At 37.4% G+C, this 287,467-nt stretch overlaps 8 protein-coding genes across 9 annotated transcripts in view; 4 read left to right on the top strand and 4 right to left on the bottom strand.

The window, feature by feature from the left end:
- LOC139690442 (protein timeless homolog) overlaps nt 1–85,655 on the top strand; it is a 453,641-nt gene extending 367,986 nt beyond the window's left edge. The window contains exons 2-4 of the mRNA XM_071587894.1: nt 83,128–83,199; nt 84,365–84,443; nt 85,400–85,655. Of these exons, the coding sequence (XP_071443995.1) occupies nt 83,128–83,199; nt 84,365–84,443; nt 85,400–85,655 (407 nt within the window). The remainder of the gene's footprint in view (nt 1–83,127; nt 83,200–84,364; nt 84,444–85,399) is intronic.
- An 8,231-nt stretch (nt 85,656–93,886) lies between these two features.
- LOC139690443 (uncharacterized G-patch domain protein DDB_G0278987-like) lies at nt 93,887–102,577 on the top strand. The gene is made up of 6 exons (XM_071587896.1): nt 93,887–93,968; nt 94,404–94,579; nt 96,304–96,487; nt 99,358–99,475; nt 99,592–100,229; nt 102,492–102,577. The coding sequence occupies exons 1-6, from the start codon at nt 93,887–93,889 to the stop codon at nt 102,575–102,577; spliced, it is 1,284 nt and encodes a 427-aa protein (XP_071443997.1).
- Nucleotides 102,578–115,066: 12,489 nt separating this feature from the next.
- Nucleotides 115,067–127,763, bottom strand: LOC139690780 (guanine nucleotide-binding protein G(o) subunit alpha-like). The gene is made up of 8 exons (XM_071588338.1): nt 127,726–127,763; nt 127,452–127,607; nt 122,973–123,157; nt 122,705–122,865; nt 122,452–122,580; nt 121,372–121,486; nt 118,988–119,162; nt 115,067–115,777 (listed from the first exon to the last, which is right to left on the bottom strand). The coding sequence occupies exons 2-8, from the start codon at nt 127,573–127,575 to the stop codon at nt 115,587–115,589; spliced, it is 1,080 nt and encodes a 359-aa protein (XP_071444439.1). The 5' UTR covers nt 127,576–127,607; nt 127,726–127,763; the 3' UTR covers nt 115,067–115,586.
- Nucleotides 127,764–135,087: 7,324 nt separating this feature from the next.
- Nucleotides 135,088–140,875, top strand: LOC139690444 (putative uncharacterized protein DDB_G0291812). The gene is made up of 5 exons (XM_071587897.1): nt 135,088–136,821; nt 137,659–137,764; nt 137,858–138,286; nt 138,401–139,564; nt 140,853–140,875. The coding sequence occupies exons 1-5, from the start codon at nt 135,088–135,090 to the stop codon at nt 140,873–140,875; spliced, it is 3,456 nt and encodes a 1,151-aa protein (XP_071443998.1).
- A 2,197-nt stretch (nt 140,876–143,072) lies between these two features.
- On the bottom strand, nt 143,073–165,064 carry PGS1 (Phosphatidylglycerophosphate synthase 1). Its single transcript, XM_071587998.1, has 9 exons — nt 164,903–165,064; nt 164,611–164,800; nt 164,397–164,519; nt 162,904–163,059; nt 161,261–161,388; nt 160,829–161,024; nt 152,318–152,596; nt 148,449–148,680; nt 143,073–145,492 (listed from the first exon to the last, which is right to left on the bottom strand). The coding sequence occupies exons 1-9, from the start codon at nt 164,911–164,913 to the stop codon at nt 145,287–145,289; spliced, it is 1,521 nt and encodes a 506-aa protein (XP_071444099.1). The 5' UTR covers nt 164,914–165,064; the 3' UTR covers nt 143,073–145,286.
- Nucleotides 165,065–173,939: 8,875 nt separating this feature from the next.
- FoxK (forkhead box K) lies at nt 173,940–197,867 on the bottom strand. The gene is made up of 10 exons (XM_071587662.1): nt 197,484–197,867; nt 195,954–196,208; nt 193,660–193,990; nt 188,685–188,831; nt 188,402–188,592; nt 186,530–186,783; nt 183,511–183,630; nt 179,770–179,887; nt 177,428–177,618; nt 173,940–174,802 (listed from the first exon to the last, which is right to left on the bottom strand). Exons 1-9 carry the CDS (start codon nt 197,840–197,842, stop codon nt 177,429–177,431), a joined length of 1,965 nt encoding a protein of 654 aa, XP_071443763.1. The 5' UTR covers nt 197,843–197,867; the 3' UTR covers nt 173,940–174,802; nt 177,428.
- Nucleotides 197,868–198,235: 368 nt separating this feature from the next.
- On the bottom strand, nt 198,236–217,848 carry LOC139690313 (carboxy-terminal domain RNA polymerase II polypeptide A small phosphatase 1-like). 2 transcript variants are annotated; one of them, XM_071587695.1, is made up of 6 exons: nt 217,522–217,846; nt 216,932–216,970; nt 216,340–216,695; nt 215,037–215,186; nt 206,395–206,580; nt 198,236–201,748 (listed from the first exon to the last, which is right to left on the bottom strand). In XM_071587695.1, exons 1-6 carry the CDS (start codon nt 217,580–217,582, stop codon nt 201,410–201,412), a joined length of 1,131 nt encoding a protein of 376 aa, XP_071443796.1. In that variant the 5' UTR covers nt 217,583–217,846; the 3' UTR covers nt 198,236–201,409. The 2 variants fall into 2 exon arrangements, with proteins under 2 accessions (XP_071443796.1, XP_071443797.1); XM_071587696.1 differs by lacking the exon at nt 216,932–216,970 and having other exon boundaries at nt 217,522–217,848.
- A 633-nt stretch (nt 217,849–218,481) lies between these two features.
- Sirt7 (sirtuin 7) lies at nt 218,482–242,682 on the top strand. The gene is made up of 7 exons (XM_071588408.1): nt 218,482–218,672; nt 218,816–218,913; nt 219,560–219,775; nt 224,672–224,843; nt 227,361–227,597; nt 233,809–233,929; nt 238,836–242,682. Exons 1-7 carry the CDS (start codon nt 218,571–218,573, stop codon nt 240,116–240,118), a joined length of 2,229 nt encoding a protein of 742 aa, XP_071444509.1. The 5' UTR covers nt 218,482–218,570; the 3' UTR covers nt 240,119–242,682.
- The last annotated feature ends 44,785 nt before the right edge of the window (nt 242,683–287,467 follow it).

The raw sequence follows: 287,467 nt of genomic DNA on the forward strand, positions 1-287,467 counted from the left end.
TAAATATTGGGCAAATTACAAGTATGGATACCACGTAGATCGTAATTACATCAAGTAGCCAGTAATCATCTCAAATATTCGTCTTACTTGAGGTAACTTCCTTGTTGAGTGAGCAAAATATGGTTTATGTGATTTTTTCAATTAGGGCCATTTTAATGGCTATGGAAAGTTTTAAAATCCTGTCTCTTAGCGAGTTTTGGCTTCACGAAAATGCCATTGAGAAGATTCCAGTGATGAATCGTATACTCATGGAATTAATCTTCAATTTTTCATCATTTTAAACTTCGTGAAGCTCTTGAGCATGTATCAAGAGCATTATTCAAGATAAATGTGATTTTCCTATTCCGGCAGAAGATTCCAGTGATGAATCGTATACTCAAGGAATTAATCTTCAATTTTTCATCATTTTAAACTTCGTGAAGCTCTTGAGCATGTATCAAGAGCATTTTATTCAAGAGAAATGTGATTTTCCTATTCCGGCAGATCACATTCTCTCTCTTCGTCTTCCCTCGAGCGAGTGAGCGAGCATCTTTGCTGTGGCGGCTGAAGTTTCGTCCTTGCTCTCCCACGGTTCGCTTTCCATTCACGCAGTCTTGGATTATACCTGAGGCTGCTACTGCTTGCGATTAGGGATACGAAAACATCTTGATGTTCCTAAGTGTTCATGACTAAGTTTAATGCACGATGTGAACCGAATGATGGCTTGAGTTTCAGGCTGTCACAGGCGAGCCCCTCACAAAATTGGTTGGCGGGACCACAAGGCGGAGTTTATGGGAAACTGACTGCCAAACAGACCGATGTATGATATCTCTTTCCTCTTGCATTATTCCTGACCACAACATTAGTTAAACAACTTGCACTGCGAACTAAACTGTGCAAAAATAAAATGATACTAAATGCTGATAATCGCTAATTAGCCTAATAGCTGGTGACCTAACACCCTTGTGGTGGTTTGCAGTATAACATATAGATGATGCAGATTTTAACATACTTTATGGTACATTTAATAGTTTTCCCTCCGAGCCCCTTTGCATTGAGTGTGCACCTACGACAATCGTAGTTTTTATACATCTTTATTTGTTCTATCATCTGTGTTTATAGTTCTATTGTGAGATTCTTCCGGATATAACACATTTCCAACTAGCTTAGAAAACTTGGAATTTAGTTTTTGTATGTATATACTTAGTTATTTTCACTCTCCGCAAAATAACTTACCCTCTGGTTTTCAGCTCTATGATAAGTTCATTGTATCTTCTATAACTTTTAAGTTCCCTTATCGTACTTGAGTGGCTCCGATTTTTGTTGTTTATGGAATGTTGATCATTTTCTTGCAACTGTTTTGCAGGTAATGGTGTCCTAGCCCTAGCGAGTGATTTGCAATCATTTAACATGTATTTAACGATTCTGCAGTTCTTATCGTGACTGTAATGGCACGCCATTGTAGTGGTCATGGTTTTTCAGGAGCATTATTGTTGTGAAACTTTAAAACTCCCTAAAATGCATTGTAAACTCTGGTATTTTTTTTGTGGATACCAAGGGGACACATTGAGCGAGGTACTTTTAATCCATTGTATTTCCACAAACCAGTGTTTCTCTTTTTTCTTCCCTCTTCATTCCCTCTCCTCATCCTATGCGCTGCTTTTAACTCCCATCCCCCGATCATTTGTTTCACGTGCTTCCTTCGTTTTCTTTTATTCGTTTTTCCAGGCACTCTCTCTGTCTACCTTTCGTAATTGGCCTCCTGTAATCTGTATAAGGGTACGTTTACAGCCTCCACCATCCCATCCTGGTTGTTCTCGGCGCGTAGGCTTTTACCTGGTTGACCGCACTCGGGATCTTCCTCCGGCCCCCTATCAACTCTCTTCCATTATCTTTGGTTTCTCTTCTGATTCAGAGAGTTTTTATGTTATTTTTACGACCTTTTTTCCTTCATGGCGTGTGGCTTGGTTTACATGTAAGATGAGACTCGGATAACTTAATGTCGCCATTTAATAGGCCATTATTTCGTCGCTACAGTCGTCCCTTGTGTTATTCCTTAATTTGTTTAGGGGCTACGCTGAAGTCTTTGCAGCCATGATGTCGACGACCTGAAGGTTAATGCTTTGATGTTGACTTTCATTGCTCACATTTTCAGTTCAACTTTACTGCAGTGCACTTTTTAGCACTCCTCTTCTTCTTCTCGTCGCTATTCAAAAATTGCAAATATCTGAGACAAATCATTTTCACGGCGGTTCCTAGTGAATCTAAGGAACTGAAATTATGCTAGGCTTTTTGAGGTTTTTTTTACTGAGGGAAGGCTAAGTGAAACTCGTGGGGGTATTATAAATGACGCTCATGTAAGACATCCATTAACAGTCCCCTTACGAAAGCATGCTCCCTTCAGCGGGGTACCCATGGTTTTTACTATCCTCCAAGAGTGCGCAACATTACATCACTAGCAACCATACGATTCAAATTTTAATCGCATCAAGGGGGCATCTCTATATCTCTATTTAATTGCATAGTTTAAGATTCCTAGCATTATGATTAGAAAGCAGACGTATACTATTATAGAAGATATAATTCTATGTGATCAAATTTGAGCTAAAATGTATCATTTGGTACAATAGGTACTTATTTTTTAATAGTTCCTCGATCGATAACCCCGCTAAATTTCCTCCATTGGAGTCTCGATCCCCTAGTTTCGCAATGCTGGATGTCCATGTCACGTGAATTGGAAGTGAGAGCATAGGGTAACTTATGAATGAGAATTCATGAAAAACATAAGAAGAGCACGTCAGGAATATTCAAAATCTTTCGCTTCACGAGTCTTTAAGAATTGGGTTCAATTTCAAACCCAACAAAAAAAACAAATAAAAATGGTGTAGCTAAAATAAGAGCTAGTGTATAACGTTTTGCGCCAGTTCTAGTTCTACTTGGGTGGAAAGGATCTTCTCTTTTTAAATTCTGAAAATGCCTGAGTGAAGCTGCGGATGATACCAATCAACCTTCTCTGCGCGTGAATTTTTAAATGGCGTATTGTTAATTGGGTCTAATTTAGACCAACGCCCGAGGTTTTCGAGGTGCATTCCAAAAAAATAAATGAATAAATTTCCCAAAGATAAATATACCGAAAAGCGAATCCATTGGCTGGCCCTGGTAAAAGTGCTGATGCAAGCTGTGCCGTGCGCGATTTAAATTGAATGCTGTTAAATATTCTGCGTGACCCTTTTAAAGAGAGCCTGTGTGTTCGGGCCATGAGGGTGCAAAAAAAGTTTTGGCTAATGTCCCCTAATGCTGTATGAGAGAATGGCGGCGTAAATTTGGGAGTCGGTCAAATGTGCAGGAGAGGCAAAAGCGTGAATTTACCGCTGCTGTGGATGAGGGCACCGTGTGCAGTGCTCCGCGCATGCATGCCTGAGCTAAAAGTTTTTCCTAACCCCGCTCCATCGTCCTCGTTGATAATGACTCGCCCCATCTGCTGACTCACACAATACGAAGGCAGTGCACTTCCCGTCACCCGTCTGCCCTGCCTCCACCTCTCATCGTGATTTAGATTTTTTCCCTTAGCTGTCATATGCCTTTTCACAATTATTCTCGGTTGTATTTCTTGTAAACTTCCCAGATTATCTATAATTATTTTTCTTTCTGTCTTCATAAGTATTTCTTATCTTTTTCGTCCGCATTTTAATACATATACTCATATATATAATTCTAAATGTTCTCTTTATTGAACTCAGAATTACTGAACGTCATTGGTTTTTTTTCTCACCCTACCTTTTTCCTGTGCGTTTTTTTTCTTTAGCTCAAGACAGTCTTCAGGCCTTTATTTCTTGGATTTTGCCGTAATCCTTAAATATATTAACACTTCTCTTTTATAATGTATTTTTTTTGGTATTCCATCTTGTGTGTTCTATTTTCTTACCGTATGGTGGCCTTTAACTTCACGGTATATCGTGCTAAATGTATGTTTTTCGGAGAATGGGTCTTTGTGGTCCCAATTTCGTCCTCGAGTATGAGATCTTTAATCTACCCAAGAGCAAATTCAGCTGGAGCACTATTGCTTCAGGTCGCAATGGAGGGTGTCGGTGGTGTTTCCGGAGGGTGACGTGAAGGTGAATGTTTTTTAGATGAATTTTAGTGGCTGTTTCTTCCCTTTTCCTAACCATTTAAACACCCTTCCTCTCTCCTGTCCCTTACCCATCTCACCTAGGGTGGAATAAAATTCATTCTAACTCTACTCCTATCCTCGCCTTCGTAATTGGCCCTCCTGTGCCTATTTTCGTTCCTTCATCCCGTAAACATTTGCAACGCAAGTGCATCGTAGCGCCAATTTTCGAAAGCCCGGTCGTATCGATGATAAGTCACTGGAGACCCCTCTTATCTCTCCCCACCCTACATTCCCCTCCTTCCGTCCTATCCCTCTCCTTCAAAACCTGCGCCTGAATATTTGATCCCCATAAATTAAATCTTTCCGCCCTCTCTGAACCCCGCCAACCTGTCCATCGAGTGTAGTGACGTGGTGGGTGAATCCATGGCGGTGGGGACGGGGAAGGAGTGGGGATTGCAGCCGTGTTTAGCGATTCAATCGGGTGTTTGGCTCGCGTCCGGCTGAGGATTATGGATTTAATTGGTGAAATCGTCTCTCGTTTTTTTTCGTTTTTCTTTTTTGCCGTGCAATGGAGACAGTTTCCCTCCCCAACGTCAGTGTTGTCTGAACTTCGTTATTGTTTCGGTTGGTGGGATTAGCCCTCGGAGTGTTCTCATTCCCGCAATGAGTCCGAATTGAACGGAAATATTTGATTTACGGTTTGGTTTTCCGATTCTCGCGCGCTTAACGTTATTCCGGTAAATATATTCATTGCGCAAGTCGCCTATGATGGCAGCCATACGACTATTATCTATCTAATCTGTTAATGCCCATTCGTCCCAGCCTGAGATTCCGATATGGTAAATCATGACTAATCCATTATGCGCCATTTATGTCAAATATTTAAATAGAGAGATCATTATCAAAATAATACATTGAATGGCAAGCGTACTATTGATAATGTGCAGGGATGGTTATAATGCAATAATAATGTGGCGATGAATGTAATGGCATGTATCCTTTTGAATGAGAAATTATTCATTTTGTTTTAGCAGTTACCGGTTTCTGATATTTATCCTAATATTGATGTCTTATATATAATTAACTACGACATGCATTTAATTTCAGAACATTCAATAATGATTTTAAAATATTTTTCTACTGTATGTTGCGATGTGTATGTGTCTAATAATGCGGCGATGACTGTAATGAAATGGAGCTTTTTGAATGAGAAATTAATCACTTTGTCTTAGCAGTTACCGGTTTATGATATCTTTCCTTAATTTTGATGTCTTATATATAATTAACTATGACTAGCATTTAATTTCAGAACATTCAATAATGATTTTAAAATAGCTTTCTACTGTATGTCCTTTACGTACTTGTTATAACTGATAGTGCATGTATTCACTGACTCAGTAGTATAATTAGTTATTCGAGGGAAAATTCAAAATGAGATACAGGCCGTGACTGCTGTTACTAGCAATAAATGTAAAATTTATTTTATATGCACAGAGCTTTTTAATAAATTCAAATAAGTTTAAGTGTACCCCAGTAGTTCCTAGAATCTACTCATCCTGCCACATGGTCTTGTTTTACTTCTTGCTTAATTACTCTTGCTCTCAATTATATGCATGTGTCATTAGCCATATAGCTTATTACACGATAAGGTGTCTCAGCTTTAGCTTTGGACACAGGCGTAAGGTGTTTCTTAATAAAAGTGTACGAGTATAAATCTTAATAAAAGTCGTATCTGTCCATAACAATGTAAGCAACTAAAAACAAGGTTAACAGTGATTAGAGTGGAAAAAGATTTTGAGATGTTGAATAATATCTGGTACCCATTAGCGGCATACGTATGCTGACAGAAATAATTAAAGGAGTCTTCTAATCGTACTTATAATTTTTGTCATTGTAATTGTAGTCATTAGCCATACTAACTACTGTGTTTCTAACTCAGCAGGAAGTAATTATTATTACCATAAGTATTTCGGCTTATGTTGCTTTTTGGTGGATCCTGGCAATGCACATCTCTGTAATTTGAAGTCCTAATTTACAAATAGCCCAGTTTCAGGCGTAACATGGTGGAAATCCTTCATGATGAAGGAAGACTAATGAAATAAAGAAGGGTGATAAAAATACTGTATGTGGGAAAGCAAAGTGTCTTCTTTCATACTAACTTACATTCTTTCTCTCATGTCTGTTTGCGGCCGAAAGTAAAATGCTGCTTAAAAAGCGAATTTTCTTCCACTAATCATGGTACTATTTGATTTATGTTACACATTTCACAGTAAAATTTCTGACTAAGGAAAAATGTTCATTCGAGATTATGATATTGCATTTCATCATCTTATTTAGTCTCATGCCAACACTGTGTGTAGGTGTTTTTTCTGTACGTACGTGCGTCGCTCATGAAGTCCTTAGGAAAAAATAGAAACACACATTATTTTAGGCACAAGTGTTTTCGAGAAAACATCGGGAAGAAAGTTCATTCATATTATGATCGCTAGTTAGAAAAACAAATAGATGGAATGCTGATGACGTTCGCATAGCATGAAACATGTTTTGTGCTGGTAAACTTGGCCGGTTCCGCAATACTCCATTTTGTGTAACGAAATATTCGGATTAAAACACTTTCCGCCACAAAGCAATGGAAATTAAAACTTCCATTGCTGGCCCTCATTTCAAATGAAGTATCAACTTCAATATGACAGTAGTTATAAATTATCTGGGGAAAGTTTGAGCCTGTATTGTTTTCCTGAAAAATTATAAGTACGACTAGAAGACTCTTTAATTATTTCTGTCAGCATACGTATGCCGCTAGTGGGTATCAGATATTTTTCAGCATCTCAAAATATTTTCCACTCTAATCACTGTTAACCTTGTTTTTAGTTGCTTACATTGTTATGGCCAGATACACTTTTATTAACAAACACCTTCTTATGCCTGTGTTCAAAGCTAAAGCTGAGACACCTTACCGTGTAATTAAAATGAACGCTATGTGCTCATCGGCAGTAAGGCACATGGCAAATATATTTTAGGTCAATAGAGGAATTTGGAAGTTCATTAATTGAAATATTTGTAATAACTAAATTTGGCTGAAATGATAACTCAAGCAAAAATATTTTTCTTTGTCATATATTTTCTCCTAATTATCTTCATGATAGAGATTTCTTTAAGGTAAAAATATACCAAATGAACATTTCTAGTCGTAAGAGGTACGCTTGCGACGTACAGTTGCTTCCGAAAAAATTTGGTTGAACGCGATGACTTCCTCCAAAGGGGTGGATCCCTTTTGTTCGCCGATGTACCGCGTCCGATCACCTATAATTAATTATGTTCCTCACGACAGAGCGACCCCGTAGACCACCGTAACGAAGGCCTCTCTGCCGGACGGCGGAGTCGGATGCCTAAGCTAGCCTGGCGACCTAGTTTTTACTCCGCTAGGGAAGTGGTGATGGCAGTGATACTCTGGGATGGCGCTTCGTTTGCTGTGAAATACGTTCTGCCCATTTGTTCTCTTGTGTCAGCTCCGACAAAAAAGATCTCAACACCGTGAACGGAGAATCATCTTCCGGCGAAGAACGGGCGGGCGAAAATTATCGGATCCGCATGAAAATGACGGAAGCATTCCCTCCCTTCGCATCCGCGTCTCTCTAGCTCTCCCTCAGAGCCTTTCAGCTCCGAAGCGGCGAGTGATACGCGTCCGCAACACCCCAATAAACCCCGAGGCGGACCTGCGCGGAAAAATGACCGTGGAAGGGTGTAAGAATTATTGTGGCCGACCACCATCGAAACTGAAATAATTTGGAGCACTGCAATTTCCTCCACAGGGATGTGGAAGTGAGAAATTCTAGGCTGCGACGATGCCTCATTTAATGGGAGAGTTGAGCTCGGGGATATGTGATTATTCATACCCTGTGGGTGTTATTATTTCGGGATAATACAAATATGTTTTCATCTTATCTTAGATAAATTTAGGGTGAACAAAATCAACTCATTGGAAAATAGAGAAAGCATCTGGTATGGGAAAGGGCGCAGAAAGTTTAAAAAATTTGTGTACGAATTATTTTGATTTACATATTTATCGTTGTAACCGATTAGTGTATTTATTTAATATATTTTTATAAATATCGCCTTTTTCGGAGCTGCTCGCCTCGGACCATTTATCAACTTCATTTATACGTTTGTGTACTTATTATTCATTCGTAGAGTCACATGGCCTCAATTCCACCACTTCTAAGCTGATCAGTTTAGCAGCAATATTTCTTAAAATGAATTTTTGTTTTTACTTACATAGAGGGAGAATCAGAACAAACGCCATTTCAGTTGCCCGTTTCATTTTTCCATAATTAATATGTATCTTTTTCTTAAAAGTTATCATTAATATTCAACTTTGTATACAAATATACATATATATAATATATATATATATTATATTCATATGTATATATACATATGAATATATGTATAAATATATATATATATATATATATATATATATATATATATATATATATATATATATATATGAATGGGAGTTCTGTCCCTCTCTTCCTTGATAAAGGTGGCCACGACCACCGAAAATTCGAAAAATAGTGGGTCTCTTTTTTGTGTATATATTCATATGTATATAGTATATAAATACTACATACATATGCATGTGTATGTAATTGAGAAAATTACCCCCTAGTCCGCATTCTTCTTCAGGCTAACATCTGTGATTTTTTATATTACGTAGTTTACAGGAATATGTTATTCATGTTTCGAAATTTCTATTGACGTTAAAGTAACTGAAAACGGTTGCTGCTTCTGCGGATTGACGGAACGGCTACTTTGAAGATTGCATGTGATTCAGTTCTAAGCATTATCTGAATAGGAAAATATTTGCGACTTAGCCAGCACAAATTGTAGAACTATCAAGTAGTGGTGATGGCCATTGTGTTCTTAATTGAGTTTGAAAGATATGACGTCGTCCATTTTTCCTAGGTGGCATAGTTATGTAATACCGTGGAGTTGTCTCGAGAATTCCACGACCCAAAGCTCTCCGACTGTTGTGAAAATACCGTAACTACTTTCAGGCTATTCTTCGGCGATAATTTCGGCTATCGAGGACTCCACGGTTCAGCAATGGTCTCCGAATTCAGCTTGGGGGGTTGAGCTTGAAATTCTCCCTCGCCTCGGGTGGCCCATTCGAAATTCCGGCCCCGATTCTATTCCACCTCCGGCTCACTTGACCAACTCGGCCCCCCTTCAACCCTTCCCCGTCACCTGGCAATCAACGCCCTCGACTTCGTACCGTACCCACTCCCCTCCTCTCCCTCCTCCCCGGCCCCTCTCCTCTCCCCATCAGCGAGCCGGACCGAACAAACTCCTGGGGCATTCCCTCGCTCATCCCCATCCCGCTCCACTGCCATTCTCCCCCACCCAGCCCCCGTATCCCATTCCCAAACAAGGGTTTCACCGTCGGGTGGGGGAGGGTTGACCGGGAGAGGGTGAGAAGTGAGCCCCGTTCGCCCTCGCTGCCTCATTCTCTCCACCCCAGTCAACCCATTCCTCCCCCCCTTTCGTCTCCCCCTCCCTCACATCCGCTCCTTTCTCAAAACCCATTCTCTCTCCTCCCACTACCACGACACCCCTCTCTTTCTCGAAACTCACCCAAATGACCATCCCAAATGGTCAATTTCAGTCTCGCTCTCCAACCCTTCCATCTCCCCCCCCCACCCGTCTCGCTCCCTGTTCTCCCTCTCACCCCTCCCCCCAGCCTTCCCCGAGAGCGTGACATTATCGTATGCACACACGAATGCCCCATCTACCTGCTCCCCGCCGCCTCCAACCCTTCCATCTCCACTCTCTCTAGGAGGGGCCCCGGCGGCGGCGCTCGCTCAGCCTGAGAAGGGAGAAGCCCTTGCCCTCGCACCATTCCCCCAACTCCCCATTCACGCCCTAATGTATTCCGCCCCCGGTCGCCAATGCGCTCACCCTCGGCCACCCTACCTCTGCCCCGGCGCTCATCTCTACCTCCCGGCCCAAGCTGCCGCTCAAATCCCTCATTTCCAAACCGATACAAAAGGCTTCCTCTACGATGCTAATCATAGAGCCTTAGGTTTCCATTCGCGCCTGGAAACCGGTGCTCACTCTCACACATAACCCCCATCCACCGCTCGCCGCCCACCTTCTAGGCTCACTACCCTCCCTCGCATCTCTCTCCTTCTTCGTGTCTCCTCTCCCTCCCTTCCCTTTTTCCTCGTATTCCCACCATCCAAGATTCTCAGCTAAGCCCCTCACCCTCGCTCATTCCCTCCCCCGTGTCTTCTTTCGTTCCCGCGCCCTTCTACCCTATCCCGTGGCTTCGCAATCTTTTCAACCCCCTCAAGTTACCCTCCCTAAAGGTGTAACGATATCCTTCGCATCCTTTTCGCCATTTCCCCATGTATTTTTTTTTAAAGTTTCCACCCTTCTTGTTCCACCTACTTCTCCACCTTCCTCTCCATGTCTCCGTGCTGCTCCTCTAATGAGCGTTTCCTCTTGGCGCCTTATGCTCTAATGTCTCCGTCGCTCTGACTTTCCTTCCCTCATTTTCCTTCAAACTTCCCGCCTACCTCGCTCTCTCGGTTTCGCGGGCTGTTTCTTTTATTCCATATAGGACATTTCCTTCACCCGAGGGGTGAAGGTTGGGAGTGATTGAGGGTTTCTATTCGTTTTGTTTTATCTTCTTCTCCTCCATCACCTCACCTTGGTTTATTTCCCGAGGTTTCTCTCCCCCGTCGTCTCTCATTCCTCTCGTCCACTGCAATCTTCTTTCTTTCATCACCGCGGTTTTTTCTTGCAATTTCCGTTTCTGTTGCCTAAAAGCCGCCCCCTTTGATCTTTTCCTGAGCGGAGGCGCGCCGCTCTTCCTCACTTGTCTCTTCCCCCCCACTCTCTTACACACTCATCCTCCTTTCTCCCTCTCTCTTTATGCGTCTTCCTTACAGAGTCTTGCCACGTCTTTTCCTTGGTCCCGGGAATCATTTGAAGAGGTCGTCGACAAATGTTGTTCAATGAATGGCATATGGGTTCAAAAGCTCTGTGCCTCGTTTTGAAAGCCCTGTCAAGTCGCTAAGTCGGTGGTTCTCGACGACGATTCCGTAACACAGGACCTTGTTTTCACTACCAAGATGTCGTTTCCAATTTTAATTGCTATAAATTCAGCTTCAAAGTTTGCGGTCTCGAACTTCTGCGACTCATTTAAGACGAATAGAGCAAAGTCACAAAAATAGCAGGCCTTCTACAATTATATATGTGCGCATATATTTATGTACATGCTTATGTAAAATTTCATGTATGCATGTATATATATATATATATATATATATATTTATGTATACATACACACACAAATATAATATTTTTCTTAAGCCAGGTAACATGGATCTCTTGCGTTGTAGTGCATTTTTATAATAAAAAATAAGTCATCTTACTTCCACATAATCCAGGAAAACCGTCGTATGATTACCTATATCATCTGAAGTAGCCAGTCAGTTTGTCTCTGTAATAGGATATAGTTATTCATCCTTCTCATCTCTTCGCATTGAATGTAGACCTACATCAACTTCGGCTCCTGTATTATCTATCTCTCTGACTGCAAATGTTAAGCGACAAAATATATCTCCCTTTTGATGAATCACGACTTCCCGTATATCCTGCCTCTCGTGCATTGTGTTGCATCGTTTACAGCCATTATCTCCACAAATAAAATATAAGAAGTTTGCTTTTTGGCTCATTTCATTAATTTCAGGCGGGATCGATGCTCTTCACATGTTCATTTGAACTATTTCAAGCTTATATCTGCTAAGTGCCATGCATAGGAATCGACAAATAGGTTTTCTGAGAGCTATTAAATATTGCGAGCCGGAAATTAAGTATAAATTCAATACAGCAAACCGTAGTATAAAAAATGGCTGTTAATAATATTAATTTTCTTGTAAAAAGAGACGTTTTAGGTGTGATATGGTGGAATATCACAATTAATTAAAAATTGGCTTTTTGCCACAAAATAACATTATTTTGTGGAAAATTGCCAATTTTTAATTAATTAATTTTCTTGTTCTCTTTTAAGTCGTGTTTCCGTATGATAACAAAATGAGGGGAAATTGCATGCTTTTTTACGCAGAATAACGAGCCATACTCATTAACCATTATTAAGGTGCTCGTTCGTTCGTTGGTTTTTACTTCTCATGTATGTTTTTTCTCGCCAAGAACGCGGAACCAACAAACTTAAGGTTACAAATTGATATGATCTTTTACAAAAATGATTTTTTTATTGTGCTAACGAAATCGTTTGCTTATGTTAGCCACTTAGTCAGAGTTTGAATTGTAGATTTTATCTTGAGTATCATGAAAGCTGAGTTCGTGTGTCCCCTTATCTTTTCTCGCTTTAAAAAACGTCAAATTTCAAAGTAATATGCGGGCCAGAGACGTTATACTATCACAATGATCTCAGGACCATCCTGTGATTGCACTGTTCACCAGGTCAACGTGGTCCGGCCAAAAGCTCGAGAACTTTTTTTTCGGTTTCGTTTTTTCATCGCGGCGTACGTAGCCTCGTCGCCGCGACGTTCACGGTTGAACGGCCCCAAGAAGTCACAGGAACGTCTTTCCCCTGATCGACGGAGTTATCGCGCGATCCGTCCTCCCCCCCATGTAGCCAGTCTCTGCCCCTCACACACCCACTCACTCCACTCTACTCTCACGAAATGAAGTTTGAAAAAAAATCCTCTCCTCCCCTTGGAGCACCACCCGACAATGCTCTGTCGGGATTCCCGGGCCTCCTCCTCTCGGAATTGCGAATGCCGACACACTGTACACACGCAGGAACGTCGTCGTATCGCCTCCCCCAGCCCGTGGATACGTACGTCTCATTCCGCCCTCCGATCCCCTCTTCCTTTTTTTTACTTCCTCGCTTTCATTTTTTTTTCTTTAATCTTCGCCTTCCTCTTCCTTCATTTCCCCCCTCCCTATTCCTTCCCGCACGCGATAAGCTCTCTCTCCTCCATTCACGCATTTCCCATGTGCCCCCCGTGCGCGTCATCCAATTGGTGTCTTCCGACTCCGCCAGCCACTACCGCATCCTACCTCCTCCTCCACCCAGCTCTACTCCTCACACACCAATTCCCGCTCCCACCTCTCTCTCCGCACGGCATCTCATTTGCATCCCTATGATACTCACCCTTCCTCCCACCTCCCCATTCCGCTTTGCTCCCGGCATCCTGGAAGCACATCTCGGCCTCTCTCGTTCCGCCCCCACCCCTGCATCTCCCATTTCTACTCCCCTACCTCGCCCTCGCCCCCCCTCCCCCGTCTTCCACACGTCTTCGCGCATCCCTCGCCTCAACCATCTCTCGCTCAACCACCGAACCCAACCCAGGCCACCCACACCCTCCAACCTCACTGCCACGTATGTCGTGCTAAGGGGCGCATCCCTCCCCTGTTAATTCCCGCACCCATCTCTCCTCCCCTGTAAAACCACCCCCACCCCGCAGCTTCTGCAGCGATGCCATGGCAACTACTGCTCTCCCTCCAGCCTCCGTAGCCTTCCCTCCTCTCTCTCTCTCTCTCTCTCTATCCCGGATCGTCGTTTTTACCCCACTCATTGATGGTGCTAGAGCCCTCTGTATTTTCCTCCTTCTCCCTCCCTCCAATGCCCCTTTCCGTTTTTCTCTCCTCTGCCTCACCGCTCTCATTTCTCTTCTTTCTCCTCCCCCGCAGGCTATCCCCCCGTCTTCATTCTGGGATTACGCTGGAATTTTTATTCCGGCTGCGACGACACCGTCCCCATCCACCCCCGCACTTCGCGCTCATATTCACGCACGCACCGCCGCACCAATACTCATTCACACACACACGGAGACGCACTCCCATCTCCCCATTGGCCCGTGACATTTCAACCCCAGAAATTCATCCGCTGGCTCCCTCCATCTCTCCTTTTCGCCCTCCCTCGTCGAACCGAGATCATTCTTTCCCTCGCGTCTCCTTTCCTTTTTCCCCCTTTCTCTCATTCTCTCCTCCCTTTCCCCTCCCCCTGGCCGTCTCCATTCCCATTTTGCGCATTCTCGGCCCCCTTTAACCTCTCCCCCCTCGCCTCATTTGATTCGACCTCTCTCTCGGTCGCCCCTACCCCCTGCCAATCCCTTTCAACCCCGTCGTTTCCTCTTCTTCATCTGCCCTCTTACACCCTCCGACCACCTCGTCTGTTCCAGTGCGTGGAATCACCGCTAAATCACGCCCCTTGTGGCCCTCAGTTACCTCGATCTAGCAATATTTATTGTGTACTCTCTATTTCTCCTGCTCCTTCTAGCGTCTTTGTTTCCTATGCACAATCGTGTCGTTTCCAACGAGCTTGCCTCGAGGCGGCCGGATTGTTGCGGTGCTCTGGTATAATGGCTGTCCACGGCGGATTAAATTCCGTTCCAGGGAATTACAGCTGTGTTTTTTTACATTTATTGATCTTTGGGGTTAGCCTATGGCGTGTGTTCATTCCCACAATTAGTGCGCATTGAATGATAATACTTGCTTCACTATTTGGTTTCCAGATTCCCGCACGCTAAATATATTCATAGCGTAAGTTTCCCATGAGGGCGACCGTTGGACTATCGTGTTTTCAATATGTTATAATTCCTTCGCTCCTGCTTGAGTATTCGATATTCTATATATATGTTCAATGTAAAAAATCAGTTTCACAATGTTTGCCTTCGGATAGGACCTTGACCTCGGACCTAATGGAGCGTTGTCTTAAGTAAAAGTTGACTCAGGAGTTTTTGTACTCTTCCTCCTCTCCACAACTTGAATGTTCACCCTATCATTCCATTTGTTTCACCTACCACTAAAACTACCTGCTGCGCACATGGATTTATAATAACGCAGCTGTCTACGTGTGTGCATGACACTACAATGCGTGTATTCAATTAATTAAAAAAATTAGTACCATTTTCCAAAAAGGTTATAATTGGAATATTATTACAACACCGTCTCCTTACACTGATTATTCTATCCGTTTGGCGTAAAGCAGAAAAGTGTTTATTTGCGCGATATTCATTACCTTAAATGGCAAGGTAATGCTGGGCTCTCAGTTCTTTTCCTGGCTAATTCCGTTCGATTTTATTCAGTCAGGTGCTACGCATTGGCAAATGGAATGGAATGGAAAAAAGTACTTCACCACGGCAGGCAGTTGAGCATCGGCGGAATGAATCATAAACGGCAAATGAGTGCGCATAGATAGAGTTCAAATGGGCGACGCCGTCGACGCAACTCGAAAACAAGAGTAAAACCACTCACCTTTCCCAAAGCTCCCCAACGTAGAAATTCCCATCAGCTCCCCCCGCCACTCTGCCCGCCCCGTTTCATTTCCGCTGCCCCCGCACTCCGAATTTTTTTCCTCTTACGCACCCCCGACCATCCCTCCTCTCTCTTCCTCCGGCCAACATCCCTCCCCCCCTCGCCCTTCGCCCCCACTGCCTCCGTTGAGAATGCCTAAAGAATAAGAGGCCGTCCCCTACCCACAGCCTCCATCTCCGAAGTGTTTCCTTCGTCCCACTCCCAATCTCTCCCTCTCTCCTCCCCGGGCGGAAGGCTCCCTACTGCCCCTTTCCTGCCGTCTCTCTCTCTCTCTCTCTCCACGTGTGCAGGGGGGTTGGGATGGCACAGGGGTGGCAAATTGTGTACCGGTGTGTGGCGATCCTGCGACCTCTTCATCCCGCTACATCCTGCCCCGGTTGAGCGTACTATTTCCGCCTTCTCGCCCAACTCTCCTTCGTTTTACTTATTCCCCTGTCACCCTCGCCCGACCGGAAACGTTTGCTTTCGTCTGTACCCTCCCCCTTCTTTGAAATGGCGGCGGGACTTTGTGTTTCAGGAAGCAAAAAAAAAATTGTCTCGTGTACGCTCATAGACTGTTTCCGAAATATGTTCCACGGCGTAACTAACTGCCCGTTTATGGATCCGAACGGCCCTTCGGATGTTTCCGGGATTTTTTATAACCCTATTTATCGTCATTATTATCATTTCTATTAGTTTGCGAGTTTCCCTTTTCGGAATGTACCACCTCGGGTTTTTTTTCGCCGGCGTAAGCGTCCGTGGCAAAGTTCCCGATCGTTTGGTTTTTCCGTATTTTTTCCCCCTTCTCAGACATTTCGCTGTGACGTTATCTCGTCCCCATTACTTTTCATACCCCATTCCGGATGTGTTGTCTTAAGGGCCAATCTCGGAGCGTTACCGACGTTAATGATTACCTACGATATTTAGAGCCTCTTGTCGCTACAGAATGGTCCGATGGTTGCATTTTGAGAGAATGGGGTAAATGTATTGGATGAAGTCCGCTAAGTTATCGCTCTTATTGAAATTGTTGATTTTAATGCTTGCCGATTATCTCGGGGTTTTTGTGAGTCAAAACTAATATGCATTAGGCAGATTAATTTCAGGGCCCTTGAATAGCTCGGTACGAAGTGAAGCATCGTGGTGTTCCTTCCTTTTTCAATAATCTGCGACGTCACAATCAATAAGATCGCAACGCTCTTTTTTTCTCAAACTACTCACATTTCTGACGGATCGCGACTCTTTTTTTTATCCGTGATGGGTTATTCCTTTAGATTCCGACGCGATTGCGCCTGCGTCTAATGGTTATATCCTGGAAATATTTTCCACGATGTCGAAATTATTTCCCATCTTCTCCCGCTCAACATTTGGAAGCCAAACGCCGTTGTTGAGCTTGGGTGCCTCATGCACGGCGGGTGCCACCCGCACGCGATCGGCTATTTAGCGCCCGCGGGGACATCTCCCGGGCCTCCCCCCGTTCGATGTTTCTGAACCGCGCTCCGCACAAGGAAGCGGCCGAACAGGAAGACGGAACTCCCCCCCCCCCCCACCTCCACCTTCCTGACGATTGAATATTTACGGCCAGCCAAAGGAGACGTGCCCCACGTCATACCACCGCTAGTCATTTTTTTCCCTCCGCGCGTGGCCCCCCTTTTCAAAAGTCGCAATATATAACGCTTTAAGCGGTCATTTCTTTTTTCTTCTCAATATTCTAATTCAAAAAACATCCATTGTCGATTATGTTTTTTTCGTATCGTACTTGAGTATGGAAATTCATTCGTATAACCAGAAACAAAATGGCCGGAGCAGTTCCATTGCTCGGGCCATGGCTTTCTGGGGCCTATATTGCCTCTTACGTAATAGTCAGGACCATAAAATGAGATTTTCCTCATAGGTTCCCCTCTTCATTTCTAAAGAATTACCGTACGTGCGGCGATAGTGGCAATGACATTGTACACGTGAGTCTCTTTTATGGTGGAAATACTTTTCAGATGGCATGAAACCCAAGTACCTGCAAATAAGGAGAAGAAGGAGTCAGTAAAGAACACATATGTTTCAATGTGCTTGCTTTTTTCAAATTATGATTGCCAGTTCGAAGAGGATAAATTGATCTTTGAATCTATTTTCTTGGCAGTCTACCTCTTTTATTTTGTCGTTATTTCCCGGGCATGTTGCCCGGGGCTATGATTATTTCCTCGATGTTTTTCGCAACCTCGCATTATTGTTAACTTCGCTCTAGTGTTCATTGTTTCTGTTTATATGTTCAAAATAATTCGTCCCTGTTTTTTTAATATTATTTAAATCGTTTTTTTTCATGTCAGTTTCTGAAGAACCGGCGGCTTGTTTCTCTAATTAGTGGATTTCTTCTGAAATGAGAATCCCAAGTTGTCGCGTATGTTCAGTTGAAAACTAGAAACAAAACAAACTCACAATACACCTCATCAATCGTGTGCCACATTCCCTATTTTTGTCTTAGTGGTTTTATTCTGTCGAACAATCCACTGGCTTGAATATGTATTCAGCTGGAATGCAATCATTTTCAGACTGTGTTATTCATCTTTCTGGTTTGTCTAGTTTAGATGTGACTTTTTCATTTTTGGTGTTCAATTATTCCATAGTTTAAAAATACCATGCATACAACGTCATGTGTATCTCGTTCTTGAAAATGAACTGCAAAATGTTCACGTGTTTGTCTGATATGACATGTCATTCTGTGGCATTACTCAAACCCAGAGATTTCACCGATTTTTCAAACTATCTATGGCAGTGAGGAAGTATATTTCTTGAGCTATCCGGTTAACATTTGGAGTTGTAACCCAAAAGTCATATGCACCAATCGCAGGAAGGAGGTTTTGCCGCTATTTGATGGATTTTCTTGTATCTACTCTGCGGCCCGACATAGGTCTAAATGTCGTAGTCCTAAATGAGCATTGTTTCGTTTTTTTTGCTGACCGTATGCAGAGTTTCTAAATAATTGACCTATGAACTTGAAAATACTATATAGCGTCGGTTTTTATTGACTTTGTATCAGAGTTGCTTATTTTATTGGTGTTACTGTCAAACTGTTAGCAAGGCTTTTAGCAAGTAGTGTCTACATCTAAAATACACTCAGCGGAATGAAAAGTAATTTGAAAATCAAGTTTTAGAAAATTTTCTCATTATATCCCTCGGAGTTTATTATATGAATAATTTTACCGAGTTCCCCGGCTCCTTTTATCATTCCTTGCCTCATCGCTTAGTTTTGCACGCCGTCGAAGAGATATTTTGTTTGCTATGCATGAAAATACAGAAAACGAAGCATTGTGTTTGTATGAAACCGATGCGGAATGCCAATATGTTATTTTCATGAAGGCGCTGAATAAAGAAGACATGCAGAACAGGTTTATAATCCAAATACCGCGGTCGCGTCGCCGTCTTTAAGTTGGTCCGAGTAAACCATGAAAAATCTCTTAAAACCCTTCCTATCGAGGGTTCCCCGCAAAACTAATGAACGGTTTTACTTACCCGTTGAAAGTTCTTATCAGATTATTGGATTCCAGCCCTTCATGAGGTGGCTCACTATCTTACAGAAGCCTTCTTTTCTTCCATCGTCTCCTCTCCCGCATTCCTCTGTAAGTTTTTACTCACCATCAGCCTACTGTTCCCGTTCCCCGCAACCATCAGCCTCCCCATCTGCCTCCTTTTCCTCCTCCCCCTTCCCTTGAGTAAACTCTTCACCCCGCTTTCAGCTCCCCTTCCTCGACACCATTCCCCCCCTCCAGCTTTCCCGTAATCCCGCCTCTGTTTACTTGCCAAATATGCCATCCTCTCCTTTTTCATTCCGTCCTCATTACCATATGTTCTCCAATTTTCCTCCGATGCCCGTCCCTCGCGGCACCACACTGTTGGGAGATCTGGCGCGGTGGTGAGAGGGGAGGGGGTGTGGGAGTGGGTGGACCTTTTGGGTTGGAGGTGGAAGCGGGTAGTTATGGTGGCCGGAGGGGTAGGGGCTCCCGAGTGAGGTGGTGGCGGGTTAGGAAGAAATAAGGCCACGCAGGCGCGTCCAAAGCGCATCCGACTCTCCTCATCTTTAAGTCCGCGCACGCGACATCCCTGGCGTCTCTACTTTAAAAACCTCCTCCTTACCTCCGATTCATACTCTCTCTCCTCTCTTCCTCGTTCTCTCTCTCTCTTTATCTCTTGAGTCAGCCAAAGTTTTCGTCGAGTTAGTTTGTAAACCTCTCGGCAGAGGCCAGGACAGCCTTCTCGCTCCCCCACTTAACCCTTTCATCCTCTCTCTCCGTCTTCGTTTCCCTCTCATCCTCGGAAACTTCCGCGATCTTGGCTCTCCACCTTTTAGCCTCCTCGCGTTAAAAATATTATGTAATTATGATGACAGAGATAGTTATAACCCCCCCTCACTCTTTCTCTTTCACCAGTGACGTTGACCCCCTCCTCGAGCGCAGGCGCGAGTATGCATGATCCCAACCTACTACTGCTCATTAGGAACGAGGATCTCGCCGCTCTTTTGTATCCTCCCTAATTTTTGCGCTTGCACCGGAGAGAATTTCGACAATAATCGGCAATAGGCACGTGAATTGCACCTGCGCGTGTACTTTATTCGTTGACTTTCAACTGAAAAAGATCGGCATGCAAGTGCATTGCACGCTCTGCATGTGCTGTCGACCTCGTAACGAGCGAGTGTTTACGACTGGAAGGTGGTGCTTACGGAATAGGAATAAACGCATGTCTAAGGTGGCGAGGAAATCGGATGGAATGCACCAAAGGGTTCTTGCATGGGAAATTGTTTTTTTTACAACTGGAGCAGTTTGAAGGTAGAACTTCAAAAGGTAATAAAAACTCTCCCGTTGAAGGTCATTCAGTTGACACTGAGGTCATTCCCTTCTAATCGAGCTAATCCCTTTTGCTTCCGATTTAAGTCTCCCAAAGTATTATAAAATGGTTTTAAATAAAATTATGTGGAAGTTGAAAAGTTTTTGTTCCTCACAATTCACCATATATTTCCATAAGTTGACCCGAGAACCCCCAAATTATGTTGTATAACAATTTTCTCACAAGACTGCGCCAATCCGTGATTTTCTGCTTTTGTCCTGAATATTATTTTTTTAAATTTGCTCAACTGAACGTACAGTTTTTTTAAACATAATGTAGGGAGTTTCAAACTTAATCAATGCCAACAGATGCTTTAGGCCCTATATTTTCTAATCGTGCACATTGTTTTAAAATAAAATTCAGCTAATTTCAAGATAAATGTGAATAAATTGACTAAATTATATAAGCGTCATATTAAAATCGGTAATTATCTGAAAGCAATTAAAGTTAGTTATGTATATAAACGTTCTAGAATGTATTATAACTTTTTCAAAATGAAAATCCGTGCTTCTATTTCAAAAAAAGCCACCTTATAATGTATGAAAGTAATTAGCCTATTGTATTTTCTCAAACTACTAATTCATAAGTAGATGCTATGAATATTTTTACATCTATATCTGTGTTTGGGTAAGCTACGTAGGTATTCCACTCGATTGACGTGTTGAAAAATTATTTAAGAAGCTCAAATTTCCTCTTTTGTACAATTTATGTCTTTTGTGATTAATAATAGTGGAAAGTAATTTTTTTGTGCGCACGAAAGCAGGGTAGTAGTTGGGTACCACTTGAATTGCATCAATAGGCGTATCTTAAACATGGAGTGTGTATTCATATATTACAGTGGTGGGTGTGAAGACGGAGAGAAATAAAAGTCACTTGGATGTTTTTTTTTACAAAGGCGGGGGACTCTTCCAAAATCGTTTTCGCAACCCTGAGGCGGTTGGAAACATCGGCGAGGTGAGAGCGTCGTTATTTGGAGTCGGAGGAACCGGCCAGCCGTCGTTCTCGCTACTCCTCCCTCCCGCACGGCCCTCTCCCACGCCATAGCTCGCCCTCCGTAGACGACGATGTAAGGAAGGTGGTATTATGCGCCCGTGGATGGGGGTCGTGATGAGGAGGCGGGCAGGAATTGGGTCGGACGTGACGGGCAAGTCGGGGTATATCGCCTTATTCCCCCCCCTCTTTCAACCCGCTAAGCCTTTTTCTCCGCCCCCTCACCACTCCGCACCCTACGCCGCCGTCGCGGAAGCTCTGTGAGTTTTTAAGGAGCGATCGAAATTTGCGTCATTTGCACTTATCTCTTAGCCATTCCTGTGCCACCTCCCTCGCAGACCCAAACCCTCCCCACGTTCGTGTAACTCCCAATCGTCTCCCCCTACGCCATCGCCTTGCTTTAATGTCCTCTAAGGAAGAGATAACCCCCCATTTTAATGCGCATTTCGGAGTGAATGGGTCCTTAAAATAAAAATGGTTCCGACTCACTGCATCCAGAATGCGAGCGTGCATTACTTGCGGAGTGTATGTGAGTGAGAGAGTTCGCGGGTAGGTACGCGAACTGGCCTATTTGTTTCTTTTCGTGGAGGGTTTGAGAGGGAGGGGAGAAGAAAGTAAATTAAAAGAAAAACATCGGTTCTATCCGGTGGCAGTCCTCCTGCCTGCCGAGGAGAAGGGAATTGAATGAGTTTCTTTTTAATCTCTCTCGTAGGCGGGCGAGGGTGACATTTATTTACCGTCTCCGTTCGCTTTCGGACGTGTTTGGAGGTTTCGATCTTGTTTTATCCAAGGACTCGTATAACGCTCGCTCGGAATGACGTTTTCCGTTTGTTTGTTTTTTATGCTCGCGGGTAAAACTCGACCTTGTAGCGAGTGTAATTATCGTTTGTTCGAAGTGCCTCATGTAGCCTTTTGTAAATGAAATGAATCGTGAGCATCAAGGTCATAGCCATCAAGTAAGTGCATTTGAAAGCATGATCCTGCAGTGATATATTTTGGTAGATGTGCGTGGAGGATTGATCAATGGGTGATCGTATTACCCTATGGAGTGTATACAGGTACTTCTATTCATGTGTTCAATTATGCACATAGTGTTGTATAAATGGAAAATCCTTGTACAAGCTTCTTTTTCGAATACAGATGTTTTTACCAAATAAACTATATAAATCTAATTAGAATTTCTTAATGTCAAAAGGTAACAGATGTTTTGTGCATTATCATTTTGTGCATGTCTCTTTAAATCGTTTTCATCGACTTTGATGAAAATTAAATAATAATTGGGCCGCGATTGTTGCCCTGACTTGGGTTTCAAGTTGCTGAAAACTAAGGTTAATTGTGACATCCTTCCTTCACATTCCATTATTTTCTATTTGGGATAATGAGTAACACGTTTCAAATGACGGCATGAACCGTATATGTGTATGTTATTTGATATCAGAGCTATCAAAATCACCACAGCGGTAATTATCGATCATTAACGTGCCCAGGAGTTCAAATTTCACCTTGCATGGGTACAAGTGTAGTAGTTAATCATGGTCTAATTATTCCCAACGCTATTGTTTTACTCTGCCACCAATCGGAATTTTAATTTTGTAAGCTATTTCCCATGTTTTTCACCATGCCTTACCTTGGCTTGCCTTTACCGTGACAATTATCATTCAGTTATTTATGCTTGTTTTACTTGATACGCGACGACGTTGATTTATCTTTCTAATTTTTTTCCATAAATTCTAGTTTTATAAATTCTTCTTTTGATGAAATGATTTTCGGTCCATTCGGAAGCTTTAAATCGGATTAAATATATGCATCTAAATAACAGCCGACACTTGAAGTCACTGAAAGAGAAATTAGTGGTCGAATCTTTTGGGCTGTCAGATGTTTATTATTTTTTCATCCACGACCGGATGGCGATCCCATTGAGTGCTGTTTCGAAGCTCCCGCGACCCCCCCCCCCCCCGCCCCTTAAAAAAAACTTCCGCGGTGGTTCAAAACAGGCGAAAGAAATCTTTTATAAGCTCAAAAGCGTTCCGCGCGACTCCTCCCACCCCCGGATTTGCTCGAGGGATGGTCGTCGCATGGCTAACATCTTCTTCACTCCTGTGTCCCCTCGTGCTGAGTGACCCACTCTCCCCTCTCCCGTCGGAAACGAGTTTAAACTTCACGCAAGAGTATTGGAGAGGGGGAGATATGGGAAAGAGAGGGTGTCGAGAAGAGAGGAGATTTGGGGGAGGAAGGAACAGGAGAGGGGGGTGAGAGAGAAAGATGTGACCGCAATGCGTACAGAGTCGCTATCTGCATGCGAGTAGTCGCTTCTCGCTTCCACTCAGAGGGAGAGACCAGAAGGGGGCACTCGCGGGTTGGGTTTGGATGACACGAAAAAAAAAAACAGGGAGGAAAACGAGGGGAGAGTACAAGTGTCGAGGAACGGGTAGGTTGGAAAAGAAAAGATTAGGGAGTTGGTAGGGAACTCATTACTTTTTTCCTAAGCTCGACTCTCCTTCCATCAGCCAGCGAACTTCTTCGTCTCCGCTCGCCCACTTCCGGCTTCCGCCTTCGTCGCCCGGCCCGACGTCGCTCATTTCATTTCACCTGATGCAACCTCTTTAACACACACACACACTCTCTCTCTCTGAGACTTTTCCTTCCACGTCGGCTCTCGTTCCCCCTTCATGCCCCCTTGACCTTTATCCCCCTTTGCGATAAGACCCAACCTTCCCTCATGCATCCGAGTCCGTAATTGCAGCTCAAGTAAATATGTCCGCGACTCCCTTTTATGCTTCATCCCACGCCCCCACCGCCAACTCTATCACTCAACAGAAGTTGTTTTTCTCCTCATTACAAACTAATTGTGTACGTACACGTATTTCTCCAAAGGGCTGTAGAGATTTCTGAAATATTTATATATATTAGGCCATAGCTACGGATGTTAGTTGCTAGTTCATTTCAATTTGTTTAAAGACTTATTTATTAAAGCTTGACTTTCGATTTTCTTTTCTTTTTGGTGCTCATGTAATTAACCGCTTTAAAGTTAGATTATTACTTCTTTTGTAGTTTATCAATGACTTATTCTGTCTCTGTCATATCCATGTATCCATGTATCCATGTATTAGATGTTTTATATTAGGGGAGTGAATTATTTTCTCATTTTTTTGGTGATAATTTCATTTCTGTTTCTCTCTCTTTCCCTCGCTCTTAGGTCCCCCTTTCACCGTTGTCCCTTCGTCATAAGTTCTCATTTATTTCCCATTCTCTCCATCTCTTCTCATAATTTTACCCTCTCCCCCGGCTGTCTCTCTTCCTCTTTGTCTCTCGTCTCAGTTCCCCTTCTTCGCTCTCATGCACAAGTCCCTCCCTCGTAAACTTCACTCCCTCTCCATCCTCCTTAAACTCCGATCTACCATTTCGTTGCACCTTCTTTTAATTTCTATCTTCTTTCTTAGTTTTACTGCTTTTAGATTATTTTTTAATTTACATGATATACTACCGTCTTAGTAGTGCAAAAAATCTGATTTAATTTCAAAGATTCACTCATTCTTAAGGCTTGCCTCGAAGAATTATAAATTATCCGCTTGCTCTTCTGCAATTTTCTTTTTTTTCATTCATAAGAGGATTGTTTGATAAGAACGGTTGCTCGGTTTATGAGTTTCAATTCATGTCGCGGATCTCAAAGAGAATTACGACAGCCAAGTAGGTCGTGATGGGGCGTTCGTGAGCGAGTCGGTCGCGGAGAGCGAGCGCCTTTACTGTAGCGAATGGCGAGTGACGATCATTCCTAAATCTAATGGCGTGATTCGTTCCCTCTGAATGAATCAAAATGTTCACCTCTCCTATGCTAAGGGTCCCCCTATATTCTTTCTCCGTCTTCCTCAGTTTCCCCTGCGTCGCTTCCCGCTTCACTCACCACCCCTCTCTCTCTGTCTCTCTCCCTTCTTCCTTACCGTCCATCCTCCTCCGCCCCCCTCCTCTCCTTCTTTTGCGGAGAAACTATCGATCTGCCAAGAGCTGCCACCATCCCCTCTTCCTCCTCCTTTCCGCTCCTCACTATTCCCGCCACTCTTCCGCTGGAATCCATCCTCAAGGAGCCAACCAACCCCTTCCCAAATTTCATCCCCCCATCAGTCTCCGTCGCGCGAAACCGCGACACTTGCAGCGACAGAGACGGCGACCTCTTCGCCGCCTTAGACCCCATTCTCCTTCCCGACACACCTCTACCCTTTCACCCGCTGACCCATCGAGTGACCTTTCTCTCTCCCAACATCCCTCCAACCCCACCCCCCGCCTTCCCCTGTCCCCGCGCACATCCACCTGGGCCCAAGTGCCCACCTCTTCCTCATGCCGTGTGCCGCCAGATTTGGAAGTGGTTGCGTCTGGATTAATCCCCATTTCCAAGAGCTTTGGTCTTTCTCCACCGCCAGTCTAGCCGGCAGCATTGTTCAATCTTGGTTCAATTCATATGAATACGCCATTAAAGTAGGGATCGGAACTGTAAAAATAAAGTTTCTGATATTGTAGTTGTGAGGGTTTTAAATCGCTTGCCGATAATCTAACTCTTCATCTCACTATTCATCCTCTTTTTAATTATTGTAATCATTAGGCAATTTTTAAAAGCCTTAAAATTTGAGCTTTAGGACAGAATTAAGACTCGAGCTAGGGAAGGTTATTCTTTTAGTTTATTAACACCTCAAAAGTGGAGCATATTCCCAGCGGAATTCTCAGTCCTTATTTTGTGTGTGCCACTGTTTTTCCAGCGGCAAGTAATTATGCAATCCAAATGAAAAGTAATGAGCTTAGACATTTAGGTACCAGTTGGTATTTCTTTAGACGTACACATATGGATCAGTTGGGATTAATGTAATCATTAATTTTAATTGTGATTTTAGACCCGGGAGGCTAGCGTCAATCCGCAAATGGTCGTCAAAGGAAGAATCATTATAAATTAACCTCACGTTCGTCCCTAGAGAATAAGTGGAACCCGTGAGCTACGGGTTAGAGGCTAGCGTGTTGCCCATCGGATTAAATGCGTCTCTCGTCTGATAGTAATCCATGCATGTTTCGTCGGGTTTCAGATGATAAGGGCTAAAGTAAATTTTGTGAAGTAAAATTTGTAATCTCGACTGGCATTTAAACGTACCACTAATGCTTTTTACGGACAATTTTCATGCTTCTCTCTGCGTATGTTTTTTGACAGTTTTTGATATACTTAAAAGAGTTAGCTTTTTATTATCGCGTAATGGAAGCCTTGCCGTCTTCATTTTTTGTTGCGTGAGTGTATTCGTTGAAGGTTAACTGTAGATAACATAAACATGACGTGTAGTGCCTTTCAAGTCGTTGGTTGTGAAAAAAAGGGGGCGACTGTTAATGATAATTTCGATAATAGGGTACCAAATATCGTTGATATTCAGTCATACCGTACGTGTGTGCATTGAAGTTTTTAAATTATTTTCTTTGAACTCGAATGTATCATAATCGTGGTGTATGTATCTTAATTTTTTCCAAATGGCGAAGTTTAAGTAACAGTCCTATACATATTTCTGAAAATGTCAAAACATGCTACCGACGTGGTCGAAAGTTAAATCCTATTAATGATTGTATACCTAGTTACAATTGTATCTCGTTGAAATCGTTGTTTTATTTGAATTCAATATAAAGTGTATATTTACTGTAGAATGTTATTGCCAGCCTTTAGAGATTCTGTTAGTAGTTAGCTTGTTGTGTTTATTGTGGTAGGAAATTAAATTTTTATACATTAGCACTGAGAATAATCATTACTGGTGACATTGGTGGTGCTTGAAGGTAATTACTTGCATGAAATACGAGCGTGTTCACGCGGAATCTTTTGTATGAATAACGTTGGCATATTTCCTGTGATAGTCCACGGTGATTGACCTGGAATGATTAACTCATATGTGAGCATGTCGTATGGACGGCACACTTGTCATCAACAATGTAGGTGAGTCTACCTGGAAGTGTATCCATATCTGACTTGACACGTAGGTATCTAAGTTATGGCTGGATTATGTACACACGGGGCAAGGTGACAAATCAGTTCTTGATTCGGGTGGTCATATGTTTTGTGCAGAGTGTGTATCGTGTGCGTGGCTTTATTTTTTTTATTTTAATGCCCCGCAGAAATTACCAGAAGGCTGGTCTTCAAGTCCCTCTCCCGCTTCCCCTCCATTCATTTTCATTTCCCCGACCCCATTTTTTCTCTTTCGCGCCCCGCATTCTTCCGCATCTCGTCCTCCGGCGTCCCTCCCTCGGGAAATAAACAATCTCCGTCTGTCACCCGTTATTTTCGCGAGACGGCGGTCACATCCACAGCCATGATGCCCATTACTGCTCGGCTGCATAAATTCTTTCCACCAAGCGCGTGGAGAAGACCAGACCAATAGAAAAAAAAGATACGTCTGTGGCTTTCCTTTCCATCTCTCCTTCATTCCCATCCTCTCCTCCGGTTTTTTTTCGCACACGTATATGTATAAATGCTCCCCTCTTCCTCCCTCGACTTTTTTTTCTGGCTGGAGAAATTCCCTCCTCCGGAGAGATATGGATCGCGAGGTCGAGTGGCAGGTCGTAAATCATGCTTAACTAGAGTCGCGGCCGTATCCGAGGGCCGTGGAGCAGGGTGGGAGATGGCGTCAATTTTAAAGGGATATTTCCTTCCAACTTCCGCGTCCCGCCTACTACGCTTCTTTCCTTCCCGAGCTCGTCCGATATACACCACACACACAAACATATATATATATACACACACACACACACACACACACAGTTCCTCTGAACGGACGGATTCAGACACAAGCGTACACGCACGGTGTCGTCCCCTTAGTCTCGCCTGTCCACCCCCGCCCTCCCATTTCAGTCCCTCCACCGCCTCCCACCCACTGTGCGCCGGAGGTGTCCCCTCTGGGCTCAAACAAGGGCGGTAATGACGCGATGATGGTCCTGTCCCCCTCCCCGCTCGCCCCTCTCCGCGCTCAGACCTCACGTATACGGCGTTCGTTAAGCTCCTGCCCCCTTCCCCGGCCTTCCGAGTTACCACAGCCGTTCGCTTTCGGACCTCCTCCCTCTCGACCGGCGTCTCGGACCTCTCGAACGTCAGAGGAATGATGTTTCTTTCATGGCTGTCGTCAGCGATCGACAGGTTTGTTTTTTTTTGTGTACCCGTTGTGCGCAAACAAGGCGGGTGAACTCTTGGAAACGACCGCAGGCGATAGCTTCCGCTCGTCCCTTGATTTATTCAGTTCACGTCTCTTCCACCGAAAAAAAATATCGGCACGGTTGATCTTTTCGACTCTTTTATGTTCGACGGAAATTGGAGTGATTCGTTTCTTTTAGGCGATCGCGGTCCAGCTCGTTCTGCTGTTTTGGTCCAGTTCGGCTAAAATGTTATGAATCAGCGTGTAATTATGAATGTACAGGGTGCTTCCATTTTCGTTTCTGAATTTAACATCTTCGTTAATCTATGAACTAATGCTACGAATTTGCTTTGAAAAAAGATATATAGTATCTGAACCCGGGATAGCCAAATGTGAGCCGTCACACCTCTGTGGGCCAATCCGATCCCCACCAAGAACTGTTGCAAACATGTGGTTGCTTTCTGGTAATGATGAATGTGGTATTTATCAGATTTTAGGATTTTTTATATGCCGTGCAACGTGTTTACTATTTTAATTCATTAAATTAATAATTTGTAGCTGCTATTCTGGAACAAATTTCCCTGCCTCGGACGCGCCGGGTAAATTGTTCCCTTTAAGAGCATTGAAACTCTAAAGCGACTACTGTGGAGCACATGAAATAATTATCAGGTCAATTTTGCCCAAACTGAAAAACTAAATCTTGAATTTTGTGCGAACTAACATAATAAAATAAAGAAGTACCCCAGCAGATGGTATATATTTTTGTATATGTTCAGCTAAGAAATCGATCACGCGTAGTAACTCATTGTTGCGATGAACGTAGAGCCATTGATAATTCATTCCTAATGGTTTTTAATATATTTCATTGATTTATTATTAATGTGTTACGATAAATTGAGCTAATCTCGCGGAAAATCACTTCGAAACACTCCCGTGCCCTGTGTTAATTCCTTCCTTCATGAGTGCCCATCTACCAAATATGTGAATGCGGATCGGAAATAATTGACATATTTGTACCCTTCACCAACTCTTATTCAAGATTGGGATTCCTCGTAACGAAATCCATCTATGAAGCTATCATGCATTGATTTTCCGCGTTGAAACAGCTTGACTACGCATTTGTTAAACCCAGAATTTAAATCAGGAGAATTCTATGGATACAATTATAAAGGCCGAAAGAAGCTGTTCTTTTGTTGGTTTCATTCGTCATTCGTCGTTTCCTGTGGACATTTAAGGTCCGCAGTTTAACAATATAAAAGAAAAAGTCTCTGCCCCATCCTTACTCCACCGTTATTCCTACCAAAGTCAAAACTACTGACGTTGATCGTCCATAGTTTAACCAGTGTGGACCAAGTAACTAAAAAATCACGATTGGTAGTTGTAAGGATTTGATTCTTGATTTCTCGTAGGGGTACAGCAATTCATGGTATTTTAATTTAAGCTGGGAATAATGTGAGACCACGGCGCAGGCCCTATGTCCCGACAAAATTATGTCAATCGTAGCAAAACATTTGTCACCGTGAATTTCATCACACATTTGGAAAATTCCTTTCATACTCGCCCTCCTTCTCCCCCATGCACGGTTTTGCTCTAACCGTGGGCTTATGAATTTCATTTATTCTCCGAAAGTCCATATTTTCGAGAAACGAGAGATAAGTATAAATATAATACGCCAAGTGAGTGAAGTAGGTGATAGGAACTCTAATAAAATTTGCGCCGTTCCACGGGCATGGAGTGTGCTTGAGCTGGCAAATATTTTATGAATGTGCCGGCTGGTGGAAGAGATGTGGATATGTGTGTCGAGGGGAATATTCGCAAAGGCATGCCTCCTCACTTCGCCGGGCCGAGACTTATGTGCAGATATTTTTTTTTCGCCGCGGACTACTTTCTCGAAGGACATGTCCCGTCCGTCTCAGTTATTTATTTTTCCATGCCATCTCAGATTAAAACATGAGGTTTTCCGCATCTAGGGCTGCAAAACTGAGGATTTGGTCGATGGCTCTCAGCAGGTGAGCTTCGAGAAGAATTCCCACCTTTCCTTCGCTTCCGGAACAAAATGTTGTAGAAATTTTAACCTTCCAATCGTGGAATAGTTTCCTCTCCCCCTTCCTCCCTGAGCACGTTGTAATGATAATGCAGCGGCACGCGCGCGCATGAATTACATCTGTAGTGTGCCTGTTCGGTCTTTCTAGTTACATGTTTCAAGGAGCCACTGTCAACCGCTTTGATGTTAAATTTCCCTCGACGTTATCCACATATACCGTGATCTTGCATAGTTACGCATGGCTGACGTCGAAAATAGCGATACCCCGAAAGGGATGCCGCGTTTAAAAACTCGGTCACTTGAAAGAAAAGTTGCTCAGGCTATCCGCTCCACTTACCGATATGTCGACTGAAATACAATAATTCCCGATTCTCATTACACGCTGGACAAAATTTAATATCCTGCTTTTGCGTTTTTTTCTTCACTTGAGTATTCCTCCCGTGCAGCGTCTTCTGAAATTGAATCGCCATCCTATAAGGACAAAAGGCTTTCCACGGCGTTATTTTTCCCGGGAAAATTCCTTTCGTTACCCCCATTCCGCTTGGAAAATTTCCCCTTGGGTAAGATGGGATATTTCCTGAAGGAAATGGCTCCATTTGCTTCTCCTCCGCCCCCTCCTAGGCTCTCCTCTCGTGCCCCCCTTTCCCCACCATCCCTCCCATCACTCCTCTACTCTCTCCCGAAAGTCCTTCCGTCTACCAACTTCCGGTCCCATGAGTAGATTCGATTTGGTCGAGTCGATACACGGAAACCGAATTTTAATAAAAATATAAACGTTTTCCTAGGAGCCTTTCATACCATGTCCGTGGTCAATAATATGCTTGAAAACGGATGAAAAACGCCATGCCTTTTTTTTCGCCCGAAGCAGAAACGGGTATCTTTTGTGAAAAAAATTATTTTGATCGTCTTCTTTGGCTGCCGTGGAAGCCTCTTTCATCGCCGCCGTTCGCAGTAAAATATTTGAGTCAGTTGGGTAGATTAAAAATAAATTGTTCTCTCGAAATGAAAATTGGAAATCCTCATCCTCCCATTTCTAGACCTGTAGAAAAATCTGGGGTCATACATGTAAGAGTTACGGTGCGGAAATGAACCGCGATTCTGCTTCGAATTCACCAATTCATTGAGCATCATTTAATTTTTTCCTTTCAATCTAAACAAAGCAGGGCATACCCTTTCAATCCACCCATGCTCCAGCCCTCAACTAAAATGGAGATGAATGAAAATATTCGAGAATAATTTTCACGCCGATTGAGTTTCAAATATGCTTCGAGTCAAATACCTGGGTGGTGGGTTGATTTTGATTAATGATGATATTCATAATGGGGTTATTGCTCCTATAACTGTGCCCATTGCTTACGTAATTCTTACTCTCTGTAGTTTAATCCCGTGTACATATACCTGCCTTTCTCACCTTCAAAGCGTATTAATTTTAAAGTCAGCGTATAAAAATATTAATGCCCGGAGGCGCACTTGATTGGTTGGGATAGAGCTACGGCCTACACATGCGTGGAATTCACACATCAGGGGAAGCAGTTCCTTTTCCTGTGCCACCTGTGGTTTCCCAAGATGGGAAAATCAAGCACCCTACGTGAACAGAGGAGTCACTCGGAATCGAACCCGGGCAATCGGGTCAGCTGTCCAGCGCTCTACTCACTGGTCTACCACGTCTCCATCCTAACAAAAATGAAGGTTGAAATAATTTAAATCTACAAAAATGATATACCAGGTTGAATGAGGAACAACCCATTAATTAGAGCTACAGAAATTTATTGATAAGCATGAAGTAACTCTAAAAATGAACTCCTAGGATCGCAAGTTGGTAATTAGAAATATTATCAATAATTCAAGTCTTAAAAATGCCATTCCAGAATTGTGCGACCGTAAACTAATTTTCAATTTTACCTGAACGTTTTTCAGTACAAACGATGAATAGAGTAAAACGAATTAAAATGGTATTCGGTTTCCTTTTGAAAATTTTGAATGAAAATTGTAAGAGAGAAAATTCCTTCCCCCATATTTTTAAGATCGCTTGAATCGGATTTCTCATACGAATTACAGTATGTTTAATTTAATTCTAAGTGCTACTTTTTTGCCCAAAGAAGGCAATTACTTGTTCCATGATCAATTCGACTGACAATATGCGGAACTTGGTGCTTTGAGTGTCTTCTACTGACTCACTAATCATGTTAGTAGTGCCAATGAAACTCTCAGATGAGATGATTATCCTCCCAAGATACGGACACGCGCCAATATCAAAGTTATATTTGCGACGCTCGTTGCTCTTTGGCGTAGCACTTCTGAAGAGCATAACTTGTGACTATCTGAAATCAACGAGGAACAAGTTCGAACTTTACTCTGCGTACCAAAGTAATGAATGGAGTCTCAAGACTTCTAATGGGCACTTGAAAGTAATACTATATAATACCATCATTCATTATAATCATTGTACTTGTATATTACCATAATTTCACACTTTTAGGAGACTTTAAATTGTCCTGGCATGGGATTTTCCGGGGTATTTAACACTGCAGTATTCATTGCCTAACGTGTCCAATAGTAGTATCCGTCTCTTGTCGCAGTCGCCTACAGATCGTTCAGGGTGCTTACCCCTAAACAAGCTAAAAGTTTTCGCCGAAATTTTTGCCATCAGCCATTCATACTATTAGCACATCATATTTACCCACAATTACATAGTTACAGGCTGGTGTACTAACACCTTCTACCTTACGCCTTAGTGTCAGACTGTAGAATGATGTGGAAGTATATTCCAATGACTTCATCTCTGGCGGGTATTTACTGCAGACCAGACAGGAAACAGCGGAGTTAGCCCATATATGATTAAGGCCATCGAGTTCGAGATGGGTGGCCTCTTCGAACGATATTGCTGTCTGGACTGGTAGTAGTAAAGATCCTCTTCTGTGGGAGTATTTCGATAATTTATCCTACATCTCTTCAAAGTCAGTTTATATTAAAGGCAGCACGTTTAAAGTCTTTCAGTTCAAATAAAATTATTTAAAAGGTGATACATTAGAATATCTTACTCGTTATTACTCAGATCCAACAATCATATGCTTGAAAATTCATATGTTATACAGATTATATAAATCTTTAAGCAAGCTTTATTTTTTCATTAACTATTCGCAAAATATTTGGCATGTTTTTTTTATTATTCCGTTTAATAATTTCCATAGAGTTTGAACCTCAATTGACGCGTGCTACTGTACATGTATATCCAGTGGCATCATAATTGGCATCCTCGACCGAATATTTTCTATCAATAATTGGTCAGTATTTTTCGCCCACATGCTGAGACCGATTTATTGCGATAACTAGTGCTTTCGTGAGGGGCAGATTGCCAAGTTCCTGTAAGGGAAAACAGACGATTTCGTCGTATTTATTTGTGCAGGTATTAAAAATTCTCTTCCTCGTGCCTCTCTGTGGGCTTTGATTAAGCAAAGGCGCCTGAGCGCAATGCTTTACTCCTCTATCCCGTAATGGTCGAAGTGTGTAACACTTAATCCCGAGCCCACAAAGTTCCCCGGATTCAGCTCTGCCATCGAAGTCGTAAGTTTACAGTGCGAGCCGAGGCAAACGTTGGCGTTCGTGTGAAGCCTCCCGGGGGGCTGGAAGAGGAATGGGGGTCGGGGAGGGCACATCTGCATCATGCTCTGTGTGTTACGTCGGGGGAGTTAGAACGCCAGCCTTTAGCTGTGCGATTGCAAGCGATTATAAATTTATTGTACGAAGTGTTTGCCAAAGGGAGAGGTAGATTACAAAAAGGTATCCCGTCGATCACAAATGTGAACGTTGGCCTTGATTTTGTCTCGAGTGGAAAGTGTGCAATAGGAAAACGGTCATTTAAATAATCACGCCGTTGGATCTATCCCTAAGGTTGTACCCAAATGTTCTAACCTGCCGATTTGTTGTCTCCTGAATAATTCTTTGCGCTATGAGCTAGCATTAATGCATATTGAGTTTCCATAAATTTATTCATGTTCCCTCTCTTCTTGGCTGGAAACTATCCCAGCTTTTTTTATAACCTTATACTCTTGTCACAACAACCGATGACCCAAAAATCGAGTCTTCTTTAAATTCCACGTTCTCAACATTTGTTATCAATGAATCACAGATACTCGAAACACATTCCGCCGTGTCTCTCAGCGGCTACCAACATAAACAGACGCATGCCCTCTTGCCTTCCACGTCGGTCAAATTCTTGCCCACAGACTCTAGAGTCTGTGGATGTTATTTTATTTCCTTTGCCCTCCACTCTTCCTTGACCACCACACTCCTGAATTGGCAATCCCGAAAACATCGTGATACGTCTATTCTGCCCATTTTCTCGTGCTCGCAGTTAAATTCACTACTAAAATGACCATTGAATGATTTGCTTTCATAATTGGAAGCAAAACTTGCCCACCTAAGTGGGCGCTCTTGTCGGAAGTGGAAGCCTCTCTCTCCTCTCCTCTGTCCCAAAGTTAAAGTCCGAAATCCTTCGGCCCGCGGAACGGAAGAGGGGTCAAATTGCGGGAGACGTTGGGTCTGGCGGTGCGAGGGGGAAGGGGAGGGCTGATGGGGCTCGGTTCATGTTCACCGAGGGGTAGGTGAGGCGTTTGTTGGACGGAAGAGGTTGGGGGAGGTTTGGAGGAAGCAGGGGGCAGCAGCGGGGAGGAATCTTCTTCTTTCACCCCTCCCTCCCACGAAATCTTCTCCTTTCTGGCCGAAAACTTGTTCGAGTTTCATCGCTATAAATCTCCGTCGTGATAATTTTGAAATCCCGTATTTCCTGCGCTCACCGTCATCTGCTCCCGTTATACGGCCTTTAATTTCCATGATGTTCAAAATTTTACGGCCAGATTTTATACTTTGGACGCCAAATGAGGCCTGATTTACAGCTTCGTAGTCGTACCTTAATGCATGTTTTCCAGCTATATTAAACGGCACTAAACAGATTAAGGGATGGTGATTTTTTTTATTAGCCCTTCCAACAAACTGTCGAGACTCGCTGACAGAAATATTGCCCGAGTTTGTCATCGAAAGCAATTATCAAAACGAAAAGTTTGGAAGAAGATATATGTACAACCTCGTGAGGCACTGGATCTTCTTAGAAAGTTTTGGATTAACTTTTGGATGGTGAATAAACTAATTCTTAAGAGCTGGAAGTGTAATATCGAAACTGCTGGTGGAATTTAAAGCATTTATGGACTTGGCGATGTTATTTTAATATTTTTTTCGTGCCTATGGTTGCACAGTCAAGCCTGCATGTAACTTGTGTAAAATGAAAAATCTTACCCCTGGGAGAAATATTTGGTTCCTTCAGAAAAATCTGTGTATATCTGTGGTTAATGCGGAAACTAATTCCAAAATAGAGAAACCTAATATTTCCGTACGACCTATTAGCTGAAGTCGTGTCCGAATCGCCAAGCGTAGTTAGCGATAGAAGTTGTGACATTTCCAAAAGTTTTTCTACAAAATATGTAACAAAAGGGACATAATGAAGGGTTCATTGGGTATAATACCTGTATGGTAGTGCAGTGTCTATTAATCGCTATCTTTGGGATCCGTACGAAGCAAGGGCCCATTTTTGTGAGGATACAATGACCATTATTATTCCATTTTTAAGTACTTCGGATGAGCAAATGAGGATTTTTCAATTTCTGGAGGCTAAATCGCTGGTGTCCTCATTAACGAATGCAATGATTTCTGAGCCGATGGTCTCGTTTTTAGCATCGCCATTTGAATGTTCATCCATCCGGGTTAGTTTTTGGGTATTTTTTCCCGCTTCGGGAATAATCTTTGCAAATTCTGTGGTTTTCCCTCTCACCCAACCCAGTCACAAACGAAGGCTTATTCTTAAACCTCTGGCATGTGGACTACCAGCAGTCTCATCAAATTTAAATACGATGTTCAAATGGATGTCCATCGTCTGGATGCTCGTATCTTGCTTGCAATTTTATTCAGGTACCTTTCAAGTGCCGTCTGAGTCTCTCGCTTCCGAATGTGTTCGGTATCCTTCCGGAAATGTCGGAAAATATATGTATGTATATATATATATATATATATATATATATATATATATATATATATATATATATATAACGATTGTCCGGAAAAACTCATACGAGCGGCACAATAATGGGCTGACACAACATAACACAAATAGAAAAGAATAGACACATATAAAAGAACACTTACACGGTAAATTGTTCGAGCTTTCGGCCCTCTCAGGGGCCTTCTTCAAGAGAGACTGAAAATATGCTATGGATCAGGAGAGGGGAAAGAGTTATGGGCGTGGAGGGGAGGTGTGGAGGGGAGGTGTGGAGGGAATGCTGGGAGGGAAATTAAATATGGCGGTTAAGGGTGGGAATTTTGAAGGAACGGAAGGATAGTATGTAGGCGGATTCACGAGTTCTCACCTCTATGTTGGTAGCTGAATCAGGTAGGGATTCTAGGATGCTGAGGGAAAAACACTGGTCGAATGAAAGGCTGTGGGAATTAGCGTGTGAAGGGATAGGAAGAGAAGAGAGTGAGGCAGAATTACAGGAGTACCGGTGATTATTCATTCGGATGGATAAGGGGGTAATGCATTCACCTATGTAGAAGGAAGTGCAATGTTTGCATGATAAAAGATAAATAATATTTTTTGAGAGGCAATTAGCGTGGGAATGAGGTGGGGGGGCTATGAGGGGATGTAGGGAGAGGGGAGTAGGCATAATAAGAAGACAGGTTTTACATCGGGGGCGGTTGCAAGTTGGGGAAATATTGGGAAATTTGTCACGGGGGGGCGCCAAAGGGTTGGTGGATCTCAGAAGGTTTTTGAGATTGGCGGGTCGTCTGTATGCGATAGATGGGCATTGGGGTAGTAAGGATGAGGTCGCGTCATTGTCATGTAAAATTGGAAACAGTTCTTTAAGGAGGGTTTTCAGTCTGTGTGATCCGGGGTAATAGGTGGTGGTGGTCCCCTGTCGTCCTATAGTTTCCAGTTACAATTCTCCCACCGAAAGAATCTCCGCATTCCTTGACCACCACCTACAACCACTTGTACTCTCCTTGCCCTCCTTCACGAAAGACACGTACCACTTCCTCGACCGTCTAAATTCCGTCTCTATTCCCTCCACACCCAACCTACTTATGGCCACCATCGACGTTACCTCACTTTACACTTCTATTCCCCATGCAGAAGGTTTATCCTCCCTCCGACATTATCTTTCTCTGCGCCCCCTACCCCAGCGCCCCTCAACGGAATTTCTCCTCAATCTTGCCACTTTCGTCCTAACAAAAAATGCATTCACTTTCCAAAATTGTTTTTACCTACAGACAAAAGGCACAGCGATGGGAACGAGGATGGCACCATCATACGCCAATCTCTTCATGGGCCATCTCGAAGAGACCTTCCTGTCACAGCAACCCCTTCAACCTCTTTTCTGGGTCCGCTACATAGACGATATTTTTATTCTCTGGACACATGGCTCTGACTCTCTCAACAACTTCTTATCCGCCTTAAATTCATCTTTCACGGTTAAATTCACCTATTCCATTTCAGACTCCACCATCACCTTTCTTGACACAGACATCTCACTTCAAAACAACAAATTCACTACTTCAGTACACATCAAAGCCACTAACCATCAGCAATACCTACACCACACAAGCTGTCATCCTCAACACACGAAACGCTCGATTCCTAACTCTCTCTCTATCCGCGGACACCGAATTTGCAACACCACAGCCACTCTCAACAAATAAATACCTTGCCAATCTACACCTTGCACTCCTCAAACGCGGTTACCCAGAAAAGTTGCTACGAAATAAAATCCACCGTTCCACCCGACCACACAATAACAAGCCCACATCTGACGCAGGACTCAACCTTTGCACCACCTATTACCCCGGATCACACAGACTGAAAACCCTCCTTAAAGAACTGTTTCCAATTTTACATGACAATGACGCGACCTCATCCTTACTACCCCAATGCCCATCTATCGCATACAGACGACCCGCCAATCTCAAAAACCTTCTGAGATCCACCAACCCTTTGGCGCCCCCCCGTGACAAATTTCCCAATATTTCCCCAACTTGCAACCGCCCCCGATGTAAAACCTGTCTTCTTATTATGCCTACTCCCCTCTCCCTACATCCCCTCATAGCCCCCCCACCTCATTCCCACGCTAATTGCCTCTCAAAAAATATTATTTATCTTTTATCATGCAAACATTGCACTTCCTTCTACATAGGTGAATGCATTACCCCCTTATCCATCCGAATGAATAATCACCGGTACTCCTGTAATTCTGCCTCACTCTCTTCTCTTCCTATCCCTTCACACGCTAATTCCCACAGCCTTTCATTCGACCAGTGTTTTTCCCTCAGCATCCTAGAATCCCTACCTGATTCAGCTACCAACATAGAGGTGAGAACTCGTGAATCCGCCTACATACTATCCTTCCGTTCCTTCAAAATTCCCACCCTTAACCGCCATATTTAATTTCCCTCCCAGCATTCCCTCCACACCTCCCCTCCACACCTCCCCTCCACGCCCATAACTCTTTCCCCTCTCCTGATCCATAGCATATTTTCAGTCTCTCTTGAAGAAGGCCCCTGAGAGGGCCGAAAGCTCGAACAATTTACCGTGTAAGTGTTCTTTTATATGTGTCTATTCTTTTCTATTTGTGTTATGTTGTGTCAGCCCATTATTATATATATATATATATTCCATGCAAAATAAAATATATGTGTGTGTATGAAAATAATTTAACTCGTTATTTCAAAATAACCAAATTTTGGAAGTGACCATTAATTGAAACCGATTGTTGCCGGTCTTCTCTTTCATTATGCGGGTTAGTTCTTCCTTTTGCTTATCCAAGGTACAACTGGAATAATTCAGAGGATACCCACCAAGGAAGTAGAACTTCTTTTCCCCGTCCTCTCTCCCGGCCTTATCGCACTTATATCATTGCCTATCGAAACCCAAACCAATGAATGCTGTACGAGAGGAGTTAATATTTAAACACAATCGTCCCGCCATTTTTTTTTGTTTTGTCTGCCTGAAACTCTTTTGTTTTCGAGAGCCTTCGGTATCAGTCCTCACTCGCTACTGGAAGTAATATGATTTTTCCGATTGCCTGCAATTCTGTTCGATTACATTTCAGTCCTCGGTCTCTCTTTCTCCTTTCGCGAGGTAAGCCGTTTGAAATATCGGACATGACCTTAGTGAAATGGAGTGAACCGCATGAGTTCGTTAATCGTCCATGCCAATTGAATGTAAATTATTTTATTTATCTCTTAATGTTATATTTGGAAGTGGTTAGTGATTCAAAATATTTGTAATTCCATTAGCAAATGGGTAGTTAGTATCTCAATGGGGATCATGGAGAAATTTCATGTCTCGTACATACATTGTGATCCACACACTGCTCCTGCCATGCACTTCGTTCTTATTTGGAGGACAAATGGAATGTTTCAAATGTCTCTCCTTTACCATTTTGTGCACCGCCATTCTTTCTTCGTCCTATGGAAGCCGTCTTCCCATAGCCTCAAAACGTGCATAGTGCCCAAGAAAGATTTTTCTAGTGTTTCTCACTTTCGTTTTTTCCATCATTTTGTACGTTTTTATTTCGCTTCTGTCCCTCCGAAAAGTTTCCACTATTTGAATCATGTTTCGTAGTACAGGAAATATTTTTTTAGCTGCATGAACTATTTGTGTCGATGGCCGCGCCGAAGTTAGAAATCTTTGAGAAATGTTGTTCAAAGGCTGGGGGTGAGGCAACATAATTTCCCCCTGGCATGCCGTTTGATTTGATTGATTTGTCACTTCCGCGTTCATTACGGTATTTGCCGTTAAAAGAGAAAAGGAAACACTTAGGCTTACTCTAAATATGGTTATAACTTCCCCTCATGTTCCGATGTTACAGACATTTCTTCTTTAAAAATCAATCGAAGTGATACACGACAGAGGTCGCTTGTGTTTTAATATGGGGCTTTCGTCACTGGTGTTCGTTCGTTCGTGAGCTATTTGAATAAACTGAATGTATTTTTGCCGTGCCCAGTAAGGAGCATTTTTATGAAGCAAATAGAGTTTTTCGTGCGTTTGTTTTAATGTTGAAGTTTTGGAGTTTAATCACCTGTAACCAGAAATTGCGAAGGCGTGATTTGTTTATCTATGATAAGATCAGAGAGCAGAGTCGAAAATTGACAGCCATCAATGAAGGATTTGATGTCAGTTTCGTCCTCATCTGTGTATAAATAAATAGCTTTGATTGTGAACAAGAATAGTTAAGGTTACAAAGGAGGATATTTAATTATTTCTTAATTCTTAACGTTGTCTCTTAAGGAATATATTTTCTTAATGCCTTTGATTTACTCACATGGGTGCGATAATTCTGGTCTATGTTTCCATTAGGATATGTTTTATATGAAACCTTTTATTCTTGCAAGTTCAATCATACAAAAACCTTATAAAAACTTTTCTTTCTGCAATGTGTATGTATATATATATATATATATATATATATATATATATATATATATATATATATATATACACGCACATACATACATACGTATAAGTGTGTGTGTGCGTTTGTGAGTCGCGGTAGTCCAGGGGTAGAGCTTTGGCTGCTGACCGGAGGGACTGAAATGAATTGCATAGGAGATCCTTCGGCCATTGTAGCACCTTAAGTTCTCGAAGGGGCGTAATTTCCGCGTAGAATGTCCATGCTCCTGCTTAAAACATACACTTTATGGGGTTTCCCAAGCCAAAAGCTGCTCCCTCGCCTTTTGAAAGTCTGCAACCGAAATGGCGCTGTTCCGTGTGGCCAACACGCTAGAATAATGATAAAATTAAAATTAAATAACCGCTTTATCCAGCTAATGTGTTCAATTTCTTTGTGGGAAATTGTGGAAATAGCTTTGAAGTTTCATTTGGAAAATACAGCGTGTGTTCCGACCTGGTTTCCTCGCATATATATGTAGTTACGTTAGTAGAAAGGTAGTACACGGTTTCAGCGATCTTGAGTTCCCTGAAAGTCCATTTGCTACTACTAAAACTCGTATAGGGGTGAAATTATGACTACTGTATGCAGTTTTAAAGGAATGAATGTATATAAATCAATGTCTTAAAATGATGAAAGGATTTTGCATTCACTTGTTAGCTGATTGGCTTCCTACACTAGTGATTTATTCATGGAGGAGATTGATTGAACTGTACTTGATACATTCATGTGTCATAAACGGAATAAAAGTAAGCCATTATTCAGTTTAATCATTATTTTCTGGGCCCTTTGGAGCTTTCTTAATGTACGTATAAGCTAACGCCAAAAATGTGTGTTTTCGCTTTTCTCTATCTCTTTTATTTCTGCTGTGTCCCAATTTTTAAGCTTTTACGGGTCTGTGATCTTAGTAAAAGACCACGAAACAGTTTGTTAGACAAGAAATGTGTTGACAAAATTACATTTTACTGGTATCCACCGGTGTTAAGACCGGGGAACAAAATTGCGGCTGACAGTGGAATTGATCAAAATAAGTTTTTTGTTTTAAAATATCTTTAGGAAATTAATCGGAGGAGTATAGTGTTTACATTCATAGTAAGGTTCGCCTACTAAGGAACAGTACTGGGAATTTTCTAAAAATCATCATGAAGGACGAGAGAGGCTATTCACTAGGACATTTCTGAATCTGAAAAATCTTCAGCACTGTACTTAATTTTGTGCATACAGATGGTTAATAATGAATTAAAATGAATAAGCAGTTTTTTCAGAGAAACTGCGGAAGATGCCGCAACAGTAAGTTTCAACAGAGTCATCTGCTAATGTGCATTTCAATGCAACAATTTCAGTGTGTAAAAATCATTCGCCTTGAAGGCGAATGATTTTTACACTCTGAAATGGTTGCATTGAACAAGCAGTGTTAATTATCTTCCATTTGAAACTTAAGATCAAATTTACGAGTGATTTTGTCAAATATAGCGCAATTATTGTTGAAAATTGTATTTGTTCTATGTTTTATTATGTTTAAAGTTGACTTGGGAAAAAGTGATGGATTGGAATATTTCCAGCGTATCTGTCTAATTCCATTGGCGGCCACTTCCGGGAAACTCCTAGAAATTTCAACGTGCTAAAGATATTCGATTTTGCTGTTCCGGCTTCTTGACTAAGGTCTCATTAGCTCTGGAGAAGTCCGTTTATCATTTCAGCTGTTAGCCGACGTTACAAATGGCGTGAAAGGAGAAGAGGAAAGCAAAATAGATTTAATAGTTAATGACATTCCCCCGGAGCAAAATTGCAGAAGGTAGCATAAGTTGAGAAGGAAAAACCTTCCCCTTTCCTTTTCCTGCTCTTCTTGAGCTAGAGGTCACGTTTCAAAAGGTGTCATCATCGATTCCGCTCAGAACTGCACTACAAAAGGAAAATCCGAAAGTACATATCAGGTTATGTCCATATTTTCTCTCGCAGTTATTTTAAACGGAGCAAATTAGCTCATCTGTTATGCGCGACGAAGTAATGAAAACCATCATTTTTATACGCAGCCATCACTTTCATTGTGCTGTGAAACCCTTTTCCTTTTAGGGATTCAAGGAATTCTAAATAATTTCTTATGCTCGGAAGTCCTGCGATTTGAATCAAGTTTCCTTATTGTAATTTAATTTTTTTGGTCAGCAATAATGAATTTCGAAGTGTCACCATTGGTTCATGAAGATCCCTGGAGGCTGGGGCGAGGAACTCCAAATCCTGCCTCGGCTCCATTAATTTTTTCCTCGACTCCACCCCCCTCCCACACACACCGTCCGTGATCTTTCGGATTGTCATCCCCCTCGAGAATCGTAATTAAAAGAGGATTTAAACGATATTTGGTACGTTGACAGTTGTAGGTAAGTGTAGATACAGAATTCTTAAAGAAAGTTATGCCACATATTAAAGGGAAGGGAACAGAAGGACGCTGCGTTTTATTTCCCCCGCTTAAGGGTAGTTGAAAATCGATCCCGGCCCGGTTATTTTAATTATGGACCCCTGCGTCCTCTCCTGCCTTCGTACTTAGGTTTCCTCGTGTAGAATCCATGGGTTTAAGAACGATAGTAATAATAATAATTAGGGTGATGTATGAAGGAACGTTTTTGCGGAGTTTCGTCGGGGGCAGTTTGGAACTCGCTCGCCGTCGTCGAGAAGTTAGTAAGGGTGGAAATGTTTCTTCCAACCGCCCGGCCATTTTTCCTTCTGCCCGTCTTTTTTCTTTGCCCTCTAACCCCTCTCTCCGTCCGAACGAAACCCAGCCCCTTTCTCTCCACCCTCCCCAACCCTCCCTCCCTTTTAATTACCGGTTCTCTAAATATTTCATCGCTTTCCGGGGTTTGGCGCCTTGCACGCGCTCGGGTCGGTGCGCGGCGGTAAAGTAGGGGTTGAAAATTTTTAACAGCTGCCTTTTTTTTCATTCTCGTTTTTCACCTCATCTCCCCCCTCCCGCTCCCGTTCACGGCTGCAAGAGGAAAAGCAGAACGAGCAATTTTGTATGTGCTTTCTGTCGTTTCTGTTCTATATCTTTTCACCTCCCGGCCCGTTTTTCGAAGTCCGTGGCGTTTAACCTATTTCGAATGAATTCGTGTAGCAGATACGTTTCCCCTGACTTTTTTCGAGTTTATTTGTAATGATAAATATATCATCCCATTGGCAAATACACATATACGAAGCAATTCGTTCATTCAATCCAGCAGAGGAATTTAATGTTGGGTGTGCGGGTTGCCCGTCAAAAGGTTTCGTACACTAATCTAGGAATATCCATCCAACTTTCAAACGGTAAGCCCATTGAGGCATATGGCAAATGCGGTCGTATTAAGCCCGTGAGGTTTATCAATCCCTTCTGTGCTTATCAATTGGTATGCTGCGCATTCGCCATCAGCACTAAACTCCCCCATGTTCACGTTAATATCACTTCATACTCTTCCATTCATAAGTTCAAGCCAATCATCCTCAAAATGTTAATTGAATAATTTGCTTTAAATCTTGCTTATATTCCATAATTTATTTTTCTGTAGTCTCTCTTGAGAGCTCTTATGCCTTACAAACAGCTAAGCAATATCTAATGAGGAACTGTATTCTCATTTCTTCTTTGTAATTTTCATAATTTTTACGAGTTTTTATGTTTTTCTCCTTCCACTTAGTTTCGAGTATCCTTTTATCAACTTATTTCTGGGACTACAAATATTCCGGGAGATATTTCTCATACAAATCTTGCCTTGATAATTATCGATCAAATCGAATTCTCAGCTGGAATCCATCTCATGTGTTTTATTGATAATCAACTAAATTTCAACGCAAGTTTATATTTTGTCAAATGATTCCCGTACCTGAACGTATACTCCCGTTGGTTCTTGTTCATGAATTAGCTGCGGAAAAATTTGGAACAATTCCGGAAGGATTCCAATTTTTTGCTGGTAACAAAGAAGGGGCAAAAGGAGTAATTATCTCCCCTTAGAATTTCTGAGTTCTCAAACATATTACCTTAAAAATCTCGTAAATCGTGTGCTTATAATTTTTTAATTAAGACAGATGAGGCGCGTATTATATTAATCGCATACGTTTCCCTGTGGAATCGTCGCGCTAATTGTGTACGCTGATGGGAGTGGAAAGCTCCAAGGGGATACAGCAGGAACACTAGGATATTAGGTCGCTTTTCTAGACTGCAAAATATCCCTTAGTGCACTCGCATTCTTTTTTTATCAACTGGCTGCACCCCGTACTCTATACAAACCCTTCATTTTCTTAATTTTTACGTTCCCTTTTTCTGATAAAAGCATGAGTTAAAACAAGATAGTAATTTATAACTTTAATATCATTTTAATTATAATGATTTAATTATTATTAATTAATTATCACTTTAATAATAACTTTATATATCATAACTTTTATTATCATAACACCATGTGCCAAGGACAAGTTCCCGAGACGAGGGAAAGTTCTCTCAATGGGTCCGTGCAATCGTTAGATAAGAAGCAAGCTGGCCTTTTTCAGTTGGTATTCTAGGGATGTATCTGTTTACTGAGGTATTTAGTAGTAAATCAGCCCTTTAAAATCTCTTTTAAGGCCTAATAAATCAGTTGGCCATCACAAAATGCTTTAAAATCCGATGTTCTTGTCATATATTGAGCTATTTCAAGAAGTACCTTGTAAAGTGATTGTCATTGTTGTATAGATTTCTTAATCAAAACTTGATGCCCGAAGTATTTTTCTACGATGATTTAATTGTAACAATGAAATGCAATATATATATACACATATAAGTGTGTGTGTGTGTTTATATATATATATATATGTGTGTGTATATATATATATATATATATATATATAGAGAGAGAGAGAGAGAGAGAGAGAGAGAGAGAGAGAGGGGTGGGGGATTGAATTACTCATCATTGTTTCCGACAGAGATCAGTGAAGTATTCCGCGATCTACCAATTATTGCTCAAACTCACCTTTTCTCCTTGATATATTAAGTTGGTGTCACTTATCTGTCTATAATTATTCACGTGAACGTCATCAATGCCTTGGGTGGTCATAATATGCATTATCATTCCGAGTATGCATTAAAATTCAGAATAGGAGAACGGTTGCGTAAATTCTTACTTTAATGGACTCTGGCAAAAATCTTCTTCGTTTTTTTTTCCGTCTCGTTTCCTCAATTGACTACAAAAATCATATACTACTGAAGAAACTCACTTTTATGGATGTCCCGTTTGCAAAATCGTTCCCCCGTCCCCTCAGCAATAAAATATAAATAATGGCCATTTGGGTGACATCGATCGCATTCGTCGTGAGACGCGGCGTTATATCGAGCTCACCCTCTCCCCTTCCTACCCTCCTCCCCTCAGAGATCGTACACACCCACGCACGAGTGAATTAAACTTATCCGACAATCGCCGGAGTTTCTCGTCGTCTTCCACTTATTTTTCTCCCTCGCCCCCACCCCCTCCCCCCCCCCGGTGCTTCCCGAGAACGCACGACTCCAAACATAGCGGGAGAGGAAGAGGAGACACGTGAGGGGAGAAATGGGAGAGAGAGAGAAGGGGAGAAACGTGTTTTCGTGTGTGCGAGCGAGATAGAGGTGGGGAAGTCGTCATCTCGGTCGGCCGCTCCCACTCCCCCGCCCCTGCCACCTGGAATCATATATACCCACCCCGAGCCGCCTGTCTCTCCCTCCGTACCTCACTCCACGCAGGTTGCGCCGAGGAGCCGGGGGATGTGGGCGTACAGGCACGGAGACGGGGGCTCCTTCGCCGGCGAGGAGGATGGAAGGGTAGCAGTTATAGACGAGAGGGAGGGAGAGGAAGTTGATGAAAACTTTTAATGGAAGCGGATGGGAGATTGGCATTTTGAGGGGCAAGGGCCCCGGGAGTTTACCCATTGGGGGTCGTGATGTGGGCGTGAGGAGTCAGGATGAGGAGGAGGAAGGTGGGAAGGAAAAGGAAAGGAAAATGGTGGTGGCTGGGCGGAGGGAGGGTATGGGATGGTTTGATAGATATGAGGACAGCCGAGGGGTTCCCTACCTCTCTTCTCCCGCACCTCCCTCCGATTGAGGCGGAGAGATGGATGGAGGGAGAGGGCCCGGTTGGGAAGGGTCCGGATCGGGTGTGTCTGTGCGGGAGAGGAGGTGAGGGAAGGTTTTGGAGGTGAGAAGGAGTTCTCTTCCGCATGCGAATCGATTGACTTATAAATTGATGGAGTTGCGAAGGCCTCATTTCCTGGAGGCGCCTCCAGAATCCCTCTCTTCCTCCTAACCGGTCCGTCGCTCCCCGAATACCCTTGCGACCTTCCCTCACATCCTACCGCGTGCCGATGGATGTGCTCTTTTTTCGTGGGTGAGGAGGATAAGGGAGACCGGTGAGTAGGGTGGGAGGAGAGGTTAAAAAAAGGGAACCCGGGAGAGAGTGAGTGGGTGGGGCTTAAATCTTGAAGGAGTGCGTCGAGGGAAGTGGAAGGGTCGGAAGTCGGTTCGATGCGACGGGAGAGAGGCGGGGAAGGAGAATATCAATCCTTCTCATACGGAGCTCCGCGACATACTATTGATATCCGTCGCCTGACGATCCTTTACATATCGGCGTTTTCGAGCGTCGGTGTTCTCGTGTCGCGGGTACTCCAAGTCGGCGGAGCGCGTCTCGTGGGCCTACTTCTGGTTGCCCATTCAGAATCCGGCCTTGTCACCTCTCCTGTTTGTAACGTTAGCCGAACCTGCCGGGAAAAAATATAACGGCAGTCCCGCGTCTCATTTTGGAAAATTCTCGTAGAGCAACTGGAATCGGCGTAATAATCGGCAGCGTCCGTTCAAAGGGAATCTGTCCCTTCCGGCTCAAAGTATTTTCATGTGACGTGGACGATGGTCGTCATTCTGATGAATATTTATTTTGCCTAATGTACGTACATATTATTAAAAAAATGTCTATATGCATATTGCAAAATAACATGAACTGTAACAGAATTTAAAATTTGATTGATGTGGCAGAGTATTTGTTTTATTTTATGGATAAAATGATATCATCATATTCTTCACGCATTGTTATGTTTTTGACTCATTATTTAGCTGTGGCGGGAAGGCAAAACTGTTTAGTTTTGAGAAATTCAATCGAATTAAGGGGAAAAAGCTTGCCTGCTGATGAACTCTTTATATGGAAAACCAATGGAGCACAAGACTTCTAAATTCTCAGTACGATCCGATGATAACGCCAATTGCCACTGTTGAAAAACTAGTTCTGTAAATTATTTTTGAGAAACGATTAATCAGTTTCGATCATGTTTATGTTTTCCTATACTTTTCTGGAAATTCTTACTCTTATAATGGAAGATACATTCAATTATTTGGGTTAACATGTAAATTTCTAATCACGATGTTGTCATTATTCAATGATTTTTACTTTGTGGTCAATATTTTACGCTTATTTTCGGCTGCAAAATGCTCTGAGAAAACGGAAGAACTACTCCGTAATGCGCAAGGATTTTCTAAACGGGTTGAAAGCGTACATGTATACACCGGTTCGCTCATTTGTCTGTCTTTCGGATCTCTGAAAAATTATTCCAACAACTTTATTCAACAATTAGGAAAACGCTAGTTTCAGGTAAGTAAAAGCAATCATGACGACACTAAACCAATTTATCATTAGTTGACGTACAATGGCATAACATCGGAGGCTGCCCTTAAAATGGGGGATCCCTGGCTGTGACCAGTTTCTCAAACGGCTGCGTGCGTAGTGGCCATGGAGGTTCGTTTCCTCTGAAGTTGTTTTACTCTGAAGTTGTTTTTCTCTGAAGTTGTTTCACTCTGCAGGGAAATCGTTTTATAATTTAGTCTCCCATTTAGCGTTTGTGTGACACGCCCATTTGCATCAAATAGTGTATTAATCAAACCGAATGTTGTTTTGATGGGCGAGGGTGGACCTCACCTCGTACCAACCCTGAACAGCGTGTACAAATCGCACGTATGGGTAGGGACGCGCCAGTTCCTTTCCCTGGATCAGCTGTGCATATATATGAGTATATATTCAAAAATGCCTGGTATCCAAACACACCCTTGCGGGATAGATTTAGATGAGTCACTAAAAGGCATTCTGAATCACAGTGAAAAAGTGAGTGTAGTAGGTTTCTCGTCTGAGGTACCAAATCACGAGCAAGGAAACACCTTGCACGTATTTCATCAAATTCTGATATTTACCGGAGCGTGTTCAACAAACGGCAAAGAAGTATTCACGCGCAGTTACCACAAGCATTCCAGCCAATTATACTTAAAAATAGAAATATCGACAAATAACGATATTCAATCACGTAACGCAGACCCCTTCAGAGCATTGAGGGAAAGGTTTATAACTAATCAGGGATCAGGGTTATTATGCTGAATGATTTTCTATCATAATAATTATCTATCACAGTAGTTATTCCCGCTAGCCGTATCCCTGAGATACATGTATTTTAGCAATTAGAATAATGTTGCAAAAAAGGCGGAATAATAAATCTTGGGAGAATCTCCAGTGGAGCGAAGGAATGGACAGAGATTGAGGTACTATAAAACAAAGGTTATGGTGGGGATGGGTTGGTTGGTAATTACCTCATTGCTAAAATATCTCGGGGTACGGCTTGTGGGAATAAATACGGCGATACATAATTATGCCTCTTCTTGTAGGGCCAATGATTAATGAACATAAATCTTTATAATAACCTCCTTGATTATTTATAAACCTTTCCTGCAGTAGGGTACGTTAAATGTTCAAGGGAAATTCGTAGGACTTATTGAGTGGGAATAATCGGATCAAAGTGGCGGGTCAGAGTGGTTTCCTGCTGCCACATTGCCGGCCCAGAAAATCTTTAAAATCGGTACGGAACATTCGATGAAGCTGGGAAGTTGCCCACCGTGGAAAACAAGGTTACTGACGAAGTCGTCGAGCAAATTTTTCTATGTTCATTGATAAGGTATTAGCCACTAGATGATATTCCAGGCTTATTAGATACGAATGTATTTTTTATTGGTGGCGCATTTTAATGGCTACCCCATTAATGACAGAGGGAAAAATCTGCAACTGCATTGAGTTTGATGCAAATTAGTTCTTTAAAAGCCAGTTTCCATCAACTCGAACTTGGTGGTTCGTTCGTCATATACGAGGGTCATCCGGAAAGTAGTACCCGTTCGTGCCGCATGAAGTGCTGACGACGCGAGTAGCCGCTGGACGAGGTCAGATAGCTTCAGTGGCTTGTCTGCCTTCTCTGAGCCAAGTTGCGTGGCGCTAGCATTGCCTGTGTTGTTTCTGTGATTGTTTACAATGTTTAAAAAAATTGAGAACGCCGCCAGTTGTGAAGTGAGGGCAGTGATTAAATTCCTCAATGCAAGAAACGTTCGCCCATGTGATATTCATCGCCAATTAAAGGAGGTGTATGGAGACAATGTAATGGACGAGTCGTCTGTTCGGCGGTGGTGTCGCAACTTCAACATGGGGAGGGGGAACACACACGACGATGAGCGTTCGGGGAGACCGTCTGTCATTACAGACCAACTGGTGAGCTCAGTTGACGAATTCGTGAGGAACGATCGGCGCGTCACAATTGATGACATCTGTGAGCATTTTCCCAATGTTTCTCGAACAATTGTTCATGAAATTGTTAAACACCATCTGCATTATGCAAAAATTTGTGCAAGATGGGTCCCTCGCGTATCTCAATGAGCTGGCGGCGAAGGACTATGCAGCAGGAATACAGAAACTTGTCACACGTTATGACAAATGCCTTAATTTGTTTGGAGATTATGTTGAGAAGTAGTTTAAAGTATCCTCTTTCAAATAAAATTTTTTATGTTTGTTAATATTTACTTTTGTGTCTTTATTTCACGAACGGGTACTACTTTCCGGATGACCCTCGTAGTATGTGTCGCGAAAGGGACTGGTGTGGGGAACTCACGCTGCTCGTGTTCGGTAAGCTTCGGATGAGAAACGTTCTCCCGCGATCTGGACTCCATCTATGATTTAACGCATGCACTATACGGACTCATTTCCCCAATTTCCTTTCCAGCAGTTTCATGTTCTCAAAGGAGATTGATTAGGAGGTTGCTACTTGGCTCTACGGTATAAATTCTCCCAACCTAGTCTTTCGTTGGTTTTAGATAATATAATTTAGCGATCCAAGTTTCTTTTGTAAAAAATTCATAAATATCTGATATTGAGAGAAAGTTCATTCAAATTTATGAAAAGCTCTCTGCTTTATTGTTTAGATTTTTTCTATTATTCATTTTTTGTGTACTTTTTTTATTGTTATTTGATTATGATGGTGATGAGAATTTCCAAATTCGAACTACGAGGTGTGTCCGAAAAGTATCCGACCTGCGTTTATTTTTAAGTATTTTGTTCGTTTGTTTTGTGAGAGTGCTGTGCACTACAAGTTCTGAAAAGATTGCGTGATGCCGTGAGAAGAAAACGACTGCGTCTTTGGTCAAGCAGTGACTGGCTTCTTCACCATGATAATGCGCCAGCGCATTCATCGAACCTTTTGCATGGATTTTTGGCGAAAAACAAGATTGTACAGCTTCGCCAGCCTCCGTACAGTCCCGGCATAGCTTCCTGCGACTTTTGGAGGTTCCCAGAATTGAAAATGGCGCCCAAAGGAAAGCGGTTCGACGACATAGAGTAATGGGACATGCGAGCTGAAGGCCGTTCTAAAATCTGCGTTCGAGGACTGCTTTAAGATGTGGAATCACCGCTGGGAGCGTGTGGTTCAATCAAATGGGGACTACTTCGAAGGATGCCACGGCCCGGATGACGAAGATAATCACCAAAGCGGAGATATGAACGCAGGTCGGATAGTTGTAGGACACACCTCGTATCGTATTGTCACCCAGCCTCCTTTTTTCTTCATTAGATCCAATTATTAGCATCTCTCATTGTTTCTTCCACAGATTATAATTGTAAAATTGAACATTTTTAATCTTAATCTGCGTATGAAGGATATCTGTGAAAGTAAATTATCTCAAAAATATTTTTTCTGTAATTTCCGTTCAATTATATAATATTCATTAACAGCATATTTATTAATTCGTGGATCATAATATGAATAATTAATTGAGAGACGATTAAATGCTTTCCGTTACTTGTAATCGTCTCATACCATATTTATGCGTCATAATCATCCATATCGTTTTTTGTGTGTTCAAAAAATGAAAGAAAGTTTTGTGCAGGCAGGGACATAAGTATGACATACGCCAAAATATTATTCGCTTTCTCGAAATGGGTCGCAAATAAAGTGCACTTTTTAGAACTGCAACGTTTTCTTTGTTTCCGCGTCATGGAGTTCCACCTAGTGACATCATGTACTGCTGTGTAATCTGAGAGTGTTTGTTTTCTCTAAAATTTTCCGTATCGTTATATACTAGTGTTCCCGTTATTGCCTTATCATTTCTCTCCACTCAATTTTGAAGGTGTCTATAGTTCGAGAAAGGGAAAGATCGACTTTAAACGTACTGACATTTTAGTTTCTTCGTTCGTTATTTACGACTTGAAGATTTTTATGAGTTCCTTACTAATCGCAATGAGAGCTAGGAAGATTTAAACTTTAAGTTCATCCTCTCCCAACTTGAAGTTTGACCTCTTACGCCTGTTTGATGTCTGCGCAAGCTCTGTTTTTTTTATTGAAATATTTTCCCAGTATTTGAATTCTGCATTATTTTGTTTGTCAGCTGCTGCATCTAGTTAATTCCCATCGGATTACGCGCCCCTTTTTCCACACATTAACAATTTAAATGACCTTTATGTGTCATTTGCTCTAAAATGAAATAAATTCATTTTGAATCAACGTGGTCACTCTGCAAAGCCACCCCAGCTAATAATTAATGTAAAAATAATTTTTATCTTTTAATTTTTTTAAAGAATAAATAAGCATTTTTAAAAATATTTTGAAGCGGTATCAGTAGCAGCATATTTCTTTAGGTCGCAGAATAATTTCAAGGGCTGATTCTTCCGATTAATTCCACTATATATTGGCAATAAATTGATCACAGTTTTAAATATAAATGAATTTTCTCCAATGTGATTTCAAATTTTTATTGAAAGGTCTTGTGAATTGTTTTAATTCTCCGAACTAACAATTAGTTTTGCATTTAATCAATTATTAATTCTAGGCCATATTACGTATCAATGTGTTAACGGAAAATATTTTATATTGTGAGTTTGGTCCATAGATCAATTTTATGTATCACCTCTTCCTCCCTTCCTTCTTTCACGTGCAGTGAAGCTTTTTTTCCGCTGCAGACGGAGCTTAGATTTGTGTAGATGTGTGTTTAGGTTTCGGATTTCTTTCGTAACTTTCTATAATATTTTTTTAATTGCGATATGCCGACTGTAGTAAAAGTGCAATCTGTAGGGTAATCACTGGTAGTTTTTCAGCATTCGGAGTCAATGGAACGAAGTAATCCACACCAATGTGAAGGTTCTAGGCCAATCAAATACTAGAGATCAGTGTCAGATTACACTTAGAATTAAACATTTTCTATAGTATCATTATTGATTTGTCCAAGTAAGTAATTGCAGGGTGAAGATGTATGGTCCCTTTATTGGCAGCCTTAGATTTGCAGTCTATTTATTAATTTTTAGTGTAAATTATTTCATTTTCGTCCTCAGTTATTAAGTGTTGATGAAGGCCAAGTACAAATATCTCTGGAAGTATGATACTAGACTGTGGTTATTTTACGTGACTGTGAGGAAAAAAAACCTCAAAGAAATTTGTAGTCATTACACTGCTTTGTCGCCAAAAGGTTACTTATTGTAGTAATTCAACCAACTGGGTGATATCGGTGAATCGAACCGTGGTGCATCTGAAACTCTTTCAATGGAAAATGGTCGTAGATTAATGAACCACGAACTGAACAATGGCGCCTCTCGATGAATGTTGACTTTTCCTTGCAGTGCGCCGGAAATCAGCTTTGGATATCAAGCAGTGTCCCTTTAGCGTTTTTACACTCTTCCCTTCCCTCACCCAGCCACCATCTGTTGGGCGTCGGACGTGTGTATTTTTCCGAGCTCTTTGAATGGAAGGACGCACCCAAAGTCCTCCTCCCCCACTCTCTCCTCCTCCCGACCCCCTCCAACCGCATGATTAGTCCTCGGCCCCTAATTGGATAGAATCTCATCCCCCACACGCACCGTCACAAACCCTTTCAAACAACCCTCGCCCTCCCTTCCCGGTAAAACCTGGCCGTTTCGTTTTATCCGTTCACTTACTCGTGCAACCCGGGCGAAAAGTTGATTTCGGGAGATTCCGCTTTTTCGGGTTGGACGGTCGGTTGGGGGAGGCGCCACCGTAACAGCGGGGAACACCTGCGACCCCCTCGTCGTCGGCGGCGTGTTTTTCACTCCTCCGACGACCATCCTGCCCAGCGCACTTTTGATCCCTCGACACATATGTATATATATACATACACGAACTCGCACAGGCGCGCGGGAGTGGCCTCGCCACACCTCCACCCACTCACCCAAAACCGAACCCTCCCTCCCCCCTTGCGTCGTCGGATGACGATAATGCGACGGTTGCGCGTCCGTCTCCCCTTTATATCCGTGCCCGCTCCCCTCCTCTCGGCCTCGTCCCACTCTCTTCACCTCTGCCACCGTCTCCCCCTGCCATTTGCCGCAGCCTCATCAATGCGAGTCAAAACAGATGTAAATAAGCCGGGCGTTCCTGAGGACGACGGACAGGTCGGAATTACGCCGTGGTTTTAGCGTCCACAGCTGACAGCGGCGGAGGGGGTGAGGGGGGGGGGGGAAGTTTAGGTAGGACGGAGATTTTTCGGGGGGAAAGGGGAAGGCACGGGGGAGAAAACAGTGGGTAGGGTGGATTGGCGGGGAGGCGTCGGTTAGGGGGTGCCGAGGGGGGACCAAAGGGTTTTGTTATTCCTTCTCACGTCGGCGGGATCAGGGGGGGCGCGCTGCTGCCGAGACCGTGGTCTGTGCAGGGAGGGGGTGTGAAGGGGAGCGTCGAAAGCTCCAGTTCGTTGTGGGAATAACGGTGGCTTTTGTTCGCCTCTCCATGGTACCCCTCCCCGGTTCCCCTGCCGCACCATTCACCTCCCTCCGTCGTCCGTTGGCTGCGTTCGCCACCGTTTTGTGTTCCGGGGGAGGCATCCCGACGCCTGATTGGGCTCCGATTAGAGGAGCCTCTTACTGCGGCGAGGGGACCGGGATGCTGTTGGCGGTGGTGACGGTGTTGTTGGGGGGGTTCGGTCACGTTATCGCCGTGCACCGGCCGGTCCCGCTTAATCCATGCGACAAATGCAGTCAGTGAGCGGGTCGGTTGTAGTTTATTGTTCATTGTCTTAGTGGCAGTTCATTGTCTTTTTCGTTGCTCTCTCTGAGACTAAATGGCCCTTATTTTTCGATCGTAGGTCATCGGCGTGAAAACGGTCTCGGATTTCTTCATCAGCCGCGTACTTACACGAGGGCCCTTCAATGCCTGCGTGTCAATCTATAACTCGCCCAATTGTTATTTCCAGTTTTATAATGAATCACTTTTAAGTCGATAATTGTAAGAAACACTCCTCGTACCGACAGTTATCACACCCCATTGACTGAGTGACTCAGTCAATGGGGTGTGATCTCCAATCGACTTTTTCTTTATAATAGATTAAATTTCCCTTTTTTGTAGAATTCGCAAAGTGAAATTTCTTCCATAGAGTTGTTCATACACTTCATGATCATTAGATAAATTCGCAGGAAAATTAACCATTGCCCCTGGGATAACGTCTAATTATATTGCGAGTCTAAGGTTATTGTTAAGATAGGTAGATCAAATGTTACATAGCCATGTAGTTTTAGGCTTAATTTTGCAGAAACTTTCCATTTTGGAGAGAAATGATAAATAACAATTGTGATCTCCACTAGAGTATTTATATTTCCACGACCCGGGTTCGTGTCATCTTCAAGTGATGATAATTCACTGAAGATGACATCAAGTGTTGAAAGCCAGATCGTGAGAATAAAAATAGTTCAGTGGAAGTCACAATTGTTATTTATCATTTCTCTCCAAATGTTACATGTTGTGATATAAAACCAATGTTATTTTCTTGTGGAATTTTACATGTGGTAATTATCAACGGGGTAACTCAGTCATTAGGTAATTTAAAAATAAATAATATCCTATATTTAATGCATATGTTCATAGAAAAAATGCTGTATGCTCAGACTTATATCCCATCATTTTACGCCGTCCTTTGAGGCTCTCAAGGGAAAATAAATGCCGTGAAAACATTCGGACGCAGTGTAATGAAAATGCTTGAAAAGATGAGAACTTTCAGCGTTGAACTTTTCGGAGGTGATTTGGGAATAATCCCCGATTTGGGGACAGATCTCGCGAAAAACGTCGTCGCTCAACGCGGTACAAATTTTACTTGGCCAGAGAACTTTAAAGCCGTGTCACTTGCCATCACGCGACTTCGTTGAGTGAGCTAACTTGTACATCGGTCCAACGTCCTCCAACTCCTTCCACGTATACATTATAGGCGTTTGGGATGTGCATTCCCGTGAATTCGTTTGAGTTTCGAGGATTCCACCAGATTTGGTTGATCAAATGTCAAAGTCCCCGCTTTGGAAAGCCCAATTCTGGGGATGAAAGTTATCCCCAGTGTTTTATGCTATATTATGTACGTATATGAGTCTGCAATTACACTGGGAGAATGAAAATAACCCATTCTGTCATTGTCATTTTATCCAATGCCTAAAATCTCGTCAGAATTTCCGGCGGTGCTTACTTCTCAGGAGCATTTCTCCCTTGCACTTAAAGTTCTAACCTTGGAAACTGTCAGAAAGTCTGATCGAAGATACGATAGCCTGTAAATACGTCTGCATATATTTATTGGAATTACATAAATTAGTTTAACATAGGTAATGGAATCGTACTTAGAGTAATAACGATTTGCGTGACTTGAAATATATTTTTTTGCTACGATGGATTTGCTGTCCGCTCAACATCAAATCTTTCATAGTTTCCATTTGCTGTAATTCTGTCTTTTGTTCTTCCTTAAATTAATGTGTTCTTTGGTAAACTTTGTGTTTCGGTTGATTACCGATTAGCTTTCATTGTAGTAAGTGTCTACCTAAAATCCATAGTCAGAGAAGTAAATTTTATCCGTTGTTTCTTATGAACTATTGCCATGCCGATGCTTTCTGTCCTATTTCGTATTTTCCAATAGACAAACTTAGTTATTCTGCTAATTCTCTCGTACGTCTTCCGTTATTTTCCTGTCACCTAAATAGCAAAATTCTCTACTCTTCTAATATATCCTTGTCTTATTTTTGTAAAGTAAAAGAGATTTTTTGTTTTACATTTTTTCATATTATGGTTTTACTCTTTCACCCGCTTCCACATGCATCTTGTTACTTCGCCAGATCTTCTTTCCAATCTACCATTATGGCAATTTAGTTCGCAGCATGCATCTTTTCTCCAGTCTTTATTTTTCTTTTAATCTCGTCCATTGCCTTCTCATACATATAATGATGACGGGTGATCATGAGCATACTGCTACTAAAATTGTCCTGAGTTTAGTTTTTTCTCCACTTTCAAAGCATATGATCACTACGTTTGTCATATGTGTCGAGAACTCGAGTCCTCTATCCTTGTAGTTAATTTAATTTTCTTCTATAAAACATGCAAAACAATCTTAAGACTGATTTTCTTCTATACCCCGGCATGTTTTGGCATGCCTCAGAAAGGTCATCAGGATTTTGAGTTCTTATTTTCATTTTTACTTTGAAAAATCTTGTTGAGCATAGTATTTATTTTGTTAGAAGAGTCCGATATAGGGCCCTCTCATGTTCTAGACTTCAAGAGATTCGCATCATAAACGAAGTAAAAGCAATGCTTACTTAGTACCATTCATCGTCTTAAAAAAATTGACTTTATTTTCCTAAGTTTGCTTTTAACTATTATTTTTTTCAGTATAAACACCTAGTAAATGATCTTTCAAATCGGCTTCAATGTTCAGAAATATTCTTGTTCTAGGTTAGTTTATTTTTAATTTAAACTGTTAATTGATCTTAGAATGAGGTATGCTAATGTCTTGGTATACTTCAAACTGATATCTTAAAAGCTCTCTAACTTTTGAGATATTGGATGTATTTAGTCCTAAGATACTCCTAGTTCAATGCTAAATAGGGCTTAGTAACATTTGTTTCGAACATCTCGCTTTCTTTGGTCTTTCTCGAACACAACTTCCCATCTGTTACTCTTTCTGATACGTTTCCAACTAACCCATTGCGTATCAAGATGTGATGGTCCAATCCATCTGGTTCTTCCTCTCACAATTGGTGTGTGTATGACGCTGCATACCTCCATACTACCTCTTTTCCTTTACTCTTACGAATACATTCTCTTTCCACTCTTTATAAATCCATTTAATCTTCAGCATCATGTTTCGGAGGCTAATATTCTAGCCTCATATGTTTTCTTTCTCTGTCTTCTCTACATGTTTCTGTTTGTTTGTTCATAGATTTCCACTCCCATGTAGACTGTTTCACGGTCTGCATTCAGACTGTCAAATGAATTGCTTGAAGCCCAGAAGTTAACAACAATACATTGGCTTAAATGCCACTGCTAACCTGGCTGGATGTGTAGCGAATAACTTCAAAATATGTCTTTTCAGTAATATTAGGTAGAAGAGAATTAAAAAGCTCGGCAAGCTTAAAGTCCTGGTAACAAACCGCATCAGCCAAGAATATTCCTCATCAAAGAGGAAGGCGTTTTTTAAGTTTTAGTTGTTTCCTGTTATTGATCTGGGAGCAGAAGCTTTTCTGGTATATGTCGATTGCACCTTCAGGATTACTTTTCACCTGAGTAATTTTCTCTTTAACGATCAAAATTTATTTGTTTGAACAATAAGGCACTATCTCAATTAAGGTTTTTAAGTGAACCAAAAACTTATGATAAATTATATTATATTCCCCATATTTCCTTTCCTATGCCTCAATTTTTCTTTTGACAACCTACTATGACAGTTTGACTTTTGGACTGGGTTACACACATAGCAGGCACCGTAGTGTGTGTGACCAATCTATATCTCATTAAGTCTGGGAATTTTTAAAAAGTTTTTGATTGGATTTCTCTGATTTCTCTTTAGAAGACCTTTATATTTCGCGAAATTTTTACTCTCCATCACCACCACAGCAGGAGACTTATTTACTCACATGTTTGTTCTGCTGTCCGTTGTAATTTTCTCAAGCCATCCATTCAAGCTCGTGTTTATAACATTGCTCGAAAGACCCGAAAACAACTCAGAGATCGTCTTTTGTTTTCACTATAGAGGCACGTCTAGAGAAAAATGAACTTTGAAGACATTAATGGGACGCCCTTTTCCAATGCATATGGCCGGAACGAAGAGCTTTGTGATAGTTGATGGCCGAGCCTTGAATTTAAACGATAAATGGATGGAGCTGGGACTACGAAATAAAAAATACGTGTTGTCGTTATTGCTAGAAAATTAATGGATCTCGGGGTACATTATGGAGACGTCTGTCTCTTCTTGGTATTCCTCAAATTTCTTTTTCCTCACACGGAGGACGAAGATAAATGCGGAGTTTTATGCATTTTGTCTTCAATGCCAGTTTTCAATGCATTCCTTTAATAGAACAGAATTTCTGAACATATTAATAATTCTCTTAATTCCTAATAATTCAGGAGCACGTGTATGTTAACAGTGAATTCATATCACTTAGGATTTTCAAAGACATATCTTGCTCATAAGGGAATTATCCATTCCAATCCCTGAAAGTTATGTAGTCGATCCTCTTCACTCTTGTTCTCGCTTGTCACGCGTTGGATTCCGCCATGGCCAAAGTGCTTTCTAACAATCTTCGGTTGGAAACCGAAATCGAAGGCTCGTTAGTATGAAAATTCGCTCCGCCTCTCGTTTACCTTTCTTTCCTTCTCCAGCTCACGTTTGTAGTGCGAAAGCATGTCTACATACAAAGAAAACATGTCACCTGTATTTGCGCAATTTATTCACCGCTGCCGTTCTCATTTCGAAAGCAATACTTACCCGTTTCCCAGACCCATGATGTACGAATGCCCATGCTGCGTTTGTAATAATTGGCCCGTAAAATGCTATCGTCTTGTGTATTTTTCTATTATTTCAGGTAGGGATGGAAACAGGATGGGCATGTTGGATGGAAAGGAGGGAAGTATGCTGAAATTGAATTGAAGAAGGGCTTATTTTCTGGTGTTTCGTGTCAGGTTTTGTTTCGTGGAAGAGGCAAGGGAAATACCGTTGTGCAGCCTGTGTCCACCCAAAGAACTAATAAGAATGACGAAGTTTACACATTCACCCATGTCCATATTTCATTAAATCTGTTCTTAACTTCGACGAGCATTTACATTATATTACACACGTATAACCTAGTCATTATATTACTCATATGCGGACCTAAGCTTCATCCTAATGGAAGAAAATGTATGAATAAAAAGCGAAGTGTTTGATTCTTTCTTGACAGTCATGTTTTCATCAGAGGAAATAAAATATCAAAATAATAATAATAGGTGCAGTATTGGTGGCTATAGAAAGAGCATGAATAAATAGTGAGAAGGGAAGAATTCATTGGCGGAAACGGGCATGGTCTCAGCAATAAGTATTGTAGTCATTTTGCCATATTTAATTGCAGGACCCCATTTTTTACTCTCATGCATAATTTACGTAATTTAGAATAAATGAAATCAATACATAATCCATTTATTGGTAACTGCCTATCATTATTAGTACAGTACCTTCGAGAAGAGTTGGACTGAAAGGATTTTTGAGCTAAATAAGTCTTAAGGGTCAATTTTCTCAAATTAATACTTTTTATTTAGGCCTCAGGTACTTCACTATGTCAGAAATATTCTACCGTTGAATCGACATTTCTGATTAGCTCTGCCTAGTTTTTAATTGTGCAAATTCGTAAATGTTGGAAAAGGTCCACGCCGGTGATGCAAACTTCCTTTTTTAAGCTAAAGGGAACGTGAAGGAACGGTGTCATCGAAAATCGAATCGGTTGAGGCATAGCAACATGTTTTTGCTTCGTAATGCAAAATTGGCTATAAAGCCGTGGATATGAAATTGGACCGAAAATAAAATTGCCATATGGTCTAGGAGCCGCTCTCGCGCTTCATTGCTACCTTAGTTATTAAAATGTCAACCAGAGGAGCAGGATAGCCGGGCGTATTCGACCTCCATTCGACGTCGCGGTGTCAGTATCCGATGGAATATCCCCTCATGGGGTCCGTTGGACGAAATTATCACAATAATGACGATAACCGCTGTTTGCGGAACCATTCACGTGAAGAACGCGCCCAAATAATAATACCCACACAAACCGGCACACTCATAACACACCCACACGCAGGCGCACAAAGCACATCCGCGGGGAGGGGAAGGGTGGTGAATGGCGTCGTAAATGTTTGCTCTGGCGAGATGAGAGGGGGTAGGGAGATTGGGGGTTGCTGTGTGGCGTGAGGGATCAAGGGGGAGGGGAGAGAAATGAGAAGAGCAAGTTGTACTTGTGTGTGTGTGAGCATGTGGGGCTCATTGTCTCTCCGTTCCCACTCCCGCGGCAGAGCGGGTGGGCAAAAGCGGGCGTTTGTGCTGAAAACCCAAACACGGACAGCGCGGACTCATCGGGAGCGCGCGGTTTCAATTTCCCTCCGCGGCGCGCGGACGCAAAAGCCCTTTCGATAACAAACCGATTCAATTATGATTTCATCTCTCTCTTAGCGGGCGGGAGGGATTCCGAGGGATAGGGGGTGCGGGCCGGTGAGTACGCGATGGCGGCCACATTGTGAACCGGAACAAAGGGGTTTGCTGGGGAGGGGGTGAAGGGATTGGGGAAGGGGAGTGTTGGTGAATGGGGAGGGGGGAAGTTTGCGCGTCGTCGCGAGACGCAGCGGGGAGAGGATGGCGGAAGCTAGAGGAAAAAATCGACCGCGCAGAAAGAAACAACATCTCTCGTCCCAACCACCACCACACACACCCCCCCCTAGCGGATTTCGGGACCCAGAGCCCTCTCGTATCGGATGATGCGGAGGGGTAGGGAATGGATTTGAGGTACGAAATCGCGCGCGGCTTGGGAAGGGAAATTAGCGGGAGTTAGGTGGGAGGAATGAGATTTGAGCGTCGGACGGGGGGTTTCCCGGGATGGGAGTGGGATGTGCGCGGGAGTTTGGGGGTGCTTGGTGCGGACCTCGAGGTGCGGACGCGGAGTTCGAGGAGGCAAAACTGGTGGAGCGGCACTTCGCCGGGGTCGGCGACATTACGGTGGCGCAGCCTCGGAGATGGGATCTCTAGTGCTTTCCCCCCTGCGAAAAGTGATCGTTAGATCCCCGACCCCTCCGGGAGCTGAGATGTAATATTTTTGATGACCGTTGAGGGTGTTTACGGTGTAGTCAAATCGTGAGGACGTGTGTAGTAATTTTGTGTCGCCGTCATCATCTGCTCTGTGGTCCGGGAGTAGTATACATTTATAACAGAATTGGTATTTTTGGTGTCCCCGGAGAGAAGAGAGAAATATATTACGTGGGTATAAACCCGGCGTTCCCGTTAGCCTCCACATCGTGCAAGATGCGTATAGGTCCAATGTTCACTTTCGGTGCGGAAGATGGCATGCTGCGCTTTAAATTTCTCCGCGTCGTGTCCGAGAAGTGACGGGAATCCCGGTGAGCATTCCTACTGTTTCTGGAATCAAGAGTTGTCAACCATTTGTCCATTGATCACTCGGGGCAAGTCTTGGTATCCCTGGGGTCAAATCTAAGGTGTACTTTTAGAACGTACACTAACCCCTGAATTATTGGGAGTAATGTGGTTTTAGGCTACCTCGAAAAAATGAAAACTGCAAGAATGCGTAAGTTGTATGCACGTAAATAAATTATGACTTCAAAGCATAGTTATTGTACAATGTACACCTATATCCAAATGAACATAATCCATATGGACAAATAACTTCAGAATTAAATGGTTTCGAAATAAAATACGAATTTCTCTAGGGCATCTCTCAAGTACTTGCCTTTCGTCTAGCTGCAGTTAACACATCCGACGTTCGCTCGTGCCGTGAGTTGTAATGGCTTGGTGCAGCCAAAGCGGAAGTAGCTTATTAGCTATGTGTGTACCTACGTGATGAGTTAAATCTCTACCTCGAGTAATAGTTACGGAACTTTGGTAAATAGGGACACGAATAAAATTCCTGTATTTCGAATATCCTTCCCCTAGGGTACTTCCGCGTATTTCGTCGTTGTTTTATGTAGTCATTTTTCGGAGAGGAAACAAAACAAAATTACTACCTCAGTTTATCTTGCTAATGCACTTTTTAAGCTCCCTCATCATTTATATTACCCACAATTCCCGTCCCTTTTCCCTCCCCACTCCACCAACCGACGAAGAAATGTAGGATTAAGCGACTCCGCCCGGGTGTCAAAAATCGTAGGCAATTAATGCGAGGAGCGGAGCGGCGATGGGGGACGGAGGGTACTCGCAGATGTGGGTCGTTGGAGGGAACGATACATTCGAGGCGCATAGGAGGGGTGCGAGTGGGAGGGATCGGGGTAAGATTTTAAGTGCGCGCCAGGAACTCGGGAGAAGGGGTGAGGATGACTAGAGCGTTTCCCGTGCGGAGGGAGGGAGGTACGGAGAGGGGTAGACGTATTTGGACGGAGGATGGAGGGGGGGGGCATAGTTTACAGAGGCGATGGGGGAGAAAGAGATTCGATTGCTGTGGCGGGAGGGAGGCTGAAGGAGAAGGGTTAGTTTTTACGACATGGGTTGCGCCTCGTGCTTTCGATGGCTTGTTATGCGTTTCTCCCGGCGGGCGGAAGCTGTGGCTGGCGATATATCCGTCGAATTGGGTTTAAGGATACGATGCCATGTGGCGGAGGGATTGGGGGAGGGAGGAAATGGGGGGACTCGCCGAGGGGGGAAACAAGGGACTGCGCGAGAGTCGGCAGCAGTGAGGGGCGTTAAACTGGACTCGTGGGAGAGACCCTTGTCTCTTATCATCGGCTGCTCCCCTCCTGCCCGCCGCCCCATCATGGACATGTGCCGTTGTCGTTGGGCGTTGGTTCGTGTTAATTCGCCTTGAATTTCAGAGGTGACGGCAGGACTACTTTTAATCATCGCTGTTGATGTGGCGGTCATTCATTATTAACAATATTTGTGGTGTGTCCCCACGAAATGTGACGTGTTAAATAAACCTTGCGTGTCCTGGTCGATTTTTTTTATTTAAACTATCCAATTTTACTTGAATTAAATATTTTTTCGTAAATTTTACAAAAACGGCGAGACATCGTGAGGCGTCTTCGTTTAAGCACAGGCTGTAGTTTTTCGCGATCGCGGTGAAATGACGGCAAGTCGTGGATTTCATGTCACAAGTGCGAATGGCTGTTTTCTCATGTCTTAGCGGCCGGTCATCACTATCACAATTGCCATTACACTTCATTCTCGAGTGGGTCAGATGTTATTCGTAGTAGTTTTTATGTGAGGCGACCGACAGCTAAGGTCATTTGCGCCATTAGGGATGGATGGGAAGGGAATGGTGGAGAGAAACCCAGCGTCGGCATTTGTCGAAAGACGCCAAGGGGTCTGCAGTTAAACATCCCATCCGACGGACGTTTTACTCACTCAAAGTGCTCTCCAAAAAGCACCTTAAGTAGGGATCGGGATACCGCTGAAAAATATTTGTTGTCTCCAGGATTTGAACCTGGACCCTCATGGTGGGAAGCCTGTACGTCAGCTACCGCACCATCCCGATCCCCCGGGTCATATGTGTCGACGATTTTCGGAGGGATTTGGTACGACGGGATTATGCCATACGTTTTTTGCCCCATCTTTCTTCCTTTTGTAGTTCTAAGCGTAGTAGTATTTCGGTCATGCCTTATCTATTGTACAGTTAAAAACGGAATAAAACTTATACATTTAAAAAACGACGTCTTCCACTGTACTTCGACTGGTTTCGGCATGGCTGCAATGACAAATTCCAAAGAAACTGCGGGAGATGCCGCAACAGTAACTTTTAACGGAGTCATCCGCTAATGTGCATTTTAATGCAACAATTTCAGAGCGTAAAAATCATTCGCCTTGACTGGGACTCGAACCCAGATCCCTCAATATCCGGTCGAGTGCTTTAGCCACTTAAGCTACCGAGGCGTCCTCTTAAACTCTGAAATTTTGGGGCTTTTAAAGGAACTAGATGTTATGACGAAATACCGTACATACAATGTCACATGCATTCGTAGTCGTGCGCGAGGCGCCACTGTCCACGAGGTTAAAAGCCAACTTTAAACACGTATGGTGTTTTCCCTTTGACAAATTCCAAAGAAACTGCGGGAGATGCCGCAACAGTAACTTTTAACGGAGTCATCCGCTAATGTGCATTTTAATGCAACAATTTCAGAGCGTAAAAATCATTCGCCTTGACTGGGACTCGAACCCAGATCCCTCAATATCCGGTCGAGTGCTTTAGCCACTTAAGCTACCGAGGCGTCCTCTTAAACTCTGAAATTTTGGGGCTTTTAAAGGAACTAGATGTTATGACGAAATACCGTACATACAATGTCACATGCATTCGTAGTCGTGCGCGAGGCGCCACTGTCCACGAGGTTAAAAGCCAACTTTAAACACGTATGGTGTTTTCCCTTTGACAAATTCCAAAGAAACTGCGGGAGATGCCGCAACAGTAACTTTTAACGGAGTCATCCGCTAATGTGCATTTTAATGCAACAATTTCAGAGCGTAAAAATCATTCGCCTTGACTGGGACTCGAACCCAGATCCTAAGTTAGTAGAACCCAGAGAAGTTACTGTTGCGGCATCTCCCGCAGTTTCTTTTGAATTTGTCAAAGGGAAAACACCATACGTGTTTAAAGTTGGCTTTTAACCTCGTGGACAGTGGCGCCTCGCGCACGACTACGAATGCATGTGACATTGTATGTACGGTATTTCGTCATAACATCTAGTTCCTTTAAAAGCCCCAAAATTTCAGAGTTTAAGAGGACGCCTCGGTAGCTTAAGTGGCTAAAGCACTCGACCGGATATTGAGGGATCTGGGTTCGAGTCCCAGTCAAGGCGAATGATTTTTACGCTCTGAAATTGTTGCATTAAAATGGCTGCAATGGCTTCTCGAAGTGTTGAACTTATTTCCCTAATTAGTGGTAGCATTGAAAGTCAAATAAATGTCATAATAAAATACACACCTTTGTGGAAAATAAATACTGTAGCTATTTAGTCGTCGGTCAGTTGCATTGAATAACATTAGCGTCCGAAATGTTTGGGCTACGGCAAAACAAATGCCTAAAAGCACCAACGAAATATATTAATTATTTATTTTCCACGACCCTGGCAGCTTATTAAAGAAACGGCATAGAAATTACGCAAAAGAAATTTTAAAAACCCTTTATGTTTTGACGATTTTCGTCAAGGCGTATGCGATACTGTAGCGTAATATCTTTCACGGGAAAGTTTTCTCCGGAAGTAGAACTTACATCCTTGTAGAAAGTTTCCCAAAAAGCTTCTTGGTTCTACTGGTTCTTAGTCTCTTTTAATAGCCCTGCAGCAAAGTTGAATGCGAAGGCTAGATGGGTTGGTTCCTGACGAGGGTTCCTTTATGGTACCGTCCCAGGTACCGAAATATACCTGTGATTATTACCCTAGGTACTGGTGAGAAGGATTTTTTCATTCGACACTAGTAAATAAGTATAGGAGTTTAGTTTTATTACCTTAAGGACCAGTTATCGATCTAATGTATCAAATATTTCGTGCCATTGGCGCAAAAATAGTGCTAATATTTCGTCCATAGATGTTGCTTTCAATGATTTACATTGCGCCGCCAAATTATGAAGTGTCATTAACAAATTTGAAAGTGGTTAAATTAGCCCTTGCGTTATAATTATCGCTATTATTACGCATTATTTCTGTTGCTTTAAATTTCACATTGGTGTTTCGTAACACTAGAACTCAGATGCTTTTTGAAAATATGGCATTGGAGAATCGATTGCAAGGAACCGTATTGGTTCTGTCCTTTCCGTGTCGTGATGTACTTCAACTGTACGTGAAGTACCAACTTCGTCACAAACCACAGACCACAAACAGCGTATCATCCGCTCTCCATGTGGGACTCAAAGTAAGGACCTTTACATTGGCAAACGAGTGCAAAAATCACCATTGTATCCTGGTTGACTATGTATTTTTTCTATGGTATAAAAATTGATTTGCTAAGAGTGTTACTGTGGTAATTGGATGAGATATTCCACCGCTCAACTTATACCTTGGCCGTAAACTAACAATTTAAAATGCATTATATTGAATGAAAAACACTGGGTTAATTTTCATATTTAGTGTAGTTATTTACCCGTTTCGACATTTCCTCGTCATTATCAATAGTATAAGATTGTATTTTTTTATAATGAATGCTTTTGTGAAAGCGTCGAAACCGCTCAAGTATTGAAATGAATGAGGACGATTAGCAAGTGTTTTTCGGTCAACATACCTTGTCACGTTGTCTTCAGCTGATGCTTTAAATACGTCACGTAAAAACTCATGCCCTTTAGAGGATACCAATCACCACCAATCCAGACGAACCTTTTATTGACTTGACTTACCGATTGGAAGCCATTTTGACTCCGTGGTTTCACCATACTTATGAGTTTTTCTGCGAAAGTTTGAAATATTTTGGCTACAACGTGGAATTTCAATTCAACGTGGGAGTCATCATCATGTCTGCATGTGTCTATATCCCTATAGATGGTTAGATAGCCCGAGGGATGGTTAAAACACGATCACGATCCTTCCAGTATTAGTTTTTTAGTACCCTGCAAGCCACCGCTAGGTTGTGTGGTAGGGGGTGAATACACACCAGAATAATGTCTACCCGAAATACTTTTCCCCCCTAGAACGATCAGACAACGTTATCCTGATCCCTTATCGTTCCCGGGAAAAATGGCATCTTAAATCTATCCGTTCTGCACTTAATCTCTCTAATGTTATTCCATAATATTTTCTGCCGTGGAACGATGGGGCTAATAACACATATTCAATGTCATTGCTGGACATCCTTTCAATTTATGCAAGAGGTGTATTGTGTAATTTAACCTTCGCTCCGTGAGTGATTCCCAGCCTAGTTTCTCTAATATTTTTGATACGCTACTAAGTTTTTCTTAACAACGTTTTAGAAATCTAGCTCCTCTACGCTGCTTGCAATCAAATTTGACAATCATTCCAACTTCATGAGGATCCCATATAGCAGCATATTCTAAATGTGGCCTAACAAGCGAAAGATGACGTTTCTCTCTGACCTTTTCATCACATTTAAGCCGTTGAGTTATGAAATAACATGGCTAGTCTTACTATTAAGAAGAGTCCTTGGCATGCAGAATTGCATTTCGTTCCTGTTAAAATTCTAATGATGTGGAAATTCTTGTATCTTTGTATTTCTGTCTTTAGGAGAACAGAAATTGACTGACGATGAGTAGAGAGCGTAGATAACGGTTTGCAACAGTTGTTAAGAGGTTTAATTCATAGGGCTAAAAGTGTAACAATCTCTTTTCCAAAAATATGTAGGATATTTTGTTAGGTTTTGCGTGTTTCTAAAATCCTAATCCCAATCATTACATTTACTATTCTTCAAACAGTATTTTCTAGCCATTTCAATCGCGATAGTCTTTTACGTACATATTTATCGGGATTTGTGATAAAAGACGCAAACAATGTTGTAAATTTCAATGAATATAATTCTCTCGGAGCGAATACGTAGTGGCGTTTAGCTTTTGCTAGATACGGCCGTTTCATTTTATAATTAATCAAGGCTGTGGCACATAACCATTAATCGAGTGATGCAAATCCATCATCCTGTTTTTCCATTTTCGCTTCGCTGAAATTCAAAAATTCTTCAACCCCATCGAATAAATCCTATATTGTATCGTAAACCGTTTCCGTCGAACGTTTTTGGAGTTAAACCGCTACTAAAAAAAAACTCACGGTTAATCCTTGTTCTGGATGTATTACTTCCAACGGTGTGATCACAGCTGGGGATAATAAAGAAGCAAAATTCTAGTCTCGAATTCGTCAGCCACATAAGGTTTGTAGTCATGGAAACGGGGATGTTTCCCTAGCCACCACTCAACGAAGTGCAGCGCCTGTAATCTCGTCTTAGAGGCCCCAAATGGCGGGGTAATTCTTTGAAATTTTCCGCTGCATCCGAAGCGCGTAAAGAAAAGCTGGATGGTTTCACAAATGCTCATCTCGCTCCCCGATCCCCACCCTGGCGGAGACCCTAATTCCTTCGTCTTTAATTACAGCCGTGTGGATTTACACAACTTCTAGCAATTTCGCCAATCAGAAGCGGCTAATGTTTATGTGGGCGGCGCGCGCGCGCTTTCTTTTTCCCGAGTTTACCGAGTGTAAAGTTGTTTGGCAGAGTTTCGCGGAGAAAAAACATTTCCTCCCCCCGCAAGAGTTTAAGCGATAACTACACTCTCGCCATAATTCTGCCTTTGAGCCCGGCCCCGGCGAAGGGAGTGAGGGAGGAAAAAAAAGCAGGGAGATGCGGCTCACGGTTTTGAGATTTTCGCTCGGGAGAGCACTCCCCTGCTACTTACAAACAACCCCTCTTTCCTCACATCATCCGTCCCCCTCCACCATCTCCCTGCCCCCAACACCAACCAGCCAACCTCCCTCCCCCCCTTCACGGTGAATTATTTTTTCTTCCCCCTCGTGGCTCTGAAAGCATTTGACGGGGGAGAAAATTCGGATGAAGATAAGAGCGAGGATGGGCTCTCTTTTTTTTTTGAGAGGGGCGGTGGGATAAAGGGCCTCTTCTCCTTCCTGTTTGTATTCCGAGGGAGAATGTCTGTGTATGCGTGTGTTTACGTCGTTGTCTGGGCTCTTAATAGTGCTCTCGCGTAGAGGCGCACAGTTGACGTCGGGAGAGATGCAAGGTTTAGAAGTGGATAAGGAGAGGGAGGACGCGAGAGTGTGTGGGTGTGTGTGTGTGTGAGCGGCGTTTAAAAAGAAGAGGGGTTTGTGGGTGAGGGGACTCCCGCAAAGGCGCAGGATTTGCGGGGGGCGGTAGGGTTGTGAGGAGTGCTGGAAGGTGCAACGTGGACGGGGAGGGGGTTGGAAGTGAGAATGTAATTGCAGACTGGGAAGGATTTTTGTCGAGGGAAGGGATTTAAGCTCCTCTTCGGTGCCAGTGTTGGTGTTCCACGCCTCCATCTGCCTTCCCGCGTCCCTTCCCCGCTCTCCCTCTCTCCTCCTCTTGCCTCAGCCGCCGCGATGGCTTCGCATCCGACAAGGGGGCGTCCACGTCTGTCCCGACACGATGGCGAAGATAACCCGCAAATTGCGCGTCTCTTCTCACGCGTGCCCCGACGGAAGGTGGGGTTGCGGAGGAGAGAGGGGAGTGTTAGAGAAGCGTTGCCAACCGCTGACAATCGAATTACGCAGGGGGCAGGCATATTAATTACGTGAGGCGGTGATTTCAGGCAGGCGCATAGTTAAGCACCGCCGTTTGGAAACAGTATGGCGGGAGAGCGTGGCCGCTTTCGTCGGCTTTGGTGCTTTGATTGTGCCGTGATAGAAAATTGTAATATCGTCGGGAAACTTAGAAGATTATTTTGAACCTTGTGGTCATAGACCGGGTAGCCCATTACTGGCTTGGATTCTACCCCCTTAATTGATCTTTCGGTGGGCTGTGATGTTTCCTACGCGTGGATGGCAATGATTTGAATTGATCTGGTAGCAACAAAAACGCTATGCTAACATTCTTGTGTGTGTATTGCATCTAAAAACACCGTTATCGACATGTTGCAGCTATATCATACACTTATAGTTGCACCAAAAGAGTTTTCCCTGATTGTCGCTAAGGATCATAAGCCATTATATTATTTTTTTTAAGCTAAGTTGTTTGTTTACATATTCTGCCCTTCAGGCATAAAAATAATCGGCTCATTCGATTTTTAAAAGTTAAAGTGTGAGTTATCGGTTTTAAAATGGCAGTTTTCAGAAACGACTCTCCTGGAAAATAAAATAGCCGAGACCGTTAACTTGATTGGCACTAGGTTTGTTGAAGGAGGGAGGTAAAAACAAAGTTATAAGTAAGGGGAAAGATAGGGAGCACACACTAGCTCACACTAGGTGTGTTTTGGAAAGAGTGACCCCCGTGTACCTCAATCGTACACAATGTAAAGATAATAAATATGAAAACAAACTTATAGCCACTCGATCACCAGGGTGTGTTAAGGAATAACAGTCTGTCTCATGAATCGTATTTACACGTACACTCTGGGTTTGCAAGGATATATCCTTTGCCAGGGACCCGCTTTACTCCTACAGGAATGAAAACTAAATTGAAAGAAAAAATCAGAAAAGAAAAAAAGGCCAAGTTCACGTTCGTAGTCACTCAATCACTCGGGTTTGTTAGACCTTTTTGAATCGCACCTACTCATTCGTTTAGGGTTTACAAGAATACCCCTATGCCAGTGACCCGTCAATCATACAGATAAATACATAATATTTATGAGGAATGTTCGCAAGTTTTCGGTCATTCACTTAATCACTCGGTTGTACTCGGAAACAGGGACTTTTGCCAATCAAACATCCTGACACTGACGTGATTGAGGTGCACGTGAGTTACTGTTTCCCAAACACATCCAAGCGACCTAGTGTGTCCATCTTCCCCTTAGTTGTCACTTTATTCTTGGTGCCAATTAAGTTTACGATCTCGGCTATTCCGTTTTACATTGCTTCACGACCGTAGGTACATTCATTTTAAATTTACATGATTCTACTACTTACTTATTCATTATCAGTTTTCAAAGACGTTTAATTCCCGTTGTCAATTTTCGAAATGGTAGTTGTGGTTGTTGAAACATATTTTAAATATCTCCTGACGTGACCTTAAGTTTACATGGTCAGGCTAAAAAAATGTAAATTCGGGCGGGAAGCGTACGACTCTACCAACATTTTAACACGATTTAAGGGTGCTAGTGCAAATGGCACTTCCTTGAAATTCTAAAACATATTAAGCACTGAAACGATCAATCGTCGTTTTCACGTCGATTTGTAAACTTGAATGAGTTTTGTTGGTGGGAGGTTAGGGTTGAGGACGGGAGGTAGAAAGGCGTGGCTAACAGTAAACGATAGGGACAAATGGCTTTATTGGGGCCGAATCGGAAGGGTCAGAAGAAGCCCCAGCCGGCGGGACGAAAAAAACAGTTCGCCGAATCAGCGACGACATGAAGGAAGGCGAGTTTGTTAACGCATGCATTTAAATGGGGCGATAACGAAGCCAGGCAATTAGAAAATGGTAATGCGGCAACCGCTCACGTTCACCCTGGGGGGACCCCAAATTTAGTGAGGAGAGTTTAACTGGTAGAAATCCCTGTTGGAGATAAACACTTAAACAGGAAGAAAAGAGGTTGTCTTATGCGAGGCTGAAGGTTGAAAAATGTTAAGCTTTTTTGTGAAACTTCATGGCTCCATGCAAAGGGGCTATTTTGCATGGAAGGACGGTAGCCAAGTCTCACCGGGAGATCTCCTATGGCTAATTTTTTAACCCTGCCTTCATAGCATGAGTAATCGCAGCCTAAATTCTGGACTGGTGCTGTCAAGTTTCTTGGACACCTATCTTATGTTCTGTCTCCCAAAAACGCTGGCATTCCAAAAGCTATTGAATCGTGCGGGGAAATATTTGACGAGTACTCCTATTAAGCTCTCATTCTCCGTAATCGGAAGAAATCCATGATTATCAAAGCATTGCATTATGAACATCAAATCCTTTACTACCATTCAAGTCTTGTTCTATAATTTCAATGATTTTTTATACTTGTAAAGCAGTCTCTCATGTGTGATTTATCTGCTTTCCATCTGGCATTGAGTATATTACATATTTTAATCAATTGCTGTAATTAGAGTAAAGTTCGCGTTAACAATTGCGTGACGGAGTTGCCCAGAATGTACTCCTGAATGTTGAAATAGGAATCAACTGAGCACGTCTTTTAACCGCGCATCTTTTAAGACAATGTTACCGCGTTTGAAGTCCCGTTATATGGATAAAAAGTAGAATGCCCGCATAACCATTAGGAATTGGTGAATCTTTGATATTTTCAAATGACATTACAGTGAAAAATTAGGCAAAGATAGGGTGAAAATGGCTTCATACAGTGGTCATATTTCAGTTATTTTATTTGAAAAGTAATAAACAAAATAAAAGAAAAAAGGAAATTAATAAAATATTACCATTGAAGAGAATCGAACTGGGGACCTTTTGTACCTCTCCTTCCTATCTTATTCTATTGATACATTCTTCGATGGTACATTACAAATTTCAATACTAAAGTTTAATTTCGTTAGGTTACGTTTTTTTTAAATTTTCGTAGTACCTACATTCTACTCTTTTTCACGCTTTAAATATTTACTCCGTTCTCTTTCTTTTTGAATGTTAATATAAGTTCATGCGATTAATAAAAGATTCATTACATGATTGCATGTAAAATTTTACTTATAATATTGTATTCAATTAGATCTTATCATTTTCATGAACTATTGGCTAATTATGATTCTTTTGAACGAAAAAACTTTGAATTGGAGCCGCTCATTTTATATGAACAAAGATTGAATTCATTAGTTTATCACCTAAACATTTTGGTTAACTATTGAGTAATCGTTTTAAGGTTTGGAAGACTTTCAGATTTCCCTTAGATTATTCCCCTTTCAATCTCCCTGCATTTCTTCTGCCCACCAGGGGATTTAAAATGTTCATTGTCTTTCATAATCGCGTTCATACATACCCTCCATTTCCACTTGTGTGAATCTGTGATTATTCTCTCTCTCAATCTTATCTAAGAGCAATGCCATAAACCTATTAACTTTATTCTATATAATATATTCTTCACGTACTCCAAGCGATTTGTAGCCAAAACTTTAAGACATACGTTGCCAAGATTACGGATTCGTCCTAATCCTTCTCCATCGGAGTGAAACCGCCTTCTGTGTCATCCGTCTTTTTTTGAGTGGTCCCTTCAGTCGAAATCTACCGTTAAAATTTTCGACAGATTTAACAGTAAATGCAATAATTTTCTGTTTTTCTTCCCCCGACTCGTCACTTCTCTCATTCTTTTTCTCTTATATTTCCTCTTATTATTATTACTTTTATGTATGCATGTACTTGACGAAGAGTTAAATGTAACAAGGGACCATATGGTCTCAATTTCGCCCGAATAAAGACGTTTATTCATATATTTTTTCCTAACGCCGGAGCAAAAACAGGTGGAGGTGGACGAAATCAACTGTCGACTTTTGCGTACAACAACGCATTGATTTTGATTTTAAATGATTTCTCCTGCGTGCATGAAGGAAGGAGTTAAAGGCGTGTGTATGTGTTGGAGGGGGGTTTAAGAGATGGGGGGGAAAGGCTCACGAGAGTTAGCGGCTGTGGGAAACGCAAGCATCCCTGTTTGTGGAAGGGGTTGTCGACGCCACTTAACGGCTGGGTGAGGGGTGTAAGGGGGGCGGAAGGGCGGTAACGGCCCGGCGTGGGAGATGGGTAGGCGTCTGTGGCTTTGGAACGCGGAGCATCAAGCGCGTAATGCATTGCAGTGGTTCCGAGGATGGGGTAGGGGTCGGGCGAGGGCTGGGTGGAGTGGTAGGAGTGGGAGGGGGGAGTTGTGTGTTTGGGGTGAGAGGGATAGGGAGCCAGAATCCGCGGTCGGAGCATCCCCAGCCCCTCTCGCTCCTTCTCTTCCACTTAACCCAACCTGCTCGTAGCCTCACACTTCCCTCTCCCTCTTACTCCCGGGATCAGTAATCCCAGAAACCTGGAGACATAGTTTTCATTGCTTCCGGAGAAAAGTTTAGATATGTCGAGAAATATTAACGAATTTCACGTGACTCCTGCACGCAGAAAGTCGCTTCGTTTCTTTGAAGGAAATATATGTTTTCTACCTGTCCCATTAATCACTCAATACGTTAAAACTCCTCAGTATAAACACAAGGTCGCTGAAGATAAGTCGCTATGTCTATGAGATTGTCCATTGTCGTCTCCTAATTTTATTTTTTATAGTGGATCATACAGTAAAGAGTATAGGCATTAGTAAACATGCAAGAGGTATTTTGGGAGTTCGCTGGGCCGATAAAACCGGTAGAACGCAAAGAGAAAATGCAAATTTAAAAGTGAAATAATCCTCTTCCTTTTTCGCCTCACCAACGTTCCTCATGCTCGTATTATCCGCATATGATCTCATGTCTGTATTTGAAGATTATATTTTCGTATTTGATCATATTCTTTTCATCTTCTCTCCCCTCAAAGAGTTACTGCTGCTTTCATTGTTTCTCTGCCGTCTACAAATTATTCCTAGTCATAATTTTCCCACTAATTGAATCCCATTTTTTTATTGACATGCATGGACCAAATAAATTCTTTTCCTAATTCTTGGCAAACGTAGTTGCGGCACTATACAAGAACATATAGGTGTTCCAAGCCTATGTTGTCTGTATAATCCATGCCAACAATAGCATAATCGAATCATTTCAGCGATCTCAAACCTTTTTAAACGCCGTTCAAGTGATCGTTCTTCTACAGAGCATTTTCACTGCCAAATTTTGTATTTCTTTAATTTGAATTATTCATTTATATTTCCGATTTCTAATATTTTTGCAACATATTCATTCAATTTAATTCAAGCTGACGGATCCCGTTAAGATCGTATAATTTTCGCTTAATATTCTGAGTATTGCGATACAAATTGCACCTCGGTAGCACTACCTTTATGAAGGTATAATTGTTATGAAGGTAACTGTGCATTGCTTTAAGTTTTTTAATATAATATATGCATTTAATATTAATATGTTTACTTTTACTTGTCTTTTAGTTGTGGTATTATCCCATACCATGAATGAGTTATATCATCATCGCCAGTTATTATATCCCAGAGGATTTTTCTCTTTGATTTTCATTTTGTACGTGGATTAAAATATTGAATTTCCCGCTACCGTTTGACGGAAAAATTGAAAAAGGACTATTCCATTGTTACAATATTCTCCATGGCTTCGAAGTCGAAATTTTATTTTGCTTATTTGCCTCCTGTATTTCGTACAGGCATACTCGTATATAATGAGGTATTACACCGTCAGGTAAAAACTTTCTTTCGCAAAAAAACGGCTTACTGCTGTGTACAAAAATACAACTATTGACGAAGCGGTTCTGTATGCGTGTATGAGAGGCATTGAGAGTATTAGCGTTTTAACGATTGCATAATGTAGCCACATACATAGAATATCCCCACTTAGCTTGCGTTTTTTAAATATATTGTGTAGTTGAAACATATTAGAAAATCCCACCGTTATCAGTTGTCTCTTTGATTGGGTAACCTACAGAGGTCGTAATATTAATGTGAACTTCTAGATGGCTGTTAGATTGAGACATAGGCTTTACTTATAAGTGTAGTTTAGTTTTTTGTAACCAAGTGAAGCGTTTAACCGGTGCTTTGGAACAGATATTATTATGAATTTTCATTTCTCAAAATGTGCACCTACTTTTTTAATATTCACAAGTTCTCTTTTGTATATGAAAGCATAGTTATTTTCATTAACCTGAACGTTTGCTAATTACGGCAGTGAACTTAATTGTTGAATCTAGAGTTTTAATGAATGAAAAGAATTTTGAGATTTTAAGTATCAATATATCTGAAAAATAGTATGAATAAAGCTGTTCTTTCTGAAGTGTGGAAGTGTCACGTTCGGTCTATGGTACAAATATTCTTTATAAGGAAAGGCATTGAAAATATTTAGGACTCAATGCCACCGGTTTGACTTTAATAAGACATGGTATGGCTAAAAAAGAAATTGCAAGAAAATATTTGTTGCGATTAAGAAGTGAATGCAGAACATACCTTCTGATACAATTAATTCAGCTGCTAATACGTATTTCTGCAGTCCGTTCCCACATTTAAGTTAAACTTTTCGCTGCGTTTCTCATACATCTCCTTGATTACGAATTTTTGGAATGTTACGATGATTCTGTAATTTAATATTGAAATGTCTCCATGAAGTGAAATTTCTCCTTAAAAATTCGTCCTAATTTCATGTCAATCGCGAATAATCTTCGGGGCCTTAATCTTAATAACTCCACTGGTGTAGAGTCGGCACGGGTGTCCTAAAGCCCGCCTTAGTTCCGCGTGAATTTTCGCTTAATTTTTATGAGGAAACGAATGTTTATTTGGGATTAAAAATCCACACTTTTTGCTACTATCCGCCAAAGATTTTTTTGTAATTTTTTTTCTGCGATTCGAAACACGGCAAACAGCTCGGTATGATCGTCAGGCTCAAGTTACTCAAGATTGCTTTGTTCCCGACTTATGTAACAGTGGTTTCCCCTTTCAATCGCCTCTTTCTTCACCCCCTTTTACCCGACCAGCCCCATCCCGCCCCACCTCCCCTATTTCTCGAGAACCTCTCGCCCGCCTCCTATTCCTCCCCCTCCTGCTCCCCTGTTGGTACTACCAGTTCCCGCGTCCCCCCGTAGCCAACCCCGAACTTCTCCCACCCCTCCCGCCATGCTGTCTGCCGTCGCTTGACTCCAACCCCCTCTCCCCTTTTACTTCGATTCACTCTTTGGACCCGTCCTCCAACGCTTAAGGCTTTCCCAAGCCTCTCCGTCGATTTCCCACGTGGAAAATTTTAGATTGTGACTTTTGGCTAGGGGAAAGAGTGATGTAGATGGGGAGAGAGGGGTAGGTGAAAGTTATCCGCCCCCAACCCCGTTCTTCGCCCCATCTCCACCTCCCTTCCTCCCCCAAGCAAGTGTGCTCGCGTGCGAGATAGAATTTTTCTGTCGAGAGGCGAAAAGGGAAAGGAAGGAGCTTCGTCGCCCCTTCCTGCCCATACCTTTGCGAAGGTAAACGGCAATAGCCTTTCGGGAGCTGGAGGCGTTAGCGTTCGTGGTGGTTGCGGGTTAGATCATAAGTAAAGAGAGACGCCGTTACTTGCGCCATAAAATCATGGACTGTGGAGGGTTTTGTTTTACCTCCGTTGGATTCTATTCGCGGTCGCGGGATTTGCAGAATTTGGATACGGGAATAGTCGTGATTCGATCCTTTTTCCGGGATCCGATTATTTATAATGAGAGGATTACAACGCCGATCTGAGGTACTTTTCACTCTTCCGGGCAAGGAATTATTTCGCGTGATGAGCTCTCTCGTTCTTTTGATTACCTTTCGTTTGATGATGGCAAGGGTTTCTCCTCGGCAGTCAAAAAAATAGAAATTTATGCGACGTGTGTGCGACTAATTGCTCAGCCAATTGATTTCTAGATTCTCCAGTATTAATGCTTTCATAAATACAGTAAAGAGAAAGTATATACTGAATGTATATACATTCAAACACGAAAAAAAGTCGTCCCGGCAAAGAAAATATTTTTGCACTTGTGATCTACTAAATCCCGCCTTTCTCACCTCTCCCGTGTTTGTTCTTTCTTTGTGTTCCTATCCCTTTTCCTTATATCTATATCCATCTGTATGAATATCCGTTCGACAAATGAGTTTTTCGTGTTTGAATATAAAGAAATGAATTTATATATATAGTACAATACACGGTAACACACAATATGGAAACACAAAAAAAGAACACTCACACGTTGTGTCTTGATATTTCGACGGAAATAATCCGTCTTCATCTGAAGATATAGAAGTAATGGGTAGAAGTAAATATATATATATATATATATATATATATATATATATATATATATATATATATATATATATATATACACACACAGATATATATGTATGTATGTATGACTGCATATATGAGGGTCCTTTCTTTGTGTTTCTGTGTTCAAATGTCTTAATCAATGTTTTTTATATATTTGTGTGTGTGTTTGTAAGTAATTAGGTAATCTACCGGTTAAGGTAGGTTTTGGATGGACCCAGCTACCGAATAAATATTTTGTGACTCCTAGCAAAATACAACCCAACATCTTCTTCATCCCTATGTACTTCCTTCCTCCCTTCATACCATCCAGCATCCCCATCACATTCCCGCCCTTTCCTCGCTTGCCTAACATTCTTTCTCCCAACTATTCTCCTTTTCTCCCCTATTTCTCCTTACATTCTTTCTCCCAACTATTACAGTCTTCAACATCCCACTGCCGATCAATAAGCCCTTCATTCATTTTTCCTGCCTCCTGAGGATTTCTCCCAACAATTTCCTCGCCTCGCCCACCACACTTCCTCATTTTTTTTCCTTTCGGTCCATTTCACCTCCTCCATTCCACATTTCAAAAGCCTCCAATCTACTTTTAGCATCCTGCTTCAGTGACCATGTTTCCATGCCGTACCTAACTACGCTCCATATCAAAGTTTTATCGAGTGTTTTCTTAACATCCTCACTCAACGTCCTACTACTTTGACCATGAACAAACACTTCCGAGATACTTAAACTGTTTGCGTGCTCTATTTTTGCTCTTCTATTCTAATGTTTAGCTTAGCCCATGTCTTTCACGAAAATCGCATAACCTTTGTTGTATATACATTGATTCTCATCCCATATATATCGCACTAAATTTCCAATTCACTCAGCAATGCTTGCAACCACTTGGCTGACTGACTACCTAGAGCTTTGATATTAGGAAACCTAACTGATTTCTTGTACTTCTCTGAGGCCTTCGGGTCAGACTGGAAGTTCTCGGACGGAAACTATTGAGGCTAGGGGGGCGAGGTGCAGGGCATGCTGGTAAGGGAATCAAAGATGGCGGTTAAGGGTGGGAATGTTAAATGATCGGGAGTTAGTATATATGCGGATTCGCGAATTTCACCTCTATATTAGTGGCTTAATCGGTTAGGGATTCTAGGATTGCTAGGGAGAAACACTGGTCGAAGGAAAGGTGGGAATCTGCGTGTAAAGGGATTGGAAGAGAAGAGAGTGAGGCAGAATTACAGGAGTAGCGGTGATAGTTCATTCAAATGGATGAGGAGGTATTCTGCATGCATACTAGCTGTCTGATCTTTTGAAATTCCCACCCTGAACAGCCATCTTTAATTCCCTTCCGAGCATGCCCCTCACTTCCCCCCCAGACTCCATAGTTTCCGTCCGAGAACTTCCAATCTGACCTGAAGAAGGCCAAAAGTTTAAACAATCTACAATGCGAGTGTTCTTTTACGTGTTACCTAATCAATTTTGTGTTTGTGTGTTATATATATATATATATATATATATATATATATATATATATACATATAATCATACACATATACTAGTAGTCTCGTCTTTAATTTTACCTGACGCTTTTTAATATTACATTTTATTGGTTATAGATCTTATTGGATATCCTATTTAAACTCAGCATTTCTTTTTTAATACATGCCTAAAGGGGACATGGTATTCTAGTGAGTGGAGTGCTGGGCTACTTACCGGAGATGCCTCTGAACACTCATAGCTTCACATTGTGATTTTTTTGTGTCCAAGATGTTCTTTTGAAACCATACACAGCACAAGGAAATGAACTGGTTCCCTTACTCTGATATGTGAATTTTACAGGCCGTTGGGCCTTGTATTTGTTGGGATTTATCCTCACCTATCGAACCAACCTTCGGTTTGATAACTGTGGTAACGGGCTAAATTCATGATTATTATAAATTAGTGGCTACATCGACCAGGTAGTATGATGGAGGTATTTATTTGGGCGAAATTGAGACCAAATGGTCCCTTCTTCCATTTTACCCATTCCAGGAGATCAAACAAAATGGTGATTGATGCGGGATTTTGCTCTTTCAATGTTATATAACGAACTGGTCTCCTTTCTTGTAAGCTAATAGGCTCACCGTTAAGGCAAATATTCTCAATTTGTGTACCCACTTTTTATGCAGCAGCTTTTAAGAAATGGTCTTCATCCTGCAATGTATGCAATACACCGTACATTCTAGGTTTGAAATGTGCCTATATTCTAGGATACCTGTTTAAGTTGTGTGAAGGGCAACATCTCATTTCTATTCTTACTGAAAAATACGTATGCGCTGATGCTTAACGAGTTAAATTCAGTAACTACTAGAGAGACCAATTTAAAGCATAATATCATAATTGTGTCGGCTTTAGAGAACTGGATGGAACTATTCCTAATGACCACAACGTCGGCTTAGCATAAGAGGATATTTTTAAAATCCAGAGATTAGTTTGGGAGGAAGATGATAAGTTGAGAGACCTGTTGCTGTATGTAATTTCAATGTATTTTTGTCTGCTCCTCCTGTAATAGTTCTAATAAAGTATATTCTGTGATAACGTAATTTTTGACATGCCATTTCCTCGCATACTGCTCACCTTAATTTTAATATAGTGATTCTCTCCTAAGCTATGATGACTCAAAATAGATGCATCATTTAACTAATTAATACTACTATTCTATCACTCAAGAAGATCGTTAATATCGAACTGAAATAAATCTATGATACAATTTATTTTTTTAAGTAATTCACATCCCGTAGCTGAAAAATTATGTAACGGTTGGACCAGAACTTTCTTCATTCCCTCCAAAAAGAAATATGTTATAATTGCGCCGAGATATCCCCCCCCCCCCCGAAAGTTTCGGGACTCAATGGATATCTTTCATGACACACCCCTCCGGTAATGAGCAGGGAAGTGAGATTCCCAAGGAATAAAAGTACTTCTTTTCCTTTTCCTCCCCCTTTGGAACTTCTTGTTACGGTTTCTTCTCCGGGGTCCCTTTTTATATTTTTCCAGTGATTTTTTCCTCAGACTCCGCGCCCATCCAAGTTTCCCTCATATCTGAGACCGTAATTTGTGCCGGACCTAACCCTTCCGCCTCTCCCCTTTTTATATTTGTTTCTTTTTGTTCCGTCGTATTTGCCTTCGGGCTTGGCCTGGGTTGCAAAACTACAACGCCCTTAGCTTGCTCTCATTCGCCCCTGTGGAATTTTCTTTTGATTAGAATCCAAGACTTCCTTCCCTGCCCATCCCCACTTGGATCTGGGCGGGCCTGAGAAACGCGAATTTTTTACCCAGGCCCCTATCATTTTTTTTCATCAAAGGAGCCCAGTGCTAGGTACTACATCCGAGAGCGATTGTCGGGAGTTACTCTACCTCTTTTTCATTCATTTGCCGTGGGCATCGAGGACAATTACACTTCCATCTCTTACTAAGCTCCTATTTTCGGTGTCCAAACTCACAATAATGTCTGTCATAAATAAGTAAAACCAGGATAGACATTTAATGCACTCCTTTATAAGAATTGAAAGCAGAATTTGTGGAATTTATATGGTCATGAATTATGTTTTGGCACATTGGTAAAAAAATATCCCTTGAGCTCATAGTGGCTATTGTGATATAAAACACATAGCATTCTAAATCTTAACTTAACAATGTTACCACAGTTATCAACCCGAAGGTAGGATGGATAGGTCTAGGTAGAGCTCGTTTAATACTAAGCCCAAAGGCGGATGAAGTTTGCACATTAGGGTAAAGCGACCTGTTCCATTCCCTATGCCAGAAATATCTGGTACTTGAAAAATCATACAGCTTGTGTGTAGTTGGTGCCCAGAGGCGTCACTGGGAATCGAACTCCGTACTCCAGTTCTGAACACACTAGGCGATCATGTGAATATGCCAAATAGTAGAATTGGATTTTTAATTATACGATCCGTTTCAAGCAATTTCATGCTAAATTAAGAACCCAAAACTTACGTAAGGGTATACGGACAATTTAAGGCGACAGTAAGCTGTGTTTTCTTTTAATGAAATTGATACATTTTATAAAGCACATCAGGATATTTTAAATGTGTCATTGGGTGGTATTGGATTGTTTATTGCCTTACAAAGCATCCTTGCAAGATGAAAAAGGGTTCATTTTCGACTCGATTTCACAGAAACCAAAGTAAGAGACACCTAAGCTTATTTTACTGTGGTCTCATTAAATATCTAATTTAAATGCCTTTATTTCCGAATATATTTCCTTTCTTCGAATTTTTTGTTGCATTTTATCGATTTTATCACTATTGATGAAATCAGAAATGCATTTTCAGCACAAAATGTTGAAATTATGTACATATTTTGAAACCTAATTGATGTTTCATGTCTACGTTTTGACTTAGTCGTGTAATTTAAAAGTGCCTGTCGCCACTTATTGCAAATTTTAGCATGATTTCTTTTCCGTTTCAGAATCTGAAGCCAACAACGCCGATGCGCCAAATGCTGAGGAGCCTCATCCACCCAACGAAAATCTTAGTGAAGGTAAACCAACACTATTTTTTCATTTTTCCCTGGCGTATAGTATCGTATATTTTCCAAAATCCAGAAGTGTTCCGTTAATTATGATAACCCTATAATTAACTACTGCATTAGATTTATGTTTTAAGTACTCCAATCTAAGCACTATTAAGAGTTTGGGCCAAAGAAGGGCATAAACGCAACACAATATGACATGTAGTCTGCTACTGTATTGACCCAAAAGGTTTTTATAAATTGAGGTTAGCGATCAATCTGGTAATATCTTCCCTAAACCTGAATTAAACTTCACTCATAGTGATTGAATATGAGTTGTTCCATTTGTACTATAAAAATCCTCGAAGTTCAAAACACCCGGTAGTGATTTTTACGCATAATATCAAGGGTTTCATTTTTGCGAGAATCAGTTGTGTTCTTCACCGACTCTAATAAAATTGTAAAGTAGGTATGTAAGAGCTGTCTTAACTTCCGCGACTAGATATATTACAAAAAAGGATGTTGAAGCCGGTGTAAGACCAGTCGATGGATGTCTAGCATATGGGCAAAGAGAAACTCGGTGGCTTCACCCATTTGCCTATTTATTTAGTAAGTACAGAGTTAAAGAGCCATTTTTGAGGCATGTCAGTTGCATATGATAAAAATTTAGCCAAACGATGCACGATTCCTTCGTATTATATGGAGGAAAAAACCGTATGAAAGGTTTATCATTAAATTTAATAATCTTAATTTAATAGTAAAATAGTAAATATCAGTTCTATTTTTAACTATGAAATACCTGGTAAGCATTAGTTTGAACCTGAAACAAATTTAGCACTCTACCTACCCTAGAATTGATATTGATTATCGATCTGAAAATACTTCTCGAAGTGACTGGTACAATATGTCCTGTATGCCATATCATTTCTTCGTATAATGATTTATATGAGTCGTTTATAGAAACCTCATCATGTCTTAGTAAATTTGTTAACTACAAGTTGACGAGAGTTAATTTCTTATCTCATGTGTTGAATGTATACGCGTATGTTGTTCATTGCTTTCTCATTTCACAATAAACATTCGGCATAGAAATTAAAAAGGAATAAGATGTAGCATCAAATCATTTACAGAATGTCACTTAATCCATCTCACATTTTACTCCTGTGATTTTCCCTTTATCCTTAACCCTTTTTAGACGAGGAAGAGGAGGAAGGAGAACACTATAATGCATCAGTGGCTGAGCAAAGTTTTCAGTTCAAGGATTTCTTAAATAGGTGAGTATATCTTTCTGAATGTTTTAAATTTCCACATCCAATTTTCTAATTGCCTTGGATAATTTTAATGTGATAGATGATAAATGATCGCATCACCGTAAAATATAATACAGAGTGTTCATCAGCAATGTAAAAAGTTAATTTTATATCCCTAGATAATAGAATATTTCTGCGATCTTAAACAGCCAGTTTCATCAATTAATTCTTAGGCTTCCGCGACGTCTATCTGATGAAGGGTTCATGCTGATTCAGGGAATTACCGCCGCGTAGGTGTGTTGATGGACAACTGTTTCGCCTCCAGGACTGGGGGTGAAACAGTTGTCCATCAACACACCTACCCGACGGTAATTCCCAGAAGTAGCATGGGTCCTTCAGCCAGTTTCATTGTTTACTATAGCAGGGTTTATTTAGGTAAATATGACATTGAATACTCATTTATTATGAATTTATTCCATTGGATTAGTGATATGGGAGACTTTTGAATGCTCCATGCTTAAATTATCATCCAACTAAACCCATTCCTCCTACTTTTGCCTTTGGTTCCGAATGGTGGATAGTTATTAACCACTTCAACAGCACCATTACATCAAGCTAATTTATTCAGCTGAGAGTGATTTATTTAGCCAGTGGTGTCAATTATAAATTATTATAACCTAACTTGTCTCTGCAGATATATTTAATTTATGGTTTGTCTCATGAATGAATGAGTTTTGCAACCACGCTGCGGATTTATATCAGGTTGGTTGTGGTTTTATTATAATTTGACCTAGTAGTTATGAATTGAAATGTCATCGCAGTAATCAAGTAAAAATTGTTTATGAAAATTTTTGAGTATTATTTGAAATAGTAGTTGAAATATTTCTTGTAACGAGCGGAGTTTTATTCTATTACATTAATGGAAATGTTTCCTTGCCCATAATCTGGTGTTATAAAATATGCGTTTTTTCAATCCGCAGGTTTGCCAAAACTCGAGTGATACAACCTTGTGCTTTTATCTTGCGCGACTTCAAAACAAACTCTCCCAGGGTCAACCGTTGTGCCCTTCGTCTCATGCATCGGATCGCAGTGGAATGTCACCTCCCAGCATTATTTTTCCAGGCTTCATTATTTCGCACATTTCAAAAAATTTTGGAAGAATACAGATATGCTGCTTCCAGGCGATCACGTTCTACTTCAAGTGTTGGAGAAAAAGAAAAGACTATTAAGGTATAAAAAATTAGATATTTTTATAAGTATTTAATAAATTGTAATCCGTTATTTGGTAATATTTTTATCATTGTCGTACAAGTATTTCGCTGAAGGTTAATAAAAAATTACTGGTTTACCAGCCAGCTGTTACGTATTAAACACCTGAAAAAGGTCAAGAGGAGGCCGTGGGCTAGAATATGGAATAGCTCCTCTAAAGGCACTATTATTCTTGTTAAGTACGCAAAAACTAAAAATTAACAGCCAGAGTTCACCGTGGATAGATCCTTTGCACTTACGGCCACAAAAATCGCAAGCAGCTGTTTAAGAATCGTGAATTTTAAAAATGGTAGGATTTTATTTCCATGTAGGTAGGCGAGAGAAGTTCGATTTCTTTCGAATCATGACTAAGTTGAACCAAGTTTTACAAAACATCAGGCACTACATTACTTTTCAGTGAATCTCAGGTATCATACGAAGGTCAATCTTTTGAATAGCATGTTGACAGCTTGTATTTCATGTTCTGCGGCATGGCGACTAAACAATATGGAGAGGTAAATAATTATATGTGATTTAAGTACTAAAAATCTGACTTCACCCTACAATCATTCAAAACAGTGATCTTATTAATATCTAACATTTCAAGAGGATGATTCCAGGCCCTTCCCTTTACATACGATGGTTCTTCAATGGAGAGTGACTATAAACTTTTTATTCGCATAAATCATTGATCAAACATTAAATATGTTGTTATATTTTTAGCTTAATTTGTAAAATGTATGACGCAGATGATCCGTATCCCTACTGTTGATTCTTAACCCCCCATATTGTGTCAATGGCAGCCGTTGGCAGTTAAAACATGTTCAGTTTGTGTACGGCAAAGATGGAAGTGACATGGGCGCTGTATTAAAAGTTGGCTTTCAACAAAACAAATTGTCTGCCGAGTCCTACAGAAGGTTTCTTGAGAGTCTCTTCTCCCCTGTAGTACAGCTAGAAGATGGTTTTAAACGTTTAGAGGGGAGACAATTTCAAAGAAAGGTATTGGACATTAATACCGCTGCTGTCAGTGTGGTAGAAGATCGTAGAATAGCTTTAGCAGTACTTTTATAAGTATTTAAAATTTCTTTCGGTACCACGCACACGTTTGTAACATAAATATTACAAATGATAATTACCGTGTTTGTGCTCGATGGGTTCAGCGGAACCCACTGTGAAATCAGGGTTATCTTACGAAAATGAATGTAAAGAATGCTTCTTATCCTCCCTATAATCTAAACCTAGATCGTTATGTGCCTTTTTACTCTTCCCCCAATTTTATGAAACATCTTCATCGATGGCGTGTTTCATAATTAGCAGGAGTATACGAACTGAACATGTTCCTACTTGCAACGGCTGCCGCTGACTCAATACTGAATTCAAATTAATGACACCTACATAACATATACATTACAACTTAAGCCAACAGAATAACATACAGTAAAATCAACTGTCTTCACAATAAATTATGCGAATAAAACTTAACCATCACTCTTTATTGAACCGCCCTCGTAAATATGTGTTATAGACCCGGGATCCAATTACATCTCAATATCCCTTTCTCATTTCTTTTAAATTATTAAATACTGACTATGCTGTAATGGCCTGAACATGGTGCCCCTTTAATTCGATCCCTAAGAAAAACTAATCCCTGAACGCAACCCGCATAATACCATTAGCATATTTAATAGCATTAGAATATTTATTCCGCGTATTCAAACGTAATCACACTGTAATAATCACCGAAAGCATGGATTTATATACGCCAGGTGTACGATGCCTGGATTCTATAACTCTCATCAACTGCCGTCGATTTCACTTCACCCATCACCTTCCTACCGATTATATAACCTTGAAAACTAATATTCTTTAGTGGCGCGATATGGAATCACCGTATCGGGATCCTGTTCATTACAGCAACGGCTTCATAGTTTCTCGGTCGACATAACGTTAGGGCAAGCGCCATCCTCACTTCTGTGGTATTTATAATAATTTATGTTACTGTGTCATTATAATATCTTTATTGCCGTTCTTTAATTCAAATTCGTTCCGTCCCCACGGAGAATGGCATAATTAAAATAATACCTTTGTAGAATTTTGAAAAATAAAATAACTCTTGTTAATAAATCCTAAAATAATCATAGGTTAGCATTTTCAGTTTACTTTCTGACCTAAATTACAATCAATGCAAATCTTGAAATGTAGATTTGCTAAATTCCAAAAATATTGCAAATATGATGAGAGCAGTTCTACTCACACAACCTTTAATGTAATTGAAGGTTGATTGGAAATTATTGCACAGATTAGGCTTCTTTTTTTCTTCTAATTTTTCTGAACAAATTACAAAATATTTAAAAGACATTTTCCATGGATATATAACTATTATATATCATATTAAGGATATGTTCTTCAACAGTTACTTTTGACTAGTCAAGTTTAAACAACAATTGTAATTGAACCACTTCATTAAATAAAGAGATAGGCACTTGTTCCGTGCTCTAATAGTAGTAATGGGACTAAATCAAATGAAGATTTTCAGCATATACCATCAAGTATTCTGATAACCTACATCTAAAGTGTTATATCAAGTACAGAGAAAAAGCATTAACCCTTCACTAGATTTAATCTAAACATTTGAAATTACTAATTGTGTATTTTTTGTTTTTTAACAGGAATTGGCAAAGTTTGCTGTTTTTATTATAAGAAAATTTACTGAGGTGGCAAATAACAACCGAAAAGCATTTATGGAGCTTCTTTTCTGGAAATCTTCCCGAGATGCATATGATGTGGAATTTGGATATGGTTCCTACCAAGACAAGTATGATCCTGCCATTAATAACAATCTTATTTGGACTGCCTTTGTCTTTATTTTAAATAATATTAACTTTAAGTGTAATTAAACGCAATTTTCCCTCATAAAACTAATATTTTTTTAGAACTGCATCTGCCAAAGCTGTTTGGAGTGAAGAACAGGAAGATGAAATTCGCAGACTTTATGAAGAATTCTCTGCACGTGGAGATCAAGGAAAAAGTTAGCTATCATGACTATTATTAATCTTAATTTATAATTTTTATTGTTTTTCCTAATGTTTAATTCTACTCCTTTCTCCTTCCTTTCAGAATTGGTGGAGGAAGTGTATAGTAACATAATTGATAAAGAAAGATCTAAAAGGGCAGTGTCAAAGAAAATGAAGGAGCTAGGTTTGATAACTGCTGCAGTAAGTATAAAAAATAAGTATTTTTGTGAATATTTTTCTTATTTATTAAATGCTAATTAACGATACATGAGAGTTCAATTTCTATATCTCTTGTGTGAATTTACTCTCAATATGGTATTGCTCAAAGCCTCTGATATCCCCAAAGCCCCAAAAATCGGGATGCAAAATATAATTCAAAGATTAAGTTTGTTGGGGGTTTGTTTAAGGTGCTGAAGCATGAAGATAACATATTCAATTTCATCAATTGTGTCATTCTCCAATTAGGATGGTGGAGTAATCAATTATATGGCATTCTATACTAATTCAATCCTTTATGTTCCCCAAAACTGTGCCTTCAACAAATGAATTTTATGGCATTATTTTCATCATTAAGAAATGCTAATTAATTGTTCACTGAATAATGATCTTGATTATATTGCACATTAAAGAAGCACATTACTGGCAGATTCTAGTTCTTACAGATTATAGTTCTTTTTCAAAAGTTAAGCCCAATGTCCTTATTGACTGTTATTTACAAGTCTCTATTCTGATCATGAATAATGAAACAAAATTATATGCCTAATTTTGATGTTGCATATTTTGTCATATCTAATTTCGGAGTCAAAGTTTGTCATTCATTCATAGTTTTCATGACAGTAAGAAAAGGTACATAAATAATTTACCAATCAGCGCATAGCATTATAGTTCTATTTTTCTCTGATTGCAAAACTTAAATTTGAAAATAAATTCAAAATACATTTATTTAAAGAAGTGTGTCCATTACTGTTGACGATATATTCCATATGAGATAGTCTCACTTATGTGCTAGGGGAGTAAAACTGTTAGATTTTATATCAAAATGATTGAGCATGTTTCAGGTAAGTTTGAGTTTAGAATGAAATGGGGAATATATCATCAAAGTGAATCAAGGCCTTATTGAAATTAAAACTTTTACCCTATTCCTGAGAAATTTCAGATTAAATTATTGTTTTCTTCCATGTCTTTGGCTCTTAGTAAAATCAGAGATTGGTATATTTTAATGAACTTATGTAGTTATTATTCATATTGTTAAACCTGTTAAAATATTAAAATTATGATCTCTTCTAGGATCTCAAAAAGCTATCAAGGCCTGGTAAAGTTTGGGCTGAAGAAGAAACTGCTCAGTTGGCATCCCTGTATGAAGAGTTCAAAGTTGCCTGCGGTAAAATTTCAACCTTTTTTCATAAGCTGTCAGTTAGTTTGATAATTGGCTTTTGATTCCTCCTAAACACCATAATAGCTACCAAAATTTTTGTAGAACATTTTTATTGCTGAAAAGAACCAAATTAGCTCTTCGCAGATGCCTCCCTCATTGCCTGTGTTCGCTCTTATTACTGCTTTCTCGGCATCTTTATTTAACCTGTTTCAAAAGAAATGTGTCGATTTCTGCATCCAAACTCTCCTTTTTAATATTTACCGCTTCTTGAGCCTTATTATTCTACTGCAGTCTTAAAGATATTGGCAGCATATTCCCTGAAAACATTCCCAATGTGACTACCTTCCATGACAGGATCTCACTGTTTTCACCCTACCAATCCTCCATCTCTCTCAACCAAATCTCCATTTCCCAATTCTCTTTACTTCAGCCCTATCTACCTTAGCCTCTCTCAACAGATTCTTTAATGAGCCCTCTCGAAGCTGCACCATAAAATCTTAAGTGTTACTTGGGCTGATCATCCTCTCCTACCTTTCTTTGTTTCACAGTCTATCACTACTAATTTGTTTTGGATTGTAACAGCTTCTCACTTGATCACCTTAATATACGAGGGTCATCCGGAAAGTAGTACCCGTTCGTGCCGCATGAAGGGCTGACGACGCGAGTAGCCGCTGGACGAGGTCAGATAGCTTCAGTGGCTTGTCTGCCTTCTCTGAGCCAAGTTGCGTGACGCTAGCATTGCCTGTGTTGTTTCTGTGATTGTTTACAATGTTTAAAAAAATTGAGAACGCCGCCAGTTGTGAAGTGAGGGCAGTGATTAAATTCCTCAATGCAAGAAACGTTCGCCCATGTGATATTCATCGCCAATTAAAGGAGGTGTATGGAGACAATGTAATGGACGAGTCGTCTGTTCGGCGGTGGTGTCGCAACTTCAACATGGGGAGGGGGAACACACACGACGATGAGCGTTCGGGGAGACCGTCTGTCATTACAGACCAACTGGTGAGCTCAGTTGACGAATTCGTGAGGAACGATCGGCGCGTCACAATTGATGACATCTGTGAGCATTTTCCCAATGTTTCTCGAACAATTGTTCATGAAATTGTTAAACACCATCTGCATTATGCAAAAATTTGTGCAAGATGGGTCCCTCGCGTATCTCAATGAGCTGGCGGCGAAGGACTATGCAGCAGGAATACAGAAACTTGTCACACGTTATGACAAATGCCTTAATTTGCTTGGAGATTATGTTGAGAAGTAGTTTAAAGTATCCTCTTTCAAATAAAATTTTTTATGTTTGTTAATATTTACTTTTGTGTCTTTATTTCACGAACGGGTACTACTTTCCGGATGACCCTCGTACTAGCTCCCTTCAGCATTTCCCTGTGTGCAATTGTCAATCTACTGAGGCCAATGTCATTCCCGTCTCCAGTCCTTTTCTATTTAAATCCCCTCTTTGTTCATTCTCTCACAATCATACATTGTACTTATTTCCTGGTCATCTCATCTCAGAATCTCTTCTTTTACTCATTTTCACATCCACTTGGGAGAACATAAACTTCAAGATGTTGACTACATTTTACCTTCTCCAAATTCAGAACTTGTGATTCTTACACTTTTTGTTTCTGCTCACCCTCAAGACCTATCTATCTATAGGTACTTCTGTAATTTCTTTTTTTTTCCTGTTACAGTATTTTTCCTCTTTACAATTTCCTTTGTTTTGTTCCCTGTTCATCTTGTCTCTTAACACCTCAAGCCGGTATAGGTATTTCAATGCTTGGGCCCCACTCACAGTATTTAATTTTTCTTAAATCTTTTCTCTTGCAGCATCATGTTAAATTGCTTATATTTTTTATTGAAAATTTTACTTGAGTTTTATTTTATGTTTTCACTTCTTTATTCGCCTTTAAGTTTTGAACCTCCATTCTAAAAGTTCAGTTTTGTGTGATTTAATTTGAAACAATTTTCTAAAAATAGGCCTGCAATGCAGTCCGGGCACCAGTACACTGTATCCCTCCTTTTACCTCATGTGGAGCACACTGACATCTTCTTTGAGGCCTGGACTTCTTCCCAGTTGGGCTCATATTTTCAAAGAGTTGCCTCTCGACCAAGCATCCTCACTTGAACTAGCATTATCACATCCAATACTCACTTCTCTCTCTCTGTCCAGGTGTTCAATGAATTTCTCTATATTCTCTTTACTCAGAAAAAGCTTATCCCTCTTGGAATCCATTACGGGAGTTATATACAAGGCTTTTTACTTCTCTTTCTCAAAAAAAAAATCTAACAAATGAGACTGTAGATGGTGGTGAGGTAAAATAGATATTAAATAAATTCGATGGTGCCGCTGAAAAAAATTCAAAATGGAGGAAGCGGAGCCACATATACGGCCTACATTGATCTGCGGATAAGGCCTGCCGATTCCACCGTATCACGTACTGAGAAACATGCTGAGGGGTTAAGCAATGGAACTCTGTCTTTCCCACCCTGAAGCTGTAATTTATAGTTAACCAATGATATGGTTATTGTCTCCCAAAATAATTTGCAGTCAATAAGGGATATGATATATTACAAATTTTAATTTTGATTGTTTGTTCTTTCCGTTATAAAAGGATATATCTATTGCCAATCAATAGAATAGAGTTTTTAGATTACCTTATTTGCTTATTTGGCTAGGGATGTGGTCTCTGAATAGCCAAACAACAAGGAGTCTGCTTTGTCATTTGATCCGATAAGTTGGAATTTTTTCTTTTGAATATTTGATCTAAGAAAGTTAAGGGGTGCATCAATCTCCTAGATACCTTCTCCTTAAAACTAACCTGCTGCAAATTATTAAATCCATTCAACTCTATAAGTGCGATATAGTTACTCAAAATACCTTTGTCAGTAGGGTGATGTGTGAGTCATTTTAATTGAATAATTAGTGTTTATAGCATCTATAAATCAGTAGTGATATGCAAATGCGTAGCATTTATATATAACTGATATATTTATGCATATAATACTTGTTTAAATGTATGTAGTTCACTTTTTCTAACAATTCATGTTAATATTGAAAAAGTAATTAAGTTAAAAAGCAATGTTTTGCCCATAAAATCTTTTCAATGGTTTTGCATGCTCCGATAAATTCAGCTGGCCTTCTTTAGATGTACCTTGTTATTTAGGCTAGCACTAAACCAGCCTTTTAGCAGCTACCATGGATTCAATACTTGCTCTTACAATTGCTACAGATCCTGTGGGAATGATTTCTGTGAGGCTAAATGTTAAACGCTCAAAGAGGCAAATTACTGATAAGCTACTTGAGCTTGGTCTGGCTAAAGATCGTTCTGAACTGTACAAGAAGCGGACAGGCAAAGGAAATAAAAGCCATAGTAAGAGCCATCCACATGAACGTAGTGATGGGCACTCTGATACTGGTGAGTACTATTTCATTTGTCAAGGTCAATACAAAGTTGCCATACATGAAAATATTGCTTTTTAGAATTTATTGTTGAATAAATTCATAATATGTATGTTTCATGATTTGCACATCCTTGTAGTTGGATGTTGAGACTGAAAAATTGATAAATTTAAGGAACCAATTTTTCCAAAGAGAATCTAAAACACAGTTATCAACAGTTAAGAATTAAACACAGATAAATTCCACGTACACACAGAGATTCCTTGAATAATATTATCAATAATGTTGCATAGAAAGTGAAATAACTATATAAGCTGTTGTATTTACAGATGGAGAGCAAGATGCCATTTCTTCAGATGAATCCTCATCATCTGAAGAAGATGAGATTCACGAGAGACCGAATGAAAATAAATCCACAGGCAGGAACAAGATGCCTAGAAAAATGAAATCTTTGAAGACAAATTTCTCATCGACAGAGGTGGTTGATGTGGTTAAAAAAGCCATTAGTTCAGGTTGGTTAAAAATGTTGGCCCACTTCCTTCTCTTTCTTATTTTCTTCTTATTATTAAAATATATGAATGTTAATGCTTGAGGTAGATTTGGGAAATATTTTCAGGGGCATACTGCTGATTGCCAATAATGTAATTTTAATAATCTGTATGATAAAACATGCAAAAGCATGGGTAGTATTTATTAATTAGTGGTGCAATTAAGGGTAGTGTTGGGTATATGTCCCCATGAATTATTTGCAATGAGGTAACCGGTCTAGAGAGGTTTCTCAGAAATTGATATTTACCCATATCTATCAGGATTTAGGACATGTTAGTCCAGTTGGTAGAGTACTGGGCCACTAACTAAAGTGGCCAGGTTCAATTCCAGTTGTTGCAAACCAACCATTGGGTTGTTGGCTGCGGTTGTTTAATTGGAACTTGTTTCATATTGAGCAGGATTTTCTAATGCTTTGGAATGGCTTGTGGAATGCCTGGAGGAAGCAGCCGAGGATGAAGAAGAGGAAGCTGTACCGCTTTTGCCCATTTCAGAAGATGCTATTGTGGCAATGGAGGATGCCAACTTCTTAAAAGTGCTCAAAATATTGGGAATAGTTGAGCCAAATGAAGAGCAGGTAATACATATCGTTCATTTTTTCAAGATTTGAAATATCAATTCTTGTGCAAACCTGTCCTCTGGCAGATATTAACAGGTCACCTTCTGTTACTCCCTCTGTCTTAAATTTTTCAATTTTCTTTCAGCCATTTATTGGTTCCTCCTTTTATTGACTCCTGTAAACATTTTCTGAATGTTGACTTTCACAACCAAGTTGTGTTTCTCTTCATTATTGTCTTTATCAGGCACCTCTCCCCTCCGAACCTCCCCAGAAACCATTTCAAAGCCATCCAAAATCTCTGTACTTTCTTTCCAATTGACCTCAAACAAACCTCTTTCTTAGCCCGATTGGCATTCTTCCAAAAACCTTAGCAACCCTTTCACCCTTCCTAAAACTTCCTTTCCAATTGATATCCTAAATTTTTCCTCCACACAGTTTCATTTCCAGAATTAAATATTACCGGTCACAGCGCATTAGAAATCCTTCTTTCAATAATACTTTAAATACAAAAAGGGCATTTAGAATATTTTCTGTCAAGGATGTTGCCATTATTATGGATCCTGACTGTTGACTTCATGAAAAATAAGAAAAACTGCAACAAACTTGCCCCTGAGATGAGGTACTTCCACCAGAAAAGCTGTTTAATTTTGTTGAAAAGAAATGTCTGAGGATATGGGTGCATCATTTTCAGTCTGCATTTTATGGAAAAGGCACTAGTGTCCCAGAGGTTGGCCGGTTTATTACTATGTTTTCTATGGGGAGATATTGTTAACGAGTGTCACACATATCTATACAAAAATGAATATAGAGACTATATTTATTTTTAAAAAGTATTACCATGTAAATATGCATCACTTGCAGAGTGTAGAAATGAAGCTGGCAAAAAGTCGGATAAAAAGCTCATTTTGTATGAGGAAGTAGGTATACTTGAAGTTAACTAGACTATTCCCCTTCTTAAAGTGTAAGAATGTTTAAAATTTAATACTGTCATTATAGCTATTGAATGTCTTATGATTATTCCATTTACGAATCTTATTCAGCTGTTATTGAAAATAAATTATATTTTTATTTCAACTTATCTTAATATTAATGAGGATTAAAAGTGTCCCATAATAATCCTACTTTTCTTTTCAAAACTTAACCCATTTGAATGGGAGAAAATCCTGGATATGTAAGAGTTTTGTATGGAGCTTGTATTGAAGAAGTCAAATCAACACCTTGAAGATAAATATTTGAATTCATTTAGTTCATTTGATACAGCTTTTTAGTTATTATTATACTCAGTTATTCACTTTATTTTAATAATAGGTGAGATGTCCTCATGAAAATAATGATGTTCAAACTTTTCCTCATGTTTCAATTATGTCCCAATTTTGCAGTCTTCAACATTACAATTATTTTTTTAATTCATAATATTCAATCAATATTCCTGCACATTTGAATTTTTCCTTTAGTTATATATTTGTATAACTCCCAATTTATGGCTCATCTAGAAGAGCATTTAAGTCTTCTATTATTGAGTGAGTGCATGACTATTTGATCTTAGGTGGCATGCACAAGCTGTTGATTTTATTATGAAAAATAAATGCATGGATTCTGTAATGTGGATATTTTAATGATTTTCTGAATGACATTCAAATTACATGAAGTTTAATTATCATGTGATTATGAAATATCATATTTCATATAATAACAGTTGTAGCACATATGCCCTTCTCCATGTTCTTATTTACATTTCATAGGAGGTATATTGGCGCATTCCTTCAAGTTACAAACCAGGTGATCTTAGGTCACGTGCACAAGCTATTGATCTTATTCTGAAAAACAAGGAGATTTATGTTCCTGAACCTGAGTCTTCTACAGTGAATGACATGGATATAGCATTTTCTTCCTTGCTGGCAGAATCTAGAAATGTGGAATCTAATGGTATGTAACAATTGTGTATACATAGACTTCAAGTCACTTCCATATTTTCGTAAGTCATAACTGCATTTTATTGAAAATTTGTGTCCATGGAGAAATTTTTTTGATTGTGATTACTTTGTGGGTGTCCCTGGGAGGAAACATTTAATATTTACGGGGGATTAAGATATGGTGATGGGTGAAGGGAGAGATGGCCATGAGGTAGGCCTTTACAGTTTAGGATCAAGAGATGACTATTGTGCGAAATAATAGCTCTACAAGAAATGTGGTTTATTCATAATGAACAGTTGGTGATAAAAATTACAGAAGATGTAGATACATATGGGAAATGCCCAGAGATTCATAGAGATATCAGGGATGAATATTCAGATCATAATGTAGTGCTCATGAACTGTAATATCAGATTCTTTTTTCATCAGAGTTTTCAAGTCCATTATTATATTCAAGAGGATAAAACAGAAAAGATGGGTGAGGCAATGGGAAAAGTTATGAGTGAGGGCAAGGATATGGCTTACGTAGAAAAAAATGGGAACATATGAAGAAAGTAATATCAAAACCCAGAAACAAATATTATAGGAAAAGGGCAAGGAAACAATGGTACACTGATGAGTTGGATATAAAAATGAAAGTGAAGAAGGTAAACTCAGAATTAAGTAGGAAGTACAAGGAGGTAAGTAATAAATTGAAGGGGAAACTAACAGGGTGAGAAAAGGGTCGAGGAGGATGCATGCAGTGTGAGGGCTCGGAGAGTTTACAAAAGAAGTGTGAAATGGGTGCTTTATGCAGAAAGATAAAATATACATCAAGAAGGTAGAAGAGAAAATCCAGGCGCGCTATTAATGATACATCAGGACAATTATTAATCGGACCAGTAAATATTCAAGAGGGATGGAAAGAATACATAGAGAATTTATGCCAAAGATAATTGGCCAACTAGGTTAGACATGGTATAGATGGGGATAGCTTTGAACCAGGAATACTTCATTTCAAGATGGAAAGAGCATTAAGGGAATTGAAAACAAATAAGACCATTGAGATAGGTAGCATTCCTATGGAACTACTTCAAGAAAACATGGAAGGAAGAGATTTTATTCATAGCAATTATGAGGGAGTTACTTGATCTGAAGATTTTTTTAGATCAGTATTAGCTCCTTTCCCAAAAAAGGGAAAAGCAGATGTGTGAGGAATACAGAACAATAGGTGTAAACTCCATTTTGCAAGCAGATAAAGTGGTTCTCAAGATCATCAATTAGAAGATGAAGAGAAAGGCTTTTGATTACTTGGAGGATGAGCGGTTTGGGTTCAGAAAGGAGAGAGGCATGAGTGATGCAATAGTAGTCATGAGATCATTAATAGAAGAGAGCGTAGAGTGCAATCAGAAAGTATTTGTTTGTCATATGAATTTCAAGAAGACATTTCGTAGAATAACAATAGTATTACAGAAGATAGATTAGATTGGAGGGATAGGCAACTTATATGCAACCTGTATAAGGTTCAACCAGCTAAGCTGCATGTGGCAGATGGAGAGTTGGGATGGACATTTAGTAGTTAGACAAAGATGTCCATATCACCCATTCTTTTCACTTTATATGTTGAGGATATTATAAAAATGGAATGGGAGGAACTGGAGATAGGAATTAAAGTTGGTGAGGAATTCATTTAATCAGTTGGTTTTGCATATGTTTATCTTTAGTTAGCCTGCCAGCCTAGGGATTACAGTCATTGTTGAGGGCATTAGAAAACCATTGTGATAGGTTTGGAATGAGAATCAATGTTAGCAAGACAAAGGTGATGAGGTTTGTGGAAAAGAGGAAAGTTAAGTCAAACATTTGAAGAGGGATATAAGTATTGCATTGGGAAAAGAAATTTTGACAAGGAGGGAATTGATGTTAAATGAGGACATTAAGAAAAGAGTAGTGAAAACTCTGGTACATAGCATGATTTTTAATGGATTGGTAACTTAAGCATTAAAATAAGATGATAGATTGAAGACATTTAAAATGTGGGCATGAAGAAAGATGGAAAAGGTAAAATGGACATACTATATGGAATTAGAGAAGTACTAGATGTGATGAGGAGAGAGCATTGTTTGGAGAAATCGAAAGAGGACTGAAAAGATAAATGTGGTAAATTCCAATTGTCAATGGAATGCTGAAGACTGTGATGAAGGGGAAGATATTAGGCAAGTGAAATAGGAGTAGAAAAGGATATACATGCTTAATGGAGTGAAGAGAGATAGAATGTATGCAGAATTGAAGAACTGTTAATTGTAGCTTGGAATTTCAGGTTTTGTCTTGTTTGATGAGGCTAAGAAATGTGGAGTGCACAGTCGGCATTTTCCCTCCTCCACAAATAGCCGTAAGCAAAACACCCTTGTCCCTTTCATTTTTTCATCATGAACTCCTAACATTTAGAAAAACCTTCTCTCACTCACAAATGAACTCAATGAACAATTCGCTCACACATTCAAACACACTCTCGTCCAAAACCCAGTCTTACACATGCAAACCCTCATTCATACATGCATGTAGACAAAATCATATTCAATCATGCACATTCATAGATTTTAACTCTCAGAATCACACCCATGTATCCATACAGATGCATGCAAACACCTGTGCACACACACACACACTCGCAGACACTCCCATCTACACATGGACTCACTCACTCATTCACACGCACAGTCACTCGATAACACTTGAAAACACACGTTTGTGCTCACACGCATGCTTGCTCCCACACACAATATGTTGGAAAGGATGTGATTCTCTTGATTGTATCTCAAACTCTATATTTCAATACTTTTTAAAACTATCTCTGAATTCAATAAAGATAATGGTCGAAGGTTTGACGAGCTTGATGTTTTTCAGGAACAAAAAGTAAAGGCCAGAAAAGGAAGGACAGAAAATATTCTTCCTCTAGCAGTGGGGAAGATGATTTGGAAAATTTCTTAAAAGCTGTGAGAAAAGAAAATGAAACTTCATTGGCGTAAGTAGTAAAGTTTATCATGAATTTTTGCTGTGAGAGTATAATGCTTGACATTTGTTCTTAATCTTTGGTTGGTTTGATGGCAATTAATGTTGAATATTAAATCTTTACTTCAGGTTGGATGAAAATGTGTATTTGCCAAGCACCAGCACATCTTTGTTGGAAAATAAATTAACAGAATCATCAAAAACTCCAAGGCAAAAGAAGAAAAAACGGCTAATTGTTAATAATGAATCCTCCAGTGATGATGAAGTCCTGATGAGGTCACAGGAAGAGACAGAAAGTTTTGTTGAGAGTATTAACCCTTCATCAATAACAAATGATGGCAATGATCAAATCTCATCATTAGCGGTAGGCAGTAATTTAAATAAGAAAAAGAAAAAAATTATAGTTCTTAAAGATGACTCTTCAAGTGATAATGAAGACCATGTTAAGAAGACACTCAACCAAAATACTAAGAATGACAAGGATATACCTCCTTCAAATTATCAAAGTACAGGAATTAATTCTTCTGATAAAATGATTAAGAAGAAACTACTAATTACTGATAACTCCTCAAGTGATGATGAAATACTCAGACCAAAAACTCTAGGCAGTAATTCAAAAGCACCATTTGCGTTCAAACCGACTGAAGAGGACTTACCTAAGAGCCAAGCAAGAAAGAAAAAGAAAAATTTTCTTGAAGATAGTTCCTCCAGTGATGAAGAAAACTCTATGACAAAGGAAAACAGTCAAAAAACCCCTTTGGAAAAAGGTATGTACATGACTTTGGTGTGAATTCCTGAATGATGTTCAAGTACCCAAATCATAATTTTAACTTTCTTAAGATAGATTTTAATAAAAATATATTTCCATTATCTCTATTCTAGATGATTTTTCTGGGCTCTTGTGGCTTAAGGCCTTTCAGATCATTTAAAAGTTTAATCGTTTACCTTCCTTTATTCTTCCAAAAGTTCCCATTATCTCTAGAATAGTTCTCCCATCTATATTGACCTTTTCATCACTCATTTTATTTGTGCATATAAGTTTCATACTTCTTCTCTGTAATCACATGTTAACATTTCCAAACACTGAAATATTATTTCTTCCCTGAATTGTATTCTCATTCTTGGATTTCAGAAATTTTTTTCCATCGGCTAATCTTGCAAAACCTATACACGACACTAGCTATCTATTCAATTCAATTTCCATCCTCAGGTATAACATTTCCCGGGTACAGTTGTACCTCAAAACACAAATTTCATCTTTTCCAGGCTGCCTAATTATTATTTACTTATACCTATATCTATACATAAATAATTATGTAAAGAATTAATAAATCATAAAGCAATACAAACATGAAATTTGCATTAAAACTGATTAGGGCATGAAATGAATGATTATGTAACTACACCATCTGTATTGAGACCAGTTGATAGCATGCTGAAAGTGGTGGGAGATAAGGAGAAAGATTACTGTTTTGAATAAGGGTGCAACTTCAATGACCTAATTTGGTAACATCCCTTCTAGGGTTGATACTCCATTAGTTTTTGTCTCTTTAGGCCAATTGCACTGGTTGTAGTCTCCTGGCACAAGAAAGGAGCTGATAGGTATCTATTTGTGCCTACTCTTCATAGCTTGCCTGAATGGGCCATTACATGATTGAATATATTTATCACTTTATTGCTAATTTCTTTAGCTGGGGCACCGTTCCCCAAAATGCAGCAAATTTCCCCAGTGTGTCAGAATTTCCTTAATCTCCTTGGTGGATATGGTATCCCTTCCCTCCTCATCCAGCAATTCAGCCTCCATCTCCCACTCTTCCCATTGAATTTTTTGCAGTACTACTGCAATAAAGTCCTTATCAAATTCAGCTGTCTAGTCATTATCCTCAGCATTGATCTCCAAACTCCTTGATTTGCCCAGGGAGACTATCCTCCAATGCAGGCCCATCTTCAACCTCAGCGTTTCCACGTTCCACTTTGCAATGCTGTTCAGTCATAATTTCCTCCAAGTCGGTTGTATGGTTCTTTTAAAAACTTCATACCACACTTGTTCAATGAGCCTTAAGCAAAGTTGGTTGTTGAAGTGGTCTCACTAAAATTTCCTTAGCATCAGTGATGAATCAATCATCCAATTAAGCGATAACAGAGTGCCTTACATACAATTACTTAAAATTTGATATCACCTGCTATTCCATGGTTGAATGAGAGACCTACCACTCAGAGGAAATTATTTCACACAAGTGAAACAATTTTTCCTCCAACTCAGCCTCAAGGTATATAGGATTGGAGCATTGCGCATTGCAAGCAGGGCCCTGATTGGCAGCTTCATATTCAGAAGATATTTTTTCACCAAGGGAAAATACATGTTGTGGATCCACTCCATGAACATTGTCTGGAAAACCAAGCTTTGCCATTAGCCATTCTCATTACTTTTAACTTTCTCTCCATGATTTTTTCCTGAAGATCAATGGATATTCTGTATTAGAGACTAATAGACTTCATTTTATGACTCCCAGTAGCATTCAATGCAATAAGAGAGGCGGTTTGTCTTTCATGAGCTAGTGTCCTGATATTATCATGTCCTCCTCTTTATGTATGTATTTCCTCTTTGGCATATTTTGCCAGAAATCAACCTTTTCACACAATTAAACACTTAATGGGGAGCAAACTTTGGGCCTCTAAAAACCTCTTCAATTATCCCTTCTCTTCTTTTCCTTATTATTTCACCTAAGCATCTCTTGCAATAAGTTCTATTTTAATGTAATATTTACATCAATGTGTCATGGTCTTTTTTTACTTGGGGTAAGATAAAAATTGTTTTTCATTTTGACAGATTATCCTTATGCTGTATCTTGAAATCTCTATTACTTCAGTGGCTATGCAATCATACCATATCATCTTCCCACTTTCCTATACTTAAATTAATAATACACCAAAAAATTTCATATAAATGTGATTATAATATGTTTTGCTATTTAATGTTTCATAATGATAAGAACATTTTTGAAAAATATTATTCATATCTTTTTCAGGGAATCATGAGTCAGTAAATAAGTCATCCAGCCATCATGGTCACCAAAGAGTCAAAGCATTAATTAGTGATGATGAATATGATTAAGGTCATCATATTGATGGTTCCTAATTGAAAAAGTGTGGTGAGATGGTACAAGGAGTAACATGTGTTCAATGGATTCCTATTCATTACTTGAAAAACTTTTTTAAGATTGTTTTTAAAATTTGACATTTTCCTAGTACTGTGATGTTCATGTATTTATTTGTGTATCCAGTTGTCTTTAATCATAATTAAAAATGTTCATGAACAAGTAAGACTTTCTTTGGTGAATTTTTTGATTAACAAAGCGTGTTCTATGTAATGCTTCAATTTCATTTTATTCCATGTCAAACATCTTCTTTAATCATTTACTTAAATAAATACATTGGGAATAACCTGATAAGTCAAAATGATTGCCCAGACAGCACATTGCCTATCATGCGCTCAATGGCAATGTTTCCACATCATACTAAACCACGCTCCATATCAAAGTTTTAATGAGCCATTTCTTAACGTCCTCACTCAACATCTGTGTCATCATTGCCCTCCTTGGGAAAGCTTGTTCTTCATGAAATTCTTCTTCCTATGCCTTTACCACTTTGACCATTTTGATCTAAAACACTTCTGAATAACACCAACTATTCTGCCAACTTATTGCTATGTGCAAGTTTTAATATTTAACTTAGCTTTTCTCTCTCTCAGAAACCACACAACCTTGGTTTCATTTGCATTTAGTCTCGTCCCATTCCTATCCCACTGACTTTCCAATGTGTCCTGCAATCTTTGGCTGATGGACAAAATAAAGCTCTAACATCCAAAAACATACCTGATTTTATGAATTCACCATCTACTTTCAGTCCTATCTCCAGTTCTTCCCATTCCTCTTCTACCATTTTCTCCACACTCACATTGAATTGGATGGGTGTAAATGGACAACCCTATCTTCCTAACTCTACCCATATGGACTCCATCAGCCAGTGAGCAGTATGAGACATGTACAGTTAGTGGTTAAGTCTCTTATCCCTCCAATCTACTCCTATTTTCTGCATTACATTAATTAATTATACCCAATTTACTCCATTGAGTGCCTTTTCAAAATGTATGAAACAGGAAAATTCATCCTGTTTGCATCCTAAGTTCCTCTTTATTAGATACCTCATTACTGCAATGGCATCCCACATGCCTCTCCTCTTCCTCAACCCAAATTGATCTTTCTCCTGTGCACTCATTTGCCCTGTTCTCCATCATCTTATGATTCTTCATGATCCTTAGAACAACTTTACCTGCATGTGAAATCAAACTTATTTTTCTAGACTAAGACTTTCAGCTAAGTCTGTGGAAAATTGCTGCTCTATACAGCTCTTCTAAATATTCCTTCCATCCATCTCTCTTGGGTATTTTCTGGTTCAACTAGTGTTTTTCCTGACTTTTCTCTAATTGTTAATGCAAATTTTACCTTCTTACTTCCCAACAGGGTTTTAACCTTACTTTATAGCATACCAATGTCACCCTTCCTCAGTGAATTTTCCATGTCCTTGTGCGGCACACTTCTTTCGCTCTATTTATTACCAGACTGAGTTAATTCTTTAACACTTCATATTTCCTTCTAATTCACCCCATATTTACATACTTCCATTGTTTCCTTGCGCTTTTCCTGTTTACCAATCCTATCTCATCCAGCCTATCATTTACTCATCTAGTCTATCATTATAACTGTAGTCATTCATGGTCATTAATATCATCAGTAGTTTCCAAATGTCACAATCTCTCTCTAATAAAATATGATTTTTCATTCCTTGAATTCAATCACCACATGATGCACACCCTAGTGGTGGCTTGCAGGGTAACATGGAGATGTAGAGTGCCACTGAAATCTCTCAATCAATATGATCCTATATCATCACACTTGAGTTTGTATGGGTTTGACTTCCCTATCCAGACATAATATGAATAATTTTCAAGCTTATTCTGTATCATTCTAGTTAGTTTTCAATGCAAATGAATGCATGTTTTAATTAATCCAAACTTTGAAAAAAAATTCCCTTTAATAAATATATATATTTAAATTCCAAAGAAACTGCGGGAGATACCGCAACAGTAACTTTTAACGGAGTCATCCGCTAATGTGCATTTCAATGCAACAATTTCAGTGTAAAAATCATTCGCCTTGACTGGGATTCGAACCCAGATCCCTCAATATCAGGTCGAGTGCTTTAGCCACTTAAGCTACCGAGGCGTCCTCTTAAACTCTGAAATTTGGGGGTTTTTAAAGGAACAAGATGTGACGAAATACCGTACATACAATGTCACAGGCATTCGTAGTCGTGCGCGAGGCGCCACAGTCCACGAGGTTAAAGCCAACTTTAAACACTTATGGTGTTTTCCCTTTGACAAATTCCAAAGAAACTGCGGGAGATACTGCAACAGTAACTTTTAACGGAGTCATCCGCTAATGTGCATTTCAATGCAACAATTTCAGAGTGTAAAAATCATTCGCCTTGACTGGGATTCAAACCCAGATCCCTCAATATCCGGTCGAGTGCTTTAGCCACTTAAGGTGAATGAATGATTCAAGGCGAATGATTTTTACACTCTGAAATTGTTGCATTGAAATGCACATTAGCGGATGACTCCGTTAAAAGTTACTGTTGCGGTATCTCCCGCAGTTTCTTTGGAATTTGTCAAAGTATAAACACCATAAGTGTTTAAAGTTGGCTTTAACCTCGTGGACTGTGGCGCGTCACGCACGACTACGAATGCCTGTGACATTGTATGTCCGGTATTTCGTCACAACATCTTGTTCCTTTAAAAGCCCCAGAATTTCAGAGTTTAAGAGGACGCCTCGGTAGCTTAACCGACTAAAGCACTCGACCGGATATTGAGGGATCTGGGTTCGAATCCCAGTCAAGGCGAATGATTTTTACACTCTGAAATTGTTGCATTGATATATATTTAATGCTTTTCCTTGGTCACTTTCATGAACTTAGCCTACTTCTTCGTCTTTAAAATACCCTTTTTTCACTAGACAATACAGGAGTAGACAAAAATCCAGAATACTCGGCAGCATAATTTAATGAAGTGTGATTCTGGGTTATAATATTAAAATAAGCAAAAAAAAAACTAACACTATAAAATTCAGAAAAAAATGTAGTCCAGATAATCTATTGAGAGAAAAGCAATTAGAACTATTGGAATTTTTCTTTCATCTCAAAAACAGGGCAACAAGTGATGGAAAATGCTCTATGGGCACTCAGCACAGAAAAGTTCAAGCTATGGTGAAATTTACTATGAATAGGCAAATATCATGTCCAAAGAATACAAAATTATAACCAAGAAAAATTTTGAGAGATAGTTGAGGCCGATACTTTGTAGAAATCCACTTGTAAAGCATGAAGAAAGAATCAAAGACAGCATTTTCACAAGAAAGAATTTATTACTGTCAACTAGTTTTGCCACACTGTAGCATCATCTAGACTTCCAGGAGTTAGTCCCATTAGAGAGTCCAGAGGATGCTACAGTGTAGCAAAACTAGTCTGCAGAAATAATTTCTTTCCTGTGGAAATGAAAGTCTTTGATTCTTTCTTCATGCTTCACCAATGAAAGTATTGGAAACATTTCTTAGGTCTGTAGACAATTGTGGGGCCTCTAGACAATTGGAGCAGCTGACAAGATAAGTCAAAACTTGGGTGTTGGATGAAATAGGTAGTTCAAGTAAAACAATGAGGATGTATACAGAGGGCTAGAGGAACCAAAGGCAACATGAGCATGCTATGGAAAAGATAGGCCAGATGAAAGGGTGCATATTTAGACAATGAATTTGACAAGAACATAACAGAGAAGAAGATCCTGAAAGAGGAATACCAAGGGATAAATGCATATTACTCTAGGTCATGTGAAGAATCACATAAGGTTTTAGAGCTATGCATACCAGATGGAGTCAGCATTACGACTGGAATAATGGCAGTCTACTTTAACCAATTTTCAGATTAAGGTGTTTCTTTCTCATTGAAAAGATTTTTTATTGAAATAAAATTTATTTTTAACTTTTTTAATATCATAAAGTCTTGGCTTCAATCATCCCTTAGATCAATGCAAATTTTGTTCATTCACATTGGCTATTTCATTTTCTATACACAAACAATAAGTTTAACTGCCATTTCTGATGTGAGAGCAATATAAAAGTTATTAACATGCAATTTTTTGTTAACAGCAAGTAAGCAGTGTATTTGAAATGCATTAGCTTTGCTATACAACATTTTGAGTTCCACATGAATAGCTGCAGCAATAATTCTAAAAATAGTCAATTTCCCATCACTGGATGATTCCCTATTTAGCAGGTAAGATAGCTAGCAATAAACCCAAAACAAACATTCGGTAAGTAGATAAGTGAAGCCAGTTCCAAATGGGAAGTTTGATCGGGATTGGAACAATGGTTTGTCCAATTCCCCACCAGATGCCTGAACCATAGAGAAAATATTTAACTTTAGAGACCAGATCAAATAAAAACACATGAAAAGTTTCACCCAAAGGGTAAATTTAATTGAATCAATTTAAATGCAACTATTAAGTACAAACAAATGACTTATCATTACAATTCATCCATTAAAGCAATAAAAATCACATGGATACTACAAAATGAAAAACAAAACATTGCAGAATAAAACATCAAGTAACATAAAATGTAACAATTTTGTATTTTCCTTAAATTTTAATTTAAATAAACTCATCAAATCACTGTAATTGTTTCACAAAATACCCACATAAAAAGAGGGAAATATTTTGAATACAAAATTTATAAGCAAGCTGTCATCAATATCATTACATCAAAAGCATTTGTTGCAGTTTCTGACTACACGCCTATCATCTTGTGTTACACACAGTTACCTCATTCCATTGTCACCTCAGATCACTTCCCTTTATTCCCATGTAGCTTCCCAAGATGTCAGAGGATCAATAATCTACTATAAAATTCATTATTTGAATTCCATATGCTTAAGTATGAAGTACCAAAATTTTTCTTGCTGTGTGATGATGTCTTATGCAAAATTACCATCCGATTTCAATGAGTTTCTACGGCTTTCTCCCTCCTTTCACCTATTCTCCACTCACTGTATGACGGAATATAGATAGATGCTAGTAATATAGATTATGTATTTTCAAGCCTAAATAGAGGAAATGTGTATGTTGCAATTCCCATTATAATAAAGTTACTTCAAAAAACTAATGGTAATATAACATTACACATTGCTTAGAAATGTGTGCTTCAAGACAAAATGAGTCAGAAAACATCAGGAAAATTAAGATATAAAAATGAAGTGATGAATGTCATAGCCTCACCATAGTAACTCTTATGGAAGGGGGATCGAGATGGTGTGGTGGCTAACATACTGTCCCACCCAGAGGGCCAGGGTTCAAAACCCAGAGGTGGCAGATATTTTTCGGGGGTATCCCAATCCCTACTTGAGGTGCTTTGTGAAAGGCACTTTGAGTGAGTGTGAGTAATTATGTAAGGCACTTTTTTTTACGGCACAATTATTAATTACTTATGTAAGGTCATGTACTAAATTTAATATAATAATAAATATTTTGTAAGGCCATGTGTTTCAAACCTAAGTATTGCACCATCAATTCAGCAGAAGGAAAGATAAGAATGCCACATCCTGAATTCATTTGTACTCAAAATAAATGGCACACTGCCAATTTTAGATGGTCAACTCTGAATGTTTCACCGATGAGGGAATGCATGCCCTACTACTCCTCTCTAGGATCAACCCAATTTGTGCAAGTTATGACAAATTGTCAATTTACAAAATAATATTCTATTTGGATATATACAACTAGATGTAAATTCAGTTAAGGAAGTAGGTCTCTGGGTGCTATTTCCATATTGATGATAGCAAAGATACATGAATTTCTACAAACAAAACTCTTAAGGCACATTTTACTTTAATTAGAAGAAAAACATTACTTTATGTGCAACTATCTCATTAGAAAATTAGTAATGTACAAAAGGAAAAAGTATCACATTCTCATGTGTTCTTTTTCTTACACAAAAACTGATATTGATGTGTACTTACTTGGCTGGTGTAGTGAGGTACAAACAATGTTAAAAATAAATAATTTCAAATGCATTATGCAGTCTTGTTCATTTAAACCTTGTGCAACTACAATCTAAGATACATTTAAAAGCAATTTTTCAATGAAAATTTACATGGCATATGCCTAAAAATGTCAAATTACATGAATAACAAAATCATAATTTAGAGGGCAGATCAGGTATGCAAAAGGCCACAAAGAGCATCAGATAGAAGAATTAGATAATTTCTAAATGCAATAATATAATGCAATTGTACACATCTAATCTTCATCGCACCCAACATGCATTATCATAAATATGAGGCTTAGTTTGAACAGGCACAATCCTCTTTGAAGCCATTTTGAGAAACAACTACACACTCTTTTTTTATCTTCTCTATTATTTTCCCCTGCTTTGTCTATTGCATTGTAATGAGATATAAAACATATTGTAGAGAAAGAAACTGATCCCTTGACCACTGCAATAATTTCAAGGAATGCCTGCCATAGACTGGAAATTAGCAAGTTTCAACAAATCCATTACGAAAATTAGGCAGACAGGGCCTCTTGATTTGATGTTGATGTATTGGGGATGCTGGCATATACTGCACAGCGTGCTTCTTCATTAATAAGGAGAGATTGCTTGTTGACAAGCCTGCATTAGCCTTTATGCATGGAGGCGAATTTACGATTTCAAAATTATTCAAAAACAAGTTGCATATCCAAAACTCTCAGCACATTTTATTTAAGATAACACGGGGTTCAATGCATTACAATTAGATGATAGGGAGGAACCATGCTCTTCTCATTAATATTTAGTAATTCAACACCTTTTTTCAAGCACTGATATAAATATTTTATTTTCACGAATATAGGAGGGTACCCTGGTGATGGTTAGTGAATGTATGCTTAATAAGAACAGTATTTATTTGAATATTTATTGATTTGTGCGAGAAAATCAGCAATTGCAAGAGCATTAATGTAATCCTAATTACCATTCAAGAAGTTTTATGTTCTGATACTCACAAAATTTCCTGGTGTAATGTTGGCTGTATAAAGCAAATTGAAAGGCTAAATAAGTAACAACTGGGGCCTCAAAAAATCAAAGGATAAATTTGAATAAATTCTTATAATAAGTCATGAATTTACATTTTTCACAATGACAATATCAGTATTTTCCATACAGTTTTTCATTGTGCATATAATTTGCAGATCTGTCTCTTTCCTGAAGTATAAATCATCAGATCAATTTTTCTCACAATGTAAAAAAATGACCCCTTGTCTTTTGAAACTTCATTTACTCCTAAAGCTTAGCCTTCACTTCTTAAGTAGCACAAGTGCATAAAAAATGCAAGCGCTAGTTTAAAGTGAGTATGACAAACATGAAACGGGTACACTGACTGAATATCTAAAATGGCACCTTTTTCATTAAAAAACATCACAATTGAAAACTCTTGCACATAGTCTTAAAACCAGTTATACTTTTACTTAAAACTATTTGGAAAATTTGCATAGAGAGTTGACTGGGGTGTGCCAAAAGAACACTAAAATTTAGTAAATAAATGAGTTAGAAAACATAGAAGTGAAAGATTAAAAGATATTATTTTTTAACTTCATTGCATCATAAACAAAATACCTTTTCGTAACACAACATCAAATCCCACAAAATACAATAATGTTGGCAAAAAAAGCTTGATAGCATATATGTATTTTCTAACAAATATTAACTCTTACAAACAACAAACTTCAATTTGACTACAAAAATTGTATGGCTTTTAAAAAATCTCCTCTACAAATATGGCCACAAAATTAATCCTGCCACCTCATTGTCTTCCTAAATGCTATTAAGCAAAATAAAAAAAATAGCCTCATCTATTTTGGTTCATCACAAAAATTATTAAAGCTAAAGGCAGCGGTTGTTCTGAACCAATATGCACATTCAAGTAATTTTAAAAAATCCAAGAAAACCTTAATTAAAAGCATTCCTTTTTATGCCACTTCTATACATGAATGTTGCTGAATTTTACCTAATCACCCTTATAACCTCATCGTATTGTATGACCCCTATCAGTAATGGAAATCCTTTTTATGTATTCATAGTAACTGGTATTATTTATACCATTTTGTAATAATAATAATTACATGAATTACAATTTAAAAACAAATTAGGATGCATGTTAATCTCATGAGTAGATCACTACAAAAATTCCGCAAATTAAGATTTAGTAATGTGATAAGCACAGCATGAATTTTTACAAGATATTAGCTTTTAAAGAGTACATTTATTACTCATTTCTTCCGTAAAGAGGAAACATCACAATATGCCTTTTTGTTAACAATTATTTGTGTTTTGGTAAGCTCATAAGTTACCTTTCAGGATGTACAAAACAGTAATTTAGTGAAGTGCTTTCCTAATCTGAATTCCCATAGTTAATTCAAAATCAGGAAAATTCACCTTGTGCATCAAAGGCAAATATGGACTAAAAGAATATGGATAAATTTAGAAGAAAATCATTTGTATTATCTCAGATTATTGATTTGTTTTGAAAACTCAAGATAATAATTAAAATCATGGCATATTGTGAGCCAATTAGACATTATGGGACAGCAAATTTTAATCCTGATCCTTAAAAAAGAAAATGTGTCTTATCTCATTAATACCAACAAACCAAAAGTCCAAGAATAGGGACTGATAACTTTTTTTTAAATTTACTTGCAAAGTACAATTAAATCAATTTAAATCGTGACACACTACCATTTGCTACACATATTATCAGGATAGCACAATTTCAAGATTTGTATTCCAATGCCAAGATAAATTCTGGATACTTCAAGTAATTATCTCAAGTCATACTACTATTTCTTTTATTATCTCACCATTGAAATTTCAGCAAAACAGTAGAACCTCTGATTCACAACATTTTAAAATTTCTCAGCATGTAACCATGAATAATATTCACAATATTTATCGTTCATAAAAAACCCTTCATTGCATTCATTTGGGTGTTTTAAATGTTTCAATAGAAATGGCTGCTTTTTTTGAGAATTCATCTTTCAAGGTTTTCATGTTCATGTAGAAATAAAAAGTCAATTGAAACAATATTGAGCACAACTGTTCTGACTGAACTTTTTAGATTTTGGCACTTGTAAAAATACATTTTGCATTGTTAACTATTACAGCAATGTCAAAAAAATATTAATTTAATCATGAATAGTCAGTTATTTAGAAAATAATCTCATTTCCAGAAATTATGGCAACACGTTATGAAAGTTAAATTAAACTTCAAGATAAAATTCCAATACATTTAAAATCAATCAAAACAAGAGCCCTGGCACTGATATCTAATTACTATCCCTTCAGATACCTATTCACACACTAAATATACAAGCCTTCCTATCCTGTAGCTTAGGAATACTTCTATACAAAGATTTTCAATAGATGCCATGACCACCAAAATCTATAAAACCAATGAGTTTTAAAAATTGATGTCATCTGCCAGAGATCATTGTGCATAATACTAACTATGGGCTAACTATTCTGGTGGGATACATAAGAACTGTGACAGTGCTGCTAAATTAAGAAACAATATTATAAAATATTCATACAAAAAGCTATTGTTAACTCTTAATTTGAGTTCATAACTCAATATTGTCGACCTTTAAATTCTGTAGCACCCTGGCAACAGAAACATTTATCAGCTAAACAGTGTGGTTTATATTTCTTTGATCAACTCACCCAATCCTCCATAGAGGAAGTATATGTTGAGGAGAAAACAAACAAGATTGTTTATGTAAATCTGGGCCCAGAGAGATACTTCAGCATGAAGTAATTGTGAGGTGCAGTGTGGTAAAATTATTTCATCAGTGTAGGTGATAGAATGCAAGGTATGAACACAATAGTCAAAATGGCAGTCATGTTTAGACAACTTGAGAAGAAAATTTCCACCACCCCAAATCTCATATGCAAGAATTATAGCAAGTGGAAGGTGAGAGCGACTTCTGAAATATTATTGATGGACTGCAGGGTGGTGACCATTAAATATAAAGATTCTGGTCTCATATAATTGCAGGCAGTGCTTAGAAAATTAGCTGAGTATAGCCTCGTGGCTTTGACCTTTACCATGAGAAGTGTCAATGAAGAAGTAATTAATGATGTTATCAGCTATGAAAAGGCAAAGAAGGCATGGGAAATTTTACATACCTTGTGTAATGATACACAACACCACCACACCATACGTGGCACCACATTGAAATTGTGGGAACTGGTGAGTTTGGTTAAAATGGAGGACATGAGTGTGAGGTGGACATATTTCACATACACTACTGACCTTCGAGACAATATAATGCACGTCTTGTTTTTAAGAGGGTGAATTAAAGGTCATATACTTTCCTATTAATCACTATTCAGTGTCAATATTATTTTATTCTAAATTACTGTCATGATAATTGAAAAGCTGCAGCTACCCACTGAAACACAGTTCTTTAATTTAGCTGGATATTTTGATTCTATTTCTGGACCGTGTCTGTTAGACTGTATCGCCTATTCAATCAACTTTACACACCACCAAAGACATTCAATACACATACGAGTATGATGGTTATCTTCTCTGGCTCTTTATCTTTCTGGCTAAAAATATATTTAATCTAAAACTCTTAGTAATTTAAATAAAAACATTTGTATAATCTCAAAGAAAATAAATCGCTAATTAAAACAATTAAACAATTCTATCAGATCACCAATGGGTTCGCTAGTCTTTAATTTTTTTCAAGAATGAAAATAAAGTGTTTCAGGCTCATACTTGATAACGTTCTATTTTAATACATTTGAAATCACAACCACTAAAAACTCTAGTCCTTAAAAATTCATAAAACAGAGGTTCTACTGTTGAAGATCCAAAGCATTACAGTCTCACAGAAAGAAAATGAGCTAACACTCTCCTAACTCCTACTCCCAGGTTAAATGCCATTAGCTGCAAAACAATGTCATTTACCGCACAAACAATATAAAAACTATACCAAGACTATTTTAATCTGTTAACAAAATAAATCTATATTCCAACAAACTGGTAAAATTCAATGCATCTGCTAATTGCAAATGCCTTCACCAATATTATTGCAACATTCATCCAAAAGTCTAATTGCAGTTTTGTTTCAAATAAAAAAAATACAAAACCCTATCACATTATTTTAACAGTCTTAAAATGAATCTATACTTAGTTACAAAAATAGTATTTATATTCATTCAAATCAATTCCACAGCTATCACAGACTTAATTTAAATAATTACTACAAATTACAAATCCAGGACAAAATTGGACATATATTAACAACACTTTTGCATTTTATGCAAATGAGATCTAACAATTGCAACCACTACAAACAGTAGCACAAATCAACAGATACTTTAGGAAGCATTTATATTCATATATAAAGGTGGATAAGCAGCCTGCAAGCGCCTTCAGCCCATTCTAGTTCTCAAGAGACCTTGGAGTTCATGCCAGCATGGATCTGACAGCTTTTTCTGGTTAGGCCCTATAACCCTCCCCTAGGGTCCACCCATATGTGACATAATAGAATGGGACACCCTATATTTATATGGGGAATTAAACATTAGTCCCACGAAAATTCAAGAGTGTATAAGAGGCAATTATGTGGAACAAGAAGCCCATATTGACAATTAAACATACTGAAAACAGCTGAGTAAGTTTTCTGCTAAATAGCTTTCAATGAGTATTAAATTATTCTAATAGAATTCATGAATTTTTACCACTGAAATTAAAAAATGAAATATGAAGCATCTATGCATGATCATAGTACATTAGTGTTTGAGGTGCTAACAAAACTCGGCAGATAGAAATGAAACATTGAAAATGCCTCATTACTACATCAATGTTCCAGAGAGAGTCTTAAGCTACAAACATTTATTTGGTAAATACTTAAATGCCATTTATATGAGCCACGCTAAAATTATTAATTATATTTGGAAAATATGAATACTAACTCTTAGGTGCAGCCATTATGGGTACTGGAAGAAACCTATCAGCAAGTAAATTATTAATTATATCATTGTGTAATTTTACATTCCAAATTTATCTAATTCAGAAAGTCAATAATAAAATTGAATTCCTTCTCCAGAGAAATAATTCCAAGCAAAAATATAAGAGGGATTACATGCTGAGATTTATACGGTATCTTAAGCACGGGTAAGTATCTTAACATTTTCTCTTTCCTTTCACTGATTCCTCCCATTGCTCCATGCTGCCATCAATCCTGTGCCTTAAGAACATGAGCCATTCCTTGCAGGATTTTTTGTCATTGCATGGCAATAGAGTCATCATCATAAAAGTGACCATAGACAAAAAATTTGAAATATGGCAAATCTCATTTAACTTCAGCAAATAAAATGATTTCCTACAGTGAATAGTCACATTTTATATCACAATCAAAATCACAAGGCACAAATTGCTGCTTGCAAGGCAAACTGTCATGGTTGCATGCCCAAAAATTAACAATAACAGCTTGGTAAAACCACCACAATAGACATACCATAATGACAATCCAAGCAGGAGTATTATGCAAATGGAGAATTCCCTAGTATAATTCAAAATGATTAGCCAATTTTAAGCCCAAAAATTAGTAGCATGGGACCAGACTGTTCAAATGAATCAACTTGTAAGTAGGGAGCCACAGGGGATTCCATATAGCACATGGTATAAAATATGTCAAGAAGCCTCTTTAAACTTAAGTTATTATTATGGTAACTATTTCAGATTTTAAGATGGTATGCTGACACTCCACACAATGAATACCAACTCAAACAGGGAGTAGGTATGCAATTGCCACTGATAAATATAGTAAGTCATTCTTTCATGAAATGAATCTGGTGATAGCTTGAAATCCAATTAAATGGCTGATGTGAAGCATATGAAATTACATTTCAGAGAAATCAATCTCCAAAAGTAACAAAATATTTGATGGACTGAACACATAAACAATGAGATCAAATCAGAGTGACTTGACGCAAGTTTTCTCTGATAACCATATCAACTACAACTTGAAATACAACCTGCACGTTGGAAGTATCAGTAGCAGTGGTGAAATGTGGGTAAAGTACTTTACAACTTGTGCGATTGCGGACAGCAAACTTGTGTTGAATAAATAGTGCTCCTCTGTCAACATCATAATCAGGACCTAGAAATGAATAAAATTTGTACAATAATACCAATGTTACTGTAAGTTATTGCTTATAAAGTACGTAAACCTTCTCTATGTTCTAAGTTCTAGTGTCAAGTTCTAAATCACAAAAAAACCAAAAGGATTTAATTTTTTTTATCTAAATATCCCATAAAAATATTATTCAATGATTGAGTTATTTTGTAAACAATCAAAGTTATGAAGAGATAACATTGTTATAATAGTACTTAACAGAATGAACCTTTTACTTTTATTTTGCATAGTCACAGACTTTTATTTCTGAATAAATTAAATTAACATGGCAAAGAATGACAAGAGCAAACCCTTACATATACATGCATATATAATTATTACAGAGTTTGTGTAGAGTAAAAATGTTAAATATTCTGGTGCATGTGGTTACAACTTCAATTGTTCAATGTCTCTGTTTTTACTTCCATTTCCACTTCACAAATAAATGCTATCAATAACAAGAGAAAAATAACAAAAGGGGTATGCAGATTATAATCACACCATATTAAACCCTTGCTAATCTAGAATATATGAAACTGGGGTTTGCCCAGATAAAAAAATCCAGATCAGCTCAGGTTTTAACACATATAACCCCATGGAACATTTTCTGCATCTAATCTTGGGCACCATTGACCGCCAATGGCATATTAGGCATAAGAGTAACAAAGAGTCACAAGATCCCATTTAAATATGAAATGTACTAATTTAAATAAAATATATCGCAAATTTTCACCAAAAATTAGGTACAGCAAACTCTCAACTATGAGTGGATTATCAATTTTGAGGATTATCTGTTATTCTCTTCCTGATAGCTCAAAATTTGAATAGAGATAATCATAGAGAGAATTGAATGCTGCATTATTTTCATTGACATAATATAACGGATAAGAATCCATATTAGTGATCCTTTGTCAATACTTGTCTTTCACAAGTAATTTGTTGTTTTTCTGAATATGGTTTTTGAGGCAAATATGTTCTCCTCTTCATAATGAAAGGAGAAACTTTGTAATTCCACATAGATTTATTCGACGGACGACCTAGGTTTCGACGTGGCACGTCATCATCAGGTACATTTTGTAAAGAAGACAGAGAATATATAGTCACACAAATTGGGGGGGGTGGGTTGGGGGGGGGGGGGAAGGCGAGAAGAGAGACAACTCCCCGGTCTGAGGTGAGGGTTAGGGGGTGGAAGAGGGGAAAAAACCCCAGGGGGGGGGGGGTTGGCCCGGGCGGGTTTTTTCCCCTCTTCCACCCCCTAACCCTCACCTCAGACCGGGGAGTTGTCTCTCTTCTCGCCTTCCCCCCCCCCCAACCCACCCCCCCCAATTTGTGTGACTATATATTCTCTGTCTTCTTTACAAAATGTACCTGATGATGACGTGCCACGTCGAAACCTAGGTCGTCCGTCGAATAAATCTATGTGGAATTACAAAGTTTCTCCTTTCATTATGTTAAGTCGATTCCATGAAGTCACGCCTGAGACAACGAATTCTCCTCTTCATCTGATGATACTTCTTTATTATTGTAACACTATAATTTTACCCTTATAAAAATGGCTGAATGGAGAAAAAATGTTGTTTCTATTGTTAAACAACATAAATTAATTAAAAACAAAAAAGGAGTCTCCGTTTATATAACAACCCTATCAGCTTATTTTAGTTATGCATTTTTTTGGGATCGAGATGGTGTGGTGGCTATCGTACTGGCTTCTCACCAAGAGGGCCCAGTGCAACAATTTCAGAGTGTAAAAATCATTCGCCTTGACTGGGATACGAACCCAGATCCCTCAATATCCGGTTGAGTGCTTTAGTCACTTAAGCTACCGAGGCGTCCTCTTAAACTCTGAAATTCTGGGGCTTTTAAAGGAACAAGATGTTGTGAGGAAATACCGTACATACAATGTCACAGGCATTCGTAGTCGTGCGCGACGCGCCACAGTCCACGAGGTTAAAGCCAACTTTAAACACTTATGGTGTTTATACTTTGACAAATTGCAAAGAAGCTGCGGGACTCCGTTAAAAGTTACTGTTGCGGCATCTCCTGCAGTTTCTTTGGAAAGAGGGCCCACGTTCAAATCCCGGAGGTATCGAATATTTTTCAGTGATATCTTGAGCTTAAGGTGCTTTGTGGGGAGGGCACTTTGAGTGAGTCCACCATCCATCGGATGAAACGTTTAGCTGCGGACCCCTTGGTGCCTTTCATTAAGAGTAGGCTTATGCCGACACCAGGTTTCTATCCAACCTTCATCCTTTCCTGCCCATTCGTAAGTAAAAATGACCTTAGTTGTCAGTCACCTCCCCTAAATACTACTACCACTACCTTTTTTTTATTATTCATGCATCATCATACACCCATTAGCACGGATATCTAAGAGTTTACTGAACAACGTAATTCTTCTTCTCACTGTATATTTCTCATTAACATCTCGAATCATACATGGCTCCCTCAAATACTTGTTCACTCGTTGATAATCCTGAGATCTTATTTATAAAGTTGAAGTAAATCACTTTCCCCTCCTTAAAAATTATATTCTCGTTAATGCTGTCACCTTGAAATAGCTTTTTGTTTAAGCATATGAGAAGCAACCTTTCAACATCAGTGAGAATAGGTAACTTTTATGTAGATACTCTTGTCACTCTCTTTGAAGCATCTATCTCCTAAGTCTTGTCTGTGTTCTTGAAGAAAAGGCCAATTGTTGATGCCAACTGATTGTTGATGTGCATACTGGATCAGCCATGCTCACACCTTGTTCCTGTTTTTCAATTATTTTACTTTCCATTTCTCTTATTTCTTATTTTTATTCTCTTATGGCTTTCTTCTTATGGATTTTTCTCTGTGGTAAATTTTAAACCTATGCACAAAATATTATTTAACTTTTCACAAAAAGATCACTAAAAATATGTTTTAACACCATTTTTAAAAAATGTGTGATCCCTAGCAATGCTAAGATGCTAGTAGAACAAGTGCTAGAAACAAACTGCAGGAGCAGGCAGGGAATATATATGGGAATTCCCCTCTCCTCGTCATTCATTATACGAAAAAACTCTCGCTAAACGAGTTGTTTTCGGGACCAATATTTTTGATCATCATGCAAATTACTTGCGTTGCGAGGTGCCCATTCAGAGAGGTTCCACTGAAGTACATTATTCGTCTACCCATGCATAAATGCTTTTATCACGCATACAAGTGGTTTACCTTTGTAATCAGGGAAGTAGAGTCGCAAATGCCTTCCAGAATACAGAATTTTTTCCCTGAATAAATCGAATTTATTTAGAAATAGGACAAAGGAGGCTTCACGGAAGAAACGATTGTTGATTATCTGAGAGAACAAAGTCAGACTTTCTTCCAAGCGGTTAACAGAAGGATCTTCCTATGGAAAAAAAAGAAAATTCACGATAAGTTCAACCTACATTCTATGAAGTATTAAACTACTCATGAAATGAAATATACAAATACCAATGATTACAATGTCCTTAATGTTTCCAAATTATCAAACACAATATAAAAATAAAAATGGGCTTCAGCCTTATGGTCCAATAACACGAAAAAACTTAAAAAGTAAGATTAATATGTAGATCATGGAGAAAGCTGGAATATATTTTAATATGTCTTAACCAGCTAATATTAAAAATTCATTGAAATCAGCTATACTGCTATTAGCTATAGAAAACGATATCAAGGATATCTACACACTACTTACACTAAGTAGGAATAAGAAGATTTACTCTCACTTTATCTCTCCTATTGAATCCAATCAGGATGAGAGAATCCATAATCAGCTAATATCTAGAGCATCAAGTTAGGCTATATTCTGTCCTTTGCTAAAAATTCTTAATGAGCGCATTATAATTAATGCTATTGAACATTCAACAAAATTGTTAACGAATCATCCATCAGTGGTTGCATAAACATTTTAGAAAACAATTATTTACTGTATAAGTCTACCTGCATGGTTTAGTATTTAGAACCAATTGTTAAAAGAGTATCCATGCTTAGTTCTCCAAGTGTAGTTATAGCAAACAACATTTTATACTCATCCAGCAGTTAGTTTATTTTTAATTTTTCATGATGATAAGGCACAATGGATTAATTAGAAACACAACAGGGAGAATTAATGGGTTTCCAGCAAGGAATATCAAGATTTAACTACATAGAACAAATTAAGGACTTTAACAGATAAGTTATTTGGGGGTGAGGGAATTAACACTGAATAGAGAAAAATGGAGGGCTGCAATAAACCAATCTTAGGATTGATATACTGATGAGGATGAAAACTTAAGGACATGGCATGCTCACCCAGCAGTTTTCTAGATTAGCTTTTGTCTTTGAAACAAAATGAAGATATCACTTTCCACTTAGAATATACCTTGATTCTTGGAATTCGTATTAACCTGAAGAGAAAAAGGCGGGACAAGTCCAAGCTCGTCATATCACTATACCACGAAAACAATCCCGAGCTCTTTGAATAATAAGGTCAGCAATCCTGACTATTCACTTTATAATGATGGAGTTGGATTACACATGACTGAGTTCATGCACTGCACTGAAAATGTTCACAGAGCTTAATGGAATATACATAAGATCACACAGAAATGTACTAAAAGAAGTGAAATGGAAATGAAACCTGAACTATTATATCACTCCAGTGTTTACCTATTCCTACCATTTCAACTACCTTGTGATATAATTTGAACAATTAGGAGATTAGGTGAGAAAGAAATCATTAACAATTTATTCATCACACCTCTGGCATCTCTATAAGACTAAGAGATGTGCTTAATGATTGGATTAAGTGTAAAGGCAGAACTTTTTGAAATTGTACTCATACATAGAATTTTTATTCCCACAGAACCTAAATCTTATGTGCATAATATCAATGAATTATTAAATTCAGAGCATTTATGGTACACGTACATATTTCACCTGAGGGAATGATTTCATTTTACAGCTATTTACTTCTGCATACTTTGAAAACATTATCCAGTCTTTTTCCTGTCCAATACAAATACTTGCCAGTACAAAGTTTGAATAAAGCTGGTTCAACTATCATAACTTTCCATGCATAACATTTACAAAGTAAAGACACAGAAATCCCACAGTTGAATTCTATTTTTGAGCTTAAAATATCATCTGTATAAAACTGTGAAAAACTATGGACTTGTAGGAAAAATTGTTAAAATTGAGGATTTTTGAAAACAAGCACATAAATGAATCATGGCCAACATGCCATTACATAACAGTGTCCTATATAATGAGTTCAAAATTTTCAAATATTTTTAACGAAACTTATGCTTTCTTTACTCAATGAAACAAAAGCACCTGAAACTGGTTCATTCAAGATTACTTCTGCAATAATATTAACAAATTTCTTCAAGAAATTCCCATCATGATAGTTAAATTTTTTAAAGTGCATTCATGTAAAAAAGTAATTAGTAATAACTAAGAATAAGACAGCAAACAATAATCTAGACAAGAGCATCTCTTATTTCTACTGAAATTAATTGCTTCTTTGTATTTCTAATAAAACTTTACACTTCACTCGACTACACTTTCATATGAAATAATAATTAATAACTTACCACAAGAGTCATGTCATATCCACTTAGAGAGACAACAAATAAGACAGCTCGAACATCATCAAAACAATAGATCCACTTTCTCCTTTGAGACCGCTGACCACCAACATCAAACATACTGGAAATAAATAGAAATGTTGCCCAATAAAAGCTTAGAACAGTTTTGAAAACAATATTCAATAAATATGAGCTCCTTGATATGGTACAAGTAAAAGCATGCTGTTTTGACCAAAACATGCAGATTATGGATGCTAAATCTGGATTTTAGCAATACATCGAAAGTCCTCAACTTTCACATGGCAAAATCCCTTTCTTCTAAAAAATCGTGTGAATTTTTATGGATTTACATGGTTTTCATTCTATAATTGTAATCCAGAATCTCAAGGCCTCAAAATGAAAAAGATGATTTATGTAGATGAAAACAAACATATATCCATGCATACATTACATCTGTACCTAAAAGAACCAAATGGTAAGGATGTAAGGCCAGTCAGATTGGAGATGGAAAGGGAATATTATGTCAACGAAGATAGCTCAGGTTCAGACATACTATATAATGATTTAGTAAAGAAAATCGACGACACAGTGGTGAACCTTACATCTTGGAAGAACTAATGAAAGTCTGGGAAGATGACGAAAGAATATGTTTATGGGCTAAGCTCTAGCATTTATGAAGGAGGAATATAAGAAATTTTAAAAATAGTAACTTTGTGATTCGACAGAAAATGTATTACAATATGACCCAGGTTTTGACATTCAATGTCATGTTCACATTGAACGTCGTATCCCAGGTGGTATCGTAATAAATTTTCTGTGGAATCACAAAGTTAATATGTTTCCATTTCCAATATGAATCGATTCCATTAAGTTAAGCTAGAAACAATTAAGGAGGAATATGGCCAGAACACTCCATTAGATCGCAATAAATTCCAATCCCAAAAAAGGGAAAGGCAACAGTATGCATGAACTATGCCATCACTGACTTGATTTTACATGTAGCTTCAGTTAATAGTCTCCAATAAACATGCATTGAATCAAATATTGATTAACAGACTACAAAATATTTCAAAAAGATCAGCATACCTTATAATTACATCATTAATTTTGAAGTGGGTTTCAATAATACCATTTGTTCTCACTCTAGCACGAAGAACATCAGTTGGAGTTGGTGTATACTTGTCATCACAGATACGCTCCATGTTTTCAAATAAACTAATAATAAAGACAGAACATCAAATCAATTCAAGAAAACGTCAAGCTTATGAAAAATTTCACAGAAAAACATTTCCATGAGACAATTTACCAATATGAAAGGCTGTTGGCATAAAAGACTTACTAAATGGCAGAATCATTCAGTTCATACTCATAACCACGTGCAACAGCAAGCCTAACACCACGATCTTGCCAAAGAGCTTGCAGTGCAGCAGAAACTTCAGTGATCATAAAAAATTCCTTGTCAAAACAACTTGTACTGGATAAAATAGTCAGTGCATGGGCCTAGAATTACCATAGGGTTTATTAAAAATAAAGCAACAGTAATCCTTGATATAATAGGAGATCTAACAGGTACTACGACAAAGCAAGAACCCATTTCTAAATTTCACCTTGTTTTTTGCTGATTGCAGATTGATACGTAGTAATCCCATTCCATTTAGAACATACTTCATGGATGACAGGAGATTATCCAAAACTGTAGGCCGAAAACTCCGTAGTTCTTCTTTAGTGAATCCATCACTATGAATTATTTTCATCTGCTTGACCAAAGTGCTTTTACCACTTTCTCCAGCTCCTGAAGTTTAAGAATAACATTAGGTATCTGGTAATTCAAAACATTTTCTACAATGCAAATTTCAAAACATGAAAATTATTCATATGAATCATAATTTAATATTTATGACCAAAAGTGATTAATGGGCTGCCAAATGAACAGAATTAATTTCGTAGGTAGAGCTTTAGGAATTGAGTTAAGGACTGCCTATATGGGAACAGACATCGACAGAAACCATAATTTAGCACTAATAAAAGGCCATCTGAAATCCATGAGGCTACAGAAAAAAAATAAAAACTCCCAGGCAGTATGAGAAATAAAAGAAAACTGAGCATGGTTGGGATTCCAACATAAAATGGAAAAATGCAATAACACAGGATGAATTGAAGAAAGATGATAAGAAATGAAGAATGGTTTCATAGAATATGCTAAAACTATAGGCCACCAAAAGCCTGTCACAAGGAAGCCATGAATCACAGCTCTAACTAATCCAATGACTGACTGTGATAATAAGAGTAGCATATTCGGGGAATGTTTCTCAGCAACTGGAATATATATAACCTTAGTACCATTGTAATTATGACATAAAAGGTGACCAATGTATAATATTTACTTAATATATAAGAATATAAGCGACATAAATTACGGAGTTCAACCCTTAACCAAGAAACCAATTCTTGAAATAGAAAATGATAAATGGCTCCGCTCACCACAACAACTTAATTGAAATTAGTGTACCTGTGAAAGAACAAACTGGGTAATAGACAAACAGAAAATTGTGAAGAATTGTATTGAAAGTTGGAGTGGTGACAACAAAGAAGAGTAATTGCTATGAAAAATTGAGAGAAGGAAAGAAATCTTGAGTGGCAGGTTGATTTTGAATAATGTGTTGTGTTGAGTAAATTCCATTCCTGAAACAAGAGATGCCATCAACTTCTTAGCTCCAAGCTTCAGATCTATGTAACAAGACAAAACAGATCACCAAGCAAACATTTAAGGAAGCCTACCAAGTCACACGATTGCCAGCTAACTGGAATATGCTTTACCAAGGAGAAAACTGCATCCATAAACTGCAGTTGATCCCTAAAATTATCAAAAGTGGCAGATTGTGACTCGTCATTCTTTTCCTTTCCTATCATCCTTTTTTCTTTTCCTCTCTATCTTATTACCCCAATTTTTATTTCCTTTACAATAAAAATTATTTTAATTACTGATAAACTATCACACTACTATCCTAATAAAAATTGAGATTCACTAATGCATCTTATCAAAGACAGGGTTACAAAATATGCAAGCCAGATGTGGAGTTTAAAAATAGAGCAATCACACATGGAAAGTTACAAACATTCAGCGAGCCATTTTAACTGAATAACACACTTTTTAAATACTCCAAGGTGCAATACTCTTCAATCACCCACTTAAGACCATTAATTAATGCACTCAAAAATGAGTTGACCAAAGGACAATTTTGGTATTCACTTCTAAAACAGGTATATATATTTCACAAAAATTTCAGCCACATTAGACTGTGTATTTCCATGTATCATAATACAATATTGCTTTCTGGGACCATTTGACATTACATTCTTGGGTATCACGTTCATCTCAACCAAAAAGACCCCACAAATGCATATGGTGAGGAGTTACCTCACCAGCCATTAAGCGTAAGAAATTTCATAGAATTCAGGAAGTATATTTTGTTAATTGCTACCTACCGTTTTCATCGTAATTGTCCAAGAGAAAATTGAATCCTTGCATCAATTGATTCTTAAGTCCATTACCCAAATTTTCATTTTGGCCTAACCTACCTAAGTAATTTGGTGCTACAATTCTTGTGCCAGTTCTAAACTGAAATGATTTTTACTTTTCCAAAAGTTTAATTAATGTACGTAATATTCATGAATCCCATGTCTCTCAACCTAGACCTTAGAATAATGTGGCACTTACTGTTCATTCATGACAATTATTCACGAAATGGGCAGCTTTCCTTTGTATCCTGATTCCATAATTAATTCATATTATGAAAGATCAACTAGAATATTCTCGATAAATATTCAAAATGAAGTCAAGCCAATACCAAATATGTCCGCTTAACTTTTTCATTTGAATGTTCCACTGCAATTCATTTAATGAACTCCTATAGTTTCCTAAATATTACTCCACTAATGTTCCTAACATACTTTCTTCACGTTGGATCTGATGACAGTGTGGTTGATACTCTCGGATGCTTCTTCCTATTGGTCTCCTGTGACGTCTAAGGTTCCCTATGGCAGTGTCCTTGGGTCATATCTTTTCAATTTATTCGTTAATGATCTTCCTTCCCGACTCCTTTCCTAACAGGTCCATACCCTTCTCTAAACTGATGATTGCAAGATTTACAAGCAAATTAATAACACTTCTGAATATGTTCACCTTCAACTTGCCTTACATCAAATTTCCCTTCGGTGTGATACCTGGAAGCTTAACTTAAACCCTGGAAAATGCAACATCATGACTCTTGCTCTGAAAAAAAACCCCTGATGTTCAACTACTCAATTAACTCAACTCCCAGAAGTAACAACCATGAAAGACCTTAGCGTTTTAACTGACCATAAACTAAATTACTCCAACCACACACAGAATGTAAAAAAAAGCAATGCCCCTATTAGGCCTTCTTTACCGCTTCACAGAAATTAGAGATCCATTAGCACTCCATTCATACTTCTCAACAATTGCCCTCCCCATAGTATCATATTGCTCCCCAATTTGGTCCACCTCATCCCCAACTAATCTAAAATCCCTCGATTGCATCTCTCACTTCTTTGCCAAAATAGTCAAACACCGAGTCCCACATTTCCACAATATGAACTCAAACGCTGTTGTCTTCTTTATCCATTTCTAACGACGACATGCCTTGCCGTTTTTTAAGCGGCTTTATTTTTCAGAGGTCGCCCAGTTGGGCTTATGCTCTGTGTCACAGAGCATAAGCCCCAAGTCTATTATCCATTTCTAGTCCCCCAAAACCACAGACTTAAAGATAATTTAAAACTGCTCCACAACATCCTAAACTTGACTATTGATTGCCCTGAAATGCTGTCTCTCTTCAACTTCAGGATACCAACTCTTTCCACCGGCACCCACTCCCTACTCCATCTGCCTATTCCTAGAATGTCTATCACCAAGTGCTCACCTTAATTTCGTCTCTCCTCCCTTCTAAATTCACTCCCTCACACTGTCGATCCTTTCAATTGATCAAGCAAAAATTTCACCACCCAAGCTTTTTCCCACCTTTCAATAAATGAAATTTTTCCCCCGTCCATGTTCGGTTCTCGTTGTTTATGCTGTTATTGTCTTTTGTCCTCTTTCATGTTTGTTATATTTTTCAGTGTAAATTGGCGCTACTGCTGTATGTGAATAATGTTTTAAAATAAGTAAATAAAATAAATAAATTCGTCGGTTTCATTTCTACCCCTAGTCTTATCTGCTAACAAGTTGTTCAGGTGTCGTTTCCCAGAATTTCAGTCGCAACTCTTTTCAGATTTAAACGAGGGCCTATTTCCTGATACTAAGAACTAATATTGTTGAGATATAAGTTAATTTAAAGGCGAAGATAAAAACGCTACAATTGTTCCCCGACCCAGTTTTTGACCCTTAATTACGTTAAGTAGATACTTTCAAATTTCTTCATTGAAAATGCCATACTTTCTCATCATAAAATGGTGCAGACGATTATTTCTAACAATAAAGGGCCGAATTCAGAGCGACCTAGGATATTCCGGCGATATGAATTTAGCTTCTTCATTTCCATTTGACATGATAAGTCGCTTAAAAATTATATTAGCATAAAAGTCCTCTATTGGAAAACGAGAAATTACTACTTAGATACTTTCCGAGGAATAGACTCGATATGTAAAACATCACCGGGCAAATATTAATCAAGGAGTAGCAAAATAAGCATTTTTTATGGCCATTTCTACCACTGTATCCACATAAATGACCTTCAGTAAAAAAATTGTTTGTGATTATGGTAGAATTATGACAACCAGTTTATACAAACATAAATATATCTGATTGTGTGCTATGGTTTTCTGGGAAAGTAACACGAAATGAATTCTGAGGAACGACCATGAATTAACTAAAAGATCATTGCAATTTACTTTATCTTGATCTCCTTCATCGAAACATTAATAAGTGTTTAAAAGATTTAAAGTCTCATATCTCACAGAGTGCGATACCCGTACTTCGTAACTATTGAGTCACTACGGGGAGAATTAAAAACGTAAACAGACGAAAATTTGCGTCTTACGAGATCTTAAAATTGCTTCAAGCAGCTTACCTAATAAGAGAATTTTGATCACATTGCTCTCCTGTTTCGCTAGCTCTCCCAGCTGCCTGTCTATCTCTTCACTTCTCCTCCTGGCTTTGGCCTCTTCGCTGTCTAAACTCAGACATCCACCCATCCCATTTTGTATACACACACCTTCTGCAAAGACTAATTAAGGACAAACGACTTTAGTGCTAAAGCAAATAGAAACTTTGTTTGAATTATTATAATTCTTAATTTAAGCTTTTCCAAACATATTTTGAAATAGAAAGTGTACTACACCCACCTGTTGAATCTTTCGCACATGTGAAAATAATTACCCAGCTTCACTGGTACAGAAGACCAAAGATGACGCTCACAGGTTTCTCTACCTGGCGGAGATTACCGGAACTTCATTGTGAACGCGTGACGCAATGAGAAAGTGATGGTGGAAAGGGCAAGAAAAGATATCAAAGCCGTGAAAGTAACGCAGCCAGGTTTGGTCATGAGTTAAGAGCGTCAGTTGAGGCTATTGTAAGTTACTGCGTATAGTCCGTCATCCAATTCACTGTAGCAATATACCTTAGGTTTTGTTTGTGAAAATTTGACTGCGTAGGTTGATGCCGATGAATACGCCATTAAATCAAGATGAAAGGAGTTATAGGTTGACATGAATGTTCTAGCTCTTTCAGCTGTACTGTCATAACCCAGCAGAGGACCCTTTTCTCGACTGGCTAAATGGTATTTTCCCTTTACAATATCGGCCTACGCTTACCCCACTGCTGCTATTTCTTTATGCTGTGTGTCGTAATACGCACTCATTAAACTCATACCTTCGGTACAACTTTATTGAAGTCCTTTAAATGTGATTATCGTTCTCATCAATGGCTTTATTGAACTCACTTTAATTACTTGCTTTGTCCTTGATCGACTGGCATAGCGTTTGATTATTTTCCATGTTTTTGGGTTAACAATGACCTGTTATTAGTAAACAACATTAAAATTGTTACTCTAAATTCTCGTAGATTAAGGCTTGGTTTCAATGGACCAACTATTAAGATGATTATCATGGATTTTCGAGGCCCTCTGGTTGAATTGAACCAAATCAGAAATTCTACTTGTGATATTTTATGACAGCAGGTAAGTTGTGCGCGGTACGACGATGATGATGTTTCAAATTTGCATTGAATTTCCATGAAATGGAAATTGAAATATATCTGCGAAACAATTGTGTCAGCCAAAGAATAATTTGAAATTGAGAAATAATAATGATGACAGTGTAACACAGCAATTATTCGACGGGCATATAGACTAAGAGTGATAGTAGTGGAAGTTATTAGTGGAGCCGACCTATTTCACATTTTTGACAGAATTCTACTCCTCAAATTTATAAAATACCCTAGCCGTCTGCCTAAGGTGGCAAATGCAGTTGAGGGTTTTCAAAGAAGAAAAGTTCAAGGCTGTATTAGGAGATGGAGGCAATCACAGGAGGAGGAAAAGATGAACTGTAGGGATGTTGTGAGGGAGGCTAGAAAGAATGAGCTGATGAAAGCTGACAGGCTCAATGTCTTAATAGTATTACATGCCTGGTGTATTGTCGTCTAAAATAATTTTTGGACCATAGAGAATAGGGATATGGTGGCAACAGTGCTCAGCCTGGTCATCTTATAGAAATGGAAGATGGTCATTTCGTCAAACTGTGCGGTAGCACAATCGATTTCAGTGAAGCCTTCAAAGTTTTTCTAATTCCCCTGAATTTATATTCGCAAGCTACCGATGACATTATAATTGAACGGTTGCCATTCATTTACACTTGATAACTGATAAATTTACCCTACCATTAATGTGTTAAGGGTGCAGTGGCTTGTGTCCTGGCTTCCTAACCCGAGGGACCAGGGTAGAGTTCTTTCGAAGGGAACCAAATCGCAATTAGAGTACTATGTGGAGGGCACTTCACGTAGTGAGTCATCTGTTGTGTAGAATCCTTGTTTCTTATATTATTGGCAGGCTAAACCCAGGGCCAGGTTTCTCTCCACCCTTACCCTGAAATTCTTGCATATCTGTAATTACCCACCTGTTCCGTATGAACTCTAGCTGATACACCAAAAGAATAAATGGACATTCCTTACCTTTCCTCCCCTGATATGTAAATTCAATACATGAACATGAGCCACCTAGTCATATTAGTTTTTAATATTTCTAATGATTGAAAGGTATGAAATCTTAAAGTTGTACTGATTCATTAATATCTACAATATATAACCTTCAATAAAATATGTAATGATCATTCGTAAATAAATCAAGGGTAATTCTTGAAAATTTTGTTATTGACCTTAAATGTTCTATAAAGTCATGTAATGAGTACGAAAATATTTCATATGACAAACAGGAAATCCAGTGATAAACATAGCTCTTCTGACCTACCTCTGACTGCTGGCCATGGGCTCCCAAATGAATGAAGGTCATTTTAATGGTTTTTTGATGAACTGCAGTGATGCTATATCATAAAAGGCAAGAACAACCTTCCAGTCAAGTAGAAATCAAGGAAGTATGGCAGTGTTAACATAAAGAGGATCACTTCGAGAATAATTACTCCTAAAAGTCTTTCGGTCCTCAGTGTTTCTATGAGAAATATTACCTACCTAGGATTACCTCACTAGTATCTCATTATCCATGTCATGGAGAAAAGTTTACCATTTGCATTTATATCAAGGTATTTCATCCTTAACAAATATCTCTAAGCTAAAATCTGTAGTGAAATTTCATGGGTAAACTTAATGTCAATTAAGGCGACATTTTTAACATGCATTGGCACAAAAGCAATATTGGTATTATGATTCATTTATCTCAATTAAGAGATAGTTTGACTCTTTGGATATGTGATGTACCCATGTCAGATGCCATCCCAATAACAAAGAGCCATTTAAAAGTTAAACTGGACCAAGATAAAAAACTGTGGCTTCAAATATTTCTAAAGAAGGAAAGTGAAAGTTGAAAATTAGGGCATTAGGACATCTCAGTAGCTTAAATAGCAACAGCACTTTGCCAGTAATTGAGGAATCCAGGTTCAAATCTCAGTCAAGGAGAATGACTTTAAAACAGAATTTTTTGCATTTTGGAGCACATTAGTGGATGATGTCATTCCAGTAACTGTCACTAAATTTCTCACCATTCTTAAAATGTACATAAAACAGCGTTTATAATGACTACCAACTTCATTTGAATCACTGAAATATGTAATTAAATGGGCATTTACATTCACTGAGCCTTGGCTCAGTGATGCAAATTTGGTGACCTTGCACAACTTCAATGGAAAGGAAGTTTCTCTGCATTCAGCTGGCAAATATGCTGGAACACAAAGATTTTGATTTTGGCGGGACAGCTCTAATTCACCTTCCAAGTGTTCTCTATTTCACCTAGCTTCATATTCCTGTCAATCTTTCTTATTTTTTTTTAATCTGTTGATAATATTTAGACCTCCCATAGAACTAGAACCTTGATACGTCAGAAGGGCTTCCATGTTCGGATGAACCCTAGAGCTATACAATACTGTATATTGGCAAGAACAATGTTAATTGCTCCTGCCACAGAGCTCAAAGGGTAAATTATGACCACATTAAGCTTTGGTGCTACTTTAAAAGTGCTATTGAGGAAGCCACTCATTCCTTAGCAATTATGATGGACACTAACATGAAGTCCTGGCCAACAGAGGACTTGGACAATTGGCGAAAGTTTTGTGCCCAGCAGTAGGAGAGGCAAGGGATTTATGGTCATCATCACATGGAATATTTGTACCATAATATTGACAGCAACAGAAAGGAAGGCAGAAGAGAAGCCTGATTGAATGGACTTAAATGTTATTATCAAATAAAAGTAATAATAATCAAAAGAAATATTCGTATAAAGAATATATATGGTCGATCCCATGAAAAAATGTTAACATACCTGAAAATAGCAAAAAATCCTCTCTACATATTTTTCCAAAAGACATGTTTACAACATGCTATTTACAAAAAACTTTAAATTATTCAAAAGGCAAAATATAAACTTAAAAATGAGAACATACCTTAATTGTAGGATCATCAACAGAAGGATAGAGAGTAAGGCAATTGATTACTTAGGGGATGATGAGTTGGGTTAAGGAAGGGGAGAGGCATGCATGACGCCATTGCAGTAGTGAGATCACTAATCAAGAGGAATATAGAATACAATCAGGACATATTTGCCTGTTTCATAGATTTTGATAAGGCGTTTGATAGAGTGAATTGGGAAAAACTAATGAGTATATTACAGAAAATAGGGATAGATTGGAGGGAGAAGACATTGAAGGTGAATTTTAATTTCATCTGTCATTCCAAAAGCCATGCCATGTAGGTTCTGACACCTATGTAAGCTGATGCAGAGAAGAAATTAAAGGATACAAACTTTTATAAAAACAAAATTTCATCTTCCACTAACATGAAGCCTCCAATTAGACTTGATAGCTTTTGAGATGTGGGATTGGACAAGAATGGACAGAATAAAATTGACAGAAAGGAAAGTAAACATAATTCTAGGCATGGTATTAGTGGGGATGTTTGCTGGAAGAAATTTAAAAAATGCAGGGAAAATGGATGCAGGTCATTTTAATAGGCAATGGAATGCTAAAGAATGTTATTAAGGGAAGAATGATTGGCAAGCAAGATAGAGGGAGGAAAAGATTTGTTGGGTGAAATGAAAGGGGTTAGAAAGTATAAGTAGCTGTAGAATGATTTTTTTAAGTTTTCAGTGTCTTGTTGGAACAGGCTTTGAAGTGCAGCTATTCTTAGTGCTTTGTTCCTTTGAAGACCTAAATTGGCTAATAGACAACTATTATAAGGACCCACTGATATCATGATATTAGCATGTCTTTTGCCACCTACTTTTTTAGATTGTATTATAGTTACTCCAGAAAAATATTAGCTGAATTTCAAAGACAAAGACAGTTTTCACAAATCCAAATAATATAATATTATTAAAAGTTTAACACTGATTAAGAGAAGTAGCCACAAGTTAAATATTACTGAGCAATCAAATTTTATGCTCCCTAGTGGGTCAAATTACACTGATAGTTTGTAATGCATAGGTCACTGTAGATCATTGTCAATAAAAAATTGTCATTGATCTTCTTTTCACCCTATGCCACATTAGCTTAGCTGCCACTGGTGAAGGAGTTGACCAAACATAAATGACTATTTCTCAACACCATCCTTCAATGTACATTTCATTAATGCTCTTTGACTCACTTGTATTCTCTCCTGTTCATGAATGAGGTGGGTTGATGGGTACGATTAGACTCTCAAAAGGCTATCACCTCCTTTCACTAATAACTCCATCATATGTTTATTACTTTTTTGAACCCTTTTCATTTCTCACCTGATTAATTGCACCAGAGTTTCACTCCGATGTGTTATCTTTCATTCAAGTTAAGTATTGAGGGAGATCCAAGATCATCTAGGTCCATTCACTATGCCAAGAAGGGGCCAATGATCTTCTAATCCTGGATTTGCTCAACATTTTTCTCTCATCTCAAGTCAGACAAACTTTTATTTTAATTGTAACATTTTTTTTTCTTTTCCTATTTCATATTACCCTGGGATTTATAGATCCTAATTTGTCTTTCATTCACCCTCTAAGGAAAAGAGAAAAAACAATTGTATCTTATTCAAATTGACATGTCGCTGAAAAAAAAGCTGTTATCAGGGATTTTTGTCCTACTCCCTCCTCACTCACATCTGTCTTCCCTGTTGATGGAGCTGCTTATAATAAAGACCAACAATGATGTATACACAAAAGTAGTTGATCCTTGCCATGGGGAGGATAGGAGAGGGATAAGTAGAGATGAAGTGAGCGGAGGGTAAAGAAGATGTGGAAGCCAGAAATGGAGGAGGATAAAGACAATGGAAGGGGAGGTAAGCTGAAGTATGAAAGAGTCAGGTAGGTATTAGCAGCATTACCTTCCAAAAATGACCATAATTTGGGCACCTGAAGTGACTGCTGGGGATGACAGTTTTGCTTCACATACTAGGCTACTGCAGTAAATGTCTTTACCCAGTCAAAGTGTACAGGATGACTACAATGAATAGAGAATGGCACTCAATGTCTACCATTTGTTCATTTCCCATCAAAACACAGCACAAGGGTCATGATCAATTTCTGTTTCCATCTAATACTGCCTTGGGCACAAAAACAAGGTATGATGGTGATGCAAAAATGGATGCATGAAAACCTAGCTTAAGGTGAGATAATTTAGGAACTGGAAATCACCACAAGGAAATATTCTTCACAATCCACCGTCTAACATCTTCATCTCCATATTACTCTCTTTCAACCTCTGCTATATACCTTTCAACAAATACCATAGATCCTGCTCTCCTCTCACATGTCATTCTCTTCCCTTCCAACATGACCTTTATACATGTCTGCCATGAGCTCCCTACCTCTCTCCAAAATGTAAACAGAAGTATGATTTCATATTTTGTTAAATGATAATTTAACTCTTATACCAATATTGCACCTTCACCAAAGGGTTTGCCATGAAACTCACATTGACAGCAAAAAACTATGCCTAATAATCTCTTAATTACTGTGGAATTATATTATGATAAAATTGACATTTTAGCAAACTTAACCCAAACCAAAGCTATCAACCCAAAGGTTGATTTGATAGGAATGGGTAGAACTACCTAGTACTAGGGCCAATAGCATGTAAAATTTGCACATCAAGGTAAGGAGTTCCTTTCCCTGTGCCACCTATGGTTTCCAAGCAAGATCTTGTACCTGAGAAGTCACACAGCTGGGAAAAAGGTGAGGATCCCCAGAGGCATGCCCAGGAATCAATACAGGTCCTCCAGGCAGAAGCCCATTGCTTTACCCCCTGAACTAACACATCCCTCAATCTTAAACATAGTCTAATAATTTATGTATTTCTAAACATGTTTTTCATATTCATAAATTGGTTATCATAAATATTTATGATTATAAAACTGAAACTATGGACCTAGAAGTTTTAGGAAATGCAGGTGCATTAATTAGTACATGAATTAAAAAACCAATTTTACTCTCTGATTGATTATCCAAATTATTTGATTTCAGGTAAATCAAATGCATATGAAGATGACAAACAGAATGTGATGACCAACAATATCAATTAACAGTAAACAATTGTTGCTATTAAAGGTTACAATGAAAAAACTCTCCGCTAAAGGAAAAGTACACTGAAATACAGAATCCATCCGATATTCATCAGCTTAAACCACTACTGACAAAAGTGAAAGAAGAAAAGGAATACCTAAAACCAGTACTAAATATGGATTTACACTGTCACCTCAAGATGTAACCCACCAATAATTAACCAAGTGGGTATCAACTCGATAAATCTTGATTGATGAAATATATTACCAACTATTCAGGGAAAATGAAAACAACATGCAAACAAAAAAATTATTCTTCACACAGCCTTCCAAAGCCTCAATGCATAACAGCATAGAATAGAATGGTAAATGAGTCAGAGAGAACCGCAAATTGCAATTTAAATGGAATAATTTCAAATTTTGACAATGAACCAAATGAACATGGTGCAGCATCCACAAAAGAGCTAGGTGTATTCTTTGGAGGAGAAGAAAATCACGAGCCAATAAAAATGCTAAACATGAAAGGGCAAGATTCTATTCTTAGAAAGAAAAACATTAATTCTCCACAAAATCCTGTAGTTCAAAGTACAAGCACCATTCCATCAACATACAGCATAAGTTCAAATCCATCACAAAAGGATGTTAAAAATAGAGCTTTTAGGATTCTTGACAGACAAAAGCCCTACTATAAGCGAACCAATTCTGTTGTGGGAGCAGAGAGCAAGCCCCATAAGAGGCAAAACCAAGAAATTATATCTGATAGGAGAAATGACTTTCCATTTGTACCAAGTCTGGCTTCAATACCATCAGAAAAGGACATGATTTTTCATAATCTTTACAAGGCCATACAAAAAATGATGGTGCCTATAAGGGGAGATGTTAATACTTTACCAAATAAGGAAATAAAGCCATCATCCAAGGAAAAGAAAATCCCATTCAGCCCAAGTTCAGACTCATTATCTGAGAATGAAGAGAGCATTGTCAACATCTGCAACAGAACTTCATTTGACCATAAAATTACTTGTGAATATGAAAACACAGGTCCTGGACTTTCTGAATGGGCAACAAGCAAACCAGAAAGTTGTAACGCTTCAAGTGATGATGAATCATGTGAAGAACTGGAAAGAAAAATAAAGGCACTTTTGACCTCCACTAGCTCATCATCACTGGTAGATGAGGACTCTTTACAGGGTGGCAGTGAAATGATTAACGACAAGCAAAATAATGATTCTTTGAAGAAATGTGCATTTTATTGGAAGCATAGCAGAAATAAAATTCCACCTATGAAACCACTTATAAATTTGGCACCTGATTCTTATGAGGAAAACACCAAAAATGAGGTGGATCACAAAAGCAGTCCCAAAAATAACCATATGAGAGGCAAAATATGCCATTCAAGGTCATCTATTACTTCTGGATTCACACTTAAGAGCATGGATAAAAGTGAAAATGGCCAATTCCTGACATTGTCATCCAAAAGAGCAAAGAATAAACATCAAGGCAAAATAAAAAGTGAGAGTAGTCATCAAGTGAGGCCATTAGTAAAAGATGATAGTGAACTGACAAGGAGCAAGATTTTTAGGCAAGTAGGAAAAAATAATCCGGGTGACACTAAAAGTAATAATGATATTGTGGAATCCCAGCCTAATTTGGAAAAAATTAAAAATTCTGCACTCATATATATACCTCCACACATTGAACATTACATTAGAACATACATAAACAATGATGCACAGGATGAAAAAAGAATGTACCTCAAAGAAGTCATAGCTGAACTAGCTTGTACTTTCCACTGGCCAAAGAGAAGCATACACCCAGAAAATAAGCACCAACATCTTCCAACTGTGAATGAGAACTACTCTAATGGGCCTCAAATGAAATCAACTGAAATCCATGGTTCAGATGAGAATAACCGAGGCATGCTTTCACACAGACTTCTGAGAAGACAAACAAAATTTGATAATGACAATAACAATTATGATAACAAAATATCATTGCCCAAGGTACCATTTAAATTTGCTTTTGAACCAAAGCCTGCAGATTCCTTTCAGAAAGCTAAAGAAACAAAACAAGAACACTCTAAAGTTGACATTAAAATACATGACTCGGAGTCACAAACTGATCCTAACACACCCTCATCCCCACCTTACACAGGAAATGGCATTAATGAGAACAGATATCAGTTCAGGTTGCCAAGGATGACGGATGGTGTACCCATAACCTATAGTAAACCATGGAAAAATAAGGATTTGGTAAGTTAACAAGTACAATTATTTTCCCAATGATACTTTTCATTCAGTGAAACCCACAAATTGAAAACACTCTCGGATGCATAAAAATTGTGCAAATCATACAGTGGGCTGATTGTAATTTTTCTGATAAGGGGAACAAAGTAAGGAAAATTAGTAACCTTATATTTTAAGAATATTTTATTTGGTTTTTCAAACCATCACTATTATAACAGAACAATTGAGTACTAAGGCTGTCATGGATGGCTCTAAGTAGTTATAAATGGCAAATGAACAAGATATTGTTAAAAATATGCATGGAGAGTAGGTATTCACAAAATATGTGAATACTAAAAACTTACTTTTGTTGAAAAACAGCAAAAAAGTGATCACCAATATGGAGAAACAAGGAGAAACTACCTACCATTATATACCACCTAGGAGAAACTACCATTTTATACCAGTTCACTACATCTCAACTTACTTATAATCTGATACCCTTCACTATAATCAAATGTTTTCCGAAATTACATAGGACATTAAGCCAAGAAATATTTACCTATTAGAATGAAACACTAACAAGTGCACTTAATTGAAATCAGGCCAAAGAGACACAGTAAATAAATAGAGATGCTTTCTGGCATCACACATGTGCATGGATAAGTGCAACAGTTTTTAGGTACGATTGTATGTAATGGAACCTATTTAAGTGAGTAAAATGTTGAATTAAAACAAAATTAATTTCAGCATTCTGGAGTCTGAACTCAATACATATGTCTTTAACTTTAAGAAACGTCAACTTGACTATTAAAGTTAGATGAAAAATGAATGTAATAGAAAAAAATTCCTCTCTTTGTTTAGGCCAAGGTTTTAAACCAAGAGATGGATGATGTAGATATCAGCTCAGTTAATCCAAGGAAGAAAAATTCTTTGGAGCAGAGGAATCTTGTTCTACACTCCCACTCAGGTTTGCTACTTATTAAAGAACCTCTTTTAGAGTATTAATGTGATACTTTCTAACAAGGAATAGCCTTCATTGTTCACATTTTTACAATTTCAGGGGAAAATATGGCATTGCAAGAGAATAGCAAAATACAAATTAATACATTTGAACCACAAGTAAAAAAAGATATGAAACAGAAAAAGAAATCACAAAACAATTCAGATTCACATGGTTTAACAAGTAAAAATGATCAGTATTATTTCAAAATAGAAGACATAATAATCAAGCAAGTTATGTCCCCAATGGGCTACTATGAGGATCACGACAATTTACCAGCAAATGGCAGGGAAGATCCAGTAGATGAAAATGAAGATATTCTCTCCCAAAATGATACAAATCGAGTTGAAAGGCAATTGGACTCATTGGATACTTCTGAAATGGAAAATGATGCAAAAAAAACAAATGATAATTTAGAAAACAATATGGCCCCTGACACTCTTGGATCAGAGGATGATTTCTTGAAATCTGAGGGAAATAATGAAAAAAGCATGCCCACAGAAAATAATATAAAATCAGACTCTGAAAATAAAGAAAATGGCACTTTAATGACAATGTCAGTGAACCAGAATAAATCTTCTGATGAAATTAATGAAAAAATAGAAATGAATGATGCTCACTTAGACACAAGGGAATATGAACCATTGACTAATCAGTTAACTACAGAATACTCTTTAGTTGAAGAGAATGAAAGGAAAAACAAAGCAGCACCAATTGAGGGTGACACCAATGACCAGAGTCTTAGTAAATCTCTTGAGGAAGGACCCTACCCTGAGGCACTAATGGAGCAAAGTAATTCAATCACAAAAATGATCACTGAGAGTTTAGAGAGAACGAGAGAATTTCAAGAGAATCAACAGCATGCGCTTTCAACAGATAATAATAAGTCAGAGTCAGTAATAAAAAACAATGACTCCCATCAGGATGGTGTGGAATACAATGAAAAGTGCCATACTGATGAAATCAATGAACAGGAAGACTCACTTAAATTCACAGCTAATAACAATACTGACATTGCTGTCAGAGAAATAGTCACAGGAGAGCCATCAGCACAAAAATCAAGTGATACATTGACAGAATCTTCTATGCTGCCCAAACTTTTACAACATAGTCAATCAATTGTTAAAAGAAATTCTTACACAGGAACTACTCAATCAATATTTCCTTCAGAAATAAAGAACAGACAAAGGATGTCAGCTGAAGCTGGAATGGATATATATAACAAAAATAAGAATAATCGAAAAAGTGACACCTCTGAAGTATTAAAGTCAATTCTTCCAACACAGCCTCTGACTTCTTCAATTAGAGTAAATGGCATAACCAATGATGCACTCAATGAGGGCCTTTTTGAAGAAGCACCACAATCAGTATCTGTCATAAGAGGGAATGGTAATTCTGAAACTAATGGAAAATCAATGCAGGCTTCCACCACCATCAAGTTCGAGAATAACAGAAGTCTAGAACCCATTGAAGAGGAAAAGACTTTGGGTTCTGAGGAATCAATGCATCATATTCAACCTTCAGATGAAAAAGAGACAGATGTGGAAGATATGTATTGTGTGGAGGCAGTAAAATCCCAGGAGCATGAGCAACGACGAAGTTCATATACTAAAAAGCCAAAAAAATCCTTAAATGGACATTTCTTGAGGTCTAAAAATTTACAGGATGGATCACAGAAAATATCTGACACCTCCAGTAAAGATACAATAGCCAACATTCCACAAGATTTACAATCACGTGCATGTACAAAAGAAAGCAATATAAAGGGTAAAAATAATACCTTGTTTAGGATTGAAGGGTCAATGTATAAAAATAAATTTCAACACTTTTTTGAGAATACTAGGGCATTTAAAAGTTAACCTATACAAGAATGAAGAGTGCAGAAAGAGAAAGGAGTCACAAAAATGACAAAGGTGCAAGATAGAAAAAGACAAGAAGATAACAAAAGTGATATGCTAAGCAGCATAGATAAGTTTACAAGTTTTATTGGGCCCTCACGGGGAAAAATTATAAATAATGACCATAGGGGAGCAATATGGCCTGGAACATTTAGAGCAGAAGACAGGTGCAATAAAAAAGGACTATCAAGATGAAGATTGGGTAGTTATAATCTTTTAAGTTAAGAAAATTTTGTAAACATCTCATCCCTTTTAAGTTACTCAGAATGTAAAATAGAAAACAACAATTAGGAAGAATCTCTTTTTATGTATTAATTTGAAATGATATAATCATTGTAAATGTATTTTAATCAAAAACATAATTTATCAAAAGTAAGACAAAGTATTTACAAACCAGCTATATTTATATAGTATACATTTATTTGCACTCAAATATAATATTTGAGAAACCGCTTCATATTATTTTATGGCTGTATAAATCGATGATCTCCAAATATTAGTCATTAAACTCAGATGAGGAGAGGTAAAATAATCCGTTGGCTGCACATTAGCTAAAATTTTCTTTATTTGTGATAACTTTGTATTTCTTTTTTAAAGTCTGTCGCAGAATACAACTTGAACCCTATTTTTCACCCCATTATTTTAATTTTCCCATCTCTATCTGTGTGTTTCTCAGAATATTTTGCACTGACTTTTTATTAGTAGTAGTAGTAGTTTTTAGGGGAGGCGACCGACAGCTGAGGTCATTTGCGCCATAGGAGAGGAAAGGTTGAAGGGTGGAGAGAAACCCGGCGTCGGCATTAGCCTACTCTTTACGAAAGGCGCCAAGGGGTCTGCAGTTTAACGTCCCATCCGACGGACGGCGTACTCACTCAAAGTGCCCTCCACAAAGCACCTCAAGTAGGGAACGAGATACCTCTGAAAAATATTCAACACCGCCGGGATGTGAACCCGGGCCTTCTGGGTGGGAAGCCAGTACGTTAGACCCCGCACCATCTCGATCCCCGACTTTTTATTAGTTCCTAATATATGTCACTAAGTAATAGTCAATAGAAAAGGGTGCATGGTAGTCCAGCGGGTGGATCACTGGGCCTGGGTTTGATATTGGGTGATGCCTCTGGCCATTTGCTGATTCATGCAAGTTGTGTGATTTTTAGTGTTGATTGGTGCTTTCATGTGATTCTTCCCGGGAAACCACAGGCAGTACAGAGAAAGGAACCATCCTCCCTACCCTGATGTGTGAATTTCACATTCCCATTGGGCTTAGTACAAGGTGAGCTTCACCATCACCTGTTGAATCAACCTTCGGGTTGACTACTCTGGTTGGTAACAGTGTTTTAGTCATAATTGACAGTAACGTAGTGATTATTAAGTCATATTATTTCATTTAAGAATTACTTTCTCCAATGGTTAACCTATAGCAAAAATGTTCCATTGGATTTATCAAAAAAATGGTATTCAATTAGGTAAATTGGGATTAAAAAAGCATCAATCACAATTCGACATGCAGTGTTAAGAAATTTGCAAATGGTTACTAAAAAAATATCAGCCAGTGAAGGACGAGATAAAAAGTTGCAATTTAAACGTTGGTATAATTAATGTCATGACATAAATCAATGAAAAAGGACAATATTCTCAAAAAATAAGGAGAGGTAACATTTGGACATGTGGAGGAATTTTATAGGGACATCGCTGGAGAAGAGTATATCAAAAGTAGAACCAAGCAAGGTTTTTCATAGGAAGAAACAAGTGCAAATTAATGGAAACTATCTCTAGCTAGTATGAAACTCCCTTAAAACTTAAATAGTCTATAATATTACATTTCCTGTTACTGTGAGATTTTGACAGAAACAAAAGGTTAGAAGCAATGTAAAAGTAGTGCTGTAGAAAATAAATTGGATAAACTAAGTAACTAAAGAAGTCCTTCAAAGAGTAAATAAAGAAAAAAACATATGTATGAAAGGCGATGATAATAAGAAGGTGAAAATTGATTAGTTACGGCACAAACATTTAAGGACAATTAAAGGTATAATTTAGTAACATTGAAACCTGAAGTTTTTAAAAATATGTGAATTGATTTAAAAATATCAGATATCTGGGTTCATCAGAATTTAGAAGCCTGGGTTCTCTATCTCTCCACCAAGCTCAGATCCTCCACCCAGGTATTACATCTATCTCTCCTTCTAAATACCTGAAAGCAAATGCCTTGTGAAAGTCCTTATACCCAGGTCATCTTAAAGTGAAATTCAAAGACTTCAGGACACTTTGTTTTAACCCTGGTGTTTTCAACAGCACTATAGGGGAATACTTTGGGCAAACAAATAAAGAAAGGAAAAAAGAAATTATGGAAAGTGATTAAAGACATTGGTACATAGATCAACACTCAAAGGGATGCTGAGATGATAGGTAGCTTTCAGTCCAGCTGCAAAGCAATCATTAGATGGAAAACCTGTACCGATAATGATATATAGGAATAAATTTAATGAAATAAAATGTGAGAATGCCAAAGAAAATCATGGGGTGTACCAAAAAGATGCTCATTAATGCTGTTAAAAAACCCCAGGTAAACTGCATGTTTCACACATCTAGCATTTAAATCCGTTGAGCGGAGGGGATCTGCATTCCTACTGCTGAGTGGGTTTAAGTATGCATCCATGTTGACAGATGGGCAGGAGAACCTGAATACCTGAGCAATGGTAATAGTATAGATGTGTAGTACACCCAGGTTTCTTAATACACATACTCATGAACCAAGGTGCATAGTACATTCCTATATATTTCAAACTTGTTCCCCAGAATTTCAACAGCATTAATATATACACAATGTCACATATAAAAGCTGCTAATTGGGTTGCTATCTAACTTCAAAAATGAAATGAGTATCATGGCGGTCCTTTTTATAACCAGTCAAAATTCTCATAACAATGCCAATCTATTGTATTGTAAATATCTAATATTATGATTTCCTTAATTCCAAAACTTTTTTTGCACCTTGAAATTAGTGCATTTAGATGCCCCGTACTAAACATGTAATAATACAAACATATTTATACTTAGATGATAATTCACTCTCACTGCAAACAAATCTAATGTAATTTGTCACATGCGTAAATCCACAAGTGTGAGAATCCGACCATTCCATACAAATTCAATGGATTTTACAAATGAATTAGTATTTGGCTTTACTTACATCAGTGGAGAATCTATATTTTGGAATCGGGGCTGGTACTGTTACTGAGTGGAAATCACTGTCACAAATTAAAATTAATTTAATTGAATTGCCAAAGTTTTCCGATGATTTGGCAATTAATATTTGAACTGGCTTTTACTGAAAGGTTGCACTAAAATTAACTATGAAATAACAAAAAATATTCAACTCTGTACGCATCTATATATTCACTGTCCATCCATTACATTTTAAACCAAATAAGTACATTTCATGTTTCATACAAACTAAAGAATCATCAAAACCATCATAAGTACTTATAACTGCCTACCTTATTACTGTTCCTCAGCCATTTTTAACGACTCCAACATGAGCTAGAAATTCAAAATGTGGCCTGTCACTAAGTCACTTTGGTCATTGGTCAAAATCAGCTGAAAATCACTGAAATTCTGTTTTCAGTTTAAAGGATTATTTTTCTCCAATTGTAGTACCATAAAAAAGCAATGAATGCATTGTAGAGGTTTAATTCTTTAAGATGAATGATAAAACTAGATTTGTTATCGATGGAGGTTTAAGGTCTTAAACAACATAATAATTTTAAGAAGTTGTTCCATGCAAAACTTACTGCCATGGAAATGATTTTTTTAAATATTGGATTTTTAAGTTTTTGCCCACAGAAACTCTGAGTACCTCCTCAATAAAAGTGCTAATAATTATATCTTTAGATGGGCTAGCAAAAATATATCAACATTCACATAGGTCCTCTTTAACTGCTCCTCATAAAAGAATCCATTCTATTGCTCAGCAAAATATGCTGGTCAACAATACAAAACTGTAGTAGCACAGTATTATTTCATCTTTAGTGTACAATGTACAATTTAAGCCAGTAAAAAACTTTTCTCTCAAAATGAGTAATTAATTAAGGAATCAGAAAAATATTTAATTGCATAAAAAAGCATGTGTTGAAAAATTCATACTATATGCTTCACTACGCTTATGCAGAGGTTTCTGAGCAGCTGCACAAATTAACATCTCATAATTAAGTCATTCATTTTGAATTTAGCGCTGAATATTAAGGTCACTGCTAGAAGAAAATATGCACAGCATTCACAGCATCACTCGGAAATGTGAAGTCTAATTGTAGCTCTATGAGTCATTATTATTCAATAAAATACAGTTTTCAGGACGTTTTCACAACGTTTGCAGCAAAAAAGTGGAAAAAATATTGAATTCATAATTTTTAAATTTTTACTGAAAAAGTTGATGAAATGAAGTGCCATGCCAGGATGGCTGCTTTTGATTTAAATGTTCTCCAATATATTATAAGTCACATGTCAAAGTTCATGCAGCTCAAATTATCAGCTGTTCAGCCATCATACTCTAACATCCCAAACTACACACACATGTGCACACACATTAGCACACATCATACTGGGAATTGTCATTGGGATAGTAATAAAAACAAGTGCTGGACACCTCAAAATGCACATCTCTGATGAAATCCCAATCTCTTTCTCTTTTTAACTGAAAATTTTTCTCCTTAAACTACATAAAAAAGAGAAAATACAATGATTGATATATACAAAGACATTTTGAATAATTTCTTCTATTTATAAAATTGATACAGCAGGAATAACTTCATACAGGAGTCAATATTTCTTTGTCAGCCTTTCATATAGTAATTTTACCAATTAACTTGTTTCACTACAGAAGATGATTAACTTTGAAAGGTAAACTTTTAGGTGAGATTGAAATAGCACCAGACTGAAGTTTAATGATCATGCATTGGGAATATCTAGTCTAGTAATGAAAGAAAAATTGCTACTCCACTTTGTACCATTAATTAAAATGTGCTAAGTCACCCCTTTAAAGTGGACTAGATATTCACACCAGATGAATAATTCTTAAATCATTATAATACTGATATATTGTGAACTTTGATCAATTTTAGTCAGAACAAAAATTGAAAGCGGTGAAATTAGTAAAGAGAGTTATGTACCTTTCAAAATTATAAATAAATAACATGCAATTCAATAAAACTCACTAAAATTTATATCCCATTACCATAAAGAAAAAGTGTGCACTTTTCCAATTCAGGGATAATTTTGATATCCAAAGATTGATACCATATTAAATTTGAACAGACAAAATATGTACACATTTCTAAAACTCAATTGCTTAATTGACTCACAACAGCAAACAACTCAATAGACTAGGAAAAACCACTGAAATCAAACTTAAATATGCATAATTATCTTTGCTGATAAAAGTTAAGCCACCACCCAGAAAATTTCACACTCTCACAGAAAGCAAGTGGTAACTTAAGAACTATGAAATTCAATGTAGGCCCACTGAAGAGCTTAAACAACATAAATATCATTTTAAGTTTACATAAATACTTGTGGACAAATCATTTAAAACCTGGTCAAAAGTAAGAACGAAAAAGCCAAACAAAGCAGCGAACCCAAAATGGCACATGACGTCCAGGGAGAGAAAATGTTGCTTCTGTTACTTTTTCAGGAGCTCTAGCATAAAGTCTATCTCTTTCTTCAGCCAGTCTTTTTTGAAGTCCACTGTTGTGAGTGATCACTGCAATCTGGGTCTCTAGATCCCTCTCAACAGATCTATAGCCTATATAAAGAAATTATTCACAAAAATGAAACCACTCTCAAGAAATCAAACTCATGAAATACATAGTAGATTATGGATAGATTTCAATTAAATACATACAAATACAGTGAAATGCAAGTCAATTTTATAGGCCAACTAATATAGATATGTCTAGGCAAAAATTAAACCCTGAAATCCTTGTTCTGAGACTTTTTCTACAGTATACTTATTCCCTCGGATTAAGCTGATTTCTATTACAGCTATGCATATAATAAAAAGTTCATCTCAAACAATTAACATTAATAATTGCACTCTTTGTTGCATGAAAGGTGATGTGTTAGCCTAGTGAATAAACAATTACTGACTAGAGGCTCTCATCTAAATCAAAAAAGACAAAATGTTTTAGCTAGTAAATTTTCACAAAAATCTCGAAATTCTGTCGGCCAAAAATAGTATGGAATAAAGTAAACAATTAAATACTTAATCTTACGACCAACAAAATACAGTTGCACCTCAGTTACATTATCCCCAAATTTGCATGGTATTTTATGGGCACTGGTCTCATTTGAATTAACCCATTGCAAGCCTCAAATAAATGTAAAATCTCACCACCCCTAAAAGTTAAAATTCTGATTATTTATTGCAATTTTTCTTTGAAGTTGTCATATTTTTATGCATACATCTGATTATCCATCTATCTCATTACTGATCCTACATTAAAATAAATCATGATTAATAAATTGGTTATAAAACCATATTTTAACCATTTTTTTACTAATAACCAGAGAACTAATCTGCTGGCAAATTCAACAAAGGGTAAAATGTTGTGCTTTTGTTATCCCAGGCGAGATTCTTTTTAATCACCTAAAATAACACCACAGCTGTTAACTGAACTTATTTTAAGCTAATATTTCAGTTAAATATTCATTTTTATAGCTCAATAAATGATGAAAGAGTTACAAACACATTAACAGTAGAATAGAATCAGGTGTTTCTGCAGTAAATAGAGATGAATGTAACTAGCAAGAAAGTTGAACATTCACATTTACAACTTGAGGAAAATTGGAATGTTCACCTTCCAAGGAATAAAGAGTGGCACTTTTCACCTTCTATTATTATTTCCTCAAGAAGCAGTGAGTTCAATTAAAAATGTGATGATCACATAATTCCTAACAGATGGGTAGCAGTAAAATAAATAACAAAGTAATTTTTTTTCCCCCTGGGACCCTTAATGATCTGAAAACTGCCATAACTAGCGTTCATTGACAGTGGTGAAAACTCATTATTATACTACTATTAATGGGAATTTCATGCATGATTATGGTTGACTTTTATATGGAATTGATTCTACTACTGCCAAATAAAAGAGTTTCTGGAGTCACTCGCTGGAAAATCTTCAAATTGAAATTGAAAATAAACAACTTGGTTTTTCAACATAGAAAATTTTTTATTTACGACCTAGGTTTCATTATGGTATAACATTGTCAAGGTCTGACCAGACGATGTTATACCATATTGAAACCTAGGTGATAAATAAAAAATTTTTCAATGTGGAAAAGCCAAGTTGTTTATTTTCAATTTCTTCTACTGCCATTGACCAAGACTATAAATTCAGGAATACCAGTTCTGTTACAGTAAAGCATTGGCTCTGATAAAGTGCCTTTATCTTTTGTTACTGCTATAGGTGGTACACCTCCGATGTCATGACATCATTGCCTTCTAAAAATAGCTTGTATGGGAGGTTTGGGTGACTGGACTGTCTCTCCACTTTTGCCATTGCATGGAAATGGCATTAGTGACCACCATATGCTCCCACATGCTATGACAGCCCTGCATTAGCTTATTATTTTACCTCAAAGTCTAGCTAAAAATGAGTAATTTGTGAGCATTAAAATGAGATATCGTACTTTATGAAATGCATATTTGATATCATTCCAAAAAGTTCTAGTTTGATTATGCATTCTAATTTGAATGTAACTGAGAGTCTTTGGAGATAAAAGTGTGTCAATGTGTTTTGCCAACAGCCTTTGACATCATAGCTATTTTTGCTTAAAAAGAATTCAGGGAGTTTGAAGTTACAGAAAATTGACGAAAAAGTAAAGAGAACAGATGCTTTATGATTTCGTCATTATCTGATAAGTTTCCTTAAGTGTTAAGGAGTTTTCTCTATGAAATTGTGACTGAATAATAGAGAAATTTCAGTGGCCAGCCTGAGGACAGCTTTTGATGATGTAATTATCAAAAGCTGTCCTTAGGCTGGCCACTGAAAATGTTGACTGAGGTGCACAAAAGAAAACTTTAATCAATGTGTTCAGTTTCCTTGAGCAGCACAGTACAGAAGGTGATGATTCTGATTAACGCAATCTAGTGCCCAGTGACTACCATCTGTTTTTGTATTTGAAGATCCATCTGGGTGGTCAGCGCTACAACAACAATCATGAGGTCAAAACGACCATTTTGCAGTGGTTGTCAAATCAAGTGGCAGATTTCTATGAAGATGGAAATAAATAGCTGTTCTATGATGCGATAAGTATCTTAATATAAGTGAAATTATGTAGAAAAGTAAATTAAGGAACAGGCTTTCATGTAAAAATAAAATTGTTAAGAAAAGTATACTTATTTTTTTTAATTGCAAAATGGTACCTTCTTAAAAAAACACGCCTCATTATTATTTTTTGTTAATTATTAATTGATAATATCTCCAAAACACCTATCACCTGTACTATCTGGACTGAAAAATGCCAACATTTCAAAGAAACATAATATTACTAAAACATTAAAATAATTACACAATGAATAATCCAATTCATGACTACTTTCATGACTTACAAGGCATTCCAAATAATCCTTTCAACAAATTATATTTTGTGAGATACACAATGTGGACTCACCATTACTTATACTTACTATAATTTCCAGTATATAAATAAAAGTGACCTTGAGATTGAATAATAATTCTTTCCCAATTCATACTAACCAAAATTGGGTGATCCCACAAGTGTCAGCGATGGAAGTAATGATGTATTTCCAGGAGTAAACCACAGCCCTTTAGCATGAAATGTCCACCCATCACGGCAGTATTCCCACAGTCCAATTCGACCAGATTTTCCACAAGCCGCAAGGACTTTGTCAAAGAATGTTCTAGCAAGAAGGGTGTATGCAGTTGGTATTGATCCTGCAATTCCTCTTGCATTTAGAAAACCATTAGCCTGGAGAAAGGAAAAAATCTAAATTGACAGCAGAGCAAAAGATGAGAAAAAATGAGTTCCTACTTTAGAATACATTAAGTGTTACAACATTCTATTAAGTCCTTGATGTAAGCCATCCAATGTTATTCCACTTTGAAACCTTCAAAGTCACCGCCATATAACCACCATTTCCAAGATAACAGAGGTTTTGCAGGGCAGGAATCTCTGATATTGATGATTAGGAACACAATTTTTACAGAAATTTCTTTAAAAAGTGTTGATGAGTCACTTGAAAAATATTTAAAATCATCATGAGTTGTTATCAATGCAAAGATATATAGGTTTAATGCTAGCCAAAATGATTTGAACGGTTCCAGGTTTTGCTGACCCAGTCTCACATTGACTTGTCTTCCTTTACAAATACTTTGATTTTTGTTATGCTGATATTTATTCATTATCTTTTCCATACAGGTCAATATCATTGTTACACTTTTTCTTTTTTTCCACCAAAGCTGCTGTTTCAGTATCAAAGCATATTATGCTGATTCATCCATATGAATGTTTGATTTTAATTGAACCTTTAATTCATTCACTATTCTTTGATTTTAAATTTATGTAGATATTAAAAATCCATATTAACCAAGTACATTATTGTCATAGTACTCCTTTCTTTATTCTTCTTCCTTCAGTTACGTACAATGTGGTCACATTGGATCACTTTCAATTATTCTTTAAACAGTCTACAAATCACTCTTTTGCAAGCATACAATATTCCTAATTACAAAATTATAGTCAGCTTACTACACATGTCAACGTCAAATATTCACTTTCTCCAAAACGATGATTGTCATAGATAATGCTTTTTGTGTTTTCTTCTTTATTAAAAATTTTGGGGCTATAATGGCTTTCCTCACGCATGTTTTCCATACAGACAAATGGGCCTCAATCTAGGAATTCTTCAACTTTTCATCACACCTTCCTCCTAAGATATTATGTTTACAATTTTGAAGAAAACACATTCAGTAAAATAAATGTCCTGAAGTCCTTAAGTCCTAAAATGTGCAAATTTTTGCCAGGTTCTTGGATACACTTTTGTGGTATTAAATTTGATAGAATTTTTCCTTGAAAACCACTGGGCCAGTGAGCATAATCTCTACAGGTTCCTTTTTCCAGGATGTTTTTTAACATAGTCAGTGGACTTAAGTCATTTACTAGGACATTACTTTTTTGTGAGTTTTCATGATAGCATCAGATTCTGAGTTTGATACAGGGTCTCCATTTCCAATTACAGTGCATTCACTCCCCTCCTTCCCCAGTATTGCTTTCATTAATTATTTCCATTGTTAGGTTTCAACAGGAAAGTTTCTTTCATCAAGTAACCTTTTTAGATACCTAAATTTTGCTCATATACTTAATGGAATTGTTTTTAATAGGCTGTTCTTGTAATCAACTCTTACAGAACTCAGACTGATATCACTTCTTCCTGAAATGTTTTCTTTACCTTGGTTTTTCATAGTTATCTTAAAGTTAAAATAAATAAGATAACTGATAATTGTATAATTTGATGCTCTTCATTATTTAGCTTTAGCTTAATTACCTTTTTTGTTTCAATATTATATCTAATAAAACTTATGAGATCTGACTTAATGTAAACAATTACCTTATGTATCATTTTCCCAAATGCTACATTGGTCTATTTTTTATGTTGTTCCATCTCTCTCCATTTCATCTCTGATTATTTTCATTCAGCATCCTTTGAGAGGCTAAGTAATATTGTTTCTTTAATTTTTTCCACCAGCCAGTGATAAGTAATTATTTTTAAATCTTTTAATACAAGCAGATTCTTCATCACCAAATTTTGATCCCTATTGATGGACCTGCATAGGCTTAGTCTTTAAATTAACATGGCAATCTCTGATTCATCGCAATTAATTAAAAATGGAATCTTTTCCTGGTCACTTGCATTTTGTATCTGAAATCTCTTTGCTACTTAAAGATGTGTTGGGCATTTAGAATAATGGAATTAAAATGAAAGATTCTGAAGTTTTGTTTCGTTTGCATTTCACGGTCAATATATCCCAACTTAAAGTGAGGCCCATGTGTGATGAAAGTATTATAGATAAAGCTGAATACATACAAACCTACAAACTTACATGATTTGAAAATTTTCTCTATTATACAAAACATGTGAACTTTGATATTCAAATTGTAGCCATGGCAATAAGTTTACTAATGTAAGCAACATGGACATAAGCATGAAATTGGTATGCACTAATTAATTAACAGTAAAACTGAATATTGATATATAATATATGTGCATTACTAACATTTTACAAGCTAGTAGATGAATAATTATACATTTACATGAATGAGGTCTATCCAAGAAGGATCCAGACATGTAATTTTTAAGAAAAATAGCCTACTTAGAACAATGAGGCCTTAACCCCCATTGAAGTACTCCCCTGGTGACCTAACACACTTATCCCCATGCCTATCCCTCTTTTCAAAACAATCCTTTAAGTCCTTTTTTGGAACGGTCATCAGCTGCCTCATCATATTCTTTTTAATCTCATCAAGGTCCAGAATTTCACGCTGCAGTTTCAGGAGACTCGCTGTGAGCCGCAAACAATGACTTCCTCAGACAAACCATCATATCAGACTCACTAGAATAAGTCCTCGTCAGTAAAAAATAAGGCCCATTTAATATTATTATTTACGCAGATGTTGCATTGGGAGTTAAACTGTATCATTGGTTGAAGTCTGAACATCCATTCAGAGAAAAGTCATTAGCATTATTGTATTGAGGGCATCGATAATTTTATAAAATTGCAAATATGCAAGTAAATGTACAACTTAGACATAGAAAAATTATGTAAACAACACAATCATACAGCTTTTTATAAGAAACATACAGGTACGTATAAATTATGATTTTACCCCATTATTCAGAACTGTTGGATCAGGTTCTTCCGGCTGAAAATTAACACAATTGTATATTGCTTGATGCCAAATTAATCTGCAAATTGCTCATAGCATCTATTAGATATTTGTTTCCAATTAATGTTGACAAAAAAATGCATGTTATCGCAATTTAAGGTCTAACTGTGAGTCATCATGCAGAGATCTCCAGACTGCAGCCCCATAGCACACAGGTAGGAGGGGATAACTCCTTACCACATTACCATCGGCTCTGTCCACCACTGTCATGTAAAATAGAATATCTGAAGGCATAATAGGGAACATTTCAAAGATGCCAAACACAACTTGTGAATAAGATCATCTTGATCAGATGAACATGATACATTCCCTTCCTTCCACAGCAACCAATTTTAGAAAAGATCCCTCAGAGTCTTAATATCATCTACTGGGCAGTATCATAAGCTTAACCAAAGGCTGTATACATAAAAAATAGTTAGGTTAGATCATAAAGTAATTCTAGTCTTGTTATTCAAAAAAACTATACAAGGGAAGGACACTATATTATCATATCCATTTATAGCCATTTATCTATTCTTATGCACCGCATAAGATTATAGGCATTCATAGCATGATTGCACGAATACAAAATATGTGCACAAGAACTTTCCAAGTATTTGAGGTCCTAATCAGCTAATACTAGAGATTTTATAGTAGACCAGGAATATTGAAAACTACTCACAGTTGGATGGGCCATGAGGACATGATAGTTGGCAACTGAGTCCTGTAGAATTGCATTACTATAATTTTTGGTTAAGTTGAAATAGCCAGTGGTTAAATGTAAAGTAGAACCATGAGGAACAGACTTGAGAAGTGTTTCGGTGACTTTACTATCCTGATGAACTCCAAGTTGTCCAGCTTCAATCAATGGATAAATCCAAGTGTCCACATTGGTATCATGGATTTCCTTGGCCAGCTCACATTCTCTCCCTGCTTTGTAGTTACTGTAATACTGCAATAGCTAAACAAATATTTGCCCATGATTAGGAGATGAAGACTTAATTAAAAGAAATTATATTTAGATTTTTAGTCATATTGAAGAGAAACGCAAGATAATTTGGATGATAAACATGACTATTTAAATGACTATTGAATTTACACAGGTGAATCTAGCAAGCAGAAATAAAATTTTTACTCAAGTTGACTACATGGGTCATTGAAAAACAGCTCTTACTGGCTTCCTGAGCCACCTCACAATTTCTGAAGCCAAGTAGGCTGCAATTAAAAAGAATCAAAAATGAAGTCACATTATGGAACACACATAAATCCCACTCCCATTAAATGAACATTCCTGTAATAGGGAAATTATGGTATTAGATTTTCCAATTAAATCATTAAAATTTTAAAAGGTGATATTAGATTAAATTGAATTGAAATATTTCACAGTATAACATTAATCAATACTTGTATTTATAGCATGTCTGATTTGAAAAAGAAGACAATTTTTTCAATTGGTATTCCTCACCATGATCCTTTTCCTTCCAGAAAAAATAGACAGGGCATATGATCAATTAAAGGAAATAATTGTGTATCCCTGGAAGGAAATGACAGTGATGGGGAAATGGAATCCGGTGGCAAAAGGAATGAATGGGATTGAGGTAAGGGACCACATTTTAGAAATAAGGAATGACTATGGGGAGAGATCAGTAAGGTTAATCAGAATAAATGATTCAATCACAATGAACACTAGGTTTGAACACCAAAATATATGTATCCGAATGATGAATATAACCACGGGCTTTGAGAGATATCAGTTGGACCATACTTAGGCTAGGCACAAATTTAGGAACAACATTATTAATTCACTCAGTTTCCCAGGGCTTGACTCAAATTGAGATCATATTTTAATGCTATTTGAGTTACATTTCAAATTTAAAAGGATATAACAGGAAAGAAGGATGAGGAAAAGAATACAGGGGGCATTTCTTGGGACAGAAAGAGAGGAGTACCAAGAGGCAGTGAAAAAGTTTTGGAGGGAGGACAGGGAGAGAGGTAGAGTAGAAGAAAGATGAGAACATATAAAAAAGGTATCAGAAGCTGCAAACAAAATTATAGGAAAAATTACAGTGAAAATTGCATGGAAACCATGGATCATAGATAAGATGATGAAGGTGATAGAGGAGAGAAGGAAGGGGAAGAATGTAAACACTGAATTAAGAAGATGGAGAGTATATGTACAAAGAGTTTAATAGGAAACTAATAAGGTGAAAGCATAACAGTGGAGGGCATAGTTCGAGAATAGAGAGAGTTTATAAAGGATGGCTGGAATGGATACCATGTAAAGAAAGTTGAAAGTGCTATCATGAAGTAATAGGGGAAAATTCATACACAATTCCAAAGATAAGGCAGGAAATTCATAAATAGACCCAGGAAAGATTTCAAAGAGATGAAAGTAATACATACAGGATCTATATTATGAGCAATTTTGGCCAGTAAGTTTAGAAAAAGAAGGGGAGTATGTCATAGAAGAGGATAGCTTAGTCCAGGTATATGGACTACAGCAAGATAGAGAGGGCATTAAGGTAACTGAAATCTAATAAGCCCATGGGGATAAAAAAACATCCCCACAGAACTACAGCAGGGTCCAACAAGCTTAAGGCAAACATGGAAAGAAGAGTTTTTATGGGTAAACTTGCGGGAATTATGAGGGGGAAATTTAGCAGGACATGGTCATCAGATAATAAGAGTTAGTTTTAATCCCACAAAAAGGAAAGGCAGCAGTATATAAGAACTATTGAACAACTCTGACATCTCACACAGCTAAGGTGTTACTTAAAATCATCAATGAAATGGTGGAGCGCAAAAGATTACCTAGGTCACTAATAGAGTAAAATATAGTACAAACAGGATATATTTGTTTGTTTCGTGGATTCTGAGAAGTTGCTTGATAGGATAAATTGGGTAGAATTAATGAATGTATTACATAAGTCAAGAATTGGCTGGAGGTGTAGGAGACTTTTCTGAAACTTGCACCTGAACCGTCTCAGATGGCTCAGGTGTGAGTGGTGAATGGATAGCCAGGAAAGAGATAAGATAAGAAGGGAAGGAAGAAAAAGGATAAGATAATAACCATGACAAGAAAAAGTAATTAAATCTTTTGTTTTACCTCTACTGCAATTGAAGTGATATTTTAGTACCAGAGTATAGGTGGAACCCCTATTAATTATAGAATCAATGGTATGTCTAAAATACTAACATAAATGCTTCTTATTCATTTTTCTGAAAATATTCTTTATCTGGTAATAAATACAAATTGAATTCTCTTTATCGGCTAAAAAAGTAAATAAAATGAAATGTTTCAAAAACACAACAGGATAATGCAATGTCCAGTTTTATCAGCAAGATCCAACAAACTATTTTGAACAAACTTCACTTAAAACACACATTAACAATAGTGAAATTGAATGCCTAGACACAGTAAACTATTTAAGAGTACCTATTTTCTGTAAGTTTGTTTGAAACTGATCAATATGCATTATAAAAAATAAATATGCAGTAAGCTAGGAAACTGAATTATAAGTAATCTAAACCAAATCTAAACCAATTTGAAAAGGAACTACCTATGTACAAATAAAACCATTATAATATCACATTTTGAGAAGTAATTTACAGTGATGTGGGCCATAGGAAAGGGAAATCGAAACATCATAAATGCTGCAAAATAAAACACGGAAAGTCATTTTTTATAAGTATAAAAAAACTCACATTAAATGTACCAATTAATCACCTCCAGTTAAAAACTAAGCATAAAGTAATATTGAAAGTATTATTATTTATTTACAAAGACAATGGGTTCAGGTTTAAAAATTTGTAGAATTTCTAATAAAGATAATGTGCAACACCACACTAAACAACATAAAAGACTAGTTCAATAGTTTCAGCCTCAACTTTGTGGAAGTTCATTTTAATAAATGAAAAAGAAACACTTTGTTCCAATCCACCAATTTATAATAAATGAAAAAGAAACACTTTGTTCCAATCCACCAATTTATTACAGGTACGACTAGTTTCGACGCTACGGCGTCATCCTCAGGTACAAAGTTTAAAGTCACAATCATAGTATATATACTCTCTTCTGGAAAGGGTGGGGGAGTTGTGGGAAGAGGGGGCGGGGAGGGGAGTACGGGGGTAGGTACGAAAGTATGTGGGAGAGGGTAGGAAACACCAGGAAAAGCGTTAGTGAGTGGGGGGGATTGGAAGGTGGGTTAAGAAAGGGGAAATTAGGGGAAAGGGGAGGGGATTAGTAAGCTAGGGATTTCATTGGTCAGTATAATTTGAGTCAATGGCTAATGGGGATAAAGGTACGGGTTAGGAGTCAATGGGAGTTGGGGGGAAGGGGTTATTGGTTCTGTTTTTCTGTTATTGCTAGGGAGGCTTCCAGGAGAGGTGATACGTTTTCAAACAGAATGTCATTGAGTAAAGGATGTTTCTTCATTGTTCTCCGGATCTCCAACTCTTCCTTCTTGTCCATCCTCCTCCCTTTTTCTTCCCGATGTAGTATTTTGGGGATGAAATCGCTGGTGTGATTTTCCTCCCACAGGTGTTTGGCAAAGTGGGATTGGGCTAGGTTACACTTCTTGTAGCACCTCTTGTGTTCCTCCGCTCTTGTCCGCACCGCTCGACCACTCTGCCCGATGTACCTCGCACTGCAATCCCCGCAAACCATTTCATATATCCCACTGTTTTCCAGTGGCTCAACTTTATCTTTAGTTTTGTTTATGAAAATTTTAAGATTTTGTTTGTTATAGAAAGCAATTCTAAATTTGTCTTTCGGGAATAATTTGCTAATTTTTTCGGACGGGACACCATAATAGGGCAATTTTACCCACTTAAGTTTTTCCTTAATAGTTACCCCTGAATTGTAAAGTAGCTGTTGGGCTCTTATGGAGCGTTTCTTGCGGAGCATTTTGTCCACCATTTTTTCACTGTAGCCATTTGTAGTTGCTATAGATTTGATTTTCATCAATTCCTCGTTAAATTTTCCTATCGAGAGGGGAATATTAAGTAGTCTATTCAGTAGGAAGTGAAATGTGGATAACTTTTGGGATATATGATGGCGGGAGTCAGCAGGAATTACATGGTCTGTAGTGGTGGTTTTGCGATATAATTGAAAATCGAATCCTTTTTCCCTTTTAGTCACTGTAACGTCAAGAAAACTTAGTTTTCCTTCATTTTCTTTTTCACACGTAAACTTAATATTATTACACTGAGAATTTAAAACCGACAAAAAACTGTGCAGTTGTCTTACAGTGCCAGTCCATATTGCAAAGATGTCATCCACGTAGCGGACCCAGAAGTAAATGTTTTTTGTGTTAACTGAACTATTCATAAACAATTTTTGTTCGAACTCGTCCATGAAAAGGTCGGCTAGGAGCGGTGACAAAGGTGACCCCATGGCTAAACCTTCCGTTTGTCTAAAATAATCACCATTAAATTTAAAATAGTTTTGCTCCACACACACTTTGGCAAGGGTCACTAGGTCACTGACGACGTTTGTGTCCGTCACTGTATTTGATAAAACTTTCTTTGCCACATTGACTGCTTCCATCGCCGGGATGTTGGTAAAGAGGTTCACCACATCAAAAGACACTAAAAAATATTTGGTGGTGGGGGGTTTTATTTTGGGAAGTTGCTCACAAAAAGCCACAGTATTCTTCACTCCATATCTTGGCTGGAAATTAGTCAACTCTCTAAATCTAGAATTCAGCACCGCCGCGAGTTTTCTGGAAGGAGAATTCACACTGGAGATGACTGGTCGGATAGGAATGTTTAATTTATGCAATTTAGGGAGGCCGAAAAAGTTGGGAGCTCTTGGATTCATAGTAGTTGCTTTGTAAATTTCGCTGGACTTTAGAAAAGTTGGAGTGGAGGAAGAAAGAAATTGTGAAAAAATCGCTTTCCTCCACTCCAACTTTTCTAAAGTCCAGCGAAATTTACAAAGCAACTACTATGAATCCAAGAGCTCCCAACTTTTTCGGCCTCCCTAAATTGCATAAATTAAACATTCCTATCCGACCAGTCATCTCCAGTGTGAATTCTCCTTCCAGAAAACTCGCGGCGGTGCTGAATTCTAGATTTAGAGAGTTGACTAATTTCCAGCCAAGATATGGAGTGAAGAATACTGTGGCTTTTTGTGAGCAACTTTCCAAAATAAAACCCCCCACCACCAAATATTTTTTAGTGTCTTTTGATGTGGTGAACCTCTTTACCAACATCCCGGCGATGGAAGCAGTCAATGTGGCAAAGAAAGTTTTATCAAATACAGTGACGGACACAAACGTCGTCAGTGACCTAGTGACCCTTGCCAAAGTGTGTGTGGAGCAAAACTATTTTAAATTTAATGGTGATTATTTTAGACAAACGGAAGGTTTAGCCATGGGGTCACCTTTGTCACCGCTCCTAGCCGACCTTTTCATGGACGAGTTCGAACAAAAATTGTTTATGAATAGTTCAGTTAACACAAAAAACATTTACTTCTGGGTCCGCTACGTGGATGACATCTTTGCAATATGGACTGGCACTGTAAGACAACTGCACAGTTTTTTGTCGGTTTTAAATTCTCAGTGTAATAATATTAAGTTTACGTGTGAAAAAGAAAATGAAGGAAAACTAAGTTTTCTTGACGTTACAGTGACTAAAAGGGAAAAAGGATTCGATTTTCAATTATATCGCAAAACCACCACTACAGACCATGTAATTCCTGCTGACTCCCGCCATCATATATCCCAAAAGTTATCCACATTTCACTTCCTACTGAATAGACTACTTAATATTCCCCTCTCGATAGGAAAATTTAACGAGGAATTGATGAAAATCAAATCTATAGCAACTACAAATGGCTACAGTGAAAAAATGGTGGACAAAATGCTCCGCAAGAAACGCTCCATAAGAGCCCAACAGCTACTTTACAATTCAGGGGTAACTATTAAGGAAAAACTTAAGTGGGTAAAATTGCCCTATTATGGTGTCCCGTCCGAAAAAATTAGCAAATTATTCCCGAAAGACAAATTTAGAATTGCTTTCTATAACAAACAAAATCTTAAAATTTTCATAAACAAAACTAAAGATAAAGTTGAGCCACTGGAAAACAGTGGGATATATGAAATGGTTTGCGGGGATTGCAGTGCGAGGTACATCGGGCAGAGTGGTCGAGCGGTGCGGACAAGAGCGGAGGAACACAAGAGGTGCTACAAGAAGTGTAACCTAGCCCAATCCCACTTTGCCAAACACCTGTGGGAGGAAAATCACACCAGCGATTTCATCCCCAAAATACTACATCGGGAAGAAAAAGGGAGGAGGATGGACAAGAAGGAAGAGTTGGAGATCCGGAGAACAATGAAGAAACATCCTTTACTCAATGACATTCTGTTTGAAAACGTATCACCTCTCCTGGAAGCCTCCCTAGCAATAACAGAAAAACAGAACCAATAACCCCTTCCCCCCAACTCCCATTGACTCCTAACCCGTACCTTTATCCCCATTAGCCATTGACTCAAATTATACTGACCAATGAAATCCCTAGCTTACTAATCCCCTCCCCTTTCCCCTAATTTCCCCTTTCTTAACCCACCTTCCAATCCCCCCCACTCACTAACGCTTTTCCTGGTGTTTCCTACCCTCTCCCACATACTTTCGTACCTACCCCCGTACTCCCCTCCCCGCCCCCTCTTCCCACAACTCCCCCACCCTTTCCAGAAGAGAGTATATATACTATGATTGTGACTTTAAACTTTGTACCTGAGGATGACGCCGTAGCGTCGAAACTAGTCGTACCTGTAATAAATTGGTGGATTGGAACAAAGTGTTTCTTTTTCATTTATTATAAATTGGTGGATTGGAACAAAGTGTTTCTTTTTCATTTATTAACATAAAAGACTGTCACAATTCACTGAACAAATCTCCTATGCATTATTTATCCATAACCTTCACATTTTCTAAAGATAATAAAAAACATATTTGCAATTTTCCCCTTATATCCTCATTAAAAGGTCAGTTCTGATGTATTGTCATTCGAAAATAACACCTTTATAGAAGCTATGAGGGAAGGCTGAAAACTAATGCACACATGCTTGTAGACCACAAACAAAATGACCTTCAGAGGTACTCCTTGTGGCATGTGGAAGTAACATTTCCCCTCAACATGCGTGCGCAGGTTTAAGGTCATTTCATCCATACAGTGTATTTCCAGAAGCGGAAGTATGGAGACGTTCAAGTCCGATGTCAACGCAAGTTAAACAGCATGCTGTTATCGAATTTTTAACTGCTGAAAAAGTGACACCTACTGAGATTCATCATCATTTAAAGGCTGTTTATGGTGACAATGCTGTTAATAGGTCTACTGTAAATCCATGGGAAGTAAAATTTCATGGTTGCAAGCCTGGAAAAGCAATAATTGTTGATGAAACACGCAGTGGACATTCGATCACTACCACAGATGATAAACATCACAAACTCGTCGAAGATTTGATTCAAAATGACTCGCAAATCACTAAAAGAGTATCGAAAACCATATTAGATTATCCAAGGAAGAAGTTTGTCGTATTATAGGCAGCCTGGCAACATGACAACGCTTATCCACACACCTTGCACGCAACTGGAGAGGCTCTGCAAAACTTGTAATTTGAACCGATTCCACATCCTCCTTATTCTCCTGATTTTTTTCCTCAGCTCAAGAGAAACCTCAAGGGTATTATACCTCAGACAATGAGGTGAAGGTAGCTGTCAAGTCCTGGATTCAAAATAGGTCGGAAGAGTTTGTCAGTGACGGAATGAAAAAAACTGGTTTCACGTAGGGAGAAATGTGAAGCCTTAATGGCAACTATGTTGAAAAATAAATATATGATTTTGAAACTTAAGAATTGTACTTCAATTTACTTTTTGTCCAATCTTGCTAATTGTTTTCGTTCCCCCTCTACAAGCATGTATGCATTACTTTTCAGCCTACCCTAGTAGTTTTTAAATACAAATATTAGTTAACATTGATCTATATGTATTTTTAATCATTATGGAATAATTCTGCCACACCAAACTTAAAACCATATCGTACTTTCTATTCTATTTGCACATCCTTGCAATACATGGATGAGGCTATAGTCATCATCACAACTGTCTAACATAACAGCTCACAAAATCAATAAAGAAATTGTAAATACATTGACCTACATATAATACTACTCTACAATTATATAAATACCTCTTTACCAGGTGACATAGAATGTACAACTCGAGTCAAATTTTTTGTAGCCAATGACTCTGAGGATTTCATGACATTAGAGAAGTTTGAAATGCAGGATACTAATCCATCATAGAAATCTGCTAACTGTGGGCAGTCTTCAACAAGCATATATCGATCTTGGCGATTGGTGAAGTAATCATGGCTCAAATTAGCCCTATTAAATTGAAAAAATATTTGTAAACAACACTTATAGAACTTTCTTCTTAAGAAGAAAAGAGGAGCATTTTATGAACGAGCAAAAAATTTCTAAATGCAATGATTTCCTTTGCTTTAAAATAGGAACAAAATTTTATACAATAAAATATGTAGTTTCTATTTTTTCTAGGTGATTTGGCAGTCAAAAAAACTGCTTGCATGATATTAATTAATGTTTGCAACAAGCACACTTACCCACTGATAATGAGAGAATCATCAAACAGATAAATTTTCATATGCTGCAAACCAAACACCTCATTCCAACGTTGTGGAATAATATTTCCCAATACTCCACTTAAAATTGGGGTCCTGTACAGGGCAACCTGAATAATTAAAGCAAAAGTTTTTTTTAGTGGAAAAACCTTATGGAAAACCTGACACAAGGCTGATAAAGTTTGAGCTCTTAAATCAAATCATTTCACTTGAAATTTTTCTTGTTTGAACACACTTTGTCAATAAGGGTTGAGATGGTAATGAATTCATTCTGATAGCAATGAACTTTTATCATTGAATTTCATTGATGTTAATTGTATCTATTTCAGCAATTGCTTAATAAATATCATTTGCAAAGTCAAGTACCACTGATGATGCCATGTGAGTCTTCTGTTCAGTAGATGGAACAAAAATATGAATCAAAATGTTACAAATGCAACTGCTGCTTTGACCAGTAGTTTCATTGCAGTAATTACTAATATACGTATTTGCTGTCACTCACTCCTTTATTTCTTTTCTTTTTCTCTCTCTGAGCATAGTAATATATTTTTGCTGGATTTTACTGACTTCCTCACTGGCCTAATTTTCTCCCCTCCATCAATTTTCAACATCCCATCATCAATCAAAATACTGCATCCATCTGACCAGCTTTTCTCAAATTCCTCCAAACAAACCTCTTTCCTCCTCCATTATGCCTATTACTTCCTCACTTGTTTTCCTTTCAGTCCATTTAATCTTTTCCATTCTTCTCCAAACCCACAAAAGCCTCCAACCTACACCTATCATCTTGATTCAATGACCATGTTTCCATGCTGTACAAAACCAAGATTCATATCTAAGCTTTGATGAGCCTTTTCTAAACATCATTACTCAACATCCCTGTCATCTAGTCCCTTCTCCTCATGAAAACTTCTTTGTCTAAAGCAATTCTTCTATTATTTCAATACTCCTCGCTCAAAGTCATATTGTGGTCCAGAACACTTCCAAGATAGGTAAACATTTTCTCCTGCTCTAGTTCATGAATGCTTACTTTAATATTTCACATGGCTTTCCTTTTCTTTGGAATTTTTATAAAGGCATTCTCTTATGTAGCTTACACTTGTAATACCACATACTGCAGGAGTAAGAATAAATACATACAAATGTATTTCGTATCTATTCAAAAGAAAATTGCTCCTTTTTATATTATTCTGATGGTGTCATATTTTAGAAATGATGGCAGAAGTTAGTGGTGGTGATGATCCCATTGTGATGGTAGTAGGTAGTTAAAATTTGGAGAAAAAATTACACAGGAGAACACTCAGTACCCTGCACAGTGCTAAGACCGTTCTCAAATTTAAATGTTTGTCTTTATTCAAGTATAAAAAAATTTAATAAAATATAACATACATCTACATAATACCCCGCAAGGTCGTTTGGCGGGAGGTGTTAGGTCAACACCCGTAAATAGGAATAATAACACATGCAAAATCAACAACATGAAAAACTACACCCACAGCGTAGCACAAACTCATGCAAAAATCCCTTCATCCAACAAGTATTACTGTGTATTAAAAGTATCTAAATTATGTTTCTCCAATAACTGCAAGCCAAATTGGCTGTGTGATTCAAGCAGGATTCATTACCTGGCAAGATCCTGGATATAGCTTTACTAATGGACATAACAATGTGCGTGAATTCTCCTTCCCACGGGAACCCCTATTGGAATCAAGCAGAACCTTCACTTTCAGCGACTGGGTTGTCTTACTTGATTCTGATAGTCTTTCGCTGATGGTCTCAACCTTTACAAAATGAAAGGAAAATTTGAAAAATGAAGACATGTAAAAAAGCATAAAGTCAACCAGTTTACATCGTGTATAATTTATCATACTTGGCTAAGAATCACTTGAAAATGAAGGATTTTGATGAAGATAGCATATTATTTATGGGATGTACTATTAAAATATACCCTAAAATCTCCATTTTACATGACAAAAGGGAGCCATAAAAATGAAGGGTACATAGAATCTAATGCAGGAAAATCAAGCCATAATTAGAATAGCAGATTATATGCAGTAATCAGTATGAAGGATTTTAAGAGGAATGCAATCAAAGACAGAAAGGTATTAAATGGATTAATTTAAATATATGCATTTTTTGGAAATCCCTCTGCTCTCAATTATAGGTCAATGAGGTTGGGAAGTCGCCTTGATCAATTTTTATTTCATTTTGAATGAAAATGGGATATGTGAGGGTAGGCATACATTTGCTACATGAATTGGTTATAGGATAGTAGAGATTTTGTAGAAAAAATAGGGGAGTTAGGTTGACAAGTGGGTGGTTTATGAAATAAATGTGCTATGCTAGTTTGGTCAAGTGGATTGAAAGAATGAGATTCAAGTCATATAACAGACACATGACACTAGAGTGGATTGTCGGAGAGGAAAGGGGATGGATTGAGAAATTTGTTGGTGAATGAGTATAAGCGACTCTGAAGATAAGGAGTGTTACAAGTCTCGTGTGTAGAAAAAATGTATCAAATAATAAAAAAGAAAACAGTCAATATGCCGGGACAATATGTCAGTATGCATAGAGATCAAGTCCCTGAAATGGCTTCACATCGGGCTTTTAGACTTTACCTAGGGGAATGGTGACACGTATCATTACTTTTAAAAATATTAAACAATAAACAACTTCCTGAAAGAACTTCATTTAACCGTTAAAAACAGGGAGATGGTACGGGGAAGTATTTCTCAGGAAGCAAATATTCAATATAACAAATAGCATTAAGCTTTCCTCATAGTGTTCTTGACAACTACATTAATATTTAAAAAAAGGATTAATTTAATATTTAAAATAATTAATTTTAAACTGACTGCATGTTGCATTGTACTTCCATAAGTGTATATTAAATAAGTCCTAATTTGCTTTGTAGTTGACGGAATACAGTAGTTTCGTCATACCTTAAATCCAAAAATACCCCGCACTGCAGCCGTTTATTTCATTCTAGAACAATGATTAAAACATCTACTCCATCACAGTCAATAGACAAAATTTTACATTTAAACTAACACTAAAACAAACCTGGGAAGAATAATATAGGTAATGTTTCTAGCTAGCAAAATTTGAACGAACTTACAAGTTTTCTCTCGAGGCTCCCAGTTCCAATATACAATGAGGCTAGTGTTATCCGCTGACGAGCTGATCTACACTTGTCAAGCAAAGTTTGATAAAAATCATACGGCTCGTGGATTACAGTTACCTAAAATATTAATTTACATTGAGGTGTGAAGTCTTAAATGTTGAAACTAATAACAATAATATATTCACAAAATGACTTTGTCAATACTTACTTTGTTGCCACTCAAGCCGAACTTCATTGCTAAAGAATCTAACCAGTCAAAATAATCAGTATTCTGGCTGCCTCTTTGGCTTAAGTGACGGGTCATAATGCTTCTGGGTGATAAAGCACCCCGTTCTTGGAAGGGGACGCAACGAACATACATTTTCAAGCAAATAACACTTGGCAAATACAACTGAAATCTGGAATTTGTTGAAACGTTGACATCCCTTAAATTATTTAGGACAAATAAATATGACAAGTCCTAGATTACATAAAATAATGAACTGCACAAAAATTTTAACCTGGTCATCATTCTTAAAGTTTCAGAATATGATAAGGGAAAATATTTCCTCCATTGTGGTGCTTTAAACGATTTTATTACCCGTCACATTTAGCAGACGTATTTTGAAAATGTTTAAAGAATTTTCATTCCCTGCGCACTTAACAGCTCTTCTTTCGTAAGATCAGCGAAACAATTCGACATGTTACCACCATCTTCAAATCATATGGAAAGTGGTCTTTTGCCAAAATCTTAGTCAAACTAACGATTACTATTTTTATTTCTTATATAGTGGCCTCTCTTTGCGCTCACACTCTCGTTGTAAATATAGCGCATTAGAACCTTGCTTCTGCGTGAATAACATGACTTTTTTTTCAGGAAATGCATGTCTAATTTCCATCTTAATATACTGTTACGCTTATTAACTACAATTCCATAGGGACATATAACATTTCAATAAACAACACCAATAAAATGTGACGAAATGAAGAACCTTTTAGAATGCCGCTCGTAACATTTCATCACAAATGGATATTAACTAACGTTACGAATTCCAGCCAGCTCAATCCCAGATAGTAAGGTTTGAACATGCGATGCGTATCTCCTCATAAAATAGGTGGTATTGCCTGTGGTTAATGATTTTTATCTCTTTCTCTATCAGATGGATCTGTTATGTGAACACTCTAATCACAGAAAAAGGAACTAGTCTCTCTTTCTCTCACCATAATGTATGAATTTCTCATGTCATTATCCTTAATACAATGAGCTCCACTTTCACCTACAAACCAATGTTGGGTTGATCACTGCATTGGTATTTACACTAGTAACTAAAACGAATATTTGGTAGAAGAATCGTCATTTTGAAGTCAGAGGCAAAATAATTTAACCAAATATACTCATGTTATTACATCAGAAGTAGGCGTTTCCTTAATCTAGGAGACTAAAGTGGTAAAAATACACAGAATCTGTATTTTAATAAAAATTGTGTAAAAGAGAAAAATTAGTCTGCACTTATTCATGGATAACTCTGGCCATATTGGAAGCAAATTTGAAAATTTTCACCCCTATTAGGTGCTGCTTATTTGATCACATACAACCAAGCTATTGCTCTATGCCAACCTATTTCATTGCCAAGCCGTTGACACACTTTACCCTACCTCATCAACTGATTGATAAATACCAGTGTCACAGAATGTCTTCTTCTACAATCGCATAACCAGTTATAAATGCATGCATTTCAATTATCAATACTGTGAATAGTTGAATTCAGCTTATGTCCAAATTCTTCGTGCCTTCACACTTTTCACATCTGCCATTATTTTTTTCCTGTATTTCACCTGTTTCCATGCAACTTACCTCTGCTGAGTTATGAGGACCTTTATAAAGGCCAATGGCACTCAGACTATTATCAACGTTATATACTACTAAAGTTCCACCAAGGGATTCCCAAATGTTCATGTCGTAGTTATTCACTCCATTTCTTTCCCTCCAGCCTTGTCCCAAAAATGTTCTTTCTTTTTCCACTCTTCCTCTGAGATGTTCTTAATACGTGTACATTCAATATTAACAATGAACAGTATGTACATGAGATTTACTTCACTTACCTCACTTAAAATTAGATTTACTATAAATACCTATATAAATTGAACATACACATTTTAATTTGAAGGGAGAAGTAAGAAATATGCAATGCAAATTTTGAAATAGGTAGGAAAAGTGGGTGGAAATGTTGAGGGGTACTAGGATGATGAATTCACAATAGAAGAGAGAATGTCAAAGAAGCAGGAAAGAGGAAGGACGAGAACAAAATGCTATCCAAATGTTTTCGAATAACAAAAATGTAGGCAGAAGTAATGTACATACAACTAAAGAAGGAAATAATGCAGGGTAAAGAATATTAATTCCAACCAATATGCAGTACAAAAATAGCTTCAGGATTCATACAAAACCCACCTTTAACAGACAAATTATGCAGGTACCCTTGAATTTAATATCTTTATGCTCACATTGATCAGTCAAATAAGGCCTTCATAGCAGCAATAAAGCCAATGCTAGCAGTTTCCTTTTTACACTACACACATGCTACAGATTATTCAGGCTCTTTAGTGCAACATTAAGAGATTTCAACTATTCATATGATTTATGAGAAATGCTGTTACTCTAATGCTAGCTAAAACATGAGCTCCACAAAATTAACTGAACATTGGACTCCATGAATCAACAATTGGCAGATGTGAGTATCCAAGGCTGCACGGCTCAGCTTACACAAATTTTTGCTAAATTCTACAAAAAATACGTTATTTCCAAAATTAATTCTCCAATGCATAAATAGGATTTGATACTCTTTAAAATGATAAAAACTTGAAGTACTTAAGTCAAGAACTATAATGTGTTGAGCTCTCTTCAGTGCGTTAATGTCCATATGGTATGTTTCCCAGGAGTAGAGGTAAGCAGTGAGTGTGATAATCCATTGGCTGCCTTGAGCCAGCCTGCTGCATGCATGGCTATTGTCAGTATATGCAGCCAATTGGGGTGGAAGGGAGAGCTAGCACAACAGATTAGTTACCACAAGAGCAGTGTGATTAAAGCTTGATATTTCCAGGCTATCATTGAACCAGTAGCATGCTATAGCTCCTAAGGTTTTGGAGATCCCTGGTTCTGAATGGGAGAGAGACATCTTATGGTGATTCTTAGTAGGCTCCATACTTTCTTAAGTCCCTTGAGCAGACTAAATAAGATGAATTTATCATTCATGGCGTGTGCTCAGAATTGTCATAATACTACGCAGCAATGGAAGAAACTTTTGAAGATGTAATGGAAAAAATTATTGATATTCTGTTCAATGTGAATAACGAAACCTTTGCATATTTTCCCTGCTCTTGTTCAACAGAATATACGTGTATTCCTGAATTTTTTTTGCTATATTGCAAAGCTTTTTTATATCTCATAGTTCAATAGTGAAGCCAAGACCAAAAGGAGAATATTTTATCCAACACCTCTCAGTTCTGACGGTCTCATTTGAATACAGTAGCTTTGTGGAAGCATATACATTTACCCATTCAAAAACAGATGATAGGAAATTCTCCGCTCAAAAAAATTTTACGCTGTATATAAAACCTTCCCATTATTAGCATACATTCAAGCAGTTATACATTCTTCTAATTATAAGGAGAGGAAATGTGTGCAAGGCTATCGCAGCTCAAAGGTAAGATGAACCCCTACTTGCATTGAGTCATCATTACTGCAATTGGAATTGTAAATTAGGATGCAGGTATTCTCCAGCATCACAATAAGAAGGAAGTGGGGAATCAAATATAATTTGATGTAATATTATCAATTCAAAGATATTTTGAAATTTTACATTTAAGCAAATGAGTATTTCGGATAAAAATAAATCAATGTCGATAGGCTTACCCACTCACAGAGTGATACATGTAGGTATCTCTGAAGGTATGAGTTAAAGTTAAACCTTGCAAAAATGTATTAACTCAATTATTACTTCCTAAAAATACACAACACACATCTACACCCACCATTGTTATAGGAAAAAAGCTTTATATATATATATATATATATATATATAAATATATATATTGGGGGGGCAGTCAAATGAAAACCGAACACCCAGCATAACAGAGTGGGCATGAAAGGTGGCAAAACTGTTGCTACATATCAATACTGCCATTGCTGTAGTAGAACTATAGTGACACCTCTAAGGTGCATGTAGTCGTTGGATTATGTTCTTGCTGGCTGTTTTAGTGAGTGCAGGTTTTCATTTGACTGTCCCTAGTACTTTGAAATATTTGAATACCTAAAGATTTGCTGGATAGGTAAGGGTAGAGCTCACCTTGGGCAGAGCCCTTAAGGGTGAAATTCACACATTGTAGTCAGGGAATCAATTCTTTTCCAACCAGGGTTTTCCCAGGAAGATCTGGTACCAGAAAGATCATATCTTGGTTGAGACTGAGGGTACCTGGAGTCAAACCTGGGCCCTACACATAGTAGCCCAGCACATTTTTCCGCAAAACTCATTGCATAAATATATTCGTACGTATTAAGCAAAATAATTAAAATAATTTTCTGGGTATTTATTTTAAAATTTCACCTCAGCTTAAGAAATTAAAGTACTTGGAATGAAATTCTCAGTTGAAAGTAACGATAATCATCAAATTGGGTGCAGATATATGTACACTGATTTGAAAATTACTTACCTTAATTCTAGGTAGTAACCAACTAACATAGTATTATAGTGGGAGTTTTTCCACGAAAAACAAAATACACGAGTAAAAATCAGGATTAGAGAATCACAGACTGTATACTGTTGATTTGCTTTTACACTACCAGAGCAATGGCCTGACTGGTGGAACCCTTTGGCCAGATGGTAAATTTTATGAAGTGGCAGGGAATCAGACTGTGAAGCTGTAGTCCCGGGCTCAATTAAAGTGGATAAATGTAAGGTAGGAATATGGAACCTAACATTACTACGAGTGACTAAGAAGCTGAAAAATGCAATACTCGAGACAACTAGGTTGGAATTAGATATACTAGGACTCAGTGAAGTTAAGTGGGACGGTGGCTTCTGAAGTGGCTGATACAGAGTGATATACTTGGGAGATTACCAAGAAGATTAAATAGTAATGACATTTAAGAAAAAGAGTAAAGGCACTTCAGAAGTATATTTAGGGATTCAGATGATGGATCTAGAAAGCATACCTATAGGCAAAGCGACACTCCAAGTCTAAATGCTGACATCCACTTACACAGTTGAGGAAACGGAAGAGATATATTAACTGAAAGAAGTCCTCAGCATACATGTAGTTAAAGGAAAAAAAAACCTTATTAAATATGGTAGACAGGAATGCAGGGGGCAGGGGGGACAATTTGTCAAGTGGAATGGTACTATTTGGACCAAAAAATAACATATCACAGGAGATAAGCTAGAATAGTTCTGCATGAAAGGAGTATGGTAGAAGTGAACATACACTACATGCAAAATCAACGTAGAAGATATCTATGGAAGATGCCAGAGGACAGAGCCAGATATCAAATTGACAACATTCTTGTGAGACTTGAATATAGAAATGAAACATGAGTTATCCCTGGACTCGTTTATAAATAATGACCAAAGACAAAGGGGCATGGATTACAAACTTAAATGTCAAAAGATGAAGAGGGTCAAACAGAAATCATGATGGAACATGGAAACTGTGGAGGAAAAACATATGATATGAAGATTCTTAATGCCTATTGATGAAAAATACTATGGGAAATGAAGTCAGTACAGAAGGAAGGCAGAATGATAAGAAGGGCACAATGAAAAACAGCAGAAAGAAGCCAAAAAATGAAGAGGAAAGAAGCTCTACTAAAGAAGTTATAAAAACAAGTTGCATGAAACTCTAACAATGCAAAGGAAGAGTGGAATTAATGCTGCTGCCAATGGAAGAGGGAAAAACAACATAATGAAAAAGAAAAGACTACAACAGGAATGAGTATAGAATATGCTAATTAAGATGAAGACATGGGAAACAGATTAAATAAAAATATTGATGATTTTTAAAGCCCCAGAGTGGACAAAATCAGTGGAGAAATGATCATAGCAATTGAAAGAAAAACCAAGGAAGTCTGTTTAAAATAATTAAAGAAAAGTAAATTAGGGGAAGAACTTTGAGTTTAATACTTGCAATACCTAAGCAAATGATGATCAACAAATGTGAGGAACCTGGAGTCTAGTATCACATGTCTGATATACTAAAATCAATACTCAGCTAAGCAACAGAGGGAAAAAAGAAGACCATCTCTCAAAAAACCAAATTGTAATCAAGAATCATACGTCAATGAGAAAGTAATGTGTGAGGACACTGACAACAATTGATTTGTAACAACAAGCTACTGAAATTTACATTTGTAGACTTGGTGAAGGCCTTTGACCATGCTGAGTGGGACAAAATGTTTAAATTGCCGGACACACTTGCCATGGATTACCTTGACAGCAGTATAAAACACCAACCAAAATACTCTACGCTACTGTAATATGAATGGAAAATAAAAGAAAATTAAACTGAAAAGAGATAAAGAGGTATAAGAAAGATGAAATCTATCACCAGCTCTATTCAACAAATGCATACTTGGAACAGGCAATACAATAAGCTAAAGGAAATTTGCCTTCAGGAATTCACAAGAACAATAAAGAAATTAACATGTACCATTCACAAATAACGTCGCAATGAGATGAGATAATCCAGAGGATCTGTAATCACCATTGAATACAATGAATCAAATAATTCAGGGATATAATGCAAAATTAAACAAAAAGAAGAATAAACTTTTTACTATGTGGAAGAAAGACGTGTGTAGGCACTACATTACCAGGAGAGAAATAAGAGCAAGTGAATCTTTCACCTCATCAGTGAATCTTTCATCTCAGAAGTTGCATAATATGTGACAAGGAAATCGTGTACCTGTATAATCCTCAAGGTTACTTCAGGTAAAATTAGCTCAAGCTAAGAAAGCATCTCCCAAAGAGGCAACTACTATACTCATTGAAAACAAACTGATCTACAAGAAAGCACTACATTAGAACCTGTATAGTATTGAATGAAGAATATGAATCAGAGACATGGTCATTGGAAAAACAGGTAGGAGAAAATCAAGAGGACTCAGAAACCTGTAGCTGGAGGTAGTTTCTGTAAAGTATAAACAGGAATAAAATAGCAAAATATAATATTGATCATGATAAGAAAAGGAACCTGATGCCTGGGAACACCTTGAACCAATGAATTTCTTTGGGCCTCACTAGAGGAGAAGGCTGTTCGAGGATCAAAGGACTCATGAAGGGCAAGTAATGAAGGGTTTTATATGAAAGATATGGATCTGCAATTGCTTTGTGGATTTTTTCCATCATACAGACAAAAAAACACTGCAATTCCACAAATATTTTCACACAAGGCTGGAACTATGGCTGAGGAAGTAGAAAATAAAAATTGATTTCTTGGATTGCGGTAATTTCATTTCTTTTAGATGGAATCGCAACCAGGAGTTAGCATTAGAAAAGGAATAGAGGGATGCAAATGACCAATCTTTGAATACTGATGAATAAGATTAGAACTTCCTACCTTTGGTCACCAATGATTATAAAAATTATGTTATTGCTTTACATTCTCTTTTGACTTTTAGTTTGCAAATGAAATGGGAAATTGCCTAATTAGTACGTACTGTAATCTTGAAGCACTAAATATTTAGTACTAGGAACATCATGCATACACATTCCCAAACTGACCTCTCCAGCAATTTTTTACTCTCTTCTCAATCCTTTCTTGATCCAAAATATATCTGATGAGTGGAATTTAACTTATAGTCCTCACATACTGCTACATTCCACTTTTGGTAAGATGTACTTGGGAAGGCCCAGAAGTACCCGGCCTGACCTAGAGCTGGCCGTAGTTTCTTGAAAAATATCACTATATTAGAAAGTACGCAATCTATTAAGAATATGCTTCAAGTTTGAAGACACCACATTGTTTAGTATTTGTTTGGCAGCCATCAATAGTGAACGTTTTCAGTGGATTCGGGAAAACAGAGAAAATCTGTCATCGCTATGTGATACAATACTTTTATTTGAAAGGCCTCAGCCCAACCAATATAAAAGCTGAACTGAAAACTCTGGGTGAGTCTACACCTTCATTTACAACAGTAAAATATTGGGTATCAGAGTTTAAATGAGGCCGTATGAGCTGTCAAGAGGAGCATTGCATAGTTTGACCAAATGAGGTGACAACTCCAGAAATGGTGAAGAAAATCCACGAAGTGATACTGGATGATCATCGACTGAAAGTGCGCAAGCCAGCAGACATACTTAGTAGGCATTTCAAAAAGTGCAGTACATTGCATATTAACTGAAAATTTGGACATGAGAAAGCTGTGTGCAAGATGGGTGCTCACACTCGAGCAAAACCAGTGCCGTGAAGATGTTTCAATTGAGTGTTAAGCAAAGTTACACCGCAACAAAGCAGAATTTTTCATAACCGTTTGATAACCATGGATGTAACATGGGTCCATTACTTCACACCCGAGACAAAAGAACAAATCATTCAAAAGGGAGAACCGTCTCCAAGGAAGGCGGAGACCTTTCATCTGCAGGCAAGGTCAGGGCATTGGTTTTTTGGGATGCAGGTGGGATAATTTTCATTTAATATCTTGAAAAAGGAAAAACTATCAATGGTGAGTATTATGCGAACTTATTGCAAAGTTTGAGTGAGGAAATCAAGCTCAAGCAGCCGCATTTGGCTAAGAAGGAAGTGTTGTTTCATCAACACAATCCATTGTTGCAATGGCCAAAAATCATTAAGTAAAGTTAGAATTGCTACCTCATGTACCATATTCACCAGATTTAGCCCCCTCAGATTATTCTTTTCGCAAACTTGAAAAAATGGCTCCGTGGTCAAAGATTTTCCAACCATGAAGAAGTAATGTTGGCAGTTAATGGCTATTTTGAGGAGCAAGACAGTTCTTATTATAGAAAAGGTATCGGACTTATTGAACATCGCTGGGAAAAGTGTACAGAGCTAAAAGGATATTATGTTGAAAAATATATTTTTTTCCCAAAATTTGTTTTCTTTGTTGGGTTGGGTACCCTAGTATAGGTACTGGGATTGGGATCCCTCGTATAGTACCCTGGGATTACCCTAGTATAGGTACTGTTCCAACAATCTTACAAACACATTCTTGAAATCAACCAATAAAAAACTCTACCAATCCTTATTCCCGAGTGCTTCTGGAGGGATGCAATCCATCCCCCAGCCTTTTCCAAATGCATATCCATTACTGCCCTTTCTACCTTGTAATCAAGTATTCCTGGTTCTAAGTCATCCCAATCGACATCATATTCTCCTTCTATGTTAAAACTTGCTGCCTTATTATCTTTACTATATAGCTCCTCTGTGTATTCTTTCTCGAGTGCTTAACATGTATATAGAGCTAATTCTGAGTTGGTGTGAAAAAATTATCCACGGTAAGCTATAAAAATTACAATTATGTATTTCTTATTTAAGTATAGTATTCACATTAAAATATCACTGACTTTACAGGAGTATTTACTCTTTAATAAATGGATTATGAAATGGCACACTTCATTTTAACATTGATTATTATGGAGGATGCCACACATTTCTCTCACTTTGTCCTTTGGCTTTTATACTTGGACACTTATGGCATTTATTGAGAAATACCCCTTGTAGTAATTTGTTAAATATTACATGCACATAGTCATGAGAATGGTGTACTGCCTCAAGATATGCAGTTTAGGATCAATTATGCATAGTAATTTGAACTTGAAGAGAGTGCATTTCTCTCAATTTTGAGCCGTCTTCTTTTTCTGAGATTTAATTTAGAAAGAAAAGCTGCTTTCTCAATTATGTAAACAAGATCCTGATAATTGCCAGTAATAAGAAAAATAAATATATATACATACATATGCGTGTGTGTATATGTATACATAGTTTACATATTTTCATTATGAACCTAGTTCCATTGATTTTTTATGTATATTATTTAAAAGATATGTCACAGTTAGTGTCCTAAAAAAAAACATTTCTACAACTTTCATCAATATTATTATTTCCACAGAAAGAGTTAAAGTTTAGAGCATGGCAAATCAACATAACAATCAATTGTCCTTTTCCAAATTAAAACAAACACAACAACTTTCTCATTTTGTGAAAATATACAATGAACTTATACTGACTACCTCCCTGGTCTTCATTTTTAATTATCCAAACATTTTTACAAGCAACAATGTGTACGAATGAGCATTATAAGGAATAAATTGACTCAAAACAATTGGAGCCAAGTATGTCTTATTTTTCTCAGATGAACCATCCGATGTTTGAATATTCAAAGTAATCACTGGTTAGAGGTCATTCCTTAGCTATAAAAAGAGAAAAACATCAGGTTCATTTTATAGCACTAGAGGACCTCCAAAAATACTATAAAATAGAACATGGGCCAAAATGTTACACTTACATGCTTTAAACAAAATGGTTGAAATTTTTTTAATTCAAACACTTTTTTAAGAATTCAATTTGATAGTACTTAATGTTACATAATTAAGTATGTATACATATGAAAATAAAAATTTACAAAAGTAAAATTAGGTAACAGCAGAAAATTTCATTATTTTTACACCCATATACAAACAGGTGACATTTCTTTGAAGAACACATACATGAACAATTAGCCATTTAAAATTGGGCACATTTTTAGTGGGCCGTTAACATCATGCTCTTCTATATAAATTGTCTTTGATTATTAAATGCATGATATGCTTACTCATTCTCCCACTAATTTGAAAAAATAGTTGTTAGACAAAAAAGTTGATTAAATAAATATTCTGGAGAAATAATAATTTAGGTGCAGCTGAACCAATTAAATTATTTCTGTAGTTTTGAACGCTGCATTTTACTCACTTGTCCCAAATATATAGTATGTCACACAAATCACCGTTACATGATTCCAGCTTTACTGAGTAAGTATATCACATGACATTAGACATGATTGATTTCAAATGCCCAAAAACATAACGTGTGCAAGAGAACAATGAACTACAGTAACATATGTTGGCAGTACTCTTTCAATTAACAAGGATATTAAAACTTAATACAGCTGAGAATTTTAATACATTTTGACACCTAAATTCCATCCTTGAACTATCCATTTTCTCATATGTTCTGTGTATGAGAAATGATAAATGTGATTACACTCCATACGTTCCAATCTGTTTTACTTGTAACTAGCTCACAAAAAATATCTCAAAAGCAGGTGAAGAGTTGTTACATTAACAGTAATGCTGAATAAGAACAAAATAATGGGGACTAGCACTGCTGACATCATTAAGAAACTGCAATTTTTTAAAACTTTGTCCATTTACATTTTATTCTATAGGATGATAGACACCATCATACTATTTACATAACTTGTGAAATGGTCAGAAAATCTGCCAAATAGTATAGTCAACTTTACAGGGAGACCTTTTTTATATTTATATATATATATATATTTATATGCATATAATGGACCAATCTGTAAGCAATCAAATGTGAAGGCCCTCCTTAATGATCTTATTTTTTAATCAACCTTAATGATATAAAATTCATCATCTGAGCTACTGGCTATTTTATCCTGAGAAGACTCAGTTTGATGGAACATTATGCTATATCATCTCTCATTTCAACTTGGAGACCAGCTCATCTGTAATACCTAATAAAAAAGACTACCAGATGTAACTTTAAGGCTGCAAGTTGCCATTAACTATGTATGATAAAGCCACCTATTTTATTTTTCCTCACTGTTCAGGCTTTCCAATAACACAATGTAGAAAGACATTAGGCATTAGGTAACCTATTGTCTTTATCAAAAGGCATTCAACAACACACAGTTGTACTTGGCACATCACCACCATTTCAAATGCAGAATGTCACCCAGAAAATAAGGGACATTCTTATAGGCAAAGAAGGTATTTAACTTTAATCTACAGAAACATGTTTCTTGTTGCAACTATATTTTTTCATAGAAGCCCATGTCTGAATGCATCAATTGACAGAAAATATATTGATTAAGAATTTATTCCCATGGTTGGTTGTGAACAATTACAATACCATCTACATAAATCACAAGCCTATAATAATTTTACTATAGAATTGTACTTCTTTGATTTTTATTCTTCAATGCATTAGGCATGAAGTTCTCTAAAGAAGCTCATTTGCAGCCCCAAATGTGGGTTCTCCAATCTTAATTTTATATATTAATTTTCGGCTATCAAATGTACAATGATAAAAATTTGATTAATAAAGAATAACTATTTCAATTCATTCACAAATAGGTGGAATGGAAGCATGGAGAAAGTACGTGGGTTGAGATGGAATTTAAAACAGTCCCAATCCATCTTCCTCATCATGCATTCATTCAACGTTCATGTGAAAAAAATGAAATATAGCACAATGAAAGCAACCAAGGTTTTCACAACTTCAATTCATCAACACATATGAGAATCAAGGCAACTCATCTCAATGAACAAGCTCGCAACAATTATTCTTAGCAATGTGATGTTCCTGCAAAATAACTGACAAAATGACTGACTGATTATACTATCTTAAAGGAGTTGTACACATACTAATATGAGACAAATAAAATACAATGGCTGACATTTTGTGACATAGTCAAATAACATAAGCAAGTGGAACATATTAAATCACTAATGAACTTCATTATGCCTTGATCTTTATAGACTTTTGTGTTATTTTTACAAACATACACATTTCCTGCTTTGCATTTCAGTCAACTATTGAGTACAGATGCATATTTGCATTCACCAAAAGTTAACAACTGATTAGGTTCTAAAGTGCAATGCTCACTAGCATGGGACGACATTAATGCACAAGCAGAAGAAAGAGACGGTGGAAATGGTAGTAAAAGGGCCACAGTCTAAACTGGGTGGATGGGAGATGACCTTTAAGCAGGGAGGGAAGGCAACCAAAATACATTGATCATAACCTGCCTCAGTTTTCACTGTCATAGTTTCCCTCTTTCTCCAGCTTTGGTTTCTTTAGTTCTCCCTCTGAACTTCCCCCATCTCCCCTTTCTACAGAAGCAAGCCCTCCACCAGCTTCCTGAGCATGATGTCTCTTTACCCCAGAAGCTCCACTCAACTGCTCAAGACCTTGAGCTGTTGGAGTTACAAATGCACCACTGAAATAAATAATAAAAAATTATGAGAAGCAGTAACACAATTTTGCTCACAACCACGTCATAGTTCATTCAAATCATCTTCATAATTTCATAGATATGAGCTGGGTCAGTAAGGTAGAGCTCAGACAGAGACCAGCCACCTGATTAGCACAGAAAGCAAAAAAGAAATGTTTCGATGGACATAGATGATTTAACATCTACATCCAAGAAGAAAGACACTAATGAAATCAGTCTTTTAATTAGTATACTACCTTGATCAAAAATTTCCCGGAATTTATTCAGAAAATTAAAAATACAAGTTTATTCATCTAAATCTATATTGTCCCCTTCAAAGTAATCCCCATCGACTGCAACACACTTATGCCAGCGCTTGATCCAATCCTCGAAACATTTTTTATATTCGGTTTTCGGTATGTCCATCAGTGCTTCCTGCGATTTTTCCATTACTTCCTCTCGGCTGCTAAAACGCGTTCCCCGTAATGGTTTTTTAACTCGATTGAACAGAAAGAAGTCACAGGGAGCCAAATCAGGTGAATTCGGTGGCTGTTGGATGGTATTTGTTGCATTTTTCGTCAAAAAATTACGAATAATGATAGCACTGTGCGACGGTGCGTTATCATGGTGCAAAATCCACGAGTTTTCTGCCCACATTTCTGGTCTCTTTCGGCGAATTGCTTCACGCAAACGTCTCATAACGCCCAAATAATACTCTTTGTTTACTGTCTGGCCTTCTGGCAAAAATTCATGATGCACTACACCGTTGTAATCCATGAAAACCGTCAGCATTGCCTTCTTTTTTGACTGAAAACGACGTGGTTTTTTTGGTCTCGGCTCATTTGGTGAACGCCATTCACTTGCCTGATGTCTGGATTGCGCGTCGTACTCATAAACCCACGTCTCGTCTCCAGTAATGATCCTTTTGATGAATGTGGGATCGGATTCAGCCTCGCAAATCATGTCTTTTGCGACGTCAACACGGTCTCTTTTTTGCATGAAATTGAGGTCTTTCGGCACCAACTTTGCTGCTACACGACGGAAACCCAAATCATTAACCACAATGTCTTGGGCGGATCCATAGGCAATGTTCAAGTCCTCCGCTATTTCTCTGATGGTTAATTTGCGGTTATTGACCAACATTTCTTTTACTTTATCAATTTTTTCACCGACTTTCGATGTCGATGGTCTGCCACTGCGTTCATCATCTTCGATTGACTCACGACCACTTCTGAACCGCTCGTGCCACTGGTAAACGACCGTTTTTTTAGAGAATCGTTGCCGAAACACTTTTCCAACATTTCCAACGTCCGTGCGCCACTAAATCCGTTTTTTACGCAAAATTTAATACAAGTTCGTTGTTGCAAATTTAAATCCATTTCTGAAATTGTAAAAAATCGCCAACACACACAGAGATAGATGTACTCTTGGCTACGTAACTTTTGCAAATGTCAAGTTATGACACTAAGATTTAAAGGGAATATCAACAACAGATGTACCAATTTAACAAAAAAAACAGAACTCAAATCGGAACGATGGGAGCGCCACACGGTGGTTATTCCGGGAACTTTTTGATCAAGGTAGTACATTTAACCTCTCAACAAAACAGAATTTTTTATGCCAGGATAATGCCATTAATAGCTATAATGTTCAAGACTGCACTTTTAACAACCTTTAAGCCAATTAATTATGAAAAATCATTTCCGTGCTCTTAGCATTCCTTTCATTACAATAATGCAGAAGTAATTTCCCAGGTGGATTACAACAAGTCAAGAGGCAAATTTTGTACAATCTCTCAGTAAATGTGACTGGCTAACCTCAGTCACAATTCAAGGCCAGCAAAATGTTATCATGTTTTTGATATAGCAAACATTGTAATAACCAAATGTTAAAAAAATACTAACTAACCTAGGGTGGCTCTCAACTCTGGGTAACTCATTCCAGATATTCTGAAAATTTCAATATGACATTGCTGAAGTACATTTTATCATAAGGGATGACTAAAAATATCTCACTTTGGTACTCTTTGCATTAATTTTCCTTAAAAATTTTTGCTCCCGATGAAAAACGAACAAGATAAGTTCAGAAACAAATGAACATGAAATAGACTATGAATTATAACCAAAACTACACAAATACTAAAAAGTAGGTGTTTACCTATAGTTTGTATAAGCTGACTGCACAATAACAGGAGCCGGAGAAAATGCAGGAGATTCTGATCTTTCTTCATGGACAGTCACAAGTGCAGCAGCATTATTGGGTACCATGTATTTCTCTGAAAATATAATTGTAACTCATTATTTTTTGCACAACAAATATTTGTTATTTTGAGATAGTAATTACACATTGCTTGAAATTTTTACAGGATTCATGCAATAACACATAAAAACTAAAAAATGTAAAAATTACCGAGGACTATGGTGAGCATGCGTTTCAAAGGACCCAGAATTCTGAATGAATTAGCCTGTTCAATATGAAAGCCAGTGATATCTTCTCGGGGTCTTGACTGGGTTAGGTCCTCCACTTATGCTGATATTCTTAACTTGAGAATAAGCTGTTTGAACTAAAAACCCTAGGCTCCAGTTTTCTGGTCTTTAATTGAAAGATGCTATATAATCCCTCTCTCCAAGAGTGAAGTGCCTACTGATTGGTCTACAGGGGATTTGGTTGCGGTAAAGTTTACATAGGCAAGACAGGAAGTTCCATTGAAACTTAGACTGAAGGAATCCAGAGGTACCTCAGATTAGAACAATTACTAAAGACAGCAGTCTCAGTGCATACTATTAACTGTGACCAGGACATTACAAAGGACAAGGCAAATTACTTTGCCTTTTGCAGGGTTATTGGTTTCAAACTCAGTTATGCATAGAAACATACACTGAAATGCAGCCCAGAGAGGAGAAAACAAAGACAGCCAATTAGAAGGTAAATAGGTATGAATATTCAGCCGACCAAGCAAAAGGAAATAGATCTATTCAGAGGGTGCACATACAATAAAATAAAGCTGGTGCCCAAAGTCTTGAGCGAGGAACAAACTGTCGCGGGTGGAAATTTTGGACTGTGTCCAGGAAGATGAAGATTTTTTTGACAGCGCTATTACCTCAAAAGATATTTCGAAAGGAGCTCAAAGGATATCAGTTTGACTCCATTGAGGCAGTTCAAGCGGCGACGACAAAGACTCACAACAGTATTCTGGAAACCAACTTCCAGCGGGCTTTAGACGAGTGGCAGATGCGCCAAACTAAGTGTATTGATGAAGGAGGAATGTATTTTGAAGATGGTTAAATAATTGTAATGACAACTGCTTTAAATTTTGATTTTTGGAACCAGTCCTGATACTTATTGTACAGACACAGTATGTTGGGATTATAATATGGGTGACACAACTTATGTACAGGCTATTTATGAAGTAGTAACTTATTAATTCTCACTCTGTATCTCGTTGATGGCATATGTATGTGTGTGTGTGCGGAGCAAAATTTAATTGAAATTATTAAGAAATATTGAACGAGTGTTCTTTTTGTGTGTTCCTATATTGTTTGTTGCTGTTCAAGTTTTAATAATTTAACTGAAGGAGTAAGATAGAGCTAGCCAACAAAAACACAGAGAAACACATACAAGTGACACAAACTTATCCCAAATGTTTGTGTACCATAAACCTAAATATTAGGATTAATAACCATTGTGCCTCGTGAAAGAATTCTTCCCTGTTTGGGATTCTCCCAACCCCAAAGCACATCTCCAAACATAACACTCCCTTAGGTGATTGCTTGTCTCTCTATTTTAGCATCCCTCTCACTCCCCACTCAAATTCAAAACAATAGAATAGTCATAGTACACCTGGCTCCTTGTATTACATCCTCTGTTTCCTTCACTTCCACCATTTCTTCCACCGTTGTCACATTTTTAGATGCACATATTTCCCTCAATAACAAATTCCGTACCTCAGCCCATACCAAACCCACTAATAAGATTTTATACCTTCATTTCAATAGCTGCCAACCTCTCCACATTAAACAGCCAATGCCATACTCTCTGCCTATTAGGGGGCACCATGTGTGCAACAATTTTGTTTCCCTGAATAAATTCCTTTCAAGACTCCATGCCTCTCTCATCAGACATGGCTGTCCGGACTTCCTTCTGCACAAAAAAATCTTTTAAAACTCGTACATCCCTAAATCATCTCATTAGCTGCAATATGAAACTCTTTCCATCTGCACTATTTACTTCCCTAGTGCAGAGTCCCTTATTAGAAATTATTCTTAGAAATTTTTTAGCAGTGTAAAAGGATCGTAGCATAACTGCCCAAAGCACTCCGCCGGGCATAGAGGGATTTGGGTTCGAACCTTGGGTAATCTTGGGGCAAATGCTTTTTACACTCTGTTAATTCTGCATATTAGCGGGTGACTCCATTTAGAGTTACTGTTGCAGTATCTCCTGCAGTTCTTTCAATTTGTCTAGGGTGAACACCTTTGTGTTTAAAATGTTGGCTTTAACCTTGTGAACTGTGGTGCTACATGCACGACTACTAATACCTGTAACATTTTGTGTACGGTATTTCATCTTTATAATTATTCCCTTTAAAGCCCCCAAAATTTTGGGGTTTAAGAGGATGCCGTGATAGCTTAACTGGCAAATGCACTCAGTCGGGCATTGAGGGATCTGGTTTCAAATCCCAGTCAAGGCAAATGCTTTAAACACACTGAAAATTCGGCATTTTAGAAAGTGAATTTTTTTAACTCTAGCACATAGTGAATTAGTGGGAAAACTGAAAATGAAATAGTCTAAATACGAGGGTCCACAAATGTTGGAATAATTGGGAAGTTTATGATACCTGATAAAATTGTCATAAATAGAGGGAAAACGTAAATACCTATAATCCAAATATGGGGTGTAACTATACAGTGGAACCTCATAATACAAGCATAATCGGCTTTGCGATCTTTCCCGTAAAGCAAACACTTGTTTAGTGTAACAACCTTTTGCCCTCTGAATCTACTTGCTTTTCTGTTATCAATATGAGAAGCAACCTTTCAACATTGTAGAGCATACATAACCATTGGGTACTATAGGGTAACTCTTATCACTCAATTTCAAGCATCTATCTCCTTAGTCTTCTCCTAGTTCTTGAAGAAAAGGCCAATTAATGATGTTGACCAATTATTAAGGTGCATACTCAATCAAGCTCACACCTTATTCCCAATTTTCAATGATTTTACTTTTAATTTCTGTTATTTTTTATTCTCTTATAGCTTTCCTACAGATTTTTCTTTGTCGCCATTTTTCAAACTACACACAAAATTTTATTAAACTTTGCACAAAAAGATTACCAGTTTCGAAAAATGTATGATCACTAGCGACACAGAGATTCTAGCAGAACGAGCGCTAGAGACAAACTGCAGTAGTAGGTGCACAATGGATCCGGGAATTACCCCCTTCACATATTAAGACAGTAGTTTTCTGGACCAACATTTTTGCTGGTTGTGTGAATTACTCACTATGCTAGGTGCTTGTTAAGTGAGGTTCCACTGTGTGTGTGTGTGTGTGTATATATATATATATATATATATATATATATACACACATAAATATACAAAACTGTATATATATACACATAAATATACAAAACTGTATATATATACACATAAATATACAAAACTGTATATATATACACATAAATATACAAAACTGTATATATATACATATAGTTGAAGTATAGAGTATACATATAGATAGTAGAATCCAATAGGATCAAGTTCAAGTTACATGCAGTCAAGTCGATTTATTCATTTAATAACGATCTTAATCAGCATAAATAATATATATACACACACATATGCAGAAATTAAAACCATTATGATGGATAATTAAAGAAAACTTTTTTTCATGTGATCTTACCCTCTTGTGATACTTCACCACCAACTCCATTGGTCACTACAGTTATCTGTTGAGCAGGAACCATTAGTCGTGATTTTCCTACTACAACCGGAATACTTCCAGACCCGAAAGTTGAAACACCTGACCAAAATTAGAAGAAATGGTTACAAAAATATTTTTTAAGAATGGTAATTAACATATTTTTCTGAATCCACATTTGGAGATCAATTTTATTAAATTTAAGGATGTTTAGAATTAGCAATTAAAAAACCTTTATAGATAACATGGTCCCTGCTTAACTAGTAGAACAAGTCAAACCTTTTCAAATAGGATTCTCAACTCTCTGGGTTCAATTCTTCACTGCCATCAAAGATCTGTTTATCAAATATGTGGGGCATTCTTAACCACTCAACACCAACCAACATAGTCACTCTGTCACCACATGTTAGGGATTGCACATCAATTTCATATTTACTTAAAGAAAAATTGTTTTATAATAATATCCTTTGGTGCAAGAGAAGTTTTCTTCCCTCATAAAGCCTGTATGCCTTGCTTTCCTCACATCCTGAGGTATGATTCAGTCGGATGAAAAATATCGTTGTTCACTCAAACTTTGAATTCATGAATTGATTAGAAATATATCAATAATTAATTAAAAATCCTCAGTATCCTTGTTTACCATGGCTTTCACAGACAGAAAAAGGGGATAAATCCCAGCTGAAATTGAGGATTTCATCTGAGGAGTAAATGATAGGCCATGTCATGCTGCTATTTTGCGCAAATGTAAGCAGCGACAATTATCATATTTTACATAGATTTACATGCAAAAAGTAGTTTTACTACTCGAGTGTTTTACTTTATGAGAAAGATTGCGGAGTAAATTCTGTTCATTGTATGAGATTCCACTGTAAAGACTATTGTGACAGAAACAAATTGCTATGCTGAAATACTTAAAATTGGCAAAAATTGCATCATGGAGAGTAGTGATGGTGGAGGAAATTTACACTCGTAACTTTTCATGCTGATAGGAATTATTAATAGGACAACAGCTCATTCTAACTTTTTTAAATTTTTTACCCTTACCAAGATTTGGTGATGTCTTCTCTAGGGATAGGGGCTGGACATAATTTTCTTATAATGAAGAAAAAGATCCAGCCCAACAAAACAATAACATATTTCTTATCATTCACTATTTTAATGCAAATTCAAGGAATTATTTATAGCAAGTAGAATAATTTCAACTAATATTCCCCAACATTAGAGAAGGACCTTTGGTATTACAGTTGACCTTCCCCTCTCATCTTCCAAGTGCGGAATACAAATATTTGAGCAATGTAATAAAAAAATGGATATTTACGTTAATACCAGAAAAGACAGCAATGCATATCTTTCCATGGGTGACAAATTTACAATGACAATAGTTGTTTTTAATTTAGCTGACCCCTTTTGAATGAAAAATAAACTCTTTGAATGGACAATTCAACTGACCTGGAAGAATTCCCCTCAATTTAAAAAATCATACAGATTGTGTGGTACACTTATATCATACAAAAAAATGTCTCCCAAAATATGAAAGAGATAAACCAAAGAGAAGTAAGGTCGGAGCTCACTAGCACAATTTACCAGAAAAAATTGTAACTGCACATTTCTCAAGCATACATTTGGTGGATTGGATGGACACTGACCAATAAGCAGCAGAATTTTCCTGTTCTGAGACCCTATTTTAGCATTCAGAGCATGAAGCACATCCTACAATATTTCTAAAGTCATTTATGTTTTGGAATCTGCTTTGTCCTTGTTAGGCAACATTTTTCCACATTTAACCAAGAACGTACCTAGGACTCTTTGATTTACCAACCAATAGTGGCTGAAGCTTTTCACTTCCATCTGCATTTATGATTAATGAGACAGTAACTCTATTTTCTCAGCACCCCTCCATGATATTTTGTATCCCTCTGAAGCACTGTTTTTGCTGGCAGTGTATAAAAATATAATCATCCCATCTTCATTGAAAACATCTTTTGGAGTATAGCTATCAAGAAATTTATTCAATTCTGATGCCTTCCACTGACTTCCAGTCTCGACATCAACAATTCTACTTTCACCACACGCAGCCTTGTACACAATATTGTGCCTATTTATAAACCTATACAACCAACAACTGGACACAGTGAAATATTTGATGCCCAATCTTGTGGAGATGTGCAAACCTTTTTCTCTTATGATAACACCATTCCCTGGAATATTTGACAATTTATCTCTTGAAAACCACTATTTCAGTAATTCTTCATGCTTGGATTCTTAACATACTTCAAATTTCTAAAGAAACGTCTGCACTGGTCTGTCAATTTATTTCCTCACACTTTCAAAATATAAGCAATATAAATAGTATCCCTAAGGTGTTATTATAATGCATTAAGTAAGTAACTAACTCCTAGTTGACAATGGTTGAGAAGGACAACTCCCCTGACAGACGGATATAGTGGGTTCAAGTAGTTCTCATTTCCGTCGTGCAGGGTGCTCTGTACTGCCCAGCCATATTAAAATTCTTCGCTAAAACCCCTCACACTACTTCTCTCACTTCTTTTTTAGACGTATATGTACGTAAAAAATTCACCAAAGTTTTTCTTAAAGATATTCTCAATTTAGAAAATAAAAGATGAAAGTAATAACTTTTGAATGAATCTATTGACTATTATCATGGTAGCAGATAAAACTTTTTAACACCTTTGTTGTTCTTCATTTAACAAATTAATTGAATTAATCTAAAACAAAAGAAATAAATCCTTAGGCTTCCGCGCCGTATATCTGATGAATCCATGCTGGTTTCCGGGAATTACCGTCGCGTAGTTTAGTTGGTTGACAACTGTTTCGCCCCCAGTCCTGAAGGCGTCTTCAGGTCGAAGTGCTTCGACCTGAAGACGCCTCCAGGACTGGGGGCGAAACAGTTGTCAACCAACTAAACTACGCGACGGTAATTCCCGGAAACCAGCATGGATTCACAAAAGAAATAACTTCACAATCAGCCCGAAAATCTCACCTGAATGTCCCGGTGACCCTGGAGCTGATTGACTGGTTTTGCCTTCACTCTTCACATTACCATTATTGATATTGTTAGATGAAGAGTGATTAACTGAACCAACAGGAGAAGATGAGGCATTGTTGTTGGAAGTAACATTAGATGAAGGCCCTTCAGAGAAATTTTCTGGTGTGGGAGAAGGTTCACGAGAAAGCGACTCTGGTGTGATGAGACCACTCCCACTGCCAACATGGCTTGGTGAAGCAGGTGCACTCCTGAAATCAGACAAATATTGTAAAATAGAAAACAAATTCCTCAAGCAGAGATAAATGCGAATTAGATGAACATATATTTTTGACAAATACAAATATTACTTCAAAGTTTTAAAATTGATGTTAGAAGCAGAATTTTTTTGACAAATAAAACTGAAAATGATTCTTCATTAGCATATTTAATCTATAAATGTATTTAATCAAAGAAAATTCTGAACTAAGTACACATAGGACATGTGTGCTAACATGGGATTCAGGGAGGAGTAATTGGCTTGCACTATAGAAATAACACAATATACAAATGACAAATATGTGCGTGCAATCTTTGTTTGCATCGGATACACTACTTGATTTACGGTATATTTTGCTAAAATATCATACTGACACTTCTTTTCTACCGCTTGTCTGTCAATCATTTGTTGCAACTGTCATTCAAATTTTCATATAACAGGATAGAAGATAATAACCCCAAAACAAAAAAGATAACACAATCTAGCACAGTTCTAAATTGTTGAATAGTAAATACCCCAGCAATTATGTTACCACAGTTACAAAATTATCGTCTTCATGCTGCCTGAAGCTTAATGGCCTAGAACTCAATGTTGCAACCCTGCGCATTAAATAAAAAATCAGGATATATATCACAGTCAAAGGCTGCAAGAGTTGTCCATCTCTCAACTTTCAGAACTTCAGCAATGAGTTAAAATTAGCACCTGCCATGGGTAATTTCCTCATCTTTCATTGGAACACATGTATGGATCAACAGAATTCTCTCTTTCCTTCTCACACTTCCACAGGCATACATCAGTATAAGTCATAATTGAGAGCATAAAAATATAGTGTATGTGTGCATAGAGAATGCAGTATGTCTCTAGGAACAATTTAATCCAAACAATATGGATTAAGAACATTAGAATGGATTTAAAATCATACCAGCAGCCCGAATAAACAACATTTCCAGTCAATTGGATAATGCTGAAAAATTAATCTATAAAACAAACTTAGCAATGAAATAAATTGGCACTGATGATGCATTACCGTGAAACAACGTATGGGTAGTTGGACACACTTCTAACAGGCTACAATCTTTATCAGACACGAGGCCCCTCAGGATAGAATTTAAACAGTAGGAGCTCTGGCTCACTGGAAATAGGATATAATTCAATCTTAAAGAATTGAGTCCAATTGACACCTCTAAATATTAAGGTGTCATTATTTTTCACTTCCTTTTACCCTACTAAGTTTGATTAAGATCCAAAGAAGTGTCAGGGAGTTCTTCCAACCATTGTCCCTGTAATATGGACCATGTTGAGGAAATCCTTGAAAATATGGATCTCTAACAACATTCACACTGTGGAGGCTTTCACAATGAATTGATTATAATCTCAAAATAAACACTAGGTAGGTAAACACCCTTGTCAATATGATTCACTTACATAAACTGCTTGCAGTAATCTGATCTTGATCCACTTTTAAAATACCAGGGCTAGAAAACTAACTTTCCACATTACTACTTCATTAATTTTAGGTTTACAGTTTGAGATGCCTCTCATTGATATCACTTTGAATAAGTAAGATACTCCTGCTGCCAGAGACAATTATATAGAAAGCATGTGTGTACCTGGAAGAGAGTCCAAACGGAGCTCTGAAGCAGGGAACACCTCGTTGCCTCCGTCGCCTAAAAGCTTGCTCGATTAGTTTTGCTTCTGACTGTGGATCTATCCTCCAAAATGAGCCTTTTCCAGGCTCCTCTTGTGAGCGGGGCACTTTGATGAAATATCTGTTCAAGGATAGGTTGTGCCTAATGGAATTCTATGGAAAAAGATATAAAATAATTTAAGCTTCCATTATAGCAGTTGCTGAATTTGAATAAAATATTATAAATAGGTTCCCCAATAACTTACTTGCCATCCCTTGTCAGCGGTTCGATAGTAGGGATAATTTTTTGTAATATATGAATAAATTCCACTAAGTGTCAACTGCTTATCGGGGGAGGATGCAATGGCCTGCACAATAAGTTGTGCATATGAATATGGAGGTTTGGAATCATCCTAGAAAGAAAGAAGACATTTTACTAGAAAATCCAACTCATTACTTCAATTAGGAAGAAAGATAAAACAATACTTCAGGAGATATGCTAAAAAATAATGTTGGAAGGAACAAATTAATAATTTCACCTACTTCTAAGCATACATTTCTAAAACAAAGATTTAGACATCATCATATACACCATTGACATTCAGTAGGGCAGACCAAGGACCATGATAGCCAAAATATTGTAAGCAGCCAGAAAATGTCTTAGTTTATATTATGTAATACCTGGTGTCAACTGATAGCAGTTGTACAATCATTTCAGGGTTTATGCTGATTTGCTAAATACATGAATATGAAAATAAAATACATGAACCATGCTGAAATAATTAGTTAATGATCGTATTACAAGTTATTTAAATTCAGCCTTACATCATTTTTACATAGGTGTCAAATAAAATACATTAAAGCAATGTCATAAACTCACTGTATAAATTCAAATAGCACTTTGTTTTTTATTAACATTAATATATAATAAATAGAAAACTATGGTGACCAAATTTCCAGACACCAAGGTTTCTGTTTTCATGGAATTTTTAATGTAAAAATGAGAAGTTTCAAAAAAATAGTAAAGGGGCATGAAGAATTCAAATTACTGCATTTCTGCTGACATTTATTTAGATTTTCTGTTCAAAACCTAAAAGACTAAATCTCACACACACACACTGGTGTATAAGGTGGGGATCCTACAAGACACACTGGTGGTGTTATACGGTGGGTCCCCTATACCTAATTATGGAAGCAGATTCCCAACGCTAAAATATTATTTCTCCCATTATCCTTTTCTTTTCCTCAGTTTAATAATTCTTCATGATAAATGTGATTATATTAAGAGCATCTGAGAAAGCCAGTACATTTCATGTGCTTCCTAATAGTGAGGCATGGGCAATGCTATACAGTGCAGAACATACCAGCTCATGAAGTGTAGCACTGACACTTCAAGATCAGGTATTTGTCTATACCTTTCATCAATTACTTCATCAAATTAAATCCTAAAACCACCAAAGGCATATTGGGTGCAATAGGCTAAATTAACTGGTTAATAGGGAATGTTACCTGGTTCATTAGTACTTGCAAATATCCAATATGAGCAATAACAAGTGATTTACAATGCTAGGTAAAAACAAAATAATCAACATCCAAGGGACCATAACTAAAAACAACATGTATATTTAGAATCCCTTTAAAAACAATGCTAAGCAAATTGGAAGTTTTCTAAATTACATCATGCACATGAAGATAAGTGATAAGTGGTACAAATTACATACTGCCATTTTGAAGTTCTGAGAGATAAAATGTCAAGGGCATTTATCTTTTAAAAATGGGCCCCAATGTCCGACATGTTCCCAATCCGAAGACAAAATCCTTGATCAAGTGACTATGACAATGACAAAAGAAAATTAAAAGATCGGCTTTGCAGATAAATTCAAGAAAAATATTATCTAGTGACTTAGCATGGTCTTTCTTTAGTAGATTATGGCATCTCCAGCCAGAAAAACTGCAGGAACTTTTGACAACAGAAAGGTAAAAGAAATTGAGTTTTAGACCTTTTTAAGTTAGATTTCTTGAGAAATTAAATAAGCAGGGTCAAAAAATGCAGAAGAAGTTAATTCTGGGCATATTCAGCAGCAATAGCATGATGAGGACTGATAAGAGTTAGCAATGGTGGGTAACAAGATAAGAGGGAAGAGAAGATAGTCTCGTTGGATTGGAGGAAGGTAGGTGCACAAGTGGAATTAAAAAATGGTTAATGTTATTCTAAGTCCATTAAGTGCACTATGTATCATTTAAGCTGTACCTAGGGGTGTAGCAATACTTGGTACATGGATCAATCAAACACCTACCTGGACAAGCAGATTACTGTTATAGCAAGATAAATATTTGGCTATTCTTTCACCTGGATAGATCTTAACACAATAGGGACTATTTGAATAATGGTGAGTTAAACCTGCATTTCATTCAATAAGGCAATGAAATACCTAACTGGTACATTATTAAAAATACTTTTCTAAACACAAAATTCATTACATATATATAATCGCTTTTCCATTGTACAGAAACACTGCCATTCCTAAGATTAGCCCATGATATGACTAAGACAATAAGCAGAATTCTCTCAATAATCTCTGTAATATGGTTCTCTCTGTAATTTGCCAATATTTGGCTACCGACTTCTGTTTTTAAAACCACACAACTTCCTGATTACTGTAAGGTTATTCCTGACCATGAACATACCCAATTTTCTTAGTCCCTGTCTCCGACAAGTGACTCCTTTAACATACCACACACCAAAAATCTGGTGAGAGAAAAAGCTTAGTGCTTATCATATTGTTGTTCTTCTATCCACTATACAAGTTATTATATGAAGAAATAAATGTGCTATTATCTACATTCCCACATGACTCAAAATAAGTTTGTTTCATTTATGCATCAACTAGTACTTAGGAAAGGAGTTAATTCTGTGGACTTAATATTGTGATTATATTCATAACAGTAATATAATATCCACCACATGCATGATAAGTATATGATAACCAGTGGTGAACTGCATTTACTTCTCTGCAATCTGATGCCAAATAAAACCTCATGTTGAAAATACTTATTCATGTAATCTCAATCAATTGACATTGATTCAGAAAATACTCAAAATAATAAAAGAGAAATGAAGTATAAAATTATCACATTTAAATTATCAACAAAAGAAGTTTAATGTACCAGCTTAGTGCTTCCATCATCAGCCATCTTGATTTTTTAAAAGGTCAATGGAGAGTTCATATGCATGTTCCTTCACAGCTAATGAATATTTTTTCCCATTGATGCATATTCCTGGGTATTCAAGATTCTGTAGCTGAAGAGATATTATTTCTAAATACTTTCAGAGGTAGCATTTAAATATACCAAAGAAAAAATCCCTCAATTTACACCATTTTAATGACAAACTGTGGCAAATTTGGAAGTCAGGTTAAAATGTTATCAAATAGGGCAATATTAAAAAAAATATTTGATATGCTCCGTTATTCCACATTTCATAAAAAGAAAAATTAGTTCTCCTAGAATCCTTGTTGACATTTATCATTAACAATCACAAAACTCTCAGATCTAAGCTAGTATTAGCTAGCTAGTAGTTTCTAGTATAGCTAGTATTTTCCCCAATTTAATAAAACTTTAAAATCATCTTTTAATAGCTTTACTACTTCTTGACCTCCACAGCAGTGGTTAAAGTAGAAAGAAACTGTGAACATGCCAAGGGCTAGGCATAAACAATAACTATGTACATATGTACCTAAGAGTCTATCTTTCAAACTTAACAAGGACTTTTCAAACTATCCACACATTGTAATGGCTGTAACTGATGATACTACCAAAAACATTTATTTTGAGCCAGCCCATTTTCTTCAAACAGCCTTTCAAAACTCATCATTTGGATTGAAATTGATATATTTATCTAAAATAGAAGTATACACTTCTCATAATATACCTGCAGGCAGTAAATCCGAAGAGATAAGAGTCTATGTAAATAGAAGAATTATTATATTCTTTCATAGATTATATAATAATAAATAACAGCTCCGTTAACAATGGGAAAATTGATGGAAATGAAATAAGCCAGTTGCTAAATATTTATGAGAAGAAAATCTTATGCACATATGGTGTTCATCAAATTATGTTAAAAGCTTTTGCATGAAACTGTATTCCTGAACAAATTTCAAATCATAAACAGGAACACCTGTAACTTCATCACTGAAACTTTCAAGATAATGAAGCGAATGGTAAATAAGAATAGTTTATGGTGGAAGCTAGTATGCCTTCCTATTTGCATTCCAACATATGCAGCTTCAAAAAGACAGCAGTTGAAAAATGTTGTTGTTTGATAAAATCATAATACAGAGAGGTACTTTCTACATAATTTGGCAAATATAGGAGAAGAAAGTTGTAACACCATTGAATATGATGAAACTTGTTTGCAGCCCTACCATTACAACTCGAGGGATCAATGGAATACACAAGCCCTTCCACCACATTAAGGTCTTAGTTCATGAACATACAATGTCACTAAGTAACCATAGTTGGGTATTAAGCTACATTCCATGAAGTAGAAGACATAATTTAAACATTGGTGGAATTAGCTTTGACTAATTCAAAGTAAGAGATTTGGCAATTTCACATTTGGGTGAACAGTAACTTTAGCTCAAGACATACATAATAATTTTAAACTGGTGTTTTTCCAGAAGATAAGTATGAATGGGATCATCTATATTAAGTTATAGTTGAAACAGAAAGAGTTGCATGGTCTCCCACAACCACATCGGTAAAAATGTACTGGTTAAAATACAAACATAACATACAATGCATAAATGAGAAGTTTATTTCTTGCTCCATAATTACTGTTATTTTTACTGCTTGCTTCTATTCCAAATATTAATTGGAGACATTCTAATAGCCTCCTGAACTCAATTGTGAAGGAGATGAACATGTTTTTCTTGTAATACTCCTTGTTGAAAGCATTTACTGCAGGGAAATATCAAAATGGTCAAATTTCAAGCCATATTCACTAATGATCTACAAATTTCAGTCTTCACTAGGATACTATATTATAAGCTGCTCACAATGAAGTAACTTCTATGATAGAACTGTAAAAATAACACAATAAAATAATCTTGAAACACCTTATACTATCTATTTTAACCATATTATTTACCTATTTTCAGGTTCAATTCATCACATATAACCCATCTCAAGGTATTGATGCCAAACGAATTCATTTTACCTATAGTTAAATCTCTTTACCTTTGGTGGACTATATGGTTCAGAAGTAGGGGGAGGTGGGCATGACACAGCTGTGCCATTTGGTCCACTACGGTACAGCTTGTGGCTTCCTCCGCCCCCTCCTGGTTCTTCATGGGATTGGTGGGCATTGGAATGGGATGCTGAAGAGGATAGGCCGGATCCACTTCCCTCTGTCCTTTCCTCCCCAGCTAAGATAGAGCTTGTTCCACTAGTACTACCAGATGGCGATGCCGCCGCTGCTGCATATGCCGCTGCCATTTGCAGATCTGCACTAATATTCCGCCGGCCATGATGGCCTCCTCGAGGACTTGCTGGACATGAATTAGCAGCACTGGAAAAAACATCAAAATCTTAGACAGGAAATAATATAGCAGACAGTTCATATCAAAATGACAGGAAAGATGAATGACACAAATCCAGTGGTCACAAAAGCAGCGAAAAGTATCGAGTGGTTTTATGTTAACCTTAAATAAATTTTTTGAGTCTCATTCTATTAAAAATGAATTTTAAAAAATGACAATTACCGCCTAAAAATGTCATCACAGTCCCTTTGAAAAAGGGCACTCATGATGAATAATTATGTGAATGCCATTAATATTGCCATTTACAATCATCTAATTTATCAGTCTGACAAAATGATACAGAGTGAATAATTAAAGTCTCACTCAACATATATTTTACATTTCACTCCCAATCACATTTAATATTACATAAATTTGGGAACATAAATGCCCGTAAATATGAAGCATTGTTCAAGTACTCCTTTGTGATCCATAGTACTAATTTGTAACTCATTGAATGGTGGCATGGAATCAGTCATGAAAACTCAACTTATTAAGATAATATCTTACAACTTCATCATGTAAACAATTATTAAAAGTGTCAAAATAAGGTGGCCACTGGATTAGCTAATGACTTGGGTGAAACCATACTGGACAAAAAGATGTATTTTCAAGCAGATTGTAAAATACACAAAACATAAAAGTTAACAAGCTTCATTATTTTCTCTTTGAGCACCATGCTCTCTACTCAGTGTGAATTTCATTGACTGCCAAAATAATGATGACTTATCTGGAAATTAAAACCTTAAAAGAAAGACAGCATTAAGTCAGCTTTACTTAAAAAATTAAGACAGTAAAACTTTTTCTCAGCACTGGGGAGTTATAAAAAAAATGAAATGGTCTGCCAGGATCTGGAATGGTTAAGTTTCAGAATAAATATTTCCTTTAGTTCTCTATAATTGGTAACATAACATTCAAGTATGTTTACGACTCTTAAATAAGCACCTAATGAGCCTGTCTTACTTCCATCAAATCCAAGAAATACAGCTTCAGATTATTTCCTACATTTACCATTTAAAATTTTTAGACAAAATCAAAATTCACTACTTCATAAAATGAGGGCACAAATAAGTACTATTATTAACATGATGATTTGCTAGGAATGAGGGCTCCATACACTATATTTAGCTGAGTAATTCTACCAGATTTTAAGTTGATTTCAACGCAAAGGAGACACTTTAAACATACACTCACTAACTTAGCCACACCTATATCACACCATACATAACAACCATAATTTGTCATTTAAATAAAGCCATTTTTGGATCATTTCAACTTGCACATAAGGAAAAAGAGATTCTTAAGGCAATTGATTTATTTTTAACGTACATCCATACATAAATCTATCCTCATCATTTTTAACTTGAATGTCCTTAATATTCAAAGGAAATGATCTGGAACTTTCCATGCCACATAAGAGCAGATTTCTGCCTCAAATTTCTCCTGATTTCCAGATATTGTGTGCTCCTTCAATAGTATTAAGGTGTGCTTTCATCAGATATGGTGTCCCTGAGACTTGGGACCTATTTTTCAAACCTGCATAGGCCAATTTATAAGGTCTAAATGATACATACCAATGGAATATAAAAATGAACCAAATCTTGTGAACTTTAAATGCAAGATCATAAATGGGAAAAACTCATTGTTATAGGAAGGTTTTATGTGAACATTGAACAGGGCTCATCAACTAACACATGACTTCATCAATGGGTTCCACGAGGTTAGATAGCTTTAGGGAAATTGAATAATATGAGCTGATGATTAATTGACATTTTAAAATTACTCTGAAAACTAAAACCCCTTCAACAACCATTAATTGCAGATTCCTACTACTTCATCTTACTCATTAAAAGCCTTTGGCACCATACAGTTATTATTTTTTCTAAATGGTAAATTAAACAATTTCGCCTATGTAACCCTCAATCACACCACACATTATTATACAATATTCACCTGATTGTGCCAGTGGGTGATGGAAAGGGACTACTGAAGTTCGTGTCTGGCTCAGGAATGTTGATACGCAAGGGCGGTAGAGGTCGTTGTTTTGACGGCGAGGGTAGTCTCATTGATGGAGGCACACCGGGTGCTGTTGACGTTCCAGGATTTGCTCCAGGGTTTGGTCCAGTGTTTGTCATTTCTTCTGATCCATCATCCACAAGGGATTGAAACACTAGTCTAATAGTGGTACTTGGAAAGCGGAATATGCACCTATAAAAATCATTATAGAAATCAAAGAAAAATTGTCACGGAAAATTAATAACCATTTCCTAAAAATAATTGTTAATTAAGAAGGTGAATTTGCATGCTTCATATCAAAGCATCACACTATGAAATGGAATGATATGGTTTATGAAAACATTCATATCGACTGAGAATAAGGTAACGTGGGATAAGCAGACGTAAATATAGGAAATATGATACCACTTATCAAAATAGCGATACCAAATTAAAATCAAGAGAAACATTTTTATTGTCTGGCAGCCGTTTCCTAAGCATACAACTTTTTCTATCTTCTTAAAAGACTACCTAAGTAGCCAAGAGTGGAGGCCAGTTTCCTCATTCTCGTCATTAAAATTGTAAAATTACCGGCGAGAGGAGTGAATTTTTTAACATTAAACAAAGGCTTTCAAAACCACTTTCGTATTTATGATACATCAAAGATCCTGGATGATGGAATACTTAAACCTCAGATAACACTCGCGAACATTAAGCGCATTTATTAATTACAACTTAAAATCCGATTTTTTCACCGAAAATCCGTTCGGAACAATGACGCATTTGATGGGTCCAAGTAAATGATAAAATTACATTTACAAAAACACTTGGGTGAAAACAAATTAAAACATAGGATTTATAATGATTTACTTTGCTCTTCAAAATATAATTAATTGTGGTATTTTAAAAATCGTCATCTTAGATAAATAATTAGTTTGGAATTAGCGGTCGCAAAAAATATCATCGGGGAATACCAGGATTTACGTCGTATTAGTAGAGTGTATAATTATAACATACTAAATTCACCATATCATAATATAAACAAACCTCAACAGTTAAATAAAATGTAAACAAAAACAAATAATGAAAACACGTCAGGATTATACATTCTTCAATCGATAACATGTTTTCAACCACGAGGTTTCTTCAGTTTTATGCAATTTATACCAAATTTGATTTATATTATAATTCCATGCTTTGGCACGTGGTTACTGATGGAAGGCGGATCAAGCCACACCGTTTGCCATTACGAGCAACAGAAAGCACGAATATTTTTAAAGAGGCTACTACGTTAAAAATAGAATAACTAATTCCCATTCATCACGCATTCTTCGTAAAATTAACTTTCAGTAAACGTAAACACTCATTAGTGTGGCCTCCTATTGTAGTTACAACGAATTTTCGGCTGCCACCATACGGCCTTCGAATTGGTAAACAAGCCGCTTTCATAGCCAAGTGTTACCATGTTTACATAAACTACACACTTACGATTTCGGTAGCTGTAAAGATGGGGCTCCTTTTCTTTGAAAAACTCCGTCAACGAAAACTCCATTCTTGCCGTTACATATCATATAAAAATATGGGTGATCGAAAAAGAGTTCAAGATGCTTCCTTGAAATAAAACTGGAGTGTCCCATGTTTACATCGACCTCGCCTCGCGAGCTGTTTCGACCTATGACTATCCTCTTCTGTCGCACCATGTACTCGAATTCGCGACCTTCTAGACGAGCAATTGCGGTTCCCTTGCTTTCTGGACTCCATTGAACTTTAGAGGGACTAGCTGGGGCCGATTTAAGGGCCAAAAGAGCCCATGCATCGCTCTCCTGGGTCCGTGAATGTGCAGACATCACTCAAGGAATATGGCTTCCTTATGACCGGAGATGTTCGTATGGCTGAAGTTTACCCATAATCCAAAACAAGGGAGAGATTTACCAAAGAAATTTATATTAGACTACCTATTTCCATGACTCAGACGACATTAGCGACAATATGGCGAAAAGAGGAACTAAAAACAAGTAATATGCTAGTCATTTTAGCGTGCGTTCGTGACGTAATGAAAGGGGTTAGTTAGAATCTTCAAACCACACACGAAGAAAGAACGATAATAATCAATAGAAACGAAGGTTTCATGAAATTAATCAGGATATATTTAAATCTGAGGTAAGGTATTGCCGACGGATATTTACTAATTCGCTCGACAGAGTAGTGTACGGATATAGGTCAAGAAATAATTACAAAAGTTAAAAATCACCTGAATTATTTATTTCATTATAACTTACCTCTTTTATACAAGTGTAGTCTTTCCATAACACCCTTCATTGTTTCATTCTCTAGGTTACGAAAAAACATGATCCACCAAGTTAACAAAAATAGTGGAAGAAATAAATTTGAAGTGGCTACATAGTTTTGAGTTTTACAAAAGTACACATACAGAGCCAACCAATTTTTTATAACATTTGAAAAATCGGTGCAGAAAATTATATGTACCTAAGAACCAATCAGGTGACAAAGGAAAAAACAACTAATCAAAGCAACATTAAAATACAGTTTTAAAATTGCTCATCTGTACATAATTAATATGTAATGGATCTACAACAACAATAAGGGCCCAAATAAGGGCTGCTACAACAAAACAAAGAGGTCTCAAACTGGTATTCTGTAGACTGAGGAACAAATTGTGACATAAGCTGATAATTAATCAGGTTTGTCATTTCAAGCATAAAAACATTTAATCGACTTCCAAAATCTAATTGATCCTCAACAGCTTTTTACATAAAATCATGAGAACCAAATCTGGATGTAACAAACAATCGTAATATTGGGTGACTATACCAAGCTCATGTGTATCAACCACTTCTAACAGCTCTCTCATGAAAAAAGTAAAAACTGTATATATACATATACAAGACAATAAAATTTCACATATAATTCATTATATATAATACACAATGTACATGTATAAAGATAAACCATTAAAATAGTCAGAGAAAGATGCACATAAATAATAGATTAGTTTGTTATTAAATTAATTTCTATTACAAGTTAACCTGCTTGTAACTGCAGGCTACATCAGCCTTCAGGAAAGCAAACATTCTGTATGATGGTGAACCATTTAACTAAAAAGAACTTTCCCTGGCTATAGTAATGTTAAGCAAAAGGAATGGTGATACCCTGATTAGTCACATTTTAGATGTCAATGAAGGACGTTAACAAAAAGATTTTGGTTGCATGCATGAAAAATTCATAAATACATGAAAGCAACATTTGTCAGGTTCAAACTAAAGTTGCTCAAAACAAAATCAATGTAATAAACAAAATTTGTACATGGTCCACGTGCATCTAAGGTAACACCATTTAACACAATCTTGTACAAAATTGTAGATACTATGGATCACACCACCATCTTATGAAGGTTTATTTGTTTTAAGGCCACTATTATGAAAAATTCTTCTTTCTAAATATATATATATATATTTATATATGTATTTATATATGTATAAAAATGTCAACCAACTTTTCACATCCCCACATGAATCCATACTCCATTTTCTTTTTTGATATATGTTATTCCTATTTATACCACCAATCATACAGGAAGGGTCAGAAGAGTCGATGGACATGATATAATGAGTGTGATATCATCACTTAGAAATGTTAGTTTTTATGTCTTCATAACAACTGCAGGCAATCATCATTATCCTTTCAAGACATTCTATGGCACTTGTACAAATGTTTGAATTAGTAAAAACTGGTTTCAGTGAAGGACTGGGATAATGACTTTGTGTACATGGAGAACAACAGTTTACTAAACTGTACAATAGATCACCTGAGTTCTCATGGGCAGTAGACTCGACATTTTACCAGGAGAGTGGGAAGGAATAATTGAGGCATTTTGTTTTCAATCACAGCAACTGATTGAGAAGAACATGAACAAGAAGTGGGGAGTGATAGGATACTGAGGTGGGGAAGAGGAATGAAGAAAGGAAATGAGGCTTGTTAAAGAGGGAAGGGAAATTAGCATGAGGAAGAGATGCAAACAGAAGGGGTAGTGGACCTAAGTGGATTCCATACACATGGGACGAATACTCAAAGCTAATCTCTTAGATTTGTTATGCATTCAACAATCACACACTCAAACATTCAAAAATACCACATCACATGTCAGCATTCATTCCTACAAATTGAAAAAACTTATCAGAAGTCCCCACAATGAAGAATCCTCTCTTTAAAATCAAATACCTCATCTGTTTAACACCACCAGGGTCATTTAGAAACACAGCTCTTGATCATGCTTAGCACCATTTGAAAACTTCCCTCTTAATCCCTCAAGTTAAAAAAAATTAGTTAGTAATAGGAAAATTCACTGGGACAAAGTGTGCTTCACCAAAGCAGATGATAAGAAAGTAATGAAAAAGGAAGGAGCAGGAATCCATTAATATACATGTAATTTTAAACATTATACCTACATCCAAATTTATCACTGAGTAACAAAAATATGATCTCATGCTATTTACTCTCTTTCCCTGACTTTCTCTTTGTCACACTACACACCTAGAATATTGGACCGGACACACATGGACACCCTTTCAGATTCAGGAACCACTTTACTCCTGTGAGTGATGCATGCATGCTCTCTCCCTATATGGCTTCAGAAAGGCAATATTGGCACTAACTCACACACTTTGACTGCAATTGCTTCATAAAAACAATGATTACATTACCCATACCTGCACCATCCTTCGTAATGGAGAACAATCCAGTTGTCACCTTCCATTACTTCCTAGCTTAATTATTAATGAGTTGTCATGATGATCCAGAAGAAGCATTTGCTTAATTACAAGCTAATATGTATTAAGATGAATTCACCGCATCAAGTTGATACAATGGAGAAAAGGGCTCTTACCATAAAATGTTTAAAAACACTTAAATATAAATATATCAGCATGTTATACACAAATTACTTCAATAATATTATTTTAAAGAATAGAAGACTGGAACACTTCAGAGAAAAACTACAGGAAATAAGTATTTGGGAAGGCTTAAGTTCAAATATACAATACCTATTTTGATGGTAAAGGAAGACAGTCATTAATTGATTCTTAAATAAAATTTATAGCTTTGCCCTCTATCTCCATATATTCATCTTAATGCTGAATTCTTCTGCAAGCATGGAATCCAAAACAGCACATTCCTTTGCTTTCAACAGACTCAACAACACTCAGCCTCTGAACTTGTTATAGAGATTTTTAATCATGTGGTGATTAATCTTCCTCTCAATATTCCAACTAAGGATAGCACACAAAACACGAACTTGCACACCTGGCACACTGCACACCCAAGTCCAATCTTGCGTCCTTTAGAAGTGGCACAAAGGAGCCACAAATGCTGAAACAAAGCCAATATGTTGGCCAATGCTAACAATGCTGCTGTTGAGGTGACTGTTGCATTTGATGGACTTGGTGAATGAGATGATGATTTTGCTGTCCTTCTATACTGTCTCCACTCCCTCCTACTGAGTTGGCCCCTGGTCCTCCAGGCCCATTTCCCCCTAACATAGGTGAAGGGCCTATGGCTGAACCTGACCTTCCTAACATCCTACTGCCTTGCCCTGTAGGACTGGGACTGTTGTAAGGCTGGTTCGGATTTCGTAGAAAAGTGTACACACTGTCCACTTTGCTGAGCCGTTCAAAAAATGGCACCAGGTCCAGCAACTCAGTATCACTCATATCATCAAACCATGAAGCAACAGGAACCTAAAAATATACACATGAACATAAGTTCTAAAAAATCCTAATAAAATGCTTTCATTTTCATTGCAATTCTTCAATTGGGAAACACTTTTGGGAACATGCGATATTTGCACAAATAAAGATTTAATGTTTATGTAAAAATTGGACTGTCGCATAGTAAGAAGTCTCCAGAGAAGAATAGATAGAACCAAAAATTTTCTAGTGGGCTTGAACATGACATACCTCTTAAAACAAAATGAAAATACAATTACTTTCTCTACCCTCATCGAGAAGGAATTCCATAAAGTTAAGCCTGAAACTGTTATGTTTACTTTTTGGATGGTGACTATTTCAATAGCAATACAACTTCAATTAAATTAAAATTATATTTCATATTATCAATGCACCAGAAGCAGTGACATTTTTTGTTTTTAATTTTTTAAAAGTTTTTAACCCACCAGTCTTTAATAAAAAATATAACTTTGTAATCCTTGCCATAAACTTTTGATGGAGATTAATTTACTTGGCAGAATCACTAATATTTTTACCCATGAAGAATCGTGCTTGATGTTTAAAAAATTGGCTATCCAAGCGATCCATAACATATGACTACTAAGGTTGTTTCATTCAAAATAATGAAAAATTTAGTCTCTCTCTCAATAGCATTAATTTTCAAATGATCTATGGATACCATGAATACAAATAAATATACATAAGGATACCATATATATTCTTACATTTAGTGATAATTATGGACTTTTTGTTGATAGATAGTCATGTAAATGCTACTTAAACATTACTTAGCAAGGCATCCCTTAAAATTAATTATCATACACCAACAGTATGACTGCATATTTAGTCATATGACTCGAATGATGTACAATATACAAACAAACTGAGAAATACCATAAATATTAAAGGCAATTAATAACAATTTCATTGCATTTATTATTTATTAAATTAATAATAATTAATTGTGGGTTGCAGTAGTCCAGGGGTAGAGCATTGGACTACTGACTCGAGTGCCCGGGTTAAATTTCCAGGCAAGCCTCCCCGGGCACCCTCAGCTTCACCCTTGCTATGTGATTTTTTGGGTACCAGATCCTCCTGGAAAACCACAACTGGCACAGAAAGGAACTGGCCCCCCTTCCCTGATGTAAGAATTCCACACACCATTGGACATAGTGCTGGGTGAACTCTAGCATCACCTTCCAAACCGACCTTCATGTTGATTACTGTGTTTATGGTTTTTTAAATCATTTATTAATATATAGTTTATGGTTAATGATGCACTGCTTGAGAGAAAATGATTTTGATGTTTAAAATCCATATACATTCATCTAATGATATCTTTAACATTAACCTTCTTCAATAAAAGAATATAAAAAGAGTTGAAAAATGTAAGTAGAACTTTGGTAGCATGAAAGTAACATGGGAATTTTAATATAATGAAATCTTTCAGTGTAAGATTTCTTGTTAGGATAGCTTTCTAGCAAGTTACTTGCATTGACAACACAAAATTATGGACAATACAGATGGGACAAAATAATAACTTATGGTATATGCCTTTACTCATAATGCACTGATGTACTGATGACAAGACTAAAGGGTGAGGTATGTCATGCCGATATCACATGGTCATTTATTATTATTACGTTCATGAAATATTTCAAGCTATAGCTTATCAGGCACAGGACAAATAATAGCTTCATTGGCTTGTCTGCCCACAACATCATTTCAACAGTGAGTGCTTTTCTTTTGCCTCTCTATTAAATCACTTTGGGTCCAAAATTTTCTCCATAGATTTGATGCTTAAAGTTTGAGATATTAGAGTCAGATTTCAATTGTATTATACTGTGATGAATGAGCTATCAAGAAGAGATAATCAGGTATCAGATTTTGCTCGAAGTTGTGGGAGTTAAATTTTCATCAAAAAATGATAGAAGAATCATCCTACTAGTGAGAAAAATTCATAGTAAGGGCTCTTAATTTTGGAGTATTAAAACATATGACCACTAATTTTTTTTTAAACCTTTTTCCAATTTCCCTGAAAAATTCCATACTTTGCCAATGATTGTACAGAGTAAGATTAGGTATATCAAGTGAATCATCTTTTTAGTTTGGTGGGTGTTTTGACAGTGTTGGTCATTTTATTTGGGAATAATCCCTCATCACTTAACAATGCATCACTGGTGCTATGTCAAATTGCCAAATTAAGTGAACTAACAAATAAAAGCAATTCTCTCTGGGAATCCTCAACTCCCATATCATATTCCTAAATTGGATATTGAAGTCTTGATTATTACAAAATTATGGTCCTTTTCCCCATGTCCGACCCTTTTTAAAAATTGAAATATATCCAACTTTTTCTGATTTTCTCAATTGGATGGCCACCTGGTAAAATATAAGTCAGGAAGAGTCAGGTTAGAAGAAAAGGCAGAAAAATTATGGAAAACAAGTTTTCAATGAATGTAAGACTATGCTGGGAAATAGGTTCACTTTCCTCCGCTGATAGTAAACTTTGCTAATAGGTTTGTTATAGTTATCATCATGAAATAACCAAATAATTCTCACATAAATATTAAAATAATTCAGGCAAAATATATCAGGTAAAGAGATGCAAAGTTTAAGCATTAGAGTTTCATGACACACAGAATTGAGTATTAACCCTCATAGGCGAAAATTAGTTCATTCACAAAATAATTTTATGTATCAATTAAATTACTCATCATCTATATCATTCATTATTAGAAGATGATAGAAAATTATATCCATAAAAAATAGAAATTGATAAAACTGTTGCTCAAAAGAGCCAATCACCTGACCCATGAGTTAAGAAGTCAAGAGACTATTGAACAGACTACTTGACATTGACATAAAGGGCCATCAGGTAAGACATTTTGGATGTAAATAATTAAAGTCTATTTTGCTTAAATCATTCAGTTTATATACTTGAAAGCGGGATGACTTACGAATAATTCTTTAAGGATAGTTTGGAGCAAATTTTGAGATGTGTTAAGTAATAATCCCCATGTGACAGTAACAGATGGCATATCTTACTGAGAAATGCATTGCAAAATAAATAGCTGAAATACTCAAAGCAGGAATGTTAATTCTTTCATTTTCCAATATCCATAAAAATATTCACTTTAAAGAGAAAATTTAAAAACCTTCATATAAGCTATTCCTAAAATAGTGATTTCCCATGAAATATGTACTGAATAAAAAAAGAATTTCTTAGGACTGGAGGTTTCTATATTAAGGCCTTACTCTATCAGTAAAACTTGAGTAAAATTCAATGAAAAGGAATATGAATTTAAAATTTAATAACAACTAGTTAATAAAATTCACATATGAGTAATAATTGAGCTTACTAGATAACAAAATTTAGATAAAATAACCTGTAATTAAAAATATTACTTAAGCATACACACTTTTACTCTCCTTAAATCATATAATCACACTTGATGGAACACTCAAAAACATTTTCAGAATTCTTTGACCAGACTTTAGTAATGATAATCAGATAAAATGTGAAGTAACTATAGCAATGTGATGAATGTAAGCTGTTTGTTTAATAAAATTAAACCCATAAAAATATTTTTTGCTTCATTGCAATGGATGTGAAAACTGAAACTTCAATATCATGCTAATGAGATTTTTAAGTACAAAATCTATATGATCCAGCAAATACATTATAATAAGAATAGATAGTTCAAGTTGTTTACTGATACATTAGAGCTTGTTATAGTAAGAAAAGAAAAATATGTACTTTTTAACTTTTGTTAACTATTTAACCATTCGTTTTACAATAGGGGTAAATAGTAAAAATGAAATCAAAGATGTAAATAAATTTCTTCATCTGAATTTCATAATATTGGCATGACATATGCCAAAAAAAGTAAAGTCATACATGCAGATATTTTGAAACATTTTGATCAAAAAAAGGTATGTTTTTGCGTGAGAAAAAAATTGCAGAGATTAATATACGGGTATGCAGTACAATTATTTTGGAGTGTAAAATTTCTTAATAAATAGGGTGTTACATATTTGTAGCTCCAAAGACAATTATTACATGGAAAACAGAAGTTACTACTCCATACAATAACAATTTTTGTCATTGTAAGGGTAAATTAATGAACCATAACTTCTTGAAATCTCCCCATGGGACATACTAGTATAAATATTAAATTTTAAAATTATTAAATAGGCATTAAACTTGTTATCATTATAAATTATGTGAAGCTTAGCGATGCTGATAGTTTCATTTGATTTATGTTCCAATACTAGTTCCTTATGGCTAGCGGTTATAATTAAATGGCTGCAATACAAGAATCTTCTACAAATCTCTGCTGGTTCAATAAATGCATAGATTAAGCATAATTTAACATAGTTAGCTGTTTATATCCAAAAGAAGTTTAGTGAGAAACTGAACGAAGATCACAGCACATAACCTAACCTGCTGAAGTTTCAACTAGGTAAAATTTTAAAGATAAATTCAGTTGATTCAACCACTTAACATTTATGGTGAAGTACCCTCTGAGAACTTATATCTATGGAGTAATTGGGAATGTTTTATGATACTTCAACAAAAACAGAGCCAACAAGTAGGGCAAGCAATAAAAATTTAAATACTGTAGAAATCAATTTTAAATGGGTGTGACACTTACAGCATTGTCAGGGTGGAATATATAAGAAGCAGGAGAGTTGTCAACAATAACAATGGATTCAAGATCTCGCCCAAGCTTGTTGAGGTCCTTTACATAGTTACCACGATGGAAGACACAAGACTCACGGAAGAGGCGGGCTCGAAAAACTCCCCATCTATCAAGGAGGTCAGCCACAGGGTCAGCATACTGCAATAAAGCATGACAAAACTAATAGACTAATAACATAAAAATAAACAGCATGTTTTACTGCCTGGACAAAAGAAAAATGAGGACACTATTTTCAGGAATCTAGCAAAAGCTACATTTAGATTTTCTATAAATACAATGCAGTTAACAAATGTCACACAATTTGGATTAACACATTAAAAAGTGTTATTTTCAAAAGCGATAAACCATAGATGTTCCTCAAATAAAATCACTGCAGTGTTTTTTCATCAACCAAAAAATGACCTTACAGTTTAAATTGAATTTCTTAATAGCCTTTTCATTAGTTGGCATCGGTCATACTATGAAAAAATTTATGAAAGTTTGAAATAAAATAATCTGAACTCAAGTTCAGGATATAAAATATAAAGGTCTGGTGAAAAATTTTAAATTAAAAACTGTTTTACCCGTACATACTACATTTATGCAATATATTAAGTGGTGAATAGCAAAAAGTCCAATTCCTTTCAGACCAATACCCAGGTAATGTTAGAGGTTGGCTGTCCAAAATTTAGGATAAGGACTGTTTACTGTTCTCAGTTTAAGTTTTTAATTGGGATAACTCTTGTGCCTAATTTAGATTTTCTTAAGCTAAGCCCATTTTTTACATGATGGGAGAGTTTGCAGTTTTCGGCATTAGTGATAAAAACAGAATGAGTTCAACATGCATGAATCACATTTTTCATAAGCTTTATATTGAATTATGTTTGCGAATTTGTGAATTAAATCCAAATTGTTGTCATTGTGAATTATCTTTTGAAATAAATGGGCAACATTTTAAAGAAGCCTACATTAATAAGTGAGCATGCTATTAACCCATGAAATTACAGATGATTCTCATACAGTACCAAGTTCTACATGCATTTTGAACATGCTGATTTGATTATCGATGGTAGAATGGATGTAGCCAAAGAGGCAACAAATTAATTCACAATCATATTGGATGAGGCCAACACAAAACTTACGAAACCAAAACACACACAGCACCATATCAGACAGGCACCACAAGGACAAGGTTAAGATAAGAGCTGTGAAAGACCATGGAAGACTGAACCTTTTCTGTGGCCTATTTGTTATTAATTTTCAGAGTTGCGCATGAAACCATATCATATCTCTATCCTAAGTATTATCCAATACTTATGTATGTAAAACTTAGCATTGCTCACAACTCGAATGTATTCTTAAGGTATAATCCAGAATTCTTTTTTTCTGATCAATTTTTTTTGAAAGATGTGAAAAGATGTTTTTCCCCCTCCACAAAGACATGTAAAGCAGAATTCTTACCTATGCAGCAGTAAAATATTGTTATGGTGAACTCATGCCTGGTGTTTCAAATAAATATCCCAACTCTGCATTTGAAATATTAAATTGCTGCAAGTGAATTCTTTAGAAATATGCATGTCAACAACTAATGAACTGGGGAGGTTAGAATCCAAAGATAGAACATGGGGAGATAGATATTTCCAAGAGAGTATGGGCACCAGCACATTTTGATGCTAGTCTGGTTAGTTTCCGATTTTAAAGATAGGAGTTATAGTAATAGCTTCAAGCCCTGGGGAGCAATGCCTTCAAAAATTAACATACTCAACATATATTCTAGAAATTTGTTGAAATTGGGGGATGAGCTCTTCTTATATTGTTAGCTATATATATAATGTATACATGGTACAAGTTTCATTGATTTGACACCAGTATTGTATTGGTGGCAGCCATCACAAAATGAAACATGCTCAGTCCAATGATGAAGTTACATGTGTAAAGCAATACATTGCATTGACATTATCCTTTCATCTGAAAAAAATCTAAAGCCAAGACGTATGTCATGTGACAGGAGGCTTATAGAGATTCTGTCCTTCACTATAGCACAGCTACAATTGCTTGCATGATTACTAAAACACATTTTTAAACTAGGAATGGTTTTATATGTTTAAAGAGGAGAGAAAACTAATTACAAATGATGGTGGACCTGGAGCTCCAGTCACTGCTCTTCAGGAAGAAACAATAACATCACTTCTGCCATTGCAAGAAGAGATAATTGAATAACACTAAGAGCACAATCTGAAATATTGAAAATCCCATTGGGTGCCACCCACATGCTGCTAACATAAAAACTGCATAAGACAAGATGGTCTGCGGTGGGTCCCAAAACTGTTCATATTCAAACAACAAAATGTTTACATGCCAGTTTATTTGCAGTTGATGCTAATGTTACAAGAGGCTGAGGAGTTTTTTTTAAAGGTTATCAATGTAGATGAACCTTGCCTACATCATTTTCACCCTAAGAGCAAACAGGTAAGTTCTGTGAGGAAATCTCTCATAACACCAACACAAAAAAAAGCCAAAGTGGTGACTTCTGCTGGGGAAGTTATAGTAGAATCACTTTTTAATATTCATGGAATGGTGCTTCAGCTAGTCTTATTGGCACACAACTGTAAATGAAGCATACCACAGGGATATAGTGAAAATTCTTCAAGGCCATATCAATTGTATAGGGCCAAATTTAATAAAAAACAACAGGCTGGATGCTGCATCACGGTAATGGACAGCTGCATATTGCAAATGTTTTTACTGAATAGCTCAAGATAATAAATTGGAAGCGTTTATCTCATTCTCTCTCTAGTCAGGGTCTAGCCCCATTTGACTTTTTCCAGTTCCCCAAGTTGAACAAACACCTTTGTGAAAAGAATTTTTCATCAGAAGCAGTAGTAAAGGCTGCTAAGGCAATTTGGAAGGACCTATCAATAAATGGCTTCCAAGAAAACTGGAAAAATGTGGGATAAATAAATTGTTTCCAGTGAGGACTACTTTGAGGGAGACCATAAAAATTTGAAGGATGAATGAAGGTATGCTGTTAACATAAATTATGATCATTCTGTATAGAATAGCTCTCATAAACGAAGTAACTCTTCCATTTCTAAACAAGAATGAATTATAGTCAATACAAGTAATATATCACACTTTCCACAATTATTTTTTGTTGTTGTAGTTTTTTATTGGAGGCGACCGACAGCCAAGGTCATTTACACCATTAGGGATGGATGGGAAAGGAAGGGGGGAGAGATACCCGGCGTCAGCATTAGCCTGCTCTTTTCGAAAGGCACTAAGGGGTACACAGTTTAACGTCCTATTCGATGGACATCCTACTCACTGAAAGTGCTCTCCACAAAGCACCTCAAGCAGAGATTGGGATACCACTGAAAAACATTTGTTGTCTCCAGGATTTGAACCCGGGTCCTTTCGGTAGGAAGCCTGTATGTTAGCCTCCACACCATCCTGATCCCCTCCGCATTTATGCAAATAGTCTGCTGAGTATAGTATTTTACAGGATTTGCAATACATTGGTATACTAATATTATTATCAAACTTCTCCCATTATTAGTCTACCTATAATTTAAAAATAACCTCAATGTAAATTTTATCATGATTATTTTGTATTATACCATAATTTAAAGATGCACAGGAATCGGCATGGCTTTCTTTTGCTTAGAAAAGCCCATATTTACATTTTTCTCACGTTGATACTCATAAACCAGCCAACCGACAACCACAAATTCTGAGGTACTTCTGGATCATACTGAGAACATTTTTGATCATTTTCTGGATTATTTTCACACACCCAAATCGAATTTCAAATGAAGGGTCAACCTGAGTTAGTGGTAAATTCTATTAATAATTTACCTAAGAATAATAGAATTATATCTTATTAACCAAATTGACTCGATGAAAATATTACTTTACTAAAGGTTACATTTTAAAACTGTTAACAATGTTAAAACTGAAAATAATTTAGAAGCGTACAAATATTTTAACATTTGTAGGCCAACGAAACAGAAAACTCAGGCATATCACAGTACTTCATTTTCTTAAGTTATTACTGTTTGTTATAAAATCCTTCAGCAAACAATCAACTACATATTCAATGAAATAGCAACAGTAGTAACAGGTGTATCTGTACCCCTGTGACATTGGATTACGGGATGAATGAAGCCCTAACTGATATTAAAAATTATGATGGCAATGCATCTTCTTACCACTAAAAACCTACTGTCATGTGCATCTTACTGGCATGCATGGAGTGAGTGTAACCTTCAAATAGTGCAAAGATATATATATATATAGGACTATTTCAAGAAGTGAAATATATCTAAAAACAAGTTTTCACACCTATTTCTTCAAATACAAAGCTGCCATGGCAGACACAATTGGTGACGTTTGTGCCCTGGAGGTGGAAGGGGAATAGGAAGGATTGCACCCTACCTTTCCCACTCAATCCCTCTCTAGCTGGCCACTGTCGAGACGAGATAGTACTCGCTTTAGGACACCGCCTTTGAATATAATGATGCAAAACTAAAGGTTTTCTGGTTATTTATCAAGCAATATGCATTGGTTTCTATTATCAGATGTCACTGTAAATTGAAAGTGTGCCATTGAGTTACAAATTGGTATGCTAGATGTAGCATATCAAGTTTGGTTTCTTTGGTTTAACCTGGAGTTATAATAAAATAAAAAGTGGTGGACGTAGTGTCAGTTTGCATGCTGAGAGTCATCACAGGTTCCTCAATCCCTTATGGGTAATGAATTTATAACAAGTTTTGCAACACATTTTCATGCATTGTAGATTATATATAGTTTACAAAAATGATTAACTTGACTTGACTGGGAATCTCCTCCGAAATTCTCATACATTTTAATGCTTAGAAATTTTATTTAGTGATTAATATACAGGCATTTTTTCAGTGACAGCCATATTACAACACCATAAGAGCATGGCATATTCAAGACTTTCAATGAACCAAAATGTCCACTAAGAAAAGTTAACCTAAATGGAAAAATCATGAAAACTACCATAGAACTTCAGAGCCAGCTTAGACCCTTTCTTGAAGCATGCATCAAGAAACCAAGTGTTCTTAGTACAGATCTTGAGTGGTTTGGAGAGGATGCCGCTTTAAAAAGTAGAAACTTTCAATGGAGACCATTGAGGTTTCCAGCAGATGGATGACTAAACAGTCACTGTTCTTTTTTTATTTGTATGAATGCTACGTTATTCAATCACATATATATTAAGGTACTTAAACACTACCTTACTTATAAGTGACTATTTCAATGCTAATTTACGCATATGCTCTATATAACTTCCTTAGCATGTTTGTTCTGCACAGATCACTCTCCCCCAGGTTTCTAGCTCACATGTAAATTGAAAAGGTGTAGAGAAATTGACACATTTAAACTTTATATTATTTCAGAGTAATGGTTTGGTTCTAGCAAATAATGAGCATCGGCAAACCTTTGTCCAAAACATGAAAGCACCATTGCCCAATTTTCCTAAGTAATTTGAGAAATCTTCCAAGGGTATACTCTCTGATTTCATTTTTACATAAAAAATTCCTAATTTCTTCTTCCTTTGTCTTAGGTGTATTAAATTTCTTCATAGCCCCAGAGATTTTAAGTGAATTAAATTAATCTAATGCTTAACAGTGGTGTATTCTCTTGGAATGTACCTAATACTTTCCTAGTAGTAGTAGTTTTGAGGGGAGGCGACCGACAGCTAAGGTCATTTGCGCCATAGGGGATGGACAGGAAAGGATGAAGGGTGGAGAGAAACCCGGCGTCGGCATTAGCCTACTCTTTACGAAAGGCGCCAAGGGGTCCGCAGTTTAACGTCCCATCCGACGGACGGCGTACTCACTCAAAGTGCCCTCCACAAAGCACCTCAAGTAGGGATCGAGATACCTCTGAAAAATATTCAACACCGCCGGGATTTGAACCCGCGCCCTCACGGTGGGAAGCCAGTACGTTAGCCCCCGCACCATCTCGATCCCCCTAATACTTTCCTATCTTATTATTCATCACATCCTAATCCGACTGACAAGGACCAAACATTTATTATTACAATTATCAATTTATTTTTCCATCTGGTCATCTTTCTTCATCAATATGTAGAAGATATCTAAAGATATGTTTATCTGCAGTTAGCCTAAGGCATTATAGCTGTAAATGCCACCGACTCAAAAACAGAAGCCACGACTGTTACGATTTCCCATGGCTGGCTGCATTCATGGTTAAATTATTACCATATTGCGATGTTTTCTGTTGATATTAAAAATTTGGTAAATATGGCTCCTCCATGGAGCCTAATTCAAAGAATGGCAACTTACCCACTTTAATTTTCACGATGGTGTATTCTTTTCAAGTAATTTTAAATATTTTTGTTATCACTGTAGCCCCCTTTCTATTCCATAACTCTGAATCACAGAACAAATATCTTTTAGTCTAAAAAATAGGATGAGATTACATAATTGTCACATTGTTCATTTCCAGTTATATACTCCTGAATTTCTTCTGAGCCAATTACATCCTATAACTGGGTCAGTCTTTATAGTCTACTTCCTTGCTCATACAAATGTCATTTAATCCTGAGTAAATAATTTAAATCAATCCATTGTTATCATTGCAGCAGTAAACTCACTGCTATTGCTGATCAAAAATCAAATCAAAATACATTCATTTGGCTATATGGCCAATGAAATAATAATATTGTGCCGGCAAATATATAGAGGTAGAAAGAATTTTTCTTACTGAATCTTCAGTGATGAGATATGGTAATAAGAATTTTCCAAGTTACATAATAGAATCAAAACCTCTGCCTATTGAAAAAAAAATTCTAAATCCCACAAATTTAGAAGGCCTTTTAAAGACACTTGGGTGCATAGTGAAAAAAATATATGAAGAAACATACGAACATCCAAATAAAGAAATAAGCACATTTCCTAAGATGCCATTCCCAACAAATTTTTTGAGATAAATTTCAGACTCATAAAGCTTCAGGAACAGAAGTTAGTAGCGGGGTTTCACGAACAAAATTGAAGAAAGAATGAAGATTTTCAACTTCACAATTCAAATACTTATTCTAGGGAAACAGCAGCAGTTTAGAAGTACATTTTTCTTGAACAATCTGGAGTATTTACCAGGCAAAATAAATTAGTAATAATTCAGCATTAAGGGAGTATTTTTAAGTTAGAACTATTTTTGGACGAGAAAAATTATTTTGTGCCAAGAACAGTTGACAGTATGTTCAAGTTTTTAAAATTTATTTTACTTTCTACTCCTTTCTTATTTGAAGGTATGTAGTTTCTCCCAGTCAACTTCATTGTAACCTCAAAGAAAATGGCCCGAAGAGAATTTAATATAAGTATTATAGCACGTATAGAATACATCACACTGCCCATTATTAGGCTTTTCACAATGTTGGAATAATTGGTTTACTGATGTAAATTTCAAGATAATGACTCCATGGGAACTTGCATTTCTTAAGTCTATGTGAATGCTGTTTTTAATGATCTAAACAAACTGCAATACTTAACATAAATTACAATTCAATCTAATCAGCTCTTGATATCAACTCATTAGCCTTTAGATCTCATACATCAGCAACTTCTATATTTCCATTGACAAAAGGAAAATAATATATTGACATTTTTTTTCAAAATGCATATTACCAAGTCCGATTTTATTGAGGATGAATTATTATTTTGAAACCACAAGCTGGATGAGTCTATTGTTCAATATTCCAAAAGTAATGCCATTGATTACTGCTACGAAGTTGTTCATCAATCAATTGAATTAAGTCAAACTAAGTATTTTACTGTTCATCCTATCCCAAGGTGGTACTCCTAAGAAGACAATTGCTTGATCAAATATAATTATACATAGCATTTAACTCATAGATATATTTAACTTAAAAATGAAATTGGGCTATTGCACATAATAATACATTCAATTCAATAAATCCAAATATTGTTACCTACTGAAATGGAAAATAGGCTTCCTTAAGTGGTGGATATCTACTCATTAAAATAAATAACAACATAAACTTAACTCTATCCAAGTAAATTATACCAAACTAGTAAAATTTAAAAGATTGAGAAAAACTTATGAAAACATTTGTCCGAAACAAGCACTGGCACTTAAACACATTAAATAGTCCAGTCTAAATATTATTAAATATTGAGAATGGAAAATAGAATATGCACCATTGACATGTTTGCACAAGTTATCTATAACAATAGGCAAGTCTATCTAAAATTGGATGTGTCCTTGAAAAGTATCATCTGCAAATTAGGACTGGTTAGTTTCAAGAGAAAAGACTGCAATAGTAACCTGAAAATTAAGGAAATATACCAGATGATGATTTTCTCTAATGCCTGGGCTAGATAAAAATTATTCGACTCGGCAGCCCTCGTATACTTCTTAGATTCGTGCATGCATGGAGTTGAGTCAAATTTTACATCTTTTGTCACAAAATTCACTTCCTGTTAGTAAATGTTATTAACTAAATTCAATGCTTAGCTTTAACTATTAATTAAATAATCAACTTCTGAAGAAAAAAGGATCTTTTAAGTATATGACACACTGTAGTAACATATACAAATATAGCTTACCTTAGCTAAGGAAGCAGTAAACAAAACACACTCATAAAGTTCCCCAACCCTTTGAAGGAACTCATCCACATGAGGTCTTTTGAGCACAAAAACTTGGTGAACCGTTCCATCAATTTCAACTGGCACAATGAAATCGGCATTACTGATTGGCTGAAAATAAAAATGGAGAACATTATATGAACTGTATGCACATGGAAAACTTTTTTTTCATATTTCTCAGTCTATGAGCAACCATTAGTCCTATAATGCCAAAATATCCATTTATACAAGGCAGAATCTTTGAATTAGCAGAACAATGGAAAGTTTAGGTAACAAATGAAAGATGAGCATAAAAGGCCCAAAAAATGTTTTTCACAAGTCCATCGTTACTTATAAGGAAGCATAAAACTAGGTTAAATGATGAAGTTTATAACTAGTAAAAAATTTACTATTTAGGATAACAAACAGCATAACTTATTATCACAAATGTGGCTAATCAAGCATGACAAGCTACTCTGCCACATAGTTTGCCAAGACGAAGGAAAATCCACTTCATTCAAAATTGCCACAAATATTTCCCTAATTGATGTACTTAGTTAAAACATCTTACCATTAGTGCATCACTGAACGCATCACATCTTTGTTAAAGTATTAAAATACATTCACATTTTCAGTAAATCTAGCCTTAGCTCTAAATTAGAATTCCTTTTGCATTTTAAATGAAATAATCATTGACTTAGAAAAATAAACATGAATAGATAGATCCACATTTTGCACCAAAAACCCATCATTTATGACTGCACAAGAGCACTTCTTATTGATACTCTATTCCTTATAAAACTAATATAGTTTTTTGACAATGCATTAATGAATTCATATTCATTTAAGAGATTTTGGGGCTATGTTGGACCATAATTTATTTTTCACAATTACTCTGTGAAACTAACAATGACCATCACATTTTTTAACTTCTTACTGCTATTAGGAGTTTTTAATGAATCAATCATTTCCATCTGAGTTCATCATACTTATTTAGCAAAACATCATGCTATGTAACATCATGTTTTGGTACAGTTTTACTGCATGCTTCACATGCAGTTAAACGGTAACAAAACAAATGATAGGCTGACAATGCTGGTGGAATCACATTATTAAACAAATATTTTTTAGGGGAAATATCACAAAAATGAGTAAAAGAGTTATTTAAATGTGCTAAATTGTAAATCTGAAATGATTTCCGTGGAAATACGCAAATGGATAATTTAAGCCAAGTTTAAATACATTTATATTCTAAAGCATTTTATTTTTACTGCTACTTTATTACCTTAAATGAGCTGTGAACCAGGGTCTCGTCAAGATCAATGACCATGCACTTTCGGTGCATATCCTGGTGTCTAACAGGTGGTAGCAAAAATCTAGGAGATCCACCACTTCCACCAGGGCATCCAGGTGTCAATGGTGCAGGAGAACACCGTCCATCCCCTCCACCTGACACGTTACCAGACCCTCCTCCTGCCCCCGCGAGTGAAGATGATGATGAGTTAGCTGCAGAGTTTCCATGAGGGGTTTTACTGAAAGATGAGCCTCCAGAATTCCCGGAGCCATTTCCACGGAAACAACAAAGTAATGATCGTAGGAGACCTCTACTCCGCCTGGGCTTCTTTCCTTCACTATTCGACCCTATTAATGACACAAAATGACTCTGAGATGAGTAATACTTTGCATGCTTCATCACAACAACACATGAAACCAAATTGAATACGCTTCATAACTGGTAAAAGTAAAGAAAGTATTCCCTGGTTTGCTTAAAAATAAAATCATTACAAGTATTTACAAAATTGTTTTCCATCTATTGAGGAAGTAAGTAAATAAAAAATTATGTTAAGCTACGCTGAATTTTTAAAATCATATCTCACCTGTGTTGGTACAATCATTTTCTACACGCGGCAACTGAACTGTAAATTAGAGGCAATCATTAAAAATGTAGCACGGTTAAAATTTAATGCAACTTAAGTTTTAATAATTTCGTATAGAGCTATGAAATAAAATAAAAGCAATCAAAACGTCATTGCGCAAACATTTAAGCAACACGCAGTGCCTCGGTGAGCAAAAAACTACTAACGGACGATGGGCGGTATGCCGCAAATAATTCACAAGTTGTAGCCCGAGTATTAAAGACAGTGAATACATCGTGCGGAGAGTATTAGGAAACAATAAAAATTCACAACATCAAAAAATCACCGCCAAACTTAACGTTAAGATTTTCTACAAATACTCACGACATACTGATACAAAAAATTTCACTAACCCAAAAGGACGTCTACGCTTTCATTGTCATCTTTAATAGATTTAAAAGATAGTTAAAAATTGTTGTAATAAGAGCATTCCTAATGAAAATATTGCATATAATGTAAAATGAATTAGGAAAACTACAAGAACGACACGGTTTCGGTAAGTACAGTAACAGATGAAAACCCAAAACAAACTATACTCAAGTCATTCATACGTTTGCTCAGTTGATCGTCCTCTCGAGAAACCTGAGTGATGATAGATGAAGAGGGGTCCATTGATACATTTGCTGCTCTTGTTTTCTTCAATCGCGCGCAGAAAGCGAAATACGGTACTTTTGAAAATCATAAAAATCTCTCCGATCCAAATTTCCACTTCCCAAAATGGCTTTCTAGCGCTCGTAACGTGTTGTTTGTGTTGATGGCCAACGACCGTCAGAGTCAAAACAAGAACGATAGTGTTCCGCGGCGGATTCAAGAAAATAACCTTTAATAAACGCCTATATGCGGTATTTTTTATTGGAAATATTATGGCGTAACTGATTTCAATATCAGTCACATCACTGTTCGTTAATGATAACTTTAAAAAGCTGTAAAGTCGTCATAGTGTGTAGCATAAAACGGTAGTCGCGAACGCAGGCGGTGCGGTAATAGATCGCCCACGAATGTTTCATTCATAAATCTTTCTTAACTAAGTAAAAATGGGCGATTCACGATTAAAATTATCATCTTCGGATTGGTTTGCTTCGACTAATTCCATTCCGACCGTTCAATTACTTCGAATATGAGTTTGACAGTCTACATTCGAATAGCAGAAATTATTAAAACGCAGTTTAATAATCATGTCATGTTTGAGAAAATATTAAATTTTCGACTTTGTGCAGCCATGAAAATGATTATCATAAAAATTGTTAATTAATTGAGAATATTAAATTATGTGCATGATTACTGTGAAAACACTTGAGTTGCGAAAAATATAAACGTAAAACCTTTCAAAATTAAGAATTAGTTGTACTGGAAATCCATATGCCGTTGGCAAAAGAATGCAAGTTTGGCAAAATTAAATAATTTTATTTCGAGTTCCCAAAATTACATGAATACGACTAGTCATTTGTCGTCGCTCGCTAGGTAGAGCAGAGGCGTAAGCGGCGCTGCGCTTTCAGTGTTTCGGTCATGTTCCGATTTTCGTCGACTGTAATTTCGAGTCTATACAACTATATTACCCTTTGTTGTTTATTTTAAGAGTATATTTGTTTATGGTAATAATATGGAACTCAAGGGTGGATCTGAGTATGGTGTTTCAAGGAGAAAATCGACGACTGAAAATAAATTCTGGATCAAAGAGGAAAGAAGCGCAGCTTACAAACGCGTATGTTTTTAATTGTGTTATAATTATTATGTTATGCTCTATTTACCGTCCAAGTTAAGAATCGCCAGTTTTTATTAATGCTCTAATGCAAAATAAATAATATATAGTCGACGCTTCTTAAACTAATGAGACCTTTCGAACAGGTAAGCAGTATTTTGATGAAGTCGGAGAGTGACAGAAGTGATGAAGAAAAGCAGTTCCTCTTTGAATGTTCAGAAGTCGTGCAAGAGGTCAAAAAGAGGTAGGACGTATACATTTTGGGAGAAATAGTTTAACATAATGATTTATAATCCAATCGTACCACTAATTTCGCTTTTACGTAATTTTTGTGTTTGTTTACTTTTTGTAGAATTGGAAAATATACAACCTTGAGGAGTATATTCGATATATTTCATAATTTAAACTAAAATCATATAAATTAGTACTTCTCTATTTAGTTATATTCCATAATTTAACTTTTAACACCCCTCTCAAGGTATATATATGTGCAATGATATATGGTAATAATATTTATTAGAACGAAATTGTCACATTTCTGTTGTCTTTTTTTCCACATGACATACTCGTGTACATGTTAAAAATTTAAATAACCCAGAAACCTTTATTTGCGAGTATTTTAGGTTGTATTACATATTTTAGGAACAATAATTCTCCGTTGAATGTGTGTAGGTACTTAATATGATTAAATAAGTAACTTGTTATTTAACATAAATTGTGAATTTCGTGGACAGGTTTTTTTCTTTACCAATAAAAGACTTGACCCAATGATAATGTGATTGGTAATGATAGACTAAAAGGTTCATTTTAAAGTGTTGTCTCTACAGATATTCACAAAATGTATTATTTTAATTAGTTTAAGTTTGTTAAATATTTGCTAATTGCCTCAGAATGCAGTCGCGCCAAAGGCTTAAAGAACGCTTGAAAGAGTTTGAAGATCCTCCTGGAGAATTGGCGGAAAAGTGCTCCGCCCTGGCATCGGCTATAAAATTAGCTCGTCACCTTGTTGTTTACACGGGAGCAGGAATCAGCACTGCTGCATGTATACCTGATTATAGGGGTGCTAATGGAATTTGGACGCTGCTTCAGCAAGGAAAAGATATTGGGTAAATTATCTTCCCATGTGGTATCTCGCCTGCTTGAGTAATTGTTTATGTTATTTGAATGAAATTTTTTTGCGTGATATTATCATTTCATTGGGTGTCTTACCTGATTGAGTCATAGTGTACACCATTTAAATTTTTTAATGGGAAAAGGAAAGGGTAAGCATTTAAGTATTTAGGCTACATTTAAATGTCAAACTTAAGTCCTATTTAATAAATAGTCTACTAAGGAACCTAGCAAAAAGTAAAATTGACTTTTTATATATCTGATTATTATTATTAAAATTCATAATTTTGCATAAATAGAATTAGTTTCTGTCTACTAGGTAACATTTTCTTTGATATTGGAATAAATCTTTGACACTCCTACTGAAAAGTGTTGATTTGAGATTTGATAACTTGTATTTGGTTCTACACATTGTCTTCAGTTCATGTCATCTCGGTTCATGTTTGATCACGATGGAGTGCATCCTTGAAGTTGTAGTTTTTGTCATAAATTGCATGTTTTTCATTGAATTAAAACAATAACTAAATACAAAAAGTGTATCACATTAGTCTGACTTATTTTCATTCAATAGGATAAAATTTTTAAACTAAACTTGTTCCTTGATTCAACTTCAATTAATTTAAAGGTTTTCTAGATGTTACTGATGACCAAGAGTATCGGCTTCAATTCTTTATGGTGCATACGTAGGGTGTCTCTTTATATTGAACAGTTTGCAGGTGACATAATTAATCCTACTCAATCCTAGGCAATACCTCACTGATTGTGATGTAGTTTTTTTTGGGTGTGCGTGGGTGCTCTGGATATTTGAATCAGGGATGTTACCATGGATTAAATTTGGATGTCAAATCGTGTGGAGCACCCTTCACTGTATTATTATTCTTAGTCATATACATTTCATTGACCTCAACCTTGAGTTTTTGGCTCATTCAAAAAAATCCTGATGGTAATTTAAGCTCTTCCAACTAAGAACCATTATCTCCTAAAATGAATTCTTTAAAGCTATTTTCTGATTGAAATATTTAATTATTTCAAGGGAAATTATTAAAATTAGAATTATTTCCATTAGAGCTATCAGCACATCATATAGTATGATAAAACCCTGTTAGCCTGGTGTATAATTAGTTTATCCTTAATATATGGTGGAAAAATACCATTAATAATGCTCAGAAGCTTGAAAACAATGGACCACGAGTGCTGTCAGAATTTGCCTCTACTGTCTATCAAACATTTTATTCTTTCTTATAAGTTTATGAGTAATAATAATGTAAATAATGTAAGTTTATGACTATTAGCAGCATATATAATTGAAGGAAGAAACTTTTGTTTCCTGCAAGACTTTTACTAAAAATGACCCAGGTTTCATCATGTTGCTACATAAGCAAGCACACAGCTCTACAATACATAGGTTTGCAAGGGTAATGTGAAAAGTTCTTGGCCAAATGATGAAAATGACAATTCATGTTTTCAAAAAAATTTTGTTTATAAAAATAATCGCCTTTAATATTAGGTAATATATTTCATCCAGCAGTGTTCCATTGTCATTATCCCATCTCTGTAATGTTCTTCCGAATTGCAGCAAAATACTCATCTGCAGCCACAATCGCTTCTTGATTAGATGATAAACATTGACCAGCAGGGAAACTTTTTGAATTTTTGATAGAGGTGGAAGTCCAAGTGTACCAAATCTGGGGAATGGGGTAGATTTTCTAACATTTCATAGGTGAAATCCCTCAATTTTCCCATTGCCTAGACACTTTTGTAGGCAGGGTCATTGAATGAATGAATGTTTGTGTCCAGTTTCATTAGAAAGTTAGAATATTACTCCCCAGTTATTGTTTACCTTTTTCAAGATAGTCGATCGACAGAATTCATTTTGCATTCCAATAAACCAATGTCCATGGATGTCACCGTCTTTGAAGCTGAAAAACTGGCTTCTATCCACTGCATGGTTTGTTAGTTCGATTCTGGTGTGTAATGGTGAATCAATGTTTCATCCATAGTTGCTTATCGTTGCAGAAAATCACTTTAGTTTTTCGTAAAGCACACCAAATACTGTTTGGAAAGTGTTTTTTGAATGCATTTTTGATACGCAATGAGCACTCACAGCACCTATCTTGCCCAATACTTTGTCATGTGCATTTCCTCATGCAAAATATAACTGATGCATTCTTTTGATATCCTCTCAGTGGTAGCAATTTATACACCTTCATACTTGGATCTTCCTAAATCACTTGTTTGATGATTTTTGGTGTGGTAGCTTTTTTTCAGGCATCCTTAGCATGGGTTATCTTGGAGGCTTTCACGACCATATTTAAACAAAGCCACCTATTTCTGCATGGTGAAATTGAATTAGTTGAGTCCCTATATACATTTAAAATCCTTGAATGAATTTTGGTCGCTATTAAACCTTTTACGTAGAATATCATCACTGCATGATACTCGATATTTTCCATTTCTTACAACACATGCAATATAAATGATTCAAGCAACTGCCTACAGCAAACTGCTTGATGGAATGGCTTGGAATTTCACTCAGTTTCTACTTACAGTCATGGCATCATGAGAGAAAAAACTCATGCAAATAGTGATACCATCTATGGGTGAGGCAGAGAACTTTTCAGACCATCCTTGTGAATAGCATTGCACCTCCTCCAAGAATTACTTCTCTTGGAAACCATCACCATTTCATTCATGCTCCACCTCCTAATATCTCTTCAGATGCTAGAAGAGAATTATAGAAAATAATGTACACAATCACATTGCTTGTAATAGTGGTTACTTCACGGAATTAATTGATAAAATTTACAAGAGAAAACTTTCCAAATCAACCTTTTGGCAAAAATGGCTCCTGTAAAGAAGACAAGCACAAATGGCCATAACTCATTTTCCTAGGGAACATCTCAATAAAATTAAAGAACATGTACACAAATTTAATATAGCCTTTTGCAACCAAGAAAGCCTAAGGAACCTAATGTCTTATACTAAGTCAAAAAAAGTCCAAAAACTGTGGAATTGATAAACTACTATCCTGTGACTGCCTTGTAAAGTTCAATGTCCCAAACAGGGAGGAGAACTGAGGAAAGGATTGGAGAGCATAGGAATTGTTTCCTAAGGAAGGATCACATGCCCCTGTTTGCCAAACACCTCATTAAAGAGGAGCACTCAAAGAATGTTGAAAGGACCATAATACACTCTACTACTAAGGAGCCAAGCACATCTCTTTCTTCTTTTCCCTCTTTACTCATTCCCATTGGGCTCACTTCAACCTTGCCTATGCAATGCCCTGTGGCTAATTACCCGTAGCTCATTTCATTTTCTGGCTGAGTGATGCTGTTACATCATCCATTTCTCCACTGTACTATATAAACCTATACCATGCTATATAAAATGTAAGACTGTCTACCTGATGATATCACGTGGTGAAACCATATTAAATATAAGTTGCGTGGAAATCAAAGTTTCTCATTTTGATTTTAGTATGAAAATATTCGGTGAAGTTTCACCAGATAGTGTTGAATTAGCAGTAATAATTTCCCTTTAGATAATAATGTATAGCTTCCCTTGCACAAAAATATTTTGAATGTCCACAGACTTATTTTTAGCATTTATGTGAAATCTTTGAATCGTAGAAAAAATATTTCTACAGTTGAAAGTAGTCTAGTACTTGAATAAAATAGGCCTAAAAATGTAATTGTAAGAGGTGCATTCTCTTTTATGTAGTGTATTTTGCAAATGAATTAATTGATGAAATTAATCCTTTTGTATAATGCTTATTACTTGTGCATCATAGTTTTTTCACGTAAGAATGACATTTTTTGCTTTGGTTTACTTGTCTTACATAAACCAACCATATCACTCTACTTTTAGTGCTACAAATTAGCAGTTTTCCAGATTTCCATTTAGAAGACATATAGTAATCGTAGTCATAAGCAAAGTGGCCTCCAAGAGATTAAGATGTTAGGCATATGGCTTCCTTGGAGAACTCGGGTTGCTATTAAAATTTACTCATTACAGTCACCAGTGTGTGTAAATAATGTGAAAGAAGGTAAAATATTCTCTTGAATCAACTCATTATTTCTGGAACACCTTCTCTTCTTAAGAAGTTCAGCAACAAGGGGATAAAATATTGACATATTGTTCATTTATGAAAATTTAAAGATCTATTGTATTTGAACACGATCTTTCCATGAAGTTAAAGTTGCTTTTCAGTAACTGTTGCAAAAGGACTCGGACTACTAAAGGAGTATTAATTACTAGGATCCAGTTGATTTAATAAATAAAAATTCAAGAATATTTCCTGCTTTTACCCAATCAATCACTTATTGCTAATAATTCTACATCTACATAATACCCCGCAAGCCGCTGCAAGTGCGTGTGGTGGGGGGTTTTAGGTCATCACCCGCAAATTTGGTTACCCTTTTAAAAATTCTTTGTTAATCTAAGCATTCTTGCATGCATATTATATCCAGTTAATGGAATCCAAAATGTTTTTATACTGTTGATTTTAAAAATTGTATCAGTAATTTTATGATGAAAATGTTTACTCATTTAGCAAAATTTTTTTGAATGTGCAGCATCTTTTTAGAGAATCTAGCCATGTCATAAAGTGAGTGCACATGTTCAATAAGGATTTTTTTAGAAATATTGTAATATTAACAATGCTAATGAATTGAAATAGCATTTATGATGACAATAATGAAGTATTTTGTTCTCATGAAAAGGGATTGGAGCTATCTTATTTCTCATACAATGTCATAAATACAAGCTTAGGTAAACAAATATTCTTTATGCCCAAGTAATTGGACTTTTATAGTTTACCTAATTGGAAAAATGTCCATTAATGTAATATTTCATTTAGTTGAAATGTATTAATTTTTTTTTTGACATAACAGGCTTCATGATTTGTCCAGAGCAGAGCCAACATTGACGCATATGGCTCTGTCACAGCTTCAGAGAGGAGGGCATGTTAAGCATGTGGTATCTCAAAATTGTGATGGACTTCACCTTCGAGCTGCTTTGCCTCGTCAGTCCCTTTCTGAATTGCATGGGAACATGTATATTGAGGTAAGTTAAATATGATAGTTTCAGCTTGAGAAGGAAATTGCTATATTCACTGCAAATATACAAACAGGAATTCCAAATTTGAGTCACATATTAAGACAGTTTGTTATCACTATTAACAACTTTAAACTCTCAAATATTGTGTTATTGTCAACAATATTGGAGGAGGATGGCCTTACATTTATCCATTTGTCTCCTAAAGACAGATAAAGAAATATTTGAAGCCATTTCACCAATTCACACCTAGGTATTCATTATTGTATTTTTTTGCAAAATACTTGCTATGGCAAGTACTTTCTTTCCAAATATAGCAAAATCATGAAATTTAAAACTTGCTGTCCCTAAAAAGCCACCAATATCAATTATCAAATAAAATACCTGTCCAAAAATGTGAGAAATAATGTCAAAATAAAACTTTGCATATTCACTTTAAAAAGGAACTTTAATATAACGCAGGTTTCCCTGCTGTGCATCATCATCATATGATGATGCTGCACAGCAGTGAAACCTGGGTCACATTAATTTTTATTTTTCATGTGGATTTACAAAGTTTTATTTTGACATTATTCATCGTGGAAAGATACCATAAATTTACACCTGAAATGATTTATTACAAAAATTTGAGTCTGAACTCCATCAATATTGATTATTTGCAGCAATCTGATCTCTGTGAGCTTGAGGTTGATTTTTGTTTGATGTTCTTCACGCTCTATTAAACTATATTAACGTGAATGAATTTTGACTCTTGTAACCATGTAGAACTATATGAAGTTGAAGCTTTTGAGTGCACACAAGATTTAAGAAATCGAATTCAGGTTCACATTATTATTTTAAGTCTGTTTGACAAATTACAGAGAAAAGTGATGCCAAATAGTTACTTTATTTAAAACCTATTTCTAAAATCAGCACAAAAGCATAAATGAATTGATGATATTATTAAACCTCAAGAAGGCCAAGAGAGCATCATAATTGATGTTTGACACCACCAGTCAAAGGTTTGTGGTTTGATTTTATAGTGCATTCTTTGTCAAACTTTATTGTCTGGTGAAGTCTGACTTTCATGTGGCACATACACTGGTTTTATAACAATTAGCTTTGCAGTTATACATTGATGAAGTTAACCTCATAGAGCATGAGTTCTTGGAGTATATACCTATATTTTATTTCAGTTCCACTTTACATAGCTCACTTGTGGTTCTTCAATCCACATTAAGCTTCCTCAGTAGAGCTCTCCTCTTTAATGTATCAATACAAAGGTTCATTATTCATTCCCTGACCAAGTGTAATTTTTTCTTCAGTCTCACACATCATATAATAACATCCAGGGTGGGTGGAAGCATGTAGCATTAATCATCTACAGTCTGTAAGAAAGTCAAGACTCTCAAGTTTCAGGCTCAATGTCCTTATTATGAGGTAATTGAATTCTATGCAATAAATTAGCTATCATAAGATATATATATGTCAATTTTTGTGCAGAAAAAATTTGGCTGTCTTAGATATACATAATTATTAATTATATTTTTCAAAGTGGAACTTTTTGGCTTTTTAAATCCATAGCTACATCTTGTGTTACATACCGTCATATTAACTTTCAATTTATTGTTGAGTAAGCCAAAGTTGTTTTTAATACCTTGCAGGAAATAATATCTGTATGTATAAAATTTGCCTAAATTGTTATTAAAACTGTGAAACCCTAATCACTTTAAAATGAATGACTCAAAATATAATTTGTACTGTTGTTTCACAATGGTTGTCGGCATGTCAAATTTGTAGTTTAAAATATCATTTACATCAATAATGATTTTATCTAAAGTGAGTAAGTGTTCATTCTGATGTTCGTACTGGAAATTGTTTTCCTAGATATCTAAGGACTTATGTTTTGTTTTCATCTTAGGAGTATATGTAGGTATAATGAAAAATTAAACATATTATTGTAAATATTAGTACATGGGGTTATATAAATTTAGTAGTGAGTCAATTAATAGAAATAAATGTAAAGATTTAATATGTTGGAAAATTTATGACTTAATCAATGGGCAGAAATAAAATAGAATCAATTGAAAGAGAGGATGACCATAGTGAATATAAGAGTTAGTGAAGTAAACTATGGGTTCATGGAAAGTAGCATAATTGTGAAGGAGCATTAATCTGGGAAGAATTTATAGGGTTTGCTGCCTGTATTTGGTTGTGGTTCTGAAGTTATTTGATAAAACTAAAAATACTATTTGGGATATATTCGCTGAACAGTGTAACATTCCTTCAACTAAAACCAATGAGATGAGCTAATAAGTGCCGTCTGTTCGCTGAGCATTGTAAATAATAATAACTTCATTGTGAAAAATAAGGAAATAATTTTTTTTTCAATTTCATCAATGGAATTATAAAATCAGCAGTTTTGCACGAAAAACTTTTCAAAAAAACTCAGCTGGAAGGTGAGGGCAAGTATGTATTACATGTATAATTTTTGATTAATTTAGTTAGAGTTTCTCAGTGAAAGGTCATCAATTTTGGTATTTATAGGTATGTAGGAATTGCAACCCCCCAAAGGAATACTGGCGCCTGTTCGATGTTACGGAGCACACTGGCCGATTTGCTCATAATACTCGCCGCAGGTGCTACACTTGCCTTTCCCCTCTGGTGGACACCATCGTTCACTTTGGTGAAAGGGGAACTTTAGCGTGGCCCCTGAATTGGAAGGGGGCATGTGATGCTGCTGATGCTGCTGACACGATTCTTTGCATTGGTTCCAGCCTCAGGGTATGCAAAACATTTGGCAGTATTTCTATGAGTGTGGAAACCTCAACAGCTGCTAAGTTGTGGAGGAACAGTACACACTTCTAATGTTTTATTGTAATAAATGAATGATGAAACAACATACTGTTTTTCCCAGCCCTTGAGATGCCTTTTTTTGCTACTAAATATGCTCTAAAATCAGCTTGTTTCTTACAAACCGGGGGTTTACCAGAATAAGAGAACATCGACCAATAATACACAAGCTGATTCACTGGGAAAAACTATTTTATAAAGTATTTGTTCCTCAACAGGAATAGGAAATGGCGGCCTTTATTACAGGTTTAAATAATGGCACTGTTTTTAGGCAGTAATAAGCAATAGAGTTTTAATATTTCCTTGAAAGTACTTCCTAAAAAATCCCTGGCGATATTGCCCCATTGCTAATACATAGGGCAAGGAAATTCAGTATATATACTGAATATATATATATAAATATATATATATATAAATATATATATATATATATATATATATATATATATATATATATATATATATCTACCAATTCCAATTTTAAATAAATTATATAATCTTAACAGAGGTCATAGAGGGTCCTGTGAGTAGAGCCCTGAGCTACTGACCAGAGAACCCAGGTTTGATTGACATTTCTGGGTGCCCTCAGCTTTTTTCCAAGCGGTGTAATTTATTATTTAGGTGGCAGATATTCCTGGGAGACCATTGGCAGCACAGGAAAAGAAACTGGTCCCCATGCTATGATTTTTTGAATTTCTCGAGTCATGAATGACTTAGTACTAGGTGAGCCCTACTCATACCTATTAAACCAATTTTAAGGTAGGTAACTAGGTATTTTGGTTTTTCTGTCATTTTTTTACCAGAGCTCCATCATCTCTAGGCACAGAGGTGTGATAAATCATATCAAATCCCTGGGTTGGAATTACCATCTGTTGACTACAGTTTTTATTACATTAAATTGACTACATTCTCAACTGGATATCAAGCATATTCTAGTTTACAGATATAATTTCAGGTGTTTTAGGTTATGAACATACTGTCGGAGTCAGATGTTTGAGATGTGTATGATACTATAGTCAGCCTTTCTGTTCTAACCTAATTGGGTGATGCTGAGGACATGGGTCAACTGAGTGCATAGCAAAACAGCATTAATTTTAAAAATAAAAAGGTTATTTGTGATTCCAATGATTCCTAATGTATGGATAAGATTAATTAGTTGATAAATATGGACATGGAAGCATTTTTTAGTGTTAATTTCAACTGCACTGACTTTTAACCAGTGGAACTGGTGGATTACCCCTACTGCCTTGTTTTCATTGCCCACTTTGCGCACTTAGCATACTGCAATTCATAGGTAAAATTTAGTGATAACAATGTTCCTTTGGGTGAATTTTTATAACTGGGTAAACATAGAAACTCAGGTTTGATGATTTTCAGCCAGCAGTTTTCTAATATATGAAGAATATATATTCTTACAGAGTGGATGCTAGTATATGTTGGTCATCAGAACCTAAATGAATAGTTGGTGTAATGTTAGCCTGATAGAAAAATTATAAGTTAAATTTGAAGAGATGTAGATAATAATACGGGAATGAGATGGTATTATCCACCTCTCTAGTGCTTATACTTTCTGATAATCATTCATTTAAGACTGATCTGAAACTTCTCGGCCTGATTATGAAAATGGCAATTAACGTTTTTAAAAAATTTTATTTTTCTGCATAATCACCATTAATATTAATACAGTTCATCCAGTGGTGTTCTAGTGTCATTATCCCATCTCTGTAGTGTTCTTCCGGAAGTGCTGAAAAGTACATGTGACAGTCAGTAATGAGGGCAGAAACCTTTGTGACATTAATGAGAGAATCAGAGGGTATTAATAATTTTTGTTCTGCAGAGTCATCTAAATATCTTAAGTGAGCTTGTGAAGGGTACATACTTATACCAATAGTTGTAAAAGAAAATTGTTGGTTTATGTATATAAGTTCAAATGAGCCAGTTAACAGAAATACTTTTTTCTTGTAGTGAATACTAATGCTAAAGGGGTCAGCAGTACAGACCCTTTTTACTTGAGTATCATCAGAATACACCTGAAATTGAGTCAAATGTTCTGGCAATTGTTGGTATATTTGCAATACTATAAAACAGGTGCAATAATCATTTTAGCTTAAAGATAATTTTGAAAATGTCATAGGACACATCTTCCTTAAATGAACTTCAACACTTGTCATATTTTTCTTTAGAAGACTATTCAAGGTTCTTCTGACCGAGTATAAACATGGCTGCTGGATGCCTGCCAAGGAAATTGATTTTTTTAACAGTATAAGTACAGCATGAAGATTTTCTTCTAAGACAATAATGTAAAACTAATTACTTAATATTTTACCACTCCAAGTGAAAAAAATGAGAATAAATTTTAATTGAAATAGCGGGTAACAGAATTGAAAAAAGATGTTGTTTTTATTTATTAGTTTTCAAATGATTTCATTTATAAGTCTCTACCATGAAAAAGATCTGAGAGATATCAATATATATTTAATGATAAAGGCTCCTTTCTGCAATGCCAGGTCAGAGTTCTTGCTTTTAAATTGGTAACAATTGGATATGTTGGTGGGTATTATGGAGACTAGTATGCTTATCATATTGATACATTGTCTTCTATTTAGCATTTTTAAATTTAGTTAAGTGATATTACCAGTCAATATTTCAGATATGTTGGGTCCGCGAAAGTTCATGGAAGTTCTAGAAGAAATAATAGAGAAAAATTTCTACTGGTGCATCAGATTTTATCCCTCAATGTGGGCTCGAATGTATAATGTATTGTCATCCTCTAATTGCATGTCAGAAGAACAGCAGAAGAATTTTCTTGATGTAAGCCAATATATTGTATTCATTCACCCTGTATTGTTAATGGTAGTTATTGAATATTTAGCTGATAAGCAGGTCTTACAGAATAATATTATTGATATCTTAGGAATGTAATATCAATTAGAATATAATTTTCACTAAAAGTTTCTGCTCTGTGCTTGTGTCGGTTTTTTCAGAAGATTATTACAATTCTACATCTTTTATTTATGATATATTAATGATACAGTTGTTAGGTGTGCTAAACCTGTAGTTCTAATTGGCAAGATATTATTCTGAATGTTTCAGAAATTTTTGTAGTTGCTGAGTCAATTAGTTTGGTTTTGTGTGTAGGGAGTTCAAGTTCAGTACACCCATCTGTCAAATTAGATTCTGAGTTGTCAGCCTCCGCCATCTTTCTAAGGCAGTGGTCAACAAGTGTTGTCTGAAAAGTTTCAGACCTCAACATAAAGATTGCAGCACTCTTCAACAAAAGTTAGGGAATGTTTGCATGTGCATTGAAAGATACTCACCAAACTTTCAGCCATTTTGGACACTTGTTGTTTTACAATCATTTGGCTGAGTCGTGAGGGTTTTTGTGAAAATGGAAAAAAGTGAGTATTAGCTCTCATTAAATATTTGTTTTTGAAAGGCAATACACCTACACAAATCAAAGATAAGTTGGGCGCTGTGTATGGGGACTCTGCAGCATCATTTAAAACTGTGAAATTTTGGGCCAAAAAATTTAGAGGTGGCTGTAGCAGATGGACTGACGATGAGCGTTCGGGATAACCAGAAACTGCGACAGCCACCAATAACATCGAAAAATTTCACCAAATGGTACTGTACGACTGTTGGATTAAAAGGTCAGAGAGATATCAGAGGCTACAGGATTATCAAAAGAATGCATTTGTCGCATATTGTTCGAAGAATTGGACACAAGTAAGCTATCTGCTTTTGCTCACAATGGACCAAGAATGCATTCGAACGAACATTTCCAAGGCTCTGTTGAAGCGGTTCAAGTGAAGCGAGTTAGATTTTTTGCATCAAGTCATTACTGTAGATGAAACTTGGATCCAGTGCTACTAAACTCCTGAGATGAATGAACAGTCAAAAAGTTGACTGCAAAGGGTGAACCTGCTCCAAAAAAGGAGAACATGGTTCATCTACATCTACATAATACCCCGCAAGCCGCCGCAAGGGCGTGTGGCGGGGGGTGTTAGGTCACCAACCGTAAAAAAGAAAAATACCACATGCAAAAAAACAACACGGGAAATTACACCCACAGCAGCGCACACACTCATGCAAAAATCCCTTCATCCAATACTCATGCAAACACATATACCGCAAAACAACTAAAAAACTGCACCCCATGATGCAGCACGAAAGCCATCCTACAACACGGAAGCCAGGACACAACAAGCAAGAAATTGCATCGGCTAGGAAGGTGATGGCGACTGTTTTTTGGGGTAGTCACGGAATTGTGTGCATGGGTTGTCTTCTAAAAGTTAATAGGAATAAAACCATTTATTGGGATGAGATTGAGACTAAATGGCCCCTTCTCCAGCCAAACCCCTCTCTAAAAGGGAAAACAATAACAGGAGAGTATTGAGCATCGTTACTTGAAAATCTGAAGGTAGAAGTTGCGAAACAAATCTACCACGTTTGAAGAAGAAGAAAGAGTTTTTCCATCAGGACGACACACCTGCTTACTCTCTGGCATCGCCTTTGCTAAAATTCATGAATTGCATTTCGAAATGGTTAACCACTCACCGTATTTTCTAGATCTGATCCCCAGCAATGTTTTTCTGTTTTATAATCTTGAAGTTTTCCTTGGAGGACAGCATTTCATCAGACAAAAGATAATCGCATACCTATATGCCTATTTCATTGAGAAAGACTCCTACTACTGTTTGGAAGGGTTAAAAAAGAGTATCGACTTAAAAAGAGACTATGTTGAAAAATAAATTTGAAGAAAAAATGTCTTGTTTACTTTTTAGGTTGGAAACGTCTTTCACTGCCCTCATAGATAGCATGAAATAAAACTTTCCCATGTGATTTTATCAATAAATGAAAATTCTGTAGTGTTTAATGTCCATAATATTGACAGTTGGTTTCTTTCCGAAGTATTTATCATTCTATCAACCACATGGAACCATTCTTATTGCATGAAGTCATCAGTAAATCTCTCATTTTTATCACTCATTGCCTTAGCTTAAAAACCAAAATGTTACCAATCAACCATTTAATTTTTGAATTTTGCTTTGTTGATCCTATAATTTTTATCTGGAGATCATGAAAACTTCAGAATAAATAACTTGCACTTGGGTTTGAAGAGATAGAATGTCATTCATATAATTGTCAGTGGAACTTGTACAGTGACGCTGATAATTATATCCAGATATCAATTAATAACTGTTAGCCTAGAAATTCCTTTTCACTGTGATCACTTGATGCACACAGGTATATCAATGTATTATCAATGAGAATATGTATGAGGCTGGATTAATTCCTCTGATTAACTCATTGTTACATCATGATATCTTTGATAAAGAATATTACTATTGATTGAAGTTTATTTTGATGAGGTATTTTAAAAGTTTAAGATTTTATCCCAAAATTACTTTAGTCCTTCTTTCCCATACTTTGCGCTCAATTTTGGGGATTGTAAATTTTCTTTAGGCATTTGAAATTTTTTTAAATGGCTGTGGCTCCTGTGATTTAAATGGTAGTTATATTGTTTAGTGATTCCCCTTATAGTAAATGGATCCGACCTCTAAAGTTGATGTGCAAATATTATTTTCTTATCCATTGAAAGATAAAGTTAGGTGATTTATTATGTTATCGGTGTTATAATTCATGGGTCATGGATCATCAAAATTTATGATATTTAAAAGTTCTGTTGAATTTTGTTTGACACAACATTTGAATGATAATCATAATTTTTTCAAGTAATGGGACTCGTATCTGTCTGAAATAGTTTTTATTCCTTTAAGTTTAATATAATTTTGGTTCATTACAAAAAATATTTTTTAATTTGAGATTTTGAAATTGCATTGTAAAATTTCAAATTGAGTATTATAGTATTTAATTAATCAGTCATTGTATTCTGTCTACCCAAAGCATCAACTCACTTGGTGGTCATCTGAAGTAGTTGAATGAAATATTTCATTTGCAAATTTGTTGCATATTGTGGAAGATGTGGTTGGTGGAATCTTTCCTTAGGTTGAACAAGGTAGTCAGAGCATGAACTCCTAAGTGACGAGACTCTGTGCTCTTAGCTAAAAGTGTTAAGACACTGCTAGTCAGTTGCCAGAGGAAGGTTTCAGAATTTTTTTCATTTTTTTCAAATTTGCAGGTGTTAAAGAAATATCCTTGGCTTTGGTGCATGGACAAACCAGTGAAAAAGAGGCCCAATCTTTATATAGTGAATCTTCAGTGGACCCCAAAAGATGAGCAGGCAACGTTGAAAATAAATGGTAATTATATTTAAGGGCTTTTTCAGTATAAGGATAACCTCAAGCAAGGTAATGTTTTTATTCTGAATTGCCATTTAAACTTTGTTTTTTCCCATCATTACATTAACTGATTCTTCATGTTTTTCAGAAATTGCTTTTTTATTTTCTACTTTACACAGTATGCTTTTAATTGTAAAGAATATGTGATTGGGTATTCATATTTGTTTTTATTCCATGTTTCAAAATCATTAATGCACTTTGATAGCTGGGTTTTATATAAAAATGATGGTAAATTGGGGTAGAATATTGATGCTTCTCTGCAATGCATCATTCAAAAGTAAAGTATGTGAACTTCTTTTCCTTTGGGCCTATAGGCTGATACTAATCTCAACTTTAGTCATCAGCCTTATAGCATATGAGACGTTTTATTTCTCTCATGCATATTTGTCATACATTTTACTCTTCCTTCAAATTCACTATTTATGAGCTGGCGTAGTAATTTTTAACCCCCTCGATTCTTATGGAATATATTTCAAGTTACTACATGCTTTACAGTCGGTATTGACTTAACAAGAGATTTGATGAGACAGGGATTGGCTACATGTGACTCTATAGATTGTAATACTTTCTTGAGTGATTGTTTTCTCTATATGTGAAAGTAAATGTGATATATTATGATTTAAAGTTTTGCTAGTATGTTTATCATGTTGATAACAGATTATATTATTCTACATCTACATCTACATAATACCCCGCAAGCCGCCGCAAGGGCGTGTGGCGGGGGGTGTTAGGTCACCAACCGTAAAAAAGAAAAATACCTCATGCAAAAAAACAACACGGGAAATTACACCCACAGCAGCGCACACACTCATGCAAAAATCCCTTCATCCAATACTCATGCAAACACATATACCGCAAAACAACTAAAAAACTGCACCCCATGATGCAGCACGAAAGCCATCCTACAACACGGAAGCCAGGACACAACAAGCAAGAAATTGAAACATCACTACCACATGAAAATGCACCACGAAACACTCTACCCCCAAAGAGTCTCTAAAAGGCAGGGAATGCGACCCAACGTTGCAGGTAGCAGGAATTTGCCCCCGCGGCAAATATTTTATTCATAAAAGATGATGAAATAAATATCATTATATTGTTAGTGTGTTGTGGAATTTGACTCATCCAGTCACTCACTCATGTGTACTGAAATATGAAAATTTCTCTGTACAAAAAATATTGACTTGAGGCAGGATTTGAACCTGAATCCCTTAATTTCTGGCCTAGTACTTTGGCCAGTTAAGCCACCAAGGCATCCCCTTGCAATGCTATTTTCTCAGTGATTTAAAGGATGAAAGTGCTCCAACAGTTTACCATGCATAAAATGTCACAAAGGAGTAATATTCATACTCTTACATTGCAAAATTTTCACGTTTATGAGCACAAAACCAGGTGACTGCTGAAGTTACTGTTTTTGAATTTCTACTGTTTCTTTGTAATTGTCCAAAGCAGGAACTAATTTAATTTTTGTTGCCTCTGGGGTAACTTTATGGAATTTGCATAACAAAGAAAGTGGAATTACAAAGTCAATAATTTCATTTCATATCAATGAGAAACTAATGTCTTTAAAATATGGTTTTAATGTCTTAAACTGTGGCACAAATTATATGACTATGATTACTTTATGGCACTGTAATAAGGTAAATTGCCAAAGCACCTTATGCTTTTATAAACTGTAAATTGATATTGTGAGAGGATGACTCAGTAACTTAACTGGATAAAAGATATTTGCACCATGACATTCTATTTATTGCTTATAAATATCATCAAATTAACTTCACTTATATTTGATGGATTCAGTTGTAAAACATATATTTTGTCTTTACCATGAACCAGTCTTTATAGCATGTTAATTCTATAAATTATTTGCCATGGGTATTTTATATAATCATTGTGCTATCTTGGTGCTACAAAATATAAAATTACATGCAAAATTAAACTTCAGATATGCAGAAAGGATGGTGGCAGATTTGAAGTTTTTCTACTTTTGTAAAAATATTCTTGTACCATATATCCCAGTACATATGATACTCTTTTTTGCTCCAAAATGTGCTTTAATATCAGCCTGCGTTTTTTGAGATGGGGGTGTATGGATATAACTTAGTCATATGAGTGCCTGTCAATTGGCTACAAAAATACTTGCTCTGAGTATGAAATATTTTTTCCCCACATCAGAAATAGAAAATGGTTGTTTTGATTCCAAATTACGTTAATTTAGTGGAGCCTGCCTTAATGAGTTAACCTCAGATTGTTAGCAATTTGTATAATGAGCAAAAATATTGTGCCCAAGATTTACTCTCTTAGCAAGCGGCATTTTGCATAGTGAGTGACCAGGAGGGGGGATTCCTGGAGTGATTACACTAGATGCTTATGTTTGTGTTTAGCACAAGTTCCCCTAGCATCATAGTGTTGCTAGTGATTGGACGTTTGTTCAAACTTTTGTTCGGGCATGTTATTTGTGAATTTTTGTGCGCAGTTTAATAATATTTTTTAAATTGTTTAGAAAATGTCCCCAAAGAAAGCCGCAAGAAGGCAGTCATTAGAGATTAAAAATTACAAATAATATGCCTTTTACACAGGCAGTCACCTGTGCCAAAGCTTGAACTTTTTTGAGAATTTGAGGAAAGACAAAGGTGATGAATGATTTAAATTGTTCAATGCCAAATTGAGTAGGTTCAGGCATGATATGGTGGAATTCGAATGTAATAAAGAACGGATAGTGGCAGTTTTCCACTAGATAAGATTTATTGTACGACTGAGTGTCGATGTATTACAGCATCTTCAGGTACCAAACTGAAGTCAAATGCTGTCTTGTATACAATTTTAGATTCGGGTTGTAGAGGGTGGATGTAGCAGAAAAGGAGGGAGGGAAGAGAGGGGACAAGTTAATGTAGGATTGCAAGTAATAAATCTTATCTAGTGGAAAATTGCTGCTATCCATTCTTTACAGGGTATGGCAGTTATCTCCAGACAAATTTCAATTTGAGTTTCCCGCCATATCTTAGTTCCACTGGAAGTCGCGGTTGGCGTTCTTGAAAGCTATAGGCATCTAGTAAATAGTCATAACCTAAAAATGGCCTAAATGTTACTTACAAGTGCGCTCAGTGAAATTGTTCGATTCTTTGGGTACCCCAGACCAACTGGTTACGATTATGTGGTTAAGTATAATGCCTCTGAGAAGTTTGGGGAAGCTTTCGCTAATCAGGCGAGGAAATGCTCAGGCACTGATTTCAGAGGAATTTTGCAAATGTTTGCGAATTTGAAAATTTTGAAGAATGTCATGAAACCCTGTATTTAACTGTGGCCTCGGGGAGACAATATGTCTTTCAACAGGATAGTGCACCAGCTCATACGAGTCATTTAGTCATTAACTGGCTCTCAGATAACGTTGACATGTTCTGGTCAAAGGAGTTCTGGCCCCGGAATAGCCCGAACTTGAACCCCCTCGACTATTATATTTGCAGCGTAGTCAAAAGAGTTACCAATATCCCGCTATCGTAGCAGCATTCACGAATATAGACAGCACTGTTTTATAGAGTGCGTGCGATCAATTCAGAATAAGATTGGAGGTGGTCATTGCAGCTGAAGGGGTTATATTGAGTAATGCTACTCTTGATAGATACCACTACTTGTATGTAAAAGGATTTTCTTATTCATTTGTATTTTTACTTAATACATTTGCTTTTAAACAAAAGTTTCATTTGTGCCGTACACTGCATAATGTTCAATGCCATTTCTGGCTAATCCTAGGATTTTAAATGATGAGCAGGTGTTCACAGTGTTACTTTAATGAGCAGTAGATTTTAAAAAAAAATTTTTGAAGTTCCTACTTTGGAAATGTATTATTGTTGGTGACCTTTGTCTCTATTTCATAGCAGTAAATAAATAATGGTAATAGGTTATAAAAGGTGGATTTCAACCTATTCAAAATAGCTCTACAGTGATATCCAGGCTTCTCTGTGCTGCACTGTGAGCAAACAAGTATTTGGTACTATTGTGTTGTCAATACATCTTCAAAGTAGAAACATGAAATTTCAGTAATGTATCCTTGCATCATCATTTGTCTGAGAAGTAGCATAAGACGAATGGACATACTTCAACTATGAGATATAACTCAATGACGTTTCCTGGATTAATCAGTTTGCTGTAATTTTTATATATGTGATTCATATATTGTTTTTATTGTGAATCAAATAGATAAAAAGTTGACCACAACATTAGTAGTAGTTTTAAGGAAGGTGAGCGACAGACAAGGTCATTTGTACCATTAGGGATGGATGGCAAAGAAGGAAGTGCGGAGAGAAATGCGGCGTTGTCATTAGATTACTCTTAACAAAAGGCACCAAGGGGTCTGCAGTTTAACGTCCCATCCAACGGATGATGTACTCACTCAAAGTGCTCTCCACAAAGCACCTCAAGCAGGGATCAGGATACCACTGAAAAATATCTAATGCCTACAGGATGCAGACCTGGACCCTCTTGGTGGGAAGTCAGCACATTTGCCCCCACACCGTCTCGATCCCTGACAGCAACTTTACCTACTGTATCTAGTCATACTGTTAAAAGCTATGTTTGGACACTTTGATGGTTATAAATCAACATCTGAAAATTATTGTGGAGTGTAACAGCATTTAGTCAATTCCTTAAATATTTTTGAAAATCTTTTATTGCCGTTAAGTCCTGTTGACAGGCATAGTATGATGTAAGCTTAGTTACCTATTGTGCCATCTTTGTCAAGCAAATCATTTTTTTATCTTGAAGTATTTGTTTCTTTCCTGGTGTATAATGTAGTCTTCACTCTTAAATTACAAATTTTATTTTTTTCATAATGTAGATAATTCAATCTAATTTGTTGATTGTATTTTAGGCAGGTGTGATGAAGTAATGAAGCAGGTGATGACACATCTGCAGATTCCAATTCCTTGTTATGATCGTTTACGAGATCCAATATTTGCTCATGCAACGCTGCTTCATCCTCTAGAAATGCACACCACGTCAAGGCCTGCTTTGCAACCTTCTTTGGTTGAGGAAAAGTCTCTCTTGGATGAAGATAAAAAATTTATTTCTGCAACTGAAATTAGTGCACCTGTTAAAACTGAAAATATTTCTTCCTCTAATACCAAACGGATTCAAAGTACAAATATTGGTGATGATATTAAGTACATAATTGGTAATCAAAATACAGTGGCTTTAAATGTCAGTGGTGACAGCCGTGTGTGTAAGAAGAATGAAGAGGCTGCTGAAAACGAAAATTGTTATACATCAGTATTAGCTAGTGAAAATGGTGAAAAATCTTTTAAGAAAGAGAATGATGAATGTTCAGAAAATAAGGCTGATTCTAGTGCTACATGTTTATTAATAGGTCCCTGTAGTAACATTTTAGGCAGTGAGTCAGAAAAAGTAAGGAGTATTAAAAAAGAAAACAGTGAAGCATCTCATGTTACTGTCTGTGGTGATATAAACAAATTTGGTCTGAGCAATAGTCCTGAAATTGACATTATTGCAGTTGTCATGAAAAACACATTAGGGAATAAAAAAGGAAAAATGCAAGATACTGATAGCCTGATATCTCAGTCCAAGAACGTAATTGATGTTTCAAGTTCAGAAGATGGACCTACAAAGAACAAAGGTGAACAGCAAGCCAAAGTTCCCAAGTATACTAAAAACAAATGCAAGGTTTTTGAAAGTGATGCAGATGTAAATAGGGATCATAAGTTTAGTCATGGGATAGTGGGGAGGCCTGTGGTAAATGGTTCTATTCCTGCCAGCAGTGATTCAACAAATAGTTTTGGAGCTGGACTATGCCACTACTGCAGGGCTCAGCGAGGTTCATATCGTTGTTTATACTACGTCCGTCGTGTGCCTGTATTTGCCAATCTTACTGGGGACAGAGATAAGACTCCTGTTTGTGAGTGTTGTGAGCAGGTAGGTGTGCTGGGGTCTTCAAAAAAAAGACGAAATAGTTCTAACAAGGATAAAATTGTGTGTAAGGATGAGGAGTGTGATGATAATTGTGAATCTCCCAGTGAGGAATTACAGCCAGAAACAAAAGAATATAACTCAGTGGATAATTCATCCTGTCCAACTGTTTTAACAAATCCAGGATGGTTTGGCAAAGGCTATAGAAAGCGCATGAAGAAGAAAAGATAGGTGCTAATATTTGGGCATTTACTAGGAAGTAACTTCAAAGTGGATGGAATATTTTTATGCCTAATACTTTGAATGAGGTTGTGGGGCTCTGACCCATGAAATGAATCATGGGCCATCTCATTGAATTGTATTTTATCTATTTATGTGTGTTATATTTGTACATATTTGTATTTCTTATTTTCTATGTACTACAACTGCCATTTTTGTGAATACTTCATAATTTTTTAAATTTTATTTACACTCGATTCTACTGTGAAGGCAACTAATAGTGCAGAACATCCTTTTTAATATAGTGTAAAGATGTAGTAAGGAACCTCATTATTTTAATATGCATTAGCTTTGCAGTTGGAGTATACTGTGCTGTTTAAACTTTTCCTGTTCCTAATGCTTGCTCATGTTTCTGTTTGCACCCGAGTCACATTTTCATGTGCAATACAGTTAAAAATATTGATATTTCAGAGTATGGTATTATGCAACTTGGCTGTGTTTTTATAATTAATATTTCTTCTGCAATGTTTATCATGTTGGTTGATTTATTCTGTTTATCATTTTATTAATGAATCACATGAATATTGGCGGAATATTCTTCATTGTCTTATTATGTAATTTTAAGTAGACAAATTTTAATTGTTGTTCCATCCAGTCCACATAAATTTTATTAGCCAGACTTAGATGTGGAAATTTATACATTCCATTAATGTACGGAGTTGGTATTTTATCTTACAGAAATGCAAGAAATAGCATTGTGTTCTTTGAAGTATTTCACTGTGTCAATATTATCAGCAATGGTACATGTGTGATGATGCAGCAAAAGCTGTTGAAGGTGGAAATGTAAGGGATCATGTAATATTTCTGAAATAGCATGTAGGTTTTCCATTATAGGTTTAAACAGCTTTTGCTACACATGAATATATAATTATCCATCATACCCATCAATACATAATTACTACATATGTAACATAAAAGGCAAAGCATTACAAAAAGTTATTTCCAGAAGCTTTCAAATTTGAATGTTCTTTCTCCTGTGATTTTGGCATGAAGCTGAAAGCCCTAACTATATCATACAATAATATTCTTTATTTTTCTTTGGATAATGTTTAAAATGGGAATGCTACTCAATATAATATAATGTATTTCCGGTTCCTAAAAGTCATCTTCCCCAAATCTTAGCTTCCAAAAATCGCATATGATTTTATTCCATTTATTTATTGTTGTTACTTTTGCAAGTATAGGCAAGGGCATTGCTATTTAAACAAGCATAGTAAATTTCTGTACCCACACAAAGACAATATATTTTAAATTCATAACTCATAGAACTCCTAGACAGCAAACTTTACACCTGAGGAAATATAGTTGGTGTAATTAGAGATGCATGAACCCTAGAATGCTTATTTCTCCAAGCCCTTCATAACTTTCTGTCCGAAAGATTATTACTTTTCTCAGTTCTTCAGCATAGCAGTGCTCCTTTCAGTACAACGTGATTAGGCCTAAACCAGTAAAACTAAATAAATCAACAAATCCTATTAAAATGTAGACTCATTATCTTTGAGAAGAAGAATGATCCAATTATTGTTTATTTCTGTTGGCATCATGTAATGAATGTAAAAGTTTGAATTGTTCTCCTGTGTTTATTTAATATGTGTCCTACTCAGTTGCTGAAAAATTGTAATATTTATGAAGATGCTCAAAGTTGCAAAGATCTGCTGGTGCTTCCTCTTGGGAATGATGTTGAAGTAACATATAAATTTCTGCATTCATCATATGAAATTAGGAGACATTTCTGATAAATGGAGCATTATTTTTATTGCAGATTACAAGTTGTTGAAAGTTCAGTTCAGAAAATTCAGTTTTGAAAGGAAACAATTGGCTCATGGTAATTTCAAATCATGAACTGTATAGTTATTTAGTTGTGGAGTCACCTATGTTTGCATTAATGTTTTTTACACACTGTATAAATGTTGAATGTCAAAAGCAGCAATTTTTCTACCAAAAAGAATTTTTGGGTTCGGCATGCATTGATGTTGCTAGGCTTGCATTTTTTATCTCTTGAAAACACTATTTTATTTAATGTTACTGATTTCCTAGTAGGCTACTCACTCCTCACCTCAGCTAACAAAAATGCAGTCAGGTTCATACCATAATTCCCTGCAAATAGCTCTGCTCGGGATAAAGTGTGACCTTTTGAAGAAACAAGACAAAAGATCACCAATCATGTATTTACAGTAAGCTATCCAAAACTAAGTCAGACTACCTCAAAATATTTCTGTTTAAAAATTGCGTTTTTCACAATTTCTGTCCTCAAGACTATTTTTTGTGGAAGAAGTGTCGATGCTTTCCGTCCACATCTTACTCATTCTGCCTCTTGGAGAGCAATGCAATCATTATATGTTTAGATCTTATTGCTTCCAGCTTTTCTTGGTTTCCACCATGGTCTTTCCACCTTTGACAGTGTTTACTGTAAAATGATTTTTTAGTCATGAGAATTTCATGTTTAAATACTAAGTGTTTAAAGTTTGAAAGGAGTTTTCCCTGTATTTTTTATATTTTTTCCTGAAATTTGAATAAAAATGAGTATGATTTGAATTAATGATAGATCACTTTATTGATGGAGAATTCACATGAACGTCTCATGTTCCTCTTCTGTTATTGCTTTAAAGATGCTCCTTCCAGGTCCTAACCACTGTTTTCAGTACGTGAGAATATTCTTATATCATAAAATGGTGTAGTACTAGTTATCTATTGTAGGCCTGAAACCATCAAAGTTTGCCAATTTGTGTGGTTATCATTGGCACCAAATATCTATTGATTTTTTTGATATTTGGATAAAACAAACATGGATGTGTGGGAGATGGTGATAAGTGTACCGATTCTAATCAGTTAAGGTCAATGTACTCATAATAAGCATGTTTAGTGGAGTTATTGGCTCACTGGCAGTGAACATCAAGTGTTTCTTTTTACTATGTGATTCTCTTTCCATATATATACCAGAAGGCCATGCACCTGCAGTCCCTGGTTGTGGTTTGCATTCACCCCTAATTCTGGGTAAATATCGTTGTAATAGTTATTAGAGGAGGTGACAATTGGCTGAGGCCATTTGCACCATTAAGGTTAATAGGGCAGGATTTTAGGGAAGAAGGGTGGAATGAAATCCAGTGTCAGCATTAGTGCACTCTTGATCTAAGGCACTAAGGGGTTAACAATATAATATCCCATTTGACAGATGGATTACTCCACTTGATGTGCTCATCAAATATCACCCCAAGTAGGGATTGGGATACCTCTTGAAAAATCCTGCCACCTCTGAAATCAAACCTGGGTCATTGGGGTGGAAAGCCAGTACAATAGCTGCAACACTATCCATACCAGCACATTTACCTAGTTACCCTTGCCCTTTAAAATCTGGGCAATGTGGCAGTAATTATGGCAGATTCCCATTGAAAATTAATAGTGAAAATAATAAATAAATGCAAATAGAATTCGTGTGAATAAATGATAATGTAGAATCTACAGGTAAATCCTTCGTAAGATTTTACTATGATTTTGTACCAAAATAGCTGAGGCTCAAAAAAGATTATATCCATTATAGGCAAGAAGGATGAAACAAAAAAAAATAATTTTATAATTAAATGGTGCCATGATGCACTTGATAAGAGATTGCTTCCAGTTACATACGTTTTTATCAAATGTTAAACAAGAGTAGCTGGTAGGTAGCATTTGTGTCAGCAAGCATTGGCACTATGAGTGTATTGCAACTTTGACTTTAGAGTTATTATTCTGAAAATGTTTTATGCCTGTCACCTTTCTTATCCATATGATATATGAATTAGTGCTTGAATGAATACATGGTAGGTTAGGTAGTGGAGTAAATTTAAAGATGAATTTCCCTGATAACGATATTAGAAAGTGTGCATTAATTTGTGGGTCTCACGATACTAGGTTGCCAAAAGAGATTTTTCGAAGTATGTACAGTTCTAATGAGACAAAAGAAAGAATTACTAATCAGAATATAGACTGATTGGGTATTAAGACACCCAAAAGACCAAATAGCATCCCCAGAAAGCTGACCCCAGGCCACGCAAAAAAGGTTTTTGACGAAATAATTTTTGTAGTAGTAGTTAACTGCCGAAGTTTAAAAAATAAGATACCAGAATTTCACCACCTCATTAATAGCACAGAGTCAGATATGAATATAGGAACTGAAAGTTGGTTAACAGATGATATCGCAGACAAAGAAATATTTCCCAAGTCCTTCAGAGTTAATAGAAAAGACAGACAGAATAGAGCCGGAGGAGGAGTTTTTATTGCGGTTAAAAACTCAAGCGTCAGTAGAGCTGAGTTATTTTCTGATAGCCGTCTAGAAAGTGTTTGGTGCTCAGTGAAAACACCCAAGGCGAGAAGAATATATGTATGTGCGTATTATAGACCACCCCATGCGGGCGCTAACTCAATACCAGATCTAGGAAGGCAGATAAAACTTAACATCCCTCAACAATGAACATAGACTAATTATCGGTGGCGATTTTAATGATCCCACAATAGATTGGGATTCGTTCAGTTTTATAAATGGGGGTAAAGACAAGGATTTATGCGAGTCCATCTTATTGACATTCATCTCGAATACCCTACATTAATTAGTCACTTCACCAACAAGGGTAAAGAACACTTGAGCTATTAGCTCCAAATATCCCAAAAAGGTCTTAAATGTAGAAGTTATTGACGGAATCAGTGATCACAAGGCTGTAAACGCTAAATGTTCCCTAAGCGTAGAAAAAGTTGACAAACCTAAGAGAAAGGTTTATTTATTCAATAAAGCTGACTATGATGGCTTAAAATGTGGGTTAAACTGTTCCTTTCTGAGATTTGACGACTTCAGAAAAATCAGGGGTCGAGGATATTTGGAACAATTTTCTCGCGATAACACGTCCAGCAATACAGAGATTCATACCTAGTCAACATATAAATAGAGAATAAAGAGAATAGTTTGTACAACTCTGAAGTACGGAATCTCTGAGACGGCAAAGGGTGTGCCATGTCAGAATGAAAAACGCGGTTAAAGATTCCTACCCTGATAAAATCAACGAAACCATACAGAATTACAAAGCATCTAGGTCCACTGCCAAGAAGGCCTTCTGGATGGCGCTAGCGGAATTCATAAGGAAAAAAATTAGGTGAGCAAACGATAACCCAAAGATTTTGCGTCAGGTAAAAAGCCCATCGTAAACTCATTGAATAACAAAAAGGGGGATAAAGCAACGAATAGTTTAGATAAAGCCAACATATTAAACTCATTATTCCAGAGTGTTTTCAACGTATGCTCACAGGATATACCCGAGAACCTTCCGAAAACATTTCACCAGCCATTGCAAGCAATCGACTTCTCCATCTGCGGAATAGAGTTACTCCTTAAAATCATCGACCCCAACAAATCTCCGGGACCTGGTGAAATACCGGCGCGCGTATATAAAGAAATTTCGCCTGAATTTGCCCCTTATCTAGATATAATATTTAAGAAATCACTAGCAGAAGAAAGCGTGCCAAACGGCTGGAAGGTAGCTTCTGTAACGCCCGTATCTAAAAACGGAGACCGGGAGGACCCCAGTAATTATAGGCCAATATCGCTCACCTCCATCTCCTGTAAGATTCTTGAACACATCATTAAACCATAAACACAGTAATCAACCCGAAGGTCGGTTTGGTAGGTGATGGTAGAGTTTAACCCACTGCTAAGCCCGACGGCGTGTGAAATTTACAGATCAGGGTCGGCGTGTGAAATTCACACATTAGGGTAGGGGGGCCAGTTTTATGGCTTCCCAGGAAGAACTGGTACCCGAAAAATCACACAGCTTGGGTGGAGCTGCAGGTGCCTGGGAATCGAACCCGGGACCCTCCGGTCAGTAGTCCAACGCTCTACCCCCGGGACTACCGCAACCCGCAACACATCATTGTTAGTTCCATAATGAGTTACCTCGATAGCCAAGATTTATTGATTAATAACCAACGCGGGTCCCGTAAAGGTTTATCCTGCGAAACTCAACTTGCACTCTTTGTTCATGATGAAATGAATTCTGGTGAAAGTAATATTCCAGTTGATGCGATATTCCTAGATTTTAAAAAAGCTTGACGGTTAAGTTCCTCATTGCAAGTTACTCGCGAAGTTGGAAACTCATGGAATGCACGGGAGTAGTAGTATGCTGGATTTGACAATTCTTAGGAAATGGTGTTCAAATAGTCATCGTGGGCGGTGTATCATCAGATGCTGTCAAGGTCACGTCGGGTGCTCCACAAGGAAGTGGTATAGGCCCCCTTTTGTTCCTTATTTACATAAATGACCTCAGTACTGTGGTTAATATCAAGCTGCGTATTTTTGCCTACGCTACAGTTATTTATAGGGACATCTGAAATAGCGAAGACAGAGTCGCGTCAGCTAACGACCTTGATGCAATCCAGATTTGGTAAGACACATGGCAATCGGAATTAAATTTGAAAAAATGCGTAGTAATACATTTTTGGGAAAAGAGTAATTCCTTCCCATTTAGTTACAAAGTGAAAAAAATCGAAATCGGGAGGGTAGATTCCTTTAAATACTTGGGTGTAACAATTACTCACGATCTGTCCTGGGGAAAGCACATACGGAAAATTTGCGGTCGTGCAAATAAAAATTGGGATTGGTGAATAGAGTGCTAGGTAAATGCGACGAAAAAGTGAAGGAACAATGTTTTCATGCCCTAGTCAGGCCCCACCTAGAGTATGCTGCCAGTATATGGAATCCTCAAAAGATAAATTTGATTTCGGTATCAGATCGAGTTCAGCGGAGGGGGGCCAGATTTGTCAAACATTGTTATGACCAACGCAGTAGCGTAACTACTTTGCTAGAAAATTTAGGCTGGGTTTCCCGTACACAGCGGCGTTTACAATATAGATTAAACTTATTAAAAACATTTAAAGATGGGTCCTTTTCCGATGACATCAAGAACATAATACGAACCCCATCGTATTACGGTCGGAGGGATCACGAATGTAAGATTAGAGAGATAGACTGCAGGAGTGACAGGTTTAAAATGTCATTTTTTCCAAGAACGATAAGAGATTAGAATTCTTGCAGTCGAAATCCCCCAGGAGTCAGTTCGACACAATAAGTATTAACCTACAAGGTAGGGACTTTGTGTGGTTATATATATATATATAATATTGTAGGTTTTTCCCTCCTTCCCCCACCCATTTGCTAGGCGTTAACTTTTAAAACCATAATATTAATAATATTTTAATTATTCACTGAGCATACATATTATGCCAATGAGGGAGTCGTAACACAAAAAAATTACAAAATACAGGTACGTATCAACACTATAAATATGCCTGAAAAGGAACATACATTAGAGTATGTGATAAAAACACAATGCAGTAAAGTTGCTCGTCATAATTAGAATAACTCCATGAATGATAACCCTTCATTAGGAGGTTCTTGAATTGCAATTTGAAAGAAAATTATTAAACTTGAAGTTTGTTTTAAATTGCTTTTACCTCTTTGTGCGATTCCGTATTCATTTCGTCAATGCCTTGTGACATGAGTGATGTTTGCAAACGCAAATGGATATGAACGAACGGGAAAAGATACTTAACAAAATAGTACCAAAGAATTCTTGTTTCACTAATTCATATCATCCGGCATTACCTTACATAAGCTATCCATGATATACTTGTAAAAATAATAATCATAAAATACGAGGTAAATATGCGGTATAAAGCTTAAAAAAGTGAGCCCATGAATATGTAAATAAAGGTATATAGTTATTCACGGAACATAAATAATTGGCGCCTGCTATTTTTCAATTTAAGGAAACTATCATTTCAACCAGTGATTTTGATAGAAAGATTGTTTTTCTGTTGTCAACCTTCCATCAACCTGGATTATCATGTATAAGGCAAGCCGCTTTTACGGACTAATTACGAATTCTATTTTCGGACGCCTTTCGAAGAATAGCAACGAGCGACTTAGGAATTGCGGAATAACCCCCATGCCGCCTAGGATCCAGGGGCTCCCCCCAAGACGCCTTCCGATGCAAATGTCTTTTATTCGGTTCCAATCGTTCGTTGAAAAAACAAAATATTCAAAAACCGAAGGATTGCTGTGATTTGCATGCGGCACCGTCCATCCGCCAACGTAGGCTTTTCTGAGCCTGCCGACCTCGGGTTATTGTTATCAGTAATACTAACTTGGCATATGCCTTTTGCAATATTAACTTAGTACATGTATGGGATGAAAATGGCACCAATTATACGCTCTGCAAGGCTATAACTGCATGTTAACAAAATCGTCAACTTTCATCAACAAATTTGATTTCTGTTCATTTTCTCGATATATTGACGCATTCATTTCCCTAATGGAATGTGACCTGGGTCAAAATACTTTAGTTCGGGTATACACAAAGAAAAAAATATTGGTTGCAAGATCTGGAATTCGAGAGAGCGACTGACTCTATAAGAGGGAAATTAAATGTCCCCTGACAACAGTTTCTCAAAATTCATTGTTTCAAATATAATTTAATGAAATCCATTCACATTGAATTCAAACACGAATACTTAGTTATTCCGCACAATATTTACTTGAAAACCATCCGGATTCTGACGTAAAATACAGGTGATGTTGACGCTTTGCATCAAAACTCGGGTCGTATCCAAATAAATATTGAGTGAAATAACTGTCTTTATGTTTCAATTCAATAGTTCTCAAACTGTTTATCTCCTCAGCAGAATAGGAGGCACCATCTTGCTGCTATCAAGCTTCGAAGATATTTACGTTAAACTTATTCTGTTTCGAAATGAAAAATTTTCCTAACATTTCCCGATACCATTCGCTATCGAGTATTCTCAATTTTCTGGCTTCAATGAAAAGCATATTGGATATGGTGACCAGTAATCACTCTTGACGAGAATGCAAATGGATAATCCTTAAAATATTTATGGCTGATTAAGACTTTTAAGAAACCGTAAGATATGTACTCCCCTCCCCCCTTTTGGAATAGATGAAACAGGTGCCATATTCTTAAGTAAAAGGCACCTTTTGCCTAGACGAACGCGTTTTTCACTATGATTACTGGTACGTGTTTGTTCTGAAAAATAATAAATATTTATAATAATAAGAGAAGTTCTTCAAATTTTAATATTTTAGAGTACACGTAGTGAACCAAGTATTTCGAAACTTTTATACTATGCTCATAAATGCTTAAATAATTGTGAAGTGATAAGTTCTCTAGCAAGTCTTCGCTCAATGCCCTCTTTAGTGATTGCGAGTAATAAAAATTATTTTATCGTAAAAGGTTTCTGTAAAAATGCAATAATAAATTATGCGTAATATTTATCCTGAACCGTGCATCCGCCCTTCATGTGGAGATTTAATGGAATGATACACCCCTGTCATCCCCCACAAAAGCGTTTCGTAATTGGACAGCCGAACAATAAGCACAATGACTATGTAATTTTTCTTGAAGTGCCTTAAAGTTTAGTACTAGTTCCTCACAATACACTTTGGTTGATTCACATAAATCGCTAAAGAAATGTGCATCTGTGTTAAAGGTGGAATAAAAACTCGCTTTCAAAATTTAACCTGCCCGATCTTGTTGTTTCAATCCTTGAAATAACCAATCCGTGGTGGGGAAGAAACGCCTAGGAAAATGTGACAAATATTCCCCTGAAATGTTCCAGGCAAGTTTTATGCTGTAACTTCGAGATTTTTGGACTATGCTGCACTGCAAAGCCTTGCCAATTCTTTAGAGCAATAACAGAGCATCCACTGCCAGAAAATGAGTGTTTTACACGACCACCGATGTTATATATTTTTATATTGAACTAACTAAAATTGTATTGTTTCACCAAGAAATGGGCAGTCTGCTTAAGTTAAAATCACAGTGAAAGCGATCAGTGGAGCACTGTTTTCGTTCCAGTAAATGCAAAGGGGGGTGTTGTGGTCTAGTAGGTAATGTGCTTGGCTATTGATGGGAATGCCTAGGTTCAAATTCAGGTCACTCTGGACGCGTACTCTCTGATTTATCACCTTTACCCAAGTTGCATTAAGTTTCGGGTGCTACGTGATTCTTCACGGGATATGGACGGTGACGTGGGGGGAACTGCCTCATCCTACTGTCATGCATGAATGTCATAAGCCGTAGTAGAGCTTAAAATTAGTACGAGGTGATCTAAACCATTACGCATGAAACCAAACTTAGGGTCGATTACTGTGGTTTTTCATGTAATCAACGTGTTAACAGGTTAGTTGGTCAACCGGCCATCTCGCATTTTAACAGAGCAGTTTTCCCCGGTTGGCTTAAATACATGTGCTCATGTTCAACTGTGATTAATCAGAACTTCAACTATCTTTTCCTAACTACAAGGTATAGCAAAATGTGTGACCTCCAAACTTTAACCTAGTGTACGCCTACTTTAACTCAATGTACGTAACTTCACTATTCTACAGGTACCACCAAAGGATCGCTTGCCAGGACAAAAAAAATCCTTTGGTGGTACCAAAATTTATTGTGCAAATAACCGTCCTAATTTAAGTGTCCCAGATTTGTTTCATTTATCTCTCCTTATGCGATCAAATTTTGGGTAGCATGAAAATTGATCGTCTCGTGATTATTGTAGAGATCTTTTCTCAAAAGCGATTAAAAATAATTCGTCAACCCTTACGGACCAGGAGGGTATATTACGTGAATATATAGGATATATTGACGTAATTTTGGAATCTATTAACCCTGTGATGTGCCAAAAGTTGATGAAATTCGTGAAAGTACAGATGACAGGAGATTCTTGTTCCAGGATTTCTTAAATGAATCACACACAGTATTGGCCTATGGTTGAAGAGAAGGAAGAACATAAGAGAAAAATCTGTCCACACGGAGTAGACAGATTATTAGTGAAAGAATTGATATTGGGATAGTAAAATAAAAAGGCCAACCTTGTACTTTAGTGATATACTGTGGTGGGGCTTAGGAGAACCGTCGAAGGTCGAGGGAAAAGGAAATGCTGGTGCTGTAAATTTAATAGACCACCTTAATACACTAACTAGTCGATGACCCAGAAGAGAGGTTTTAGGGATTGGTTTTGGAGAAAAAATTTGTTCTGTGTGGCCTACATACATGTATAAATTGGTGTATATCCGTACTATCTGGGTGCTATTTGATGTTCTTTTTATTTGTGAATAAAAATTCTAGGAAGGTGAAGATGTTTTTATGGAGTGCAAGGTCTACCAGGTGGACGATAACGTCAGTGTTGGGTGGCGTTGGGAAAAGTGATGTCTAAGATGTTCTGGGTTCTGTCAGGAATAAAAGTGTATTGGATGGTGACGTAATTATTAGCTATATGGTCTTTATGATTTATTGGGACCAAGTTTAACCGGTGGAGGAAGTTTTATGAAACTGCATGAAAGAGACGATGGACGTGACTATGGTCTGGAGGTTAAGTCTACTAATTCGGAGATTCGTTGCTGAGAAAAAGTGATGGAGACAATGGGTCGATCGGGGTTCTTGTGGATTTTCGGTAATAGATAGAAGCCAGAAGTTTCAAGAACGAGAGGGAAGAGAATGAGATATAAATTGATCGGAGTAATTGATTGGGTTTTTTATTGATCAGAAAGGAAAGAATGTCTTTGCCGTTTGTACCGAAGGAGTTCGTAAGATGATGGTTGCCAAAAATCGTCTTCGAAATAGTTAACTTTGTCAAGCACAACGAAGGACTAACCTTTCTCTGCCATCGTGATTGCAATGTTCCTATTTTCAATGTGCCTAAAACGTTCTTTTTAAATGTCTTTTTTATATGTTATCTAAATATATATGAACATATTTGTGTGCATAAATACATGTACATAACTGTATGCGCATATGTTTGAATTCAAATGTTTACAGGATAAAAGCACAGCGAAATACAGCTTTTTTATTGCACAATTTACAGACACACTTTCCACCCTCACCCCAGGGAAGATAAGATCTAGACTTCAGAGTAATTTTGAGGTCAACGTTCTACTCAACTTTTGAAATGGAGTTCCCTTGCTTGTGAAAGCTTAAGTACGCCCTCTCTCCAGATGTCCAGTCAACATGAGGTGAGTGATACTTTCATTGCCATTGACTGCGGCTCACTCTTTTTGTTACTACCGGTGATGATTCCACAAACTCCACTCACTACAGTGCGAACACCATTTTGGCAAACACTAGCATCATGGTGGTCTTCGGAACCTTCTTCGGCACTAAATTCCAATTGATTCATTTTCCATGCCGAAAATAATAAAATATATCTAAGAAAGATCTGCGTATGGATACTTACGGGTACATCACCTAATAATCTTTCCTAAAATGAACAATAAATAATTGTAATGCTTTAATCAAAAGGAATTTCAGCATTACTGAAAGAGTAATGTAATAAATCCTGTGCTAATTACCTTTTACTAGTTTTACTAAGTATTGCAGACGCGTAGTCGCAGCAATTGTCTGAGGACTAGGATTAAAGCATCTGCTCATTAATTCTAGGGTCACCTAGGATCATCGATATCATTTCTGTCCGAGAGGGCAGTTTTACCTTGGTAACATGGCTTCTACTAATATTTTGAGATTATAAAAGAGACGTTTTCTGTATGATCATCCGCATGCTTGTCAACGTATGCATGGTAGACAGATTTTCTTTAAGCTTACCTTAACTAAGTTGAATACGCATATTTTCTTTTGGAAAAATTTACTGTAGCAGTAGCATATTATTTATCAATTACATAGTCAAACAGAAACATTGCCCAAACTAGAAAAATGCTGATGTGCAGGATTTTAGTTAGTACTCTTCTGTAGTAAAATTTCCATCGTCCCTTTTAAGTGGAGAGATTCATCGATCGACGAATCTCTTATCTTATTATATAGTGGATTTTATTGTATACATTTTACGATAAGACCTCGATTCCTACTATAACTATTTGTGTATTAAATATCTTACTGCAGTGTCTTATTCCTCATGTTCTTTCTACTCACCATTGTCCTCGTCTTGGAATGACTTTCTGCTTTCCCAATTACATTTACTTTGCTTCTTTACTTATGCACCACTCTTCAATATACCTTTCATGAGGAAAACCTTAGGGTTAATATTAAAATTTCAAGTTAAATCCTTACGATAATCATTATCACTGCAAACGCCCTGGCATGTGAAAATATCGAAGGCGCACGTTCGCCATTAAATCATTAGGTGGCATCTCAGATGCCACCTAGTTGAGCGTTTTGGACTAGTGTACCATCAGCAGATTTTTCTCGCGTTCCTTACGATAAAACGGCTTTAGAATAATTATTTCTGACATTACCAGCCAACGTTAAAATGTAAGGATAACGCTAGTACTGCATACATGATTCATTTGCTAAAAGCTTACTCTAATTCCGGAATGTTTTTTATTGATTTTTCCAGATTTTATTCCATTTTCTTTTTCAGTAATTTGTGTTGCGGCTTTGACATTTGGCTTAAGCTATGATGGATGATTTCATTGAAGTAATTTCTGGTCGGGAAGATTTGAGAATGATTTCATCTTTCCTGGTATAGGGTTTCCCTCCATCTTCTTAAGTGTCCTCGGTAATTTACTTACCTTAGCTCTCGTTCTTCAGAAAATTGCAATTCTCTGGGTTCAATGCCTGCTTTCTGTCTCCATAAAATCTCTTATGAAATTCTATCATATAAGTTGCCTCGGAAGACGCTCAATGTTAACCGAGAATGAAAATATATTAGAGCTGAAATATGCCTAGTAAGTATGTTTTGATAACAATTAGAATGTATTAATTGGTATTAATACATTCATACTGGGCATGGTATTAATTGATTGTGAAAGGTCAGCAGAAGCAACCTTTGATTCGAATAGTAATTTCATCTCTTAGTGCTCTTCGAACTACTTGAAAACCCCTTTCTTTGATACTTTTTGGCTTTATGAATTTGGTGATGATGACTGTTTATCAGCATCCAAATTGTTGATACCTGGTTTTTCTTAGTATTTCCGTAGTGAGGAGAAGCATTTCTTAATACGACTACATTAAATTTACGGTTATCACCGCAGTTCTTTATCTCTTCCTCCCGTGAATATATTTCTTCCCTGGAGTCATCAATATTGGTGAATGCCAGGCGCTTTTACTAGTTGTAATTACATTTTCTCTTCGTACTTAATGGGTTTGTCTACTCATTTCATTTTTGTGGGACGCGTGTTTTCTTAATGGTCTTCGGAGAGCATAAAGTCGCGCAATCGGACAAGACTGTCATGGGCCACAGCTGCGGTGCGAATCAGCCAATCGCCCGGAATGAAGAAAACATTATATAACCTTTGCTTAATTCCATAAAAATCTTCGAAGTTTCCTTTTGCTGGCTCCCTAATCCATTTCAAAACGTCTTCTCAGGTGGCATGGTATTCCCTCGCTATCGATGACAGGTTTTTCTATCGCTTACCGTGCCCTCGAAGATTGAAAGCTCTGCCTCCTACCCGGTGACCTCTCATTCCCGATGAAAAAAACGTGTCAATTGCACATTAAATTTTAATTATTTTTTATAAATGCGCATTTTTCGGAGGAAACTGGAGATGATATCCAGTAGTGACATCGATGGAAAATTTTCATCATTCGTCCCCGTTTTAACAAGTTTCCCGATCCCCATTTTCCTATTAATTTTTATGCGTTAAAATAATTAATGAAAGTGCATAATTATTCTAGGCATACGTCAGCGTCAAGTTGTCTCATCATATTGCGTGTATATTGCATGATTCTGTAAAAACTTGGGGACCGTCGAAGATCGCTTGTGTTCACTTATATCCTGATATGGCTTCGTTCCTTTGGGACACTATGGTTATGCTCACTCATGCTTCCTTTGAGATATAGTAGACCTAAATAAAGTTTTTAACGCTAGAGTAAAGAGGTGAAAAAGAGGAAAGGAGTAGGTATTTTGGATGGAAATAAGGGAGGTAAAAATTATGTAGAGCTAAAGAATGTGTCACCGTAAAATGTAGTATGGGGTTTGAGGATATTTTATGCTACATTAGTTCGGGCTTAGGAGGTCAAAAGTGTGTAGTTCCGTGGCCCATCATATACCGGCCCTAACCCAGTGGATCTCTGTATTCAATAATTAGCTTTTCTTCAATATGGTCGTTTTATTAAAATGATGTCAGCATCATCTTCGGCTGTAAGATCAACTTTCCACTATTACTTTCAGAATTGGCGATGGCTATCGGATCTACGCCTACATTCTGGGTCAAGCCATCGAAGTACTTCTGCGTTTATGGTTTGAAACATCTTTTTCCATTTCGCTATATCCTCACATCTTCACCCGTTTGGAACGCTGTAGCCTCTCCAAGTTACTACGATACTTTGGCAAGCGGCCAATGCCATGAACCGAAAGCACTCATTCCCGTCATCTGTCTGTGAAAAATTTTCCACCTGCCGAATTATTTTAAAAACACATCTTACTAAAATGATCGAATTGTTCATTGGGATTCTTCCTTTCTTATCCTTATCGTTGACTGTTTTAGGCCCCTCGTGGAAATGTCTGACCGCAGTATAACCCAGTTATTGAACCTTTGCGCACACCGAATTGGAATTTATTTATTGTAATTTCTCTCGCCTTAATCGACAAAAAAGCATTATCAAACTATAGAGTAAATTCAGCTCATATGGATAACGCAAAATTTATTTGTTTTTGTTGTCAGAATGGGTTTTTTATCTATTCCCTGATCTACAAACATACTTTAGTATTGTAATCTACTAAATTTAGAGCACCTTTTCCCTCGGCTTTCGACACGTCATTTGCGGTCTCCCGATGATCTATCTCCATGTTATATTCCATGGCTCTTACTCTAAATGCTCTCATCGCTCGTCTAATGCACTCCATCTGGAACGATATTCCTCCAACGTAGCCTCAACTACCAGCCAAGAATGTGAGTAATTTCTTTGAGAGATGTTGAAAAAAGATCTCTGAATAATACGTGATTTCACGGATTTTATTAATTTACCGCACCCTGTAGGGTTAATATATTGAAAAACTATGTTGTTATGCCCTATACCAGCGTAAATTTACCTTACAGCTCGAAATGGTTGGCATATTATTTTTAATCGTTTCTGAAATATCAAAGTACTCACCTTTGACTGTCAACTGTGCGTCTGAAGTTCTCGCATAACGTTCGTTATTAACTCAATCATGGTTGACAAAGAGGAATAAGGAAAAAAATTATGTTGTTAATAATTTATTGAAATATGGTGAAGTTAATAGACGCTTTTCTAGGCCCAAATATCTGTTGATTTTACATGCCTAAATTTCCCCACGGAGATGGTTCTTCTCAGGATCTTTCCTTAGAAAATGCCTTAATATCGACTGTATTAAGGTATTTACACGTATCAATAACGCCTTTCATGTTGAATTCATGAGTTTTCGTCATAAGACATTGGCGATTCGGATTGAGCGGCTCAGGCAAACGACGATATGAAGATACATATTAATGGTTATGTCATGCATTTTAGAATCACTTCAGTTTTCAATGAATGTAATTTTGAGAGTCATGTGTATTTGTAATCTCCACTTTCACAATCACAATCCTGACTTTACTTACATGAATCAAAGTTTTAGTATCGTTAGTTATTCTCTAAAATATTAAGTCCAAGAGTTTTTAGTTTATTTTTCCTCAAATAAGGGTGATGGGTTTGTAAGACCGTCCATTAGAAAACTGAAATAAAACCATTAACGAACTCTTGAAGTGAAAAGTGCTGGCGATTTTGACAATAGGCATCCTTTCCCTCATGGAAAAAGTTTATATAGCGTTCGAAAAGGGTTTACTTCTGCATGATCACGATTACGGGTCCCGAAAGGGCGAAGAATGAAGATAAATAAGGACTCACTTACATTAAGATTCACGTGCTGGGTAGCGATATAATGTTTTTGTAGATTATATGGCGCCTGTATATTTGTAAAAATGATTGCCGTTATAGTTTTTTGGTGTGAGAAGTAAGTTTTTATGGATAACATTGAAATTATCCATCAAATGTAAATATTTTTGGTTGATTTTTTTAGTATGAAAATGGAATTTCCACGATGCACTCGCTTAAAAAGATGAAAATACCGCGGAATCTGCGCTTGAGCAAAGTTACGTATCTTAAATGAAAAACTTTAAGAACAAAAATATTAATTATTTTTCACAGACCCCGTATCAAGTGCCGTCTTACCTTATAATCATTCTCATTAAAATATTATCTTTAATATTTTAATGAGAATAAGAATGCTTTTCAATAGTAAAATATTAATCTTTTTTCATGATTTTCTATGAAAACAATATCGTCCTTAGGTCCAAGGCTAGACTTTTAATTGAAATTTTCGATATTTCCTCTGTGATTGCATGCACAACCCCTTGAAAAATCAAACAAATGTGTCTCTTCCTGATTTTTTTACGTTTTCAAGTCAAGGAGATTGCCAGGTGTTAGATTAAACGTCTTGGAAAATTGGACTATTAATACATTTCAGGTTTTTAAGGCTAAATAAATACCAACCCAGCCCATTTTTTCATCTTAATCCTTTAAATACCTAAAATGTTGGTCAATTACCATTAAAATCGATTTTTTACAGCTATAGTATTTCGGTGGACATTTACAGACATAATCTATTCACTATATTCTTAACGTATACATTCTCTCATGGTTGATTATAGAGTAAATGGAAAAAAAAGACAGTTCACATGGCTGACAGAGTTGAAGTTTGCCTGGAAAGGGAGTCCTACCTTAAGTATGCTTGCACACTAAAGTTTTGTGAATGCTTATTAAAATTGGGAAAAACATACCCTGGGGCAGATCCATGAGGAATTATATGTCTACTATTTTAGGTGTGCTCAATTTATTAGGAGCATTTGCCATTAATTTCCTGTCTTAGGTAATTAGCAAACTAATATAGTACATTCCCACATGCGCACACTCCTCACGTAGTGGTATCTTTTGCGGAATTTCAATGTAATCGTAATGGTTGTAATACGGTGATTGTTTCTCGCGACATACACAATTGAAATACTGCTTACTGATTTAAAACTAAATCTCCAAAACCCCAGGATCTTCAACTTTGAAATGCTGCACTTGAAACCTAGATATTACCAAAAAGTCGTCGACAAATACTTAATTTACTTGGTTAACCACATTTTTGATCGATTACTACTATCAGCTTACTTTTGATGCTATTCGTTTTTTTCCTTTTCTTAGTAGCTAAAAATATTCCGCGGAACTCATTTTATGAATTTTAAGTTATGGTTAGTGTTCAAATGCCCGATTTACCTGATAAACACAGTATTTTTATTGATGATGATTTTCTAATGTTTAACGCCCTGAGGCATACGTCTTATTTTCTTTTCATTCAGGCCATAAAATGTTATGCTATTTACATCTGCCAACAGAATTTCATCTGCCAACGGATTGTAAACGTAGCCTCAATCAAAAATAATTTCAAACCATCTAAACAGATATGCGTGCAAACCATTTATGACGATAGATAGCATATTTTCAGGAAATCGAATTGAAGGCCCACTCATCAACCGTTTTTGTTCAGTTTGTCATTATCTCAATGCAACAATTTCAGAATGTAAAAATCATTCGCCTCTAGGCGAATGATTTTTACACTCTGAAATTGTTGCATTGAATTGCACATAAGCGGATGACTCCGTTAAAAGTTACTGTTGCGGCATCTCCCGCAGTTTTCTTTGGAATTTGTCAAAGTGAAAATACCATAAGTGTTTAAAGTTGGCTTTCACCTCGGCATCTCCCGCAATTTCTTTGGAATTTGTCATTATCTCGTTATACCGTTGACGTTGTGCCTTCCAAACAATTTTTTAAAAGTCTTCTCACCACACTCAGCAAGGAACCTCATCCTCGATTTTTATTAGTCGTTAATTTATCATGGTCGATGTACCAAGAAATTGGCACGTATACAACGTGCCACGAAAGAGTCATTCCATTCTCCCAGGGTGATATTTTCTCCATGTGCGTAACAGCAATAAAGGAAGATCTTGTCCGATGTTTGTGCTACCATTTAGATAAATGCATCCTCATGAAAGTAGTGCACAGGATTGTAAAATACATTTGAAAGTAACTCAAATGAATATTGTAACTTTCATGTCAATCTGTCCCATTAAAAAGGCCCATTACGACAAAATAAGCCTTAAGTTAGCCGAAACTGGAAGAAAGGTCATTCAGTATTGCCTCATATGACACCTCAGCTGTTAAATTTTCTACACGTAGATTTCTCTGTCGTTCTTGATGACTTACCTTTAGATACATTCATTGTAATTAACCTCTAATAAAATATTAAATTACTAACTCAGAATTGTACATTTTTTAAGGGTAATCTTCATTCTTAAATAAGCGTCAATCGGTAAATCGGCTTCATTTCGAGAAGCATAATCCTCATCTCTTTATTATATTATAGTTTTTTATATTCTAATCTTATTTACTTACTGTTTAAGTACCGTGTAACGACTGTCATCGGCCTTGCATAATTCTTGCGTAACACCGCCGGTAAAACAGCCGCGCCCGTAACTAAGCATTGTTTACATTTTATTATGTAACCAGGGAAGCGCTTGACATGCTTTATGGGATTTATGGCCAACTTAACTATAATTTCCATTTTGTTACATTTCCTCCTATTTGGTATTTTTTATTTAATGTTGAATACATTTTTGTGACAAAGCAATATAATACAAAATTGCCGCTGATCAGAGAGAAAACGTAAGTTACTGAACAGAAACTAAGGTTTCAACTTAAGGAAAAATTCTGATTGGGCTGGGAGTGAATGCGATTTCCTCGAGCTGACAACGTATCGCGCTATCACAGGAGGGAAATTTGAAACTGGAAAAATCTAAGCTAAATATACAATAATTTTTTCAGGCATCAATTGAAATTTTCGTGCGGTTCCCCACAATGTAAGACTGATTTGCTCGTGCTCTGTTTTCAAGGGCTGATAATGTGAACTATTTGTTTTGGAGTGCTAACTTAAGTAATTTCGCAATGAGTACGAATGAAGTACTGACATACAGTAAGTTTCTGATTAGAGAAACATCCCAGTATTACCGCATTAATCTCTCCGAGGAAGAGACGGACGAAACTGTTTTTCTATCATATAACTGCACTTTCTGAATCGATCCTCGAAGAACCAGTTCACTTCCGTGGCCCAATCTGGCGGACCACTACTCAGAGTCAACGCCGCAATTCCCGTCATCTGTTGGTCGTTGCGGGAAGTAGGGCTCCCAGGCGCAATCGATAGTCGCCGGGCGATTTAGTAGTCCGTCTTGCCGCTGGGTCTCATGCGCCTCCACTCGCGTTTTGCGCGCGCGAGTGCCGGCAGCTGTGGAGCCGTTGAGGGAAGAGCCTGCCTTCCCGTGCCGTGTGACAGACACCCCACATAACCCCAGTCTATAAGGACAAGGGGAGGCTTGGGGAGAAACCGTGAAGGTTGTCGGTATCAACATCTAGATGTGTGATGATGTGTGTCCTATGTATTTCGAAACCCTGAAGAGCAGTCAGCCGCTCTGCTTCTCACCTACTGAAGGGACCTCCTTCCGAGTGCGCGCGCGTTTGTGTGTGTGTGTGTGTGTGAGAAGTGACAGAAGACAGACGAACGTGCGCTTGCGTAGTATTTTTTTTGTACCTGCGATGTAGTCGTGCTCAGCACGGCCTACGCACGGTGTATGCCGGTCGCTGTCGACTGTTTGAAGTAAAAACTTTGAATATCAGTTGTGGACCGGTCGTGCGGCGGTGAATCCCTTGGAATCGAGGTATGTCAGCCCTATAATCAGCATGATTCGGCGTATTTGCATGTTTTTTTGCGGTCGGCGTGATTGATTACACGGTTATCGCAGACAACCTAAACGAAGAACTAAGAAGGTTTTCGTGTTAAGGTGTTCAAAGTAGCACTTTCATTTTTTCTGCTTCTCCAAAGTGCTGGAACAAATGAGATACTATAGAGTTTATATAGCAAGTGATTATAGTTTACCCTCTGACTATATCATTGAATTGACTTGCATCAAATTGATAAAACTACTCAAACGACTGACCTGTGAAAGTAACTAGAGTTCAAATTTTCTTTCCACTTGTATGACACGCTAACTTTAAAGTGCATTGAACAACTTTAGCGTGAAAGTTGTCTTTGGATACGTACGAAACGAAATCGACAGTGCACGATTGCATATGATATTACAAGGAAGAAATATTCTTTTGGTCAGGGTCAATTCCCTTGAGGATTACTTAGTCATGCTTGAGTCTCGGACTGCCCCACTCCTACTTTGATTTCTTTTCCCTCAGTAGACGACGCCTTAAATATTTAAGAATATGTCTCCTCAGAACGCTTGGCCGTAAATAAAAACCGTGCAGCGGAAAGTGTTACGAAACATCTTGCGGTCGGTTGTCTACCGACTGGCAGCGAAGTCGATCCTCTTCACACTCATTCACGCCTTTCTTTTTTCCCGAGATAAAGGGTGAGACTTCCGAATATCGACGAAAGCCGTGTTCGAAGTCTCCGTGGAGGGGTCTACGTGCCATATATATGGCGTATAAATAAATATATGTATGTATTGGAGGGAGTGAAAGTCCGGAGAGAGGGGCGAGGGAGGGAGGCGGAGGACGGGGGAGGAGCCGGGTTGTTTTTCTCCCTTTTTGTTCCGGAAAGAAGGGGTTGAGGGAAAAAAATAAGAGGGGACGGTCGGTCTCGCCGTGCCCAAGGAGTCGTCTCTCTATCCCGCTCGCCAACCTTTAACCTTACCCCCACCCCGCCCGCTTTTTTCCCCCATTTCCCTATTTCGTCCACCCTAGTACGTCTGCATCGTGGAGAGGAGTGTTGACACGGTGGTCGTGTAATGCACGGTCAAGGCAAAGGGGGAGATGGGTGGAGGGAGAGAACAAAGGGGCGGGGTGGTGGGTGGCGGTGGCCGGTTTGGTATGCATGTGCTGTGTGGGTGTGTGCGACTGTGCGTGTGTGTGGGAGTAGCTGTCGAAGCCCAGTTGTGTTGGCGGGTGGCGGAGGAGGAGAGAGGGGGAACCCCTGAATAAGGGAGGCAAACGGAGGTGGAACTCGTCACGTTAAATAGAGAAAGAGTGAGAGGGGGTGAGGGCGTGTGAGATAGCACGCACGGTGCTCTATAGGGGGTGGTTTTCTGTGGAGGAAAACCTACCAGCACAAAAGGGGAAGGTAGTAGGACCCGCCAGGCTTATTCGGGGGAAACAAGTAATAGTTAAAGCTGTCGCATCTCATTTCGCTCATCGTCATTGCGGTGGAAGGAGAGAAAATATTGGTAGTGTGATACATGTGGTCTCATGATTCATGCAAGTCATTTCCAGGAAATGCGTCAATTTCATTTGAAATGATTTCAAGCGCTTAGGTAGCTTTGGTGGATATACAACAATATATTTTTAATCTGTATATGCTTCAAATATGACTCCAGTAAGAGTCAAAGGTTCCAATAGAATATGGCATAAATATACTTGAATTAGGTTAACTTTAATGATGATGTACGAGTCGTACTCGTAAATAAGTCAATTCTAGGGACGCCTCATTGAGAATGTGTTCGCAAAGGTCAATTCTCTGCTTTAAAAGGTGTATCATCATGGTGATACGCGGAGTGGTAGCTATTATAATATCTCATTGTAGTCAAGTAATCGATGGAAAATATAGCATGATAAATGTTAATGCATGCACTGAAAAATAAAGCAAAAGATTTATTACACGACCCATTCCACTAATTACTACATCTTCCGAAACGTTTATTACCTATTCGCATTGGGTTTTACATGGATTCTGTCTACCTTTCGTAAAAAATATTTTTACATTTTTAATATATATTTTTGATGGCTCTTATCTGAAACTCAATTAGTTAATTAGAAAGTTTAACAAAAAATCATCAAAATATATTTTCACTCTTCAATTTCCGTGGCACTTGAAAATATTGATGGGACTGCTCTTTACCGAGAATTTTTCACGCTCGTTAGCAGGAAGGGGACGGTTTTAGAGTTATGGTTTGATCTGACTGCTGACTGCTGAATTTACATTCATTTCGAAATAAATTATTAGTATTACAACAGAATAGACTGTTTCTCTAGAAGAAATTGAAATTTCGCTGTAGAAGTTTGCTGCTTCTTAATGAGGAGCATTATACCTAGAGGTAAGACGTTTCTTCTTAAGACCTTCCGTTCTGGTTTAAATTTCAGAAAATGAACTCCGCCGTCGAAGGTCATAAATCTCAGCTGCTGATTCTCGCTTCTCCATGTGAGAACAGTATCGTGCACTCCAGTGGATTGTAAGGGTGTGGAAATGAAATTTTTGCTCTTCTCGACTCTTGATGGCTGATGGAATCAATTATTAAAGCGGTAGTGAACTAAAGGAAACCCGGTGCGTTATATTCATATCATTGCTGCAATGAACCAACAAATCTAACTACTGTTCATATTCTGCCTATTAGAATTCGGATAACTTAGATGAGCTTCACCTAGCAGACGACTATGAAACACCAAGTGAAGGTTAAAAACAACACCGAAGCGGGCATCGAACCCCTGCCCAAAAGTTTGAAAGGCTCCTTTCATCGAGTACCTTTCTTTTCTGCTCCAAAACTCACTTTTCTATGGGAGACCGGAGACCGAGGGAAGGTACTGTAGGAGAGAAATTTAGGGAAAAGTGGGAGAAAGGGAGATGAAGCAGCATTTGACGATCGTTTTACGACGGAAGACCGTGTAGTTTGTGCGTCGGCCTACGACGTCGGTAGTGGCCGCATTTCTCCTCTCACAACCGTTTACCATGCTCGGTTAAGAGGACTTATGCAGCGGATCAGATCCGCTCTTAAGGATGTGACTTTCTTAATCTGAATGAACACGGTCAATAGTACCTCATTACTCGCGTCTCCCAGTTAAACGGAGGGTGTACATTTTCTCGTATGAACTAGATCAAAGATCGGGTGTCCACAATGTTTGCTTCGTAATCCCTTGAAACTTAAGGAGGGGTTTTCCAGAAAGTGATTTCAATTTATGCTCTACAGAGGACTTAGACGCATGTTTTGGAGACGCGACGAAAAACGTTTGAACTTTCACGGAGTAGACCGGCTTTATAAATGTGCATGAGTGAAAGTGTAGGCCTAAAATAAAAGTTGGGTTGAAAATTAATCATCGCACTTGGTTGAATCTTACACTTCTCGTACATACAAATCAATTAAAGCAATCGCATTTTGTTCCTTGCAACGTCGGGAGTTATTTTCTGATCCAGCTTCGAAAAGGTTTTGCCAATGGATTGTGCGCAATCAAACAGCCCATGAACTGTTTGTTGAGGTGAAGGAGGGAGGCGAATGGCAAAACTGACAAAAATTGTTCACCTCATGAAGAGCGTGCCCTAGCCCTCCTCTTTTCCCGGCGTTGAGTATTTCGAAGCACCGTTAGAGTGGGCCAGTATGGACTGCTATTCCTCTTCCTTCTCTTCCTTTATTCTCGCCCCCTCCAGCTGTCTCCCTCTCTCTCTCTCCCTCCCTCTCATTCTCTCTGGTTCTCTTTGGCTCAGTGCTCTGGCCACCAGCTCGCGGCTATCGATCAGCCGCTAGTCTCTCTCTATACCCCCCTCTCCTTTCCCCCACCCCACAGTCTTTATGCCTCTTCCCTTCCAGTGGTGTCAGCCTCGGTTATATATGTAATGCCCCATAAATTAATCTAATTTCTTATTCACCTCCCAAATTTCGGCAAAAGACCCTAAATTATCTTTGTCTTGCGTTACCCAATTTGTACACACACACACACACGTCCAGTGAAAGTCTGCTGCTTGATAGCAGACTATCTCTTCGATCATTTTGATATCCCGGAAATATCCTGGCAAAATAATGTCTCCGGCAGGGTTCCTCTTTCGCTCGATTGCCTAAGGTTTGACTATTTCTATTCGAATATTTCTAGCACTATTATTTCCAGAGAAAATTTGATAAATTGCATTTATGGTCTGGGGGAAGAGATTTAGATTACTTGTAGTGCTTTTCAATTATAAAATAAGCTCATATTTCTTCATTATTTCATACGATTATAGGCTATAGCATGATTTAGAATGTGACTGCCTTATTTTTAATTGGCTATTTAAATTTCTTCGGGACAAATTTCCTACCGCGTACTGAATTCACTTTCATGAAGACGCAAGCCTAAAGAAACTCGGAACAAGAGTTTAAAGTCATTGTGGTCACATTGTTCACAGCGGCTGCCATGCTTTATTAAGATAAATATTGAACAGAGTTCAAAGTGGCCATTTATTTATTCATTCTGTAAAAATGTATTAATTTTCATTCCCATTTAGAAAGCAGTTTTGGTAAATGATGGACCTAAATGCTTTAAAATTGTAATCAAGTTTTTTTGGTCGTATTCAATTTTAACGTCGTGTGGCATTTACGTTTACATTTGGATCATTTGCATTCGTATTTACAGGATACTCTGTAAAAAAATGCGTTATAGAAGACACTGTGGTCATTGTAAAAGTCAAGTATGCATTCTTACTCCATTAAGCATTTTTTTATCCATGTCATTGCCTTGAACAGCGTTTCTTCTTGGAAAATTTTCCAACTAAAATAGCTGTAAATAATGTTGAGTTGTTTCTAGTGGTTCCGGAGAATTAACGTTATGAACTACACTACGACACTTAATATGCCTTTCCTTTTAACTTGTGCGTTAAAATGAGACGTGGCTATTAAATTTTTCTCTGTTATAAAAGATTGGCAATAGTATTCATAGATGGCAATGCATAATAAAAAAGAGCAATGTAATATTGCTCTTTACCTCCATTCCACCCTACCTTTGACCAAGAATTGTATTTATTCTTTTTTCCTTTAAGGTTTTTTAGAATACGAAACCGTGATAATTTTTTCCATTCAAGCATAATGGTAATGCTTATTTTTTTCCACGAGGATAAAAGATATTTCATGGGTGAGAATTCAAACCTTACATTTATTTATTGCAGTTTCTGTATTTGTAGCCTTCATTCCTGTCATCGTCCATTAATTTCTGCTCATTAACTCGCTAATAAATCATACTAAAACTGGAGGAATTTTATGGTGAATATATACCTATATTTTATTATTGGACTTGAGCTTTAATTTATCATACGCCGCGACGTCTAATATCATTCAATTTGTTAAAAATTCAAACATCACAACAGTCTAATAATAAACCCATTCTTTGCATGAAGACTAATTAGGCGAAAATGAGGCTGATGCCTTGTGTCAGCTAAGGAACACGTTGTTCTCCGGGGAAGCCCGATAGCCATTTAATTATGGTTTAATGAACTACTAAATTAAGATAATTTTTTTAGATTGAATTTGCTGTTGGATCATGATGTACACTCACTATTATTTTTATGCATTTTTGAGACTTTTAAGGTATACTTACTTTCCGCTTCACCTAGGTACTTAAAGGAAGACAATTTTTTTGTTTGTAAGAGGTTTCTTAGACCCTTCAGAAAAGCTTTATGTTATTCTGGAGGTAGTTCTACTCAATCATGAATGTTTTAATTATAAAAAAATTAATAATATAAAATCCAATCTTCTAATGTTTCTTAAATAAATATGATTGACGCATTAACCCATAATATAAAGTTTTTTGAAGTGATTTATTTCCCACAGTTAGAATGATATATATTCATAATAAGGATTTTGATTTTATTCAATTCATTTTCTGACAATATTTATTACAATCTATGAATATCATTTAGGACTTGTAGAACTAGCGCTGAAGAGCGGCGACATACGGTGCATAAAATACTTATCTCAAACATAGAACGCAGAAAAGGATACACAAAACTTATGGTTTACCGTGGTTGACCCCAGTTACACAAGTGTTGACGTTTCGATTGTGTATCCTAGGAAGATGTTTCGATGGCCAGGGCCGTCTTCGTCAGAAGAGTAAAGATTTGCTGTATGATAAGGAGTGATTCTTTCCTCTCCCTAGGAACATGGTCCAAGACGGTGGAAACGTCCGCGGTCAACCATGTTAAACCAAAGGGCTGGGAAAGGCTAATCTTAGGGTTACTCAACCAGTGACTAAATGCAGGGAAAAGTCTCTTTACCATCAATCACATTCATCCATTTATGGCTTCATGTACTGAGAGTCAAGCAGCTTGAGCCATTAGTGTGTTAAGAGGCATCACCCGGTTTCTACCGTCAGCAGTTGGCATGTCCATCCACTTGGCTGTCATTCAATCTACCTTGGTTGCCGTAAAAAATAGTTGGGTTCCAGGTTTCCCAAAGAGGTGAACCACCAGCTACAATTTACATCTTATCGGTTTGCTATTCCATCCTCTTTTACTTTAACTCTATAATATTCAAATGGCTGAATAACTTTTACGGAGTCCGTGATACGAGGTCTGTCCGAGAAATACGCGAACTGAGGCCATAAAAACTTTATTTTGCAAAAGTTAGTCTAAATCGTTTTTTTCTTCTTCGAGGTACTCTCCATTCGTTGCCGTGCACTTATTTAATCTTCTTTTCCACTGTTTAAGGCACCCTTGAAAGTCCTCGGCAGTTAGGCTTTTTAGTTTTCTCGTCGTTTCTTACCTTATTATGTGTCGACATCTTCCCAGTGATGTCCCCTCATTACATTTTTGCGTTTTGGGAATAGGGCAAAGTCGTAGGGGGCCGAGATCTGGCGAATAAGGGGGATGATCATGGATGTTTTCTTCAGAGCATTATTACCGTAAACAGCTGTCAACATTTCTGTAATTTCTTGATAACTTTTACAGTACTTCACCAATAAACTTGATGTTGATTCCATACTCCGTGATTACGTCAATTTCCATTTTCGACCAACAATAAGAACAAGGACAACAGAAACTAACATATAACTGGCTCGACGATCCGCCAAGCACAGACAGCTCGTTGGGTCTCAGGTAACTAGCGCCACTAGTGGGCGAGGCTACAGTCCGCGTCATGACTGCTACATTGCACCAGTTTGCGTATTTATTGTACAGACCTCGAATATCTCATATTGGCGATGTGCTGCACTCATTTTCGAATTTGTGAAAAGTGAGCGCAACAGAAATTATTTAATTGCTGTCGCATTTTAATACTTTCTTTTGAAATTCAAACCCAAAATCTTAATGAAATACATGCTTGCTACTAAATCCTTTCAAGATGAATTCAGTATCTGTTTTCATTTAGTCGATTCCGATTACTTGCCCCATGTGAAATGGGAAAATGGTTGCACTAGCTCCTTACTTTAGATGGATGCTGGGATATGATTGATCGCAACATTTTTTTAATAACGAGATATCATTATTGATTCCTATGATATGGAGGAATCAGAGCTATAGGAGCAAAAAAGATCGAATGGCGTGCATTCCTATCGTATCCCTGAAACTCGGTCGGAATCAGTTACGGAAATCATTTGATAAGTGCGGGTTGCATAATCAGCAGGGGCGAGCGAATTTTTATGCTCTTAAAAAATTGATGCTGCGTGAAAAGTGAACGGAGTAAACTTATACGTGAACATTGAATGTGAACATTTTCATGAAATCCTGGTTGACAATTATTCACCGGTGACATACTATAGTACTAGTATATGAAACTGTACGGAATAGTACTCATGCATAACTCCAACTCGTAAAAAATTCCGAAGAAGGAAGAGATGAAGGATTAAAAGACGGAGGAAAGAATAAAATGGAAAGTAAAGGATTTAGGAGCTATGACGACAGTTGTCAATGCTAAGAATAATGAAAAAGTAATTTTAATAAGTGGAATTGTAAGTAAATATCAACTATTCCTTGTATTCACTCATCATGTTGATGAGCGCAGTTGAAAATCTACTAATAATATGATTTTATTTTTGTTTCACAAGGTTTTCCGAGAAATATTACCGTCGTCATTGATGCTCACTTGTTGAAATAATCAAATTATAGTGCCATCTAGATTTTTTCTTATCTAGAATATATTTTTCTTCCAGTAAATAGAAAAATCTGTCCAAAAAACAAGCATATAAGAATTCTACATTAATCGCTGCATAATATGAAAAACGAAATAACCGAGACCGTAAACTTGATTGGCAATAGATCTGTAAAGAGGGGAGGCAAAAAAAAAGTTATAAACAAGGGGAAAGATAGGGGAAATAAACTAGGTCACTTGGTTGTGTTTAAAAAAGTGACCCACGTATACCTCAATTGCACACAAAAAAGCAAAATTAATAATTAATAAAACAAACTTACAACCACTCGATCACTAGGATCTGTTAAGGAATAACAGTCACTCTCATGAATCGCATTCACACATACACTATCGGTTTGCAAGGGTATCTCCTATGCCAGGGACCCGTGGAACTCACACAGGAATGAAAAACAATTGAAATAAAAATCAAAAAGAGAAGGCCCAATTTCACGTTCGCAATCACTCAATCACTCGGGTGTGTTAGACCTTTGTGAATCGCCCTCACTCTCTCGTTCGGGGTTTACAAGGTTTCCTCTAATGCCAGTGACCCGTCAATCACACATATGAATACAGAATTATAAAACGGATGCACGCACGCTTTCGCTCATTCACTCAATCACTCGGGTGTATTCGAAAACAGGGACCTTTGCGAATCACACGTATTAACTCTTGCGAGGTTCACAAGGATTTCTCCTATGCCATTGACCCGTCAATCACACAGAAATAACAAAACGAAACGGAAAGGACTAACGTAATCGTGCAATCACTCAATCATTTTGGTGTATTAAACCTTAGTGAATCACACTCACTAACTCATTCAGGGTTTACAAGGATTCCTGCTATGCTAGGAACCCGTCAATCACACAAATAGGAACAAAAAACAAGGAAATAAGTAGCGGGGGTAGATAAGTGGCTAGAGAAAACCTATAGGCACAGCCTGTTTTCCCTATCATTCCCCTTGCTTACAACTTTGTTTTTACCTCCCCTCTTTACAAACCTAGTGCCAATCAAGTTTACGGTCTCGGTTATTTCGTTTTTCATCGCTTCACGACGGTAGGTACGTTCATTTTATATTTACGGTGCATTATGTAATAAGAAAAAAAAACTAGTAATGCGCAAAAAATCAGCAATTTATTTTCGCAGTCAAAGTGTGCATTAATTTTCACGCATGAAATGTACAGTTCATTCGGGCGTTATAACGATTTTAAATATTCGTCTGAGTTAGTTTCCCACCTGTTGGTCAGATTCATTGGGGAAAGATGTAACTTTATTGAACTGCATCCACATGCGTCGTCAATCTTAAAAAAATTACATTGTAAAGGTATTTGGGGAATCTGATACATGTTTGTCCGTCGTCATCTTTCACTAGAGCCCAAATATCAGAGTTTTGAGTTTAAGAGATCCATGGCCGAGGTTGAATTCACTCGTCAGACTCACTTATTTTCAATCGAGAATACTAACCACCAGATTCACCAAGCTTGTCTTGGTAATTTATATAAATTTTAAGTAATTTCAGAACAAAAATGTTATTTCAGAACTTGGAGAGAATAATTGTGTTAGCACAATAAGCTGAAAAGGGATGAGATCTGTTACCAGGACTACTCTTCAAGTCAAGGTGGAGAGAAGTATGGTATGGTTCTGATAATCTTAAGTCCTCGTGTTTGAAGAAAAAGGATTGGCTTCTGCCGGCTTGAGATTTTGTCACGCATAAAATAGACTAGATAGAGAAGAGGACTACAAAGAAATAACTGCTAGGTTGTTAGGGGATTTTTGAAAGAAGTTAAGTAAAGGTAGAAATAATGTATGGAAGACAGCTTGAGGGAAAACGTTATTTCAAAGGCTGTGATAGAAAGGAGAATGTTTGGGAAATTTGAGCAAGTGAATTGGCATACTATATGACGGCACGAAGAGAGTAGGAACTATGAAGAAGAAAGAGTAAAGCATTAATGGTGCTTTTACCGTAAGAAATTATTCATAAGTGCAAGGGGTTGTTTAATATCTATCAAGTCAAGTTGCAACCCTATCTATTATCCACATACGATGTGGAACATTATTGTTTGTCGGCAGAACTCGTATCTGTTTGTGTCACAATGAAGGAGAAAGCTCGTTAGCGCTGGAGACTTGAGGTGAGAAAAACTTCACCTGCCTCTGCCAATATTTGAACCATAATCCCCAAGTTATTTACTGGATTCCAATTTGTATCATTCAATATCTTTTAAAATGATTCAACTTCGGCGTTGGTCAAATTTAAATTGACCATATATCTGCATAAAAAGTTGTCGCAAGTATGCGACATTACATTCCATCCCTGGCTCCTCCGAATCTCCCAAGTGACCAAAGACACAATATTGCAAGTATGCGACACATTATTCCTTCCCTGGCTCCTAAGTTGGGTATAAAAGCCCTGGTCCGGGGCGAAAAGCAGTCCCCCGGTTCGCGGACTCATCACGCGCCGGAATAACATCCGCAGGCGCTGGCAGCGGTACAGGACCGACGACCTTCGGCAGCAGCTACATGCGCTTGACCGGGAAGTCCGCTGCGCCCTCCAGGAAGTCCGCTCGGACAACTGGGAGGCGCACCTACGGGAAGATCTCTTGCGGGAGGATGGCGCGGAGGACATGGAAGAGATCTGGAAGATCTGCAGGAAGCTGCGAGGAAGCCAGCGACTGGACCCCATCGTATTCTGCGGTGATGAGGTGGCGACATCTCCCGGGGCGAAGGCAGAAATGCTTGCGACCTATCTCGAGGGCACCTTCAGTCCTAACCCCGGGAACGCGGATTCGGCGGCCATCGAGGAGGAGATCGCGGTGTCGGAGGAAGCGGTGAATGCTGCCCCTGAAGATGCTAAGGCTGCTCCCCAGTTCCGGAAGGAGGACGTTCTGGGCACGATACGCTGCTTACGCAAGAGGAAAGCCCCGGGAAATGACGATATACCCAATATCGTCATCCGGGAACTTCCGAATGCAGCGGTGGCGTACCTGACCAGCATCTACAACGGCTGCGTCAGGATTTCCTATTTCCCGACCACTTGGAAGAGAGCGAGGATCATATGTCTCCCGAAGACGTCGAGGACGGAGGTGGGACCCGGAGACTTCCGGCCCATTTCTCTACTCGACGGATTCGGGAAGATGTACGAGAGACTTCTGCTGGAGCCGATAATAGGTTTCGTCCGAGAGGCTGACATCCTCCCGGATGAGCAGTTCGGCTTCCGCGAGCGGCATTCCACGGTCCATCAGCTGGTGAGAACCACGGACTTCATCACGGACGCCTTCAACAGGAAGATGTCGGTGGCAGGCGCATTTTTCGACGTCAGCAAGGCGTTTGACCGCGTCTGGCACCAGGCACTGCTGTTGAAGATGCGGAGACTCCACTTCCCGACGTGGATCATCGAGGTGATCCGCTCCTACCTAAGAGACAGGACCTTCGTCGTTTCCTGGTCTGACTCGTTCTCTGGGGTGCACCGGATCTCCGCTGGTGTCCCCCAGGGTTCGGTTCTCGGGCCAGTATTATTCAACATCTTCTCCCATGACATTCCCAGGAGTCATGGGAGGCACGAGGTCCTGTCACTATACGCGGACGACGCGGCGCTCCTGTGCAGCTCCCGGCGAATATCTTTCGCCGTGGAGAGGCTGCAGATCGTCGTCGACGAGCTACTTTCGTGGTATCGTCGCTGGCGGTTTGCAGTCAATGCCGGGAAAACGAAGGCAATCGTCTTCCATACCGGCAGAGGAGCGCCGACAGAAGAGGAGCTGTCGGTGAATGGAGTCACCCTTCCGTGGGAATCCGAGGTTCTCTACCTCGGAGTGCTGATGGACCGGAAACTCCTTTGGAACGCCCAAGCGCGACGTGTCCGAGGGAAGGCCTTCGCGGCGCTTAACCGGCTTCGGCCGATTATTCGTCCGGGGGTCCTGAGCTCGGAAACGAAGCGTCGACTGTACCGAGCGTGCGTGTTGCCTGTCATCACGTACGCAGCGCCGGTATGGTCAGGAGTGCCGAAGTCTACCCTCGCTCTCATCCAAGTGGTGCAGAACTCTGCGCTACGGTGCATCTTGGGATGCGGGCGCTACGCCCGCGTGGAAGAGATGCACCAGGACGGGAACATGGAACCTCTGAACGTCCTTCTTCCGGAGCTGTCTCGAAGATTCTTCGAGAGGGCTGCGGATTCAGACGTCGCCACCATCCGACGCCTCGGAGAGATCCAGGTTTCAACGTGGGACCGCTATAAGCGCCCCATTGCGAGCATGGATCGCCAAGATGCCCTCCCAGCGAAGAAGAGGCCCAGGCTTCAGTAGCAGGGATCGCCAGAACGCCGTGACAACGCAGAAGACGACGCCCTGCCTTAGAAGCCTAGGCGGCTGGAAAGGCAACACAGTGGAGCCCCGACCGGAGTAACGGGGGTCCGTCCACGAGAATTGGAATTGAAAAGCAGTCAGATGATCTGTCGGTGACCGGTAGGACGCGAGGCTTCCGCTGTGTTGCGCTTGTCGCGACAGCGTGTCCAATTGCTGACTCTCCAACGGACGAGGGCCCTGCCTGGGTTACGAGTTTCGCGACCGCGTTCACCCTGCCTCTATCCCTAACTTTCCGACGGACGAGGGCCTTGCCCATGTTACAGTGTCTGTGACAGCGTTCGCCGCTCCCGCCCTCCTCGTCGGACCTTACCTTTGGACGAGGGCTCTGCCTGGATTACGAGTTTCGTGACCACGTCCATCCTATCTTTATCCCGACCCAGGCAACGATCCGCCATGCTAATGTTGCCCTTTCTCGCGTTAGGTTACCAAGGGTTTGGCCATCCATAATACTCAATTGATCATACTTATGTAAATGGTGTAATGACTGATGTTGTATAATACGCGATTTTTTTGGTAAGACTCGGCGTATTTAATGTGACTTTAATGTGAATTTTGTGTCGCACAAGAAACGCCCCTTGCGACAAAGTGCATCAAGAAATAAGTAGTCGAGTATAAAGAATAACTTGCCGAGTCATATAAATAATTCAATGTAGCCTTTCAAAGATTGTCAGTGAAAAGATGCGATAGTATTCAATCTTGGAACTCAAGATTTTTTTTTGTAAGAAAATGTCTTCAGATAAAAGAAAAGAAAATATTTCAATAATGCTACTTCAACGAATAATGACATATTTGTTCTCTTGGGACAAGAGCTAGCTCGTACGTAATAATCAACTACACGATCCGTTGTGAAGCTAAAAAATGATCGCACGAGAAGTATTCCTGGAAAATGGATCAGATTTCTAGAAAAAGAACTGTGGATCTAATAATCATTATTTCATCTTTTTCTGTTATGATTTCGAAAACGGCATCAATTTCTTGTGGTCGACAGGAAAGGGTCGGGCCTCCATCAATATAAATTATCAGAATGGGAAAATCTTTAAATTATCCCTTATGCCCCATTCAAGCCTCATCGTTAAACCACAATCAATTAATTTATGAAATCAAATCTTATTGTTCGATATCTTTAGCTTGATGTGAAGGTAACTATAATCAATGAGGAATTTGAGAAATGCTTAAATATTTTAGAAATTCCAATCCTTTTTATATAATTTTACTTGTGATATGGGAGAATGCATGTAGTGATTTTTTTCTTAGAATTGCATAACCCATACCAGATTTTTATATGACATTTGAACAAATGCTATCATGATGTCCAGTTGATTCATTAATTATTTTCAATTTCTCCGCAGTTAGACTTAACTGATATTGATGGTGATTTTTCAAGTATGACATTTATTTCACAAAGCAGGCATGCTGTAAGGCTTGACCCTGACCTTTGTCTGGGAAACGTCAGGAACTTCTTTTGAGATATCTGAGACCCATATTCGTCAGTTACTAGTTTTGGTTTATGACAGAGAATGAAGTCGTAATCATCTTTATATTGCGTTATGTCATATTTACATAGAGCTTAATTCCAATCTGGCGCTTGGCCGAGGGTAAAAATACCTCGTGATACTTGTAGTTGTAGTACTTGTTTTTTTTCGAAATACATTAGCCTTTTCGAATTTCACATGCTCTCGTCTTTCCGAGCCACCGTTGGGTGTCTCTTTTTGCAACTATTTTTAACAAGTGTGTCCGGAAATTTTACCCATACCTACTGGCCTGCAATTTTACATGGTCCGGTGATTGCGCGGTTTTATTCAATTTAGAATATAATGAAAATTATCGAAAATACATAAATAAAAACAGCAGTTTCACCAACTAATATACACACATTTTTCACTTCCACAACCACGGTTCCACCAATATGAGGCAATCATCATGTTACCTGATCTGTCACACCTCATAATGAGCAAACTCATAATAAACGAAAAAAACATCGCTCACACATTTGAACGAATCTGATGTGATTTTAAGGTCTAGTCGACGATTTCCCACCCATTACGACGTTTCAACAATGTAAACTACCCACTTATATTTTACCACCTATTGCAACGTTTGTCAAGAGTTGATAAGCACTTACACAATCAAATAAATCCTTGTGGACTTCGACTTTGATCTCTTTCAATTCACCAACCACTAGACCTGGCACAAGTTCTACGGCAGTGTGAAAATTTTTCAATTCAGAGATAACTTTCATGTATGCCTGCTTCTGAAACTTTACTGGTATTTCTTTGATGACTTTAATGTATTCAAACACATACTTTCTCAATGAGGAAGTCGTCCATGGACGTGGAAGGACATGTAGATTTGGAATCGTAATCTATGGACTCTCGGCCCGAATTGAAACACTCATGCCACTTGAGACATTGCGTACATTGGCTGTAAATCCTATCCATAAGTCTGCCTGTGGCAGGATTAGAAAAGTTTTCCTTAAGTCTATCTTGATTTGATACAGCTTTTTACGCACAAACTTTGCTCTTCGAGGTCCTTCATTATTTAACTGGCGGCCGAGGGTACTTAAATATGCTCATTCAGGCGCATATAAGTAAATGAGTAATCGTGGCTTAACGAGACTGTTCTTGGAGCAAAGCTTTAAGTTAGAGACCAGTTAAAGACTTACCTCAAAGAGTCCCATAGCGCCTAGATATTCCGCACCGCTGGTTCTTTATTAAACTATTCAAAAAGTTAGGTTTCATCAAATAAATTCATATACTTAAACCAGGATGCCTTACGAACGTAATCAAAATACTTTGAACATTTTCCAGATGATATAACAAGATATTTTTCCTTGCGATCTATATTAGGATTTTATATATTTTGCTATTTCCATAAATATTTTATGTAGTAGTTGTAGTATTTAGGGGAGGCGACCGACGGCTGAGGTAATTTGCGCCATAGGGGAAAGACAGGAAAGGATGAAGGGTGGAGAGAGACCCGGCGACGGCATTAGCCTACTCTTAACGAAAGGCGCTAAGGGGTCCGCAGCTTAACGTCCCATCCGACGGACGGCGTACTCACTCAAATTGCCCTCCACGAAGCACCTCAAGTAGGGATCGAGATACCTCTGAAAAATATGCAACAACGCCGGGATTTGAACCCGGGACCTCTGAGTGGGAAGCCAGTACGTTAGCCCCCGCACCATCTCGTTCCCCATTTTTTCCGTATGGGATAAACTGTTGTGCAGTTGTAGTTTTGTCGGTTTTTATTGAGTTATTTACTTTTTAAAGGGCTGAGAGTGATACTATGGTAATCCTCAAAATTGTCAAAAATAACACTTTTATTAATATAAGTTCCTCGTTCCCTCTTTATGATGATTTGTATATTCAGTTACCATTTAGTCATCAGGGTAGGAATTTAGCGTTGCAGGTAGCCTAACATGTATATTTTTTGTTCACAAATGTACGGTGGTTTTCCAACGTTTTGACAAATTTATGTGGCTTGTGGATTACCATTGACTGCCAGTCTTTAAAGCAATTTTTATTTGTTAAAATAAACTTAAATTTCTGTCTTTTTAAAGTTTAAATTAGAAGCTTCATCCACATCAAAACCATCTAACAACCGAAGGATGTTTGTTAGGATAATATAAAACACAAACCATGGTAATTATTATTATGGGTGACGTCTTAAAATAGGAGAAAAGCACTAGACTTTTGGTTTATCCCTTTTATTAACAAGTGTATGGTGATCTTAGTGAATTCGTTTGTTAGTGTTTACAAAGCTGAAGTCTCGCCGAAAAAATTTCAGAAAAGGGAGCTCAACTTTATTTCCTTGACATTATAATTCCTCGCGTAATAAGGGTAATTATTCTTTCAAAATAATTCCGCGTATTAATTACACATTTAGCTATTTTTCCAATAAAGTTGAGTTTTTACATACTTTCTCTGTTCCTTTCTGAAAGCGAGATCCATCAAGCAACTGAAGATCATCACGCATCGGCACAAAGATTCGAAATTAAACTCGAATTTTTCAACTGTTGCGTTAACGACTTCAAGAATTGAGAGTACAAGCCAACGAAATGAGAATTCAAATTCAATACCATGCTTAGAATACTATATATTTAATTTTGCAGTAATTGGGCTAAAATATGTTGACTACTCTTCTATGCCTACGCAGTAAACTTGTCATACAAATGGCCAAGTGGGGGTTCATTCAAGACACCCCAGCCAATTGATATTACATAAGTATAACTTTTGCCAATGTTCTTTCTAGGCCAAGGTTCTCCTCTTTAGGCACTCTATAGTTTTAAGAATTTCGTCAGGTGCAATATTAATCTAAATACCGAAAGAACCCGTTTCTATTTCAATGAAATATCTCTTTACCAAAAGTACGTTAATCCACCAAGAATGGTTTCGGAGTTTTGGACCCGGCATAATTTAGTTAGCGTCGGTTGTCTTTCGCTCTGTTTTGGTGAACATAGAGGAAAATGAGCGAAAGTGGAGTGGAAAGAGGCGCGCGGTCATTATTTATGTCTCAGCAGGGAGGAAAAGGGTTAGGTTTACTTTTCCTATGCAAGGGCGTGCTTTAGTGTGTGTGAGTGTGTGTGGAGTGAGAGAAAAGGGAAGGAAGTGGGCTGGGATAAATCAGTCACGCAGAAGCAGAACGACCGGCACCCAACGCCGCGTTTGAAAAGGGGCAAAAAGAATATATATCTATATCCACCCTTCACCTCTAGAATCCGAATCGTCCGCTTCCCGGCGACCTCATTGAGCAGCGTAGTAGCCTTCCTGCCGGCGGCCTCATCCGTGGGCGAACCTTGTGCCCTCCTCTCCCATCCAGCGCCTTCTTATCAGATCGACCGGCCAGCACGCTAACGTCCCCCTCCCTATGTCCAAGAAGAGGGACTTCATGCTAAGCCACGCACCCTAGTGGGAAGGGAAGTTTCAGGGTGCGCTGCTTGTTTAAACACCAGTCCGCCCAGGCGTCGAGTGAAACTCAAAACGACAACGCAACGGCATACGACGGTATCGCAGCTTTCACAAAGCTTTGGAATGAGAAGTTTATCCAGTCGGCGGCTGCAGTGGAATCGTGTTTATTTTTTACGCCAAGGAACATCGTTCAGACAGAGGTCGATTGTTGCTCTTTGATACCAAAAGCACACTTGTTTACGGCCGGGTAGTCAGGATTTTTATAGGAGGCACGCCGCTTCGGAAGCATGCCGTTTTTCGGGGCCATTATATAACAATATTACAGGAGGAAAACAGCCAAAAGTAGCTCGATTTTCTAATTCGAAGACCAAACACAGGGCTAGCTTCTCTGGACTCTAAAGATTCTTGGATTGGCTTTAAAGAAATATAATTTCCCCGATAAAACAACAATGAAACATATGATACAAGAAGTATTTTTATCCGAGGTTGTAATTCGATTTTGTAACATCCCACATATTCACTCCAAATATTTTTTATGATTTATTCGTTGGAACGTGTAAATCCTTAGTTTGTAGCGTAATAATTGCCATAATTTACTGTGGTGCAAGAAGCATGTCACCACAATTTCAACCATATCACCACATAAACTTACATTAACCAGCCGAGGAGATCTGTGTGAGCACTTGATGTATTAGTCTTCTGATTATGATAACCGCATGGAAACCCCATATGATCTCAAAAAGGCAATCGGGAAAACACGTCGTAATATTGAAGTAACTTAACTTTCATACTTCATTGCGACAGCCTAGAGCAGTATCGAGTTACTCCGAAGAGCCAATTTTAAAATATGGTATAAGAACTATCTCAAGTCCATACGGTATGCATGCCGTGATGAAAATAGACAAAAATACCAATTTAAGGGTTCCATTGTGATCTAAATAAGTTCGCTTGGATCTGAGATCGAATCATGATCAGGCCTCTACGCTACTTAAAAAAGTCTTTAGTTCCAAGTAAATCTTCGATGAATTTAAACAGAACCCTGGAAAATCTGGATACCTCGGATGAATAAGGGAAACTTGATATTCTCCCTGAAGACCTTGCAAGTAAGGGCAATTCATTTGAAAAATTGTGAAATTTGAGATTTTTTAAAAGACATCATTGAAAAACTACGCCATAATTGACTCCAAAATATCAAATTGCAGAAATTTAAAAAGTGAAGTTTAATTTAGTTATGCAATTAACACATACTTCTATAACTCATACAATGTTGCATTCATATTTAAATAAATGAATATATACACCATAAACACAGTAATTAACCAAAAGGTCGGTTTGGTAGGTGATGGCAGAGTTCACCCAGTACTAAGCCCAGTTCCTTTCCCTGTGCGGCTTATGGTTTCCCAGGAAGATCTGGCACCCGAAAAATCACTTTCGCTTGGGTGGAGCTGCAGGTGCTCAGAGTGCCTAACCCGAGAATCGAACCCGGTACCCTCCGGTCAGCATTCCAACGCTCTACCCACTGGACTACCGCGACCCACAAATAAGTAAATAAATAAATATATATATATATATTGCTTTGATTGTTTGGATTTTATCAGTTGGGAGTATTATAATTTAGATGTTCAATCACTATAAGTAATCTCCTTTTTCCATCTGAAAGGGTCAAATTCGGAACCTAGTAAACCTGGGGAAAGTCATACATCCAGAGATATGTATAACTACTCAAAACATCTAATTGTTATGCAATGTGTTCTTCCATTCAATAAGGGTAATCCTAGGATAGAGGCTATGTACTGACAAACAGCCATATCCATAAAGATTGCTATGAAATGAAAGTTAGATAGTATTGCAATAGGTTTACTCGGACCGGGAATTGAACCATGAATCCTTTGTTTGACGGATGAATTCATAGAACGGGGACCGAAAGCCCTCTTTTGATTCCCAGTCAAGTTCGTTTATGTAAATCCAAGTTGGGCTCCGACTTGCGTGCTATGGGAAGAAAATGATAATGATGAGATTTCCACACGAAATTCTCAACGTTAGTTTGTTATCGTTTCCTTTAAAGCGGAGTTTTCCTTCTTCTTCATCTTCCACTGCCTTCTCGTATTTTCCGTTAGTCTCTTGCTTCCCGTAGCCTGCATTTACATATAACCTACTTACCATACACAGGGTCAATGGAAGTGAATATTAGATCGCCAACTATCCAGAAATATTTGCTATCAGCCATGAAAATCAAGAGGTAATTAGATATTCATTTATTAATGAGTGTATTGGATTGTTGTTCCTAATATTCTATATTGTTTAGATCATGAAATTTGTGAGGAAGATTCCTAAGGTTTATCGTTTTGGACGACTGTTTATTTCTCTTAAGTTTTCATTCTGCCCTCGTCCATCTAAGTGATGCGGAGTTTGAATTATTCCCTCAAAGTTATCATTAAACTTAATGGAATTAGTTTTTCATGCACGCTTCTTGTCTATAATGACTCCCATCTTCGGTGTTGTAGTAATCGTCGGGTGCTTTCTGTCCCATTGCAGTAATATTTAATGAATGCTTTGCTTTGCATGTCGTTCAATTTTTAAATTGTAAACTTTCTTCCCAGTTACCCAAATGCTCGAGGTTTTTTTTTCGTTATGAAGTCAATTTAATGTGGAAGAGCACCTCTCAACTTTTTCATTTGAATATCTACCTATAATTTATTTTTTCAGTCAACTTCATTCAGTACAGATTTGGAAACAGTTCGAAAATGTTTTCCTTAAGTTTGGTCCGATATAAATGCAGCACTAATGTATTACCATTGATCCACTATGACTTACTGTAAATCCACTTATTTTAAGTCTATAGTTAAAGAATGAGATGATTTATTTTCTCAGAGCTTCAATACTGCGATTTGCTTCAGAATTAGGAAGAGAAATAGCAATTCACACATTGTAGTTAATCCTTTATGAGACTTCCTTCTGCGAACTAGAACTTGAAATCAGTGTCGGAATATTATATGACTGAAGTTTCGACACAACCTTTGAACTTGTGCCAGCGAATAATCAATACCAGATTCAAAATTTTGGTTTTATTTGAAATCGTGGATAATTTTAAACAGAGTCACATTCCAATTAACGTTTACAGCCGATTAATTTATTCAGAAAATGTGAGAATTATGAATTGCATCCTTGCAAATATTAATAACGTAGCTAGCATATTTGTAGGCGCTGATTTTTGGCAAATGGCATGGCATAACCAATGTACACGTAAAAGTTAGCTAAATTGATTGATAGCTTTAAGCTTCCGCAACAATAAGAGCAAGTACGAAATCAGGAATTCACCCACTCACTAATTTTGGAATTGATGGTTAAGAAAGTATACTAGTGGTACTACATGATAGCATGCTTATTATGAGGTATCATGCCATTCTGCCGAGCTATGAAACCTAGTTGACTCGACCTGATTCAAGGTCATTCACGGCATTAGGGTGTTTCTACTCACGACCAAAACTTAAGAATTTAGTGCGCGGGGATATTCATGATATTAGTGAGTAATTTCCGGAATCAAGTTTGTTCCAGTTACATGTATGGGAGTGACACGGGCTATTTCCCAGTCATCCCGAGCAGCAGGCATCGTCTCCTCCCGATCCCCCTTAATCTGCTCATGCTCGAACTGATTGTGAGTGAGAGGCATGACTACACAGCGCAACCAGTGATGTGTACCTCAAAGCCCACCTCTCCATCTCTTCCCTCGTGGGCCCGGCGTCCCCTTCCTCCTGTCAAAGCTCTCTGCAAACTGTTTGACCCCTCACCCTCTTCCCGTCCTTCCTTTCCCTCGCCACAGTATACCTAATGAGTCGAGAGTAGGATGATGGATCAAGTGAAGAAGCATTTTTTAAATTTGTGTTCAACGTTGCCACGCCTGAATTTTAAATGGAAATTTAAATGAGGGATTTATAAAAACAGTCGTGCCCCGGTTTCCTGCAGATAAACATTAAATTAATTACGCGTAATATGTTTGAGTGTCGACAGTTCATTCCGCTGCGACGTGGAAATGCTAGAATACGTGTGTGTTGAGGGTAAGGAATATCTCTCTTACACTTAAATATTTGTTCATAAACATTTTTCCCTGGTGGACATGGTTGAACCTATTGGTACAAGATTCAGATATTATAATAGTGTTGGGATTAAATATTTTTTTCAAGCGTTGCGACTGATAGTAGGCAGTAACTTGTGATTTGGATGCTTTGGCAACTGAGATAACGCTTTTTGCCATAAATCATGCTGATAATATACAAGGCATCACTAAAAAATTTCAACGTACTTGGTTCACAAACTGCTTCCTTAAGTATGAAACCATATGTGTTCTACTTATTTCAGTTATGCAATGCTCACAACTTAAAGATAGAAAACAAAAGTTAGCACCATAAAAATTAAATATCTGACAATTTTTATCTTTTTGAACCGTTTTGGGTAGGGATAAATATTGGATACTCAGCCGAATCCTTGATGTCTGTCATCATTATTCAGAAGCATTATTAAATGCATTAGTAAAGTATGAAGAAGCGTAAAGAGAAAATATTTCGTTGTTTTCTTCTCACAAAAAAAATTTTATTAAGTGAGGTCGGCCAGGAGTAATCTAATTTTAACCCCTCATCTGGTGAGTCGTGCCTCTCAATTGATATTGTCACGCAAAACATGGTTGAGGCCCTAATAATTGCCAAAAGTCTAGGAATCGAACGTGGATTGGTGGCGTAGAAGAGCAGTTATGTATTCACTCTATCGGGACATTTTATGTTATCATTAGAAGAAATGAAAGTTTACGTAATTAATTAAAATCCGTATTATGCACCTCATGAAGACATTTTTAGTTGACATTTGAACGCGTTAATCGGCATTTCACGCGAATAAACTTTCGGGAAACACGTGGCATAGGGACCATAGAAATAAAAAAATGAGAAATACTAGAAATATTTTATATTCATTTGAGTGTGGATGATAGACCCACATCGGGTGTAAAAATTATTTTATTCTAGTTTACCTTAACTAGCATTTGAATTCAATTTTATTCAAAAGTTTTTTTTTTTTTGACGCTCCTGCCATAGAGACTTTTGCGGTCAAAAAAAGAAACATAATTGATTACCACGGTTGGTTGATCGACGGATGCCTTATGGGAACACCCAGAGTGTCTCTTGAGTGTCGATCAGGCAGTCAGGGGTCATGAAACTTGAGCAGAGAGGGACGAAAGATCGGTCGTAAGCACTCGTTCCCTTTAATAAGGGAGCGTAACGAAAAATCCTCCCACGCCCTCAACGCGGGAGGCACTCTCACCTTCACAGCTTCATCTATCGCATGGCGTAGGCGTGACCTTCGATCCGAGAAAAAGTGCGGATTTGGCTGATTTTTCCACGGGGAGGGGTGAAATCCGTAAAAGCCATGAATTATCTTCGGATCGAAAGGCTGCGGTGTGTAGACGTGGCAACGCTGGCGGAGGTGGAGAGAGCCAAGGGTTGTAAAAAAGCCCCGAGGGATGCTTCAAAAAATCTTCACCCGACTCGAGGTCGCAGACACGTCTTGCTTCTTGCCCACCTTTGTAGCCGGACTCCTCCCCGTCCCCTCCCCAACACTGAGAGTGAGTGCACTTCACACACCGTAGTCATGGTAACGGTGACTCTCGGTGCGCCTTGTCATGTGGTGGTCAATCGACGCGGTTAAGTGTGTATGCAGTTGAAGGATGTGAGGAAAACCAAAGGAAGAAGACGGGCAGCCTAGAAGGCGGTACGGGAAACACATATTTTTGCACGTCTATTCCATCGTAAAGGGGACCTTTGAGTCGTCAACCTCGAGGTAATTAGCAGTCTTATTCGAAATAAGTTATTTTTAACTAAATATCTCGTCAACACTAATCATATTAGAAATTTAAATATTTTGATATCTAAATTCAGAGTTATACACGGAAGGAAATGTATTTCTTAATAATATATAATAAATATATATTTGCTGATAATCTGGTAAAGATATGATTAAATCAGTAATGAATGCTATACGAGTGAATCTCGTAACGCTTTCTTCAGAAAAATATAAATCTTGAAATGTAGTTTTAATTTATTCCCGGCGTGGTTGTAAGAACTTTGCCGATTTAGTCTGGGAACTGTTTTTGTTAATTGGTACATTTTTCATTTACTTCTTTAGTGTTGAATGTATTCCTTTAGGGTCGTATTTTTTCATTAAACGATAACTGATCGTTTAATGAAAATGTGAAATTTCTTTTACTTCTCAATGCAATGCGAAACCATATATAGTTCTCCTCTCCGTTTTTGATCTTTCCACTTCCAGCTTTTTCGGTCTCAGTTCCGGTCAATGAGTCAAGCTCTTCTCTCTAAATAATACAGAGGCAAAGCGATCCATGTCACCTGTCTGATCAATGAGTAATCTGGTAGAGCGTCAAAGCAAGGAGTATACGGTTTACTTTGTCCTATTCCCGTTCTACTGCTGATATTTTATTTTTCGCAAAAATTATAACCTCAATAAGGTAAGAGTAATGTTTAAGACGTCACTCTTAATCAGGCTACGGATACATACATTATTACTCATAATGAATAGAGGGTCGAGAGCGTAGATTAGATATTTTAGGGAATTTTGGAAGGGGCAAGAGGTTTGGATTCATTTACCGTAAAATGAGAAAGCGATAGCAGTGTAATACCTATATGAAATTAAGATTTTATCAAAATAATATTTTTGCTTTATTAAAGTCACGCAGGTGTCAAGATCAACTCTTTAGTGAAGGCTACGTTAACTATCGAATGACCACATTTTCTCAATATTTAATTAATGCTGTAGGACCGTGTAATGGTATACATGGTAGTAGTTTGTAGCTGTGTGACCCTAGGGATTGTAAAGAGTTCTTAAAACGATACAACGTTTATGAATGATAAGTTAGCCGAGAAAAGACAGGAGGGCTTTCTGTTTGCCCAACACGCTCAAACTACGGTTCCTGAGATAAGAGAGGGTCATAACGTTGTTTTGGGTTAGCTGAGTTTAATAAGCAAACTTTTGGGGTAATCTTAATGCCTTTATTAACAAGATAAAAGTGCTCTCATTACATTAATATGCAAACGCTGGACACCACAAAAACCGTAGTGACTGCGCACATTTTATTATTTGTTGCCAACACGTGGTTTGAATTCTCTCTAATTGCGAGAAAAATATGCTATTTCTCTGTTGAAAAAATGGAGACCAAAACCATTACTTTTGTATTATTATAAGAGCAGTATTCTTGGTAATTTAATTCTCCACCACTGAATTCGTATCTGTCAAAGTCATAGAATATGTAAGCACGTGACTTATTGTACATGGTGGCATGGTTTTAGATATATACAACTACGCCAGTGTATATAGGTTATTAGCGTTTGATCTATGGCTACACATATTTTCAGTTTTAGGGTTCGTTCGACTTTAGTTGATCCTTTAATTATTAACTTTAAGGTTGCTGTGGGCCTACTATAATTCAGCAATGAAATACACGGTTTTAATTTTATAATATTGTGTCCCCACGGCTCAGGGGGGCGCTGTGGTAATTAAGAATTGAAATATTAATCGCGAACTTTAAAGTAAACCGGTTCTTAAAAAAAGTTCATTGTTACCATATTGAATGCATATGAGACGAAAAGAAACAAGATCACTAAACTCCAGTCTCCACTCGAACTCCAAGCTCACGGTAACTTTTTGATGAAGATGTGCTTTTTGAAGAAGATTTTGATAAAGAGGTGCTACTGAGCTAAACTATTTTCAAATAATGGTCCAGTAGGTTATGGAGGACATAGGCAAAGGAGACATTCATGGTAGACGGAACTAAAACGTGGACCCAATTTCTATTAACGATGGAGTTGTTGAAACAAGGCCTATTTAAAATAAGCTTTAATTGATACAATTAAGTAATATAAGTTAAGAGTTAATATGGATCTATTTAATACTTCATGATACGTTTAATGCAAGTTAAATGTCGACGTGTAGTGTCAACATGTAAAGTGAGTTCTAGTAATCGGCGGCGACATTAAGGAAACAATTACGTCAGTAACCGATTGGTAACATGCAACTTAATGCAACGGCATGACATGATTACACCACTAATACGTATACCATGCATACACCAGGATATGCAAACCATACGTTCGGAAGTTCCCGGTGTCGATCCAAGTTGCGGTACGGGACATCCAACTAGATAAGCCATGCTTGAAAACAAAGTTTGGGCTTGAGTGGAATCGCTCGGCATCACGTTGTATAACATAACTCTTTTTCCGTCATAAGCCCCTGTTCAGGAAAATGTATCGTAATTCTAAATCAAATTATCTAACTGAGAACGCAGTCCTAGAGCTATTCTACATTTTCATTCTACATTGACCATTGAATACTTAAATACCAATGAGCTAAAGCCCTCAGTGAAGTAAAAAGATATCATCCATATGCATTTTTTGCTTCCTAAGTGTGTCAATCCTCATTCTCGAGCTTCGTCTGATCGCATCTGAGATTATCGAGGGAGCATGTGAATCATTTTAAAGTTAACGGAATCAATCAATCACATGTAAATGCGACACGTATGTAATTGATCAAAATTTTGTATTCCTACGTTTCCCATTCATCTCACTTTTTGGGTGTACATGTTTATATGATAAAGATATTTTTCCTGGATCTTCATGGAATTTATGCTCTGTATACAATCTGTTCGAGAATTAATAATTATACGAGAATTAAAGGAAGTTGATATCCACAATCACACTGAACTCAATCAATGGGAATGTTATGCAATGTATTAACGTATAGCAGAAAAATATTCCTGCAGGTGTTTCTCACAGCTGAAAAGAAAGTGCTGGTATAAATATACTACCTATAAATCGTTATGCCTAAAGTAATGCTTGTTTTCAGAAGAAGTATGTACATTTTTCATACAAGAAATTCAAATTTTTATTTAGGCATTATGTACATTTTTCATATTAGAAATTCAAATTTTTATTTAGGCATTATTTGCTAAATTCGTTATGCTTTAGTTTGAGTTCTTCACACGGCTGATTGTAGAGATCATAAAAATATTGACAAGTTTACCTAGACTAGAATTTCCACCATGGCTATCAGGGTAGAACCACTTAAGACATCAAAATTACTCGGGTTGAACAAAAATAAGTGTGACACGAAA

Source organism: Hetaerina americana, unplaced genomic scaffold, assembly GCF_022747635.1.
Source record: "Hetaerina americana unplaced genomic scaffold, ioHetAmer1.1.p SCAF_3, whole genome shotgun sequence".
In the NCBI taxonomy this organism is placed as follows: Eukaryota; Metazoa; Arthropoda; class Insecta; order Odonata; family Calopterygidae; genus Hetaerina; species Hetaerina americana.

What these genes read in the sequence shown, in the direction of transcription:
- LOC139690443 (XM_071587896.1), top strand. Translation starts at nt 93,887, where the DNA reads ATGCCTAGAAAAATGAAATCTTTGAAGACAAATTTCTCATCGACAGAG. An exon ending in GAAAATGAAACTTCATTGGC is followed by an intron (nt 99,476 to 99,591) that starts GTAAGTAGTAAA and finishes TCTTTACTTCAG; the next exon opens with GTTGGATGAAAATGTGTATT. An exon ending in AAAAACCCCTTTGGAAAAAG is followed by an intron (nt 100,230 to 102,491) that starts GTATGTACATGA and finishes TATCTTTTTCAG; the next exon opens with GGAATCATGAGTCAGTAAAT.
- LOC139690780 (XM_071588338.1), bottom strand. Translation starts at nt 127,575, where the DNA reads ATGGGTGGATGTCTGAGTTTAGACAGCGAAGAGGCCAAAGCCAGGAGG. An exon ending in TGCAATCAGCAAAAAACAAG is followed by an intron (nt 122,866 to 122,972) that starts GTGAAATTTAGA and finishes TGGTAATTCTAG; the next exon opens with GCCCATGCACTGACTATTTT. An exon ending in GATATGACATGACTCTTGTG is followed by an intron (nt 119,163 to 121,371) that starts GTAAGTTATTAA and finishes TTTTTTCCATAG; the next exon opens with GAAGATCCTTCTGTTAACCG.
- LOC139690444 (XM_071587897.1), top strand. Translation starts at nt 135,088, where the DNA reads ATGAAAGGGCAAGATTCTATTCTTAGAAAGAAAAACATTAATTCTCCA. An exon ending in CATGGAAAAATAAGGATTTG is followed by an intron (nt 136,822 to 137,658) that starts GTAAGTTAACAA and finishes CTCTTTGTTTAG; the next exon opens with GCCAAGGTTTTAAACCAAGA. An exon ending in AAAAGAAAGCAATATAAAGG is followed by an intron (nt 139,565 to 140,852) that starts GTAAAAATAATA and finishes TGTGATTTTTAG; the next exon opens with TGTTGATTGGTGCTTTCATG.
- PGS1 (XM_071587998.1), bottom strand. An exon ending in TCGGCTTGAGTGGCAACAAA is followed by an intron (nt 164,520 to 164,610) that starts GTAAGTATTGAC and finishes TTAATATTTTAG; the next exon opens with GTAACTGTAATCCACGAGCC. An exon ending in TGTGGGATCACCCAATTTTG is followed by an intron (nt 145,493 to 148,448) that starts GTTAGTATGAAT and finishes TTCTTTATATAG; the next exon opens with GCTATAGATCTGTTGAGAGG.
- FoxK (XM_071587662.1), bottom strand. Translation starts at nt 197,842, where the DNA reads ATGTCTGCACATTCACGGACCCAGGAGAGCGATGCATGGGCTCTTTTG. An exon ending in AACCATATAGTCCACCAAAG is followed by an intron (nt 188,832 to 193,659) that starts GTAAAGAGATTT and finishes CTTTCTTTCTAG; the next exon opens with GATGATTCCAAACCTCCATA. An exon ending in TGGTGAAGTATCACAAGAGG is followed by an intron (nt 179,888 to 183,510) that starts GTAAGATCACAT and finishes TTATATTTTCAG; the next exon opens with AGAAATACATGGTACCCAAT.
- LOC139690313 (XM_071587695.1), bottom strand. Translation starts at nt 217,582, where the DNA reads ATGGACCCCTCTTCATCTATCATCACTCAGGTTTCTCGAGAGGACGAT. An exon ending in TGGTTCACAGCTCATTTAAG is followed by an intron (nt 215,187 to 216,339) that starts GTAATAAAGTAG and finishes TTTTATTTTCAG; the next exon opens with CCAATCAGTAATGCCGATTT. An exon ending in TTACTGCTTCCTTAGCTAAG is followed by an intron (nt 206,581 to 215,036) that starts GTAAGCTATATT and finishes GCTTTATTGCAG; the next exon opens with TATGCTGACCCTGTGGCTGA.
- Sirt7 (XM_071588408.1), top strand. Translation starts at nt 218,571, where the DNA reads ATGGAACTCAAGGGTGGATCTGAGTATGGTGTTTCAAGGAGAAAATCG. An exon ending in GAAGCGCAGCTTACAAACGC is followed by an intron (nt 218,673 to 218,815) that starts GTATGTTTTTAA and finishes CCTTTCGAACAG; the next exon opens with GTAAGCAGTATTTTGATGAA. An exon ending in CAGCAAGGAAAAGATATTGG is followed by an intron (nt 219,776 to 224,671) that starts GTAAATTATCTT and finishes TTGACATAACAG; the next exon opens with GCTTCATGATTTGTCCAGAG.